At 39.5% G+C, this 225,054-nt stretch overlaps 7 protein-coding genes, 1 long non-coding RNA gene and 1 other non-coding gene across 33 annotated transcripts; 6 read left to right on the top strand and 3 right to left on the bottom strand.

The window, feature by feature from the left end:
- The first annotated feature begins 40,777 nt into the window (after positions 1 to 40,777).
- LOC134815191 (uncharacterized) lies at positions 40,778 to 67,117 on the top strand. The gene is made up of 28 exons (XM_063823704.1): positions 40,778 to 40,836; positions 42,089 to 42,257; positions 42,384 to 42,923; positions 43,436 to 43,606; positions 53,136 to 53,318; positions 53,468 to 53,636; positions 54,219 to 54,358; positions 54,501 to 54,595; positions 54,846 to 54,939; positions 55,430 to 55,521; positions 55,772 to 55,874; positions 57,332 to 57,580; positions 58,280 to 58,509; positions 58,899 to 59,133; positions 59,855 to 59,985; positions 60,597 to 60,719; positions 60,963 to 61,203; positions 61,622 to 61,706; positions 61,972 to 62,234; positions 62,401 to 62,568; positions 62,863 to 62,997; positions 63,272 to 63,375; positions 63,520 to 63,691; positions 63,984 to 64,157; positions 64,254 to 64,427; positions 64,734 to 64,855; positions 65,897 to 66,017; positions 66,438 to 67,117. The coding sequence occupies exons 1-28, from the start codon at positions 40,831 to 40,833 to the stop codon at positions 66,632 to 66,634; spliced, it is 4,686 nt and encodes a 1,561-aa protein (XP_063679774.1). The 5' UTR covers positions 40,778 to 40,830; the 3' UTR covers positions 66,635 to 67,117.
- Positions 67,118 to 68,530: 1,413 nt separating this feature from the next.
- LOC134815544 (uncharacterized) lies at positions 68,531 to 71,242 on the bottom strand. Its single transcript, XM_063824085.1, has one exon. The coding sequence runs from the start codon at positions 71,240 to 71,242 to the stop codon at positions 68,531 to 68,533; it is 2,712 nt and encodes a 903-aa protein (XP_063680155.1).
- A 16,066-nt stretch (positions 71,243 to 87,308) lies between these two features.
- On the top strand, positions 87,309 to 132,792 carry LOC134814786 (77 kDa echinoderm microtubule-associated protein-like). 21 transcript variants are annotated; one of them, XM_063823055.1, is made up of 35 exons: positions 87,309 to 87,378; positions 88,905 to 89,063; positions 89,198 to 89,362; positions 89,490 to 89,609; positions 90,193 to 90,330; positions 90,473 to 90,580; positions 90,712 to 90,849; positions 90,995 to 91,102; positions 91,233 to 91,370; positions 91,513 to 91,620; positions 91,752 to 91,889; positions 92,032 to 92,139; positions 92,270 to 92,407; positions 92,550 to 92,657; positions 92,966 to 93,109; positions 95,422 to 95,553; positions 95,722 to 95,775; positions 96,469 to 96,588; positions 97,157 to 97,277; positions 97,979 to 98,043; positions 98,511 to 98,561; positions 104,278 to 104,451; positions 104,670 to 104,842; positions 115,230 to 115,328; positions 116,764 to 116,856; positions 118,021 to 118,155; positions 125,093 to 125,192; positions 125,445 to 125,485; positions 125,887 to 126,123; positions 129,245 to 129,413; positions 129,625 to 129,747; positions 131,021 to 131,166; positions 131,367 to 131,502; positions 131,854 to 131,984; positions 132,162 to 132,792. In XM_063823055.1, exons 1-35 carry the CDS (start codon positions 87,333 to 87,335, stop codon positions 132,285 to 132,287), a joined length of 4,290 nt encoding a protein of 1,429 aa, XP_063679125.1. In that variant the 5' UTR covers positions 87,309 to 87,332; the 3' UTR covers positions 132,288 to 132,792. The 21 variants fall into 21 exon arrangements, with proteins under 21 accessions (XP_063679125.1, XP_063679104.1, XP_063679105.1 ...); XM_063823034.1 differs by lacking the exon at positions 92,966 to 93,109 and adding an exon at positions 94,200 to 94,883; XM_063823035.1 differs by lacking the exon at positions 92,966 to 93,109 and adding an exon at positions 94,200 to 94,883 and having other exon boundaries at positions 97,994 to 98,043.
- A 112-nt stretch (positions 132,793 to 132,904) lies between these two features.
- Positions 132,905 to 204,410, bottom strand: LOC134814792 (cyclic AMP-responsive element-binding protein 3-like). The gene is made up of 11 exons (XM_063823067.1): positions 204,400 to 204,410; positions 147,831 to 147,967; positions 147,593 to 147,673; positions 147,341 to 147,476; positions 146,151 to 146,260; positions 145,710 to 145,796; positions 140,760 to 140,866; positions 140,470 to 140,538; positions 135,052 to 135,133; positions 134,757 to 134,844; positions 132,905 to 133,470 (listed from the first exon to the last, which is right to left on the bottom strand). The coding sequence occupies exons 2-11, from the start codon at positions 147,954 to 147,956 to the stop codon at positions 133,310 to 133,312; spliced, it is 1,047 nt and encodes a 348-aa protein (XP_063679137.1). The 5' UTR covers positions 147,957 to 147,967; positions 204,400 to 204,410; the 3' UTR covers positions 132,905 to 133,309.
- Positions 165,517 to 213,851, top strand: LOC134814788 (MOB-like protein phocein). 5 transcript variants are annotated; one of them, XM_063823059.1, is made up of 9 exons: positions 165,517 to 165,527; positions 194,375 to 194,509; positions 194,744 to 194,989; positions 195,163 to 195,337; positions 195,608 to 195,717; positions 196,376 to 196,780; positions 197,104 to 197,313; positions 199,167 to 199,460; positions 200,875 to 201,635. In XM_063823059.1, the coding sequence occupies exons 2-9, from the start codon at positions 194,399 to 194,401 to the stop codon at positions 201,181 to 201,183; spliced, it is 1,860 nt and encodes a 619-aa protein (XP_063679129.1). In that variant the 5' UTR covers positions 165,517 to 165,527; positions 194,375 to 194,398; the 3' UTR covers positions 201,184 to 201,635. The 5 variants fall into 5 exon arrangements, 4 of the variants coding, with proteins under 4 accessions (XP_063679129.1, XP_063679131.1, XP_063679133.1 ...); XM_063823061.1 differs by lacking the exons at positions 194,375 to 194,509; positions 194,744 to 194,989; positions 195,163 to 195,337; ... (3 more) ...; positions 199,167 to 199,460; positions 200,875 to 201,635 and adding exons at positions 201,914 to 201,997; positions 202,319 to 202,482; positions 202,696 to 202,804; ... (3 more) ...; positions 212,256 to 212,304; positions 213,038 to 213,851 and having other exon boundaries at positions 165,523 to 165,527; XM_063823063.1 differs by lacking the exons at positions 194,375 to 194,509; positions 194,744 to 194,989; positions 195,163 to 195,337; ... (3 more) ...; positions 199,167 to 199,460; positions 200,875 to 201,635 and adding exons at positions 201,914 to 201,997; positions 202,319 to 202,482; positions 202,696 to 202,804; ... (3 more) ...; positions 212,256 to 212,304; positions 213,038 to 213,851 and having other exon boundaries at positions 165,523 to 165,527.
- On the top strand, positions 165,567 to 168,530 carry LOC134814862 (presenilin-2-like). The gene is made up of 5 exons (XM_063823161.1): positions 165,567 to 165,844; positions 166,009 to 166,184; positions 166,427 to 166,625; positions 166,789 to 167,024; positions 167,418 to 168,530. Exons 1-5 carry the CDS (start codon positions 165,580 to 165,582, stop codon positions 167,697 to 167,699), a joined length of 1,158 nt encoding a protein of 385 aa, XP_063679231.1. The 5' UTR covers positions 165,567 to 165,579; the 3' UTR covers positions 167,700 to 168,530.
- On the top strand, positions 171,568 to 188,470 carry LOC134814796 (DNA-directed RNA polymerase II subunit RPB4-like). The gene is made up of 4 exons (XM_063823071.1): positions 171,568 to 171,714; positions 171,957 to 172,073; positions 172,277 to 172,390; positions 188,179 to 188,470. The coding sequence occupies exons 1-4, from the start codon at positions 171,592 to 171,594 to the stop codon at positions 188,245 to 188,247; spliced, it is 423 nt and encodes a 140-aa protein (XP_063679141.1). The 5' UTR covers positions 171,568 to 171,591; the 3' UTR covers positions 188,248 to 188,470.
- On the top strand, positions 211,446 to 211,637 carry LOC134816194 (U2 spliceosomal RNA). Its single transcript, XR_010160380.1, has one exon. It is a non-coding gene; the product is annotated as a U2 spliceosomal RNA (small nuclear RNA).
- Positions 213,852 to 213,897: 46 nt separating the features above from the next.
- On the bottom strand, positions 213,898 to 214,754 carry LOC134815833 (uncharacterized). Its single transcript, XR_010160309.1, has 2 exons — positions 214,610 to 214,754; positions 213,898 to 214,447 (listed from the first exon to the last, which is right to left on the bottom strand). It is a non-coding gene; the product is annotated as an uncharacterized LOC134815833 (long non-coding RNA).
- Between the last annotated feature and the right edge of the window lie 10,300 nt (positions 214,755 to 225,054).

The following is a 225,054-nucleotide window of genomic DNA, read 5'->3' on the forward strand; positions in this document are numbered from 1 at the left end:
AGGTGCAGAACGTTATAATACAGCATAGTGTACACTGTACACGCTAGTTATATGCCTTGTACTAGTCCCGGTGATCTGCATGTACATTATACACTAATATATTGTCATTACATCGGATATGGTGAGGCTGGGTGGTAATTGTCCTGCCTTTCTCAGAACAGTTTGCAGACACTAAGGAGCAACGAGCTGGCCACTGACTGGCCGAGCCGCGCGCACGCTTATAGCAGTATATTTAAAATATTTGTGCTCAATATATAATATGAGTTATATGATCCCTAATTTCGATCACTAATAACTATCACGGTTTACTACAATTATTATATACTATTATACACTACTAGTTAAAGTTGTACTTATAACATAGCAAATTATTCGACTACTCAAGTATTAACTAGTTGTAAGAAATGACCCTTTAGGAGCCCTAAACCGGTATATAAATACCACTTAACACATGATATACTACACAGTACACGATTAGAAAATCTATTTGTTATACGGGAATGATAACAATTGTAAAGTATAAAATATCTTACTTCCCTCTGAAGTAGAACACTAACAGAGAGAGAGAGAGAGAGAGAGAGAGAGAGAGAGAGAGAGAGAGAGAGAGAGAGAGAGAGAGCTTCAAACATGTATAAATGGTACTCCACTGGTCTACGAAACCTTATGCGACAGAAAAAGGCTGCGAGTTAACATATTATGATAGAGGTTGTGAGATTCTACACACAACTAACCGACCACAACAAAAAGACACTCACAGATCCACACTCACTCCACAGTTGTGTAGTATCACAACAATGACTCCCGCGTCGTTATTCGCACTAAACTGTCAGCTCATATAGAAAACGTGCGGCATATCACGTGATTAATGACTCTTAGTGTGCTATTGGCAGCTTGTCAAGTATTGGCAGCTTGCTCCAGGCTCCTTGTAAGTTCTAGCTCTTTAGTGGAAAATGTAGTAGAAAATGAGATCCACCTTCTGAATAGCTGTGACCTCAACACAGTTAATAGCATATACACTGATCTTGTAGTGACGTCACTACACGTGGTGTGACGTCACTACAGGTCGTGGTGTAACGTCACTACACGTGGTGTGACGTCACTACAGGTCGTGGTGTAACGTCACTACACGTGGTGTGACGTCACTACAGGTCGTGGTGTGACGTCACTACAGGTCGTGTGACGTCACTACACGTGGTGTGACGTCAACACAGTTAATAGCATATACACTGATCTTGTAGTAAACAACTTTAAATTGTAATCTTTGTAATTTCTTTGTAATTTCCTTGTAATCCTTAGTGTTTTATTGGCAGATAAGTCAGGCCTCAATTTGTCGAGAATTTTTCTCATACTGGGATGCGATTCAATTACATGTGCTTAGTGTAAACAAGGTATTTATTTACCGGAATCCAAGATTAACCAGTGGTATTTGTTCCAACTAACCCTCGATTTATACCATTAGTCCTTGTAACCTTGTAATCGGGGTATGACTGCATTAAAGGTAGGACCTTACAGCAAACATCTTCTACAGAAAGTCACGTTTTATGTGGTAGACACTGTAAAAACCTGTAGGGTTCTTGTAAGACAGAGAAGTTCGTGTTTTGTTCATTTTAAAAGTTTTGTTGGTTTAAAATATCAGCTATGATAAGTCACATTTCTTGCACAAAACGAGCTTAAAACTGAAAGTTTCGGGAAAAGAATAGGCCTGCAGGTATATCGGGGTACCTGGCAAAGAGAGGCCCGGTAAAGAGAGGCCCGACACTCCGCAAGCAATACAGACTGTAATGTAACTGGTAATATTAAAAATAGATTTAGATGATATTTCATCGAATTAAAGTTTAAACTAAGTTCAGGAAGTCACCGAACAATCGAATCAATGAAATTTTTAAATACTTACTAACCTTCATCTTATTGAATATGGTGTATTATATTTTTATAAGTGATGGTGTCGAGGCACACTCTCGAGGAACGTTTTGATGTTGTGGATTTCATATTCTCTCGAATTTTCTGTACATTTCTGTAATTTTCTGTAAGAAATCAACAACGTCAACCCTCATCTTGGCAATACACTCCGCAAGCAATACAGTGGCACTTCTATTGCCGGATCAATTAAATTATGATGAAATCGCAAATTGTTAGGAATTTCAAAGGTTCGGAACTTAAAAGGTTTAAAACTTTAAGACGGGAGTTACTAACAGTAACATTTAATCAAATCACAGCTGATAATAGCATTCGGCATTTGGTGCAACTTTAGTTGGTTCAGTAAAAATATACGGGGCTATCCAGTGCAATAATAATAATATGAATAATGAACCTACAGCTTTCTAACGGATACTCATCTTAAATAACCCATAAAACACTCATGAAAACAACAGAAAACAGTAAACCTTGCCAGAAAGTAGAAAAACAAGCTGAGAAACATACACGACAAAATCTAACTCACGATTCGACAAGTAACAAAACTATCACGCGCACAACAATGACAGACGTGATTTTACATTGCATACTTGTGATCGTAATAAATGATTATTAATAGATAATATTAATAGTTAAACATTTCGTTCTGTACACACTGAAGATGCGAATAATATCTTGAAGTCATCTCATGGGATTACGGTTCTTAGTATAAAACACTGTTCACACGGCATAGGCTGTTTTAAGACCACAGTTTTAAATTTTACTGTAATTACTAAAGTAAATAATAATTACTACCTTACTACAGACTCGCAGGCTGTGAACTTTCACTGCCCAAGAGGAACTACAGGGTTTTACAAGACTCGTGTCCAAATTTGAAATTATAATTTTTCTATTTTATGAAGGAACAAATTAAATGAAATCGGTTTGGGAATGCTTGTTAGGTCCTACATTTTAGTTATTTCTTGCAAAATCGTGTCAAATTTTTATTTGACAGAAACATTGCAAATCGCAGTTCTCTTCCTGATACAAGCTCTAGTCGCGCCAGAATGTCAATTCATTTAGCAATGTTACCTTGTGGATTTGACTGTACTGCAATGACAAGTGATTCCGTTTTAAACGAAATTAGAGAGTCAAGAAATTATCTTGTCTGTCGCCTACACTCTTCTAAAACTCGCTGCTTTTCTGGATGAATGACAGGAATACTTACTCTCTGTGGGGTGGTCACATGAAGTGGTCGCTGAACCAATCTCAACATAGGTCACATAGATAGGCAAATATGCAGATTATGCAAGGTATGTGAATATGCAGATTATGCAAGAAGCGAAGTTAAAATAGTTATTTTTGTACTAAAGGTGCATTACATTACATTAAATTCCGAAAGGATCGCAGGAGTAAATAGACATACCTCCAAATTTCTAAGCTCGAATTCTTAAGGAGAAAATAATCGAATGACTGCAAAACCGGCAAAACTGTTTGCAACCCGATAGAACGGGCAGGAAATCTAAAACTTGTAAACTATTTTTGGCCGAAATTTGTTTAAAAACAGAGATGTTAGTAACTGACTTTCACGGGACCTTAAATCTTTGTTACTTAGGCCTTAGCAACTAAGCAAGTTAAAAAAGAAACCATCTTTCTTTAAAGGCATATAATGAAACTCACAATTCAAATGTATCTTTGAAAACATCATTGGCACTAACATCGCACAGGCTTGGCACTAACATCGCACAGGCTTGGCACTAACATCGCACAGGCTTGGCACTAACATCGCACAGGCTTGGCACTAACATTAAAATCGAAGAATAAGATATTAGAGAGATCACAGTCTGATTGCACTTCACACTATTTGTCATGTATGAACTTATGAAGTGGCGTGATGATATTACCGGGCCCGTGAACGACCACGGTAGCTAAATAATGCGAACGTGAGACATGTACGTGAGACATTTAGGAAGCAGGGTGAGAATCAGTCTACACTTATGGGGGTATACAAAACTGTCCAACCTCACAGGAAGTTTAGTGACCATCTACTTCTAGCGCACCGTGTCCACACCAACAATTTCTTTGGAGAACACTTATATCTGTAATCGAGCATTTCCCGGTTAGAATTCAAGAATCCCCTCCTATGTTCTCACTCTCTGCTTCCTAAATGTAGCTAAATAATGCGAACGTTAAGTGACGTCACTACACGTGGTGTGACGTCACTGTACGTGGTGTGTGCTAAACAACGTTAAGTGAGTAAGTGTAGTAAGTGTAGAGTGTAGACTGATCCAGGTGATCTTCACTCTGCTTCCTAAAAGTAAATGTCTCACGTACATTTGCATCATGTGTCTATTATAAGACGTACGGGATATAGTGGTGGTGTGGCTCTCAACTATTGGACATTAAGCTGGGGGGGGGGGGGGGGGGGGGGCAATTTGGTTTAAAGTTAAGGATTAATTGACAAAATTTTCATCATTTTTTGGTCAAAATAGGCGTGGCTTTCAACTACGTGATAATCTCCAATCAGAACGAATGAAGAAAATCTATTTTAGGTTTATATAAGTTGCCATAATTGAAAACTTGAACGATGCATCAAAATATTCCTGTGGGCACATTTATTTTCACCACCTAAAGCGTGGTTTCAAACAGCTAATAATAAAAGTTACAGAAGACAATGGATTTAAAATTTAAATGAATTATTAATGACTTGTAATGACCAACTAATAAAAATCATCCAGTCATCCTATTTTTAGAGACAATTAGGTTCGACAATAAAATTATCGAAGGAAATTTCCATAATCGTAAGCAAATGAAGAGATCTGTAATTTTACTGACCTAAACGTAGTAGACTTAGCTGATGACTTTTGTCGAGGAGGACGTTAAGATGAGCTATCCGTATAATGGAAGTTCACACTCCTGAATATACTCCGCAAGCAATCCAACCTGAATATACTCCGCAAGCAATCCAACGGCCAACCTCAATATACTCCGCAAGAAATCCTGCCAGCCTGGACTCTCAAGGAAAATAAAACGAAGGCTCAGGATAAGCGGTACTGTTTGAGTGGGAGGAGGATTCACCAGTTACGGGCTATGATCTGGATCTTAGCAAATAGCTTATCCAGCTCAGACTTTGAAGGTGCAGAGATATTTGCACGATTATTTCTTGGAGTATTTAGCTTAGAACGTTATCGCTAAGTCATTAGGAACCCACGCACCATTCTCTTGCCTTGCGGAGTTAAACGATCGTTCTAAAAACGAAAAGCTTTTTGTCTGAAAATACAGCGGCCGACCAACCTGGGCTCTCAATGAGAACAATGAGAAGGCTCACGATTAGCAGTTTCATTTGAGCAGAGGGAAGGATTCGCCTGCCGGTTACACAGTCCCAACTATTGTGTTACTATGGTAACCAGTACATTTGTTACTATTGAGATGAGCGTCATCTACATGAAACATGTTAGAAACCGGTTTAACAAATACATCCTGGAGTAGGAAAATAATTAAGCAAATGAAAATTAATCGGAAATTTAGATTTCAGGTTACTGACCCAGAGAATGCCTTCATGTGGGGAAGCAAAAGTAGACTGTGTATATTAATTTATTATACTAGACTTTCTCTACTCTAACATTTAGGAAACATAATAATATTAAAGCCAATCCCGCCGGTTGAACGGTCTTACTTTAGGTACTTACTTTAGGCACCAATAAATCTCCTAAGTAACTGCAAGCGCTCAGGGTTGCCATGATAACTATATATACAGGGTTGCCTGGGTAACTGCAAGCGCTCGCCACTTGTTTGTTAGAGTAGACATGAATAGTAGTCAGTAGACAGCGAAAGTAAACAGCACGAGTAGGCTGTATTGCTTGCGGAGTAGGTTGTGTAAACTATATAAAACTTTGCTATAGGACACGTAATGTCTTATTTTACAAATGTTTGCGGAGTGTATTTTGCAAATGTAGATCTCGAAACTCAGAAATACTACAAAAACAAAACAAAACAAACAAACAAACAAACGAAATGTTCCGAAAATAACTAACGATGAATCAAGCGCAGTAATGTAAAACCAACTAGCGTTCTGATTACCCAGTTTATCTAAGCTGTTCTGATTAGATCCCTGCCGTGATACGTGATTGTTCTGAGGGCCAATCACCATGGAGACAATGATGCCCCCTCCTTGTCCCCATGGTGATTGGGTCCTATAATGGTCACGTGATACGTGTAAACCAATCAGCATCGAGCAGTATTAGCCACGTGATCACAGTCAGACAAGGTTCACTAAATGCGAGTAGCTCCCTGATACTTCTTTATCAAACCTCATCTCGGATTAGTTAGGATACAAAGGAGAATCCAAGAGAATAATACACGGTGACGAGTATGGTGTATTTTTATGTTTAATGTTTTATTTTTAACGGCAAAACTCGTGCGATATCTAAACCAGGGCTAAGAATTAACACTTATCAACATTATTTAAATATCTAAACCAGGGCTAAGAATTAATCAAAATTAATTAAATAAATAAACAAGGGTTGAGATCGGAAGTTGAGAAAATTTATTTAAGATTATACTAAACTACAATTCTCTGTCTCTACAGAAAAAGAGCTGTAAACCAACAAAGCCACTTTGAATCATGAGGCTTCGCTTAAAGGGATCATGAAGTGTCCCCGACTTAATCGTCAAAACATTTCACATATACTATCACATAGAAACACTAATATAACAATAGGGCTCGGAATTCCCAGATTCGTAACTTAATTATGTGACGTGAAATCGATACAGGAAGATCGCCCTAATTTGTTGGATAGTGGCTAACTGTCAGACACCGCAATAGAAACAGTGTTAAAATGCACATTTTTATTCATGTGCTGTGGCGCCAATTTAATTGATAAAATCTTCAAATTAACGACACTTGATGGATTTGACTTTTATCTTTCGAAAATTGTGGTTGTATAATGTGCATAATATACACAAGCATCAAATAATTGTCTTATAAGTTTACGTACTGCTGTGTAATGTTGTAGGAAGAAAAACATTCAATTACCAAACGCTAAATAACAATACACGTTAGAAAGAACCTATTACTTAAAATAACCTTAAATTATAAATAGTTTTTTCTTGATACAAACATTTACTTGTTAAGTTCATGGCAAAATATGTCCATCATCGGTTCCGATACTGATAAAACCCGTATACCTTGATCCATCTGTGTTTGGAAACTTTTCCCGGATCGCCGACACAACACATGATGGAAGTACGTATCGAACCTTTCTATCCAATTGCAAAGCTTGAGCTACTATACTCTGAAAACACGTGCCGCAGTCGACAACAAACGCGAAAATTTGTAACAGCTCTGACTTAGTTATTAATTCTTTAATTGGAAGATAAGACTTTTATCTACGGGGTACAGACTACGGATACATATGTTAGGTTCGTGTTTACACATTACACGTTATTCAAGAAAGCACACATTCGCAAGCTTTAAAATACAAAGACCGTACAGAACGAAAGTAAACAAATTGAACACTGATCGTGCTACATTCAAATTCCATAAAGTGAGCTGTCTTTAATTGCTTGTAGGAACTAGATTAATCGCTGTACACCAAATTTAGGAAGATATGTGAAATATAATGGTTTAAACCTGATGGTAATCTTGTCCGTTCAACAAAAAAACCAACAGAAAACTTGTTATGGACAATTAAAATCAGGCGTTTTTACACATGTCGTATATGCTCTCCCGTCACCTAGCCACTACTTGGAAAAATGTAATTGATATACCCCATATTATCTCAGCTTGTGAAGCAATTACGACGGAGCTATTTTGGGATTGTGGCAGAATTACTAAGCCTAGCTCACTACCCAAGTTTCGAGAATTTTTGAAGAATTCGCAAATTGACACTTCATGATCTCTTTAAGAGTGAGTTCGATTGGTCTCGTTACATAGTGAGGCTCGAGTGTAACAAACTTAATAATGAATATTATATTAATAGCATCATGGAACAATATAACAGGAACAGTAAGGCACGAGATGCTCCGTTATTCTGATACGAGGTGGTCATTGTGAACAGGTAGTCGTTAAGTCATTTATTGAGTATTTTGTAATGGATGGAAACGTTGTCCACACCATAGCTTCATTACATGTAGAATTTGTTTCACTTCTAAATAAAACACTCTGACGCAGAGGATGAACATCAGCATTACAAATTACGCTGCATTCTTAAAGCATTCTCGTAGATTGCTATCTGGTACTTAATTCAAGGTTAAAATCAGGAAATCTAACGGTATCATGCATATCAATAGCTCGAATTTTAGGAGACGTAGAAAATTTGATCCACCAAATTTCCATTCCGGACATTTCAAAATCTATAATACTAATAATTCTATACAATCTGATAAAGGTTAGGCTGGTTATCTTAAAGATCATCACAAGTTCAACCTATGAAACTCTGACGGAAGCCGACTAGAAATTAATCTTAGTATCTCAATATCAGCTCTGCAGACTAAACAGCTGAGAAAAATAGCAACTTCAACTTGTTTTCTCTTATCTGTGGCTGACGTTAAAATACTCGAAAACAAAACCGCAACAGCAGCAACAGCTTTGCTCACGAAACATAGGCCATTGTTTCGATCCCAAGGTTTGCGGGACCTAACACTTCTATAGTCAAAAGATCTGCACATTTGAGGAAATCTTCTCGATCTGTGCGTTCCTTACCTTGTAATTACAGTGTTCCTTACCTCCTTACCCTGTTGCTGTACCTGCAGTCAAAGTAAGGCAGCTTTATGCTCATGTTTAAAATACAATAATACCTTGGCTGTTGAGTGGTACGGGCGATAATGCCTGACGCTTTAGCGGAGGGCGAGCCCGACACGATAACTAAGCCAATATATTATTTGTTATAATTTTTTCCGGTTCTGGATGAAACAATGTGTAATGTAATACGTGCGCTGATACAATATAGTGCGCGACTGTTATTTGTTTTGAAACTCCCGCCAGCCAGTCTGAGGTGACTCGTAGTCTGTCCTCATAAAGTCATAAAAACTCTTGTAAAACTTGCGGGAAATTATCGGTTACCAGTGTCCACGACTTTTCGGGGAAATAATTCCCGGAAAATAATATAATTGCGATATTAGAAGTGTGAAATAGATGATATAATAATATGTAATAGTCATATGTTACATGGATCATCTAATGTGACTTTAGCAGCGAGAAAAACTAAAACTGGAGCAGTGAGCAACACTAAAACTGGAGCAGTGAGCAACACTAAAACTGGAGCGATAAACAAACAGTGACTTTAAAGAGTAGACCTGGCAGGGAGCCAACACATTAGCAAACGTCTACAGCCCACAAAAGTAAACAAATAAATAAACGGAGAGTGTACTGCGGGCAGTGCGGCGACACACGGCTAGCAGGACGCCGGACGGAGTACGGACCTAAACGGAGGGTAATTAGGATACAAAGATCAGTTATCTACAGTCTACACTGTTAGTTCCTATAACACAAGAGGATGGTGTTTTACTTGCTTCAAATAACAATAAGCGATGATTCGGAGTAGCCTCTACGATCTTAGATTGTAGAGGCTACTCCGAATTGTCAATCCACCTCATATAGCCTATACATATCAATAATCAATATATTACTGAGAGCGATTACAAATAAACATCAGGACTCCGTGTAGTAGTGGTAAATATTGCTCTACTGGTTAGTTCTCATGGATAGTTGGTTATTAAACGTCACACGAGACACGAGTCCTACATGTCAACATTTCGATAGCACCGAGGAGGGGCACGTGACGTGTAGACGCACATAACATGCAATTAAAACATACATTAAAACGTACATTTCACTGGAAAAACATACGTAAAAACGAACATTTCACTAGAGAAACATACTTAAAAACGTACATTTCACTGGAGAAAAATACATAAAAAAGCACATTTCACTGGAGAAACATATATTGAAACGTACATTTCACTGGAGAAACTTACATTAAAAGTTACATTTCACTGGAGAAACTTACTTAAAAACGTACATTTGACTGGAGAAACATACATAAAAAAGCACATTTCACTGGAGAAACATATATTCAAAACGTACATTTCACTGGAGAAACTTACATTAAAACTTACATTTCACTGGAGAAACATACATTACAACGTAGATTTCACTGGAGAAACATACTTAAAAACGTACATTTCACTGGAAAAACGTATATTATAATTAAAACGCACATTTGACTGGAGAAAAATACTTAAAAACGTACATTTCACTGGAGAAACATATACATTAAAACATTCATTTCACTGGATAGGACATTGACCAATAATCGAGACTTTAAAGACCATGGAGAACAACTCGGAGCAGGACAGATGATAATGTCGCCATTAGAACATAACGTGTCCTATAAGAGAGTCTTATAGTTTACACAGCAATTACACTCAACATCCTGCTCTCTCGTATAGCTCACTACAAAGACTTGTTCTTATGTTGGAGCTAGGACCTGAAGTTGTAGAGGACAATGCTATTGTTGGGGGCGTGCTGACCTCTGTTTACTCGAGTAAAACAGACTATTACTCGAGATGTCTTATACAAATATCCACAAAAACAAACGCAAACTAAACCGCAGCTATCGCAAAATGAAGAGTGTTTTAACGATACGAGGGATGAAGGGTCGAGAAAATAAAAACAATGTTATAAACCTTTACTAGTTGATAAAACCGAATTGTGAGTATCTGGAATCAGAATACCACACATACAAAATAAACACATCCGCGTGTAAACCACAGGATGTGTTTGTTTAAGGAGTTAGGGTAACCGTCCCAATTAATACCTTAACGCACAGTTTAGTTAGGGATGCGCGCCACATACACCACGTGCCACATACATCACGTGCCACATAGGTACACCACGTGACCACGTGACCTAGTTATCTGTAGTCACGTGGTACGAAAGTCCTGTCTGTAGTGTTTAATAGACATGGGACCGTGCGAACTGGGCTGAAAAGCTGACTGACTGCGAGAGTATCATCACAAGACAACCATACATTGGTTGCCATGACTACACTCTACTTACTAGACACGATCTGGAAAGCAGTTCAGAAATTACACCCAGCCTATAAGATAGTGAAGTAGATACTTGAAGTAGGCTCTCAGTGTAGAAATAAAAGGAGCCACGTGCCATCAGGAGTTGCATGCACCCTTATATGGGCATCACGTGGTTTAGCACACTCCGACCCGCGCAGAAGATTGCTAATAACAAAAGTGTAAATGTCGACTAGGCCATGATACGTAATATTATAACTTAAACATCTTACCTAGATATAATGGTTCACAACTCTCTGACACATAAGAACTATCCCAGGAAGTGGCCGTGATCTTATCGTGATTTAATTAATAAATTAGTAATAAAGTTAGTATTGCTGTATGACCGAGCTCTTGGTCGGGTACGGTAGAGTAAGCTCAGCTGTATAACTTTTAAAATAAAATACTCGGTAATTGTAAAAATAGTTTTAAAATGAAAGGTTCTTATTTGAAAAAGTTTGATAGTGAAGCTGCTCTTACAAGAAAACAATTGTGAAAATTATTACAATAACAATCGGGTGCGCTCAGACTAAACTACTACAGAAAAGGCCCACTAATATCAGAAGCATTTTAAAACGTGATATTTTGAGGTTTAAAAAATAATCTACCTGTAATACCGCTAGTAAAATCTATAACTGGTTCGATTCGATTATAAATAGCGGAAGCACGCGAGAAAAAGGTCGAGCGATTAAAATTAATGATATTAACAAAACCCCATTAAAGAACATGCCCTAAACCCTTCCTAGAGCGCGGTAAAGAGAGGCACTAGAGGGAGCGGGAATATCAAACCCCTTCCTAGAAGTAGATAGCTTGCGGAGTAAAACACTAAGGGAGTAGGTGGGTATGTGACTTTCAGATCTCCTAAAGGAAGGAGCAAGGAAGAGTGAAGTATTGTCTGGACCTGGTGTTTATTTAGTCCGGAATGTCAGTATGTAATAATATAACCAGATCAGGGAAATATGACCGGCACGCCAGTGATTCGTCCGAGAGCCGCCTCCCAGTCTCAAGTAAAGGGTAAAATAGCAGTATTATTATGGGTAGTAGTAGTACTCACTACTAGGTCCCAGCAAATATATTCACAAATATGCAAAGGATTCCGGTGTCCGGGAAGCTAGCTACTAATAGTGTAAAAGTGTAGGAAGAGAAAAGGCCGGACACACACAAAGGAGGTAAGATCACCACTTTGCAAGCACAAAGTCCAACCTGTCACGTGACCGCTAACATGACGTGCAGCACGTAATGCAGTGTGAGAGTGTGCTAGACCACGTGATGCCCTTATAAGGAGTGTGTGAGTGTTTGCAAATATTTCTAATGTCACGTGACCTCATGTGTGCTGCTGCAGCTCTACCCTCTAACAATAGGGGTAGAGCGAAGGCTGCTTAGCAGGGACAAATATGTTGCAACTATGATTATAAACACGTACGTCCAGTTTACAACGGTTAATTATACATTCCTCCGATGATACGATCTGAGGGACAAAAGTCACGCAGACTAAGAGCGTACTAAGAGCTAACTAAGAGCTCACTAGGAGCTGACTAAGAACTAACTAAGAGCTTATTAAGAACTAACTAAGAGCTTAATAAGAGCTGACTAAGAGTTAACTGAGAGCTAACTAAGAGCTTACTAAGAGCTAACTAAGAGTTAACTGAGAGCTAACTAAGAGCTTACTAAGAGCTAACTAGGAGCTGACTAAGAGCTAACTAGGAGCTAACTAAGAGCTAACTAAGAGCTAACTAAGAGCTGACTAAGAGCTAACTAGGAGCTGACTTAGAGCTAACTAGGAGCTAACTAAGAGCTAACTAAGAGCTTACTAAGAGCTTAATAAGAGCTAACTGAGAGTTAACTGAGAGCTAACTAAGAACTAACTAAGAGCTTAATAAGAGCTAACTAAGAGTTAACTGAGAGCTTACTAAGAGCTAACTAAGAGCTAACTAAGAGCTTACTAAGACCTAACTGAGAGCTAACTAGAGTTAGCTAAGAGCTAACTAGTGAAGTGTACACGATATCGCATTGTTTTTGTTGTCTACAGTCTTCGCTAAACGGCTAACCGCATATTTATATTAATAAGATGTTTTTATAGTTTCATAATAATGGGTTACATGCCAGGCTATATAGTTTCATGAGAAAACGGAAAACTGATGCTGCGACTGCAAACCTTAGGATATACCCTTATTATTATAGTGTAGACTGTAGGGTGTGTAAGCTATTAACCTGTTAACTTGCAACAATATACTTGCAACTTAGTAAACAAACGAGGACCCAGCCTCGTAACCTTTAGTCAAACACTTATTCAGCTTGGTGATAGCTTGCTCACTGATCTATACTATATATTATATTCTATAAGCTTTCACTTTAAAGAGACAGAACCATAAAAGGAGCCACGATTAACCAAAGTTAAATCTATCTATTAACTCTATCTATTAGCTATATCTGTGTATTAACAAGATGAGCCCAGAGCTTCCTTGCCGATCAGCTCGCTATCATAAAGTACTAATTGCCCATTATGAATGATACACAGTGCACAGGTCTGATCCAGTGTGTACAGGTCTGATCCAGTGTGTACAGGTTTGATCCAGTGTGTACAGGTTTGATCCAGTGTGTACAGGTCTGATCCAGTGTGTACAGGTCTGATCCAGTGTGCACAGGTCTGATCCAGTGTGCACAGGTCTGATCCACTGTGCACAGGTCTGATCCAGTGTGTACAGGTCTGATCCAGTGTGCACAGGTCTGATCCAGTGTGTACAGGTCTGATCCAGTGTGTACAGGTCTGATCCAGTGTGCACAGGTCTGATCCAGTGTGTACAGGTCTGATCCAGTGTGTACAGGTCTGATCCAGTGTGTACAGGTCTGATCCAGTGTGTACAGGTCTGATCCAGTGTGTACAGGTCTGATCCAGTGTGTACAGGTCTGATCCAGTGTGTACAGGTCTGATCCAGTGTGTACAAGGTCTGATCCAGTGTGTACAGGTCTGATCCAGTGTGTACAGGTCTGATCCAGTGTGTACAGGTCTGATCCAGTGTGTACAGGTCTGATCCAGTGTGTACAGGTCTGATCCAGTGTGTACAGGTCTGATCCAGTGTGTACAGGTCTGATCCAGTGTGTACAGGTCTGATCCAGTGTGTACAGGTCTGATCCAGTGTGTACAGGTCTGATCCAGTGTGTACAGGTCTGATCCAGTGTGCACAGGTCTGATCCAGTGTGTACAGGTCTGATCCAGTGTGTACAGGTCTGATCCAGTGTGTACAGGTCTGATACACAGTGTGTACAGGTCTGATCCAGTGTGTACAGGTCTGATCCAGTGTGTACAGGTCTGATCCAGTGTGTACAGGTCTGATCCAGTGTGTACAGGTCTGATCCAGTGTGTACAGGTCTGATCCAGTGTGTACAGGTCTGATCCAGTGTGTACAGGTCTGATCCAGTGTGTACAGGTCTGATCCAGTGTGCACAGGTCTGATCCAGTGTGTACAGGTCTGATCCAGTGTGTACAGGTCTGATCCAGTGTGTACAGGTCTGATCCAGTGTGTACAGGTCTATTCCAGTGTGTACAGGTCTGATCCAGTGTGTACAGGTCTGATACAGTGTGTACAGGTCTGATACACAGTGTGTACAGGTCTGATCCAGTGTGTACAGGTCTGATCCAGTGTGTACAGGTCTGATCCAGTGTGTACAGGTCTGATCCAGTGTGTACAGGTCTGATCCAGTGTGTACAGGTCTGATCCAGTGTGTACAGGTCTGATCCAGTGTGTACAGGTCTGATCCAGTGTGTACAGGTCTGATCCAGTGTGTACAGGTCTGATCCAGTGTGCACAGGTCTGATCCAGTGTGTACAGGTCTGATCCAGTGTGCACAGGTCTGATACACAGTGTGTACAGGTCTGATCCAGTGTGTACAGGTCTGATCCAGTGTGTACAGGTCTGATCCAGTGTGTACAGGTCTGATCCAGTGTGTACAGGTCTGATCCAGTGTGCACAGGTCTGATCCAGTGTGTACAGGTCTGATACACAGTGTGTACAGGTCTGATCCAGTGTGTACAGGTCTGATCCAGTGTGTACAGGTCTGATCCAGTGTGTACAGGTCTGATCCAGTGTGTACAGGTCTGATACACAGTGTGTACAGGTCTGATCCAGTGTGCACAGGTCTGATCCAGTGTGTACAGGTCTGATCCAGTGTGTACAGGTCTGATCCAGTGTGTACAGGTCTGATCCAGTGTGTACAGGTCTGATCCAGTGTGCACAGGTCTGATCCAGTGTGTACAGGTCTGATCCAGTGTGTACAGGTCTGATCCAGTGTGCACAGGTCTGATCCAGTGTGTACAGGTCTGATCCAGTGTGCACAGGTCTGATCCAGTGTGTACAGGTCTGATCCAGTGTGTACAGGTCTGATCCAGTGTGTACAGGTCTGATCCAGTGTGCACAGGTCTGATCCAGAGTGTACAGGTCTGATCCAGTGTGTACAGGTCTGATCCAGTGTGTACAGGTCTGATCCAGTGTGTACAGGTCTGATCCAGTGTGTACAGGTCTGATCCAGTGTGTACAGGTCTGATCCAGTGTGTACAGGTCTGATCCAGTGTGTACAGGTTTGATCCAGTGTGTACAGGTCTGATCCAGTGTTTAACGACTCAGAACATTAGGTTCCCCAACAATAAAGAAACCACCAGTCCCCGGTATAATATCCAGCATAATAGTAATACCCACACTGATATAGTGATAACTATAAGTGATACAGAGGGTCAGAACACCAAGCCAATATGTAGGAACACTTGCCCTAGGGAGCAGGGGCCCTAGGGGCTCCATTTTAGAGGGCTATTTCATGGGGCAATGGTTGAACGGGTGTTTACACAGTCGGGTGTTTCCACAGTCGGTCCAAATCCTTCCGAGATCTAGCATTACGTAACGTTTGAATGAAATTCGACAATGATTTTACCTATGTCAAGATTTAAGTTTTCTTGTGCAACCAATTTAATCGCCTAAGCGAGGAAGATTTGCTATTGAATCAGATAATTTATTCATTGGAAGATTGGGGAGACCTAGAATGAACTTGTTATCGGTTTTAAGAAGTGATTTAAATAGTAGAAGTTTGCAAATGGACAACTTGTATGAATTGAACGAAATTAAAGATATAGCTGCATGCAACAGATGTTGGGAAAATCTTTTTCAAGGGTACAGTTTACCGCATTAAGGTATTTTTAAGAATCATTTTTGTCGGTAAGATCCTGTTTTATAATATAATAATAAGCGAGAAAGATAAGAATTGCGGCCGCTACTCTCAGTGTATACGTGTGTTTGTGTGTTTGTAAGACAGCCGCAATAGTTCCAGTGCTTCACTGTTGAGTATAAAGGAGTTAAGAGTGAAACATTTCAAATTCTTGATTGTATTATTCTAAACTTATCTAAATAAACTACTTTGATATATCGGACATCTTTTTGTCCCCAAACTTTAAATCAATCTATAAGGCCAATTTGTGCAAGAAATGTGATTTTTCATAGCGAATATCAGATTTGTTGGTGATTTGAGTACACGTCGAGCTGTTTTCCACGACAATATAATATGCAAATAATGGGTTATATGAAGGGATATTCCGTATTGAGAGGCTTGCCAGGTTATTTGAGAGGCTTGCCAGGTTATTTGAGAGGCTTGCCAGGTTATTTGAGATGCTTGCCAGGTTATTTGAGACCTGGCAGCTTGCCAGGTTATTTGAGAGGCTTGCCAGGTTATTTGAGAGGCTTGCCAGGTTATTTGAGACCTGGCAGCTTGCCAGGTTATTTGAGACGCTTGCCAGGTTATTTGAGACCTGGCAGCTTGCCAGGTTATTTGAGACGCTTGCCAGGTTATTTGAGACCTGGCAGCTTGCCAGGTTATTTAAGACCTGGCAGCTTGCCAGGTTATTTGAGACGCTACAGATACAAGGGATGGGGATCATGCGAAACTCTGTTCGTGTGTTTTTCTATACCATACACTTTTTGTTTCCCCGAGAGGCCCGGCAGATAAAGGTTTTACTGTCTATGTTAATATATAATAAATATAGCCCGCTGGTGGATATATAATAATAATATAATAATAACGCTGAGACAAATTTGTCAACATTTTTATCTACGAAGAAAAAAGGGCTGGAAATATGCACAATAAGTCAAAAACAAGGCAGTTAATCTGAGCGCCTGTATTGTTCCATATTCTGGAACTTACTTGAACAGGTTTCAAGCTTCGTTCTCCGCGTGAATATTTTGTTATTAATTATTATAGCTTTATTACGCAATTTTTGGGGGAAAGAGCGGAAAGGATCGTAAAAAGAACTGTAAATAATCAATTACATAAAACATATTTTGCAGATACTGCAAACAGTCTCGAAATTGCTCGCCTAACGTGATTAGTCAACCGAACAAAGATTACCGTCTGAGATATCAGTAATAAGCACACTACCCACTAATCACCTGTAACACTGCTATTACATGTAATCACTAGACGGATTAGTTAATCAATATGAAACGTGTGCTGATACTTTAAGTTTACCATTACTCGCTGAATTTATAAACTTCACGTAAAAGATCACGTGCTTCCCAATGAAGTACGTGATCTGTAACGTGTTACGTGACCCTTTGCGATGGCTTTTTCGCGGAAACAGGTCATATTAGGACGCAGTGAAACTATCTGTATGGGGGCTTGCCACCCCATGGCAACATTAAAATATATTGACTCTGTTACATCGCTTCTCAAATTATTTGTTTTATAGTAGTGTTGAAAGTATTGAATACTAGTGTAACCCGGCCTACGGCCGGGATTTCACTGCCGCAGTTAAAAAGGGTAGGAGTAATTACCCGCTGAGTCAAAACCCGGATTAGGCGAGCAATTCTATTCGGAGTGCCCTCACGTATCCAATAGTATGCTTAAAAGATAGTAATTCTTAATCAATAATCAATAGAAATTAACCCTTAACACCATGCACCACACCAGCCTATCATATTTGTGAACATGCATTACATTGTCGTATGAAAGTATGAACTCTCTCTACAGTCCAAACAGACCGTTTGAGCACTCCCTCCCCTAATAAGTTTATAATAACATAAACCCGCCACGCAAAGGGTTTATATAACAGATCATCCCGCGCTAGCGGGATGATCTGATAAACACATACGAGTGCGCGCAGCGCACGAGTTTTGTGTTAATATGTAATCCCGAAGCGCCAGCTGAGGGATTACATTTATTTAGCCCTGAGCGTGAAGTGTTTATGGATTATAATTATCTCCGGCGATTTCGACAAGGGATTTGAATGTCAAACCGATCTGTCATAGTGGAGCAATAGCTTGAACGTTAGCAGGAACAAGAGCTGGAAGGAGAGCAAGCAAAACAATACTATTTTTAGGGCACGGACAAGGGTAGCTGGCTAGTCGCCAACTTCTCACGCCAAGCGTTGGAGAAATTCCAAGAATTAGCTGCTTTGGCAACGTTCCCAGGAATTTGCGTGTAAAAGAAGTGGACGGTTACGATGTTTCATATCACGTGGTGCGCTTTCGTGTCACGTGGTATAGACTCGGCGTATGCTATTGGTGGCACGTGGTACGCACGTGACGCGCCCACGTGATCGCGCGTCTAACTGTTCTACTATTATCGAGTTCTAATCAGCAGTATCATTGATTATTGTAAGTCGGAGAATTGAATGATAAACATCAGTTACGACTAAAAAGCGGGCCGGGTTTATACAAATTTCCGGGGCGGGATGATATCACCTTGAGATGTTTATCTAACAGCGGGCCGGGCTGAGTGATAATATGATCCCGCGTCGAAATCCCGGAGATATTTATAGTATTATATGACCATGTAATATATACGCCATGTAATATATACGCTACATATGCAGAGAGAGAGAGAGCTAGCCCCGTAACTCTTGCCGTTCTTCTCAAGCCATTTTATGTAACATATTTTGTGGTACAAAACCATCAATTAAACCACTTACCACCGGCCGATTTTTATAAAATTTGCTTATTGGCTTCGTCAGAGTTTTGTCGGCACTATACCGAAAAAACCAGTCCCGTAACTATTACCGTTTTTTTTGTATAACCGTTCGGAAATTACACACAGACACACACACAGACACACACACAGACACACACACATTCTGGTGTTATTAAGTTGATAGGTTAGAGGAAAAAATAGAATTGAGATTCACGACCGGATATAAGTGCAACCTTTAGATTGCAGACTGTGAGTGTGTCTTTCTTACTCTATCAATAAATGTTTTAATCAATCAATTAATTAATTGATTACGTTGAGCACGTGATAATTGCTGATATCTTGAAAGCCAAGTCTTTGAAATGACTTTTTGCGTATTTCGCGGGAAAATGTAATTTGGCGGGAAAATTTAAATTTTAAACTGTCAAGCAGAGATATGACCTCGCCAAGTAACCACAACTACACCGCAATAATTTGCATGCCGATAAATTGTGATATTCTAATTATGATTCGTAAAATAATAATATTCATCTTTGTCTGATCTCGAATACTGCTCGAATAATATGCTTACTGTAACCAACACATGATTAGCTACGTCGGCTGCAATTAATGTAGAATATTGATGAATAGTGCCGTCCACTGACTTAAATGAGAAATTATAAAAATAAAAGCTTATTCAAATTAAATTATCAAGGCAAAATAATTAAATCTTTAAAATCACTCTTAACTGCGTAGCTGCATAGATTATGATAACTAGCAGGAACCCGTATAACCCTAAAATGGTGTCAAGACTCAAGAGACTAAAATAATTATTACCTATTTAATTCGCGTTTTTGACACCTCTTGGTGGTCCAAATTTTGGGCTCTAAAACTCCTTTTCCTTGGCCAATTTTTTATTTTTTCATGCTGATTTGAAGGCCATTAAAGCATTTGACCCAGTCAAAAAAGTTTCAGTTGTATATCTTTTACGGTTTTTGCGGAAAGTCGCGTTAAAGTTTATGCCTTGGTGTCAGTAAAATGGCACGGATATATCCATATTATATATATCGTCGCGCTTTATATATAGTAAGATAATTTCTTCTACGCAGCTGCAATGTAAGTTCTTGAGGGCTACTCAAGCGTTTATGATTCGCTAAATATGCGACGAGTGCCATAAATATCAATTTCAAGAATCAAGGTGCGAATCAAAAACCTAATCACTGATTTACACCCACCTGGACGCGAGCAGGTATTCAGAAAGTCAGAAGCAGATGGGGACTTCAAGAACCTCAGTTTTAATACCACTATAAAAGTATAAATATAGCTGTTTCCCTGCAACAGAGATTGTAGAAAAGCACGTGAATAGACCCATGGTTATGGTGCGAGAACTGAGAACTGAAAACTGAGATGTGTAGTTTGATGAAGGAGCAAGTGATTGAGAGACTCTATTATAGTCTGTAATCTAATGTCAGGGTGTCATAATGTATGCTATAATTCAACAAACCACTAGATCCAAGGTTTGTGGGTTAATAAGTCTGCCAATAATGTGTAAATGTTAGGTAATAGTATAGCAATCAACAAAGTGAGCTGAAGATCTGCCCTGCTGGTCCTACATGATCCGGTGCGGGTGCTTATTGTACCACACCGCCACGAGTAGACAGTGTATAGTCAGCACCCTGGTCTGCAGCAGCCACCTTCGTGTTACAACTTGGACCAACACGATCCTGCACGTGCATTAATGTGACACTGCAGCCGCACTGAAACAACATATTATAGTGCACGTGCATTTATCATTATGTGACACTAGCTGCACTGAAACAACATATTCAACACTCGCGGCGTGGCTTTTGTACGGGACACATTTTACAAAACGTTATCAGGTATATCTGACAGAGAGTCAGTGACTCTCTGTCAGACTCTGAGTCACTTGTACCGAATCTGGAACTAAAGGTCTTGGCGGAACACCCTACTGTTCGTAAAGCAAACAACAGCATAAGCAACACTACTATAAACAACAGCGCAAGCCTTTCAGACGTCATAAACCTAACATAAGAACTCATTGTAAAGGCAACAAGCCGGGGTCATTGTGATTTAAACCCCCGTCTAGTGTCTAGTGTAAGACTTGTTGCTCAACCCTCACACACTGGCGCGATTAAGTACTGACTAACCATGTGATGACCGTTTAAGCGCCCTAAATTTACTGCAACATACGTAATACTCCCTTATAATGTAGAACAATAGACTGAATCGTGAGAAATGCTTGTTTTGTAATTAGCTCTAGTTAGACGAACCAAGATCAGAACATTACGTGCTAAATTGGCGAGGTAATTACTAATCAGGCATCATATTCATGAGGCACTAAAATTTATACCGAAATATAACCATAAAGATTTGAAATGGCTACACTTTACAGTTAACATGGTCTGTTATACATATAATCAAAGGGCCGCCTGCTTCTAGATTAGCGGCACGATCATACAAGAATGATACTGACACTGCTTAGAAGTAGCCAATATAATATTCAGGAATATAATATTCTGGAATATAACATTCAGGAATATAATATTCAGGAATATGATATTCAGGAATATAATATTAAGGAATATAAGTAATAATAATTGAATAATGAATGATACAACCCAATACGAAGGGATTAAGATCATACTGCTTACTACTGAGGTCAGAGCGCTGGCAAAGGTTAGATCATAGGACTGTAGGAAATGAAAGAATTCCCAGCTGGAATTTTAGTAAAATGAAAGTGTCCTCTATCCACGGATTGTAAATCATATTAACGTTAAACGCAGCGTAATAAGGAGAGGAAGATCTCTACAGAGAGATTGAGGACTGCGATGTAATGATATTATTGATCGTTGTCTTGGTTATAGCCTAGGCAGGTACGAGTCAATCTGGGGAATTTAAAAAGGTATTATAAAGGAGCACTTTGCTTGTTCCAGAGTGATTTGGAACTCGTAATTAATTGCGGCACAAATTAAACACTGTTTCTGATACTACTGATACGGCTTAGATCCACAAAGAGAAGAAACTAATTTGATTCCATTAATTTAATGGATTTAAAAAACCACGTCTCGGTTTCTTAGAGCTGAGGGTGCAGTAACCTACTGTCTGAGGGTGCAGTAACCTACTGTCCGAGGTTGCAGTAACCTACTATCCGAGGGTACAGTGTCACAGAAAGACACGTGCGTGTTAAAAAAGATATGTGAGTGGAGCACTCCATTTAAAATGTTGCGACAATCTTATAACACCTAAATATAGATAAAACTTTTAAAGGAGAGATAAATATAACACACACGGTTATATCACATACATTTGTTCATTACATTCCTGCGGCTAAAGTGTAGAAGACGTGGAATTCTAAGAATTTCAGATCAGAAAACTTGGAGAGAACTTATATTATAAAGGAGCACTTATCTAGTCAATATTAAATTGGATTGTAAGTTGGCTCTCATGTTTACCACTTAGAAAACATGGTTTCGTTCTAAATAAATCTGAATTCAGGGATTCTATCAGATTGCGGTACAACTTAGATCTGGATCGTTTGCCATCACAATGTCCATGCGGAAAAAAGTTTGATGTGAACCATTCGCTAAATTGCCATCTTGGTGGCTACATCATTATCAGACACAATGAAATTAGGGATTTTTTAGCTGGCTTGCTGAACACTGTTTGCTCGGACGTGGAAGTTGAACCTCAGCTTCAAGAACTAGAAGGAGAGCAGTTCAAGAGGTCCTCAACACTAACGGGTGACCAGGCAAGACCCGATATTAGAGCTCGTGGTTTCTATAGGCCGGGCCAAGTGGCTTTTTTCGATGTTAAGGTAATTAATCCTAATTCTAATTCCTACCTTCAATATTCGACAAAGAAGACAATGGAGAACGCCGAGAGACAGAAAACACGATGCTACAACGAGAGAATACTTAATGTAGAGCACGGGTCATTCGCTCCATTAATATATTCAGTAACGGGTGGCATGGGACCTCAAGCCAGGACATTTGAGAAACTGCTTTGCAACAAACTTGCTTATAAGAAGAAGCAGAATTACAACGATATTATAAATTATTATCGGTGTAAATTATCATTTTTAATTAGGAAATTAATTTTATTGTGTATTAGAGGATCAAGAAATACCTCAAACAAAACTTACGAATTATCTAACATGGATGATTTAGAATTTAACTCTTTCGAATCGAAAGTCAACTAATTTTTTCAGTCCCATGGACTGGGTTTTATTTTGCAATGATGATTTTCATAATATATAACCTGTAATACTATTCTGTATATATCTAATTTCGTTTTCCAAAAAAAAATTGTAAGTGCAGCACACTATATGATATTTGAACACAATAAAAACTTTTGTAAGGCACACTTGCTTTATTGACTCAAGTTCACTGTCCGGAAAACAGAAAAACTTCCCATCACAATGTATTGTATTGTACGTGGTGTACCGTGTACTGTCTATTATATTTTACATAGACAGTTGTGCTAATATAACCCCTTTCCGGACATCCTACAAGAAGACACTGGATTGGATCCTGATAAGTTACATCTGCTCATGAGTGGTGGAGATAAATGGAGAGAAGCGCTGTCACGAAAATCGTTCCAGACTTCATTTGGATTGACCTGGGGGCTGCACGACAAAGGGGGACTCCCGTTTATTAGGGGTCAGATCATATGACGTATAATTAGTGGCAGGGTTGCTAGGCAGTGTTAACCCCTGCAACGTTGATGAAGGCAGACCTTGCACAGTAATCTACAACAGCCATTATAAAACATTCAGAACCAATATCTCCCAATGTAAACGGTTGATTGAGTGAAATAGACCGATGTTTCATAAATGATACCAATATTTTCTACACGGAAATTATTCCCCATTCGGCGGGTTAAGATTGTCCTACTTGAACGTGGCAGCAATGGTTAGCGACACTTGATTCCCTGCAATGTTTCAGCGTGATTTACCCCCCCCCCCCCCCTAATTTCAAACCCTACTGATTAAACGTGACACCCGCACCTCAATTCAAACCACCTCAATCCAAGCCAACTCAATCCAAGCCACCTCAATCCAAGCCACCTCAATCCAAGCCACCTCAATCCAAGCCACCTCAATCCAAGCAACCTCAATCCAAGCAACCTCAATCCAAGCCACCTCAATCCAAGTCACAACTCTTTCCCTAACAGTAGCGCTAATTGAGTAATACCGACTTTGACCCCAAATTTAACCGAAAGACCATAATTATAACATGAATAATGTCAGGGGTGAAATTTCAAAGAATGAAGTATCGGGACTCGGACTCCGTAAGGCAACCAAACTCAAAAACTGATTATATTTGCATAATAACAGTGAAATCAGAGCTACAAAAAAGGAAACATAAACTATTTCAGATGGAAAGGCGACCACTAAACTGCTTGTGTTATACTAGGAACTGAAAGTCCTTTTCGATTAGAAATATTCTGAGTAAACTTCAGTAAATATGTTTGTGGACCGGTTCGGATTGGTCATAGTTACCATAGTTACATTACTAGTTACCATAGTTATTGTCTATTATAATCTCACCTTTGCTATTCAAAATTGGCATTTGATGGGGGATGCAAAGATAAAAGACAGATATACAAAAAGTTGAAATAATTCACACTTAGCACTTTTTACATGGAACATTTTATGTTCCTAATCAAACCAAAATTGTTACCAAGATAGGTAAAACCTGGCCCATGATTACTAAGGGATCACATATTACATTAACGTTGCAACCTCAGGTAAGCCTAGGAGTAAGGGGATTTGGATTCATTTTCACACCCTGAATGACTATTTGACTTTTTGTAACGATGCCATTTACAGGTGCCAAGTCTAAACAACTATCAGGAGGAAGCGATATTTCAAACCCTCTCGAAATCAGCGAGGCTATAAAAACCCTTTTTGTTCAACAATGGAACAAAGAGCGAAAACTCAACAGAAAATTTGGATTCTACAACCTCATAGAGGCAAGCTTCGGTTGCGAAACATACCTGTCGATCAACCTACGGCCACAGCAGACTAGGAGACTTGCGCGACTCAGAACAAGCTCGCATCAGCCATCAATACAACATCGAAACAGGAAGACACGGAGGGCATCGCCATAAACTTTCGAATAGGGCATGCAAACACTGTTCTACTACAGATGTGGAGTCACTCGACCTTCTTCTAGGGCTGATCCTTTCCCTGATCCAATCACCGAAGATAAGCTTCATGTATTGCGCACCTGTCCTCTCTATGAAGATTTTTGTCACTGTTTGTCCCCACAAAGTAAAACATTACTCTTCTCTGATATTGGACAGATCTTCGCACACCCTACAACCATCGGAGACCTAGGAAGGTTCCTTACCAAAGCTCATGAACGAAGATTCCCCAAACTCCAAAGCATCCTCTAAACAAATTGCTAACAATAACAATATTGGCTATTTTTTTATATTTTATAATGTAAGATTCGGAACACTTTTATAAGAGTTCATTTAAATTATTAGAAAAATAAATCTCATTCTGAAGATTTGCGGGGATTATTTTTTTGTTTATTATATACGGTAGTGGTTGCAATTTTTTTCTCATTCTCTTGTATACATATTTTTTTGACTATAATTGGGTAAATTTATTTTTTTACATTGGGTCAGACATAACCATGTAATTTGACTTTTGAATCGTTTAATCCGTTTTAATCCATTTAATCCGTTTACGAAACTTATTTAACATCATTGCTTTTAACATCACTTTTAACATCATTACTTTGAATGTAACGAGGTGCACTGCTGCTCGACTGATGAAGATAGGATTGAAGAAATGTGCGTGTTTGGTTCCAAGCGACCCTGACCCTGACCCTGACCCTGACCCTGACCCTGACCCTGACCCTGACCCTGACCCTGACCCTGACCCTGACCCTGACCCTGACCCTGACCCTGACCCTGACCCTGACCCTGACCCTGACCCTGACCCTGACCCTGACCCTGACCCTGACCCTGACCCTGACCCTGACCCTGACCCTGACCCTGACCCTGACCCTGACCCTGACCCTGACCCTGACCCTGACCCTGACCCTGACCCTGACCCTGACCCTGACCCTGACCCTGACCCTGACCCTGACCCTGACCCTGACCCTGACCCTGACCCTGACCCTGACCCTGACCCTGACCCTGACCCTGACCCTGACCCTGACCCTGACCCTGACCCTGACCCTGACCCTGACCCTGACCCTGACCCTGACCCTGACCCTGACCCTGACCCTGACCCTGACCCTGACCCTGACCCTGACCCTGACCCTGACCCTGACCCTGACCCTGACCCTGACCCTGACCCTGACCCTGACCCTGACCCTGACCCTGACCCTGACCCTGACCCTGACCCTGACCCTGACCCTGACCCTGACCCTGACCCTGACCCTGACCCTGACCCTGACCCTGACCCTGACCCTGACCCTGACCCTGACCCTGACCCTGACCCTGACCCTGACCCTGACCCTGACCCTGACCCTGACCCTGACCCTGACCCTGACCCTGACCCTGACCCTGACCCTGACCCTGACCCTGACCCTGACCCACAACTGATTTTTTCTGATCAGCGATAATAACTGCTTTTTTAACAATAACGCTATAAAATGCGCTTATTTCGAAAACCCACCGTTTATTGGCGATTATTTTACGCCAATAAACGGTCCCGTTAATAAACGATTAGAAAAGATTATAATCGCTTTTTCCATAATTTTTTTTTGCAAAAGCGACTGTAAGCGCTTTAAAAGCGATAATAAATGCAGAATTAAAAATATTAGTGATAAAAAATCGCTTTTATTTTAGGGTTGGCGATTATAATCGCTCCGTAAGCGCTTTTCAAAAAACGCTTATAAATCGTTCTTTGGACCGTTTTTAAAACGCTTTTAATCGACTATGATATAAGCAATTAGATTCACTAGGGAAACTGAAAGTTACAAATTAAAAAGCGCCTACTAATCCTTTAAAAAAACGATTTTTTATTTTAAGTTGATAAGCCGAGCGTGCTAAATCACTCTACAGTCGATCTTCGAAATTTTTCTAAAAGGCCCCCCGACAGTTGAGACCAACATCATTCGATGTATTTTCGGACGCTGATTCCGAATCACCCCCCATGATCCATAGGGTTAAAATGCTCCCTTAGCGAGATATTGGCGAAAAACTGTCTTGATCACGTGATATGACCATATACGGAAGTTAGTCTAATTTCTCGTTAGGGTTAGGGTTTCAGCATATGCTTTTGTTAAAGATTGGGTTAGGGTTAGGGTTGGGATCAGATTAGAGGGCCATGATTTCGAATAGTCATTCAGGGCCACCAAGAGAACGTGTTTAAAAAGTCACGTGACAGTCGAGTGTAGAGTGATTAATCATCATCCTTAATAAGCGGTTTAAATCGATTATAAAACGATTATAAGCGACAATAAGCGATTTTTCGAAATCTGATAATAAGCGATATTTTCACTATATGATCAGCGCTTATAAACGCTTTTCTTGAAATTTTCCTACTGAAAAGCGTTTATAAGCGCTTATTTATTTGCTGTCTATAAGCGATTATAAACGATTATAAGCGCTTCTTTACGTAATTGGAACGAGGACAAAATTAACAAAAAAATTACGCGATATTATAAGCGATTATTACGCTTAGGCGTTAAATATAGACATAGTTATAAGAAGTGTTCTTTCGGCATTTTATTTTTAGTTTAACTTTAAGCGCGCAAAGCCGTGTAGTAGTGCTAGGGTTAAATTTAAATGATTTTTCAGCGTAAGGCTGTTGGCCGTAAATGTTGGCGAAAATTAAAGTTTTTAAATATTCGGAAAAAAGTTTTGGGTAGAGTCATGTCAAAGATGTTGTAAAGTAGAATCGTTAGAATTCTCTTTAGTTCACTTTATTTACAACGTCCTATGAAGCAGTAGGAAAATTGCGTTTAAGTTATTAGGAGCACTATTGTTATGAAATGTTTGGTAGTAATACTAATAGTATACTTATAGGGACCGCTACACATTTCCGGGTAGTGCGGCACACGGTGTAAAGTTTAACTGTTTAACAGTTAGTTTAGAATTTAGAAGATTTGGTTTATATTATTATTTCATTTTACACGTTAATTGAGTGTATTCGGTTGACTGGCAAACCTGCTGTCAGACCATTTAACCAACTGTCAATTTGGAGCCATCCGCTCTTTTGCACTTGACTTACAGCCAAAAAAGTTTCAGTTTTATATCTTTTACCGTTTTTGCGGAAATTTGCGTTAAAGTTGATGCCGCGGTGTCAGTAAAATGGCACGATAAATATATATCGCCTCGCTTTATATATATGATATAGTAAGATATGCGTTGTGCCGTCACGCGTTATGGCGTGACGAGTTTTGAGTATATATCCGAAGAGCCGGAAGTGGAGAGATCACTTCTTAGTTGCCCCTTAATCATTTTAAGGGATTCGAATTAGGAACCGACCGGATATCCGGCTGAATCCGGATCCGGCCGGATATCCGGCTTCAATATCCGGTTCCGGCTCCGGCTCCGGTTTCAAAAATTTTGCCGGATTTTTTGCCGGATATTTCATTTTTAAAATGTATTTCTAAAATCTTGAAATGCATATTTTTCGTCACATTTTAACTCGAATCGCTAAAAATCAAAACTTTTTCACTTTACTTTGAAAAAAAATATTTTCGGCTAATAATGAACAGGGTAGCATGAAACGTGGAGAAAAGTAGTTTTCAGAAAAACTTCGAAAACATTTTGACTTACAAAATTTTCGGTCTGAGTGATTTTCGATACGTACCTCCTGTATCGAGAGCTCCCGCTTCCGAGCTTGTGTTGCAAAGGGAAGGCTTACAACAGATTGTCGTGAAGTATATACTGCCGTTCCCTGAGAAAAGGCATTAAGTCCATTTTAAGGCATTAAGTGCATTTTTACGAAATTTTGAGATATTGTTACAAAATTTTCAGGAGAAGATTCTCTACAACTTAAGCTATGAATCAAGTTATGAAAATACTGTTTTAGCTGTCACGAAAGGCAGCTTAAGTCACAAAAAACTTGAATATTTAGCTCGTTATCCCAAAACCTTCCCTGAGAAAAGGCATTAAGTCCACTTTATTTGCAGTTTTTGTATTTTTTGGCCTAGAACTTCCACAGCTTTAGTTATATCGAAAAGATTTGTATGTGGTCGTTATAAGCTCAGCAAGCAAAAAATTTTGGTACCAATATTTAAAAATTTAAATAAATATTATTTTCAACATTTTTGAACCTGAACACAAGTAGTAGTAACGGGTCCCCCCTTGTGTGAATTATTGAAACATTTTTTGAAAAATTTGGTGCTTTAAATATTGTGTGTTCAAATTTTTTTAACCCAAATTAATGCGTCTGACTGAATGCGATGCTGTAAAAATTATTTCAATATATTCGATATTTAAGAAGAAATTTATCCATTTTTCGTCAATAATACATACTTGCAATGCACAGGAGGCTCACATAATTATACTGCAAAGATATGATCAAAAATATAGAAATGTTGTATTTTCTGGGTTGACTTTATTTGAGGAAAAATGGACTTACTGCCTTTCTAGAGAGGAATCGGTTAAATTCAATCCTGATAAAAGGCAGTAAGTCCGCAATTCCCTCAGAAAAGGCATTAAGTCCAATTCGGATGGGAAAATAGTTCAGTTATTCTGGAGAAAAATGGTTTTTATAGATCAGTGTTGGTGAATTTATGCTTTTAAGCATGTTTAGGACATATGTAATAAAGCTTATTGAATGGGAAAAGCGAGCGACCGATTTCATTCTCGGTATCAATTTGCATTTGCGGACGGTTATTCAAATTAATATCATTTAATTTTGTTTGGGTAAGAAAGACATATATAATTATATTACTTCATCTTGTTACATTTTTACACGGTAAGTTAAGAAAACCATCTCATTATTTAAAAGTAGCCGTGTTCCTCCAAACCTACGACTTTAAGGAACTAAAAGTAGCTGTATTTCGCCGTTAACCTACACCTTATACTGTATACTTCATATCATGATTGGGTCGTAATTCAAAAGCTAATTTGACAAGAACTAGAAGTGGGGCTCATTGGGTCACTTAACGTCACTTGCGTCACACTCACAGCGAAGGTATGTGTTTTCTGATCTAGGAACATGTACCTTGCTCGGATATTAGATTATTCATTATTCTACTAATATCGATCCAGGATTGTTCCGCAGAAGCAATATTACGAGGTGCAAGGATCTCAAAGGAACTTTTAATCGAATTCAACAATCAAAAGGTCGTACCTACTCGTATGTGATTTGCCTTGAGTCACAGCAAAGGTATGTGTTTATTGCCTTTACAATTAGGTTACCTGTCTGCAGGAGTAGGACTAGGGAAAGATGATAGTTTGGCCAGTAATACTTGTATAAGTCGCCAATGCACAATCTAAAGTTTGTGGACCTCAGTTAAGCCTTTCACTTGTTAATATCAGTATATCTGTATAATATATAGTCCTAGTCCTACAGACTGGTAATATAATTGTCCAGCCTTATTATCTGGGAGCCTTATTTTTAGGAGCCTTATTTTCTAAGGTCCGACAGTCGACTCATTCTCGATACTTACCTCCTGTATCGAAAGCTCCCGCTTCCGAGCTCGTGTTGCAAAGGGGAGGCCTGCCTTCCGAGATCGCATTACCAGGGGAAGCCTCGAGTCCCCCCCCCCCCCCCCCCCCCCGGTAGGATATGCCAATTGCATGTCATTCTTGATAATAACTTGTCTACTAACTCTTGTTACATCTAGTCTGCTCTCGTAATTCGTTACTACGTACTGCTTGTAGATCGTTGATTTGATATATTACCCTTGGCTATAATTTCTACTGCTAAACAGAAAACATCATCGGTCTGGTCATACTACTCAGAGGAATGCGGAACCCCGTATGCACGTTGCAACAAGTGCTCAGTCAACTTGCAGCTTGCTGCTTGCCTATCAGAATTTCAATTATGACTTTCATTTGGTTGAAAATTGTACGAAAATTAGCTAAAAATTATTCGAAAATTTAGGTGGGGCACGAGAACTGTTAGTTAGACTGTAAACACTATCTTATTGTGTGATTCCACATGATAATGACAAATATCTAAAAATAAGGATATTAATTTAAATTTTGCGGCAAGTTCCGGCTGCCTTATATTTTACCCTCCAAACACCGGATTTGGTCCGGCAGAATCCGGCAGAATCCGGCTAACCGGATAGTAAATTGATATCCGGCAAGATCCGGTCCGGCAGCCAAAAGCCCATTCCGGTCGGTTCCTAATTCGAATTGACGGTAGCCAGTCTTACTGAGCACTACCATTTGTGATTAAACAAATCGAGTGATCTATTTAATCACGTCAATCGTTTGGAGCGGAAACTTGGAAGTTTTTGTCTGTTGACGTTCACTTTGTATTACTTTTCCATTTAATTAATTATCCATTTTAATTTACTTGTTTCCTTTCTCATTTCTACCATACGGTACGCCCTGCTGTTCGTGCTACGTGACAAGAGCTTGACTAGCATACACTAAATACCAAGAAACGCGGTTTTCTATATATATCTTGTACTGCTACAGTGGAGAAGGCTAAGGTCGTGTGAGGATGTCGAGAGACTCTCGAACCTAACTATATCTTGTACTGCTGCAGTGGAGAAGGCTAAGGTCGTGTGAGGATGTCGAGAGACTCTCGAACCTAACTATATCTTGTACTGCTGCAGTGGAGAAGGCTAAGGTCGTGTGAGGATGTCGAGAGACTCTCAAACCTAACTATATCTTGTACTGCTACAGTGGAGAAGGCTAAGGTCGTGTGAGGATGTCGAGAGACTCTCGAACCTAACTATATCTTGTACTGCTGCAGTGGAGAAGGCTAAGGTCGTGTGAGGATGTCGAGAGACTCTCGAACCTAACTATATCTTGTACTGCTGTAGTGGAGAAGGCTAAGGTCGTGTGAGGCCGATGTCGAGAGACTCTAAAACCTAAGTATATCTTGTACTGCTGCAGTGGAGAAGGCTAAGGTCGTGTGAGGATGTCGAGAGACTCTCAAACCTAACTATATCTTGTACTGCTGCAGTGGAGAAGGCTAAGGTCGTGTGAGGATGTCGAGAGACTCTCAAACCTAACTATATCTTGTACTGCTGCAGTGGAGAAGGCTAAGGTCGTGTGAGGCCGATGTCGAGAGACTCTAAAACCTAACTATATCTTGTACTGCTGCAGTGGAGAAGGCTAAGGTCGTGTGAGGATGTCGAGAGACTCTCAAACCTAACTATATCTTGTACTGCTGCAGTGGAGAAGGCTAAGGTCGTGTGAGGATGTCGAGAGACTCTCAAACCTAACTATATCTTGTACTGCTGTAGTGGAGAAGGCTAAGGTCGTGTGAGGATGTCGAGAGACTCTCAAACCTAACTATATCTTGTACTGCTGCAGTGGAGAAGGCTAAGGTCGTGTGAGGATGTCGAGAGACTCTCAACCTAACTATATCTTGTACTGCTGCAGTGGAGAAGGCTAAGGTCGTGTGAGGATGTCGAGAGACTCTCAACCTAACTATATCTTGTACTGCTACAGTGGAGAAGGCTAAGGTCGTGTGAGGATGTCGAGAGACTCTCGAACCTAACTATATCTTGTACTGCTGCAGTGGAGAAGGCTAAGGTCGTGTGAGGATGTCGAGAGACTCTCAAACCTAACTATATCTTGTACTGCTGTAGTGGAGAAGGCTAAGGTCGTGTGAGGCCGATGTCGAGAGACTCTAAAACCTAAGTATATCTTGTACTGCTGCAGTGGAGAAGGCTAAGGTCGTGTGAGGCCGATGTCGAGAGACTCTAAAACCTAAGTATATCTTGTAGTTGTACTGCTGCAGTGGAGAAGGCTAAGGTCGTGTGAGGCCGATGTCGAGAGACTCTAAAACCTAAGTATATCTTGTACTGCTGCAGTGGAGAAGGCTAAGGTCGTGTGAGGCCGATGTCGAGAGACTCTAAAACCTAAGTATATCTTGTAGTTGTACTGCTGCAGTGGAGAAGGCTAAGGTCGTGTGAGGATGTCGATATACTCTCAAACCTAACTATATCTTGTACTGCTGTAGTGGAGAAGGCTAAGGTCGTGTGAGGATGTCGAGAGACTCTCAACCTAACTATATCTTGTACTGCTACAGTGGAGAAGGCTAAGGTCGTGTGAGGATGTCGAGAGACTCTAAAACCTAACTATATCTTGTACTGCTGCAGTGGAGAAGGCTAAGGTCGTGTGAGGATGTCGAGAGACTCTCGAACCTAACTATATCTTGTACTGCTACAGTGGAGAAGGCTAAGGTCGTGTGAAGATGTCGAGAGACTCTCAACCTAACTATATCTTGTACTGCTGCAGTGGAGAAGGCTAAGGTCGTGTGAGGATGTCGAGAGACTCTAAAACCTAACTATATCTTGTACTGCTGCAGTGGAGAAGGCTAAGGTCGTGTGAGGATGTCGAGAGACTCTCAACCTAACTATATCTTGTACTGCTACAGTGGAGAAGGCTAAGGTCGTGTGAGGATGTCGAGAGACTCTCAACCTAACTATATCTTGTACTGCTGCAGTGGAGAAGGCTAAGGTCGTGTGAGGATGTCGAGAGACTCTCAAACCTAACTATATCTTGTACTGCTGTAGTGGAGAAGGCTAAGGTCGTGTGAGGATGTCGAGAGACTCTCAACCTAACTATATCTTGTACTGCTACAGTGGAGAAGGCTAAGGTCGTGTGAGGATGTCGAGAGACTCTAAAACCTAACTATATCTTGTACTGCTGCAGTGGAGAAGGCTAAGGTCGTGTGAGGATGTCGAGAGACTCTCGAACCTAACTATATCTTGTACTGCTACAGTGGAGAAGGCTAAGGTCGTGTGAGGATGTCGAGAGACTCTCAACCTAACTATATCTTGTACTGCTGCAGTGGAGAAGGCTAAGGTCGTGTGAGGATGTCGAGAGACTCTAAAACCTAACTATATCTTGTACTGCTGCAGTGGAGAAGGCTAAGGTCGTGTGAGGATGTCGAGAGACTCTCAACCTAACTATATCTTGTACTGCTACAGTGGAGAAGGCTAAGGTCGTGTGAGGATGTCGAGAGACTCTCAACCTAACTATATCTTGTACTGCTGCAGTGGAGAAGGCTAAGGTCGTGTGAGGATGTCGAGAGACTCTCAACCTAACTATATCTTGTACTGCTGCAGTGGAGAAGGCTAAGGTCGTGTGAGGATGTCGAGAGACTCTCGAACCTAACTATATCTTGTACTGCTACAGTGGAGAAGGCTAAGGTCGTGTGAGGATGTCGAGAGACTCTCAACCTAACTATATCTTGTACTGCTGCAGTGGAGAAGGCTAAGGTCGTGTGAGGCCGATGTCGAGAGACTCTAAAACCTAACTATATCTTGTACTGCTGCAGTGGAGAAGGCTAAGGTCGTGTGAGGATGTCGAGAGACTCTCGAACCTAACTATATCTTGTACTGCTGCAGTGGAGAAGGCTAAGGTCGTGTGAGGATGTCGAGAGACTCTCAAACCTAACTATATCTTGTACTGCTGCAGTGGAGAAGGCGGCTAAGGTCGTGTGAGGATGTCGAGAGACTCTCGAACCTAACTATATCTTGTACTGCTGCAGTGGAGAAGGCTAAGGTCGTGTGAGGATGTCGAGAGACTCTCAAACCTAACTATATCTTGTACTGCTGCAGTGGAGAAGGCGGCTAAGGTCGTGTGAGGATGTCGAGAGACTCTAAAACCTAACTATATCTTGTACTGCTGCAGTGGAGAAGGCTAAGGTCGTGTGAGGATGTCGAGAGACTCTCGAACCTAACTATATCTTGTACTGCTACAGTGGAGAAGGCTAAGGTCGTGTGAGGATGTCGAGAGACTCTCAACCTAACTATATCTTGTACTGCTGCAGTGGAGAAGGCTAAGGTCGTGTGAGGATGTCGAGAGACTCTCGAACCTAACTATATCTTGTACTGCTGCAGTGGAGAAGGCTAAGGTCGTGTGAGGATGTCGAGAGACTCTCAACCTAACTATATCTTGTACTGCTGCAGTGGAGAAGGCTAAGGTCGTGTGAGGATGTCGAGAGACTCTCGAACCTAACTATATCTTGTACTGCTGCAGTGGAGAAGGCTAAGGTCGTGTGAGGATGTCGAGAGACTCTCAACCTAACTATATCTTGTACTGCTGCAGTGGAGAAGGCTAAGGTCGTGTGAGGATGTCGAGAGACTCTCAAACCTAACTATATCTTGTACTGCTGCAGTGGAGAAGGCTAAGGTCGTGTGAGGATGTCGAGAGACTCTCAACCTAACTATATCTTGTACTGCTGCAGTGGAGAAGGCTAAGGTCGTGTGAGGATGTCGAGAGACTCTCAACCTAACTATATCTTGTACTGCTACAGTGGAGAAGGCTAAGGTCGTGTGAGGATGTCGAGAGACTCTCAACCTAACTATATCTTGTACTGCTGCAGTGGAGAAGGCTAAGGTCGTGTGAGGCCGATGTCGAGAGACTCTAAAACCTAACTATATCTTGTACTGCTGCAGTGGAGAAGGCTAAGGTCGTGTGAGGATGTCGAGAGACTCTCGAACCTAACTATATCTTGTACTGCTACAGTGGAGAAGGCTAAGGTCGTGTGAGGATGTCGAGAGACTCTCAACCTAACTATATCTTGTACAGCTGCAGTGGAGAAGGCTAAGGTCGTGTGAGGCCGATGTCGAGAGACTCTCAAACCTAACTATATCTTGTACTGCTGCAGTGGAGAAGGCGGCTAAGGTCGTGTGAGGATGTCGAGAGACTCTCAAACCTAACTATATCTTGTACTGCTGCAGTGGAGAAGGCTAAGGTCGTGTGAGGATGTCGAGAGACTCTCAAACCTAACTATATCTTGTACTGCTACAGTGGAGAAGGCTAAGGTCGTGTGAGGATGTCGAGAGACTCTCGAACCTAACTATATCTTGTACTGCTACAGTGGAGAAGGCTAAGGTCGTGTGAGGATGTCGAGAGACTCTCAAACCTAACTATATCTTGTACTGCTACAGTGGAGAATGCTAAGGTCGTGTGAGGATGTCGAGAGACTCTCGAACCTAACTATATCTTGTACTGCTGCAGTGGAGAAGGCTAAGGTCGTGTGAGGATGTCGAGAGACTCTCGAACCTAACTATATCTTGTACTGCTACAGTGGAGAATGCTAAGGTCGTGTGAGGATGTCGAGAGACTCTCGAACCTAACTATATCTTGTACTGCTGCAGTGGAGAAGGCTAAGGTCGTGTGAGGATGTCGAGAGACTCTCGAACCTAACTATATCTTGTACTGCTGCAGTGGAGAAGGCTAAGGTCGTGTGAGGCCGATGTCGAGAGACTCTCGAACCTAACTATATCTTGTACTGCTACAGTGGAGAAGGCTAAGGTCGTGTGGTTCGTTAGCAAGGATGGTGGGGAAAACTGGGAATACACTATAGATAAGTTAAATGATGGTGAGAGAAATGGAAAATTAATATATCTTTGTAATACAGTAATAGAGTAATAGAGTAATAGAGTAATAGAGTAATACAGTAATACAGTAATACAGTAATACAGTAATACAGTAATACAGTAATACATTGCAATATCGTCCAAAAAATTATATTATGGGATGGAAACGTTATACCGGTTGTAACTAGTCCACAACACTATTTATTTCACTTTTAAATAAAAAGCTCAATGCCTTGCCGAGATTGTCTTGCTCCTGAATCTTCCTGTTGTACTGCTCCCTGAGCGAGCTCTTCATCACAGCTGGGTCAGAGTTCTTGTAGATCGCTAACTCCTCTTCCACCTTCTGTTGGTGCGCTTCTAACAACTGAAGTGATCATTAAATGTTTCTGATCTGTGTCATACGCCTGTGATATTTGGCGAAGTATATAATATATGTTCATCAGCAATGTCAAGAAACAGATATCTAATCACCCTAGAAAACCAAAGCCAGCTCCTAGGAATGTAGACAAGGAGACTACAAAAGCAATCCAAGAGCTCAAAAGCTGGGATGATGCTGTAATTCGATTATTTGATAAAGGGACTGGGTTCTTTGTGTTAGACAAATCAGACTACATCAATAGAGTAGAAGCTGCTCTAAAAGATCAGAGCACTTTCAAACAAGTATCGGATCAACAACAACAGATCCACACAACCATCATCACCATTAAAGAGTGGGTTCTGAAATACTCAGCAGATGCTGACTGCCCTGGCATGACCCCAAACTTTATGGAATGGGTAACACCTAGTGAAGAGGAAAATGAACCTGGAGTAAACTACATGAACCTGAAAGCTCACAAACCAGAGAAAAACTACCCTGGGAGACTTATCAGCACTGGATGTAACTCTTACATCAAGAACCTCTCAATATTCACAGCAGAAGAACTAAAGAAGGTAACCCTGCCCCACTGCCTCATGGATTCTAATGATCTACTTATGAAGATGAAAGAACTCAATGAGTCAGGAAGATTGACTGGGAAGACCATCTACCACGTTACATTTGATATTGTAAACATGTTCCCCAGCATTTCAAAGGAGATTGGACTACCAGCCTGTAGAACCTTACTAGACCAAAGAAGTACTAAACTTTTCTCCACAGACTGCGTTATGGAAGCTTTGGAGATAACCCTGGATAACAACATCACTGTTTTCAATGGCAACATGTATGTACAGACAAGTGGAACTGCGATGGGTCCAAATAATGCTTGCCAGTATGCAGACTCAGCTCTCAGCCCCTTGGACAGTAAGATCGTGGAGAGCCAAGAAATCACAACCCCTGAGTTCTATGGCAGATACCGTGACGACATATACATCACTTGGACTGAGTCACTGGAGAAGCTAGACCAGTTCCTACTTTGGCTCAATCAATACCATCCAAACCTCAAGTTTACAATGTCGACACCTTCTACAGAGGGGACTGAATTTCTAGACCTGTTTATTTACTCGAAAAATTGCAAGCTAGAAACTAGGACGTACTGCAAACCTAGTGATGCCCATAGCTATTTACTCCCACAATCCTGCCACCCTACACACATAGCAGAGAATATTCCATATGGAGTAGCACATCGAGTGTTCAAAAACTGTTCAGAGGAAGAAGAGTATTTGAAATGTAAAATTGAATTTAGTGAATATCTAGAAGATAGGAATTACAATAAAGATCTTATCCATAAATCCTTTGAGAAAGTTGAGTTACTTAAACGGGATGATCTGATTTCAAAAAACCTTACAAGCTCTAATAGTAAGAAGAGTGAAAGATGTTTTCCTTTAGTTTGTGATTTTGACCCTAACTTACCTCCAATTGGTAAAATAGTTAACAAGAATAAATTTATCCTTGGCCTAGACCCCCTTTTAAAGTCTGTGATCCAGCCTAGTAAAGTATTTGTTTCATATCGTGGTAATAAAACTATCAAAGAAACTTTAGTTCCGAGTAAACTTTCAGAAGATCGTAAGTATCATGAAGATAGTAATGTTATGGCTTTAAACTCTAACACTGAAAATGTGGCTCTGCCTACTAGTATAGAAGAGGGGGGATGTTATCATTGTAACTCCAGATGTAAAGCCTGTAGAATGTATATTTGTGAATCAAAAACAGCTCAGAGCTACCACTCGGGGTACACTGTTAACATCATTGGACAACTAGACTGCAACACAGTAGGGGTGTGCTATCTAGTAAGGGATAAAGTCTGCAGACGTGCTTCAGTAGGAAGCACAGTTAACAATTTTAAGACCAGATGGCAGAACCACAAATCACATATTAGGAAAGCGGTTAGGAGTTGTGAAATTTCTTGTCATTTTAACGATAACCAGTTCCATAATCTTACCAAAGAGCCCTTAAAAACGTTTGACAATGAGTTATCCGATCAGATAGAGGTTATTATTTTTGAAAAGCTAGATTTTATAAAATGTTTAACCTTAGAAGATAGAAGTAGGGTTGCTAAAGAAAGAGAATCATTTTGGCAAAACCAGCTTATGACCCTCAGTGATTTTGGAGGACTTAATAAACGTAGTGCTCTTAATGAAATAAAAAATTGACCTTTATATGATATGCTTTAATATTAATCTTTCCACAGACACTTGCATTTTGATGTTTACTTTCACCTCTGCATCTTTTGTTTATATCTTATGATTGAATGAGACTTACTCACAAATTTCCCATCTCAGTATTGATCTTTTTTGTCATGTTTTTAATTTACTTCATAGAACAGTTATTTTAATAAACTTGCTTTCAGAATGAGACATGTAAAGATTACACAATCGATAGCTTAATGTGAATTTCGTGTTTTACTGTTTCACTGAATGTCTCAAATATATATATATTATTAGTCAGCCACAACTATCAGTAAAACAACGCCTTGACTTCAAATGTCGGTAAAATGTACCTTTACAGTCATCCTCAAATTATTTGTTATATAGTAGTTTTGAAAGTATTATTTATATATATATAAATATAAAGTATCTCTTAATACAGTCCCCAGATTAATAACTCTCACGAGTAAATTATTATTTATTCATCAGCACTGTGACTATTAACATACAATATTCATTATTCATGAGATTCCCTATGAAATTTAGAAGGATACGCTCGTGAAATTGGATTTAAAAGCAACGTTGTGTACAGTGAAAATATGTTGTTCGTCTTGTATTCTCTGTAGCAGACGTTCAAACTGTTTGCGGAGGAGTAAGTTTGTTGTGCAAGATGTCGAGTACAGTACGTGTTATCTGGTCAGAAAAGTGACCGCCCCATTTTCCTGGAGTATAACACGTGGGTAAGACGGTCAGGTGCTGCGAAAGTTGCTTACTCTGATTGATATGACTGGCTGAGAGCAATGAGCAAATCGAACCCTTAATTTTAAAGTTTAAAGTTTACACGAGCCCTAATCATGAACCTAAACAACATTATCAGGTTATGTCCCTCCGGAAGAACTGAGCAGTTTAGTGTGTTTAAAAAACAAAAGTCGTTCAGCTGTGTAGATCAAGTTGCGAAATAGTAAGTTTGTTGAGGAGTGAAAAATGTCGAGTACGTGTTCTCTGGTCAGAAAAGTGGCCACCCTATTTTCCTGGAGTATAACACGTGGGTAAGACGGCCACGTGCTGCGGAAGTTGCTAACTCTGATTGGTATGACTGGCTGAGAGCAATGAGCAGAACCAAACGTAAACAAACATAACCAGGTAATTACAATCCATTCACTGGGCAACCGGAAGAGAACTCAGTCCCATTCAACAAACTTTGCCTCCTCACTGTTATTGTTGCTGTGCTAGCAGCAGTTTTAGCTGGAGTTATTTTCAATCAAGTTTAGGGGTTGTTCACATATTACGTAATCAATATTTTAGCAATTTTTACCCCCTCCCTCCCCCCCCTCCGAAATGAACCGTAATCAAGACCCAACCCCCCCCCCTCCTGACAGCAATATTACGTAATCATATTCATGGCCTGGCCCTGACCCTGACCCTGATGCTTTGTTCGATAAGGCTTACTGTATTTATTATTTTGTAGCAGCTCATTTACATTTTATTTTTCGATTGTAATGGTTAATTTTGCTTTTACTGACAAACCAAAATTTTAAATCGAACCCTTAATTTTACAGTTAACGCCAGCTAAGCCCTAATCATGAACCTAAACAAAATTGTCAGGTTATGTCCCTCCGGAAGAACTCAGCAGTTTAGTATGTTTTTTAAAACAAAAGTCGGTCAGCTGTGTGGATCAAGTTCATTTTCACCGTTATGTTATAGACCAGTGTATAGAATAGAATATTCTTTCACTGTTTATCAATTTTGCAGATTGCAAAGCCGCTTTACTTTTATACAGTTTTTGTCCGTACAGACGGTCAGTCCCAATACGGACAAGGAAGGTCACTGAGCTCAGTTAATACGTTGAATATCATTATAGGCTAGGATTGACCAAACAGTAACAACTATCGACGGTGCACCGCTATTACTATTAGACATGAAGGTGAGTGACTTCAGTATTATTTTAGGGATATTTTCACATATTACATATTTGTTGGCAGGTTCTGAGGTGAATCGCAGAGTGCTGATAATACCTTGGATCAGGACGGCAGTTCTAATGCATAATGAATGATTTACAAAATGTATAATGACATGATTGATAATATATGCCATAAATACCTTGTTAAACCTAGTAATAGTATATGATATAATAAGCAGTAAAATAAAATTAGAATAACCTTAGTTAACAAACTGCTCACAATTTCATTAGTCTGGCAACGTGACGAATCAAAAGTTAACGGGTGATACTCGTAAAATATTTGTTCCAAATGCAAGACCATCGACGAGTCCAACTCGGTGCACGTCTCCCTAGGTTATAAATCTACAAATCAAAAGTATTTGCTGCCTACTAGACAAAACTAGATTTTTTTTGCGAAACTTCGCGATATTTGCAAAACTGATTTCGCTCAAAACAATAGAACTCAATAGGGTTTCAATATTTTTACATGAAATTTCCAGAATCAACGTAGAATCGCATTTCGACCTTAAGTTTTGTATTGGAATTTTGAGTTAGGCCTTTAAAAAAATTTGGCGGCCAAATTCTGAATTTTGCATTGCAAATTTTGGAATTTGGCCGCCAAATTTGTTTAAAGGACTAACTCAAAATTCCATATTAAAACTTAAGGTTGAAATGCGATTCTACGTTGATTCTGAAAATTTCATGTAAAAATATTGTAAACCTATTGAGTTCTATTGTTTTGAGCGAAATCAGTTTTGCAAATATCGCGAACTGAGATATAGGCGATTTTGTTCATTTTTTTATTATTCGAACACAGAATCCACAGTTAGGTAGATACTGAGCTGATAATCATAGATAATGTGTAGTATAGGCTTACCTTCCATATAAATTTGATTTCATTCAAAAATATTGATATTTGACCAATTTATGGGCCAAAATCGATCAAATTTGATGCGTATGCCCAAAAATGGTCATATGGTTTTTGGCTCATAACGCAGTAATTTTTGTCCAATCTTGATGAAAATTCATATACGAGTTCAGGGGACCACTAGCTACAAGTAGAGAACCTAAAATCTGGATTTTGGGCATGTTCAGGGTATTTGGCTAAATTGGGCCTAATTTGGACCAAATATGGGCGTGGCTGCTTTGCGGGCACCGTTTGGCGGTCGGGGTCCCCCCCCCCCCCTTAAACAAACTACTGATATTATAAGGTACTAAATTTTTTACTCTCTATCAGACCTGGACATTGGTTTTGCTATTGATTGGCGTTACTGAAACAGCACATTTTTGTTACCCTGAACAAATTGAGTGGACCGGAGCAGAGGCGAGCGCTTTTACGAAAGCTGGAGAATTGGACCTTGTTTCCATTGGGTTTGAAGTTGGTCAACTCCCAGAGAGCGCGGATGGTGAGTCGTTTTAATGATATACCTACACACTTGAGCTGCATCTTATAGTTATTTGGCGTGTTGTATAACTATAATATATTATTATAAATATAGCTCTGAATGATTAACTTTTTAATTTTATTTCAGGTCTTATCTCTAACAGTCAACTTGCTGAAGTCGAAGTTCTAACCGTGGATGACGCCGCTAAAAAGATGACAATTTCATGGGACTTGCTTAGTTATGATCTGACTCTACAAAATGATATAACAGTAGTGGAGTCTGAAGTTATCCACACAGTACACACGTCTGATGCTGCTGGAGCAGAAGGCCTAGTCAAATTAACAGCTGCATTCACTGGTCTATCTAGTGATAATCTTGAGCAGTATAAGGTTACACTCGAGTGCCGTGCAGCGGTTGCAGACGTCTTTGTGGAGTCAGCCCTTACCTTTGTTTTAGTAGCAGACGCTCCGAAGCCATCAGCTAGCTTCGTAGTTACGTATGCCATTATCGCTGATACCCCAGACACGTTAGCAGTTTATCTTGACGACATCCAGCTGACTACTTCCGATACTATTTCGACAGATTGTACTGCAGCGTTAAAAGCTAATTCTGCACTTGACGGACGTTTCCTTACCATATTTACCGATCAGGCAACTGTTCTACCAGCCAAAATAACATGGATGTTCCGTAAGCTAATCTGAAAAATAAATATCTTATTTCGATAACATAATATGTTATTATAACGGGTAGAAAGGGGGGGGGGGGGGGGGGGTGGTTGTTTACGTATTTTTATGGAACTATTACAGCAATGCCCAAAAAATCACCTCAACGCCTGAACTCGTGTATGAATTTTCTTCCATATTGAAAAATAGCTGACCATATTTGGGCATATACCAAATTTGATAGTTTTCGGGCCATAAATTGGTGAAATATTATTATCGGAATCGGTGCAGAATCGTATTGTAGGCGGCAAAAATATTTGTCACCAAATTTTGGTTTAAGGTACGTCGAGGTGATTTTGTAACATTGGGCAAAAATTATTATTAAAAAGGACGTTTAGAAAACGTTTGTTTAAATAGTTACCAGTAAGCTGATCCCGATTCATTTCAGTGTAGAACTTTGTAGATTGTGCTGGTACTTGGATATGCCTAACAACTAATTTATAGATATATGATTATGAAATAACAAACAAATTTCAGCGTCCACTTACGACCCTGTAAAAGCGCCGTTTGAAAGGAGTAATGTCGTGATTGTGGACAATTTCGATAGCAAAGGTTTCATTTCCTATGTTTTGGATAAGAGAACGAACACCGGCAACGCCCCCGCAAGAACAGCGTATATCTTCAATACGTGCGTCAGCAGTACCCACAGTGAGTACTAAATCCAAAGATTAATATGCGTTTATCTGTGTTTATCAATAGTTTAAATTCCCAATTAGTCAAACTGAGCAGGTTGAGCTGTAGTAATACACAGTTCTGAGGTGTTAAAACATTTTCATTACTAACTTCAGTAACATCCTGAATCAGAAACTCGGTTAAATTTAATATGAGTTCCTACAAATAATAATAAAAATGTAACATTGGAAAGGAAATGACACAACTAAAAACGATATGATATATATATGCGTTTATATGTGTTTATATGCGTTTATATGTGTTTATATGCGTTTATATGCGTTCATATGCGTTTATATGCGTTTCTATGTTATGCGTGTATTGGTTATATGCGTTCATATGCGTTTATATGCGTTTATATATGTTTATATGCGTGTATATGTGTTTATATGCGTTAATATGCGATTGCTTGATCTCGAGCGCTTGCAATGATGCTTCTTCACAGTGCAATTGAAATAAAATGTGTAATTTTGCCAATTTGATACATTTAACTTAAATCGGAAGTATATTGTTTGTGACGAAACTTTTATGCAAATTGCACACTAAAGGGTTTTATAACAACACCATAACAACACCATAGCAACACCATAGCAACACCATAACAACACCATAACAACACCATAACAACACCATAACAACACCATAGCAACATCATAACAACACCATAACAACACCATAACAACACCATAACAACACCATAACAACACTATAACAACACCATATCAACTCCATAACAACACTATAACAACACCATAACAACACCATAACAACACCATAACAACACCATAACAACACCAAAACAACACTATAACAACACCATAACAACACCATAGCAGCACCATAACAACACCATAACAACACCATAACAACACCATAACAACACTATAACAACACCATAACAACCCCATAACAACACCATAACAACACCATAACAACACCATAACAACACCATAACAACACCATAGCAACACCATAACAACACCATAACAACACCATATCAACACCATAACAACACCATATCAACACCATAACAACATCATAGCAGCACCATAACAACACCATAACAACACCATAGCAACACCATAGCAACACCATAACAACACCATAACAACACCATAACAACACCATAGCAGCACCATAACAACACCATAACAACACCATAGCAGCACCATAACAACACTATAACAACACCATAACAACACCATAACAACACCATAACAACACCATAACAACACCATAACAACACCATAACAACACCATAGCAGCACCATAACAACACCATAACAACACCATAACAACACCATAACAACACCATAACAACACCATAACAACACCATAACAACACCATAACAACACTATAACAACACCATATCAACTCCATAACAACACTATAACAACACCATAACAACACCATAACAACACCATAACAACACCATAGCAACTCCATAACAACACTATAACAACACCATAACAACACCATAACAACACCATAGCAACATCATAGCAACACCATAACAACACCATAACAACACCATATCAACTCCATAACAACACCATAACAACACCATATCAACACCATAGCAACATCATAGCAACACCATAACAACACCATAACAACACCATAACAACACCATATCAACTCCATAACAACACCATAACAACACCATATCAACACCATAACAACACCATAGCAACACCATAACAACACCATAACAACACCATATCAACACCATAACACCACCATATCAACACCATAACAACATCATAGCAGCACCATAACAACACCATAACAACACCATAACAACACTATAACAACACCATAACAACACCATAACAACACCATAGCAACATCATAGCAACACCATAACAACACCATAACAACACCATATCAACTCCATAACAACACCATAACAACACCATATCAACACCATAGCAACATCATAGCAACACCATAACAACACCATAACAACACCATAACAACACCATATCAACTCCATAACAACACCATAACAACACCATATCAACACCATAACAACACCATAGCAACACCATAACAACACCATAACAACACCATATCAACACCATAACAACACCATAACAACACCATAACAACACCATAGCAACATCATAGCAACACCATAACAACACCATAACAACACCATATCAACTCCATAACAACACCATAACAACACCATATCAACACCATAGCAACTCCATAACAACACTATAGCAACACCATAGCAACATCATTACATCTGTACTCTACTGAGAGTACATGTTTATTCTCTTTTACACTACAAACACTTTACATTGCGTATGTGTGCTGACTGCTGAACACTACAATTTGTACGACACTAACTTTGGCTGGTTGGATGACATCATGCTCCTTGCTCCTACTAAGTAACGTCCCATATCCGGGTACTGGCGGGTATTGTCTATATTTCTCTCTGTCCATGTGAAACGTTTTGCTGCCAGTCTTTGTAAAGTCTTAGTGGACACCATTTGCCTGGTTGATTGCGCAAAAAAACACCAAAGGGTGACCGCGACAAATCTTAGTAACTAAGCAACTAAGCTAATCAATTAGCAACTAAACTAACTCTAAGTAACTGCTGCATTGCATAAATATAATTTATCTTACTTATAATTCAGAGAATTATTTTTGTTGTCTGTACACTGTACGACCGCCCACGTGCAAATAAGGTAAAAAGCAAAAGCTTGCGAAGTGACCATGGTAACGAGAGTTGTTACACGCACGTGCACGTGCAATGATTGTTAAAACGGCATTTTTATCGGATTTGGTGATATTACGTTGTGTTTAGTGCGAGCAACATTTTAATCGGCTGTATCTTCGGTTGTGTAGGATATTTTTGACGCGATTTAAAATTACTAACAAAAAATACTATAAGATTCCTCCCTGTGACCACGGGTTTTCTAGTATTTTATAAATTCGAGATATTCTACAATCTTGTCATTGGTGCCTCGTGCTGTTTTCTGGGTTGTTAACAATATAAAAATTATAAAGGTACAATACCCTCTGATATGATAGAAATGATAATATTACTTTATCTGGAAGTTCTTGCTATTGCTTCTATAAATTTTGGCTGTGTAACTAACAGCAGCGAGCAGATTTGTGGTTCACATTGTACTACTATAACCTGGGCTCCACGAACGAATGTTCACAAAAGAACGAAACACGCTCACTTCAACCTCCCCAGAAACCTTCCAAGAAAAGGAACACAGATAGTACAACAGATCTATCCACTATTAAAGAGGTTGAATCTGAGGTAGAGGGCGATGAAGATGAAGATGAGGATGAAGACAGGGAAAGCTACATCGTATTCATGATCTAAAAACAAGTGTTAAAAATTCAAAACGTAAAAACCATATATCTGAGGCAAAATTTTGTGTACATTAATTTATTTTTAATCAATCAACTTTATCCAAAAATTCGATACAAAAAAGTCATAACAAAGTTCATAACAAAACTAATTTATACGATTGAAACGTCGAGTAATCTCCTTTCCCTAATAAGAGCATTTTTACTTGTCGCAACAACCGGGATAAAGATAATTTTACCCAGAATACATTACAACAATGCGACTCATAAATAATACTCCAATCCGGATTTTACACAGGGAAAGCCCTAGAAGAGGTAGACATAATGATACCGAAAATAACCCCCAGATTTGCCGGCAATACACTATGAGGAAGTGTCCCCCCTGCCTAACTGGCAAACGTCTCATTGGTGGTAAGAAATGCTCATACCAGCACCCCATCAGATGCCGCTTTTACTCCAATTTCGGAGACGACAAACGGATGCAGGAATGAGAAGAAATGCACTTTTTTCCACCCCAAAATGTGCCGTAATTCAGTTGCGAATCACGTATGTTTAAACAGCGATTGTGGCTTCCATCATCTTAAAGGAACGGCCAGAAAGACTGTTGGAAACGTGAATTTCGCTGACAGAAATCGCCTGTCTTGCAGCAGCAGCAGCCCAAAGATACGAGAAGAATAGAATTCAACACGAACAGAAGTTCCTGGCCGCCTCCTGGTGGTTATGATGTGGACAGAATGGGTAGTTTAAACTCCCTCAACACATCCTACCCACCCACTGTTGAATATCAGAAACCTCTCAGACAACGTAAAGACAGTACTTCTGAGAGGGATAGTGCTTTTTTAGAGAAGCTCATGGAAAACATAAAAAACGGAATTATAACCCAGATGAACTCCAAAATGGAGGAACTTCGAGGGCAAATTCCAGCCCTTGTCCAAGAGACACAACGGAGCCAGCAGGACCCGAGATCACGCCAAACATCCTCTCAAAAATCTCGACACAGTTCCCACCACCAACACAGTTCCCAGCCCAACTGCCACTCCCAAACCAGCCAATGCGGATGCCGATGCCACTAAACTTCATTCCCAACTATCAAGGATCTTGCTACTGAATGCTCGGTCCATCTCCCCAGCCGCAACCAGCACTGTAAAATGGAAGATTCCATTCATCCAAGACCACATACTTGACGACCTAGGAAGACCACCGGTCCCTATTCTCGCTATCACTGAATCATGGTTGAAGCCATATATCAGTGATGCTCAAATAGCTACAGATGGGTACAACAGTCTTAGAGCAGACCGTCAAAGTCGAAAAGGTGGTGGTTGTGTGCTTTACGTTGAAAACTCGCTGCTAGTATCAGATACTGTAAAGTTTAGTGACAAACACTGCAGTATGCTGCATTGTTTCATAGACTCTATGAACGCCCTTGTCTCCGTGATATACCGCCCACCAGATGCTCCTCCCGGATCCTTCAAAGCAGTCCTGGACCAGGTGCAGGAGAAGCTAAATAACTTGACATCGAACGATAGATCACCGGACATCTACTGTCTACATTATGGGGGATTTCAACCTCCCAAATATAGATTGGGACACTTGCCAAGCTTTACCTGGTCAACCGCTTTGTGACCAGCAAGCTTGTTCCGAACTAATTGATTTCATGGAGAGAAATTTCTTGACACAAATGATTTGTAAGCCCACGAGAAATAACAACACCATCGATCTCGTCCTCACAAATAAACCACAGGACACAGTTGAGACCAATATCTCCGAATGCCAACTATCCGACCACAGGCTAGTCGAGCTCATAATCGGACATAACCCGCTCTGCCCAAAAGAACATAATCCTATATCTTTCGACAGAAACTCTTTTCATGCGACTGATTTTCATAGAGCAGATTTTGAAGCTATGAACGATCGTTTAGAAGCTGTTAACTGGATCTCTTTGAGAGAACTCTGTTATGAAGATGAAGATGGAAGTGCCTTTCTGGAGCTTATACGCCTAACTGTCCTCCAGATAACTCTCCTAAACTCGCCTTCTAAAGACCCTACTGGAACTGGCACTTCCCGCCCCCGTAGAAGTCGCCAAGTCCGTGAAAAATACACAATGAAGAGGAAAAGAAGAAAACTGAATGCCCAAATAAGTGCACTTACTCAAAACAACCCAACTTCGAGAAAAATCGAAAAGCTGAAAACCGAAGTAAATCTTCTGACCTTCGAAATAAATGAACTTGTGATCAAGCAACTTAACGAAAAAGAAGTAAAAGCTGTAAGTACAATAAAGACGAATCCAAGATTCTTTTATTCTTACGCTAAACGATTTGCAAAGGTAAAATCATCCGTCGCCCCAATTAGAGATACAAACGGAACTCTGAAAATGGACCCAGCGGAAAAAGCAGAAATTCTCCAGACTCAATATGTCACAGTCTTCAGCAACCCAAATTCTGCAAATGTTCAAGAATGCCTCGCCGGATTAGATCCTCATCCAAAATAAGATCTCAACACATATTCACCTTCATAGCAGACGACATATCAGATGCCACAAAGGAACTGGACCCGTATGCATCCACCCCTGATGGTGACATCCCGGCCAAGATCCTAACTAAATGTCGAATGACAATCGCTGAACCAATTTATCTACTCTGGAAACGCTCATTTGATAACGGAGTTAAACCATCTGGCATGAAGACACAGTACATCACGCCTGTGTTTAAGAAAGGAGACCGAACATCTGCCGCTAACTATCGCCCTGTCTCGATAACCTCTCAAATTATTAGAATATTTGAGAGAGTGGTCAGAAATAATCTTGTAGAACATATGGAGTCAAACAGCTTTCTCTCCCCCCCCCCCCCCCCCCCCATCAGCATGGATTCCGCAAGAAAAGAAGCTGCTTAACTCAACTTATAGACCACGTAGATAACATCCTGAAAACTCTCAATGACGGCAACGAGGTTGATGTGATATACCTTGATTATGCAAAAGCTTTCGATAAGGTAGATCGTCAAATACTACTTGCAAAGGCAAAACGCTACGGAATAAAAGGAAAGACCCTGCAATGGCTGACTGAATTCCTGAAGGATCGCCTGCAAACTGTGGTCGTGGAAGGAACAAAATCATCCTTTCAGCTAGTAATCAGTGGGGTACCCCAAGGAACAGTATTGGGACCCATTCTTTCCATTCTATATATTGACGACCAATTTAGTACATTGGTTACCGCTCTGGGAAAGGTGTTTGCTGACGACACCAAGCTCATTGGAAAAATCATGGACCTAGCTACCAAAAGCCTACTCCAAGACGACCTCCTCAATGTAATCGCTTGGGCCCTGAAGAACAACATGCAACTAAATGAGGCCAAATTCGAAATATTTAATTACAGCTTGAACAATTCATTACTGTTAAGAGAATTGCCCTCCACCAGTCAATATTCCTGTTACAATTTAACAAATGGAAGAACTGTTGACCCAGCCAAAACTGTGAGGGACCTAGTGATTCTCCTGTCAAATGACTGCTCCTGGTCTTCTCACATACAGCAGATGGCTAAAACAGCAAGGACGATGACGTCATGGGTCCTTAGCGTATTCAGAGATAGGTCACGCTTCCTCATGCTCACACTCTACAAAACCATGGTGAGAAGCAAACTCGAATACTGCTGCCCGGTGTGGAACCCTGACAAGATCAGCGATATAGAAGCTATTGAAAGCATCCAACGTCACTACACTCGTCGAATCAGTGGCTGCCAGAACCTTGATTACTGGGAACGCCTGCAGAACCTGAATCTTCTCTCATTACAGAGACGCAGAGAACGATACATCATAATCCATACATGGAAGATGAATAATGGACTAGCTCCGAACGACATCAACATGCAGTTCAAGGAAAGCTCCCGGCACGGTGTAAAAGCCACGGTGCCTGCATTTAACAAAAAGGCACAATGCTCAATCTCGACCCATTACGAAAACTCTTTTGGAGTAAAAGCAGCCAAACTATGGAACCTGCTCCCCAAGGAAGTTAACACAATCCAAGTCTTGGAAACTTTCAAATCCTCCCTTGCTAAATTCCTGAAAGGCTTCTTGGATACCCCGCCCACAAAAGGGTATACCGCCATCACAAATAATTCTCTTCTGGAATGGACTCTACAAAAAGATCTAAGCCAGGAGTGATTGGAGGACGTACTTGATACTGTTGTCCAGAAGCGATCCCTGCCGAACCTACCTAAATTAACCTAAAGTAAGTAGATTAAAGGAACCATCACATGTTATAGAGGCTATTGATGATATTAAGTCAAGTGCTTCATCGGGTTCTGATGAGATCCCAGTTGCTCTACTGAAGAATTGCAAAGATGCTATGGCGATTCCCATTCATCTAGTTGATCCCTTGCCTAATTTTTTAATTACTACACTGCACAAGAAAGATAGCAAGGCGCTTCCTTCCAACTACACTGACCTATATCATATAATCAAGGGGTTTGAGAAAATCATGAGGAAACACCTAGATATGCATCTAGAAATGAACAACTTGATCTGTACATCTCAAGTGAAGGAAGAATTTGGGTAGCGAGAGTCTGACGAGATTAGAGCACTTAATTTTTCGTTCTTTTCTGGAAATTAGAGTCATTTATTATCTAACTTTTAAAACAATCTCGAAATAGTAAAGAAACATCTTAAGAGACTGATAAGTGCCCAAAAAAACATAACAGTTCTCTGAAAAATAAAGGTTAATTATGAGGTAAATAGTTTTCTCCACAAAACTCTGTTAGAGGCAGTAGCCATAAGATCATAAAGATCATTAATATCACGTAATGGTAGGTTTCTTTTATTCAAATCATTTATAATAAACTTTAAAAGATTACTTTGGTGTCGACCAACACGTCCTTTCATGGTACATAACGCATTAACAGCAAATTGAAGAGCTCTCTGAGCTGGTGATGAGCAGTCACTGCGAAGGACATGTCCAAGCATTTTCCAGCGAGCATATGTCACTCGCTCTGACAACGGTGTTACACCACAGCGTTCATAGAGTGCTTTATTACTGATAATAATGGGATAAGCCATCTTCAATATTTGACGCAGGTGTCTTCTATGACATGCATCAAGTTTGTCAAATAGGTTCTGAGGGGTAGCCCAGCTGTTGCAGTTATAGAGCATAACAGATGTAACGTATGCTTCGTATATCTTAATCTTGGTCTTCAGATTAATCTTAGATCCTTGCATCCAAACTTTCTTGTATTTTTCGAATGCAACATTTCCAAGGATTATACGATGCTGTATGTCTTCTTTACTACATAGCTTAGAGCCTAGGGACACACACTTCCTCCAAGGTTCTCTATTTCTTAGAGGTTCTCCTTTTTCGTCCTTCTCACTACTTCCAGCCAGATAACACTTTACAAACTCGGTTTTAGATTCATTTACAAACAAATTCCATTCTGAGAGAATTTCCTTGCAAATTGGAAGGAGCTGGTGTAACGAATCCTCATCTTCATCAGCAAAGTCCACATCATCAGCATATTCCCATTCTAAAGGAAGGGAGCTTTCAGATATGGGGGGATTTGGGCGTAGATGTATAACAACAACTCTAAGGTGGTAGAGTGCTCCAGCTAGGTACATGGTAAACAGCGAGCCAGACAAACAGTCACCTTGAAAGGCTCCTATTGTGACTTTGAACTCTCCCGATGTCGTCTTTTTGATCTTAATTCTGAGCTTGGTGTTAGCGAGCAGATATCTAACTAGTCTTATGTCATCTTCTGAGCATCCTGCATCTTCGAGTAGCCTGAGGATAGTTGACCGATGTATTGTGTCGAAGGCTGATGACATGTCTATCCCCATTTTACTAAACTCCCAATGTTTCTCCTTGACAACAGAAATAAGAACCCTTTGTGTCCAGACAATATTAGAGCAGCTGTGTCCTGATTTATAGGCATTCTGCCATGGCCCAGTGTAGTCTGCTATCTGTTGTTGAATACGCTGGAGTGTTATCATGGAAAGGATTTTCCTAGTTCCATTGAGAATTATCTAATTATCATCTTTACTCAAATTTATATATTTTCGTAACTGCTCGCATTTGCGAAACTGAATGCACAATATACGACTGGTTAACGTGGTTTTTAATGATTGCACTGTGGTTAATTCTTGATTACCCGTGATTTAGTTGTTTTTATGAATATTCCCTTTATTTCAGACATATATGCAGCCGATGCCTCATCGGGAGATGAAAAGTGCCCTGCTGATAGGTCAGGAATAACAAATTTTACTCCTTGTTCAATACCGGACGGTTTTGCAGTCCCTGTAACAAAGGAATCCGAGTGTAACTCTGAATATTGTTGTTGGGTCACTGACATATGTATTACAGCTCAAACACCAAGTAAGTGCTTGCCAACTTCACACCTTTATTGTGATTCATCGAGCAAAGGGTTGTGTGTTATGGGATTTTAATCCATTTGTCTAGTACATATTTTGTATAGTACAAGAATCGTTATTAAGACTCCTTTTTATATGTTACTTAACCTTCAGGCTGCAAACTGGTAGGCGACAGTGCAAAGGATCTTGCAAAAAGCGAATCAACGAAAACTATAATAGATGGAGAGGAAATAGTTGCTGGTAACTACGCCTCTTACGACAGAATATACTTGGGGCAGGAAATTACGTTTGAATGTATAAGTATCTCGAATCCAACTAAAATGTAAGTAAATATTACGCTCAAATAAGTCTGTCGACAGTTGTATCTCTGGTTTACTTATTTTTGGTTTGACACAAAAATGGTGGAAAATCTGATTTACAGCCAACAAATGGCAGATTTCAGCACTCACCACTATCACATGTGACATGATATGCAGAGTATGGTTTTGATAACATACTTACTTGATAACTTAGATAACATAAATATAAAAGAGGGATGAGTACCTTAGCGGCTTCATTGAAAATGAAACTTTCTTCTTTTTTTGACTGGGTCGAATGCTTTTATGGCCTTTTGAACAGTACGAAGAACTAAAAGATTGACTAAGTAATAAGAAGTCCCCACATTTTTGAGTGGTTTTATAATCGCAAACTTATAAATACTGTTGTCTCTTGACTTTAGATCTAAACGGGATCTTGCTAGTTAAAACAATCAAGTAAAGCTACTGTTGGTTTCAAGAAGCTGACTATGTAGTTTGGTGTCACTAGCATTTATCTGTGATCTGTGATATGCTTTAATAATAACTATAACGGATAAAATGAGAAAATCACAAATATTATTCGATTAAATAGCTGTAAATTGTTCCAGGTATATGATACCAAAAGACGACAGTATTACGGACTTTTCAGATTTTGGAACTTTCAAAAAAATCAGCTTTAGTTGTTTACAGGACTCTGCTGGAGGAATGACTGATATCATGGCTATGTATGAACTCTTTAAATGTGAATGTGAGTTATCTGAAAAATCCAACCGCCGTGGCTAACCATTCATCACCTAATATGGGCATCACGTGTTATTTTATATAAATTCGAGTTTCAAATGTGTCCAAACGAATGGTGGTTCCTCATTCCGTAATGTTGAACTTTTCAGACGCGTGTGCAGAACCAACCCTTGACGATTCCGTGATGATAAAAAATCTCGATTTTGTAGCAGAGCCGTTCTATCCCGTTGGTACAGAAATAAAGGTGAGTTTTAATTTATCACATAATTTATGAATGGTCATTTTATTAGTTAAATTAGTGAAATAGAATCTTTCAACTGGACAGTCCAACATAAACATTGGATGAAACTGTACCCGCCTGATAGGGGTGCCATCTACAGAGAGACCCCCGTCACCCCCACATCTGCAGAGAAACACTTCAAATTAAGGTCTGGAATTGGGATATGAGTTAACATTTGATTAAATGCAAATTAATGATTTGAATTTTTTTTCAGTTTGAATGCAAACCAGGGTATATAAGTGATGATGTTTTTCCTCCTTTTAAATGTGTAGGCGGTCAAAACGATTACAGTGACAGAAGGTGTACTGGTAAGTTCTTTTTACCTTCTATGACTTTCTTTTTTCCTGAAATATTTTTGAAAACAGCGAAAAGTTTACAGTATGATTTGACTACTGTCAATGTAATGACGATTAAAATTTCGACGTTTTGCAACACAGCTTTGACAAAACACACTACGGTACACTGGTTACATATCCTGGTGATGAAAGGTTAAGTATCATACCATATAGTGCTACGGTGTGTTTAGGTATGGAATGGTAGATATGCTCGCTCCCACTAAATCGCTCGCCCAAATTTTAAGAAAAGTCTTGTGAAAAGGTCCTGAAGGTATAGTATGAGATCTATCTAATTCGGTGTATATTTGGACACAGATTCCGAATCACCCCCAACCGCGGTGTTTCACCATTTCATCACCTAATATGGGCATCACGTGTCATTTTATATAAATTCGAGTTTCAAATGTGTCCAAACGATTGGTGGTTCCTCATTCCGTAATGTTGAACTTACGCCATTTTTCAGCCGTGTGTACAAAACCAACCATTGACGATACCGTGGTGATGGATCTCGATTTTGATACAGTGCAGCACTATCCCCTTGGTACAGAAATAAAGGTGAGTTTTAATTTATCACATAATTTATGAATGGTCATTTTATTAGATAAATTAGTAAAATAGAATCTTCCAACTGGACAGTCCAACATAAACATTGGATGAAACTGTACCCGCCTGATAGGGGTGCCATCTGCAGAGAGACCCCCCCCCCCCCTACATCTGCAGATAGACACCTCGAATTAAGGTCTGGAATTGGGATAAGAGTTAATATTTGATTAAATGCAAATTAATGATTTAAATTTCTTTTCAGTTTGAATGCAAACCAGGGTATGCACAAGAAGATGGTAAAACTGTGTTTCCTGCTATTAAATGTGATGGCCCTAATACGGATTACAGTGACATGAAGTGTTATCGTAAGTTCTTATTAAGTTATTACCTTCTACGACTTTCTTTTTTCCTGAAATGTTTTTGAGAACAGCTTAAAGTTTACAGTATAATTTGACTACTGTCAATGTAATGACGATTAAAATGTCGACGTTTTGCAATAAAGCTTCGACAAAACACACTACGGTACACTGGTTACATATCCTGGTGATGAAAGGTTAAGTATCATACCATATAGTGCTACGGTGTGTTTAGGTATGGAATGGTAGATATGCTCGCTCCCACTAAATCGCTCGCCCAAACTTTAAGAAAAGTCTTGTGAAAAGGCCCTGTTATCTAATTCGGTGTATTTTTGGACGCTGATTCCGAATCACCCCCATAACGTAGGATAACAATGCATCCCTGGAGAGTTATGGGCAAACAACTGTTTTGGTCACGTGACAGGCTAGTAGTTAGTAGTACAGGGTGGGCCAAAAGTCAGTACCCATACGTTGGCCTTAATAGCTCCGCCGTGTTTTATATTTGAGAGCTGTTGCTTTGCAGATGGCATACTGTACTTACTGGTTCGAGGATTCCGCCGTCAAAATTTGAAAATTCGAATATTTTAGACCACGCCCATTCAATATTAAAACACCTATATTGTTTTCTCTGAACATGCTGAACCCCTGATTTTTTCAGAGACGGTAGATTATCAAATGTTGCATATGATCTGAAAACATGAGGCAAAACGGATTAGAAATGACGAAGTTATCAAGCATTTTCTGTATCTCGTTAACAATATTGACTGGGTGATTATGTGACACCGTGACACGACACCTTGATTGGGCACCCTTAATAATTCCCATAATGTTTAACGGGGTAGTTAACGGGGGAACCTTATCACGTGATTAGGTAAACCAATCACCTGATCACACGTAATGAATAAACTCGTTATGCTTCATATCTCGGTCATCTGAGAAGCTACAGTTCTAATTCTTTCAGGACAAACGTAATTCGAATGGCCAAACACAATTCAATAACATTTAGCTTGATCCGACTATCCAAACTATCAAATAAATGTGAAAATGAACCTCCATTTGAAAAAAATGAACGCGAATATTTTTCGAGTTGACAAATTCCTCGAACCAGTGGTGGTACTAAGTCATACCAGAAAGAAGTATTTAAATTGGGCACTCAGTGACTGAGCTATAAAGGCCAACGTATGGGTACTGACTTTTGGCCCACCCTGTAGTAATACACAAATTCGATTGTTTAGGGTAAGGGTTAGGGTAAGGGTTGTGGTCAGGGTTATGGATAGCTTCCCTAACATTTTACCACCAAGATACTAAACCAAGTGTTAATTCATCGTGTCCTATCTTGATGAAATTAGGATAAATCGTTGAACATATCTACAAGTATATGTGAGCTCGCCTTAAACAGTCTAAGCTGTTAACTGTATATTTTATCTTGACCTTATTCTATTTTTTGTTATTTCTATTGTTTTCAGAATGTGACGTATCTACAGTGACACTGGAAGCCGACGCAAAGGCATCCTTTTTGACTACAACGGCGTTACCGGAAACGACTGGTGATACCGGAAAAATCATTTACCAATGTGACGCTGGAGCTTCATTTGTAGGCGAAATTAATTCGGTCTATAGAAACAAACAAGAGATGAAATGCGCCTGGGATACAAGGGACGAGGTTGTATTCTTAGACGGGAATCACAAGATCGAGGACATCGTGAAGTGTAGAGGTACGTTACTTTAATTTATTCTATCCATTGCCTTTAAAGTGATGGTAAGAAGTAATGGGTAGTGGAGGTGGAATTGAAGAAGTTTGCATTACCCCTGAACTTAGGACTTCCGCTTTTGTCGTAATCTAAAACTGCAAAGTGCTAACTAAAGTGGGCATTTTACTCAAAGACTAGGCGAAGAGATTGTCACTTCTGATGACATAACGGGGACTTATTCTAACGGATAAGCTTCAAGACCCGTTGAGTATGTACTATTCGGACATACTATTTTTCGTGCTTTAATAAATATTTTATATCAACAAAATTGTTTAGTCATCGTTGTTACCCTAACCTTCCATGTCGGTTTAAATAACATCCACAATATCCAAAAACGGATAATTGACTTTGTAACTTTTTAACCTACAGAGAATCAGGCTGTTTAAATTGTGCATTACTAGAGGCCTATCAAAAAGAATAGCACACCTGAGTACGATTTTGTCGGCAATTTTATTCTGAGTCGAGTCTAAACTGTTAGCATTTTCCAAATTTTCTCTTAGATAAAAAAGTAATTCTTCATTCCGATTAAAAATATTGTTTTTAGACTGCTCCGTGCTTACGATATTTTAAAATGCATTTATGCATTTATGCATATAAATCCATAAATTTAAGGAATATTACCAGTATTACAGAATATAGACCAATAACTTTCATTCCTTTCAGAGGACTGCCCACTGAAGCTGCCTGAAGATCATGGAATAGCGTTCGGATTTGACAGTTACCCTGAGACAATATTGTCGGTCCCTCAAGACAATTCATATGATGTTGCTTGCGAAGATGGCGAGTATTATTTACCGTATGGGCAAGAGGATGAAGTCGAATGTAAAGAGGTGACCGATGGAGGATCGCCAAGTGAGATTGTCGTTCAAGCGTGCAGCGCTCCTTGTGATATCGTAAGTTAATACGTTTCTGATAATTTTTTAATCAGACGATTTTATTTTGATAGCCACTGTTTAAGCCGTTCAACTCCTTTATTCATGAACATTACATGCAACACATTTACTTCTCTGCGAAATTGTTCCATCGTCTTTTATTTGTTCCTGTGTCGGGTGAGCGACCGGTGTTATCATCGGAACCATTTGAGAACACTAATTTAAGTTCATTTTAAATCATTCCTTTTTCGGGAGGCCAAAAAAGTGGTCCCAGTCGATCCTTAAACCTCGGCTCGGTTCACTCTATTCCATTTTTGGGATTTAGTAAAAAATTGAACTATCAAAATTTCTGTTCCGATCGATTTATAGCCGTAACTAAACTTTATCCAATTTTAACCTCATTTTCGCAGACAACCATCAATAAAGAATATAACGTAGAATACGCTACAATCGAAAAGGGGCAGTTTCAGGATGCTTCAAAGGAATTTGCGGTTGGGCTCAACACACCACTACTCCTTAGTGGTTGCAAACAATCTAAAGTGTTTCTGTTTACCGAGAACGTTGAGGCAAACACCAAATTCTTTTGTGACGCATCGAAATACGACTTTGAAAATGCTCAATTTAAAGACCTCATAAAGTGTTACGGTAAGTCAAGTGCATTTTGTTTTGATTTTTAAACATAATGTTAGGCGGATGATGATTAGAATATAAGGACGAAAAATATGGAGTGAAAAATATAACAGCCTTTATAAAAGAGCCTTAAAATGGGAAAAAAGGAAAATTCAGAAAAGTGAAACGTACTATGATAATAAGATTGCTTATAGTTTCACAGTTAAAGAGCATGTTTGCTGTTTAAGAAGCAAATGAGACACTTCTACGAAAACAAAGTATAAAAGATTTCTAATAACTTTACATATAAACCTCATAGCAATAGCAATATAAAGGTGACACCTGACCAGTGACCAGTGACCATGGTTATGAGTCGTAACCAAGGTAACGATTGTCGTCGGACTATTTAGTCCAACATAATTCGTCCGCTGGGCTCTGTTGTAAATTTATATATAGATTATACGATGTCAGAGATCGCCGGTGGATGTATATGGTTATTAAAATGTGTCATGTTTCGAGGTATGCATCTCCCACCCATACAAATTTGATTTTTAAGTTCTTGTCTGGATTAAAGGTTGTTATAAATGTTTATAGACATACTGTCTTTAATATAGTTGTACGGGTCATATTGACAGAAAATGCATGTATAGATGTATGTCGGCAAACGTACATCCTGAGTAGTGGAAAAGATTCAGTACTTTTAAACAAAGTTTTAGGTTTTCTAAATAGATGATGAACTATCTAATATTTTTTTCAGACATGTGCAAATTACCAACCAGAAGTGAACTCGACTATTACCACGACTTCCTTAAAATCGAGGACGCCGGTGGCGATACTTCTTTTGTCACATTAGCACCCGAAGCCACTTCCATACCTCCCAACACAAAGGCAAGCTTCGCTGTTGAAAAAATATCTCTGCCTGTTTAGCTGCATGTCGCATGTTATTTTTTATCTTTCAGAACCTTGCTCTCTTATCGGATTAGACTATTCTTTAGTTGCAACATTCCTGATTGGCAACCCGCGGACTATATACAATCGCATGTTGATTAATCCAGGGGAGAAAGTAAATCAAATCGTATAACCGTTCATTTTGACCAAGATGCCGGTAGGAGGGTAGAATGGTAGGATTTTAAACCTATGTCAAAAAAGGTAATAACTCAAATTGTACTGTGGGACTTGACAAACCGAGGGTTTGGACTCAATCAATCACAGTTATAAGTTGCATGAATAATGAAATCGAATTGTAAAAACAGTGGTTATTTACCTTTCGGCATTAGTGAAAAGACTAAGTTCACATTCTAAATTTACATCCATGAAATAATCTTGAGAAATAACAAAGGGACGCTCTTATCGTACATTATTTCTACAAGGATCTGCTCATATCGATTTTACGCGTGCATGATTCAATGTATAAACATTAAACATTGTGCAATTGTCGATGATTTATTCAAGGTAATATTTTCTAGTTGTACTCTCTCATGTGACGAGATAATTACCAGGTGCAATTCCAATGTAAAGATCAAACGATGACAGTGGAAAGAACTGAAGGTACCATATTCGAAGCTGAATGTGGAACGAACGGAGATGAGATAGTGTTACAGAGATGCTACCCTTCGTGTTCGGTTAGTGGTTTAGTAGCGTTGATTGTAACACAATTTTACTGTTTAGGTTTATATTCGGTACAAAGGAAAACACTGTTACCATTGTTACCATGGTTACGTTGCAAGTGACTTTTTAAATAGCCATCTCATTAACATTAATTCTATTTCAAATTTGGTAAAAGATTTCGAGTCTGTCAAGTCTGATCTGCACTAAATCAAGTTTTACCGACAAACTTTTTGCATGGTAATTCTCCCTCCTTTTAGGTATCTGAGATTCCCAACCCTAACGCCAACACCATCATTAGCGCCGTAGGTCAGACCGGAACCAAAGTTAAATTGGGTGAAGAGGTGGAAATTAATTGTTCTAGTGACGACTATGTCATGGCTTTCGATGTTACCAAAAGAGCAATTGGGTCTTATGCTGAGTGTAAGGTAGATCCTAACGATAATAGAAGTTTAGAATTGAAGGAGGCAGGAACACATGCTGGCAAAGATTGGTGCCTTGGTAAGTGTACGAATTTAAAACAAGTGGGACACAGAGACTAATGATGTCAAGTTCTGGTCCAAACTAATTTCCACAGAACTTTTTCAAAACATGTCTCATTACGGATAACTGAGTTTGGATATTTATGCTTCCAAAGGGAAAATTAAACGAAAGTTAAACTAAATTGAACAGAATTGAAGAATTTTTCTCGCCAAAAAATACTCCCCGCCATTTTAAAAGCATGATAATTTCTTCAGATTGAAAATTACGCTCTGCAATGTCTCAGATTTCTTCGTTCCCGCTCTCCGACTAGCCAAGATCCGGGGACTAAGATTCCATTTTTATGGATAGTTTTACCATGGGCCATTATCAAGTCCAAAGTTTATTTGTAAACGGCCTAGTATAATCTCTGCGTCAGTAACGAATTAAATTACTTCAGCTGTCCCAAAGTTGGGTGCACCAACAGCGTCAACCGGATCGTACACCTTTACAGCTTCTGTGGTATTGCCTTCAGACAGAGATACGTAAGTCTATAGGATACCTTTTTTAGATACCATCAGTTTCAACAAAATAAAATCTGTGCTTGACTACAGACTTAACTACGACTGGGGACCCGAAGTATTTTGTTGTGAGACAGCGCCCAATCTGGTACGAATCACGGAATCATCTGTTCCAAAACACATCCGTATTCATGGGTCATGTTCATTGCTTCATTTTGTAATCTTTAAAAGGTTTGGAAAAAGTTTTTTCGCTTCCCTCAACCGAATTTTAACTTTATAACCAATTCAGATCTGTAGATTGGAAGATAGAGGAAGTGTTTGTCGCGGACAGTGGTGGTGATATAATTTGCCCCATTACTAGTATCAACGCAGACTCCGATACTTACGATTGCCCGTACACTCTATATACCTCTGATGCTGATTGGAAAGCCAAATTAAAAGATGGTATCTCACTGCATGTCGTTCATATCAAATATCCAAGCCAAGATAAAGTGTTTGTGACTAGAAAAGACGTTACCGGATTTTATGTTGGACCTCCACCCTTGGACGCAGGTATTTGCTATATAATATGTACTCACATATTTTCTATTTCGATAAATTTCACGATGTGTTGTATGACTAGTTAACAGCCGCTATTATTAACAGTGTTGCCGTCTAGTGCTATTATTTACTGTACATGTATTTGATTCGTAATTTCGTAATTTTTTAATTTCTTCAGGTGACGTCACGATTAGTGTTGTCGGCGCTAAAACTGTAACTATGATTTTCAAAGACACTTTGCCTGCTGATATTGGAGAAATTACTGCAATCGGTTCATACGAACCAGTGTATTCAATGAAGATAAGTGAAAAGAATGGTGACGAGAAACAAGCTTACGATGCTAAGAGTTAGTTAATTTTTGTTACCGTGAATCATCATCTCCATGTTTGAGAAATAAACGTTACCAAACAGCTATACATCTGTTGTTGATATTGGTCATCATTAAAATTATGATTTAAGTAACTTATCTCCAGAGTTAACTGAAATAACTTTAAAAATAACCTAATATTCGTTTCTAGAACTGGCTTCCAGTTTATATAGAGGAATTGCGCGATTGTAACGTGGACTGTTCCCAACAATTTGCACCATACAATTACAAAGATAACTCCATCGTACCCAACTTAATAAAACATTGTTTTAGATATAGCCGATCTTGTGAGCCAGACTGAATACGATTGGAGCAGTGTCCTAGAGCCTCTCAAGAGCTATGTTGTTGTGATATCTTCCAGCACTGAGAAAGGACCCGGCGGAGATATGACCAAAGAATTCAAAACTGGTAATTTTATTGTTTTCAAAGTTTTTAACATGAGTATAGTATTGTATAATATTTTAAGGTCATTAAAAAATGTGTACTTATTCGCACTGTATAGTCTATATCATATTTTTTTAATTCTACATTTTAAAGATACTTTTGTTCAACATTTTTAAATAGAGTAATAGTCTCATAAGCTTGAGTACATGTCATTATGTATGCAAAATATGTATTCGATATGTCGGAACACGTTTGGAGTTAATGTAAATTTTTGGTTAACCTGAGAAACTGTCATTAGGTCACGCTCCTGCGACCATCACGGACTTTGAAGTTTCCTCAACCGCCTGCGATGTGACGATCAAGTTAGCCGATACCAGTCCAGGAGGCAACACCAAAGTCAAGGTAAGTCTTGATTCGTATTTATTATGAAGACCCCCTCTGCCCCCTTAACCAACTTTGTTGAACTGTCACCACAATCTTGTCTGCATCAAACTCAAGCCTGGCTATTCACGTATAAGAAGATTAGGACAATCATAACAATTTCAGTATACCCTGAGTAGCAAGGCCGAAGTTATTGAAGAGAAAGATTTTGGAACTGCTAAGGAAGTTACCATATCGTACGATGATCTTACTCCACTCACAGAGTACACTTTCACTGTCACGGTCCTGACTAATGATGATACACCCTCCGAGACAGTCACAAACACTTTCACTCAAGGTGAGGATAAATGGTGTCATATAGCACAATTCGTGTTGTATCTTGTATTATGTCACTACTACAAATAAAGTTTTGCCATTAGTGATATCGGGACTGGAGCCATTGGCACCAAAATTACCATTTACTAATCAGCTCGGAACTGAATAGATCTGAAAATTGACGGACACATAAAAAGCGATAACAAGGGAACCGACATTACTTTGACAGTTATATATTGGTACTGTTGAGCGATGATTTATACTCAGGATAAAGTAAGTCTCTTACACGAAATTAAACGAACAATTTTTCTCAGGACCAACACTCCCAACACCAATAGATTCCTCAAAAATAGTGTTGACTGACAGTACTGCTATAGTGGAATTCGTGCCAGAAGAAGGTTTCACTTACCGCTTAAAGGTATCCAAAAAGGTTGACGAAGTGTGGACAGTTATGATGGAGTATGTTTACCCTGATAACAGCAGCGAAAGTGAGGGTGATACCAGCAGCGAAAGTGAGGATGATACCAGCAGCGAAAGTGAGGATGATACCAGCAGCGAAAGTGGGGCTGATACCAGCGGCGAAGGTGGGGCTGATAACCTACCTTCACGAAGAAAGCGTGATGTTACACCAGTTATTCATGAATTCACAGGTCTAGAATTAAATGTTGCCTACAAAATTTCAATGACCTCCGAGGGGAATGTTGGCGAAACGGAAACAGTACTGACAAGTGATCCTGTTGAAGTTGAATTTACAACTTGTAAGTTTTTTTGATTGTTGATCATCACTTTAATATTTCCATTATAGAGATTTTACATACAATACAGTAGCCAACTACTACAACTAGCCAGTAACCACTTTCTCTGCTGCACCGCATAGCTACTCGATTTTTAGTTCTCCTTTGCAACTTTTTAATTCTCCTTGACAATGTTTCAATTCTTCCCTACATTGGTGAATAACTGCTTACACCCTTCTGTTTGAAGCCGAAACTCCAACTCATTATGTCCATTTTATTATTATTTCCTTCCATTTTATTATTTTGTAACCTTTAAACCTCCCTCTCCAGATGCCTGTAGTAAATCTACTTTGACGGACGCGAATGTAACCGTGAGTTTGGAAGATAGCGAACAAGTCGTCTCAGACTTTTTGTCTCCAGATAGTAATGTGCATTTCACGTTCACCTGTCCGGTAAGACTTGGTTCTTAACTTGAACTTCGGTTTCGACTCCAAACTTGGTTGAATAATTTGCCTCTCCAGAATCTGCATAATATTAATATTAATCATGGATATGTGATATCCCATTTTATAAATATCTCCGGGATTTCGACGCGGGATCATATTATCACTCAGCCCGGCCCGCTGTTAGATAAACATCTCAAGGTGATATCATCCCGCCCCGGAAATTTGTATAAACCCGGCCCGCTTTTTAGTCGTAACTGATGTTTATCATTCAATTCTCCGACTTACAATAATCAATGATACTGCTGATTAGAACTCGATAATAGTAGAACAGTTAGACGCGCGATCACGTGGGCGCGTCACGTGCGTACCACGTGCCACCAATAGCATACGCCGAGTCTATACCACGTGACACGAAAGCGCACCACGTGATATGAAACATCGTAACCGTCCACTTCTTTTACACGCAAATTCCTGGGAACGTTGCCAAAGCAGCTAATTCTTGGAATTTCTCCAACGCTTGGCGTGAGAAGTTGGCGACTAGCCAGCTACCCTTGTCCGTGCCCTAAAAATAGTATTGTTTTGCTTGCTCTCCTTCCAGCTCTTGTTCCTGCTAACGTTCAAGCTATTGCTCCACTATGACAGATCGGTTTGACATTCAAATCCCTTGTCGAAATCGCCGGAGATAATTATAATCCATAAACACTTCACGCTCAGGGCTAAATAAATGTAATCCCTCAGCTGGCGCTTCGGGATTACATATTAACACAAAACTCGTGCGCTGCGCGCACTCGTATGTGTTTATCAGATCATCCCGCTAGCGCGGGATGATCTGTTATATAAACCCTTTGCGTGGCGGGTTTATGTTATTATAAATATATTTCCAGAAATCTTTCTTCAATACTTCAATACAAACAATTTAATAGGTAATAATTATTTTTAACAGAGCTGGTCAAAGGTCTTTATCTGATTTAAAAAGCAATTAAAAGTTAATTTAGTGAGTCGTACTGGGGGCTGGTTTATCCGTTGTTAACAATCCCCTCCACCCAGGATATGCTTGCCTTCAGATTTGAGGTAGCTGAAAAAGTAGAATACAATACCACCGCCAGGGTTTTGTGTACTGCTTCAGGGTGGGACAAAGATAGTTATACAGTATGTGTAGAGGTTCCAGGTATGTTTTATTTATCATCTCATGTTTCCTAAAAATTGGAGGGATCGAAGGGGTTTATCCTGAAATTTATGTTAATCTTAAAAATGCAATAATGTATGCGAATAAACATAAACTGAAATACTGACGTCAACAACAAAAACGTTCTTAAACGTTAAATAGCTAACGTTGGTTAAAGGTTTTACCTAACTTTAAAACAACGTCCAAACCCAACGTTGGAAAGTGTACTTTCCAACCTTATTCCAACGTTTATCCAACGAACTTTGCCGGATGGGTTATTAATTATTATCATATTTTGGATTCATTTGCAAAGAATATGTGATTTCTCTTGTTGTTTTATATTGTCAATTCAATTCCTCTCATGAAAAGAAAAACGACTTTTTAAAAACTGTATAGAACTTGCTATCAATAAAACTTTTTCAGCTGCTGTAAGTGTTGGTGTCGTGATAGGATCAGTTGCGGCAGTGCTTATCTTTATAGCAATAATCATAGTTGGAATTTGTGTTCTACTACGCTGGCGACGAAATCAAAGAAGTTCCTCCACTGGAAATGTGGTCTATGAAAATACTGATAATACCAAAACAGCTGAAGTATCCCTTCCTTCTAGAAAACAAGCATAATATTATACTCCCTGCTACGCCATCTGAAGATCATATATATAGCAGTTATAGCAGTGAAAAAAATAGTAGCGCAGATGATAGTAGCGCAGATGATTTTTGATTTGATTTGATTCGAAACTTTTATAAATAGTACATATACAACCATCAGAGACCTTGGAAAGTTCCTTACCAAAGCTCATGAACGAAGATTTCCTAAAGCATCCTTTAAACAAATTCCTAACAATAAAAATATTGCCTAATGTAAGATTCGGAACATTTTTATAAGAGTTTATTTGAATTATTAGTAAAATAAATCTCATTATGAAGATTTGCGGCGATTACTTTTTTGTTTAACCTTATTATAGTATTAGTGGTTGCAATTTTATTCTCATTCTCTTGTATATATTCTTTTTGACTTTTGGGTAAATTTACTTTTTATATTGGGTCAGACATTATACCATGTAATTTTACTTCTGAATCGTTTAATCTGTTTAATCCTAATATAAATAAATCGTTTCATTGTGTAAGTACCGTAAACTGTTGTCTAATGATGATACTGATAGACAATATATGGAATTAAACGGAATTAAACGGAATTAAACGTAAAGTTGTCGGAGATGGCACTAACACCATCGTCTCGACTATACATGAATGAATGACATATCTAGAGTAAGTAAAATTCGAGATTCAAGAATCATGAGAATTTAAAACAAAATCACTTAAAATTTAACTCCCGTACAAACAACCGAAATAGAAATAATTGCTGAAATAATAATTTAACAATAGAGGAAGTAGTAAAAGGCAACTTCAATGGTCACTAAACTGCGATATTAGTATTCGAGTCCACAAAAGACACATTCATACTCAAACAGTCCTCCCACTCACAGTCACAACGTACTGGAAACAGTAATCACTAGTGTTCCATGCTCGTACAACAGATCGTGAAATCTGCATAATGATGGTTGATCTGTATTATGTCTGTTGAGTTGGTAGTCCTGATGGGGTGACAGGCAGTATTGGCGTCTTTTTCGGGTTCCTGATGCGGTGACAGTTGCAAAGGAATTTGCCCAGTTCTTGCACATGGGCAGAATTCATGATAGCTCCGTATTCCTTGAGCAGCAAAAGACTCTTAAGGTTTTCCGACAGTGAGAGTCTCGCTGAGTGGTACATTGGACATTCAGTGAGGCAGTGTTCTTCATTTTCAATGATTGTTCCTTCGAAAAAGGAGAGATATTCTAAGCCTTGAACGTTATCCTTGTTGCAGCAGAATCTGCAGGCTCTCGTCCACGTTCCAGTTTCTTTTGTGTATCTCCCTCTCTCAATAAGAAGGTCATGGCTACTGGAGCGGATTTTTGCTATGTGCATGCGACATTGACTATTCTTTAGATTGAGATACTGCTCCTCTCCGAATACCTGTTTGATAGTGCAGTAAAATTGCATTTTCTTTTGGGATGCTAAATCTGTTCTCCAATCTTTTACAAAGTGATCAACCAAATTTCCATGTGCAGTTGAGGTCGTTCCTTCTGCTCTGTGTTGGTCGGATCGAGCGAATTTGGCCGCTTTGGATTCAGACTGAGCGATCGAGTTCCAGGTCTTATACCAAGAGAGGTTTAGATTCTTCTGCTCTTGGAATGTCTGATGTACAAGAAAGTTTACGCTGCTCACGTCGGGTGATGTCTGAGACAATCTGTCGAAGTATCTCAGGCATTGTGGTAGTACCGACAGGGCCCATGGTAACCTGCCCGTATCTCCGTAACAGAAGTTGTTGTTAGCTTTCTTGTGTAAGCCGAGCACCCATTTCAGCATTTTCAGGTGTGTTGTCTCAAGTGCGTCCTTTGTTGCAGCTCTAGCAAGGTTCTGTCTTGAACCATCAGCGCAAGCCATCTCCTTTGCCATTTTTGTACACGGTAGCCATATCTAACAGGCATACGTAGCGACTGGTTTAACGAGGCTGTCTATAAGCTTGAGCATGGTTTTTGTTGTTAATGCTCGATTGTCGACCATGCGTCTGATCGAGAAAAATGCTCTTAGTGCTTTTTTCCTCAGTTCGTTCATGGCACCTTTAAATGAACCGTTGAGACTGAATTGGATGCCTAGATAGCAGTAAGATTTGGCCGATGAGATGTCCAGGTTCCCTAGTTTGAACCCGTAGGAGCACTTCAGCAAACGAGAGCTCGAGTTGAATACCATGATTTTGGTTTTGTCGATGTTAATTGACAGTTCCCATTTACTTGCAAATTCGTGCAGGCAATCAAGTTGTTTCTGCAGGCTTTTGGCGTCGAGTGCCAAAAGTATCAGGTCGTCTGCCCACAGAAGATGGCTGACCGGGAATCCGTTCAGTTCTGGAATTGACAAGTCCTCAAGAGCTGCTAGTCTAATGGAGAGGTCATAAATGTATACCTTGAAGAGCTCCGGCGACATTGGATGCCCCTGTTCGGTACCAATGGTGACATCGATGGTGTCCGACAGCTTCTTGCTCAGTTTGATACGGGTAACTGAGTTGCTGTACATGTTCTGGAGGCAAGAGAAGAAGCTTCCTCCGATACCAAGTCTACTGAGTTTGTACATGAGAGCCTCCCTGCAGACTGTGTCGAACGCCTTACGATAGTCCACGAAGCAAGCGAATATTTTCTTCTTCAGCTTCTTTGTATACTTCTCGATGATCGTTGTAAGGGTCAGGATATGGTCAGAGCACTGGGCACCAGCTCTGAATCCGAGTTGGTGAGGGAAGTCGGGACAGACGACTTTACGGAATTCGATCAGCCTATCAAGGAGGAGGGATGCAAAGAGTTTTCCAAGGCAACTTCCGACTGTGATTGCTCTATAGTTATCGGGGTTCTGCTTGTCCCCCTTTTTGTGTAGGGGAGTAGTTATTGAGCAGTTCCATGGGTAGATTCCTTGCGTTAGGCAACCATTGAATAGTTTCAGAAGGACTTTTTGGAGACCGAGTTTGGAGCTCTTGAGCATCTCGTTGGAGATAAGATCACATGAAACGCTTTTGTTATTCTGGAGCTTATTGGTGACTTTCTCCAGTTCTTGGATAGTAAACTCTGTGTTGAGTTTTTCAAGTTCGACTGATGGCTCGAGGTGGTACTCGGTTCCCTGTTCACCAGCTTCGTTGGTCGAAGTGTTCGTTTGTAGTCCACCGTGCGAGGGGTCCTTGCACTTCTGATTGTATAGGTCGTTAAAGAACTTGTGAAATGCGATCAGGTCATATATGTCGAATGTATCGGGGTCCTTGCAAGCGGACGAGAGGTCTTTTAAAGCAGCCCAGTTGATGTTGTTGCTGAGGTTGATTTTCTCGTTAAGTTTGTATAGGTAAGCTCCCTTTCTAGCTCGTGTTTGTGCCCTGTATTCTTTCTTACGGAGGTAAAATCTTGCTCGGTTGGATTCCACGAGCATAGGATCGATGTGGGTGTTATTCTTGGCTCTTTCGTCTCTACAGACTAATCGTTTAGCATGCCTACAACTCCAATCAAACCATTTGTTTTTGTTAGTACTGGGCTTTCCACTTTTCTGGGTGGTAACTTGACTTGCCAGGTTAGTAAAGGTGGCAATCACAATTTCATTGAAACTGCGAATGTCGTCAGGGGAGGAAATATCAGTTTGAAGAAGAGAATCAACTTTTTCTTTGAATTGAGCGGTGTTCTGGGCTGACTTGAATTTTTCTGTGGTACCAAGTCCAGAGCAGGCATCTTTGGTCCACTTGAATGGCTTCGGGATCGATGCGAATTTGAGCTCCATTTCGTTCGAGATGTCGCCAGCCATCACAATGTTCCTTATGTTAGTGGTTAAAGTGGTGGATATTGGTCTGTGGTCAGAATAAGGGGTGAGGTCACCAACTTTGAAGAACCTTGCCCGATGAAGGAGGCTGTGGGACACGCAAATGTAGTCGACCGTACTTACTCCATTTCTTTGAATGCAAGTTGGACTGCCAAATATGTCCCCAATTGTCCTTCCGTTTAGGATTATCATTCCAGTTGTCTGGAGTAGCTCAATGAAGGGTTTGCCGTTGGAGTTGAGAATCCGATCTTGGTTGTTTCTAGAGGCTACCTCAGTAGGAGATATAGAATGCTGGGGAGGATCGAGTTCAACTTGAAGGTCCCTAGACTCGCATGGTATAAGGAAGTCGTTCAATGTGCCGGTCCGCGCGTTCATGTCACCAAGTATGGCAGCATCTTCGGAGTCGGGGATATTTGATAGACACTCTTCTAAGTGCTCACAAGTGGTTGTATATTGTTCCATTTTCGAACGCATTCGTTTCTTGTATGAGCCATGAGCTGGCGAGTCGTACACATTGATAAGATTCAGATCTTTGTCAAGGTTGAAGTATTTGGCTTTAAGCTTTACGATGAGTATGTCGTCGCATTTGGAAAAATGAACTCTGACTACTCCTGCAGCCAAGTGCTTCCGGATCGCTGTGCACACGCCACCTGAGTTGCTATCCGATCTGTTGGCGTTGAAGCATTTGAATTCCCGCATAGAAACCTGTCCTTTAGTTTCTTGTAGGCAGACGATATCGTGGCCAGCTATGAGCTTCTGGACCTCGTCAATTTCGAATTTGACACCCTCAAATTTGTCACGCTGGTGGTTGATGTTCCAGCTCATGAGTTTGAGTGAGTGTCTCATCTTAGGGGGGCTATTCATCTCTAAACCTGTTCGTGCTGCGTCTGGATCTGTCCTTTGGTTGGTAGCTTACTCGAGGTAAGCGCATTGTTTTCCTCATTCCTTCACGGAGGCGCACCCACAGCATTTTTTGACCTCGTTCTCTCAGCTTGAACCCTTCGTTACTTGTGTAAAAGTTTTGGTCACCGATGCTGTCATTTTGGAAGGTAAAGATCCTATCTTTTGCAACCGGCTTGTGTTTGTGGAGCCAGCTCACATAGTCTTCAACATCTTTGTTGACGATGCTGATTCTCTCATTGAGGGCTTTATCGTTGCTCGATGGAATCAGTCCTGAGAAGCATATTTGGGCTTTGGTTGTGTTCATCAGGTGCTCGGAGAACTCCTCAACGATACTCACGAGACCAGATTTCTTTTTGAGGAGGTCATTTATCCCCGTGTGAACATATATGCATTCGGGCTTGAGTCGTTTGATGGTGCTGTTCAATAGCTTTGTTTTTTTAGTCGTATCCTCATAGCTGTCAAACTTGAGGCAGTGTACATTGAATTGACTATTGAACAGTTTAGGGTTGAAGTGATCAAAGTTACTATCGTGGATCAGAAGAACAGTGTGCTGTCTGTAACTTTCCCTTATTCGCCTGGAAGATTTGTTTCTACTCTCCTTGGCTTCACGACTCGGTTGATTAGGTTGTGCCTCGGATGCGGTGGTCTCTGAATGTTTTGACTCACTGCGGTTGTCCTGTCTGGTTGCTGGTACAGGTACATTCTCTTTGTGGTTTTTGCTGTTCTTCTTGTTCGATGTAGTGAACGTCTCGGAGCCTCCATTCTCAACGATCTTGGACCACAGGATACCCTGTTCGCTTTCCCTGTTCGTATCATCGACAGAGGCCGGTGTGTCACGCCGGGCGGGCTTGTGGTTCGCCGGAGGCTGTGGTGAACTGGTGAGGGCCTGCGTCAGACTCTCATGGTTTACTTCAAGTGCCTCGATTCGGGTCCTATTTGAGGAACTTACAGTTTCAAATGACTAAAAGGCTAGATTGAGCTCACCCTTTAGCTCTTCAGCTGTGAATATATAATATAGACAGCTATAATAAGACAGCTGTTACTCTGATAGACAACATATGTCTATAATAAGACAGCTGTTACTCTGATAGACAACATATGTCTATAATAAGACAGCTGTTACTCTTATAGACAACATATGTCTATAATAAGACAGCTGTTACTCTGATAGACAACATATGTCTATAATAAGACACCTGTTACTCTTATAGACAACATATGTCTATAATAAGACAGCTGTTACTCTGATAGACAATCTATCACTCACTAGAGGACTTCAAATATCTCTAATTTCTAATTTCTAATTTCTCACTATCTGCTGTCCAGATCCTTTACAAGAACTCCTTCTGTGTTACTGTTAGAGCTGCCAAACTGAGAAATATGCGAAATCTTGGAGCACGATGACCTTGGATGATGATTTATCACTCTACACTCGACTGTCACGTGACTTTTTCAACCCGTTCTCTAGCTGGTCCTGAACGACTATTCGAAACCCTAACCCTCTAATCTGATCCCAACCCTAACCCTAACCCAATCCTTAACAAAAGCATATGCTGAAACCCTAACCCTAACAAGAAATTGGACTAACTTCCTTATACGGTCATATCACGTTATCGAGACAGTTTTTTGCCAATATCTCGTCAGGGGAGCATTTTAACCATATATCATGGGGGTGATTCAGAATCAGCGTCCGAAAATACATCGATTGAAGTTAGTTTTAACTGTCGGGGGCCCTTTTAGAACAATCTCGAAGATCGACTGTAGTGTGATTTAGCACGCTCGGATGACCTTAAGGATGCTCAGGTATATTTCAACTTTTTCAAATATTCTTTGAGCATGTGTCACAATATGTTTGAGTTTTGAGTTTTGACAGTGTTGAAGAATATAAACAGCTTGGATTTAAAAATTAAACAAAACGTAACAAACTTCATCAATACCAGGTTACCATACCATCTGTACTGGGTGTTACCGGTCTCACTGTAATATTACCAAAAATGTTTAATAGTTGTTGTGAGCATGTAGTAGTACGTCATCATTTACATTTACACTAGCACAAGAAATGTTGAAACAGCACAATACATTTATTCAATACTGATACAATCATGAAACTTGGATATTAGACAGTATCTCCCGCCACAATGGACTGAATGGAGAGTTCGAACTTAATATCAGTATTTAGCGCAAGTTTGTCGAATGATCTGTATAATCAGTGTTCATATGTCGCCGACTACCCTGACTAAGGTTCTACTTCTCCCAATTTCGGTTCTTGTCAAAAAACGTAATACTTTTGTAATTTTTGCAGTATCCAAGAAGCCCGACCCAATCGGTGCACCAGTGACCAGTCCATACACCTATTGTAAACAAATGATATGAATGTTATCTTGGATACCACCCTCAATTATTATAATCAAGATGGATGTAAATAACATGATAATAATCGAATTATTATTGAGAGAGAGGATTGAATATGCGAAACTATAAGGTTTTGAGTTCTTTCATGACACAAAATTCTTTATCTGATGCGGTGTTACACCGCGTATAGTACACCGCAGCGGTGTACTATTTTTAACTTATATAAGTTATAAATATAATGTAACTCCGTTGATTTGTGTTCAATAATGTGGCTCCTACTATCAACCGCCTACTTTCACGTGACTCTACTTTTTTCCAACGAAATATATCCCCAACCACTACCTTAAAGTTAACTCAAGACCGAGTTCCAATCATAAACCTAAACAGGGTTGTCAAGCTTCGTCACTAAATGTCACGTGATTCACGTCACTGACCCTGACCCTGACCCTGACCCTGACCCTGACCCTGACCCTGACCCTGACCCTGACCCTGACCCTGACCCTGACCCTGACCCTGACCCTGACCCTGACCCTGACCCTGACCCTGACCCTGACCCTGACCACTGACCACTGACCACTGACCACTGACCACTGACCACTGACCACTGACCACTGACCACTGACCACTGACCACTGACCACTGACCACTGACCACTGACCACTGACCACTGACCACTGACCACTGACCACTGACCACTGACCACTGACCACTGACCACTGACCCTGACCCTGACCCTGACCCTGACCCTGACCCTGACCCTGACCCTGACCCTGACCCTGACCCTGACCCTGACCCTGACCCTGACCCTGACCCTGACCCTGACCCTGACCCTGACCCTGACCCTGACCCTGACCCTGACCCTGACCCTGACCCTGACCCTGACCCTGACCCTGACCCTGACCCTGACCCTGACCCTGACCCTGACCCTGACCCTGACCCTGACCCTGACCCTGACCCTGACCCTGACCCTGACCCTGACCCTGACCCTGACCCTGACCCTGACCCTGACCCTGACCCTGACCCTGACCCTGACCCTGACCCTGACCCTGACCCTGACCCTGACCCTGACCCTGACCCTGACCCTGACCCTGACCCTGACCCTGACCCTGACCCTGACCCTGACCCTGACCCTGACCCTGACCCTGACCCTGACCCTGACCCTGACCCTGACCCTGACCCTGACCCTGACCCTGACCCTGACCCTGACCCTGACCCTGACCCTGACCCTGACCCTGACCCTGACCCTGACCCTGACCCTGACCCTGACCCTGACCCTGACCCTGACCCTGACCCTGACCCTGACCCTGACCCTGACCCTGACCCTGACCCTGACCCTGACCCTGACCCTGACCCTGACCCTGACCCTGACCCTGACCCTGACCCTGACCCTGACCCTGACCCTGACCCTGACCCTGACCCTGACCCTGACCCTGACCCTGACCCTGACCCTGACCCTGACCCTGACCCTGACCCTGACCCTGACCCTGACCCTGACCCTGACCCTGACCCTGACCCTGACCCTGACCCTGACCCTGACCCTGACCCTGACCCTGACCCTGACCCTGACCCTGACCCTGACCCTGACCCTGACCCTGACCCTGACCCTGACCCTGACCCTGACCCTGACCCTGACCCTGACCCTGACCCTGACCCTGACCCTGACCCTGACCCTGACCCTGACCCTGACCCTGACCCTGACCCTGACCCTGACCCTGACCCTGACCCTGACCCTGACCCTGACCCTGACCCTGACCCTGACCCTGACCCTGACCCTGACCCTGACCCTGACCCTGACCCTGACCCTGACCCTGACCCTGACCCTGACCCTGACCCTGACCCTGACCCTGACCCTGACCCTGACCCTGACCCTGATTTCAATAAAAATGTTAGTTAATATTATGGCAAGTTTCCACAACTGATTTTTTCTGATCAGCGATAATAACCGCTTTTTTAACGCTATAAAAGCGCTTATTTCGAAAACCCACCGTTTATTGGCGATTATTTTACGCCAATAAACGGTCCCGTTAATAAACGATTAGAAAGATTATAATCGCTTTTTCCATAATTTTTTTTGCAAAAGCGACTATAAGCGCTTTAAAAACAATAATAAATGTAGAATCAAAAATATTAGTGATAAAAAATTGCTTTTATTTTAGGGTTGGCGATTATAATCGCTCCGTAAGCGCTTTTCAAAGAACTTTTTTAAAACGCTTTTAATCGACTATAATATAAGCAATTATATTCACTAAGGAAACCCTGACCCTGACCCTGACCCTGACCCTGACCCTGACCCTGACCCTGACCCTGACCCTGACCCTGACCCTGACCCTGACCCTGACCCTGACCCTGACCCTGACCCTGACCCTGACCCTGACCCTGACCCTGACCCTGACCCTGACCCTGACCCTGACCCTGACCCTGACCCTGACCCTGACCCTGACCCTGACCCTGACCCTGACCCTGACCCTGACCCTGACCCTGACCCTGACCCTGACCCTGACCCTGACCCTGACCCTGACCCTGACCCTGACCCTGACCCTGACCCTGACCCTGACCCTGACCCTGACCCTGACCCTGACCCTGACCCTGACCCTGACCCTGACCCTGACCCTGACCCTGACCCTGACCCTGACCCTGACCCTGACCCTGACCCTGACCCTGACCCTGACCCTGACCCTGACCCTGACCCTGACCCTGACCCTGACCCTGACCCTGACCCTGACCCTGACCCTGATTTCAATAAAAATGTTAGTTAATATTATGGCAAGTTTCCACAACTGATTTTTTCTGATCAGCGATAATAACCGCTTTTTTAACGCTATAAAAGCGCTTATTTCGAAAACCCACCGTTTATTGGCGATTATTTTACGCCAATAAACGGTCCCGTTAATAAACGATTAGAAAGATTATAATCGCTTTTTCCATAATTTTTTTTGCAAAAGCGACTATAAGCGCTTTAAAAACAATAATAAATGTAGAATCAAAAATATTAGTGATAAAAAATTGCTTTTATTTTAGGGTTGGCGATTATAATCGCTCCGTAAGCGCTTTTCAAAGAACTTTTTTAAAACGCTTTTAATCGACTATAATATAAGCAATTATATTCACTAAGGAAACCCTGACCCTGACCCTGACCCTGACCCTGACCCTGACCCTGACCCTGACCCTGACCCTGACCCTGACCCTGACCCTGACCCTGACCCTGACCCTGACCCTGACCCTGACCCTGACCCTGACCCTGACCCTGACCCTGACCCTGACCCTGACCCTGACCCTGACCCTGACCCTGACCCTGACCCTGACCCTGACCCTGACCCTGACCCTGACCCTGACCCTGACCCTGACCCTGACCCTGACCCTGACCCTGACCCTGACCCTGACCCTGACCCTGACCCTGACCCTGACCCTGACCCTGACCCTGACCCTGACCCTGACCCTGACCCTGACCCTGACCCTGACCCTGACCCTGACCCTGACCCTGACCCTGACCCTGACCCTGACCCTGACCCTGACCCTGACCCTGACCCTGACCCTGACCCTGACCCTGACCCTGACCCTGACCCTGACCCTGACCCTGACCCTGACCCTGACCCTGACCCTGACCCTGACCCTGACCCTGACCCTGACCCTGACCCTGACCCTGATTTCAATAAAAATGTTAGTTAATAACCCTGACCCTGACCCTGACCCTGGGTCTTACCAACTTGACGGTATTCGAGTGTTAAAGGACCAGTTAACTCAAAACAAAGTTATCCTCATATTTTGACAGATTGTGACAAATAGCAAACTGAGCAACGAGTCGAAATTCCTAAATCTCTAACTGCTCTCTAACGCGTGTAATTAGCGTTTGTATTATTTTGGCCCTGATTTCAATAAAAATGTTAGTTAATAACCCTGACCCTGACCCTGACCCTGGGTCTTACCAACTTGACGGTATTCGAGTGTTAAAGGACCAGTTAACTCAAAAAAAAGTTATCCTCATATTTTGACAGATTGTGACAAATAGCAAACTGAGCAACGAGTCGAAATTCCTAAATCTCTAACTGCTCTCTAACGCGTGTAATTAGCGTTTGTATTATTTTGGCGATGACGTCATAAAGTCCCTTGCGCGCACAGAAGAGCTCGTGAGACTGTATTTTACAGGTAAAAATGGACATAATACAATGTTTCTCCCCTAAATAACTCGAAAAATAAGTGTTTTAGGGTACATGTTGCTTCATAAGTTGTATATAAACATGGCCATTCTGCACAATTTGCAATCATTCAAAAATCTGTAGGGCCTTCATAGCCCAATTTACAAGATACCCATGATACTTTTGCATGATTTCTGGAACCGGAAATCAGTTTTTCGCCAATAACTGAAAAAGTAAGCACTTTAAGCCATCTGTTTCTTCGTAAGTCATATATAAATATGCTAATTGCGGTTCTTTTGCACCCTGTCTAAAGACTCTATCACGATCCTATCGAAAATGGGCTCAGCACCACGCCCAAAATGGTTTTTGGCAAATTTCTCGAAGAGTAAGGATTTTAGGCCATGTGTTGCTCAGTAACTCCTATATAAACATGCATATGCCGCTTCGTTTAAGCCTATTTAGAAGTCTACGACCTTCAGAAGCAAAGGGTCGGTTACGTTATTGGGTCAATATCGGCGTGGTCAATATGTCTCCAACCGAAAATCGTTTATTCATACTTTTGAGAAGGTCTTTGCAAAATTTCGTGAGTATACGAAAATTTGCAGGTTCAATTCCATAAATGTCCTTAAATGACTGGACTACACTAGTTTAGAGTTAACTTTAGAGAAACTCATAAATCATTATTATCTAAAATTAAGCTGTCAGTGTCCATGATCAACCTATGGCTACAATGTTTTACATGAAAATTGAAATGTAAAAATCAGGAGTAATATAATAAGTGTATTTCTAGATTAAAGTGCTATCTCATAGTTTAAGAATTGTATAGATTAACGTATGTTGTTTAGCCATCTAAGAATCGATCGTGCCGCAATATATATGGCCAAAGAATAATAGGGTCTTGGAAATTCTATATTTGTTCAGTGGGTCGATTGACTGAACACGTTTGCACTTGGTATTTAATTTTACCAGTAGTTTATTTATGTTATGTACCTACCGATGATCATACAAGTAGGACGATAACTAGGTAAGTCACATTCAAAACACACCGCTCACCGTACACTCCAATCAGTATTACGTATACCGGGTATTTTTCAGTTCCCACGGCACCGTTCTGATAGGAGCTACTTCTACTAATGGTCCGATGGGAACGGCCGTAAAATAGCCAGACTTCATGTCTCCTGTACTGTCTGGCACGTGTGGATTAAAGTAAGAAATTTCGCTATGCTAGAAATATAATTGCTCTCGGAACTATGTCTTTTAGGATAGCGAACCATTTGACTGCTCGCATTCTTCCGAACAACTGTAATATTATATTACAGAGTTACACTCTGATCAGCTATATTTAATATATAGCACATTATTTTGTGTATTAGTTTCATGGACTGGGGAAAAATAATCGGTACAGTCTCCCTTCGTTTTAATGAAGCAATGAAAACAATCCAAAATTATCACATATGACATAACTTGTAATAGCAGAAACTTTCTAACCGTACATTCACCCGCCACTGTTCAAGAACTTATGTCACTGTTTAAAATCCTGACGTGAGCACTGTACATCCAATCAGCTATTCATATAGTTAGGGTGATAGCCAAAACTATAAGGATTTTGGAGAACTAGGGAAATTGAAATAGTCATAACTCTAAAATTTGAGTGAGTTACACGTGTTTTATTGACGATGATAAACATTTGTGCATTGTATTACGCTATGCCAGCGCGCACTGAGGGACTTTATGACGTCACGCGGCCACAGCTTATTATTGCAATAACACGCGTTACACGTAAGCTAGAGAGTTGGTTCTTTCGGCGATACAATTTTTTACGAGTTTGTCACAGCTGATTTAAATCTTAGCCAAATTTGAGACTACAAATTTTTCAGTTAACTGGTCCTTTAATCGGGAGGTGTGGGTTTCAGTTCCCGCTATCATCACATCTCACTCTGATTGTTACCGGTGTTATGTGTAGCTGTATGATTCTTACTTCTAATATAACCCCATACGAGCTCCTTGAAAGGGGTTTCAGTTTCAGTTTTAGTTTCAATTTCAGTTTCAGTTTCAATTTCGCTGAAATAAGAATTCATTCTATAGCGAAGGAAAACAATGAAAGAGTTTGGGTAGCGAGAGTCTGACGAGATGAGGGCACTTTACTTTTTCGTTCTTTACTGTAAATTAGAAATCATCTAGTTATCACCTTCTACTCAAATTTATATATTTTCGGGTCATTTTGTAACAGGCCTTACTAAATTATTATGAAAATCATCAGAATATTTTTTTTTTATCTAGACACTTATTTTACTTCGGTGTATTCCAACAGCCACAATGTTACACAAGTGCAACCAGCCAATTACAGGAAGCCGAAGGATCTTTTTGGCCAGTGATGGTTAAGGTAGTGTGTACCATACTTTCTTCGTCCGAGACTTTGCTGCAATGTGCAGCTCCTCATTTAACCCTCACACCCGATTTCTCGAGTATTCGGCTGAGTAGACCGGGGGGCTGCATAGACCACTCATGATCCTTAGCTGAACGTCGACGACGCTCACCCCACGACCAGGCAGTCAGTGGGTTTAGGTGATAATCAATAATTATTTTGTTTCTCGGATTTATAAATTTTTGGTATCATGGTATAGTTCTAACGATGATGAGATCAGAACACACGGCCATAATTCTGGGAAAACTTGCATTGTTGGAATATCGTGATTTTAAAACGGCCTTGAATCAAAAAAAGTGTTACGAAAAAACGGCGTTATTTTGCTGAAATTTGGGCTCAGCGTCGGACTGTTTTCAAAAGCTCATGATAAATTGTAATAAAATGATGCAATCATGAAAATTTCTGGAATCTATGTACAAATAACTTTTCCAAACGATAGCATAAAGTATGATAAGTTTACAAATATCCGTGTATTTGATAAACGCAATAATATGAGTCAAGTCAGAAACACGCCTACTCGCAAACATTTTGAACTATAACTCGAGCTACAAACGTCGCAAAACAACTGCAGTTTCGGTGAAATGGCGCCAGAGAGTCTGTGGAACGCGCAGTAGAGCTCTCGCACGTGAGAAATGTTCGAGTCAGTCTACCTTGTTTGGCGCGCTATTTCGTTTCCGTTACAAATGTTGACCTTGTACGCCATTTTGTCGCCATTTTGTCAATTTATACGTAATTTCGTAAATTTCGTCAATACCACGTTTAGCCAAATTCCACAGAGAGCTTATAATTTACTTCCAACACGAAATAAACATTGCTAAGGCCATGAAGTTACCTAACGGCTACTTTTAACGGAAAATCAAGTCATTATGTGACATGTAGCGTCCTTTTGTCACTTAAATGGATGACGTTGACTTTAGAACATCGTGAAACTTTCCATCAGTAAAGCTAAAAGTATTTCCATTCTAAAAAACTTTACTTCAAGATAATTGCACGAAAGATGAATAAGTGTCTAAAGATCCATTTGATTGAACTTGTCTTCAACTTTTAAGCTGTATTACGTCTCGAAATAAGCGATCGACCGCGCAGGATTACCACCTAGTGGGTTTCGAACTCGCAACCTAACGATTGTAAGACAGGCGTTCTAACCAACTGCGCTACCTGGCCGTTGAATATAACTATAAGAATTTGTTCAGTTTGTTGTTGTTAATATTCCTGGGTACTATTTTATAAAACTACTATTTTATAAAACAGCAGCATGCTTTCTATTTTTCTACCGTCAAAAGAGTTCTGCCTTAGTTTATGTAATTTCTGTATTGATAATGATAATATACACATTTTATTATGACTTGTGTAATATAGCCTACTAGAAACCTGCTAGTAGGAAGCTATATTCGAGGCAATGTAAAATCACGGCATTGAACGTGATCCTCTGTTAAGGCAGCGACGAATCTCGCTCACCCTTCACAAGATGAAACAGCCTGATCCCACGGCCTTGCCAGCAGCTGCAGCCCCTACTCAAGTCCCGCCTGTTGCACTACTTACACAGAAACAGTCACCAACGTCCCGTCACTCCAGAGTCCTCTTTATTCACGACTCAATACACTGAGAAACGCCAGAATGGCTGTTCGACCAGATACCTGGCCAGTGGCCACCGATGTCAAAAGCGCCTTAACTATCAACTAGTAGACTCCCTGGAACATCAACATGAGTTCAAACATTCTAAAGCAGTCGTACTTTCCTGCGGCATTAATGACCTAGCTAGGTATGGGCAGTCGGCCAGGAGTCTTGCGGACAATTTCTTTCCCCGTTTTATAGACTCTCGTAACAATAACAAGAATACCGAGTTTATGTTTTGTGCTTTATCTATGACTAAATTTAACTGATTGAATGCAGAGATTGACGCTTTTAAGATCATGATGCCCATGCCGTGATCAAGTGTGTAAACTCATACTACGTATGGCCATGGGACTGCAACGCCAGACATGGCATCCACTTATATCACAAGGTGCAAAGGGTAGTGGCACATAAACTTGTTAACTGCGTTGGCAAGTTATGTGGATCTGAACAGAGACGTCACAGGAACTGTGAGTGGCTCTATCACCACAAGCCTTGACGGATGTTACTCGTCTAAATTTCTTCGAAGTAGCGCGCGCCGGGCCAGATCATTAACAATGGTCAACACAAGCCCAACAGTCTCTCCAGATATAACCAAAGCCGAGCGCTTTTCAAATCATTTAAAAATGATTCAAATCATTAAAAAATACGATACAATTTTGTCTCAACTTCCAGTCCACCTTTAACAGATCGTTACCAAGATCGATCACATAATGAAATGATCTGATTGGTGGAATTTTTCTCATTATCTGATAAGCTCATCCATTATCAGTATCTTTTATCACCCGATCGCAAACATTTTACTCTACAAATCTGTATCATCTTAAATCAATGAGATTTCATAACTTTATACAACATTCAAAATTCACATACAAATCTATAAATAATCAAGTACGTTCTCCTCAGTATTACTCACTTACTCAAGTTCAGTGCGATAGTCCCTTATACTATTATTATTACGTAAACGCTACAAACAAATTAAATACGAATAACACCTCACAAAACTAAACAACACAAAAGCAACCACTCTATTCGATTACTATTTTTCAGCCAAATCAGTTATAATCATACTGATAAGGCCCCAGATAAGGACACTTTATTTCACTTAATTCATATAATTATCCGAATTTAGCTTATAATTTAATTTACTTTTAGATGTAGATAGAAATCATATCACGATTCTGTAGCATACAGGACCTCCGGTTCTCGTGAAAGAATCTGATTTGAACTATAGTTTACTATACTTTTCATTGTTTTATATACAGTATCATAATCATAATATTTAGCTCTAAATGGAATCCACTGTTAGTGTTACATCTGAAAACAAAATCAAAATCAAATGTTCAAGCTGCAGCGGCTGGTGTTACTCTATTAAAAATATTCGCACATGCTCATGGTGTCAAAGTAATGTCCATTGCAGCACCAAGGAATTGATACATGCTCCGCGCGCGAGAGCCGAGAAGTGGCATGCAACGTATGTCAACCAAGGAATAAGAATTTTAGTGCTCAAAAAATGTGTTTCACTAATTATTTTAGTCTCTTGAGTACTCTTAATTGACTGCACCATTTTAGGGTTAAACGGGATCTTGCTAGTAATAGTATTGTCAGGATTGTTAACGGGTGATACTCGTAAAATATTTGTTTCACGAGTCTAATCTCGGCGCGCATCTTGGTAGGTTATAAATAGGGGGTGCACGATAAAATAAACTTGCTCGGATTTTAAAAATTTTTGTAGTATTGCTTTCTAGAGACTGTGAGAATTTTCACAATATAACAAATTTGTCATACCTTTTCGAAAAGATCAGTGAGTTTCGCCTAATAGTGCCATATTTGATGCTGCTCAGCTTATGTAGCAAAAGTAGCTGTAAAAGTTGCGTAATTTGACCAAATTCGTTGATTTTTGTCGTATTATTTTGATATATCTTTGGTTACTTGAATGAGATCATTTTGAAAATTGGCGACGACCTTCCAATACTAATAGGGCTTTCACAACTGTCCGAAAAATTTGGTGGATATTGGAGTTGGTATAGTAATGAAAATGAAGCAAAATACTTTGCTTTTAGCTGTAACCTAATGTTTGATGGTTGGACATGCTTGCTTTAAATTTTTTGGACACTTTCCTTGTGAGTTATTATAAGTAAGCTTACAAATTTTTGTTAAAATTGGATCAAGGGAAGGTTACTCAATACGCATTTGTTTCAAGAATTTTGTACTGGCCGAAATTAGCGCTAAAAAAACATCCTACAGTCGCGGCACGCGCGGCTCACTGTCGATGGCACACTACCTATTATAAACCTACAACAGGATTGTAGCTTTGAGCTTGACCATTGTTAATGGTCTGGCCTGGCGCGAGCTACTTCGTAACACTTAACATTTCGAGATAAAAGTGGCGCGCGCTACTTTGTAGGTTTATAACCTACCAGGACGCGCGCCGAGTTGGACGAGATATTTTACGAGTATCACCCGTTAAGCGCTTGTATCACGTTGCGACCCCCACGGTCGTTTCACTATGGTCCTGACGATACAGGGGAAGCTGCGCACTTTGTGCGCGGCGGGTCATACAACGTATGACAATTAAGTGCTACTTCAAAGAAATTTAGACGAGTAACATCCGTTAAAATTGTAAAACGATGCGTTACTAGGCCGCGTCGCGCATCCAATAATGCTTATCGATCGTTGTTAGATCGGCAAAATGCGCTACTGGGCCTCTTCGAGCTGCGAAGAATTGACACCGTCAATTAACTACTAGTATAAGGAAAACGTAAAAGCATGTACACAGAATTGTCGAAATAGCTGATCTTCGCCAGTTTTCTAGATTTGTTTATTAAATTTTCAAAATATTTGTTTTTATGAGTAAGCGTACTGTTTTTTACATTTTATATGAAGGGACATGTAAATACTTACAAATTGACATTTCCAGAATATACTTAAACTAAACGATTTTATATAAATCAAACTAAACGATTTTATATGGTTACATGGGTTACAGAGGGGTACCAGAACTCTTCCACCCACGGAGATAAGTGATTTCAGTAATTTTGACCTTTACCTGATTAACACTCCTAAACCTTAATATAAAGGGTCATTGAGTGCTTGTTAGGTGGGGGTCTAAACTGATTTTTGTTGTGATGTGATGTGGATTTTATTTTTAGTTGACCATTTATATATTACAAAGAGGTTTTTTAAAACCCCAGTTTTAAAATTTTGTACCATTTTTATAACATTTAATTTATTGTATTGGTTTATTCATTTTCGAGGGTGTCTATCCTTATTATAGCTAGACAATTACCATTGCTGAAATTATCTGTATACTGTTCGAAACATTTTCAAACATTTTATGCATGGTTTTTCAAACAAATTTTCAGTACATAATTCGGAAGTCTATGGTTCCTTTTAAACAGCTGTGCATGCGAAGCAGTTGTGCATACGAAGCAGTACAACGTTTTTCGAGAGAAATCTTTTTGAGAGAAATCTTTTTCGAGAGAAATCTTTTTCGAAATAAATCAGCATATTTTTTATTAAGTTTTAAAATTTTTAATATTAGTGTCTAATTTTATAGTCGGACAGTAACCATTTCTAAATCTATCCGTGCTTATTGTTTTGATGGCATCCACTTACTTCCTTAACAAATTCAAGTCTATTTTTCTGATTTTGCTAATTGTCTCTTTAGATCTGTTTCGGTCTTCCATTGTGGGAGTTCCCACATTTTTGGTTGAGGATGCTCAACATAACATACATGATGCTTGACTGCTTTATTGACCCGGGCAGGCACTGGGGTCAAACATCCCAACACCAGTGCGTTTGGACATAGTGTTAGTTTGCTTCAGGATGTGTTAGATCCCAAAGAAGCCGTCATCCCCTCAACTGCTTTAGCTCAGCAGCAGCAGTTTCCTGCCACATTGATACCTCTGAAAGTACAGAAAGATCCTCCCTCTTTAAGGTGGTATTTTTTCCCTAAGATGTGTGCAGAATCTTGATTTTATTATACCAAAATTGTGATCCAAGGTTGATAGATAAATGAAATTATATGAGACCGTACAACTTTATTGGTTTCTAATCTATCTAGTTGGCTAAATCATGAAGAGATTCATTTTGTCCCTAAAGAAATCCATCTCTCTTAATAAATGCTTTTTGCGTGCTGCCCACACTTTGCACCAAAGTAGACATTTTATCACAATGGGTAGCGGTAGTGTGGGGGGACAGTCAAATGTCAGTGCTTATGTGCAAAACTCCTCAGCATTTTTAGCATTGATCCTGAAACTTTGCTCAGAAACTGTAGGAGAAGACAGACTTTTAGACTTGATTTTCAGTTCACAGGATTGAAATTTGCTCACATAATACAATTACACATAGGTAATTAATAACTAATTATGTGTATTAACAATATTTTTCGATTGAAAGCAGCTGATAGATATCACTACCCTCTACTAACTACTACTGGAAAGATTTTGACGGCACAAATGTTATTTTCCAAAAATTATAACTGGCTGGTCACACATATTTCAACTTAATTCCCCTAGGCTAGTGTTTTCTAAGTCTTGTCCTGTGAGTAAAGTATGTGTGAGAAAGTTTTGATAAAATAAATCTATTTTTGTATCTTTGTATTTTTGAAATTCAAAATGAGAAGTGTCATTTACATTTTTAGCACTGTAAAGTTCAGAATATTTATAAACTATTATATCCATTAATGCAAAGCCCATAATGTTTCGCCAGCCCACCGATAGATAATATTCACCTTCAAGCGGAATTTTATTTTCTTGATTTACACAACATAAATTTAAGCATAATATAGCCTAGTGTTTCTGTCACAACAAGACTGCAATCCTTAGTAACAACACTTTATTTCTCCCAACAATGTCTGGTCCAAGTAAGAGCCTTATCTCCAAAAACTCATCTGGACTTTAAATGTTTTGGTGTGTGCAAAAGCTTTCAGGTCTGCACATTCCTTGCCCCTTAGTTGCCTGTCCATTTTCAACCCAATTAGAAGTCAAGGACAGAAAGTCATACACCAAATAAGCATTATATTTTCATTGTTATAAATTTGTTGATTCGGTAAAATGTGCTAAAATTAAATTTCTTGTTTCATTGAAAATTTCTTGTTTCATTGAGAAACAAAAATCGATTTTCAGAAAACAGCCCCTCCTGCCCCCTTGAGTCTTTGCTTGTTATGTGTCAATCTGTAAGGGTCTGCCAGCCATGATCAAGCTTTTTGGCAAAGATCATTTCATTCCTGATTATTAGACTGAGTGGGCTGCATATAAAACCTAAAATGAAATTCACTCCATGGATTGATGGCACTAGTAATGTTTAAATCGGCAACCTTCTGCTTCTGAATTAAGAAATCACTTAGTACTGCACCAACCCCCTCTGTGGTGTATTAGACTGTAAAGTGTAAACCAATCTACGATTTACAATTAGATTTAATATAGTAAAACTGTGAAATGTTTGATTATTAAAATTTTCAATTGATTACATTTCTTTTATTAGGATTATTTGACAATTCTCAATTATGGAAGATCCAGTCATAAATGATGTTCATCATGACTTTGATGCAGGTAAGTTCTTTGTGTAACTGGCATGGAGACGAGATGTATTTAGAACAAATTAATCTGCTTATGATTCATTGAAAAAGTATTCATCATCAAATGTCATCTTAATTTTATTACCTGAAATAACACAATCAATGTTGTTTGTACTAGTAGTAAAACAATTCATGAATATGGTTCGTCAATTTTCCATAATTTAAGTTCATGTTAAACCTTCAGTACATTGTGAACGAATTTTAGATACATGTAACATGTATAATTTGTATATTGTATTATATGTAACTAAACTGACATGGAGATGCAATGCAAACACTATATTGATCTGCTTAAGGGTTAGGATGTGGATGTCTTCATGAAAATTCCAGGGAGATTGCTGTGAAGAAAAATTTCGAGACTTGATTTTCAGTATTATATGTTATTGAAAATTGTCTTGCAATACCATTACACACAACTCGCAAGCATTGAACTTTGACCAGTGATAACTTCTGCTTGGAAAACTATTTTTCGATGAGACCAAAAGCAGCTGATAGATATTACTCCCCTCTATTAGAAACAACTAAAAATTCGATGTCAAGGAAATTTTCATGAAGATCCCCCTGCCCTCTTCAGATTCATTGACTGGCCAATAGATATAGTTCACAATCAAATTTTTTCTTTAATTATCACTTGGAATAACATCATCAGTATTTTTAAAAGTAAATACGGTAAATCATATAAAAATATTCAAGGTGAGTCACTATGGTAAATTGTAAAAGAATTTTATGCAGTACAGGAGAAAACAACATGACTGAGAATGAGTTATTTAGAATATATATTCGCATTTATCCACACTATACTATATATAGTGTGGATAAATGCGAATATATATTCTAAATAACTGATAAATGATATTCCACACAAAGCATGAAATTGTGCTGTATATGAGTGGTGATTTCGCTCTGAGAATCAGGGTCAGTAGCTCAATTGGTAGAGCAAGAGACGCGAAATCTCGAGGTTCTGGGATCATTCCCCAGTTGTCCCTAGTTTTTCAGAATTAATCATCACATATAGACAGCATGAGAGTAGGCCTGGCCATCTCGAACTGAGAATGAGGTTTAAAAGAAAGATGTCAAGAAGAAGATCATGAATCAATTAAACCAAAAACGAGACTAAGACTGAGACCAAGATCAAACAAATACAACTTGTCATATTATTGTGAAAAATATACCAAATAGGATAATTAATTAATTAAATAAGAACGAGATAAAAATAGGACCAAGAAGAATATCATAAACGAGACTCAGCATGAGACCAATTAAGAGAACAAGAAGGAGACAAAAAACGAGACCAACTAGATGAAATAAAAAATAAGACTGAGATTGAGAATGGTATCAAGAATGAGGCAACATAGGTCTTAAAATTGCTAGTCTTAGTTGTCAGATGCAAAACCTGTTTCTAAAGGAGTTGCTAAAACTCAGATTTATTTCAACAGGCAATAAGTGAATATATAATCAGATAAGAGGAAATTCTGACTTCTAAAACAATAAGTCCTCCAGGGAAAATTGATGCTCCTACTCCAGGAAAAGCAAGTCCCTCAGGTAAAATTACTGCTGAGAAAGTTATTTCTCCAGAAGAAATTGCAACTCCTGTATTTGGTTCAGATGCCATACCTCTTTTGAAGCCTTCTTATTCTGAAACTCTAATAGGGCCAGGAAGTAAGTTCGGATGGTCATGTTGCTAATTAAACCTTATTCAAACTTTAATTACTCAACAGGAAATAACTAATAAGTGGGTGAATCGGTTGAAGTAATTTATTATCTTTTGACTTCTGAAATACTAAGCACTCCAGAGAAACTTGCTACTCCTGGAAAAGCTAGTCCACCAGAGAAAATTGCTATTCCTACTACTTCTGAAAAAGCCATGCCTCCTAAGGAAATTGCAGCACCCGTATTTGGTCCAAATGACAAACCTCTTTTCAAGCTTTTTGAAACTGAAACTCTAACAGGACCAGAAAGTAAGTTTGGATGTTCATGTTGCTAAAACAACCTATTGAAATCAGATTATTCGGCAGGTAATAAGAGAGTAGATTCTAGCTAAAGTTATTTATTACTTTTTGACTTCTGAAATAGTAAGTCCTCCAGGGAAAATTGCTGCTCCTAGAATAGCTAGTCCCCTCGAGGAAATTTGGAGTCCTGTATTTGGTCCAGATCCTAAAGCTCTTTTAAAGCCTTTTAAAACAGAAAGTGTTAAAGGACCAGAAAGTAAGTTTGTATCATGTTCATGTTGCTAAAAAGCCTATATTTGAAACTGAAAAGCCTAATGTTTAAAACTCAGATTATTCAACTGGCAATAGGTGAGTAAATTGGTAGAACAGATTTATTACTTTTTGACTTCTGAAATATTAGTGAGTCCTCCAGAAAAAATAGCTGCTCCTACAGCTGGAAAGATTGGTTGTCCAGGAAAAATTGCTATTCTAGAAAAGGAAATTATAACTTCTCCAAAGCAAATTGCAGCTTCTGATGACAAACCTCATTATGAGCCTAGCCTTTTGAAATGGAAAATTTTCAAGGGCAAGAAACTAAGTTCACGTTTTTATAGAAGCCAAAATTTGAACAAAAATAAACCTTCCATTGAAACTGCGATTATTGAATGGGTAATAAGTAAGTAGATCGGATGAATCCTTTCGAAACCTGAAGCACTTAAAGGGCCAGAAAGTAAGTTTGGATGTTCGTGTTGCTATTAAAGCCTAATATAGTTGAAACTCAGATCATTTGATGGGCAATAAGTGAGTAAATTGGATGAAAATGCTACAATTTTTGACTTCTGAAATGGTAAGTCCTCCAGAGAAAATTGCTGCTATTGAAAAAACGAGTTCTCCAGAGAAAATGTCTGCCTCTGAAAAAGCTAGTCCTACAAAGGAAATTGTAGCACCAGATGCCAAACCTCTTTCGAAGCCTTCTGAAACTGTAAAAGGGCCAGAAAGTAAGTTTAGATGTTCGTGTAGCTTAAAAAGCCTATATTTGGAACAAAAAGAAGCCTAGGTCATTGAAACTCATTCCATCATATCCAACCGTCAGTAAGTGAGTGAATTGATTTAATCAATTAATTAATTGTTTGACTCCAGAGAAAATTGCTGCTCCTGAAAAAGCTAGTCCTATAAAGGAAAGTGTAGCCCCAGATGCCAAACCTCTTTCGAAGCCTTTACAACCTGAGGCACTAAAAGGGCCAGAAAGTAAGTTTGGATGTTTGTGTTGCTATTAAAGCCTAATATAGTTGAAACTTAGATCATTTGATGGGCAATAAGTGAGTAAATTGGATGAAAAATGTTACAATTTTTGACTTCTGAAATGGTAAGTGCTCCAGAGAAAATTGCTGCTATTGAAAAAACGAGTTCTCCAGAGAAAATGTCTGCCCCTGAAAAAGCTAGTCCTACAAAGGAAATTGTAGCACCAGATGCCAAACCTCTTTCGAAGCCTTCTGAAACTGTAAAAGGGCCAGAAAGTAAGTTTGGATGTTCGTGTACTAGCTTAAAAAGCCTATATTTGGAACAAAAAGAAGCCTAGGTCATTGAAACTCATTCCATCGTATCCAACCGTCAGTAAATGAGTGAATTGATTTAATCAATTAATTAATTTTTTGACTCCAGATAAAATTGCTGCTCCTGAAAAAGCTAGTCCTACAAAGGAAAGTGTAGCCCCAGATGCCAAACCTCTTTCGAAGCCTTTACAACCTGAAACACTAAAAGGGCCAGAAAGTAAGTTTGGATGTTTGTGTTGCTATTAAAGCCTAATATAGTTGAAACTCAGATTATTTGATGGGCAATAAGTGAGTAAATTGGATGAAAATGTTACAATTTTTGACTTCTGAAATGGTAAGTGCTCCAGAGAAAATTGCTGCTATTGAAAAAACGAGTTCTCCAGAGAAAATTGCTGCCATCGAAAAAGCGAGTCCTACAAAGGAAAGTGTAGCCCCAGATGCCAAACCTCTTTCGAAGCCTTCTGAAAATGTAAAAGGGCCAGAAAGTAAGTTTGGATGTTCGTGTAGCTTAAAAAGCCTATATTTGAAACAAAAAGAAGCCTAGGTCATTGAAACTCATTCCATCGTATCCAACCGTCAGTAAGTGAGTGAATTGATTTAATCAATTAATTAATTTTTTGACTCCAGATAAAATTGCTGCTCCTGAAAAAGCTAGTCCTATAAAGGAAAGTGTAGCCCCAGATGCCAAACCTCTTTCGAAGCCTTTACAACCTGAAACACTAAAAGGGCCAGAAAGTAAGTTTGGATGTTTGTGTTGCTATTAAAGCCTAATATAGTTGAAACTCAGATCATTTGATGGGCAATAAGTGAGTAAATTGGATGAAAAATGTTACAATTTTTGACTTCTGAAATGGTAAGTCCTCCAGAGAAAATTGCTGCTATTGAAAAAACGAGTTCTCCAGAGAAAATTGCTGCCATCGAAAAAGCGATTCTTACAAAGGAAAGTGTAGCCCCAGATGCCAAACCTCTTTCGAAGCCTTCTGAAAATGTAAAAGGGCCAGAAAGTAAGTTTGGATGTTCGTGTAGCTTAAAAAGCCTATATTTGAAACAAAAAGAAGCCTAGGTCATTGAAACTCATTCCATCGTATCCAACCGTCAGTAAGTGAGTGAATTGATTTAATCAATTTATTAATTATTTGACTCCAGATAAAATTGCTGCTCCTGAAAAAGCTAGTCCTATAAAAGAAAGTGTAGCCCCAGATGCCAAACCTCTTTCGAAGCCTTTACAACCTGAAACACTAAAAGGGCCAGAAAGTAAGTTTGGATGTTTGTGTTGCTATTAAAGCCTAATATAGTTGAAACTCAGATTATTTGATGGGCAATAAGTGAGTAAATTGGATGAAAATGTTACAATTTTTGACTTCTGAAATGGTAAGTGCTCCAGAGAAAATTGCTGCTATTGAAAAAACGAGTTCTCCAGAAAAAATTGCTGCCATCGAAAAAGCGAGTCCTACAAAGGAAAGTGTAGCCCCAGATGCCAAACCTCTTTCGAAGCCTTCTGAAAATGTAAAAGGGCCAGAAAGTAAGTTTGGATGTTCGTGTAGCTTAAAAAGCCTATATTTGAAACAAAAAGAAGCCTAGGTCATTGAAACTCATTCCATCGTATCCAACCGTCAGTAAGTGAGTGAATTGATTTAATCAATTAATTAATTTTTTGACTCCAGATAAAATTGCTGCTCCTGAAAAAGCTAGTCCTATAAAGGAAAGTGTAGCCCCATATGCCAAACCTCTTTCGAAGCCTTTAAAACCTGAGGCACTAAAAGGGCCAGAAAGTAAGTTTGGATGTTTGTGTAGCTTAAAAAGCCTATATTTGAAACGAAAAGAAGCCTAGGTCCTCATTCCATCATATCTAACCGTCAGTTAGTGAGTGAATTGGTTTCACCAGATGTCAAACCTCTTTCGAAGCCTCTAAAACCTGAAACACTAAAAAGGCCAGAAAATAAGTTTGAATGTTTGACGTCTGTGTTGCTATTAAAGCCTATAGTTGAAACTCATTATATTATATTTTGATGAGCAATAAATGAGTAAATTGGATGAAAAATGCTATAATTTTTGACTTCTGAAATGGTTAGTCCTCCAGAGAAAATTGCTGCCCCTACTCCTGAAAAAAAGAGTTCTACGGAGAAAATTGCTGCTATTGAAAAAGCTAGTCCTACAAAAGAAAGTGTAGCCCCAGATGCCAAACCTCTTTCGAAGCCTTCTGAAACTGTAAAAGGGCCAGAAAGTAAGTTTGGATGTTCGTGTATATAGCTTAAAAAGCATATATTTGAAACAAAAAGAAGCCTAGGTCATTGAAACTCATTCCATCATATCCAACCGTCAGAAAGTGAGTGAATTGATTTAATCAATTTATTAATTTTTTGACTCCAGATAAAATTGCTGCTCCTGAAAAAGCTAGTCTTACCAAGGAAAGTGTACAAAGGAAATGATAATATTAATAATAATAACTAGAAATTTATTCATCGCTTTATAGCCAAAAAGAACTCAAAATCCAAAGATTCAGTTCAAGCCATCTAAAGCGACTCATGAACATGTACATAAGAACTTAGCATTTTATGAAGTATGGTTTGTATGAGAAAGATATTATATGATACTTATATGAACACTTTTTCAAAGAGATGAGTCTTTAGTCTCTTTTTAAACAATGTACAATTAGCTTTGAAATCCTGTATTTTAAACCAAAAAGAAACTTAACATTGAAAGTCGGATTATTCACTATAGTAGGCAATGGTAAATTAGTTAAAGTAACTTATCAATTTTTATCTTCTAGACGTGTGATACGTTTTCTTTTTGATGGTAGAAAACTATCAATTAGAATCACTAACATTAGTCCTGAAGTGATGTTAGATATAATTTGTTGCAGTAAAAGCCTTCCTCCCCTGCCAAAAATATAGTGTAACGTATTATAATCATTTGTAGCCAGTATTTATGGAATTGTAACTGAAAATCATAAATGATTCAATATAATGTAAAATGTTTGCAGGTATATTATTTGAAAACTTCCAATTATATCGGAAAGTAATGGTTCAAAATATCAATTAAGGAATGTTGTGCTAACTTTAAAATGTTATGTTGTTCATTCCCACTCCTGCTTTGTTATGCATTAAGTCACTCATTTTATTTTGTGATGCATTTAGTCACTCATTTGCACTGTTAAATTTTCATGAATGGCTTTTAAACTCCTTTTCATGAAAATCGAAAGCATATTAAAATTCAAACTCAAATCATTGTTGTTCATGCAATCTTTAATTCGAACAAATTACGTTCATTATGCATTTTGTGTATGTGTGAGTCTAGTGCATTGTAATCTTCAGATTTGCCCAAAGTTGAGGACGCTCCCGACAGTCAAGAGGGTGCAGCATCAACAAGTAGTTCTGATGAACCTAATGATCTCTCACCTAATGACCACGTTCCAGATAGTCCTGGTGATGATAAACACGAAGAACTTGAACCAGACATCGCATGTAATGACCAAGCGGCTGACAGCCCTGATGACCATGGTCCAGACAGCCCTGTTGATGATGCACCAGACAGTCCTGTTGAGACTAACGATGTTGATGTCCATCTTGAACGAGAAAGCACCATGTCCGAGGAAGATGCTGCTGATGCCATGGATAGGCAAGTATCTGATCCCGTGTATATGCAAGATGATGACCTCGAACCTGAGCAGGCAGAACATGAAGCTGAAGATAAAAACGCTGTGCCTCAAGAGGAAGATAACGTAAATGATAAAGTGCAAACTCAGCTTAGCTTTGAGAGCTCCAACCAAGATGAAACTGACCCTGAAGAGGCAGATAGTCCCATGGAGGCCAACTCCTTCGACCAGATTGGTTCTGAGGAATCCAAGGAACCTGCTCCTGAAATAGTAAGTCCTCCTGAGGATATCGCAGCTCCTGAAAACGCTGGTCCTCCCAAAGAAATTGCCGCTCCGGTAGTTGTTTCAGGTGCCGAACCTCTTTCTAAGCCTATTGAAACTCAGACTGTGAAGGGGCCAGAAAGTAAGTTTGGGTGTTCATGTTGCATGGATTTCCTGTATTAAGGGCCCCAATATTGATTGAAATTCCACTGCCCTTAATCAAGCAGTTCAAGCTATGCTCTTTCACATAAATGGTCCTATTTAGCATCCAGAGTATGTATCTAAAAGATTATTAGATATAAGTTTAGTGCCCATTTTACAACATAACATTTATTTTACATGTGCTAAATGTATAATTTATCTGTCTTTTGTCTTTAAAAATGTAAAATTTCATCCTTTTAAACACATATCGTAGATCATCACATGCCTATCCTTTTCATTGATAGCCTAAATGTTTCGATTGATCTGAAAAACAAAGCAGGATAATGTCATGTTATTATGACATCATTTGTTAATGCACCGCCGCCCCTAATGAATGTGATTACAAAAATGTTTTTAAACCTTTAATAGCGACTTGTATTATTATATACAATTACAATTCATGTACATAATTAAGCCATGGTACTGGTAGTTTTAACCTCAGAAATAATAGCATATTTTTATTTATAATTCTCATTCAGAGTCTGAAAAGATAAAGGAGTTGGAAGACAAGATCTCTCAACTTGAATGTTCGTTGAAGAGTAAAGACGACACAATCACAAGCCTTCAATCGGAAGTTCAAAGACTAAACACAGAAATTAAGAGCCGATCTGGTAATTAGTTTACGATACGATTCTTTGCTGCATAGGGTTTGTTATTGATATTATTTTTATGGCAGTGCATACTTTTACTTTTTCATGGGTTATGTTATAGATATATTATATGCACTATGCAGTCATGACTCATGTTTGAGTTACAGAATATTCAATGAAGTGCCACAGGGTCGGTTGGATCCAGTATTTCATGCTCTGAGCCGAACTCCAAGCCAAACTCAGGTTGACTCGAAATAAACAATAATTAAACTATGTTTTATGGAGAATCAATCATGTACAACCACTGTCAATGATTTTCGACAGCTTATAAAACCTTTCTTGAGATTCAGTGTTCCCCTGCACTCTGCAGTGCAGTGTTTGGGCCTTCATTGTTCAAAAGGTTTACCAATCACCAACTTCCTCTGAACAGACCGTTAATTTGCCTTCAGGATTGATTCGCAATTTGCATGGTGTACGTGTTCTTATATTCAGTGTTCTCGATTATAATATGTCTCTCAACTTTACCTGCACCTAGACCTCATGTTATCAACTTTATTCGATAAAGATGTTTAATACAGAATTTTACATAAAATAGTAACCAACTATTTTTATTACCTATGTATTACTAGATCTGGTAGAATCCAAGAAGCCTGACAATATGTTTCGGTGGGATTCCACCGTGAAATCCCACGGAGCTGTGTCGGGCTTCTTGGCTTCTGTCCAAGATCTGGGATTATAACCATACGATATTTATGCGCTACGATTTCTTTTGAATTTGGCACTTGGGATGAAATTAAAGGAAGAGTTTGATATAATTTTCATGATCCCAGAGGCAAAATTTAATTCACCAAATCGGCTAATCGGTTGTTAATTATCAAGTAATTTGGCAGTATGATGTATTTTAAACCCGTTAATTAATACCGACCAATGTTTCAGTTCCCTCAAAGAAGCCCGCAAGTGCTATTTCTGATCCCAAGTCCAAATCGGTTGGAGCTAAGAAGACCAGACCTGCATCCGCTGCTAGAGCCGTCGCTAAACCTTCCCCTGTGTCCAATGGTACGGTCACTTTAGTAACATGTTAATTGATAAATTAGATTTTACTCCTGTGACCTGTAGTTATGCTAATAGTAGGCCAATTAACTGAACAACCACTTGACTATATTCAGTATTATGTTCTGCAGGTTTATTGTTTATTGATATCACTGTAGACTCAGTCTACTAGACTGTCTCTGAACTTACTGCCTTGCCTAATGCCTAATGGTAACTTCAGTTACAAGATGAAATTATCCACATGTTATGTGTATAATGATTCACATCAGATGTAACAGATTCTGTTACTGTAATTTTAGTTGGAGTAATTATTCAGCATAACGTGGGGACTCATTTTTCGTTATTATCAAAAGTTTTGGGAAATTGGGAGATTAGGTTTGGCCAAAGTTTCAATAACCGGTGAAAAACGATGTAAATTATTTCGGTATAATTTTCATAATAAGATCACTTTTATTTATATGTAGATCTTTAGAAAATAAAGATAACTGAATCGTATTTTTGCTGTATAATTGCGATTGATCACATTGCTTTAAAAATGTTTTTCTATGATTTCCAATCACCCTAAACTTTTCAGGTGTTGCTAAGAAACCAGCCGGAAGTCCCACCAAGAAACCCGGAAGTGCTACTACCCGTGCCAGACCAGTCAGTGCTGCCCCGAAAGCAGCACCCGGTGGCAAATCATCGGTCGGCAAAAAGTAAACCAACAATCTTATATTAACACTAAATACGACCACTTAGAGCCATTATTTTGTACAACATAAGCTCTGGATTAAAGAGCAAAACTGACAAAACCAGGAAATGAATTGAGAAAGTTGAGAGCATACAGACTACAGGCTATAGAGCCACGGTTACAGGCTAACGACCAGAGAAATAATCCAACTCGACGTCTAGTTACGAAATAGTGGCACATAAGTGTCCTGAAACTATTCTTATCTCCGGCGATAAATTGCCTCCACTAATCTTCGTATATTATATTTCGTACAAGAAAGGCCTCGCTCACTATTGCACTGTGTTGCAATTTTACTGGCCTTCATTTGTTGTAACTTCTGCTATCCACGTTGTAGTAGTATTTTACCTTTTGCTGGTATCTTATCCTTTAACGTTACATACTTCGTACCCGACCCGTTTGGTTATAAGTCGATTTTATAATTATTTAAAATACGAAAAACGTTTTAGTTAACTGACATTTTGAGCGTACAACTGCTCGAATGGCTTCCAATCGAAAAATAAGCGCAGTGGCTCAGGCTAAAAAGAGGTATTTGAACGTGCAAACAATGAAAATGTTATGTATGTAGGTATGTAGGTCGTAGGATGAACAACCACTTTCCCATAAATGATATTTATTCTCCAAGACACATCAGGTTAGATTGTCTCCGAGATCACTAATTTGCAACAGATTTTCCCCCCGTAGGGCCGGAAAAGGAGGAAACAGAGTAGAGATGACGAAGGGACTCGATGGAGGTAGGATAATCTTTACATTTACATGATCATACGTGTAGCAAGTACCGGCTAAAACAGTAGTCCTATACTCCTATAGCAGTAGCTATGTAGTCTAACGGTCTTATAGAACGTTTTGACTGATGTCCAATTGAAAAGGGTTTCAACAAATTTGTTGATAATATGTTGATATTATGTTGATATGTTGATATATGGGACTACTGTTTTAGTGTTTTGACTCGCCCTGTACTTTACTGTACTATTCAGAGTCTTGTTCGTTTAGCTGAAAGGTTTTGTTAACTTCCCAGCTAGAAGATTATTATTTCGCTCTTCTTTCCAAGCCTTTTTCCTTATGTTATACGGAGAATTTAAACTTTTCTTTGCATGAAGATGATTTTAATTTTCGTTTCAATGTTTACAAATGTGCGCTATTTGTTTGTTAAAGCAGTGCCTGCATGTACCAAATGTTTATCCTTCCTTCTAACACATAGCAAACGGACGGAAAAATCTAAGCTGGGTCGACTTGGGTACCATGGGGGAAAGTGAGTAAGAAGCGAGATAAAACTATCACTGAAACACAGAGCCAGCTGATCATTTAACACATCTTTTAACTTTGGAGCTACAAATCTCTTTTGAACACTATATTATAAAGCTCAATCATACAGCCTTTTATTTGTGATATGGGAGTTGTTACTATGGGTTTGAGATGTATTATGAATGAGTGGGGAATGTGAGAGGCTAAAACATTCCAAAATACTGCGATCATTATTATTGAGAGGTGTACTGTGCAGCATGAAGTTGAGATGATTATGTTTATAAAGTTTGGTAAAGTAGAGTAATCTCTCAAGCACTGGCGAATCCTCTATTTTCCTGTTTACCCTCTGTCACTTACAGTGGTTTGCAAAATTAATTTAAAACCACAACTCTGTGAATATTTCCGTGGAATCTCATGCACGAACACCAACTGCTGTGAATCCCATTCTTTAAAATATCTCTATCATTTCGTAATTCATGGAGTTGGACAAATCAAAGGTAGAAAATAGTCGATTGGATTTGTTCGTGCACGATAGTGAAGACTGCTTGCTACGTCTGTAACCGTTCTGGAGTGTTTAGTCTGGAGCAGCAGTTATCAACTAGTTTTCTTCTGATCTTTCATTTTAAAGCGTTGATTTCTTACTGCTTTATCGGAGTGTGTTATTAGTGAACGTTTTGATTCGACTACACAATTTTCTTTTCTTAAATACAGTGATTTGGCGTGAGATTGGCTGATTCTGATTCACTCTTCCGCTCAACCCGAGCGGTATAATTTCATCATAATATTATTCCATCTAGCAACATATCATATACCACACCTTCCCAACATTCCGATCAATTATCAAATAGTTCAATACATCTGCAGCAGTCGTCACCTGTGGAAACATCTGGAATCAGTTGGCGTGGTATTAAAGCCATTACTTAGAATTACAGTTACAGCTTACTTTAGTTCCGGTGTATTAATACATCATGGCCACAAGGCTAATACTGCGCACTGCGCGCACTGTACCACATTTCATTGTGGTAACTTGTAATTAATGAAATATGTAAGTTCTATTTCTAAGCATGGACAGATTAAAACTTCCAGCTCTTATCTTCCCTATAAAACTTAAAACTTTTAAAGAGTAAACCTTAATTTCCACTAATAATACTTGTCGTCAGTGCTATAATATGCACAACGCCACCACACTGTATGTTACATAATGTAACAAAAGCGTTACCTACAACCTTTACTGGTGCACACACACAGAAAAGGCTTGATTAGATTTAATTATAAAGGAAACGACATGGCATTACCTCTAATTAACTTGAGTCCATGACCTAATGGGAGCCCGTGTGGTTTCGTGGAAATTGGAATGTGGCGAGAATAAATGGGTTTAGTGCTGTGTATTGTGAAATATTGTATGTGCTGGCGCCGGCCACAATGTCAATTGCAGTTAATGTGACTGGGACTGTAGTATAGACTAGAATAGAATGGAACTATGTATGCTATGTAAGTGAATCCTACAACCTAGTCCGGTACATTCTTCAATAATGAGATCCTATTACTCCGACTCAATGAACTGGAAAACTTGCTATTTCTTTATACTGTAGGTGAGGTTGTACCGTACAACTACACCTTCACCACACAGTATAATCGTAGTGGTAAAATAGTTGGTAATGGTAAAATAGTTGGTGTTCATGTATCCTCACCCACAGTATAATCGTAGTGGTAAAATAGTTGGTGTTCATGTATCCTCACCCACAGTATAATCGTAGTGGTAAAATAGTTGGTGTTCATGTATCCTCACCCACAGTATAATCGTAGTGGTAAAATAGTTGGTGTTCATGTATCCTCACCCACAGTATACGTATAATCGTAGTGGTAAAATAGTTGGTGTTCATGTATCCTCACCCACAGTATAATCGTAGTGGTAAAATAGTTGGTGTTCATGTATCCTCACCCACAGTATAATCGTAGTGGTAAAATAGTTGGTGTTCATGTATCCTCACCCACAGTATAATCGTAGTGGTAAAATAGTTGGTGTTCATGTATCCTCACCCACAGTATAATCGTAGTGGTAAAATAGTTGGTAGTGGTAAAATAGTTGGTGTTCATGTATCCTTCCGTTTGATATCTTTAATAAACTATACAATCTAGACATGTATTCTACACTAAGTACACTCTCCGCGTAATTAGCAAGAGTTGGTACCTGTTAACACTCCACAAGAATGTTGCTGTCATGGCTCAATTTGACTGGCATCTTACTGCTAGAGAGTAGAGAGAGATATAATGTTATGTAGAGAGAAACTTTGTAAACCCATATAATTTCAACTAGGTTTGGGTTGAAAGAATGGGCTGTTGGCTCGAGATCACTTGTTGTGGAAACAAACATATTCTAGTTTTATCAATAGAAATTGTATCCTAATTTTTAACTTTATTTAATAGTAATTATACAGCTTTATTTAACACAAAAGATGGAAAGTTTTTATTGACAGCAATGACACTAGATTTACTCATAATCCAACCTCTACCCTCCTCATTCAGCGACCAATCAACAGTTCTGAACTGTCATCAACCAATCAACTCACATCTTTACTTCTCCACCATTAACATCAATATAATATCATCTCAAATACACTAAGAAAGTAAGATGGGTGGATCAGAGAGCAAAGGTGGACAAAAAACCGGTGATATCACCTTGTACAGAAGAAACCAGGAAGCTAGATTCAAGCCTTTTGCATCATACAGCGAGGGTAGGCTCCAATAATTGTACTGAAGCAGTTTAGTGTTGTCACGTCTTGTCAAACTCAAATGAGGTTGATATAATATCTTTCAATCTCTCGTATTTCTAATTGGTTCGGGGTTATCCACTAAGAATTTCCAAATTTCAAATTAAAATACTCTTAAAAAGAGAAGAGGGAGACATTTTCATTAATCTCATGAGCCAGTACGTTGTTTTAATGTCTTGATAAATGCGTGTAATCGTGGTATTTACAGTTTTACGTATTATCGCTTGAAAAGGGAAAATGGTTGATTATCAATATACCATTAGCAGAGCATTAGTGAGAGTAATTCAATGTGATTTGCCTGTCATGTCACGGTGAAATCGGTAATATTCCTCAGGGTAAATATCTGAAAATCATCGTCCCTAGCAGTAATAATATCTCTTCCTCGCCGTTTTTTATCTTATCGTTATCATGTTTGCACGCATGACGTGTAACCGTTAAAGCATGCTGTATGTAACCAACACAGGTCATCGTCGTATGTTATCTTTAAACAAATCCGATTGGTAAGATTTTAAATCTTAGTTTTTGGATAATTATTAGCCGAGTAAAAAATGTAATAATAGACTTATATTATTAGACAGTTAGACTGTGCAATATAATTAGCTTAGACCCAGTGAACTCTTCTTATCTCATATTATATTATCATTTATCTGAAATGTTGCAATTCTCAAATTTGTATTACGCTAAATGTGATATTCCTAGAATGAGTAATAGAACCCACGCCAAGATTAAATCACGCCCACACCCACACCCACACCCACACCCACACCCACACCCACACACACACACACACACACACACACACACACACACACACACACACACACACACACACACACACACACACACACACACACACACACACACACACACACACACACACACACACACACACACACACACACACACACACACACACACACACACACACACACACACACACACACACACACCCACACCCACACACACACACACACACACCCACACCCACACACACACACACACACACACACACACACATACACACACACACACACACACACACACCCACACCCTGCATACCAGCCCTCTAATTCTTACCTGACCAACACCTCCCAACCCTCACACACTTACAGGAGTTCTCTCTAGTTCTTGTTAACAACAATCAGACCCACACCCTCTCTCTCTCTCTCTCTCTCTCTCTCTCGCTCTCTCTCTCTCTCTCTCTCTCTCTCTCTCTCTCTCTCTCGCTCTCTCTCTCTCTATCTCTCTCTATCTCTCTCTATCTCTCTCTCTCTCTCTCTCTCCCTCTCTCTCTATCTCTATCTCTATCTTCCTCTCTATCTCTCTCTCTCGCTCTCTCTCTCTCTCTCTCTCTCTCTCTCTCTCTCTCTCTCTCTCTCTCTCTCTCTCTCTCTCTCTCTCTCTCTCTCTCTCTCTCTCTCTCTCTCTCTCTCTCTCTCTCTCTCTCTCTCTCTCTCTCTCTCTCTCTCTCTCTCTCTCTCTCTCTCTCTCTCTCTCTCTCTCTCTCTTTCTCTCTCTCTCTCTCTCTCTCTCTCTCTCTCTCTCTCTATCTCTCTCTATCTCTCTCTCTCTCTCTCTCTTTATCTCTATCTCTATCTCTATCTTCCTCTCTATCTCTCTCTCCTCACTCCATCCCTCCCTACAGTTACGCATACTAACACTCTGTAATCTGTATTCGCATAATATCATAACACTGTCCTGGAGCCGAGATTTGTAAATTTCTGGAGAGTTTGTAAAAATTATCTGACAGTTGTGGGAATGTTCACGGTGGTAATATAATGCTGTGATTTTTAACTACTTACCTACTGCATACTAAGTGCTTTACTCGCTCTGTTGACGTGGTAGCACATTCTCAGTAATATTACAACGAGTTCACTGCTATTTCCTACTTGCTCTACTCGACTTGTAGATTTACAGAAATCCCAAATGGTGTAAGAAGTCTTTTCCATTCCAATGTGATGGTGTGACTAGTAGATAAGTATATAGTACATTATAATATTATGTGGATTATATTGAATTGTAGCCTGTATGACAAAATTATTTTAAGCACGTGCACATCATATCCTAAGGAAAACGTTAAGGTCATGAACAAAATTTAGTTAGTTACATTGACAAAACTTCAACTATGTAGAGATCACCTTTCCCAAGAACAGCAAGTGTCATCCTTTGACAACCTGAACTTTTAAACACTCTTGACAAGTTTGAGGGTTTGCTCCAAGAGGAGAAGTTGGAGGAGTATAACAAACAGAAGGTTTACACAAAGTTTAATGCTGTAGTCTACCTTCAGAAACGGGCAATTCCACATTTACACAACCCACTTACCGCTGTGATTTCCCCGGGCTGCGAGCTCGTTTGTCTTTTATCTTCAGTGGCTTGTACAAAGCCAATTATATTATGGGACGCAAAGTAAGCCTGAAATGGGAATACTGCCAGCTTATACTTATAATACTCGCTCCAATAATATTATAAAGCCAATGGCTTTGGGTATGAAAATTGTCAAATTAAACTACCTACATATCAATATTTGGCAAACTCTGCTCATGATGCTGAACCAACTTGTCGTTAGGGCTACACTACCCAGGAGCAGATGCTATTCTTAGCTCTATATTTCAAATAGGGTCTCGTACGTAGCTGTATTCTCAATTATATTTAGACTTTATGTGGATAATATATAATATATAATATAATATAATATATATATCTCACTTTCAAGATATAAAAATATATCCGACCTCTTAAATTTTTTTCTTGGCAGCACGTTCAACTTTTGATGTAGCACAGCATTGCACCCGATATTTTACAACCCCTATTGTTGTTTTCTTAACTGTAAAGACAAGAAGTTTTTATAACCATTTAATATATTAGCACCAGGATTTACTTATTTTATTAATAAGTTAATTAGTTAATCAATCATTCGATCAGTAAAAAGAGTAAGAATGACCTTATTTTCAGAGGAGCACGCAGTGAAGTTAATGCTCCGAGGACGTGGGATTGTCTGCTATCCCCCAACTGATTTCTCCCTGGACGGAATCAGCTCGGAGAAGCCGGATGAGACTCTGAAGATTAACTGGGTTTATGGTTACCGGGGCCGAGACAGTCAGGATAATATCTACTCCCTGCCTAGCAGTAAGTTGTTGTTTCTGTTTCGTGTATTGCATTGTTTAGGCTTCTGGTTAAAAGCTTTGTTCCTTTTAATTATGGTTAATTAAATCTGCACAAAAGGCAACATGATTCGACCACAATTAAACCCAAATTTATACTATCCACTGCGTGTTTTACAGCCAAAACATGACCAAGTTGCTGATGTTGGTTTGACACCCAACTAACCCTACACTTTCCCCCAGACGAGTTGCTCTACTACCAAGCAGCTGTAGGAGTAATCTACAACCCGGCTACCAAGACCCAGCGCTTCTACCAGGGCCACAACGATGATATCAAGAGTATCGCCCTGAACCCAGCTAACCCCAGTATTGTAGCTACGGGGCAAGCAGCTGGACACGACGAGAAGGAGGGCGATGTGAGTGTAACACTTCTTTTTAACCCACGGATACAGGTGTTACACATTGTGTTACAGGTGTAACACGTGCTGTTACAGGTGTAACACATTGTGTTACAGGTGTTACACGTACTGTAACAGGTGTTAAACATTGTGTTACAGAGTTACAGGTGTTACACATTGTGTTACTGGTGTTACACATTGTGTTACTGGTGTAACACGTGCTGTTACAGGTGTTACACATTGTGTTACAGCTGTTACACATTGTGTTACAGGTGTAACACATTGTGTTACTGGTGTTACACATTGTGTTACTGGTGTAACACTGCAACTGTACATGTAACACGTCACACACTGTTCGCACACTCGCTCGCAAAGGGCCGCTTTGTTGTTTGTTTAACATACTTGAATACCTTAGCTTCACACACACACACACGCTTGTAATTTGTACGTGTCATTAAATTGTGTAAGTCCGGTCATGAAAACAGGTGACGATCAAATTAAAATACATTTAATGATCGCTACCTTTATACATTATACATGTACATCATGTACATTGTACATATTAAAGCTTTGTTTATAGCTTTGTGGCAATATTAACCCTCTTTACATAACTGGTATAATTCCAGAAAAGAAAGAAAACCCGCTATATTTATCAAGATTGTCATCTATATTAGAGTGGCATTATAATACAGTAAGGGCACTTCAGAACACTATTGAAATGTGTATGAAAAGTCCCCCGTAGTCGTGCTTCTAAGGGGCTAGGACCAACATAATTTAGTAGATCGCTAGACTCTTTGTTACAGTGCCAAACATTTCATCCTTTCAAACAATCATGTCAGTCGTGTTTGAATATTTCTGTTCGTGCGAAATCAAAGGGAAACTGTTAGATCATGCTTGCCCTCTGGTTACATATTATTTAGTTGTTGTGGTGAAAACAGCAGTTTGTAGATCATGTTTGCCCTCTGGTTACATATTATTTAGTTGTTGTGGTGAAAACAGTAGTTTGTAGATCATGTTTGCCCTCTGGTTACATATTATTTAGTTGTTGTGGTGAAAACAGTAGTTTGTAGATCATGTTTGCCCTCTGGTTACATATTATTTAGTTGTTGTGGTGAAAACAGCAGTTTGTAGATTATGCTTGCCCTCTGGTTACATATTATTTAGTTGTTGTGGTGAAAACAGCAGTTTGTAGATTATGCTTGCCCTCTGGTTACATATTATTTAGTTGTTGTGGTGAAAACAGCAGTTTGTAGATTATGCTTGCCCTCTGGTTACATATTATTTAGTTGTTGTGGTGAAAACAGCAGTTTGTAGATTATGCTTGCCTTGTGGTTACATATTATTTAGTTGTTGTGGTGAAAACAGCAGTTTGTAGATTATGCTTGCCCTCTGGTTACATATTATTTAGTTGTTGTGGTGAAAACAGCAGTTTGTAGATTATGCTTGCCCTCTGGTTACATATTACTAGCAGGAACCCGTCTAACCCTAAAATGGTGTCAAGACTCAAGAGACTAAAACAATTATTACCTATTTAATTCGCATTTTTGACACCACTTGGGGTACCAAATTTTGGGCTCTAAAACTCCTATTTCTTGGCCAATTTTTTATTTTTTCATGCGGATTTGGAGGCCATTAAAGCATTTGACCCAGTCAAAAAAGTTTTAGTTGTATATCTTTTACGGTTTTTGCAGAAATTCGCGTTAAAGTTGATGCCGTGGTGTCAGTAAAATGGCACAGATAAATATATATATATCGTCTCGCTTTATATATAGTAAGATTTAGTTGTTGTGGTGAAAACAGCAGTTTGTAGATTATGTTTGCCTTCTGGTTACATATTATTTAGTTGTTGTGGTGAAAACAGCAGTTTGTAGATCATGTTTGCCCTCTGGTTACATATTATTTAGTTGTTGTGGTGAAAACAGCAGTTTGTAGATCATGCTTGCCCTCTGGTTACATATTATTTAGTTGTTGTGGTGAAAACAGCAGTTTGTAGATCATGCTTGCCCTCTGGTTACATATTATTTAGTTGTTGTGGTGAAAACAGCAGTTTGTAGATTATGCTTGCCCTCTGGTTACATATTATTTAGTTGTTGTGGTGAAAACAGCAGTTTGTAGATCATGCTTGCCTTGTGGTTACATATTATTTAGTTGTTGTGGTGAAAACAGCAGTTTGTAGATTATGCTTGCCTTCTGGTTACATATTATTTAGTTGTTGTGGTGAAAACAGCAGTTTTTAGATCATGTTTGCCCTCTGGTTACATATTATTTAGTTGTTGTGGTGAAAACAGCAGTTTGTAGATTATGCTTGCCTTCTGGTTACATATTATTTAGTTGTTGTGGTGAAAACAGCAGTTTGTAGATCATGTTTGCCCTCTGGTTACATATTATTTAGTTGTTATGGTGAAAACAGCAGTTTGTAGATCATGTTTGCCCTCTGGTTACATATTATTTAGTTGTTGTGGTGAAAACAGCAGTTTGTAGATCATGTTTGCCCTCTGGTTACATATTATTTAGTTGTTGTGGTGAAAACAGCAGTTTGTAGATCATGTTTGCCCTCTGGTTACATATTATTTAGTTGTTGTGGTGAAAACAGCAGTTTGTAGATCATGTTTGCCCTCTGGTTACATATTATTTAGTTGTTGTGGTGAAAACAGCAGTTTGTAGATCATGTTTGCCCTCTGGTTACATATTATTTAGTTGTTGTGGTGAAAACAGCAGTTTGTAGATTATGCTTGCCCTCTGGTTACATATTATTTAGTTGTTGTGGTGAAAACAGCAGTTTGTAGATTATGCTTGCCCTCTGGTTACATATTATTTAGTTGTTGTGGTGAAAACAGCAGTTTGTAGATCATGTTTGCCTTGTGGTTACATATTATTTAGTTGTTGTGGTGAAAACAGCAGTTTGTAGATCATGTTTGCCTTGTGGTTACATATTATTTAGTTGTTGTGGTGAAAACAGCAGTTTGTAGATCATGTTTGCCCTCTGGTTACATATTATTTAGTTGTTGTGGTGAAAACAGCAGTTTGTAGATTATGTTTGCCCTCTGGTTACATATTATTTAGTTGTTGTGGTGAAAACAGCAGTTTGTAGATTATGCTTGCCTTCTGGTTACATATTATTTAGTTGTTGTGGTGAAAACAGCAGTTTGTAGATCATGTTTGCCCTCTGGTTACATATTATTTAGTTGTTGTGGTGAAAACAGCAGTTTGTAGATTATGTTTGCCCTCTGGTTACATATTATTTAGTTGTTGTGGTGAAAACAGCAGTTTGTAGATCATGCTTGCCCTCTGGTTACATATTATTTAGTTGTTGTGGTGAAAACAGCAGTTTGTAGATTATGCTTGCCCTCTGGTTACATATTATTTAGTTGTTGTGGTGAAAACAGCAGTTTGTAGATTATGCTTGCCCTCTGGTTACATATTATTTAGTTGTTGTGGTGAAAACAGCAGTTTGTAGATTATGCTTGCCCTCTGGTTACATATTATTTAGTTGTTGTGGTGAAAACAGCAGTTTGTAGATTATGCTTGCCCTCTGGTTACATATTATTTAGTTGTTGTGGTGAAAACAGCAGTTTGTAGATTATGCTTGCCCTCTGGTTACATATTATTTAGTTGTTGTGGTGAAAACAGCAGTTTGTAGATCATGTTTGCCCTCTGGTTACATATTATTTAGTTGTTGTGGTGAAAACAGCAGCTTGTAGATTATGTTTGCCCTCTGGTTACATATTATTTAGTTGTTGTGGTGAAAACAGCAGTTTGTAGATTATGCTTGCCCTCTGGTTATATATTATTTAGTTGTTGTGGTGAAAACAGCAGTTTGTAGATTATGCTTGCCCTCTGGTTACATATTATTTAGTTGTTGTGGTGAAAACAGCAGTTTGTAGATTATGCTTGCCCTCTGGTTACATATTATTTAGTTGTTGTGGTGAAAACAGCAGTTTGTAGATCATGTTTGCCCTCTGGTTACATATTATTTAGTTGTTGTGGTGAAAACAGCAGTTTGTAGATTATGCTTGCCCTCTGGTTACATATTATTTAGTTGTTGTGGTGAAAACAGCAGTTTGTAGATCATGTTTGCCCTCTGGTTACATATTATTTAGTTGTTGTGGTGAAAACAGCAGTTTGTAGATTATGCTTGCCCTCTGGTTACATATTATTTAGTTGTTGTGGTGAAAACAGCAGTTTGTAGATTATGCTTGCCCTCTGGTTACATATTATTTAGTTGTTGTGGTGAAAACAGCAGTTTGTAGATTATGCTTGCCCTCTGGTTACATATTATTTAGTTGTTGTGGTGAAAACAGCAGTTTGTAGATTATGTTTGCCCTCTGGTTACATATTATTTAGTTGTTGTGGTGAAAACAGCAGTTTGTAGATTATGCTTGCCCTCTGGTTACATATTATTTAGTTGTTGTGGTGAAAACAGCAGTTTGTAGATTATGCTTGCCCTCTGGTTACATATTATTTAGTTGTTGTGGTGAAAACAGCAGTTTGTAGATTATGCTTGCCCTCTGGTTACATATTATTTAGTTGTTGTGGTGAAAACAGCAGTTTGTAGATCATGCTTGCCTTCTGGTTACATATTATTTAGTTGTTGTGGTGAAAACAGCAGTTTGTAACTAATTACAACTTGCTAACATTTAACTTAAATTCGTATGATAATTTAATCATCTGATGAAGGACAATCATCAATTCACCGTCCGAGCTAACTGACTAAACAATTTTGTGTGTTCATTAAATTTTCTGACGTGTTTAATAAGATTCGAGTTTAAAGGATAAGCTGTTTCTGGAATGATAGATTATCTTGTTCTTACTCAAGTTTAGTCAGATATTCTAAATATTTAATCTAATGAGACTCAATAGTCAATAACTGTTCAGTGTTAATAATAAAATAATAATTTAAACTTATAGATTATAGTGGCACAACAACTTAAAATGCACAGGTGTGCCACGAAAACAAGTCAGGATACAAGAAAACCTGAAAAGCAATCCACATTTAGGTTCCAAACCATAGAAAATTGTAAAGACTTGATACACTAAATTACAAGGTTAAGGGTATGCACTTAACAGTAGAAACGTTGAAAAAGTAGTAAATTAATTAATATCAAAAGCACGTTTAAAAAGAAACGTTTTCAGATACACTTTAAAAGATTCCAGTGACATGCAATTCTTAATTTCAAGAGGCAGCTCATTCCATAATTTAGGGCCAACCTTCTGAAACGATCTTTCTCCATACTGTGAATATACTCTTGGTTCAGTCAAATAGATAAGATGATTATAATTGGCATATTTAAACATATCACTTAAATAATCTGGTCCCATACCATTAAGACATTTATAGACAAGAAGCAATAACTTATATTGAATTCTGTAACTAATAGGCAGCCAATGAAGGTCTTTCAGAGTGTCTCCTAGATGATCATATTTATATAGTCCTACTATAGCTTTAGCAGCTGCATTCTGAACGAGTTGGAGTTGGTGGATGAGGTTGTCACTAATTCCATAATAAAGAGCATTGCAGTAGTCCAATTTGCAGACAATGATGCTGTTAATTATAAGCTTGAGCTGAGCTTTACTAAAGAGATATTTTCTCCTTATTACATTCCTACAAGGAGTCTGAAACAATGCTTTTTGAGGGACATGATTTGAGGCTCAAAAGTAAGATGATGGTCAATTTGAACACCAAGGTTCTTTGTTGTGCTGACAAATCTGATACAGGTATCATTTGATAGCTTAACTCCCCCTATACTGACCTGGTTAAGAACTTGAGGTGAGGCGATGATAAGTATTTGTGTTTTTCCAGGATTAAGTTGAAGGCAATATTCAACCATCCAGCGCTGTATGGTCCTAGCGCAATTCACAATTTGGATGCCCAGAACATTTACCTGATCACAAGGTTTGAAAGTTTTATATACCTGGTGGTCATCTGCATATCCTTGCACATTGAATCCAGATTTCTCGATGGTCCTATACAGAGATCTGATGTATATGTTGAATAGCACCGGTCCTAACACAGAACCTTGAGGTACACCAAATTCTAGAATGATCGTATCACTAGTAGAAGAGCCTATTCTGGTTCTTTGAGTGCGGCCTACCAGGAAACTCTTGAACCATTTAAGAGCAGTACCTCCGATATGGATCTCTTCAGAAAGAATTTTGAGTAATTTTCTGTGTTCCACTGTGTCAAAGGCTGCAGATAAATCGAGCATCATGAGAACAGTGGAGGATTTGCTATCACATGCCAGCAGTAGGTCATTTGTTACTTTTAACAAGATGGTCTCAGTAGAATGGAACTTCTTATAGGCAGATTGCTGTGGAACATTGAGATCATTTTTAGCCAGATGTTCATTTAACCTTTTCAGCACAACTCTCTCGATGAGTTTACCCAGAAAAGAGAGGTTAGATATAGGTCGATAGCTCTTGAAGTCATTTGGATCAAGTTTGTGGTCCTTGATGGTAGGAATAATGTGAGCAGTCTTCAAACCGTCGAATGTGCCCTTAGCTAGAGACTGGTTCACCAGTTTGCACAAGACAGGAATGAAACTTGTGATATTGTCTTTGAGGACAGTTGTTGGAAGAAAATCAGATGGTGCACACTTGATTCCACTTTCTTTGATTATTTCAGACAGCTCATCCTCTGTGCATGGTTCAAATTCATATAACCGACCTTCACAGTTGGAATTGTTCTGTTGATTCATAATGTGTTTATCAACATCAAAATCTTCTATGCTGGGGAAATCTTTCCTAATGTTCTTGATCTTTTCATTGAAGTAGTGATTTAAATCACTGCAAAGTTTTGAAACATCTTCTGATTCTGGGAGAGGAGTATTCTGATGTCTGTCAAGCTCACGATTGACAATGCTATATATAGCTTTAACATCATGTTGATTTTTGTCAAGTAAACCTTTATAATACTGTTGTTTTTTAAGATTAGCCATGTTTGTTGTTTCATCTCGGATCTCTTCAAAGAGTATCCTGTTCTCCTCACTTTTATGCTTAGTTCTCTCGGCTTTCCTTCTAAGTTTCCTTTGATCTTTGTACTCAGAATCAAACCAGGGAGCATGGGGAACAAAGCTTATAGTCTTTTGGACCAAAGGTGCATGTTCATCGAGGACACTACCAATGCATTGGAAAAATTGTTCACAAGATTCAACAAAGCAGTCTGCCAATTCATAGTCAGAGGAACACATCAGTAAATCAATCGCCAACTGATCACAATCCACGGTTTTAAGCTGTCTAGTATTGATTGTTTTAGGAGCTTTGAGGTTAGTTTGAAACTTCTTGGTGGCAAATATGATGGGGAAGTGATCACTCAGGGTACAGTTTTTCAGGATTTCAATTGTAGACATTTCAATCAAGTTACTCTGGTCAAAGAGCAGGTCAATAGTTCCTCCACTCATGTGGGTCGGATTTTCAATAAGTTGCTTGAAACCATAAGATGAGGTGGTCTGCAGCAGTTCAGTTGAGTTTACAGTAATTGACTCTGTGTGAATATTGAAATCTCCTCCAATTATTATATAGTCACTTTTCAGACTTGCAGAACCCAATAAGTCATCAAGTTCCTCAAAGAACTTCTTTGAGACAGGGCCAGTTCGATAGATGCATAGGACAAGGATCTTCATGTCAGGAGTGCACTTTATAGATCCAGCGATGAATTCAAAGGTTGTCAGGTTCGGAACTTTCAAATTAACAACAGAGAAATGTAATGCCATGTTGTAAATCAGAGCAGTGCCACCACCTCTGTTGTTTGCTCTGAAATCATGAACAATACTGTAGCCATATGATTTTATAACTGCTGTTGTAGTATTGGCTTGGTCAGATAACCATGTTTCAGTTACAATAGCAACGTCTACATCATGATCTTGAAGTAAGCACATAATGTCGTCACACTTATTATTAAGACTTCTAGCATTCCAGATCATATATCGAAGTTGATGCAATTTCTTTGGTTTGGAGGAAACTAGTTTTTTGAATAATAAGATAGGGAGGCTTTAAGTTTCTCTTGCTGAACCCGGTAAGAAGGACACTCAGTAGAAAATGCAGCATGTTTACATAAATCATCAGGTGAGCCAGACTTTTTGCAGTTGATACAACAGTATGTGGGCATTAGATCATTTTTCTCCTCTGAATTGTTGTCCTTATTATCACATTGTTGAGTTTCATGTCCAGGGGCGGCGCAGAAACCACAATACACTTCGTTTTTACAAGTCTTAGAATAGTGACCAAAGCCTTGACACTTGTTACATCTCTTTATGTAAAGTTGGTCATACACTTGGCAAGACAGTAAACCGAAGAACAACCTGTTATTATTATCTCGTATAGCAATTCTAATATTATCACTCAACCTTATGATGGCTTGTTTGATATTTTGGTTTGCACGGAGAGGTTTCACAGACAGAACATCAAACAGTGAAGAGTCTGCTTTGAGGCAGTGAGAAATGTAAGGATTTTGCTTCAGGATGGTGTTCCTTATCTCTTCTTTGTGATCTCTACTAAAATCCTTAGGTAGACCAACAACTGAGATAGTGGGATATCTTTGCTTTGGTTCTTTCAGTTGATTAGCAGCTATACCTGATGATATCAGCTCTGTCTTCAGATTATCTCGTGAAGCTTGGGTTGGTAATATGAGTACTTGATCACCATTACTATCAACATATTGCTTATGAACCTGGATTCCATTATCAACCACTGTCTTTTCTAGATCTTTACATGGAACATTAGCACCTTTTGTAACAACCAGCAAGGATTTTGTTCTTATTTCATCGAGCCGCACGTTCTCACCCTGATCAGTAGCTGGTTTCAAGGTACACTGTGCTTTGGCTGTCGAGATGAGATTATCAACAGGGGAATGGTTAATAGATTTCCCAGCAATTACATTCTCCAATAATTTCTTAATCTCTGTGACATCACTAGCTAAGTGTGTTACTCTGTTGTCAAGTACCTGAACATGATCATTAGTTGTGCTAGTCTGCTTCACTTGATGATGTGTAAAGCAAGGATCACACATAAAGAGAAAGTTTCCCATATGTTGTTCTTTACTTTTGTTCGAACTGTTTTGTACAAAAGCTGTGTAGAAAGACTTGGTACAGGGATTATTGGGCATTGACTTAGACTTGGGCCTAGCACTGTTTGAGTCATTTGAAACAGGAGCCACACAGAGGGCATGAAACAACTTTTTACAATTGATACAACATACCGTTTCATCTTTAACTTGGGCTTTTTCAACTGCACAGTTTGAACAAGTGCCATTTTCCTCAAGCTGTCGAGGATCTTTTAATACATTGTCATTATCCTGTAATGGTACATAATTCGAAGACACCGACCCGGCCACTTTAATTTCCATATGATCTATCTTTGGGGGCATCACAAGAAGATCCTGTTGGGGAGCAGGTCTTAAACTGTAGTCACGGGGGGTAGTGACAAAATTTGAGTAAGTGGCAGTTTAGGGGTCCTCAAATTATTTGTTATATAGTAGTGTTGAAAGTATTAAAACTTAACAGCAGATAAACAAGAGTATCGTCCCAGTTACACACACACAAATTAAATTGAACTGTGCAGTAGCATTATATAATATATCACTGTATAATATCATCAAGCACATTTAGCTATTTAACTGTTGTATCTCGCTGTATAGTAATTAATAAACACCTGTAATTGTATATTTGTTCATAATTTAGCTAAGCTTTATCTCGTTGTCTATTCAACTTATAAACAAGCTGTGTCTTGTACATTCAGCTTATAAACAAGCTGTGTCTTGTACATTCAGCTTATTATAAACAAGCTGTGTCTTGTACATTCAGCTTATAAACAAGCTGTGTCTTGTACATTCAGCTTATAAACAAGCTGTGTCTTGTACATTTAACATTCAGCTTATAAACAAGCTGTGTCTAGTGCCTTGTATAGTCTCAGAACCTGCTAATGCAATACTACATTAGGGATAATGTACTGATCGTGTCCTTTATCCCATGCATCATTGCATTAACTCCCTCGTATAATGTTTCACAGCCACATTGTCGACTGTGTAGCACGTTACATTATATTGAAATTATATTATTTGAATAATCAATGATGAGGAATAATATTAAATTCTGAGCTGTAGATCTAAGGTGTTTGTTTGAATGTCAGCTGTCTTAAAATTATTTGTAACACCGCTGCTGAAAATTTGAGTTCAACTCTAACCTTATAATGGTCTCTGATCTGATCGCAGTAATATATTTACTTTTTTAGTATATATTTTAATGATGTTGAACAGAAATTCTAGGCACGTGATAGTTTTCATTCATGCTTCCTGCAGATTACACCTTTCACGGAACAGTTACAGTGGAAAAAGAAACTGAAAAATAAAACCATTATTTTACCAGTTTTTTTAAATGTTCAGACTCACCCTAATTTAAACCCCACTTTTCAGCCCCACGTCAGAGTGTGGAACTGCGAAACATTCGAGACACTCGCTGTACTGGGACTCGGAAACTTACAGAGAGGAGTTGGCTCCGTGTCCTTCAGCCCCGTAAGTGTGGGGGACAGTGCACAACAGGTCCCCTGTAAGTGTGGGGGACAGTGCACATTGCACAACAGGTCCCAACAAACCTGTCCTTCTCAAGTATTTCAAAATAATATGTAATGATGTACAGCCAAAATTTAATAATCCTCTCGGTAAAAGCCTCGAGGGTACGTTCCCTAATAATCCTAGACGTATTTTTCTCTTGCAGTTAAGCTAATCACAATCTTGTTACAACTTGTGGAAGATTTATGGTAGGCTCTTTAAAATAAGTGACAGTGATGTTACTCGGATAATTACATAAAGACTATAATCAGAAGGTAGGAAGAGGTCCGTGGTGGTCTTAATGTACCTCAAACATAACCCTTAACATAACCCTGAAACTCACAAAGTCTACTAACTGATTCAAAACAGTAGACACGCTCCTATTTTAGCTATGTATATCAAGTGCAGCTGTTATAACACAGCTGTTATAATGCTGTTATAACACAGTTGCAGAACAGCTGTTATAATGCTGTTATAACACAGTTGCAGAACAGCTGTTATAATGCTGTTATAACACATCTGCAGAACAGCTGTATCTTGTATCTTTTGTAGTACAGCAAGATTTTAACTTACTTTTTTACTTACTTTAAGTCAAACCTTGCTATTTTTCTTGCACTTGACAGCAATAGCTATTCGGTGAGCCTTTCACTGACGAAAGAGCGTGGCCAGCGTCAAATGTTTTTAAAAATAACTCTACTTTAAATTTAATTCTTGGAAGCCTTATCAAAGTCAATACACACCTAAACAGGTTCCTTACACAGTCGTTTCCGTGAACATTCTTACAGTTACATCGCTTGAAAACTGGAAACTCACTAAGTCTAGCTCCATAAAATGTAAAATATTCAGCATCTCTGCTTCGCATATTACACACAATGCATTCAGCTCGGACCCCGGGCTTCTTGATATAGATCTGTAATTCTCGATATAGATCTGTAATTACAAAATTACGCTCCATCGAAATATAGATACTGCTAGACTAATGGGTTCCCAGGTTACTGTGTGGATTTGCATGCACTGGATCCGTCTCCGCAAGCAGTTACATTTTTAGGACCCGATTAAAAAGTACCGACCTGATTTTATCGTGCAGACAAGAGACATTGTTTCTTGATTTGATTTATAAATAATCTTATTGGGATGCATCGCTATTGATCTTAAGTTTTCTAGATTAGTCACGGTTATCGTGGGAGAACATTCAAATTATTGGAGGAAGGTTGTGGAAACATATATAATTGAGAATATTCTGATTTACACTGCTAGATCCATCTCTCAGATCTATTTAAAGAAAACTTCGATCATGTTATCTTTAAAACTTTGACTCAAGAAACTATTAATCATTCCAATTCCATTTTAAAAGATAAACTGGTAAAATTAACTTGTTATTAATACTGACTTTATTCAGGACGGCAGTAAAGTGCTGGCTGTAGACGAAGGTAACGACCATACCATCTTTATCTACGACATCAAGAAAAAAGTTTCTGTCGCCAGCCAGAAGGTACCTTTCACTTTCACTTTCACTTTCACTCTAGTCCTCACATCTTATACTGTAAGGTACCTAAGAGCGTGCTAAAGATTAAGTGTACTTATTATCGTATTCCCCCTGATCACAATATGTCATGTGAGTGAGAAAGTGAGATATTCATTACATTTAGGTAACAGTATATAGATACAACATATTTTGACACAGAGTTGTGCTGTAAGATATGCACCGTGCTGATTATATGTGAAATATGTTAGATATTCGAGATATGTGAGCCGTACTAAAGCAGAGAATGTGTTCGTGTCAAATAAAATAAGGAACTGAAACTGCTATATTCCGTGCAGGCTCTTCTCACGTTGATATTCCTAATTTATACATACCCCCTGAGTAGACATTACGCCTCACTTCTACGGTGTTAAAAATGAGCTGTAGATAAAATAAATTCGTGTTCGTTACCTGATAGGCTGATATCGGATAATTTTATCAACACTTTTGACCAACTTCTCAGTGCATCACAATTTAGTTTATATATATGACACCAGCTGGTGAGAGACTAGCCTTTTATTATAATGTTATAATTTTGTGTAAAATGATGCAGGCAGTTTGTTTTAATACACTTATAATCGATTACTTATCATATTATTACCTTATCGGCCAATTTGGCGAAATTTGGCTCCTATGGCCAGGCCGCGCCGGCCAAATTAGGGTAGGAGAATTAGGACGAATAAGGTAATTCTATTTTCATTATAATATAATATTATAATTATAGTAGGGTGTAGTCATAAGTCTATAACATATAAAATAATATATTATCTAGCGAGAATTAATTAGTCCCCACAGATATTTACTAACGTAAATTTCTATTGTTTATAATCTATAACTGGATAAAGACAAACTTCTTAAGACGCACAAAATTAAGTCGAACTACTGCCATAGCACATTAATTATAGTAAACTCAGTCGGCCACATCAAATAAAAGGCCCTTCGTCTTTCGTAAGATAATTATTGATTATTAGTTGCTAGAAACATCCAAAAGTCTACTATTCATATAAGAAAGTCTATTTCTTCCGGATCTAAAATTGTTTTTAATGACTTCGTGATAATTCCTTTATACAAATATTTAACCACATTTTTCAAATATTATGTATAATATGTTAAACCAAATTTTTTGCTCCCCAGGGACACCAAGATCCAGTGCTGGGAGCGGAGTACATACCAGGCCAGAACAACAAGTTTATCACGTACGGTAAAGGACACATAATCTTCTGGGAACAAGATGGCAATAAACTCGTCAAGAAATCTGGGCTTTTTGAGGTGAGGTCACTTTAATTTACTTTAATTTACTTTAATTTACTTTAATTTACTTTAATTTACTTTAATTTACTTTAATTTAATTTACTTTAATTTACTTTAATTTACTTTAATTTACTTTAATTTACTTTAATTTACTTTAATTTACTTTAATTTACTTTAATTTACTTTAATTTACTTTAATTTACTTCAATTTACTTCCATTGCATTTGTCAAAGTATTGTCACAAACCAGCCTTATATCTTTAAAATTAATTAAGAGTTTGATTCGTTCTTTGATTAAATACGTTCGGAAATTAATTTAGATAATATCTCAGCAAATGATCGATCGAATATGAATTATGACTTACTTTGCTGAGTAACATACAAGTCAACTTCGAATTGACGTTAAATTTCGTTAGATAATTACTCCATGTATATATTCCAACATTATATTATGTGCATAATATAATATGTTATGTAACAACCCCATAATAATATATTGCCCCTTACACACGCAAAACAATCACTAACCACAACTTTGTCTACGTCAACTCTTGCTTTACAATATAATATTATCATTCTAATGAACACAACTAAAACTTGCGTCGACCATAACCCACCAACAGCGTGTAATGGAATATGCGTGTAAGTTCTCGTATTACGTTCCTTTGTGGAGATCAAATCGCTGGTATACAATCTAAAATACACGTCCATTATTTGACTAATTATATATTACCGGTCGCGGTACACGACCACTGCAGCACCTGTCGGTTATTAACACAGAATTGGGTACAGCCAAAAATATAAGAGCAATAATTATTGACCATCTACTAACTCAAAATCACATTTGGTGCAGATGAAATTGTAACATTATATATATAGGATGAACATAATAATATATTGGAATTATGTGGGCATTTGGTTACCATAATATACTGTCTATATTTTGTACACTTAACACGGACCTTACATGTTCAATTTGGTCATGATATGGTGGTGATTTACCAATTTCTGTTCTGTTTGAACTGTAGTTGTGGTAGTTGTGGTAGGTATGGTAGTTATGGTTACTGTAGTTGTGGTAGTTGTGGTAGTTATGGTAGTTATGGTTACTGTAGTTGTGGTAGTTGTGGTAGTTATGGTAGTTATGGTTACTGTAGTTGTGGTAGTTGTGGTAGTTATGGTAGTTATGGTTACTGTAGTTGTGGTAGTTGTGGTAGTTATGGTAGTTATGGTTACTGTAGTTGTGGTAGTTGTGGTAGTTATGGTAGTTATGGTTACTGTAGTTGTGGTAGTTGTGGTAGTTATGGTAGTTATGGTTACTGTAGTTATGGTAGTTATGGTAGTTATGGTTACTGTAGTTGTGGTAGTTGTGGTAGTTATGGTAGTTATGGTTACTGTAGTTGTGGTAGTTGTGGTAGTTATGGTAGTTATGGTTACTGTAGTTGTGGTAGTTATGGTAGTTATGGTTACTGTAGTTACTGTAGTTATGGTAGTTATGGTAGTTATGGTTACTGTAGTTGTGGTAGTTGTGGTAGTTATGGTAGTTATGGTTACTGTAGTTGTGGTAGTTGTGGTAGTTATGGTAGTTATGGTTACTGTAGTTGTGGTAGTTATGGTAGTTATGGTAGTTATGGTTACTGTAGTTGTGGTGCTATCAGAAGTTCAGAACATAGTTATCTGCCCAGTCCCTGCCACTGCAGAGGGACCCCATTAGATGTTGGCTATAAAGGTGGACCCCCATATTCTGGGTAGTCTCCATGAGACGCAGTCTCCATATTATGGGCACCAACAAACCATGCTGTCAGATAATGGTGGACGCTGATATCACTCGGAGCTATATCACCCGTGTCTTCCTTCATGGTCACGTGATGTTACATTTATTTCACTCCTTACTTGCTTTAACTTTATTCACAACACCATGTTCATGGCGACCTTCCTTTTTTGGAGCACAGGAGAAGTATTGAAATGTGAGCCTTTGTTCTGTTCGCATATTCTAACTTACATTAAACTTTTAAAATGTAAAATAACGACGTCATTTTCCATTTACTGCTTGTCTGGCCTTAGATTTAGTAAACTAAAATATAACGGTAAACCATTTCATGTTTTGGTCATAATGCGGTGTTTAGGTACAGGTTCCTAAACCTAAGCTTTGTGAATTATATGGCTACCAATTCACCAGGTAGATCGTTGTAATATTTGGTACCTTTATATTACTGAAATACTTAGATATCGAAATTTATTGCCTGATAATTGGTGTATCATGGATTTATTTTGACAACTATGACAATTGCATGAAGCCTTGATACCGATGTAAACTCCAGGCTCATTATTTCCTGCCTAATAAAGGACTGGATAATTATGCTTAATTATTATTATCATAGTAACTTTTATGCCTCATAATTACTTCTTTGCTCAGTGATCCCAATCAATAGTTGTCATTACGACGCCTTGTATTTATAATATAATTATATATTTACTGTACCCAACAATGGAGTTTACAAACCGGGACTTATTCGCTAGACCCGCAGGGCCTAAAACCAGATCTGGATCTGTTGTACTCCAAATACTGCTCTTATGTTATAACCAAATACCAGGATTATAATTAAATTCATCTATCACTGTAGTCTACAGAAAGCTAGAAATAGATTAATTGGATAATTTACTGAGGCACGTGAACTGTTAGTACCTACAGTACCTATTAAGTTCAATGCCTAGTGCCTACACTCACTACAGTACCTATTAAGTTCAATGCCTACATTACCTATTAAGTTTAGTGCCTACAGAACCTATTTAGTTCAATGCCTACAGAACCTATTAAGTTCAATGCCTACAGAACTTATTAAGTTCAATGCCTACAGTGCCTATTAAGTTCAGTACCTACGCTACAGTGCAAGTGCCTATTAAGTTTAAATGAACGGAAACCCTCCCGCTGTACTGATTAAAAGCGCGGGAATGTTGTCAATGTAATCATTATTCCTTATTCAATTCGTTAAACATATTTTTGATGTGAGCAGTGAAATACACTTAGAAATAAGCTAAAATGTAATTCAAGGTAGTCTGAACACACCTTAGAGTGATGTTGATTGTTAATCGTAACTAAAATTATCGGGATGAGTAGTTTGAGTACCAGTATCTTGAAAAGTGGGTACTTTTGAGAGGTTAAAGTACGTGATAATGGACATGATGTGATATTAACCATGGACCAATGTATGAATGAAATTATATAGCGATGGCAATCACATTATGTATTTTTTAAATTACTCTCTACGACTCAACTTTCTACTTAACAGTTCAGCTGTTCTCGTGGAATGTATGCAGCGTGCATTCTCGTACATTACATACATTTGACACACTTATTGCTGCAAGTATGGCGATTAACGGCCGGATTGGCGCGTAGAATGATGTAGCCTGTATGCTGTGTGTCCCAGGTACTGTAGACTTGATAACAGTATAGCCCTCTGTAAACGTACTGTGGATATAATGTTGTTCTAGAAGCTCGGACCAACTTATCACTGTTAACGTGTATGTAATACTTGTCTCAGTCTGAGGCTATGATGGAGGAATCTGAAGTATTCCTGGGCTTCTTTCCGGTAATCGATTTGAGGTAGGGGGAAAATTATATTTTTGATCTATCCATTGACTCAAATTTGTGTTAATATTAAATGCCAAACCTAAATTTTAGTAAGAAATATTCCTATTCGATTTGACTGCGGTACTATACGTTATATAGGAACGATTGGCTGCCATTCTAGCACTGTGGTCGTCAGACAAGGTCGCATTATACCGGCTCAATAACTCCCCGGTGAATGCCTAAGATTCCCCAAATTCCTCACTCCTTCCATCTGCTCTGCCCTGACTCCTAGTCCTGCGTGCTGTCGTTGTTAACTTAAAGGGTTTCCTTTCTGGCATGATTTAAACCTTTTGTTGGGTTAGCTGGATTCTCTTGAACTGTGACATTGTTTAAAGACGGATAGAATGATCTAAGTAAGGAATGATGTTTTGTTTTTGGAATTATAAGAATGTTCTATTTCTGTTTGCTAAAAGTGATCAACACAATGTTGCTTGCATCGTTGAGATAGTAATTGTATCTTACAATTATGTTACAAAATCGGTAAAATATGAGACAAGCACACAAAAATTAAAATTATGATGCATGTCATCAAAACAGGTTTTAAACAATCCAAGATAAAAATAAACGACAAATCAAGCAAAATATAGGCTTTAAAACCCCTAAAACGCCAGCACGCCGTAATGTAGATCATTCCCTTACTTTGTGGTATGGTTTCTATTTTAATAGCTGAATGTTCTTCAATGTTCTACGATTTGTAGAATATTCTTCCAGAACGGAATATTAGAATTTTATAAATTCCCAAATTTAAAGATTATATTTTGAGGCATACCTCTTCCCAAAACAAGGTAACTTCTTGAGATTCCTGTTCTTTAACTTTCCCAATGTCTTTGTTTCCTTCTAAATTATTTTCCGTTATCAAAGATAGTAATATTACCTTCAGCTACATAACAGTTACACAAGACAATAAAAAGTTCCTCGGCTTGGAGTTATTCCAATTTCATATTATCTTCTAATTGGCAAAAAAAGAGTGATTTGAAGACACTACACAGTAGTAGATTATCACGCCTTTCAACGGTGACCTTTTTTTCAGTGAAATCATTAACGATAAATTACTGTTCAGCTTCAGTGTTCACCAAGGTTAAACATTAAACAATGAAGGCTTTAAACACGTGTTTTTAGTAATGATGATTCATGGTTATTCTTGATGCAGCATTCCTGAGTTTTGCTTAACCGTCATGTATTATGAAAACATTACATGTCCCCCTGTCCCTCGATCATTTATTTGTGAAGCTCTTCAGGCGATTTATGCATGTTATGCATGACATGGTGAATATGCAACTTGACGCTTTTCCACTTTAAACATCGTTTATGAGACGTGAAGTGGAGTAAATAACACACGAGACGTTCCCACAAAGTCATGTACAGTTGTGGCAGCCAAAACATTGTGTAAAAATACTGTGGAAGACGTGATAATTATTATGATGGCTTGGATAGCAATCTTGCAATGACTAATGACCAAGATATCAGTCAGTTGCAATGATGAATAAAACTTAAAGCAGTATTTGAAAGGAGGATGTGATTTCCAGGAACTTTAGCTAAAACCGGAACAGTATACTGTTTATGTTTACATTCATCTTTGTTCCTGTCATACAAATTTCCTATAATAATGATTACTCATTATGTACTACTATCGAGAATACTCTGAAGTTACTTTGGTCCACCAAATGAATTCTGTATATATTGCTGTGCTGTAAAAATTGACTTTATTTATTTATTTATTTATTATACTGTATACTCCATGGGAAGAATCACACTTGACTATGTTGATCATGAAAAGGATCTGGGTGTAATTGTGACATCAAATCTCGATTGGAAAGATCAGTGCTCCAAAGTCCTTTCTAAGGCAAACCAAAAATTAGGCATGGCGAGAAGAAATTGTTATTTTGTCCAAGACGTAAATCGTCGTAGAGTACTGTATCTCACTTTAGTGAGGAGCCTATTTGAGCATTGCTCGGTTATATGGAGACCAGTCACAAAATCCCAGATAAGCAAGCTGGAGGGCCTCCAAAAGCGTGCTATTAAGTGGATTCTTCACGAGGAGTATATGAGTTATCCACCATCCACATACATTCAAAAATGCAGACAGCTGAAGATTATGCCGATTGAAGACCGCTTTGACTTCTTGGATCTCATCTTCTTCTTTAAAATTGTGAAGCAACATATACCTGTCACTTTACCCTCATATTTGCAACCATTTCAAGGCCACTCAAGGCTCAGAAATAGTCACATGGACTCTCTATGTTTTGTAAGCTCTATCTCACCTCGAGCAAGCTCCAACGCTTTTGCCAAGAATTTCTTCTATAGGACCCACACTAAGTGGAATCACATTCCTCTAGATATCCGTGAGATAGAGAGTATCACTGATTTTAAAAGTAAACTTTCCACTTACATGTGGGGGAAAATTATCCCGGTGGATTCGGACTCTGAACTTGACTATTCAATAGAAACAAATCCGTAAAATAGTTTATTCAAGATTATCTATTCTTGCTGTCTGCATTCACATATTTCTCAATTTCATCTCACAGCACAATATTTTATGAATTGATTGAATGGGTGTGTGATTTTGTTTAAAGTAACTTATTACAATTTTATAAGGGCCCATGCTTGTGCAGGAGCTGCATTTGCACTCAATATCTGTGTTTTGGTGACCCTCAGGTCCTTTGGTTACATACATTTTGTCCGAGACAATTTCAACTTTGACAATCCATGCTTAGAGGACAATATTATATTTAACTAATTCATTGTGTAAACTTGTATGTAATTGACTGATTTGAAAGATTTCAATAAAAAAAATTTCTGTGTGTTATCTTTTCTAATTCTGGTAAATAACTGCTCTGGTCTTCAACTGGTCAAGGATAAGTCTTTACTGTGTTATAATATAGTATAATATATCTTATGAAGGCCAAGAGTCTAGATATTTCATTCTATAATATGTAAAAGTACAAAAGTGATACTGTAACTGTTTTCATAAAATATGGTATTTGAAATCCCTTTGAAATAAGATGTGTTATATTCCCAGGCGTTAAAATGCGAATACCTAACATTTGCATAACACCTCCACAAAGGAAAAGTACACAGATTGTACAATGATCCTAGCAATAAAGAGTTTACATGACTCATGAGAAAGTATTTAGTCAAGCTAAGGAGTAACAAAATACAAAATTTACATAACATAATTTTATGTACTGTTAAAAATACACATCTTTGTGCAAAAATACAAGTTTTATCTCTAAAAACTGTACTTAAACATACTCTATTTCAATAAATTTACCCATTAAATAACAGTTCTTGTCTTTTAATTAATTTAATTAATAAACGTTTATTTCAGAAACACCCCAAACCGCGTTTTATCACCGCTCTGGCATTCACTGCCGCAGGAGAGCCAATAACAGGAGATAGTAACGGAAATCTCTTCCTCTGGAATCCTAGTGAGTTAATCTAGATTTTTAACCAATCACTGCCCTCTATTTGAAACTCATTATCCAATCACTGCCCTCTATTTTAGACTCATTACCCTATAAATTAGATTTTCAGAAACAGTCCTTATCATATTGATCATACACCTTGTTTCAATGATATTATTTCTAGTCTTAGATACTTCGATGACTTACTTAATACTTATCATATTTTCCGGGTAACCTTAGGCCAGGGTTCAGAAATTTTACATATTTTTTCTTCAGATGAGAGGAAGATAAGCAAGCAGAAAGTCGGTGCTCATGAGGTATGAAATTCACATGTTACCTATCTTTTCCGTCATAATTAATGAGAAGCCCAGGGATTGTGGCCCATTTTGTCGCTGTAAAGCGCACATGTTCACTGGAACGCGCGGAGAAAGTTTGTCTAGGATACTTTGACGAATTCGATCTAGCTATATATCGCACGCAGCGCACGTACGTACGTCCGTTACGCGCGTGCGCGCATCACGACAAAATTGATCGAAAAAAACATGCATATCATCGCGATTTGAAATATCGCTTTATTGCGAATTTTGTCCGACAAAGGCTTAAATCAGGACGGATTTGACTGTACTAAAAAGGTCTTCTGACGATATCATAGCCTTGAAATAAGTATCTAGAATAGTTGCATAAAGGATCCTGTACAAGCTAAATCTATCTCATTCAGGGATCTGTTTACTCTGTCGCAGTGAAAGGGGACGAAATCTACACCGGTGGTCAGGACTGCAAAGTCAAGAAATTCAGCTGTAGCGACCTTGCGGAGGTAGATTCTTGGCAGCTGGACTCCGCTACCCATGGGCGAGTGAGAGCCATTGCGTTTGTTGGCGAAGATCTGGCTGTCGGCACCTACAATAACGGCATGTTGTACGGAAAGTTCGGCGATGCTCCTGAGCAGATCATTTATGTGAGCAACCTTTAATCGGCATAATAACCGAAATATATAAAGATTTTGATATTTTCGATCAAAAGCTATAGTACAGACAGATCCGTCTAAAAAAATCGATCTGCTGACACTCAAAGCTTTCAGAGGTTTTTTGACGTTTTTGAGTCCCATTAGGTGCCCTTTATGGCTGACCAACTTTTCCAAACTTTTCCACTTGTCTTAAGGCCACTTTTTGCCACTTTACCACTTTTTACCACCTTTTTTGTTTGTCGAATATCTTTAGTTGTGAACATCGTAAAAGGTTGCGGATCAATCAAGTGTGTTCATATTATCAGGAAGAAAAACTTTTGTTCAAACAATTTTTACGTCAGATAATGAGTTAATTGGATAATTATCAATTAACTAATTAGCAAAATTCTAAAAAATTTTTATTGGCTAAAAATGATCGGAATAGCTTAAAACACGGAGAAAAGTAGTTTTTAGAAAAAATTTTAAAATTTTTCACTTACATTTTTTTTTCGAGACTTAAAAAAATTTCGAAAATTAAAAAAAAAATTTCCGCCAAAAGTGATCAAATCGCATGAAACACGGATAAAAATGCCTTTCTAAAAAACGTAGTGAATTTTTCGTTTCAAGAATACTTAAATCGCCAATATTTGTAGTTGGAGTTCAGTAAATCTCGGCAGATTTTAGTAATCAGGAATTAGTAATAGTATTACTAAGTGAAGAGGTCTGAAACTGAAAAACGTTAACCATACGATCGCGCGGCGATATAAGAGTTTCATAAACTAATTTTCACAGAAACTGCACCAATGGCACAGTCAAGATCGAAACGATAGCCTGCTGTACTGTCATTTTATTGATTTCAATGATGAATCAGTGGGGTTAAGATAATCACATTTGTAATAAAATATAAATAAAACATCTCTGTACCGTCAATTGTGCTAGTCTAAACCAGCCTACCTGTATTACCAGACCTCTTCTTTTCCTCGACAATCAAACCAAGTTGCTCATATCGCATTTGGTGGGTGATGTAAGTAGTAATGCGCTTAGTCAATAAAGACACCGTGATTTTTATTAAAAGGAGATGATGAAGCAAGTATTCATGACACAAAGAAGAATGGTCGGTGGGGATTGGGACCCACTTAAATCACCTTAACACAGTGCCCTCGGTAATCCATCCTGTCATTCAAATCACCTTAACACAGTGCCCTCAGTAATCCATCCTGTCATTCAAATTATTTGTTATATAGTAGTGTTGTAGGTATTGAAACTTATACATAACGAGCTGTATTCAATCAGAATACGACACAATACGTGTATAATATGGCTCTTAATGAGAAACCCGGTATAGAGACGTTTTAAAGTTTATCACGAAAAAGTATACTTGGCCTCATTACATGGCTCATTTACAGTTCGAAGAAGGCAAGAACAGATCAAGGAAACTAAGGAACAGCCAGGTCCAGAAAGCAAGTGTAAATACACCTTCCAACATCAACTGTGACTTGTTTTGTATTGTTCTGCATACCGCTTCATTTGCTATGCTGGATACCTCAAATCACCCCCATATGTCAGGGTCGGCTAAACGTAAAATCAGCAAGGGTAACATACTGGCAAGGGTAAGATGTAGATACGAGTGACGGGCAAGGGGTAGTAAAGAACCGGTAATAGTTAATTCAGTGAAATATTCCACGAGAGTCAGGATATTTTGGAAATTGCTAATAGAGACAGATTCTGATCAGGAAGGATTGTAAATGTTATTGAGGTTGTTGATTTGAAATCCGGACGTCGTGAGGTAAAAATACAGGTTCTTCCCGTAGGATATTCGGGGCTATGATGATCAGCTCAGGATTAATGTGGGACAGATGGACGGGCATTGAAAAGAGCGAGTTGAAAGCTTTCTGGTCTTTTCTTGCCTTCTTTGAGCCATGAGGCCAAGTAGACGTTTTCGTGATAAACTGTAAAACCTCTCCATACTGGGCCTCTCACGGGAGAAACGAGAAGTGTACGATATAGAACGTTTCATATACCTCATTAAGGGCCATAATATAATATACACGTATTGCATTGTGTCGTTTTGTGATTGAATACAGCTCGATATGTATTACTACTTACATCACCCACCAAATGCGATATGAGCAACTTGGTTTGATTGTCGAGGAAAAGAAGAGGTCTGGTAATACAGGTAGGCTGGTTTAGACTAGCACAATTGACGGTACAGAGATGTTTTATTTATATTTTATTACAAATGTGATTATCTTAACCCCACTGATTCATCATTGAAATCAATAAAATGACAGTACAGCAGGCTATCGTTTCGATCTTGACTGTGCCATTGGTGCAGTTTCTGTGAAAATTAGTTTATGAAACTCTTATATCGCCGCGCGATCGTATGGTTAACGTTTTTCAGTTTCAGACCTCTTCACTTAGTAATACTAATTCCTGATTACTAAAATCTGCCGAGATTTACTGAACTCCAACTACAAGTATTCTTGAAACGAAAAATTCACTACGTTTTTTAGAAAGGCATTTTTATCCGTGTTTCATGCGATTTGATCACTTTTGGCGGAAAATTTTTTTTTAATTTTCGAAATTTTTTCTAAGTCTCGAAAAAAAAATGTAAGTGAAAAATTTTAAAATTTTTTCTAAAAACTACTTTTCTCCGTGTTTTAAGCTATTCCGATCATTTTTAGCCAATAAAAATTTTTTAGAATTTTGCTAATTAGTTAATTGATAATTATCCAATTAACTTATTATCTGACGTAAAATTTGTTTGAACAAAAGTTTTTCTTCCTGATAATATGAACACACTTGATTGATCCGCAACCTTTTACGATGTTCACAACTAAAGATATCCGACAAACAAAAAAGGTGGTAAAAAGTGGTAAAGTGGCAAAAAGTGGCCTTAAGACAAGTTGAAAAGTTTGGAAAATTTGGTCAGCCATAAAGGGCACCTAATGGCACTCAAAAACGTCAAAAAACCTCTGAAAGCTTTGAGTGTCAGCAGATCGATTTTTTTAGACGGATCTGTCTGTACTACTAACCAGTGTCACGAAACAGGGAATTTTTAACGTCCGGAAGCTTCCTTTCAAAGTAGAGTACTGAATCGCCTGATCCATTAGCTGACTAACAATTATCTCAGGGTCATGGAGCAGGAGACTTGTGGGGAGGAGCGAACCACCCACTGGAGAACTCATTCGCTACAGTAGGTCAGGACAAGGTCGTGTACATCTGGGATGCAGAAAGCCACACTCCCAAACAAGTGTTCAAAGTTGAGAAACCTGCCCAAGCTTGCTGCTTCTCTCCTGATGGTGAGAACTTATCCAATGATCTGATTTGGGTTAAATTGTAGGCCAGGCAATTCTACAGCAGGGTGTTATAATTGTTGGCGCGTAGATTTCGATAATAGAGATTTCGTTGAATAGGACCCGTTGAAAAAAAAATGATTTCGTCATCAAAATAAAATACACATCAAACTACTAACTACATTCGATTTCCGTCTCAACTTTACTATTATTCCAGGAAGTGTGTTAGCTGTTGCCAGTACAACAGGGGAATGGTGGGTTTTGGACAGCAAGAACGGCCTCGTTCTCTCCTCCTACAAATCCGGACCGGAACAGATTGATGCTATGAGCTATAGTCCAGGTTAGAAGTTACACATATACACTATGGTGGTCACATTTGGAGACATTTTGGCTTTTATAAAATTAACTTGGTTCAGAGATACATTTTTCCGTGGTCTAAGAGTTGAAATTGTGTATATATCTGGCGCAAGGAATCGAGATTAGAGTTGATAAAAGTCAAGTATGTTGAGCAGTGTTAAAGTGTACCGTCTGTATTAGGGACTAGTGAGTATATTGTTTGTGCTAGGCGACTAATTTGACGGAAACTAGCAAAAAAAGTCATATTGTAATTATGAAGTCAACATTTTAAATGCTCCTATAAAGCTATAACATCAAGCTAGATACATAAGCACATAATCACCAGATATATAAAAAATAAAAATTCACTAAGTTTTTTTAAAAAGCATTTTTATCCACGTTTCATGCAATTTGATAAATTCGAAATATTTTTTAAAAATTTTCGAAGTTTTTCTTAAAAACTACTTTTCTCCGTGTTTAAAGCTATTCCAATCATTTTGAACCAATAAAAAAATGTTAAATTTTTGCTAATTAGTTAATTGATATTTATCCAATTAATTGATTATCTAAGGTAAAAATTGTCCTTACAAAAGTTTTTCTTCCTGATAATATAAACACCCTCGATTAATATACAACTTTCTACGATGTTCACAACTAAAGATATTTGACAAACAAGAAAGGTGGTAAAAAGTGGTAAAGTGGCAAAAAGTGGCCTTAAGACACGTGGAAAAGTTTGAAAAAGTTGGTCAGCCATGGAGGACACCTATTAGGACTCAAAAACGTCAAAAAATTCTTTGTAAGCTTTGTGTGTCGGCAGATCGATTTTTTCAGACGGATCTGTCTTGTCTGTACTAGATTAGTGATTAGGTAATCATTGATTACCAAATCGATTTTTCTAACGAGATAAACAAATTGCTTGATAACTTCGTCATTTTAAATCCGTTTCGCACCATATTTTCAGATTATATTCCGGATTTAATGACCTATTGCAATATGTTACAATAAATTTTCTAGCATGTTCGCAAATACGTGTATAAGCAATTAAATGTTGATTGGGTGTTGCCCCTAAAAACCGAATTTTAAAATGTTGGTGACGGAATCCTCGAATGAGTAGTGACAGTATACCATCTGCAAAGTTACAGGTCTCAAATATGAAACACGGAGGTGGTATAAGACCCAACATAGGGGTACTGACTTTGCCCCCTCCCCCCCCCCCTGTAGTATTCCGATAACATAGTATATCGAGGAACAATTAATATCGCCGATTTTAACTGCAGATGGGAAGAGCATAGCAGTTGGGTCACACGACAACTACGTGTACCTGTTTGAGTGCGGCGACATAAGGGCGGAGTACAAGGCCATCGGAAAGTGTGCCGGACACTCCTCCTTCATCACTCATCTTGACTTTTCTGATGACGGAAAGGTACGTTTCTTTTCGGCACAAATCCAAGATGTTTATTTGGATATCAAATTTTTAAATCGCACTTTCACTTGTCCACTAAAACTGAGACTTCTTTCTAATATCACAACCAACGTCTAGACATCTTACAAAAGTATAGAAATAACCACATATTAGCTGTACCCCTCACCAAGTCACCCCTCCTTATCAAATATGTGGTGCAGGTACTGCAGACAACGTCCGGTGATTACGAGCACCTGTTTTGGGATGCTACAAGTGGGGACCAAATCACCAGCACGAAGGACATGAGAGACGTGAACATGTCCAGCTACACTTGTACTCTCGGCTTCCCCGTCTGTGGTATGACTCCTTACAACACTACAATTTACAAATCTATTACATTTATTAATATTGATGACGTTACAGAAGCGATATATTTATTTTATGTAGTCCGAGGAGTCCTTACTCTCCTCGCGTCCTTAGATGTCGCATATTATATCATTCCTTTCCTTTTTTGTTCTTGTAATAATTCATTGTTATTGGCGTGTAATGAACACAATATATTTACACAATTTAACACCTATTTTACCTTCATGAATTAGTCGAAGCCATCTCAATAACTTAATGATGTTGTCAATTAAACGGTCAACTGAGATCACAGCCTTCAATGTTTATTCTATTTGACAACACTGAAGTATTCTCTACTACCAGGAATTTGGCCGGTTGGATACGATGGTACGGATATCAATGCTTTGTGTAGATCCCACAACGACAAGCTGGTTGTTACTGCTGACGATTTCGGTCTCGTCAACCTCTTTAGATTCCCCTGCTGCAACCCCACGGTATAAACTTTCTCGGATTTGTACGAAAGATTCTGTTTTCGTTAAATATAATAAATGGATCCCAGAAGCCTACAACGTTACTCTCAATAGTTGCATGGTAAAGCGTGTATGTTCAATCTCACTGCATACAACATTGTTCAGTGTTACCATTACTAAACTAACCAACCCCTCTCCCAGGCTGAGTGGTCGAGTTTCCGTGGTCACAGTGCTCACGTGACTAAAGTTCGTTTCCTCCTCGGAGACAAGGAGATATTCTCACTCGGAGGTCGAGACCAGTCCATCATTCAGTGGGGAGTGTGCTGAGACATTTAACCGAGCCCCCACCGTTACTCCCGGAACTTATTATAAGTGTTGCGCCCATTATATTATATATCAACGTGTGTGTGTTTTAGTTGTAGTCAATTTGTTAGATGGTTGAGCCGCCGGGACAAGGTGCCTTTATAGATATTATATTATCTGCTCAGCTTCTTTCTTGCAATACTTTCTTTATTTTTATGTTAATTTTTATTTAAATTACACTACATTTTTGTTAGTTGAAGAAAGTACGAATTTACATCTAATTCTATTTTGATAACATTTACTTTAATACGATTGTGAATTTCGGCAAAATGTCGCGGCTGCAGCAAATTGTCGAGCTTTGGGAACGAGATCAAGCATTGACGGATGATACGCGTCCAAACGGACAGGGAGCTGACGCAGCTTGCACGTTATTAACGGACATCACGCCCCGTGAAGTGGAATTGATATTTGTTTTATTTGTTTGCTCACGTGTACTGGCTGAATCATAAAATTTTATACAACAACGAAATCGTATTCTTTCATTTTGTGAAACCATTTATATGTTGCATGATTAAATTTTAATGGTAATTTCGGGGGTATCCCGTATATTAATAATAATAGTAATATTAAATGAAAACTAATTTTGTTTGGTGGAAATTCGGGAAGTAAAATAAAAATGGAGACAATCTTGTAAATTTGAGAAAAATAAGAATCCCTACGTTTATACATGCTTTACAAGAAAATAATTTAAAAGAAATTTTCGAAATTAGCGAATTTCAAATAGGCTGGTGAAATGGATTTTCATATAATTTCAATCAAAAACAACAACGGTCATCAATAACAGCGGTCATCAATAAACAGCTCCATGGTACAAATGACTGAAATTATCATCAAAATATGCGGATAGTGGCATACATTATGACAATGCTGTACAACTACAATGCTGTTTTACCGCGCACCGAGTTGAATGATCTGTAAAAATGTTATGAATATGATTCTATCGACAAAACAACAAAATATCAGTCTCTATAAATCGTTTGAAAACTTCAAGTTAGAAACAGCGTGTCGTTGTTGATAAACACGGTCTCGGAGGTAGAGGTATAGATATCCATTGTGTTGTCCAATTTTTCAACGATGTAGTCTACTATTATCTCAATAAAGGAGGCCTTCGGCGTGTCTGAGATTGATAGCAGACTTCTGCCAGGAACTGAAAGATTGTATGTTAAATCACGCTCCAGCTTACAGTTTGGGTTAATCATAGTTAGTATTAGGTGAGGAAAATGTAAAATTTATTTTACATTTTATATCCAGTGCACATTGGGATACATTAAATCGAATGCAAAAGTTTTAAAGTCGATATGGAATTATCCTCAGCTCTGTGCACAGCGTGTGCGTTTGTTAACAAATGTTAGCATGGCAACATGCCACATTGAGCATTACGACATGAACATAATATTATTATCACTGTCCGATAAGCGGTGATCTAATAGTAGTTTCTGCGGCCGGCCATGTGATTGTCCACGTCCACATTATGCGCGCGCGGAAATTTCCCAAAATAAAAACATCTGGGTAACACCGTGGAAATTCGTTAACATCTGAGTCATCGCGCGTTACTGTACAAACAAACCCCGCCCAGTTTCTGAGTTTCCAGTAGATGTTTTCTTCTCAGAATTGTTATGTAAGCGAATTGTTATGTAAGCGAATGTCGCCACAGTTCAGATACAAAATGGCGCAAAAGTTAGGTCCGTGCGCAAATGTTACAATTTCGCAGGAACACCTCTCACCTGCAGTTTGATGAGATTTTGGCGCTGATAAGAATTGTTTGGCAGTCAAATATTGAAGAGATAAGTTTTCATAGTTCAGGTAAGCAATTTACCGACATGGATCAAATATAAGTAATTAGATTTCTGCAATACGTTGTTACAGTTCAGATGAAAAATAGTGCTTGAGACTGAATTCGAATTCGGACCTTCTGCATGCGAGGCGATAATGTTGCCACTGGGGTGACATTCGCTTACATTTCTGAGAAATAAACCGGGCGAAATTCTTACAATTTCGCTTACAATTTCGCTCGAACACCTCCAGTTTCTCAACTAAGTTTCGCCTTATTTTCTCGGTGAAAACCCCTTCAATAGGTATGTTAAATTGACGCAGGGGGGAGGCGATGCATTGTCTACATATTGCTCTGCACAATAAAGGAAACCAGCACGGTTTGACATCAGAAGTAACTTATTTAGTGGCCAGAAGTGAGAAAAGTTATGGAGGTCTGTTAATTAAACCCCACATAATATATCCACATAATATATCCACATAACACTGGAGTAGGCTCTTATGGTGTCACAGTTATTTTTAAGTGTATGGCAAATGACCTGAGCAGTTTTCGTAAGCCTCTTACTCCTCAGCCTAAAACATCATTAGTAGAAACTTATTTAATTACGACTTAAAAAGAGTTTATAATAAAATTACTAAAGCTTCCTTAATAATGTAACTTACTGATATTTGATGTAGTTTGTGTGTCGACTGACTGGAATGGTGACGAGAAGAGAGGGAAGAGGAAAAATGTGAAGGAAAGTAGGATACCCTGGAAATTAATTACAGTTAAATTCCGTACAAAAATAATCGTCCCATTTTGAAACATTTACGGTATCAGTTCCCTAATATTTGTGCAAGATACGTGCTTCATCACAACAACTTCTCCGGGAGAATTAATCCAGACCCATAATTTCCGGCTGTAATTATCACACAGGATTATGAGATTTAGTGAAATTATGAGATTTAATGAAATTACCATGAGGCATGTTGTGGTCTGGGATCCGACTGTGAACTTCTTGGTTGCGCAAACAGCTTTCTTCAGCTGCTCCATCAAACCTCTGAGGAGACGAATTATTAACGTACATATTATCAGAAAATATGGCATAATTAGTATTAGAAAAAATAATTAACTTCAATCGCGTGTAATTATTTTCATGATTACGTAATTATTTTCATGATTGTGGCTGTACAGGTATAATTGGTTAATGTCATGTTAAATCCTTTCAAACTGTGCTCTTATCTTGATGCAATAACAGCTTGGATTATGGGATTACCAGTGATACCTAATTAGGCTAAGTCAATAAAGAAAGTGTGGTTATGACCTCAATATTTTGTCGAACGATGAAGATAAGGTATTGCTGACCTAAAAAACTACATGAAATGTTAAGGAAACGCCGAGAATTGTTTTAAAATAAATGAACCAAATGATTTCAGAGTCCGATGCAGGTCAATGAGAGGAGATAACCCATGTGGAGTCAGAGATTCTAAAATGGAACATATAACTATATAATATTTGAAAATAAGAATTTTTCGGGCAAGACGATCTAAGTGAAGTGGAAAGAGACATAAATCTTAAAGATAAGAAATATAAAGTGGAAATTAATCATATTTTCTAGCACTGACTGGACGTGGTTAAATGGATAATGGGGACTTAAATCTAGAGGTGAGATTAACCATATTAAGCCTTTTGTGGGGGCAGTTTTTGTCACGCAATAATCGCCCCAGTAATGGGAACTGCACAAATATGCTAATATGAAGTAAGGTAAAATTTGATTAAGTTTAATGCGTTCTAGGTAGCTGGAGAGGAGTTCAGGGTAAAGAACTGTACGGTACAAAGTTAAAGATTAGGGAACGAACAATACGTTCTAGGTAGCTGGAGAGGAGTTCAGGGTAAAGAAATGTACGGTACTAAGTAAAAGATTAGGGAACGAACAATGCGTTCTAGGTAGCTGGAGAGGAGTTCAGGGTAAAGAACTGTACGGTACAAAGTAAAATATTAGGGAATGAACAATACGTTCTAGGTAGCTGGAGAGGAGTCCAGGGTAAAGAACTGTACGGTACAAAGTAAAAGATTAGGGAATGAACAATACGTTCTAGGTAGCTGGAGAGGAGTTCAGGGTAAAGAACTGTACGGTACAAAGTAAAATATTAGGGAATGAACAATACGTTCTAGGTAGCTGGAGAGGAGTTCAGGGTAAAGAACTGTACGGTACAAAGTAAAATATTAGGGAATGAACAATACGTTCTAGGTAGCTGGAGAGGAGTTCAGGGTAAAGAACTGTACGGTACAAAGTAAAATATTAGGGAATGAACAATACGTTCTAGGTAACTGGAGAGGAGTCCAGGGTAAAGAACTGTACGGTACAAAGTAAAATATTAGGGAATGAACAATATGTTCTAGGTAACTGGAGAGGAGTTCAGGGTAAAGAACTGTACGGTACAAAGTAAAAGATTAGGGAATGAACAATACGTTCTAGGTAACTGGAGAGGAGTTCAGGGTAAAGAACTGTACGGTACAAAGTAAAATATTAGGGAATGAACAATACGTTCTAGGTAACTGGAGAGGAGTTCAGGGTAAAGAACTGTACGGTACAAAGTAAAATATTAGGGAATGAACAATACGTTCTAGGTAACTGGAGAGGAGTTCAGGGTAAAGAACTGTACGGTACAAAGTAAAATATTAGGGAATGAACAATACGTTCTAGGTAACTGGAGAGGAGTTCAGGGTAAAGAACTGTACGGTACAAAGTAAAATATTAGGGAATGAACAATACGTTCTAGGTAGCTGGAGAGGAGTTCGGGGTAAAGAACTGTACGGTACAAAGTAAAAGATTAGGGAATGAACAATACGTTCTAGGTAACTGGAGAGGAGTACTGTACGGTACAAAGTAAAATATTAGGGAATGAACAATACGTTCTAGGTAACTGGAGAGGAGTTCAGGGTAAAGAACTGTACGGTACAAAGTAAACGATTAGGGAACGAACAATACGTTCTAGGTAACTGGAGAGGAGTTCAGGGTAAAGAACTGTACGGTACAAAGTAAACGATTAGGGAACGAACAATACGTTCTAGGTAACTGGAGAGGAGTCCAGGGTAAAGAACTGTACGGTACAAAGTAAAATATTAGGGAATGAACAATACGTTCTAGGTAACTGGAGAGGAGTTCAGGGTAAAGAACTGTACGGTACAAAGTAAAATATTAGGGAATGAACAATACGTTCTAGGTAACTGGAGAGGAGTTCAGGGTAAAGAACTGTACGGTACAAAGTAAAAGATTAGGGAATGAACAATGCGTTCTAGGTAACTGGAGAGGAGTTCAGGGTAAAGAACTGTACGGTACAAAGTAAAATATTAGGGAATGAACAATACGTTCTAGGTAACTGGAGAGGAGTTCAGGGTAAAGAACTGTACGGTACAAAGTAAAATATTAGGGAATGAACAATACGTTCTAGGTAACTGGAGAGGAGTTCAGGGTAAAGAACTGTACGGTACAAAGTAAAATATTAGGGAATGAACAATACGTTCTAGGTAACTGGAGAGGAGTTCAGGGTAAAGAACTGTACGGTACAAAGTAAAATATTAGGGAATGAACAATACGTTCTAGGTAACTGGAGAGGAGTTCAGGGTAAAGAACTGTACGGTACAAAGTAAAAGATTAGGGAATGAACAATGCGTTCTAGGTAACTGGAGAGGAGTTCAGGGTAAAGAACTGTACGGTACAAAGTAAAATATTAGGGAATGAACAATACGTTCTAGGTAACTGGAGAGGAGTTCAGGGTAAAGAACTGTACGGTACAAAGTAAAATATTAGGGAATGAACAATACGTTCTAGGTAACTGGAGAGGAGTTCAGGGTAAAGAACTGTACGGTACAAAGTAAAATATTAGGGAATGAACAATACGTTCTAGGTAACTGGAGAGGAGTTCAGGGTAAAGAACTGTACGGTACAAAGTAAAATATTAGGGAATGAACAATACGTTCTAGGTAACTGGAGAGGAGTTCAGGGTAAAGAACTGTACGGTACAAAGTAAAATATTAGGGAATGAACAATACGTTCTAGGTAACTGGAGAGGAGTTCAGGGTAAAGAACTGTACGGTACAAAGTAAAATATTAGGGAATGAACAATACGTTCTAGGTAACTGGAGAGGAGTTCAGGGTAAAGAACTGTACGGTACAAAGTAAAATATTAGGGAATGAACAATATGTTCTAGGTAGCTGGAGAGGAGTTCAGGGTAAAGAACTGTACGGTACAAAGTAAAATATTAGGGAATGAACAATGCGTTCTAGGTAGCTGGAGAGGAGTTCAGGGTAAAGAACTGTACGGTACAAAGTTAAAGATTAGGGAACGAACAATGCGTTCTAGGTAGCTGGAGAGGAGTTCAGGGTAAAGAACTGTACGGTACAAAGTTAAAGATTAGGGAACGAACAATGCGTTCTAGGTAGCTGGAGAGGAGTTCAGGGTAAAGAACTGTACGGTACAAAGTTAAAGATTAGGGAACGAACAATACGTTCTAGGTAGCTGGAGAGGAGTTCAGGGTAAAGAACTGTACGGTACAAAGTTAAAGATTAGGGAACGAACAATGCGTTCTAGGTAGCTGGAGAGGAGTTCAGGGTAAAGAACTGTACGGTACAAAGTAAAAGATTAGGGAATGAACAATGCGGGGTCTCAAAACCCCCGTCGGTTCCTAGATTCAAATTTCTGCAGCAGCTGTGGAAATGATAACGTAAGTGTTATTTTGACCTACATGAGCAATGCGCAGACCGAATTTAGAGAGGAGATAACCCATCATGCGGAGTTTGACATTCTAAAATGGATTATATTTGAAATAATAATTTTGGTAGCTCTTTCGTGCACGACGATCCAAGTGAAGTGAAAAGAGACATACTTCAAGGTTCAGACTGGATATAAATCTTAAAGATAAGACATTATATAAAGTGGATATTAATCATATTCTCTAGCACTGACTGGACGTGGTTAGGACTTAGGGGACTATAACTATCAAGGGGTGAGATTGACCCTGTAAAGCTTTTTATGGGGGGCAGGTTTTGTGATGCAATAATATCAGACATTACTAAAAAATAGTTTCAAAACTTGAATTTGCCCTTAAAATTAAATGTATACTTGTCAAATTAGTCACAAGACTCTCAAATTTGATGAGAGAAAGGTTTTAGAAAAATCTGGCAGTTGCCTGATGCTGATAGTAAGTGTAAGCTAATATTAAGTCACGTGTTGGTCACATGATGGAATAGCACATGATGAGAAATAATAGATGGTACCATCCTCCATATACCTATATCCACAAAGTTGGCAAACCCACCAGATATCTGGGAGGAAATTTGGGAAGAATGAGGAAATTTTTGGCATCTGAGAGGAAATTTCTTAGTTAGCGACTGACAATTGCCGTCCGCAAAGAGCAGTTCAATCATTGGGTATCGAGAGGAAATGTTTCCTCTCTAAATGACTTAAAATTCGTGCCATCTTTAATTTTAATTTGTCCAATGTTTTGAATCCAAAATATTACCGAGTGTCTAATCAACTACTTTGAACCTTCTCTATTGATATCCTATTGGTCTATCATATAATCCAGTTAAAAATTTTCCGGATGCTGCGCCCCCTGCCCTCTTAAAATATGACTAATAACCAAGTGTCTAATCAACTGTTTTGAACCTTCTGTATTGATATCCTATTGGTTTAGCATATAATCCAGTTAAAATTTTCCTGGGGCTGCACCCCCGAGCCCCTGCCGCAGTAACCTCGGAGCCGGCGCGTCGCGCCGACTCCTCGCCCACCCCTTCTAAAAATCCTGCGCATGCCCCTGTTGGAAAAGTAGATTAGCCACAGCGAGCGAAGCGAGCGGGCCACAGAAGGGTCTGAAAATGGGTTTGGGAGGAAATTTTTAATTATGTGGATATGGGTCCATATATAAATGCAAACTGTCAGAATTGTTAGTGTTACTGGCTTTGTCAACATTAGTTAGGAATTCTTTGAAGCTTTGACAGGTTATAAAGTTTTAATAAGGGAGGATTACACCACTGTGAACCCCTTTATGATACCGCTACAGTATCACTTTATTGCCTACACAGATTATCAATACTTATCATCAATACCGGCTTATAGTTATATATACTGATAATCTATCTTACTGATGGAGGAAGAAAATAACATGTTGTAGTGAATTAGTTTAAATCAACCCGGCTTGTTGATGAAAAGTTGTAATATTTAACATGAAAACATGGCCCAACTTACATTATACAAATAACAGTAACACAATAAAAACACAATAAAAACACAATAAAAACAGAGTCAAAACACAGTGAAATCACAGTGAAAACACAGTCAAAACACAGTAACACAATAAAAACACAGTCAAAACAGAATGAGGTTTAAATACCTGTTTCTTTTCTGTAGCTCATCAATAGTGTTCTGCAGCTTGACGTTAACCACTGTGTGCTCCTCTACCCTGAATGTTTGTTTACATTCCACAAATTATATTATATCACTGGTCAGAATGTAGTTGTACAAACCAGTGTTTATTTAACAGCTATTACACTCAACATTACATAAATCTTATTCAACGTATAAACAACACCAAGTCATCTTGACCTGAGTGTGTTCAGCTTCTTTTGGCTCACTGCAAAATCTAACTCGAAATAAGCCCGAGAATCTATGTTATAATCCAACCTTCTCTCGAGACCCCCAATATACTCCTTCCTTCTCTTCCTGCTCTCAGCTGCTGAAATCTTATTCTTTATTTTCCTTCTCACCCTCTTTAGTGCTCGCTCTTCGTTCTGAGAGAGTGTAAATGTTAAAACACGGAGTATACAGATAGCTAATATATGGGGCATGAGCCAATCTAGAAATAGTTTGCTTTTTGGAGGGCTCTGTTCAGAAGACTGCTATAGATACCACCGTCCGGCAAACGATGGTGAAATCATAGCTGAACAGGGTAATTGTGATATTCCCTGTACGCCGGACAGTGGACACACTAGTTCACACTTCACACGTACCGTTGGTAACATGACCCAGCACCCTGGCCTGTTACAGGGATAAATCAATTTGTGCGTATGTGTGTCTGCACTCTGCAGGTAGCATCTCAGCTCTTAAGGCCAGAGGGGGGGGGGGGTAAGGGGTCAAAAAAATCGACCAAAATATTATTTTCTAAATCAATTTAATTTTCGATGACAAAAACATTGCTGCTATTCACATATTTTTAGCTGCTTAACTTTTTTTTATAATTGAGGTTAACCAATTTTCACAAAATTGATTATACAACATTGAGGTTAATAAAATTGAGGTTAATATTTTATTACACTCCATAATTTTTTGTTTTTTCGGTCAGCAAATGTAAACTCTAAATTTTAGGTTCATAATTATCAGAAAAAGTAATATCCAAACGTGATTAAATGAGGTTAACCTCTTAATTTAGGTATAGCGAAAATAGATTAGGTGATAGAGTTGTTATTTTTATCGTAAGATTACGACATACAAAATTCTTAATAGATGTAGTGCTGATTTACTTCATTTTATCTCGAGAAAGTGTTGAAAATGAGGTTAACCATATCATTTGGTAGTTTAAGAATTATTTACACAAGATTCTTACTTTTGTTATGTACCACAATATCTCAGTGATGTATCTATTTGTATTCCAATGCCTCAAATATGATCATGAGACAAAGGTGATTAGGACTGACCATATATAAGTAGAAGAGTTCACCCATAAATAGCTAAAAAATGAGGTTAACCTCTCATTTGTTGAATATCGGCCCAGTCAATCACATGTTAACCTCAAAATCTTAATTGTTACACTGGGCAAATGTTTCATTACATGTCTAACAATATATTGATAAACCAATTCCATTGTTATATGGTCTATAGTGAGGTTAACAATCATATTTTTACTACTACTACAAAATATCGTGATAGTTAACCTCATTTTTAGACAAATTTTGGTTTATGATATTGATTTTCCCAACATAAAGTATCTCAATAAACATCTTCTCACCTTAAAGCAAAAATTGTATGGAGACGCTACTAAATACGGAAAATAATGCACAATTTGAGATTTTGGCAGTGAAATAAAAACACCAAAACTCTTTTTACTCAAAACAGGTTTTTTCATACAAACGTCCCTTAGTTGAGAATACTGGCCACACCCAGAAGCTGAAACTTGGCACAGGTGTTCCTTGGGTTGTCACCCACAATTCTATTGTACAAAATTTTGATATTTGCCTCTGTTCTTGAGTTATGAGGTTAACTGTCGAAAAACTGTTGAATTTGGGGTAAAGTTAACCTCATATCTCAAGAACAGAAGCAAATATCAAAATTTTGTACAATAGAATTGTGTAAAACAGTCTAAGGAACACCTGTGCCAAGTTTCAGCTCCTGGGTGTGGCCAGTCTTCTCAACTTAGGGCGTTTTAACTTTTTACAGTTTAAGTTAAAGTTTTACATGTAATTACATGTAAACCTCAATATTTGGCGCGCGATATCTTAAAAACGCAAGGTCAAATTTCGGTCCTGTTTTTTTCCTCTTGTTCGTCTCCAGCAGCTCTAATCAAATATGTGAAAACTGGAAAATCGACTTTTACCCCCCCCCCCCCCCCCCCCTCTGGCCTTAATAAGTCTGTGCAGCGGTTGCAGGGAATTACCAAGCGGACACTGGAGAACTAGAAGGATTATAATTCTAAATTTAGCGTTCGAGCTGTCCGGGGACTGCAACTGGGTCAACGCTTTGTGTTAAAAATACCTCCGGCTTCAGCAAGCTAGACAGGGCATGCTTTCTGAATTAACGGAAACATATTGACGAGTCTGCTGCGTGCTAATATCATACTTTAGGCACATCAATGAGTCTGCTTATTATTATTTTTCTACTTCAGGCACATCAATGAGTCTGCTTATTATTATTTTTCTACTTCAGGCACATCAATGAATCTGCTTATCGGTAATGTTTTGATACAGGCACAAAGTTGACAGTTTGCAGGGATAGCAAAGTTAGAGAGATCTTATAAATGTGCGGTTGTCGCACGATATCGCACGATAAGACCCAGTATGAAGCCAGAGTACAGACAATGGGAATGTGGGAATGTAGTATCATAGCTCAACTATTATTGAGAGATCTTGTTTAGTCTAATTAACGTTTTGAACGGTTAAAAGGGCTTAAAGAGTGTTTTGTTCGACAGAAATAATTGTTTAAATAAGAATTGCGCAACAATGACCTTTCTGTACAATATAAGTGTGCGCTGTACAGAAAACTATTGTTTTGATGAAGGAGCAGTGATATGGGCGTGTGTTTTAAGGCAAGTCTTTCGCTGGAACGTGTTGCGCAAGAATAGTAAATAGTATAGCCTTTAGGTAGGGGACGTAAATCCCGTAAATAGCAGTGTGATAACTTATCAGTGTAGACACATGTAAAACCTAACTAAATCTACGTTGTTGAGCCTCCAAAGCCTTAATAAACTCAGAATTTAGACTCGGGTAAGTTTATAAAGTGACCAACTTTATTATTTAATTTTCATGAGTTATATTTAGGATTCGTATTTTATATCGTACGAACAACTATTTTCAATTCATCATCAAAAGTGTGGTTCAGTGGATCTTGACAAAATGAAACATCTCCGGCAAACAATTTCCGAGCGTTAATGGCACACTGTGGAGCTTCTTTCTTCTATGCTAGAACCAGTTCAACTCCTTGCAAATGTATTCCGGTGGTTAATTAAACATAACTTAATTTAGATAATTCAACTCCAGATGCTAACTTCCGGAACTGACAGCATTTCACTCCACAAAACAACATCCTGCTTTCCTCCTCATGACTGAGCGTGCTGATTAGATCTACTTTCTTGTTTACTTAAGAACCATAACATTGTTCCATCCGACAAACCAATCATTGTAATATATCTGAGATCACATTACTTCACTAAGTTGATCCAAGGTGCGGTGATGACAAATCGACTAACGATATAATCGCCCCCCTATAACAACACACTAAACCTCCTTTTTTGCAACAGCTAACTAAATTAAATAGCGAATTATTATACCGGGCCGGGGCTCCTTACACCCCGGCGTAGTGACCAGACCTTAATCAAATTAGTGTGATAAATCACCCGGATAAGATTATCAGTGTCTATCTGGAGAGAGCGTAAACTTTAGATCACACTTTACACAATTTCTCCGAAAACCTCACATAGAAATAACAGTCGATGTTGTTGGACTATTTTTAATCGGTATCCATTCTCCTCTCAGAGTCTCGGAGGATTAGTATACTTACTTAAACCGCCAGTCCCTCACGGAAAACCAGACATGTCTTGCTAACTTCGTTGTATTGAAGTAATACTATAGGTTTATTTTATGGCTCGGAGTTAAACTAATTAGTATTCTCCAGTTTTCAACTCAATGGCAGTAAAAGTAATGAGATTAACTCCTGCACTGGAGCCGTCCAGTTTTTACCTAATCAGAAACAATTTAATACCCGTTACGTTTACGAGATAACTTGTACTGTGTGTGCTGGTTACAGCCACCATGATTTGAACAAGGTAAATATTATTTTAGGGGCATGATCCAGACAGTTTAGTATATAATACAGGTTTGATATTATAAGGTTGATATTGAAGGATAAGGTCCCCTAAATTGTGTATAATAATACGCATGGTTCGGTGTTGTGAAAAACTCAGTGCGGCCAAATTAATTCGATCCCTGGACTTATAGTGTAAACATTTTAGTAACCAGAGCCAATTACACAAGAGGTAAAGGTGTCACGTTATTGAGGAGACCCAATCCCTCCGTGACATCTAAATTAGGTGTTAAATAATGGGGACAAAGGGGTCCAGCTAACCTCTCTGAGAGCGAGCCAGCTGTCACGTGACCAGCGCTTAACAAATCACGTGACCACCACGAATGATGTGGAGAGAGAGCTGCTCCCGCATGGAGGACTGCTGGCAAAGTGTGAGATGGTACAAGGCTCCCTCTCACTGTCTCACATGAGCTTTATATACATTATATACACTCTACACACACTACGTGAATAATGAGATGATCATTCTGCTTAGTAAAAACTTGAGTAACCACCAGACTCATTCCAGATGATTACTCAGCTTGAAAGCTTGGAAGCATGATCATCTTTGCGAATCCCCCACAATTTATTTCCAGTATGAAAACTGGAGAATTTGTTGATGGCCTGCACGCCAAGTAAACTTTATGCATGTGACAGAAGAAGTAATCTTAGTAACCTACTGCTCGTTGGTACATGGCAACCAATATAATAACACTTATGAGTTATGGCCAACAGTCATCCTCTTGGCACGGAATGTTAGTGAGGGATCAAAATTTGCCACAATATCCGCCAAGTTTGCAAAGTTGACAGATTGGGCAATTACAGCTGATAGATTAGAGTAACGTACTGACATCAGACAGGATCAACCACGTTAAATGTAAGAAATATAAAGAATTTGGTTATATTTTGGTACAGATAATGGTTAGAGGTCTGACTTGCTGACACATACAGTATGTGACATACTGTTCTGTCAAGGGAACATATCATCAAATACCAAATCATACTCGCAAATTTCATATTTTGCAAGAAAACGCAAACAAATAACGGCCTATAATAAGAGGAGTGGTGACTGAGTCGACATACCTTAGTAAGGATAACATTGTAAGGAATGGTCACTCCTTCCTCATCTAACATCTTCCTCTCTTCCTCTGTAATATCTCTTCCTTTCACCTGTCATAAAACCGAGTCAGATACAACTTATATTCTTAAATATAATGAAAAGAGATAAGTATAACATGAAGCAGTTCCCCAAAGTTCTAGAATGTTGTACAGCATAAAAATACAGTTTATAAATCTGCAGTTTATAAAACTACTGTTTATAAAACTACAGTTTATAAAACTACTGTTTATAAAACTACTGTTTATAAAACTACAGTTTATAAAACTACAGTTTATAAAACTACAGTTTATAAAACTACTGTTTATAAAACTACTGTTTATAAAACTACTGTTTATGAAACTACTGTTTATAAAACTACTGTTTATAAAACTACTGATTATAAAACTACTGTTTATGAAACTTACACTGCTGCACCGCAGATCGTCAGTATTGACCCTGCCTCTATGTGAGATCCTGCCTGTAGTGTAGATCCCAGTACGTTGAGGTATGTTCACCAGCACATCGTTATCAGCTCCTGAAGAGTGAAGACAATACAATGAAGGTACAGTATAGGTACAGGTACAGGTACAGTATAGGTACAGTGGGGTACAGTACAGGTACAGGTACAGGTACAGTACAGTACAGGTACAGGTACAGGTACAGTACAGTACAGGTAGAGTACAGGTACACTGTACTGTACAGTACAGGTACAGGTACAGTACAGTACAGGTGCAGGTACAGGTACAGGTACATGTACAGGTACAGTACAGTACAGTACAGGTACAGGTACAGGTACATGTACAGGTACAGGTACAGGTACAGGTACAGGTACAGGTACAGGTACAGGTACAGGTACAGGTACAGGACACAGGTACAGGTACAGGTACAGGTACAGGTACAGGTACAGGTACAGTACAGTACAGTACAGTACAGGTACAGGTACAGGTACAGGACACAGGTACAGGTACAGGTACAGGTACAGGTACAGGTACAGGTACAGTACAGTACAGTACAGTACAGTACAGGTACAGGTACAGGTACAGGTACAGGTACAGGTACAGGTACAGGTACAGGTACAGGTACAGGTACAGGTACAGGTACAGGTACAGGTACAGGTACAGGTACAGGTACAGGTACAGGTACAGGTACAGGTACAGGTACAGGTACAGGTACAGGTACAGGTACAGGTACAGGTACAGGTATAACAGTAGTGGGGTGTAGAAGATAATAAGCATTAGAAGCACCGTGTTTAATTTATCAGGGTTTACGAATCATTCGATACTTGTGAATTCAGAGGTATGACTTAGACATGATAAGATTAAGACGTGTCCTATTAGATTATTATCTTGGGTATTTTATACTTAAAGTTTTCCGAGAGCCAGCATAACCCGCGTATTGTTATAATAATATTATTAGGCCTTACACTGTGCTTTCAGCAATACTCATATAACTCCCTTCTATGTATACTTTAATATATTATCGTGGTCTCATATTTTTCTAAATGCAGGGGTTCTGACGAAGACGTACTTAATATAAAGTGTAATTAGTTGTAGTGGTACAGTATCTTTATATACTTTTTATTGAGACACAAAGGTTTTAACCTGAACATTCCTACCTGAGGGTTTGTTAAGGAAGATGTCTACATTGAGGAGGTTGTTGTTGAGATTCAGTGGATCTCGCTCTTCATCTGAGTTAATGGAGTACCTGTCTGCCCCGGACGAGTCAGGACTACCTCCATCACTTAGCAGCTCCTGGTGGTATTACATGTTATTTGTATCGTAATTGTAATACATACTAATAGCACCTGATGTTGAGAAATGTTTTCATCATTGTGTTAGAAACCATCTCATGGACAGTTTCCTCCTACCTTTTTCACCATATTATTATCTTGGTCTACATCAGGATCAAACTCCCAGAGGTCTCGATTTCCTCCTGCTAGTATCTCCTTCTGAACAAATTAAAAATAATTATCGACATCTGATAATATTTTCAACATATCACGGAGAGGAAGGAATGAATTTTAAAATCTGCAGAGTAAGAGTAATGTGCAATTTTTGACAATATCTGTCTGATTAAAGATAACCCCAGATGCTGTACCAACTCACCACTGAAAAGGTTGATGTATCATCAACAGGAAGATGATCCAAGAAGAAGTCCAGCTCAGCGCCTGGCATTGGCAGATCGGATGATATCGCATCATCAAATAGGTGGTCTATGACGCTATCTGCCATCTTTTACTACTATGGTGGAAGATTAAGGTTTTCATAACTAATTTTGTTCAATTATGAACCAAATCAGGAAATTATCAGGAAATTATGGGAACTGAATCATCGAGACTGATTTACATACAATTCTATTTGACTTTTTTGAATATTAAACTAATGATTCAATTAAGATAATTTTTTCAGAAAAAATAAGAAAAAGAACACATAACTTTCTGATAGAATTTATTTATCTCAGTAGATATTACAGTTTCCTTTTATTCTATTAGCACTAATCATATTATATATATATCCAATCTAAAATCTTAAAATCCCATATGGTTTAAAACTTTAAAATATTCTAATCACATAATAAATCGATTATAAATCAACAAAAACAACGAACTCGACTATTCAGTAACAAACAAACTTTTTAATAACAAACATGCTACTGATGTCGAATTGCTGTTCAAAGAAAAAAGCATTTTGATGGACCCCATTTCAACGGGGGTAGCATTCCTCTTCATTACAGTGTGAGAAAGATAAAATCCAATTTCATGCATAGTATGAAAATAAATCATCCTCAAGGATGTTCTCTGATGTAGAAACTATGTGAAACATACTGCATAACAAAAATAATTCACTATAAAACAAACTCCATATTACAGCAATGAACATTGAACAAGACTGTATATGATATGATACATATCGTTATTAAGGCCAAACAAATTGTTCACCCCAGTTGGCAGACCACGTACTACCGGACGCTTTAATGCTTGATTATCTGAAACTTAGAATTATCTAAAAAGTATCTAAAAATTATCGAAAAGAGTCATAAAATGATTTTCTTGTTACTGTGGTGTCCCCAACTATTATTAAGACACATGATCTGTTGCACACTAAGTATGCTTCAAAGCACATGTCTTAGCGATGGGCAGCATCAACACAATAATTGTCCCAAATTGGAACTTTAGTAGATAAGTTGGTCCTTAATGGTTGGTTCCATAGTATCGGTCACCAAAATCTCCAATACCGGGAACAAGATACTTGTCATCGTTTAAATATCCATCAATATTAAAGGTGATAACCTTCAAATCTGGAAACTTGGCTTGTAATTTTTGCATCCCATATTTACAGCATAATAGATTGACAAACAAGACGTTTTTGGGGTCAACACCATGCTCAACCAGGCAATCCATTGCACACATGCAACTACCAGCAGTTCCAAGCATCGGATCAACTAGAAGCACAAAGCAATCAGCTATGTCAGAAGGAAGCTTTTTGTAATAAAATATTGGGTGTTTGTCTTCGCTCTCTTCATCACGTTGAATCAGTATTTTGCCAACTCTTATTCCTGGTTCCAGCTTACGAAATGCTTCCAGCAAAGTGTCCCCTGCTCTAATAATAGAAACAGCACACAGTTGTTTTGTGCGAGTATCTTCAAGGCCCTTAAAGATCCCAGTAGGGGTTACAATATCTTGTGGCATCACTGATGGGATAATTGCAAGTGCTTCTTCAGCAAGAATTGTCATGAGCCGATCACCATATATCATGAAATCTTTGTAACCAGTATTCTTATCACTAATCTTGGACATGAGTAACTTAATGCAATTTAAGTTTTGTCCGATAACAGTGATTGCTTCCATGTTTAAACTGCATTCGTCCTCTTGATATTTGGCCATTGCTTAAGTCCAGTGCAGTGATGTTTGAAGACTGATTTAAAAGCAAAGTTAAAAACTTAAAGAAACTAACAAAATTGAGATGACATGATGGAATTTGTGGGAGAGGCTTAAATGTTAAAAAGCCTTCTTCAACTCTCTACACAATAGAATCTGTCCTACCTTATAATATTAAAACTCTATATTGTTTTGATAAAACGGTCATTCAAACAATGTATACATTCAATTAAGTAAAACGAAATTCAAGCGATGCAATTGGCAGAGCACAATCAAATTTAGTGTTGCAATTGGCATGGAGCACGATACATATACAAGTTTCAAAACACATGATCTACTCGATTATAGGGCAGGGATGAGGTTGTATGAGACTTTTAATAGATGGATCTCATGTTTGGCGTCCACCTTCTTTCCTCGGTACCCTACATCGCAGTATCTCTCCTATCTAAACCCTATATTATATAGAATTATCAATTTTGGGCCCTCTTTTCTACCCGTCAAAAGTAAATACATCAGATCAAAAAATGATGATTTACAAAAACCTTAAAAAGGCAAACACTGCAGAGATAGAAATAAAAAATACAAAAAAAAGAAATACAAAAAATTGATATGATATTTTTATGTATTCTGTGTAAAATTATCTTTATCCCGGTTGTTGTTTTTTGTTGGGGACCGGCCCGAAGTACCAGCCAATGTTTACTCAAAAAATAATATATATAATAAGTGTTATCAATTCAAACTCAAAACTCATACAAGATTAGATCTCATTAAAACGATTAAAATGTATATAATAGAGCTTGTCGAAACAAAACATAGCTGAGCACATATAAAGTTGCCTTTAGTTGAAATTATCATATTAATATGCTTTTAGAGTTGTTAGAGTGGAAACAGGCGCATAGCTACTGCTAGCTAGCTATTCCAAAATTTTTAAAATTTAACGACTGTTATCAGTCGCATAGCGTCATGCCGTTTTTGCTGGCGAATTGATGGCAGTGTAACTGAGATGGTATGCAGTGAAATTGATTCTGTGATGGCGTGCTTATGGGACAGAGTTATTATTAGCATTACGGTTGATGTTGCGCTCTGATTTCCTTAGTCCCGTTATATTGTATAACATAAAGTTAGGCCATTCGTCTGCAATGCCCTCGTTTTGTTGATCAATGAGCATGTTTTTTATGCACCTTTTGTAGATGTTAAGGTTGAATAGACTTGGCAAGGAAGTTGCTGCGACACTGTATCTGTTTATTGCTAATAGTGGACCTTTGTAGAATACTGAATTATTGTAAGGGTGTTTACCGTATTCATCTGACCATAAAGTTGTAAGACTCGAATCCGGATCGGCGACGTTAAATATTGGTGCACTGTTAGGTATTGTTTTCTTTATAGAGGGAGGCACTAGACTTGGGAAGTTTTTTAGCTTATGTATAAAAACTAATGCGTTCTTCACGATGATACTTTGAACTGTCAATATTTTGTGTACATAGAAACCAGACTTGGTACTTGCTGGTGGTGTACCATCTTTGTACCAGTAATTAACAAAACCTGGTAGTATTGCTCTAAGACCCATTTTCTGTTTAACAAATAGTGTTTCTATATGGGATTTGGCAGCAAAACCCCAGACGAGGGAGCAGTAATTAAGGTGAGACTGCACAAAGCTGTGATATATTTGTAAACGTGCTTCCAGAGGCAAATATTTTTTAAGTTTGTACATGACTCCAATGTATCTGGCCATTTTCATTTTCATGGCAGAAATATTTTGCGACCAGTTCAGTTTGTTATCTATTATAACACCTAAGAAACGGGCTTCTGTTTTTCTTTCGATTGTGACACCAGAAATTACTACATCGCGATAAATGAGGTTTCTTTGTCGAGAAAAGATCATATAATTCGTTTTTTTAAGATTTAGAGCTAATCCGTTGTTATCTACCCATTTAACTAAGACATCGCTAAGAATTTTGAGCTTATCATAAACCTCGTTTATATTTTCTCCTGTTAGGAAAATGTTTGCATCATCTGCGTACATGATGAAATTAGCTATTTCTGATATTTGAGGAAGATCGTTTATGTAGATTATAAAAAGGAGAGGTCCCAAAATTGAACCTTGGGGTACACCGTAAATAATTGGATTGGCTGAGGATTCAGAGGATCCAATTGATACAAACTGGTTTCTGTTCATAAGATATGATTTAAACCAGTTTAAAGCTAGACCTCTTATGCCATAGTGCTCGAGCTTATTCAGGAGTATGGAGTGATCCACAAGGTCAAAGGCTTTGCTAAAGTCAATCAAGAGGAGCAAAGTAACTTGCTTTTTAGACATTGAATTGAGGATTCTGTCTTTAGCATTAAGAAGTGCATGTTCACAAGACCTACCTGGGCGGAAGCCGTATTGATTTTCACAAAGTATATTGTAGGTATCCAAGAAATTTATGACTCGATTGTGCATAAGCTTTTCGTAGACTTTTGAGAAAGTGGCAAGTAGAGATATCGGTCTGTAATTTTTGATGTCAGTTTTAGATCCACCTTTATGTACAGGAACTACTTTTGCCGTTTTCAAGGCTTGGGGAAAGACCCCTTGTTCGAACGAGCTGTTAACAACGTGGGCCAATACAGTGGTAAAATTATGACAGCTGTTGGCAATTTTGAGTGGTTGGATTTTGGTGTCAAGAGTAGCTTTATTCTTAAATAGGTTAATAACGTCTTGAACTTCGGTAGTTGTGACTGGTTTTATGTAGATACTATTTGGAGAAGGGTTACGTAGTGTCCCCTGGGCCCCACCAGGATCGAAAGTGGTCCTACTACTAATTTCAGATTTAATTTTTGGAGCGATGTTTGAGAAGTGATCATTAAATTTTTCTGCTACTGCTGCCGGAGTGCTGACTTGTCCGTTTTCGTCCGACAGTTTTATCGATGTAGGTTTGGCTGGTTTCCTATTCAGAAGTCCGTTAATCATCTGCCACTGCTTCTTAGAATTATCTTTGTGTTGTTCAAAGAATTTTTTGTAGTGTATGTTTTTGGCTTTGTCAACGTGTTTGGTGCAAAACTTTTTCAAACGGTCATATTTTAGCTGGTTCCTATCAACTGGTTCCTTAACAAAATCATGATATGCCTGATTTTTACGTTCTATAGCTTCTTCAAGCCAGGGCAGTATCCATGGTTTGGGATTAACACGTTCATTTTGTCTGCGCTCGGACTGTCTTTTTGTCGGGTAGGCAGCGTTATAAATCCTGTTGTAAGCCGAATTTAAACAATCAAACTGCTGGTTAGCATCAGGGGTATTTGTTAGTATTACAGACCAATTTTCTTCCATTATTAAATCTCTAAATTTATGGTTGTTGGCCTCATTAAAACTACGTACGTTGGTTTGTGTTGGATTTTGATTATAAGATGCGGAGCGGTAACTGCTGGTGGATGTATTATCAAGATTAATTGTTGTAACTATCGCTAAGTGATCCGACAGATCTGTCGTTAATACGTTGCAGCTTATTGTATCTTCAAGATTGTTCGTGTAGATATGATCAATAAGCGTGGCACTGTGGTCTGTTATGCGAGTTGGACGTGATACAATTTGGATGAAACCGTAAGAGGATGCAATATCTATAATGCTTTGACATGCCTGGTTGCTACTGTGCTTCAGTAAATTTAGATTAAAATCTCCATGTAACGTCATATGGTTGCGAGAGTGTCTTCCCAGGTTGTGAAGCGTACTTTTAAAAATTTCAAGAAATGCTTCAGGTTTTCTAGCGGGAGAGCGATAAACATTTCCAATTATCTTTGTTCTATTATATCCTTTACACTGGTGGATCTTGATAAATTGAAATTCGCCGCTAGTATTTGAGGGTTCAGGGTTGGGATTGAAAATATCAATTTTATCAGAGTCAGCTACACGTTTGTGTATGTATATGGCAAGCCCCCCACCTTTACCCGATGTGCGGATGGGATCTTGGATATACGGTTCATGGAATCGATTTAATGTGATGTCGTTTATTCCGTTAGGCAATTTTTCTAGTGTGCAGTTAGTTTCGTTAAAACACAATACATCATACTTATCATATATTTCTATATCTTCTCGTAGTTGATCAATATTTTTGAAAAGGGATCTGATATTCATGGAAAATGTTTTAAGTTGAGAGGATGTCGACCTTTTTACGTTACGTTGCTGTTTATACTGACAGTGAGTTAGGAAAGCCGAAATGTCACTCCATGTTGAATCCTGGTGCTCTTCATTGGTCATGGCGTCTCCAATAAGATTACATCGACTATTTTGAGCGTATGGATTATAAATAGCGCAATTAAGCTTATTGTAGTCATCGTAAATTTCATAGTAAGTCGCGTAAAATCCAGGAATAAGACTTTCACAACAGCTTGTACAACCTAAATTTTCCTTAAAACATTTGACGTGGACGTTGTTTTGGCACCATGAACAGCTGCGGATGTTTTTGGAAGAATAACACCAGCCGCTACAGCTACCACATTTTATTTTGATTTTATGACCAGAAGTATCAGTAACATTTCCATTCGCTGCCATTTTAAGTTAACTCTTATGCTTGTGGAGGAATTAGAGAATAAAAAATGTATAAATTTATAAATAACGTAAAATATATCTATACTAGTGCAAATCAGATTCTTTCACGAGAACCGGAGGTCCTGTATGCTACAGAATCGTGATCTGAGTCTTATCTACTTATTTGTTAAAAATATTCGCTAAATCAAATGTTACAATATAGTGCCCTTATCTCGATTTTCGGGCTTATCAGTATGATAATATGACTTTACCTAAAGTGTATATTAAGTCGTTGTGATTTGTATGTGTGAAATTGTTTCGTTGTGTAGTTTTGTGTGGTGATTTTTGCTATTTAGTTGTTTGTGAAGTTTTCGAAAATACTGTTGCACTGAACTTTGACTGAGGAAACGTGCTTGATGCTGATTTACCAGAGAAGCTTCTATAATTATTAAATAAAATGTGCACAGTTTTGTTTGGTAATGTGAAAATGTTTTAGGAAATGTATGGTGGGATGATAAGAGACAAAAATGCTTGATAGTGAAAGAATGTTCATCAGTTCATCTGATAAGCTTAAGAAGATAAGCATTTTCGACCAATCAGATCATTTCTTCAAAAATCGATCGTGGTAGCAATCAAATGATGAATTTGGATGAGGAGTGAGGATGTACTGAAAAAGATATGAAAATACTTGATGATATGCTTAATTTAAGGGCTTGACAGAAAAGGTTGATTTTTATATAATTAATTCATTTATGGATTAGTGCTCAACCACGGTGATATCTGAAAGGACTGTTAGGCTCATGGTGGTAGAGCCACGCACAGTTCCTGTGGCGTGGCAGTTCTGATCCACATAACTTGCCAACGCAGTTGACAAGTTCATATGCAACAGCCCTTCTGACATCGTGATGTAAATGGATGCCATGCTTATCATTGCGGTCCCATACGTAGTATGAATGAACCCGCTTGATAACGGCATGGGCATCGTAAAATGTCAGATTGGGTATCACCCTGGCGAGATTCACCATACATAGATTAAAATCATCAATTTCTCTGTTCAACCAACCAATTCTCGTTAAAGACAAAGCACAAAAAACAAACTGTGTGCTTTTGTTGCTCTTACAGCTTTCGACAAGGCGGGGACAAAAGTTATCAGCCAGACTCTTGGCAGATTTTCCATACCGTGAAAGATCGTTTATGCCACATGAGATGATCACAGTTTTGGCATGTTTGAGGTCATGATCCAAAGAGTCTATGAGCTGGTAGTTCAAACGCTTCTGACAGCGGTGGCCGGGTATCTGATCGAACAACCATTCAGGTGTTTCACGATGAATAGAGTCATGTATGAATAGGACCCTGGAGTGACGAGACTGAGAGGAGGAGTTCTGAGCTGGAGGGGCAACAGGTGGTATCCGATGGAGAGCTGGAGGTGCAGGCACAGTGCATGACTCTTGTTGTTTCAGTTTGCGGAAAGTCAGTGAAATGCGTGGAAACCTTACCGAGATATCGCGGTCAATGCCGTGGCGCCAGTTGTCCTGATCTGCTCGTGACATGACGTAAAGTGAACCGTGCTCAAGTGGAATGTTATGCTCGACAAAGGGGCCTACTGTACTTGATATCCTAAGGTTTCTAGGTGCTCCAATCGACACTGTATAAATTTGACTATCCTCCATTATGCTAGGTTCGCTGTCATTATGCATCGGTATGCCGACCGATCCGTCCTTGTATAAAGTGCAAAGGCAAGTGTAGTTCTCTGGGGTTATGTCAGCGTCCAGTTTTTGCAGTTGCTCGTACGCATGTTCCAGAGTGGGTGGAAGTGGCCCAACAGAGACAGGATGTGAGGTTCTGCCGTACGTGTAGGGGACGGAGCCATAATAAGTTGTGATACGGCCTCCAGGGTGGTGCATGTCAAAGTTTAGCTCACTTGAAACTTTATCAAAAGTTAACTCGGAAAGATCGCACTCTAAAAGTCTTACCGGCGAATGAGGCATACTTGTAACTTCTCTGGAAGTGTCGAGGTTCTGCGAGGGGGCTTCAGAGATGAGAGTTGCAGTCTGCTGTGTGATGAGGGTGGTCTGTTTCTTCGTTTCATCAGAGACTTCTTCGATCGCCGTCAGAGCACGTTCTGTTAGATGTTTCACCGCCTTCTCGCACTCCCCATTAACAGTACATGAAAGTAAGTTAGCTGCCGCAGTTAGACTATTCATGGATTGATCTATATCAACGACTATTTGACGTGTTAGATATTGTTTGATGGCGGCTTGTTTGGTGTCAGGCTTAGTGGCTTTGCCAGTAAATGCGGAGTCAATTAAACGGAGCCTGTTGTATTCAAAATCTATATCTTCTTTGGAGAGGGTAGGTAAAACGTTTAAACACGTCTTAGCGCAAAACGTGTAAATTGATGGCACACCAAAGCCCAACATACCGAGGGAGGGTGCCTCCGTGTCGGAGGGTGACCCGGAGGCAGCAGGTTTAGTGATACTGTTCTTCCTAGCAGGAGTCTTCTTAGCAGCAGGAGTCTTGTTAGCAGCAGAGGTCGACTTGTTAAGATGGCCGGACATGATAAAATCAAGCAGTTTCTTATCAGCAAGTCAGTGCACTTGTGAAAAGATTAGAGAGCAAAAATGTTGATGCGTAATGTAAAGTAAAAATGATTGGAATGAAATAAAAATGATTGGAATGAAGTAAAAATGATTGGAATGAGTAAAAATGATTGGACAAGTAAAAATGCTCTTATTAGGGGAAAGGAGATTACTCGACGTTTCAACATACAAATGAATTATTCAAACAATATACACATAATATAGCAATGACCCTATATAAAAATAATTATAATTATAAAAATTCTGTAAAAATGGTACAAATTTAAAAACTGAGGTAAAATAAAACCCTTTGTAATAATATATGTAAAATCCACTAAATCACATCACAACAAAAAGCAGTTTAGACCACCATTCAACAAGCACTCCATGACCTTTTAGGGTTTAAGAGTGTTGATCAGGTTAAGGTCCAAATCACTTATTGCCGTGGGTGGAAGGGTTCTGGTACCTCTGTACCCCCTGATAGAGATTATACAAACTCGACGTTTCAATGTAACTACATCGTATTCATGATCTAAAAACAAAATTCATAACAAAATTAGTTTATAAAACTAATTTTGTTATGAATTTTGTTATGACTTTTTTGTATCGAATTTTTGGATAAAGTTGATTGATTAAAAATAAATTAATGTACACAAATTTTTGGTAAAAATTATTCAAACAATATAAACATAATATAACAATTACCCTATATAAAAATTCAATATAAATTCAATAGAAAACTAAATAAAATTTATAAACACCCTTTAAGTAGTATAGTAAGCCAGTAAAAGAACTGGCTCCAAATTTATATCTAATTCTGCTATTTTTACTGCACTACTACTTTTTAACCCTTTCTCTGTACACAAATTTTGCCTCAGATATATGTTTTTTACGTTTTGAATTTTGAACACTTGTTTTTAGATCATGAATACGATGTAGTTACATTGAAACGTCGAGCAATCTCCTTTCCCTAATAAGAGCTTTTTTACTTGTCGCAACAACCGGGATAAAGATAATTTTACACAGAATACATTACAACAATGCGACTCATAAACAATACTCCAATCCGGATTTTACATGATATTTTTATACATAAAACAAATTTATTGATACATGTACATCATTATAAATTTTTTACAAAGTAAATTATTCAAACAATATACACATTATTGTCACAATGACCCTATATAAAAACAACCCTTCAAAAAATCAATATATTCCCTATCTCAAATATTGGGAGAAACATTTGAAAATCATCCTTGGCCTTGTGGCTCCAAATTCAAATTTAAACTGTTTATCCTAACAAAGTTTTTTCTCGCACCTCTGTCTCCCCTAAAGAAATCACTGTTGTTCTTAGGATTTCGAAACGAAAGCGTTTCCTTATGTATCCTACAGCATCTGAATACCTTTAACCTGTGTGGTATTCCATCTTACTAGCCAGCTTCTTTACAAGTCTTTCAGCTTCACCACCAGACGTTGAGTACATCATTATAATTCATTCTGTTTTGGTTGACGATGTCAACCCATCGAGATCGTTGCTCTGCGAAGCAGAGCAACGATCGACGATGGGAAGCAAGAATGCTAGTTCGCGCGGCGCGTCGAAGCGGCGAAGTCCTCCAAATTCTGTCATACGTTGTATAAACAGGATTAAACGTTGTATGACCCGCCGCGCACGAGTTGTATGACCCGCCGCGCACGAGTTCGCGGCTCCCCTGCATCGTAGAAACTTTAATGTAGTGAAACGACCGTGGGGTCACAACGTGGTACAAAATCCATTCAAATATATTTTGTTTTAAATTCAAAAAATAAAAACAAAATAAAACACATAACCATAGAAACATTGAAATAATAAAAGTTAATAACCAAATGTTAATCATTGAATTTACAATAGTTGTAATCTTCACATAGCCATGTGCCTACGTGTACTGCGTGACGCGCTTGTTTCACAAGTAGGATTTGCCGCCTACGGCGGTCGCGCGCTACTGCAAGCGAGAGGGCTCTGGTTAGAGCAAGTTGTAATCCTCATATCATTTTAGTTTCACGTTTTGAATTTTCACAGCCGATTTGTATTAATTTGTTTTACGCGTACTGCGGTCTCGCGTGGATGATGATTAATCAGTTGCACTTTTGACTCTACACTCGACTGTAACGTAACTTTTTCAATTTGTTCTCTAGCTGGTCCTGAACCACTATTCGAAACTCTTGGTAGGTTTACTACCTACCAGAACGCGCGCCGAGTTGGACTCGTCGACGGTCCAATATATGGAACAGATATTTTACGAGTATCACCCGTGAAGAAACTCTAACCGGCATCGTCCCTTTAATATATCTAATATATCTAATCTATATAATCTGATCCAATTCCCTAACCCTTCACCTAGGCCTAGCCATGTGCCTTTGCGCCACTGCGGGCGTGCTTGTTTCACATGAAGTGAAGGAAATCTTTTTACCGCCGGGAGGCGGGCACGAGCCACTGCAAACGTAAGGGCTTTGGATAGAGCAACCCTAACCATAACCGAATCCTTAGCATGAAAAGCATATGCTGAAAGCATATCACGTGATCAAAACAATTTTTTCGCCAATATCTCGTCAGGGGATTGACGGATGTTACTTTGCTCTAACCAAAGCCCTCTCGCTTACTTGCAGTAGCGCGTGACCGCCGAACTGCCGAATGTCATGGGGATGATTCTTGACGGATATTACTCGTCTAAATTTCTTTTAACGGGTGATACTCGTAAAATATCTGTCCAACTTGGCGCGCGTCCTGGTAGGTTGTAAACCTACAAAATTTCTTTGAAGTAGCGCGCGCCGCTATCTTCTCGATGGTAATTGCTACAAAGTAGCGCGCTTCGGTCCAAATCATTATTAATGGTCAATTGGAAGATTCGGAATCAGCGTCCGAAAATACATCGATTAAAGTTGGTTTACAACTGTCGGAGGCCCTTTTAGAATAATGTCAAAAATCGACTGAACATGTAGAGTGATTTAGCACGCGCAGTCGCGCGTTACTGTAAAAGAAAGGGCTTTGGTTGTTGGTTATAGAGCAAGTTTGAATCGAAATAAATCATACGTATTTAAATGAGGACCTCATGTTGTAGCGCGATGCACTACTGGGCCACGCCTTACCTGGGGACCTCAGGCTATCATGTTCATAAACATAGAATGGAGATTCGGCGGAATGAAAGGCTGAGCGCGGCCCAGTAAGTCCAAGTAAGAGCCTTGTCTCCAAAAACTCATTTGTACTAACGTTTCGGTGAGTTCAAAAGCTTCCATGCCCGCAAATTCCTTAACCAGTTATTTGCTTGTCCGTTTACAACCCAATTCGTACTTACCGACAAAAAGTCATACACAATACACCAAATGAGCATTTTTTATTGTTATAAATCGGTTGATTCTGTAAAATGCGCTAAAATTAAATTTCTTGTTTTAATGAATTTCTTGTTCCATTGGTACTATGATGTATAATGTAATGTTGCTTATCAGAGGCAGACTGCAATTCGATCTGCTCCTCTTTGTATCATCTCAATCAGAGGTTACAGAGGTGACAAAACTTTTCCAACCAATGCAACAAGTGATTCAGACTTAAACTTGATCAACACTCTTCTCCTAGATCATAATATATAAAAGGTTGGTGAGTGTTCGATAATAAGTGGGGGCCTGAACTGCTTGTGAATTTGTGGAATTTTATTTATTACGTTCGCCATTTTGCAAAAATGTTTAGTGAAAGGTTACGAATGGACATTTTTGCAGAAAAATATGGATTTTGGGGATCGGGGAAAGTGGCTCTCGATTTCGTTTCCGTTCGTGACAACCATGACAACAAAAAAGACGCGTGTAGCGTGCAATGGTTGCAGAGATTTGTACTTGTATAATACTGTAGTCAGTGCATGCGCAGCGCTCTTGTATTTTAATGTATTATGTAATACTGATGTCTATAATACATTAGTAAAGTTCAGTTTTTGCTTCAAATTTCTTAAATTACATATAGAAGTTTAGTTCTATGGCAATTGAATTTGATGATCACAAATGTTTACTGTATTTAAAGCATAATATTATGAAGTTATTTCATCAGAGCTTGGTAGTGAACGGAAATCTAGCTTCCGCCACAACAAAAAACGGGCGCAATTCATGTTAGTTGACCATTTCAAATAATATTACAAAGGATTTAATTTTCTACCCTGGTTTAAAAAAATGTTTACCGTTTTTATTACATTTCATTAATCGTATTGGTTTATTAGCCGACCCTACTTATTTGTCAGGCTGACCCACCTGATAACCATAATACAAGATCAACCAAAATTTTTAACATGATTACTCCAAAACTTAGAATGGATGACTTTACCATGAGTGTGATGTGTTTGCGGGGAAAGCTTAAACTTGCACTATTAAATAATCAACACAGCCACGCCCCTCTTGATTGGACCATCAAAGATTTTGACTGCAACAATATTGTCTTCGAAAGATCACTACTTGCTGGTCACACACATGTCAGCGAAATTCCCCTAGTCTAGTGTTTTCCAAGTCTTGTTCTGTGAGTAAAGTATGTGTGAGAAAGTCTTTAATAAAATAAAATGAATGTATATTTTTGAATTTTTAAGATTTAATTTGATAATTAGCACTGTATAGTTTAAGATATTTATAGCTTATTATAACCATTGATACAACGACCATAATTTTTCACCAGCTCTCCAATATCCATCTTAAAGTTGCATCTTATATCCTCAAACTACACAATTTAAACTTAGGCATATATAGTGTAGACTTTCTGTCACAACAAGACTGTAACCCATAGTAACAAACACAAACAGAACCCCTAACGTCTGCTAACAATTTTCTTCTGATCCTCATATGAGCCCTGTCTCTAAAAACTCAACTGAACTAGCGTTTTGGTGTGTGCAAAGGCTTTCAGGCACGCACATTCCCTGCCCCGTTAGTTACCTGTCCCTTTAAAATCAAACTAACAGTCAAGGACAAAAAGTCATACACCAAATGAGCATCATATTTTTATAAATTGTTTTACATCTCTTTATTCTGTAAAATGTGCTAAAAATAAAATTTCTTGTTTCATTGAAAAAATTTCTTGTTTCATTGATTAATATGCAACGTTACGTATCTGCTAAATATACAACGTTACGCCACTGAGTTGGACGAATTAAGCATAAATGACATCATTGCCATGTCTGAAGTGGTTTGTAAATGGGCCATTGTTAGCCCCACGCGTTTTGGTCCGTCATTTCTGCCACTCAGCATTGCCTACTGTAAAGTAGGAATTTTTCTGAGACAATAGAGAAACTGACCTTGTCGCACTAAATTCAACCACTTTCCATAATAAAAACACTTACAAATAGAGTTTTTAAAATAATTATAAAAATTTGTTTCACTATTTTATTTATGATTTAAGGAATGTAAAATAAAACTCATTGTTTCATTGAAAAATTATTGTTTCATTGAACTCATCTAAATGCAAAATAATGCATATTGACTTAAATTATAATCGAATCCTAATTTAAATTTTTCTCTCAATGAAACAAGAAATTCAATGAAACAAGAAATTTAATTTTAGCACATTTTACAGAATAAAAAGATGTAAAACAATTCATAAAATATAATGCCCATTTGGTGTATGACTTTTTGTCCTTGACTGCTAGTTTGGTTTTGGAAGGACAGGTAACTAACGGGGCAAGGAATGCGCGTGCCTGAAAGCTTTTGCACACACCGAAACGCTAGTTCAGTTAGGTTTTTAGAGACAGGGCTCATTTTAGGACTAGAAGAAATTTGTTAGTAGACATTAGGGGTTCTGTTTATAGTTGTTACTATAGGTTGCAGTCTTGTTGTGACAAAAAGTCTACACTAAAACATGCTTTAGTTTATATTGTGTGGTTCAAGGATATAAATGTGGCTTCAAGGTGGATATTAAAGAGCTTGCGAAAGATTATGGCCTTTGTATCAATGGTTATAATAAGCTATAAATATCTTAAACTATACAGTGCTAATTAAAAATTTCTTTATACTTCATTCTCAGATTAGATTTAAAAATTCAAAAAATATACATTTATTTTATTAATACCTTCTCACACATTCTTTACTCACAGGACAAGACTTGGAAAACAGTAGCCTAGAGGAATTTAATTGAGATGTGTGTGAACAGCCAGTTATAATGTTTGGAAAATAATATTTGTGCAGTCAAAATCTTTTACGGTCCAATCAAGCAGGGCGTGGTTATGCTGATTGGCTAATAGCGCACTTTTAAGTTTTCCTCGCAAGCACATTACACTAGTAGTAAAGTCAGTCATTCTGAACTTTGGGGTTAAAATGTTAAAAATTTTGGTTGACCTAGTGTTGTGGTTGTCAGGTGGGTCTACCTGACAGATAAGAAGGCAGGGTTTCCTAGACGAACATGTGTAACCCTCATATAGGGATATTGGAGCACGGAATTTCATTATCTTGTAGAGCTCGAGGTAACTGTGGTATGTATAGAGATTTTGTATAGCTAGAATATTATTATGCTTGAATATCGGTTTGGTGTGTTCTTTTATGAAAAATTTTTGGTCAAGTTTCTGGTGTCCTATAGGCCTAGTACGTGCACAAGTCTTAAACTTATCAAGGTACGCCAGCCTATCACCAAATAGTACTCTGAGACAGTACTTCTGAGCAGTAAATATTGAGCTTATACGTTGCTTAGCTGCCCCACCCCATACAGATATACAGTAGGAAAGATGTGATTCGAACAGAGTATAATATAATTGTTGATGTAGAAATTCTGGAAGGGAGCAGCGAAGTCTACATAAAGTGGATGTGGAATGATTTAGGGTTCGCTTAAGAGCTTTAATGTGATCTTCCCATGATAGGTTCTCGTCAATTATAACACCCAGAAATTTTGCGGATGAAACCTTTTTGATTGGATAGTTGTCTATAGTTAGTACAGGTTCAGGGTGTGATAAAATCTCTGACTTAGAACCTGCCATGTTGGGTTTGAAGTGTATGTAGCAGCACTTGGACATGTTTATATGTAACTTATTCGCTCTCATATAAGACTGTAATGATGACAAAAGCTCATTTCCTCGTTCATATGCCTCACATTTTGTTTTGCCGACAACAAATATATTAGTATCATCAGCAAAGGTAACAAATGATCCTAGTTTAGAACTGTTTGTGATGTCGTTCATATAAAGAAGAAATAGGAGAGGTCCAAGAATTGAACCCTGTGGGACACCAAATTGAATAGATAGGGTATCTGATTTTTCTCCTACAACTTCAGTGTATTGTTGCCTGTTTGTTAAGTAGCTTTTTATGAGGTTATTTGCAACTCCTCTCACTCCACATCCCTCTAATTTTATAAGAAGTGTTGAATGATCGATGGTGTCAAAAGCTTTGCTAAGGTCAATGAATATTCCTAAAACATGATTCTTAAGTTTAAGAGATTTCGTAATTAAATCTACAGAGTAATTGACTGCATGCGATGTAGAGTGAGATTTCCTAAATCCAAACTGTGTCTTCGATATAACTCCCTGGGAGCTAACAAATCCGTATATTCTAGAATATATGAGCTTTTCAAAGATCTTACCGAAGACGGACAGTGTGGAGATAGGACGGTAGTTCTCGATTTCTTCTGGGTTACCTTTCTTATATACAGGTGTTATTTTACCAGTTTTCAGGACATCAGGAAATATACCTTGGGTCATAAGGATATTGAAGTAATTCGATAATACAGGTGCAATTACATGAGATGACTTTTTTATTACACTTATGGGAATGTCACTGGCTTTACCATTTTCGAACTCTCTTATGATTTTCAATATTTCGTTCGAGGAGCAATCTTCTAACCTAATATTTTTTTCATTTCTTGGGTTCAGGAAGTCATAGAAAGTTTTCATGGGTAATATAGGCAGGCCATTAGATAGATTATTCAGTGTCTCATTCAGCTTTGGTGCGATAGAGACAAACCAAGCATTGAATCCATTAGCAATTGCTCTTCTATCAACTATTCTTTGGTTATCAATGATAAATGGGGGCTTGGTTTGCCTCTTCTTTTTGCCTCTGAGTTCGTTAATAATTTGCCAGGTTTTCTTGCTGTTTTCACAGTTGTTTAGAATTTCGTTACAGTAATGCCAACGTTTGGCAGCTTTAATGATAGCTTTGAGCATCCTACGATAATCACTAAATACTTGGTATAGCAAGATATTACCACCAGGGTTCTTATTGGTAACGGTGTCAGACCACTCCTTACGTAGTTCATGCTTTCTTTCTACAGACTGGATGATACTGTCTGTAATCCATGGGTTAAGTTTGGGAGTTCTTTTTGTCACTTTCGGTACCTCCAGTTTGCAGTGTTTGTCGAGTGTCTGGTCAAAACATGCCGTAAACTCATCAAATTTTGTTGAAGGAGTGAGCTGGTTTACCTTTACCTCAAGTTCAGTTACAAAGCTTTTCAATTTGGAACTTGAGTAATCATAATAGCGGACATGTTTCTGAGGCTCTGTACTGCGAGGGGTCTCTACTGAAGTGAAGGTAAATATAGGGGCATGCTCACCAAGCCGTTCTTCAATAACACCTGATAAGACTATATTCTCAATTTTATTTGTTAAAATGTTATCGATGCAGGAACTTTTACAGTTTTGACGAAAATGTGTTGCAATGGAGATAGTCGGGTAAAAGCCGTTTCTGTATAAAGTATCCTCAAAGTTGGTCACCCAGCACCCTTTTTTTAACCCACATTGTATAAAAATATGACTAATCTATCTTTCTGATTTTAAGTTATCAACTAATCAGGATATTATATTAATTGTATGTAAAACATTAGGAGAGAAGTGTTGCCAAGCTAATCGGCAAGTAAGCATTTATTGTAGTGCAATATTTTCACTGCATTCTTATATCAAATCAATTATCAAGGTATCAATATGTCTTCAAATGTGGCTGTGGGTCCTACCCAAGAAGAGGAACCAGATGTCCCAGAAAGAGTTGAAGCTGAAGATGATGATGCTGAAGAACAGGAAACACTTAAATATGGGGCTAAACATGTGATGATGTTGATAGTTCCAGTTTCGCTTTGTATGGTACTTGTGATTGTAACCATACGGGTTATCACCATGTACGATATTGGTTCACAACCAACCGTCTACTTGGTTTACACACCATTCAATGAACAAAATCAATTATCAACAGGTTGGCATCTGAATGTAAATTAAAATTAGCTTAAAGTTATATCTTGTGGTCATTATAACCACCCGGGCACCGTCTCGGTTTACAATGCAGCATGTGATTAGATTTGCTTCATATCCTGATATTATATTGCTCAATATGTTGACAGTAATCGAGGTTCCACTTAGGTTCACCTATAAGTGATGCTGTTCTAAACATGCTTATAGTCCTTGGTCTAGTAATATTCATGACTTGCATCCTGGTTTTACTCTACAAATACCGGTGCTACAAAGTCATTGAGGGATGGCTTTTCTTGTCCTCTTTAATACTCTTATTCATGTTTACTTTCCTGAACTTGCAAGAGGTAAGTCCTTTCATGTAATATACTGTTTATTAACAATGTGAGTAATAAACAGAGTAGCAGACTTTATAGTTTTTATTATAATGATGCACATAGTTTTGTATAGCTTTTATTATCATGTGTGATTTTAATAATATTCAATTTCTTATTTCAATAAGACATTCCAAGAACCAAGTAAACCTATTGTTTTGTATTATTAATTACATTCACAACTTTTTGTGATGTGAACATCAAATTATTTTCAGATTGTAGTTCGTTTTAACTTTGCAATGGATTATATTACTATTGCCCTAATAGTCTGGAACTTTGGTGTGATGGGAATCATTAGTGTTCACTGGAAAGGACCCTTGATCCTTCAGCAAGGCTACTTACTAATCATCAGTGCCATGATGGCACTTGTTTTCATCAAGTATCTTCCAGAGTGGACTCTTTGGTTTATTTTAGGTATGGTTTCAGTTTCAGATCTCAAGTTCAGCAACCATTTTCTCAGCTGGGTTGTCATTCTAACCAATAGTCCAGCTGATAATAACATTTCAAATTGTGTCTTTATCAGTACCTGTCAGCTGTACCATCTAGTTACACTTATAATAATATGTTCCTGTAACAGGTGGAATAGCAGTATACGACCTGTTTGCTGTGCTCTGCCCCAAAGGACCACTGCGTATCCTGGTCGAAACAGCAGAAGAGAGAAACGAACCCATATTTCCCTCCCTTATCTACTCCTCCACCATGATGTGGACCATCACGACAATGGCGGACGGAGAACCAGTGAGTAGCTACAACCCGCTGAATAACTCCACTGGGAGCAGCGCTTCTCCTCCCGAACGGGCTCAGCCAGAGATGGTGCGTGATTTATCTTTTGATTGGAGGAACCTTGGAGAGTTCCGTTTTTGATCTGATAGTTTAAATCACAGTGTTATCTCTCTATTACTGCTGTTGATTGATATTTTAATTTCGGTCTTCATTCAAAAATAAATTTGCACTTTAATCATGCGTGATTATCCTACTCAAATTAATGAGTCCTACTCAAACTAATGAATTATCTTGACTGTTGAAGTGATCTCTAATTTGCACTAAATCATGAATTTTGTTTTACAATTTAATAATACGTTTACAATTTAATGATACGTATATTACACAACTTACTGTGCCAGAGACCTTGAAAATAATTACATTCGTGATTCCTCGATTAACCCCTACTTCTACCTTTTACCCTTTACCCCTTACCTACAACAGGAACCAGAAGAGCAAGGAGTAAAGCTTGGTCTGGGAGACTTCATCTTCTACAGCGTGCTGGTGGGCAAGGCAGCTACCGCAGACGATTGGAACACGGTGATGGCCTGTTTTGTGGCTATTCTGATAGGACTCTGTCTTACTCTACTGATATTAGCCATAGTCAAGAAGGCTCTTCCTGCCCTTCCCATCTCCATATTTGTTGGAATTATCTTTTATGTGTGTACACGATGGTGTATTAAGCCCATGTGTGATCAGATGGCACTTTCACAAGTTTACGTTTAGCAGTTTGGGTAGGGCCCTTCTGTTGGCACAGATAAAGTTAGTTTTATTTTGGACTGATCTTGTGTTTTAATGGCGTTTGGGCCTGGAGGATTATTAATACATCGTCAGTTCAAACTATTAAAAATAAATAGAAAACCGTACATTTCAAAAGCTATCGAATTTTTCTAGATTCAGTGTCAATTTGTTGCAGCACTGTTGAAAATAATAGTTGTTTTCTTTTAACATTGTTTGGGTATTTCATCAATAACTTTCAATGTCCACATCGAAATCCTTGCCTTGCACTGCCTCAGATTACACCACATTCCTGAATGAGCACGGAACGTAAATTCTCACACGACGTTATAAAATGTAATGGGTTGATTAAGTTAAGTTTATTTTTGTATTTGTTTTATTTGATGTTGTTGCTGCCATGGTCCTTTAATGATGATGATTCACATTAGAGTAATCGGCTGGAAAATTAGTTTAATTAGTTACGAATAGACTACTATACTTATAGATTGAATGATATTCCATAATTAATTAGATAATTAATGAGATACAGAAGATTCGTGAGTAGCTAAAATTGTAGCTTAGCCACCAGAAGTTGTGAAGTGATTTGCTGTTCATCAATATTAACGTTTGAATGTATTTAGAAGTTCACTTGATTAATTACATGTTTAATATATATATATTATATTAACCTAGTAATAACAACTTGAGTTAAAGTAAATTGTAGGTTGTATTGTCTCAGATTTAGTTGCAGTTTTTCACGGCCATTTGGTTATTACATATATTTTGATGTACAGAAAATGATATACAAATTAAAATTGATTGTTTCCTTTGATTCGACAATATTGATTGCTTTATTGTTTCCTTAAAATATAAATCGATGTATTTCGAATGCAAATATGTCTAATAAATTACCAACTATATCTTAAATATTATTTATAACTCAACCAGGCTACAATAAATGGATAATATTATGTAACAGACAAGCGGTCAGGTTTCCCTTATCAAATAAGCAAACATGCCTCACAAGGCTAAAAATACCACATTCAAACCATATACGGGATAATTGCCATGCGATTTGAGCAACCCGACCGCCTACATTATAAACATACTATAAACATAATAAACACATCATTAATATACATCATTAACGTCACGTGACCTATTCTATGATCCCAGCACAAGGTAGAATGATAGGTGGGCTGAGAGGTGTGGCCCTCTGTAGAGCCTGTTCAAGACAGTACACCGTGGTCGGGTTGGACTCTGTAAGTGAAATGAACCGTGTCCCCTCCTCTATTGTCCTGGCTAGTTATCACAAGAACGGTATTCCTCCTCCCCGACCACCTGTCATAGGTTTGCCTCATCTGTGCCCTTATTAGGAGATCTATAAGTTTTAATTATTCAAGTAATTTGAACTTAAAACGTTTTTTTTTTCAAAACAGAAAATAACAAAACGTTCTCTCGCAGATATTAAGTCTAGAGATGAGGTAGCAAAGTTACGAGAAGCTGGCCACATTACAGGAGGAATCCTGGACAAAGTTATGGAAATGGCCCAGGTTTGATCAAGTTTTTATCAGGCTTTATCTTTCACACGTTGTAGCCTCAATCATCCTACATCAAGAATATTATTATTATTATTATTATTAAGTAAAACCTGTTGCACCTGAGCATAATCCTCTTCAGATGAGTGGTTATGGCTTATTCTAGATATATATTCTCAAAGAGCCATAAGAACACAGATGTGAACCCGATTCAATATTCATAGTGTCCTCACTCTTCCCTCCCCGGTCAGGTGGACATAACAACAGACGAGTTGGACAAGTTCGGGCATGACCAGATAGTGACACAAGGAGCTTACCCCGCTCCCCTCAACTACAGAGGCTTTCCCAAGTCTATCTGTACCTCCGTTAACAATGTTCTGTGTCATGGCATACCCAACAGCAGGCAGCTACAGGACGGCGATATCATCAGTATTGATGTTTCTGTGAGTGCACTATATTGTACTGTATGTTTATATTGCACTATATTGCTCTTTAGTGCACTTTATTACACTATATTGGACTTTATTAACAAAACAAAGATTCAAATTTCAACAAACTCAATAATTTAAATGTTTTTGGCATTTTCTCAGTTAATAAAGCCTGTTATTATAGTTGAAAATATTAAATTATCTATAACAATTATACCTGGACCGTAACCAAGCTGCAAACCCCCAGATATTCTACAAAGGAGTATTTGGTGACTGTTGCTCCACCAAAGTAGTAGGAAAAGGAGACAGCATCGCCCACCAACTTACCGCAGTAGCTAAAGACAGCACTTTGGCTGCAATCAACCAGTGTAGACCAGGAGTGAGGATTTGTGCTGTTGGTAACACCATCAGGTAACTTTTAGATTTGTTAGATAACATACTCGTTGGAATTTTACTTTTACAAATATTATTACTGTTACAGACACTGAATAGTGCGGCTTTCTTGGGCTAAGTACATCATATCATCATGTTGCATTAGTTATTAAACTACAATTCAATTGAAACTCTAATAATATTTATTATTTTACCCTAGAAATAATAACTTAAGTTCAGAATTATCAAACATAACTCATCACAATAACATCAATAACTTTAACCCTATAATTATAAGCATAGCTCTGGTTACTTACACATTATGATGAAGATGACGTAATATTTTACAGTGATCACGCAGACGAGGCTGGGTTCAGTATCTGTAAGGAGTTTATAGGACATGGTATCGGCTCCTATTTCCATGGGTTACCGGAGGTTTATCACTACACCAACAACCACGGTCCAATACTCCGGCCCGGGATGGTTTTTACTATAGGTATGATTTCATTATAGTAATTTATCAGCTGTGTTCAGCTGAATGTGGTAGTACTCATTCTTCAGAGACCAATTCGTATTCTCACTCATTTCAGCATTTTCTTATTATGTTACCTATGTTGAATTATTCCCTATAATGACCTACATCTTAAAGAACCTAAAATGACAGTCTTATATTTGTCAGAGCCTATAATAATGGAAGGGCGGGACGAAATGCGAATATTATCAGACGGGTGGACAGCCGTGTCCGCGGACACTAAACGGGCTGCTCAGTTCGAACACACCATAGTTATCACGGACAATGGCCCCGAGATATTATCCCCCCATAGATAACATCTGTACTATATTTGGATACAGTAAGCGTATCCTGGTTTGTTATCTTAGATCATTTCTAACGAGGGTTTCGCTTGAGATAAAACGCCATTTGTTACAGTATAATATGTATTATGAAGCAAAGACCGAAAATATTTGCATTACCCAGCTATCAATCGAATAATCATCAAATAGTATTTGATTAAATCCCTTACTTTTTAAGGTCGTGACCCTGTTGAATGTTGATGATGTCTGGTTTAGAGTCTTAACAGCCAAGATTGATTTTTATGTTAAAAATGATTTGATGTTAATTGTTAAAGTTATTATTTACATTGGTTTGATACTGTAACCTATAATTTAAGTTATTACATTTGAACAAATGAGTTTCCTTCACTTCAAATCTACGCATTGAATCGTTTAAATATAACAAAAATTAAGAGGTTTTTAACCAATACATAGCTCCAGTTCATGTAAAATCCGGATTGGAGTATTGTTTATGAGTCGCATTGTTGTAATGTATTCTGGGTAAAATTATCTTTGTCGCAACAACCGGGATAAAGATAATTTTACCCAGAATACATAGCTCCAGTTATAGGTTTTTAACCAGCATATAACCTCATTTAGAGGTTTTAAACCAGCATATAACCTCATTTAGAGGTTTTTAACCAGCATAACCTCATTTAGAGGTTTTAACCAGCATATAACCTCATTTAGAGGTTTTAAACCAGCATATAACCTCAGTAGCCTAGTGTATTCATGACAGCAGTTCGGAAGCAGATAAAGCTAGAGGAGGATGAAGATGCAGCTCAGCTCAAGTTTCCTAGCGAGTTCAAAACAGCAGATGCTCTCCTAATCTCAGAGGTGCACATGCTCCTCAAGGTAAGTTTAAAACAGCAGATGCTCTCTTCATTTCAAAGGTGCATATGAATTCCAACGCTGTTCGAAATAAAAGCAGATAAACCATTCCTTATATTAATATCAAGGCCGATTCAATATCAAAATTCGCCAAATATTAGACCTGATTCGCCATTTATTAGACCTGATCATCGATACCAGATGCAGATCATTTAACAAACAGATGAAGTTAATTAGATGAGCTAATTAATTGAGCTGATTAACAGGTGAGAAAAGAGCAGAACGAGGAGATGGATGAGGACCAGGAGTTGTCAGCAGTATTTAACAAGACACTTGAGTACACAGAGAAGTTCAGTTTTTATCAAAACAGAGAAACCATTAAGGTAATTCTGTTAGTGCATTATATTGAATCACGTTAATTGACAAATCTATAAGCTTCTTGGAGCTGATTCATTGCGTTAAGAAATTTATCGAATTTATAACACAAGCAAACACATACATTTTATGTTTTAAATAATTTTTAGTCAGGATTTTAGATTTAATTCTCATAACATAACAAATTTTAAATATTATAATACATATGCAGGCTGTAAGAGAAAACCTCCAGTCAAAGAACTTACACAAGTTTGAAGCCGCATGTTTAGCTAATCTGTGTCCTGATAACTACGAGGAAGCTAAAGCTTTGATACCGAGTTTAGAGGTTTGTTACAACAACAACAACAACAAAATAATAGAATCTATGACGTTCCAGAGAGAATTGTATGTCCATTATCAGATCAACAATATGCTGTTAATTGTTCGGTAACTTTAGTAACGCATGCAGGAACGTGCATGGACAGGATTTGTCCATCACGGGAAAATCACGCTCAGTTATTTTCATATTTAAACTAGCGAAGAACTACTGTATTTTAAGATAGAAAATAGTGTTCCGTGTCTACGAGATGAGATAGACCACCATCAGTTGGGGTAGGATGTCTTTGCTGTACAAACACACAGTACCACTCATGGCCCACATGCAGAGAAGAGCGAGTGAAGGGAGAGATGTTGCAGCAGTACCACTCATGGCCCACATGTACAGAAGAGCGAGTGAAGGGAGAGATGTTGCAACAGTACCACTCATGGTCCATATGTAGAGAAGAGCGAGTGAAGGGAGAGATGTTGCAGCAGTACCACTCATGGCCCACATGCAGAGAAGAGCGAGTGAAGGGAGAGATGTTGCAGCAGTACCACTCATGGCCCACATGCAGAGAAGAGCGAGTGAAGGGAGAGATGTTGCAGCAGTACCACTCATGGCCCACATGCAGAGAAGAGCGAGTGAAGGGAGAGATGTTGCAGCAGTACCACTCATGGCCCACATGCAGAGAAGAGCGAGTGAAGGGAGAGATGTTGCAGCAGTACCACTCATGGCCCACATGCAGAGAAGAGCGAGTGAAGGGAGCGATGTTGCAGCAGTACCACTCATGGCCCACATGCAGAGAAGAGCGAGTGAAGGGAGAGATGTTGCAGCAGTACCACTCATGGTTCACATGCAGAGAAGAGCGAGTGAAGGGAGAGATGTTGCAGCAGTACCACTCATGGTTCACATGCAGAGAAGAGCGAGTGAAGGGAGAGATGTTGCAGCAGTACCACTCATGGTTCACATGCAGAGAAGAGCGAGTGAAGGGAGAGATGTTGCAGCAGTACCACTCATGGCCCACATGCAGAGAAGAGCGAGTGAAGGGAGCGATGTTGCAGCAGTACTACTCATGGCCCCCATGCAGAGAAGAGCGAGTGAAGGGAGAGATGTTGCAGCAGTACCACTCATGGCCCCCATGCAGAAAAGAGCGAGTGAAGGGAGAGATGTTGCAGCAGTACCACTCATGGCCCCCATGCAGAGAAGAGCGGGTGAAGGGAGAGATGTTGCAGCAGTACCACTCATGGCCCACATGCAGAGAAGAGCGAGTGAAGGGAGAGATGTTGCAGCAGTACCACTCATGGCCCACATGCAGAGAAGAGCGAGTGAAGGGAGAGATGTTGCAGCAGTACCACTCATGGCCCACATGCAGAGAAGAGCGAGTGAAGGGAGAGATGTTGCAGCAGTACCACTCATGGCTCACATGCAGAGAAGAGCGAGTGAAGGGAGAGATGTTGCAGCAGTACCACTCATGGCCCACATGCAGAGAAGAGCGAGTGAAGGGAGAGATGTTGCAGCAGTACCACTCATGGCCCACATGCAGAGAAGAGCGAGTGAAGGGAGAGATGTTGCAGCAGTACCACTCATGGCCCACATGCAGAGAAGAGCGAGTGAAGGGAAAGATGTTGCAGCAGTACCACTCATGGCCCACATGCACAGAAGAGCGAGTGAAGGGAGAGATGTTGCAGCAGTACCACTCATGGCCCACATGAAGAGAAGAGCGAGTGAAGGGAGAGATGTTGCAGCAGTACCACTCATGGCCCACATGCAGAGAAGAGCGAGTGAAGAGAGAGATGTTACAGCAGTACCACTCATGGCCCACATGAAGAGAAGAGCGAGTGAAGGGAGAGATGTTGCAGCAGTACCACTCATGGCCCACATGCAGAGAAGAGCGAGTGAAGGGAGAGATGTTGCAGCAGTACCACTCATGGCCCACATGCAGAGAAGAGCGAGTGAAAGGAGAGATGTTACAGCAGTACCACTCATGGCCCACATGCAGAGAAGAGCGAGTGAAGGGAGAGATGTTGCAGCAGTACCACTCATGGCCCACATGCAGAGAAGAGCGAGTGAAGGGAGAGATGTTGCAGCAGTACCACTCATGGCCCACATGTAGAGAAGGGAGAGTGAAGGGAGAGATATTGCAGCAGCACCACTCATGGCCCACATGCAGAGAAGAGCGAGTGAAGGGAGATATGTTGCAGCAGTACCACTCATGGCCCACATGCAGAGAAGAGCGAGTGAAGGGAGAGATGTTGCAGCAGTGCCACTCATGGCCCACATGCAGAGAAGAGCGAGTGAAAGGAGAGATGTTGCAGCAGTACCACTCATGGCCCACAGGCAGAGAAGAGCGAGTGAAGGGAAAGATGTTGCAGCAGTACCACTCATGGCCCACATGCAGAGAAGAGCGAGTGAAGGGAGAGATGTTGCAGCAGCACCACTCATGGCCCACATGCAGAGAAGAGCGAGTGAAGGGAGAGATGTTGCAGCAGTACCACTCATGGCCCACATGCAGAGAAGAGCGAGTGAAGGGAGAGATGTTGCAGCAGTACCACTCATGGCCCACATGCAGAGAAGAGCGAGTGAAGGGAGAGATGTTGCAGCAGTACCACTCATGGCCCACATGCAGAGAAGAGCGAGTGAAGGGAGAGATGTTGCAGCAGTACCACTCATGGCCCACATGCAGAGAAGAGCGAGTGAAGGGAGAGATGTTGCAGCAGTACCACTCATGGCCCACATGAAGAGAAGAGCGAGTGAAGGGAGAGATGTTGCAGCAGTACCACTCATGGCCCACGTGCAGAGAATAGCGAGTGAAGGGAGAGATGTTGCAGCAGTACCACTCATGGCCCACATGCAGAGAAGAGCGAGTGAAGGGAGAGATGTTACAGCAGCACCACTCATGGCCCACATGCAGAGAAGAGCGAGTGAAGGGAGAGATGTTGCAGCAGTACCACTCATGGCCCACATGCAGAGAAGAGCGAGTGAAGGGAGAGATGTTACAGCAGTACCACTCATGGCCCACATGCAGAGAAGAGCGAGTGAAGGGAGAGATGTTGCAGCAGTACCACTCATGGCCCACATGCAGAGAAGAGCGAGTGAAGAGAGAGATGTTGCAGCAGTACCACTCATGGCCCACATGCAGAGAAGAGCGAGTGAAGAGAGAGATGTTACAGCAGTACCACTCATGGCCCACGTGCAGAGAAGAGCGAGTGAAGGGAGAGATGTTGCAGCAGTACCACTCATGGTTCACATGCAGAGAAGAGCGAGTGAAGGGAGAGATGTTGCAGCAGTACCACTCATGGCCCACATGTACAGAAGAGCGAGTGAAGGGAGAGATGTTGCAGCAGCACCACTCATGGCCCACATGCAGAGAAGAGCGAGTGAAGGGAGGGATGTTGCAGCAGTACCACTCATGGTTCACATGCAGAGAAGAGCGAGTGAAGGGAGAGATGTTGCAGCAGTACCACTCATGGCCCACATGTACAGAAGAGCGAGTGAAGGGAGAGATGTTGCAGCAGCACCACTCATGGCCCACATGCAGAGAAGAGCGAGTGAAGGGAGAGATGTTGCAGCAGTACCACTCATGGTCCACATGCAGAGAAGAGCGAGTGAAGGGAGAGATGTTGCAGCAGTACCACTCATGGCCCACATGCAGAGAAGAGCGAGTGAAGGGAGAGATGTTGCAGCAGTACCACTCATGGCCCACATGCAGAGAAGAGCGAGTGAAGGGAGAGATGTTGCAGCAGTACCACTCATGGCCCACATGCAGAGAAGAGCGAGTGAAGGGAGAGATGTTGCAGCAGTACCACTCATGGCCCACATGCAGAGAAGAGCGAGTGAAGGGAGAGATGTTGCAGCAGTACCACTCATGGCCCACATGCAGAGAAGAGCGAGTGAAGGGAGAGATGTTGCAGCAGTACCACTCATGGTCCACATGCAGAGAAGAGCGAGTGAAGGGAGAGATGTTGCAGCAGTACCACTCATGGCCCACATGTAGAGAAGAGCGAGTGAAGGGAGAGATGTTGCAACAGTACCACTCATGGTACACATGCAGAGAAGAGCGAGTGAAGGGAGAGATGTTGCAGCAGTACCACTCATGGCCCACGTGCAGAGAATAGCGAGTGAAGGGAGAGATGTTGCAGCAGTACCACTCATGGTTCACATGCAGAGAAGAGCGAGTGAAGGGAGAGATGTTGCAGCAGTACCACTCATGGTCCATATGTAGAGAAGAGCGAGTGAAGGGAGAGATGTTGCAGCAGTACCACTCATGGTCCATATGTACAGAAGAGCGAGTGAAGGGAGAGATGTTGCCGCAGTACCACTCATGGCCCACATGCAGAGAAGAGCGAGTGAAGGGAGAGATGTTGCAGCAGTACCACTCATGGTCCATATGTAGAGAAGAGCGAGTGAAGGGAGAGATGTTGCAGCAGTACCACTCATGGTTCACATGCAGAGAAGAGCGAGTGAAGGGAGAGATGTTGCAGCAGTACCACTCATGGTCCATATGTAGAGAAGAGCGAGTGAAGGGAGAGATGTTGCAGCAGTACCACTCATGGTCCATATGTAGAGAAGAGCGAGTGAAGGGAGAGATGTTGCAGCAGTACCACTCATGGTCCACATGCACAGAAGAGCGAGTGAAGGGAGAGATGTTGCAGCAGTACCACTCATGGTCCACATGCACAGAAGAGCGAGTGAAGGGAGAGATGTTGCAGCAGTACCACTCATGGTCCACATGCACAGAAGAGCGAGTGAAGGGAGAGATGTTGCAGCAGTACCACTCATGGCCCACATGCACAGAAGAGCGAGTGAAGGGAGAGATGTTGCAGCAGTACCACTCATGGTCCACATGCAGAGAAGAGCGAGTGAAGGGAGAGATGTTGCAGCAGTACCACTCATGACCCACATGCAGAGAAGAGCGAGTGAAGGGAGAGATGTTGCAGCAGTACCACTCATGGCCCACAGGCAGAGAAGAGCGAGTGAAGGGAGAGATGTTGCAGCAGTACCACTCATGGCCCACATGCAGAGAAGAGCGAGTGAAGGGAGAGATGTTGCAGCAGTACCACTCATGGCCCACATGCAGAGAAGAGCGAGTGAAGGGAGAGATGTTGCAGCAGTACCACTCATGGTCCACATGCAGAGAAGAGCGAGTGAAGGGAGAGATGTTGCAGCAGTACCACTCATGGTTCACATGCAGAGAAGAGCGAGTGAAGGGAGAGATGTTGCAGCAGTACCACTCATGGTTCACATGCAGAGAAGAGCGAGTGAAGGGAGCGATGTTGCAGCAGCACCACTCATGGCCCACATGCAGAGAAGAGCGAGTGAAGGGAGAGATGTTGCAGCAGTACCACTCATGGCCCACATGCAGAGAAGAGCGAGTGAAGGGAGAGATGTTGCAGCAGTACCACTCATGGCCCACATGAAGAGAAGAGCGAGTGAAGGGAGAGATGTTGCAGCAGTACCACTCATGGCCCACATGAAGAGAAGAGCGAGTGAAGGGAGAGATGTTGCAGCAGTACCACTCATGGCCCACATGAAGAGAAGAGCGAGTGAAGGGAGAGATGTTGCAGCAGTACCACTCATGGCCCACATGAAGAGAAGAGCGAGTGAAGGGAGAGATGTTGCAGCAGTACCACTCATGGCCCACATGAAGAGAAGAGCGAGTGAAGGGAGAGATGTTGCAGCAGTACCACTCATGGCCCACATGAAGAGAAGAGCGAGTGAAGGGAGAGATGTTGCAGCAGTACCACTCATGGCCCACATGCACAGAAGAGCGAGTGAAGGGAGAGATGTTGCAGCAGTACCACTCATGGCCCACATGCAGAGAAGAGCGAGTGAAGGGAGAGATGTTGCAGCAGCACCACTCATGGTCCACATGCAGAGAAGAGCGAGTGAAGGGAGAGATGTTGCAGCAGTACCACTCATGGCCCATATGTAGAGAAGAGCGAGTGAAGGGAGATATGTTACAGCAGTACCACTCATGGCCCACATGCAGAGAAGAGCGAGTGAAGGGAGAGATGTTGCAGCAGTACCACTCATGGCCCACATGTACAGAAGAGCGAGTGAAGGGAGATATGTTGCAGCAGTACCACTCATGGTCCACATGCAGAGAAGAGCGATTGAAGGGAGAGATGTTGCAGCAGTACTACTCATGGCCCACATGCAGAGAAGAGCGAGTGAAGGGAGAGATGTTGCAGCAGTACCACTCATGGCCCACATGCAGAGAAGAGCGAGTGAAGAGAGAGATGTTGCAGCAGCACCACTCATGGCCCAGAGGCAGAGAAGAGCGAGTGAAGGGAGAGATGTTGCAGCAGTACCACTCATGGCCCACATGCAGAGAAGAGCGAGTGAAGGGAGAGATGTTGCAGCAGTACCACTCATGGCCCACATGCAGAGAAGAGCGAGTGAAGGGAGAGATGTTGCAGCAGTACCACTCATGGTCCACATGCAGAGAAGAGCGAGTGAAGGGAGAGATGTTGCAGCAGTACCACTCATGGCCCACATGCAGAGAAGAGCGAGTGAAGGGAGAGATGTTGCAGCAGTACCACTCATGGCCCACATGCACAGAAGAGCGAGTGAAGGGAGAGATGTTGCAGCAGTACCACTCATGGTCCACATGCAGAGAAGAGCGATTGAAGGGAGAGATGTTGCAGCAGTACTACTCATGGCCCACATGCAGAGAAGAGCGAGTGAAGGGAGAGATGTTGCAGCAGTACCACTCATGGCCCACATGCAGAGAAGAGCGAGTGAAGGGAGAGATGTTGCAGCAGTACCACTCATGGCCCACATGCAGAGAAGAGCGAGTGAAGGGAGAGATGTTGCAGCAGTACCACTCATGGTCCACATGCAGAGAAGAGCGAGTGAAGGGAGAGATGTTGCAGCAGTACCACTCATGGCCCACATGCAGAGAAGAGCGAGTAAAGGGAGAGATGTTGCAGCAGCACCACTCATGGCCCACATGCAGAGAAGAGCGAGTGAAGGGAGAGATGTTGCAGCAGTACCACTCATGGCCCACATGTAGAGAAGAGCGAGTGAAGGGAGAGATGTTGCAGCAGCACCACTCATGGCCCACATGCAGAGAAGAGCGAGTGAAGGGAGAGATGTTGCAACAGTACCACTCATGGCCCACATGCAGAGAAGAGCGAGTGAAGGGAGATATGTTGCAGCAGCACCACTCATGGCCCAGAGGCAGAGAAGAGCGAGTGAAGGGAGGGATGTTGCAGCAGTACCACTCATGGTCCACATGCAGAGAAGAGCGAGTGAAGGGAGAGATGTTGCAGCAGTACCACTCATGGTCCACATGCAGAGAAGAGCGAGTGAAGGGAGATATGTTGCAGCAGTACCACTCATGGCCCACATGCAGAGAAGAGCGAGTAAAGGGAGAGATGTTGCAGCAGCACCACTCATGGCCCACATGCAGAGAAGAGCGAGTGAAGGGAGAGATGTTGCAGCAGTACCACTCATGGCCCACATGTAGAGAAGAGCGAGTGAAGGGAGAGATGTTGCAGCAGCACCACTCATGGCCCACATGCAGAGAAGAGCGAGTGAAGGGAGAGATGTTGCAACAGTACCACTCATGGTCCACATGCAGAGAAGAGCGAGTGAAGGGAGATATGTTGCAGCAGCACCACTCATGGCCCAGAGGCAGAGAAGAGCGAGTGAAGGGAGGGATGTTGCAGCAGTACCACTCATGGCCCACATGCAGAGAAGAGCGAGTGAAGGGAGAGATGTTGCAGCAGTACCACTCATGGTCCACATGCAGAGAAGAGCGAGTGAAGGGAGAGATGTTGCAGCAGTACCACTCATGGCCCACATGCAGAGAAGAGCGAGTGAAGGGAGAGATGTTGCAGCAGTACCACTCATGGTCCACATGCAGAGAAGAGCGAGTGAAGGGAGAGATGTTGCAGCAGTACCACTCATGGCCCACATGCAGAGAAGAGCGAGTGAAGGGAGAGATGTTGCAGCAGTACCACTCATGGCCCACATGCAGAGAAGAGCGAGTGAAGGGAGAGATGTTGCAGCAGTACCACTCATGGTCCATATGTAGAGAAGAGCGAGTGAAGGGAGAGATGTTGCAGCAGTACCACTCATGGCCCACATGCAGAGAAGAGCGAGTGAAGGGAGAGATGTTGCAGCAGTACCACTCATGGCCCACATGTACAGAAGAGCGAGTGAAGGGAGAGATGTTGCAGCAGTACTACTCATGGCCCACATGCAGAGAAGAGCGAGTGAAGGGAGAGATGTTGCAGCAGTACCACTCATGGCCCACATGTACAGAAGAGCGAGTGAAGGGAGAGATGTTGCAGCAGTACCACTCATGGCCCACATGCAGAGAAGAGCGAGTGAAGGGAGAGATGTTGCAGCAGTACCACTCATGGCCCACATGCAGAGAAGAGCGAGTGAAGGGAGAGATGTTGCAGCAGTACCACTCATGGTCCATATGTACAGAAGAGCGAGTGAAGGGAGAGATGTTGCAGCAGTACCACTCATGGCCCACATGCAGAGAAGAGCGAGTGAAGGGAGAGATGTTGCAGCAGTACCACTCATGGCCCACATGCAGAGAAGAGCGAGTGAAGGGAGAGATGTTGCAGCAGTACCACTCATGGCCCACATGCAGAGAAGAGCGAGTGAAGGGAGAGATGTTGCAGCAGTACCACTCATGGCCCACATGCAGAGAAGAGCGAGTGAAGGGAGAGATGTTGCAGCAGTACCACTCATGGCCCACATGCAGAGAAGAGCGAGTGAAGGGAGAGATGTTGCAGCAGTACCACTCATGGCCCACATGCAGAGAAGAGCGAGTGAAGGGAGAGATGTTGCAGCAGCACCACTCATGGCCCACATGCAGAGAAGAGCGAGTGAAGAGAGAGATGTTGCAGCAGTACCACTCATGGCCCACATGCAGAGAAGAGCGAGTGAAGAGAGAGATGTTGCAGCAGTACCACTCATGGCCCACATGCAGAGAAGAGCGAGTGAAGAGAGAGATGTTGCAGCAGTACCACTCATGGCCCACATGCAGAGAAGAGCGAGTGAAGGGAGAGATGTTGCAGCAGTACCACTCATGGCCCACATGCAGAGAAGAGCGAGTGAAGGGAGAGATGTTGCAGCAGTACCACTCATGGCCCACATGTACAGAAGAGCGAGTGAAGGGAGAGATGTTGCAGCAGTACCACTCATGGCCCACATGTACAGAAGAGCGAGTGAAGGGAGCGATGTTGCAGCAGTACCACTCATGGTCCATATGTAGAGAAGAGCGAGTGAAGGGAGAGATGTTGCAGCAGTACCACTCATGGCCCACATGCAGAGAAGAGCGAGTGAAAGGAGAGATGTTGCAGCAGTACCACTCATGGTCCATATGTAGAGAAGAGCGAGTGAAGGGAGCGATGTTGCAGCAGTACCACTCATGGCCCACAGGCAGAGAAGAACGAGTGAAGGGAGAGATGTTGCAGCAGTACCACTCATGGCCCACAGGCAGAGAAGAGCGAGTGAAGGGAGAGATGTTGCAGCAGTACCACTCATGGCCCACATGCAGAGAAGAGCGAGTGAAGGGAGAGATGTTGCAGCAGTACCACTCATGGCCCACAGGCAGAGAAGAGCGAGTGAAGGGAGAGATGTTGCAGCAGTACCACTCATGGCCCACATGCAGAGAAGAGCGAGTGAAAGGAGAGATGTTGCAGCAGTACCACTCATGGTCCATATGTAGAGAAGAGCGAGTGAAGGGAGAGATGTTGCAGCAGTACCACTCATGGCCCACATGCAGAGAAGAGCGAGTGAAGGGAGAGATGTTGCAGCAGTACCACTCATGGCCCACAGGCAGAGAAGAGCGAGTGAAGGGAGAGATGTTGCAGCAGTACCACTCATGGCCCACATGCAGAGAAGAGCGAGTGAAAGGAGAGATGTTGCAGCAGTACCACTCATGGTCCATATGTAGAGAAGAGCGAGTGAAGGGAGAGATGTTGCAGCAGTACCACTCATGGCCCACATGCAGAGAAGAGCGAGTGAAGGGAGAGATGTTGCAGCAGTACCACTCATGGCCCACATGCAGAGAAGAGCGAGTGAAGGGAGAGATGTTGCAGCAGTACCACTCATGGTCCATATGTACAGAAGAGCGAGTGAAGGGAGAGATGTTGCAGCAGTACCACTCATGGCCCACATGCAGAGAAGAGCGAGTGAAGGGAGAGATGTTGCAGCAGTACCACTCATGGCCCACATGCAGAGAAGAGCGAGTGAAGGGAGAGATGTTGCAGCAGTACCACTCATGGCCCACATGCAGAGAAGAGCGAGTGAAGGGAGAGATGTTGCAGCAGTACCACTCATGGCCCACATGCAGAGAAGAGCGAGTGAAGGGAGAGATGTTGCAGCAGTACCACTCATGGCCCACATGCAGAGAAGAGCGAGTGAAGGGAGAGATGTTGCAGCAGTACCACTCATGGCCCACATGCAGAGAAGAGCGAGTGAAGGGAGAGATGTTGCAGCAGCACCACTCATGGCCCACATGCAGAGAAGAGCGAGTGAAGAGAGAGATGTTGCAGCAGTACCACTCATGGCCCACATGCAGAGAAGAGCGAGTGAAGAGAGAGATGTTGCAGCAGTACCACTCATGGCCCACATGCAGAGAAGAGCGAGTGAAGAGAGAGATGTTGCAGCAGTACCACTCATGGCCCACATGCAGAGAAGAGCGAGTGAAGGGAGAGATGTTGCAGCAGTACCACTCATGGCCCACATGCAGAGAAGAGCGAGTGAAGGGAGAGATGTTGCAGCAGTACCACTCATGGCCCACATGTACAGAAGAGCGAGTGAAGGGAGAGATGTTGCAGCAGTACCACTCATGGCCCACATGTACAGAAGAGCGAGTGAAGGGAGCGATGTTGCAGCAGTACCACTCATGGTCCATATGTAGAGAAGAGCGAGTGAAGGGAGAGATGTTGCAGCAGTACCACTCATGGCCCACATGCAGAGAAGAGCGAGTGAAAGGAGAGATGTTGCAGCAGTACCACTCATGGTCCATATGTAGAGAAGAGCGAGTGAAGGGAGCGATGTTGCAGCAGTACCACTCATGGCCCACAGGCAGAGAAGAACGAGTGAAGGGAGAGATGTTGCAGCAGTACCACTCATGGCCCACAGGCAGAGAAGAGCGAGTGAAGGGAGAGATGTTGCAGCAGTACCACTCATGGCCCACATGCAGAGAAGAGCGAGTGAAGGGAGAGATGTTGCAGCAGTACCACTCATGGCCCACAGGCAGAGAAGAGCGAGTGAAGGGAGAGATGTTGCAGCAGTACCACTCATGGCCCACATGCAGAGAAGAGCGAGTGAAAGGAGAGATGTTGCAGCAGTACCACTCATGGCCCACAGGCAGAGAAGAGCGAGTGAAGAGAGAGATGTTGCAGCAGTACCACTCATGGCCCACATGCAGAGAAGAGCGAGTGAAGGGAGAGATGTTGCAGCAGTACCACTCATGGCCCACATGCACAGAAGAGCGAGTGAAGAGAGAGATGTTGCAGCAGTACCACTCATGGCCCACATGCAGAGAAGAGCGAGTGAAAGGAGAGATGTTGCAGCAGTACCACTCATGGCCCACAGGCAGAGAAGAGCGAGTGAAGGGAGAGATGTTGCAGCAGTACCACTCATGGCCCACATGCAGAGAAGAGCGAGTGAAGGGAGAGATGTTGCAGCAGTACCACTCATGGCCCACAGGCAGAGAAGAGCGAGTGAAGGGAGAGATGTTGCAGCAGTACCACTCATGGCCCACATGCAGAGAAGAGCGAGTGAAGGGAGAGATGTTGCAGCAGTACCACTCATGGCCCACAGGCAGAGAAGAGCGAGTGAAGGGAGAGATGTTGCAGCAGTACCACTCATGGCCCACATGCAGAGAAGAGCGAGTGAAAGGAGAGATGTTGCAGCAGTACCACTCATGGCCCACAGGCAGAGAAGAGCGAGTGAAGAGAGAGATGTTGCAGCAGTACCACTCATGGCCCACATGCAGAGAAGAGCGAGTGAAGGGAGATATGTTGCAGCAGTACCACTCATGGCCCACATGCAGAGAAGAGCGAGTGAAGGGAGAGATGTTGCAGCAGTACCACTCATGGCCCACATGCGCGTCTGCTGAGCTGCCTGACAGTCAACCTTGCAGGTTTGCTCCGACTGACCACGATCAGTAGTATGTCTTTGCTGTACAAACACACAGACCCATGGTGTGACAAATCAGACCCTCCGTTTTCTTGTTGTGAATATTGACTTCCTGGCCTCCGATCTTGAAGGCTGAAATCGCGTAGCCGTAGTAAACGGTGTCCGTTATCTTGGAGATTTATATCTATTGGAGTCTGGTGCAGTGTTTTGCAGTGGTACAGAATCCGCCCCAATCTGCCTGGTCACTGTAGGAGTATGTACCTTCCGAAGCACAGCTCACCGTGATCACGGCTCCAAGTAGTAGCAGAAGCTTCATTGCTCTAGAACTAAGAGAAATGGGGTTAAAACTTCGATTGAGCTATGTTGCAAAACATGGAAAGTTACAATTGTTCTTATCAGTACCTGGCTTTGGTTTCTGTTAACCAGAAAATGTCGTTTATCCGCGCTTCATGTACTAGTATATTGTTTGAAAACTGTTAAACAGCGAATAGATGAAATAGACATAAGCTAGGAACCGACCGGATATCCGGCTATATATCCGGATCCGGCCGGATATCCGGCTTCAATATCCGGTTCCGGCTCCGGTTTCAAAAATTTTGTGAGGTGCCGACTTTGAAAAACCGAAAAAATATTTTCGGCTAATAATGAACAGAGTAGCATGAAATGCGGAAAAAAGTGGTTTTCAGAAAAACCCCCTGTCCCCCCCCCCCTTCCTTCACCCCTGTCAAAGCCAATTAAAAAACTGCTTGATCAGACACGACAGTTGCGCCCAATCGATATATTGAAATCCCTCCAATTATAATAAAAGTAAACTTTATTCAATAAAAAATCGTACGATCATAACGGTGGACGCAAAGCTACGAAGAATTAAGAGTTACCCTAGCACAAACTCACAAAGTGAGTTATCGAGGATAATATCAGTAAACGACCGGGGGTAGGATTTGGCCGGGGCCGGGGCCGGGAATGTCCAAATTTTGCCGGGGCCGGGAATTGGCCGTTCTGGAATTTGGCCGGGGCCGGTGCCGGGGCCGGGGCCGTGAATTTAATTAATCCACGGCCAAGTTAGAACTTTTCAGGACTTAGGATCTGAATTTATTTTTACATGACAATATAATGTTCGTATCAATTGAATAGTTTAGAAGGTAATTAGATTTCATATATATTTTGGTAAAATAATTTTGTTCAGCTGAAACAGTAAATAAAAGTTGGCACTCTGGACATCATCCTTTCAAAATTGAAAATCCATTTTAAGATTTATATGAAAGTTTTAGGCCGATTTCGATCAAAAATTCCCGGCCAAATTCCCGGCAAAAATTGAAAATCGGCCGGGGCCGGGGCCGGGAAGAAATAGCTCCCCCGGCGCCGGGATTTTACGGCGCCGGGAATCCCGGTCGATTACTGGATAATATGCGATTGTTCAGGTATATTATGCATTCTTTAGAGCGGACTAATACTATACAGGGAATACAGTTTCGTCCGAACTTCATTTATATGAAGTTCGGATGATTTTGCACATTTATTTATAATGTAATTTTACTCCCTCCAAACGTCCAAACCGAATGTCAAGTACAAATTTTTACATCTGAATCTGACATGGCGAATCAGATCACGTCACTCATGATTGGGAACCTGTTAATGGCCTGATAAGGTGTGGGAAACGGGCGCAACTGTCTGTAGGCATTTAGAATACACTTGTCCTAAATAACGGGAGCATTACGTTGGTCGTTGAATCAAGTGATTGGGTTGGCACTAGATCCCCACTATGGGAATCGTGCAGAAAGCCCAATTACGGTATCCTAGCACCCTGTCACATGATTAGCGATTAGGTAATCATTGATTACCCAATCAAATCTAGAACCTTCTACTATACTACATTCAAATTCGTTGTTTTGCGATTCAATGCGGCAAAAAAGTGGTAAATAGTGGCTATTCTTTAAAAATTTCAAAGATTGTACTAGCCCAAAATATTGAAAGTGAAAATGTTCAAAAAATGTATTAAAATTAGTTCATCATAATTTTTACGTAATTATAAACATTTTTTATCAGAATAAATTTTTTGAAATATTTGAAAAAAATTGACTACGTAATTATTTAATTAATTAATTAAACAATTTCTTTATTAAAAAGTTGTAAAAGAAAAAGTCGTTTTTCTTTGTTTTCTATCCACACTGCTTTAAACTGGAATCTTCTAAAAGATATTATAAAGAAGTTGACTTATTTGCGGAAACTCAATGTGGTAAAAAGGTGGTAAACAAGACGTGGTAATTGTGGATTTTGCTGACGTCAGAAATTTTGGGAACTCTCTGGAATGATTCCAGGGACCTGTCCGCGACAAATCGCGCATTTTCCTTTAAATCTGAGGGCCAAATTCGCGTATTTTCCTTCAAATCTGCGGGCCGAATATCGCGTTTTTTATAGGTATAAGAAAACAATCACATCCACAGTCTTCCGAATGCAGGTGCGGACTTCGAAAACCGAAAATAATTTTTCGGCTCATAATGATCAGGATAGCATGAAACATGGAAAAAAATTGTAAATTTTTTCCCCAAAAAATGTTGGAAACCTAAATAAAAAAGTTTACCCTTTTTGGCCCCTTGCCCCCAAAGAGAAAATATGAAGTACAAGCAGTGTAACTGATCGTAATATGCACATGAAATTACTAAGATAGAAAATCGTAAAAAAGTTACGCTGTCGATGCGTAAATCGGAAAATCGACGATAAATGTAGGAGTAACTCGAAAAATTTTGAGTTATTTCCGCCACTTAAAAAACATTTGCATGTACAATGTCAACCTTCAATAATTTAGTCGAGCTTTGAGACTGGAGTGGTAAGAGATTCGTTTTGGTTTAAAAAGAAAGGTTGAACAAATTGAGATAACTGTACAGAACGTGCTCTTATTGGTCTATGACAACCATGATCACGTGACCCTATATCTTCCTTTGTATTGGATGGGCACCAGCCACTAGGACCAGAGCAACATTAAATTTGAGATGGGACCTTAATTTTGATGATTCTGGGCTAAAGACCATTTCATGGAAGACTTAAGATGCAGAAAATGGACTTTGTAGAATCTGGCCGACGTCCAGACGGGACGCCTCAGTTGAATTACCCAATATCTTGGTAATGATGTGTTCATCCAATTGGTAAAATATGACCATTCATGATAGCGGGCCTTTAATTTAGGTTTAATCCTGTGTAATCCTGTCATAATGACTTTTACTTGTGTTTGAGACGAAAGTTATTAGTTAATTTAATTTGCTAATGGTTAACGGGGAGCCAGAGGTAGGCAGACAAAATGTAAGAACAAGGACAAAAATGATAAATAGCCGGACACAAACAATAAATAAAAATTCCTACAAGGAATTTTCGCCAAGATGTAGAGTTTAGAGAAGACTAAATAATTACTGACAACAACGAGTTGAGCCATATTACGAACAGCTTCTCCGATGATCCAGCTAAAAAACCGATTTTAAGATTCGGCATTTCCCGCGGTCGAAATGCCGGGAATGACAACAATCTAAACCCCTGAATGTACGACTATTCAGCTTATGGGCAGAGGTTGTTTAGTCACGCATATGAAATTAGAATAGAATAAACCAAAGCTAATAAAGAGAAATGAGTGAATCTAGGTAATTTGATAGATTATTATATTAATGATCCTGCTGTTCCCGACAAGTTTAACATCCTACCTTCTTCAGGAGAAGTTCGATGACGATGAGCTGAATGAGATGCTGGAAGATCTGAAAACATTCAAAGATTTCCAGTGAACTTCCCGCCGAAAAGAAGTACTACGTATCACTATCATGACGTTATGAACACTTAGCTACCATTGAGTGTCTAAGAATATGTCAGATGTTGAATTTACTGAAAGAGGAAGGAGGTACATGACATATAAGAGTATTTTCTGTCTGTACTCGAAAAGAACGATTATTTGTTTTTATCTATTTTAATATTTTATGATGATTTATTCTGTGGAATTTGGACAAGACAGATGATGGTTTATTTCAGACTATATATTTCCCCCTACCCTCTTCCTTGACTTACAAACATTGAGTCGTGACCGGAATTTCAGTCCGAATTAAGAAGCTAAGTTTTGCTCGAATAATGATCAAAATCTTAAACAGTTAAATTGTGCTTCATCAGCTTCAAAACGATATAATAGACTGGTATGCTATTACATATTGTGGAAATTACTGAGTTTATATTATATGCTTCAAACCAGAGCAGAGAGCTTCTCTCTGTAGATGATGGCTTAAGTTTGAAATTCAAGGATATTTTCTTTAATTCGTGATATTCATTTGATATGAAATTGATCGTTCTCAAAGGTAGATGTTTGGTAATGTTATGTCGGCGGTTAGTTACGACAAAACTGAGTAAGAGGATCAAGCAACTGTCTCGGACCCGTATCACATTTTCCTATGACGTAAGTTCCTATAATAATATTAATATAAAGTTAGATTACTTATAAATCATAACATTAATATGTTTAAACTCGTTGTTTTTTCCTCTGATAGACACGCCATTATTGAGACTCATTTTGATAATCACTGATTTAACGAGTTTCTTCTATGCAGTTGACTCAGTTAGAAGCAGAATATGAGGTTAATATTAATAATTAATGAAATCAGAAAGTTTAATATCAACATTATCCAATATTATATAATATTTTTTCAGCGGGATCTCGAAGTTCTGCGGCCGTTTAACAAGTTTCTGGTCAAAATAAACTTCCCTGCTGATCTTGCCAACATCTTCCCTGCCCAGCTCAAAGATCTTCTTCAACACAAACACGGCCTAGCCAACGCTGCCCTCATAAATTACGAAGAATCAGTGGGTTACGTTAACTTTGTTAACGAAGAATCCAAAGTTGACGCTGTCAACTCAAAAACAGACGATACATTTCCATTCCAATACTCAGTTGAAGACTATGATCATGTCAAACATATGAGAGGTGGGCGAGGAGATCAGCCTCCATTTGCAGGTACAATCGGAGCTGCATACCGTCCGAGTGTACATCCTATTGGAAGTATGATGATGCGATTCCTCCAATACGGTCATATTACCGGAACTCAAATAATTCCCTGTCCCTACGATTCAGATCGAGCGTTTTTCTACTGTAATTATTACCGTTTTAAAGAAAGTGATGCTGCCAGTGAAGCCTTGTCAACAATCCCGGGACACGCTATTTCACAGCATTCAGATGCTGAGGATGTGCTAGTGTGGCGGAACATGGACGAAGATGTCCGCAGTTACGGACAACGCGTTAATGTGCAATGTCATCACGAGTTCTCGGACGATTTACTGGCCGAGATTCTGGAATATCTGAAACATTACGGTGAAATTGAGAGTATACACCTAAAGGTGCCGTCCGAACTGAACGTCAAGTTCAAGTATTCCCGATCAGTTTTCCAAATGTTCTATGATATAACGTGGTATGGTAGAATTAAAAAGACTCTCGAAAAATCCGGGACAGAGATAGCCGTAAAGGTTGATAGTGTTTCCCACAAGATAAAACAGGCACACTCCATAAAATTCACCTCAGTTCCCAAACACGTAGCAGACGCTCACACGTACATATCAAACCTCCTAGACCTAGCTGTATGTAACCCTGGTGTACTCACCACAAGTCATAACGATAAGACTAAAATAGCGTGGGTTACAATGCCCCATCCATGGTACGTACGGGACGTCAGTTGTAAGGTTCATCAGTTTCTCAGTTCGGGAGATGCCCCTAAAGAGTATGCAGGGTTAGGAGTTGTGGTGAGGAGTCCGTTTTGGCAGAGCGAGTATATGGATAGGGTAGATGAGGACTTACAGAAAGAAAAGAGAAAGAAAAATGAGACTGCTAGTTGACGGTGATGTGGGTTTTTAAATGTGGGGTCTAGGTGTTTGGGACCGTTGATGATAGGTCTTTACTCTTTATGTCAATGGTTATTAATTTTATTGATAAACTCTGATATTGACCTTATTATTTATCGGCATCTATGGTATTCATTTAATTTATTCCCACGAACAAGCTTGTATAATAATTTGATGTTTATGTTTCTACTGCGCAGATTATCTTGCATCTTGGCATATTTGCATTCGCTCCTTATATGCCTGAATTTGCATCGAGCACTGTATTCAATTTTACCAGGTAACTTGGCTATTTATAATTTTGCAAATTGGAGATTTTAAAGTTTACAGTTTTGGCAGGCAAATTTTTATAAATTATCGTATTCCTATTGTATTTCTTTATCAGCTAAACACAGGATATAAAATACTCGCACCCGTTTGGAATGCAATAACCAAAATCAAAATTATTCCCTCGGAAGTTTATTTTACATATTATTATAATCAATACTTAAATTTATTGCAAAGTATGAATCTTGATCTAACCATTTACCTCAGGAATATAAGTCTGGCCTGTATCTTGACTAACCTCTTAACCATGTCTCGTTGTAACAGAAGAATACTACAGCGGTCACCTTCTTTATGTAGCATACGAAGACTGTCCTCAGCTGCAAATACAAATACCAAGATTTTTTACAACGTAAGATTTATGTTAACCTGTATTATGCTATCTGCTTCTTCAACTCAGTAGTTCAATTTAATTTTTATACTTGTCCAGCATAAACTATGATTTACTGATCATATCAGATTTTAAATTGTGTTTTTTTCAGGACGATCTAGACGTGTTCAGACCGTTCAACAACATTGTAAAACTTAAGTTCGACTCTTCCACTTCGTCACTCAATTCTGAAACCGGATACATGGATCAATCTCCTAAATTGATCTCTGAACGACTATCAACATACGGTTCTGTCAATGGTCAGTTCATTTGTGATCGTGGCAAAACAGGCTACTTTAACTTCGCCAGCCGTGCAGCAAAAGAAGACGCACTAAAAGCGTCGCCACGAGACACCATGTCTTTCTACGAAATGGAAGACTACACAGTGGGACAGAGTCGTGACAAACACGAACTACGGCCCTTCAGATACGTGGTGTGCGCGGCATATCGGCCCAGCATCCACTCAACCAGCAGAATCATCAGATATCTGGACAAGTTTGGGACAAATGCCGGCAGAGAGCTGGTCCACTGTCCGTACGATCCGGACAGGTTGTTCATGTATCTTGCTTACACTGATAAGAGAGTGCTGTCAGACCCGGGTATGAGTGGTAGGAACAGCAACATCAAGGGGGGCGATGTGGCCCGGGATTATCAGGAGATGGGGTCTGGTGTACTTTGTAACGATGTGTTCTTGTTTCCGTTTACTGGCCATAAAGTTAGAATGTATCGGACTAACGTGGATGTTTTGACACGTGGTGTCAGTTTGTCTGTACTCAGGGAATATTTGTCTGAAAAGTACGGTGATGTTAGTAGAGTTAAGAATGTTCGGGAGTGCGGGGAAGGGATACATTACGATGTTTCATTCAAAGATAAGTACTTTGCATACAGGATTCTGTATCAGAAAACTCATTATGGCCGAATTATCGAAACTATACCAAGTACATCAGATCAGATTTATATCAGCCAACCACAAGCTCATAAAGAAGTATGGATGCAACATTCTTTGAGACTTTATCAAGTTCCTGAGATTCCTGATGAACATGTTTTTAGTTATCTTGACGATTTCTTGGACCGCTTGGGTTGCAATCCAGGGTATTGTGGCTGTGGCCCGTAAGCAGGGTGCAAAATCGATCTTCTATGAGCTGTATTTCGCTAATCCTTGGCACACTTTTGATGTGTACCATCGTATCATGCAGTCAAAAGTGAATGGTTTTGATCATGGATTTTTTTGCAGTGTTAATAAAGGTTGGAATGATGGAAAGAATTTTTATGAGGATGTTAAAGAATACTTAGTTTGAATTACTTCCGCTTTGACACAAAACGATGAATTATGTTTTGTTTATCTTGTGTTTTAGAATATTTAAAAGAATCGTTAACTCAGCTATGAAAATATTCTAAAATAATTCAACGATTAATTCAACTCAAGATATAACTTTAAATTATTAAACTCTTAAATTATTTTAATCACTGCTTAAATAAAACAGCTCTGCAGATGATTTAAAGTCCTCCCCTCATAAACTCCATCTACAAAAAAAAGCTGGTTGGTAACTGAATGGCTCTGTATGGCTCTCACCTTACGTCTCACTGAACGAACTGTGTTCCCTAGTTACTGTTGCAAGCGCTTCCTCAGACGCCAGTTCTTCTACAATGTGCGTGGTTTCTATATTTTGTAATTCCTTCGTTGCTTTTTGTTTTGTTGGAGATAGGAGATCACACTACCAGTTGTGTCTTGGAATTATGAACTCAATCTTGCAAAACAATTGTTTATAAGTTACAACACAACAATTGCTTTTAAAACCTATTCATTTTCAGGATGATCTGAAAATATTCCGGCCATTCAACAATACTGTCGAGGTGAAATTAAAGAACTCCGCCGCTCTGAGCACTTCAGAAGATGTTGAACAAACATCCGACTTCATTAACAAACAGCTATCAACTTGTGGTTCTGTCAATGGACACTGTATTCTCAGGGAACGTAAAACTGGTTATTTCAATTTTTCTAGTCCTCATGAAAAAGTGGAAGCTCTAAAAACGTTCAGAAAAGGTGATCAATCCCTACCTTTTTCAGAGATACGAAACTTTGAATTCGGCCGTTATAATTATCACCGTTATCATAGACCCTTTAGGTATTTAATGATTGCAGCCTACCGGCCTAGCATCCACTCATCTTGTAGAATACTCAAATATTTAGAACAATTTGGAATTAGCAATGGCAGGGAAGTCGCCCACTGTCCATACGATGAAGACAGACGATTCTTGTACTTTTCATATCGTCAGAGAAGTAGCCTGACTCATCCAAGCATTTCTCATAGAAACTGTTTCATTAAGGGCAGTGAAGTTTGTAAGAAGATATAAGGTTGGAAACAGATGAAACAAGTAATGATGTGTACCTTTATCCTTTTACTGAACATGATGAGAGTAGATACAAGAAAATGATACTTGTCCGTGCGGAAAATACTCGTTTTACCGGTCGAGTTAAAAACTATTTTGATCTCAAGTATGATAAAATGGTGGAGACGGTAGAGAAGATCGGCAGCGATGACCACGGTCTCAGATTCTGGTCACATTCCGTGACAGTTACCCCGTTTACAGAATGTTTTACCCTAAAACTCCATTCGGCCAAGTTTGTGAAACTTTTCCAGATACTCCCGATCAGCTCTATATCACCACACCAAACCTACCTAAAAGCATATGGAAGCACAACTACCTGCGTTTATTCAACGTTCCTCCTATCACCGAGGGAGAAGATGTTCTAGAGTTTTTCAATGACTTTCTGGACAGAAACAAATGTAATCCGGGGATTGTTGCCGTGTCTCAATCCGCTGCATCGTACTTTTCCCTGAATCTCCGGAACAGAATCCGGGATAGTCCGGAAATGCTTAACTCAAAACAGCTGACTGACACATATTATGAAATTTATTTCGCTAATCCTTGGCACGCTGTGGATGTGTGCCAGCGACTCATACTGTTGAAGGAAGATGGTGGACACGATTTTCACTGTGCTGTTGATTTTTCTTTGTATAGTTCTGTTAAGAAGTATTTGAATGTGTAGGGGCAATGAATTTAGTGGTAGGAAAGGGAGCAAGTGGAGTTTTATAGTGACCCTAATGGTGGATCCCTTGTTTTCTTTTGTGCGATCTGTTTTTAATTCAAATTATATTTAATTTTTGATGTTTGTATCTTGTTGTAGGTAATTTATTTTTACTATTAGTTCAGATGTATCCTTCAAACTCCTCAGAGTTTGTTACATTTTCTGCAATCTTTCCAACATAACATAAACATAATATGATGAAACATATTTTGAAAACCGCCAACAAAGTCGTTTATCATACATCACCCTCAAACAGTATTTTGCTGAATGAATAGAAAATATGATCTCATTGGGTACACAGACGGACTTGAACTTTGAGTTGATCCTGAACTTTATCTCTAATGACCTGCCCAGACTGGTCAGCTACGATCTGGTGCCCTTGTTGCTCAAGGTCAGTTTTTAATATTATCATGTTGGTGATTTGAGTTAAAGAAGGATCTTTAACATTAACTTTTTGTCACTTCTAATTCTGCACGTTGCAGATTTGTCAATCATGACGCCGCTATAATACTCTCCTCACGATCAAATATTTCCTGTTCTGTTCTTAGACTCCTAGGATAACTGTATATATTATAATAATAATTCTCAAATGAACATCTTTAACCCTCTCACTCTTTCACTTCAGATAATGACAGATCCCTGCAAGGATTCCAGTGGTGATCTCAACAAGTCTCTACGGCGGAAAGTGGAGGAGCTGATCCGGGATATCGTGGAGAAGAGCCTACCCAAATCACAAACCCTGGAAATAAACAGGGAGGTCACGAGGCCTGGCAGGGAGGTCACGAGGCCTGGCAGGGAGGTCACGAGGCCTGGCAGGGAAGTCACGAGGCCTGGGTACGCTCCTCTTCCAAAACGGAGGAGAACCAACACGGTACGAGCCTTTTAAATCAATAATGACTTGTCTGGAACTTTCGCAAATTTCGTCTAAGAACTGTCTAAAAATAGATTTCCAAAATTATAATTATTTCGATGAATGATCCTCCAATGAACATGGGAATTATATCTCAACATGACCACGCTTTAGTCGAGATCACTTAAACCCAGGTAGCGGCCCAACAGAACAGCTCAGTAACCTTGATCCACAAGCCGGAGTGCCCGGTGTGCGGGGAGGCATTTGAGAGGTATCCTGATGTTGTCCAGCACCTGCTCACTCACAGAGAAACTGTTTTCAGAGCTATCAACTGTAATCTCTGCAACTTCTTTACCTTTGAGCCACGGGGTAAGCTGTTTTGTATGATGTTTCTGTTTTAAAGTTTAAAAAGGGGGGCTAACTCGGTCGGAAATGGATAAAAGTTACAAAAGAGACAATAATAATTATAAACTTACTGCCAAACTACCAGGATCAGTTTCTGCTGATTGTTGACAAGTGCTGTTTAACTAAGACTTTATAAGCAACATATTAAAAGTCCGTGTTTTAACTTTTAACTCACGGCGGAATTCTTCCTTTAATGAAAAGAAACTAAAGTGGTTAATTAAAATCCGTTTTCAGCGCTGGCTGGTCACATGAAAGACACCCATCTACTAGGTAAAGGAGCTCCAATAAGTTTACGCTGTAAGATTTGTCAGGAAGCGTTCTACAGTGAATCTGCTCTCAAAAAGGTTTGTAGTTTTCATATCATATTATTATCACGTCGTGATTATTCCTCTCGTTAATACCGCCTATATTGAAATACCTGATACCTGATCCCTGATACCTGATACCTGATCCCTGATACCTGATCCCTGATCCCTGATACCTGATCCCTGATACCTGATACCTGATACCTGATACCTGATACCTGATACCTGATACCTGATACCTGATACCTGATACCTGATACCTGATCTCTGATCCCTGATACCTGATCTCTGATCTCTGATCCCTGATCCCTGATCTCTGATCTCTGATACCTGATACCTGATCTCTGATCTCTGATTTCTGATACCTGATCCCTGATCCCTGATCTCTGATCCCTGATCCCTGATCCCTGATACCTGATCCCTGATCCCTGATACCTGATCTCTGATACCTGATCTCTGATCCCTGATACCTGATCCCTGATCCCTGATCTCTGATCCCTGAACCCTGATCCCTGATCCCTGATACCTGATACCTGATACCTGATCCCTGATCCCTGATCCCTGATCCCTGATCCCTGATCCCTGATCTCTGATCATGTCAGTCATTTGCTGTCGTTTTAAAACAAATCATTAATAATTGTACAATTACAAAGTTTGATAAAACAATTTAACATGATGTAACATGTCATAATTACAGCACAAGAGATCGTTCCACAGAGGCAGCGACATCCCCAAATGCCCGAGATGTAACGTCCTCTTCGAGTTCTCCAGTCAGCTAGTAACCCACCTGAGATTCTCTGCTACATGTGGGGGAGACACCAAACCTCCTGACCCGGAAACCACTAGATACTTGAAGCTCCCTCCCACACGTACTGCTACACGTACTGCTGCTGCCACCAGTCACCGACCCTCCTCCGCTACTCCTAACATCGCCACCCCACAATCAGCTACGCTGGTGTCGGGGCAGGGCAGCACTAATACAGCTAACATGGTGGGAAATGCTCTGTTGAGTGCACTAACTTTAGAAACGGGTGCTAGAGGTGCTGGGGGCATTGCTGCTGATTCCTCCATTGTCACTGCCTCTCAAACCAGTCAGATTCTGGTAAGTACTAAGTAGGGAGGGGTTGTCAGACTGACAATGTATACACTATACATCTCACTGAGCTTTTGTTTTTTATTAATTTTATAGTTAAAAGTCTCATATCATATGCTACCTAAGTTAACTTTCATTGATATATCATACGAGGTTAGGCAGGGTACAGACTACAGTTAGTAGTAAAAGTTAAACGTTTTGTTTCATTCAAGGTTTATTAATAACTTATGAAATTTAACTTCGTCGTGTTGTAAAAATCCGTTGTAAGAAATTTAAATTTTTTTCAAGGGTATTTAAGTCTTATTTTGGAGTTTATTATAACGCTTTCGCAGGGACCACAAAATATGTCTGACAATTTAATTATGGATCCAACGACGGGTGTGCCAATACCAGTGGCTCAGTTTGTGGAAAAGCGACAAGCGGAGATAGCCAACGGCGTGGAAATCATGAATACTACCGCTCATACAAGTAAAGGATATAAGTGTTCTGTATGCAACAGATCTTTCACGTCTCTGTCGATGTTGGTGCACCATAATGAAAAGGTTAGCTAATTTCCAAATTGTTTGTCGACTCTTAAATACTCTAAGTAAGAACTCTAAACAAACATTTAACCAATAAGATGTGCTTCTTATTGCTATAATTCTTCCTCGTCAGTTCTCATCTGCTAGTATGTTGATTTAAAGAGTTGGGGGTTTTGTTTAGGACCATTGGGGGCTTTGAGAAATATTTAAAGTTGTCATTTTGCTAGGGCCCAAATAGTCCTGAAATGAAGGGCTCGTGTTTGGTTCCATGCAGTCAGAGGTAAATTATGCATTTTGAGTCCTGAAATGCACCAAACGCTCCTTTAGATATGATGTTGATAGAATTAAGTTGACAATCAATAGTAAAAAATTAATTGCAGAATGTGATAACAAGGCAACTTGTACAAATAAAGTTAAAAAGAAAGTATGGTCCCGGGTCCGAAAAATGCTCCCAAAATATGCATTCAATCAATGATCATCTTTAAAACAGCTCAGTAAATATAGTATATACCCTTCCATTATGTCTGTATACACTCAATGGTTTAAGACTTCAGTCAATTTAAAGTATGAACTCTAGCTCTTGTACGGGTTCCAGTGCCTTTAAGTCCTTGGAGGATGAGGATGATGAGGAGGCAGAAAAGGATGAGGAGGAAACGGAGGATATTTAGGGAAATGGTTAACGCTTTCAGGCAGTGAGCTTCAATTGGGCTCCGCCCACCTATATTATACTTAGTGTATATCATATTATGTAGTATACGTACGTAATGTTAGACTAAATTTGTGTCACTAACGAGATAAGGCACAGGGATACCATCATTGTTGAAACGTGGTACATCCGGAGATGAATTATACTAAACGATAAAATACATAGTTCTTTCGAAAAACAAACCTTGAACAGACTCCTTATAATAATGTATTGATCGTGAATATAGGGTCAGTTTCTGGTAATTGGAAAGCCAATTAGTGCAGAGGGTGTAAACTGTAATTGGGCTGATTGGTGTCCTTAATGGTGTGATATCTGTGTCTCCTATATCCTAATTACCCCCCTCCTTTCCCCTAATTAGGATGTGCGAGACGTTTTTTTATAAGCAGGCGGATCAAAAGAAATGGCAGATTCATAATACTTGAGTGGTAGGGGAAGAAAAGGATTTTTCTTATTATAAGTGATTATTGATCAATATCGTAGTGCCAAGTCGAACAATCGATTGTATAAAGCGGATCAAATGGAATGAAAAATTGGGATTAAAAGGCAGATTTCCAATACTTGAGTGGTGGGAATTTCATATTATATAAAGATCAAGCTGCTACTAAGTTAGTAAGTTGTCAGAGGCCACGATCGTCAGGACATGAAGTCAAGCAAATGATAGATTCAGTGCTGTGTAGTATTTATCAAGTCATGGGTGCAGTAATTATTCGGCATGCGCAACACAAGCGGTGGAAACTGCAATATTATGTATGATATATCATAAATATACATAAATACATAATCACTGAGTAACGATGATCACCTTACGTTATTAACTAGTAAATATCAATTAGTGACCGTCACCTAGAAACTATCACTTAGTAACCGTGACCTAGTAACCGTCACCTAGTAACTATCACCTAGTAGTAACCGTCACCTAGTAACCATCACCTAGTAACTGTCACCTAGTAACTATCACTTAGTAACCGTCTCCTAGTAACTATCACCTAGTAATCGTCACCTAGTAACTATCACCTAGTAACCGTCACCTAGTAACTATCACTTAATAACCGTCACCTAGTAACTATCACCTAGTAGTAACCGTAACCTAGTAACTATCACCTAGTAACCGTCACCTAGTAACTATCACCTAGTAACCGTCACCTAGTAATGCTACTCTTCCTTGCAGGCACATCTCCGGAAGAAAACTCTCTCCTGTACACAATGTCACCTCCTCTTCGCCACCTTCCCTGAACTTGACTCACACTTTCACAGAATACACAGAAAGAGAAGTTCACCCACTTCAGAGACCCCCACTATCCGACCTGTAGCGTTCAGCTGCGATAACATGTCTCTTAATAAGACTGATAACAGAACTGATAAGAAAGCCAATGAGAAAACAGATGGGGAGAGTGCCGCCAAGTCTTTAACTAAATCAACCAAGTGTTCAGTTGAGAAGAAAACAAATCCTCCTGATCTACAAGTAATTTTGAGATTTGTTATGATCTGCATATTTTACTCATGATCTGCATATTTTACTCATGATCTGCATATTTTATTCATGATCTGCATATTTTATTCATGATCTGCATATTTTATTCATGATCTGCATATTTTATTCATGATCTGCATATTTTATTCATGATCTGAATATTTCATTCATGATCTGCATATTTTACTCGTGATCTGCATATTTTACTCATGATATTGAATGTTCATCATTACTTACTTTAGGTTACTTTAGGTAGGTTCGGCAGGGATCGCTTCTGGACAACAGTATCAAGTACGTCCTCCAATCACTCCTGGCTTAGATCTTTTTGTAGAGTCCATTCCAGAAGAGAATTATTTGTGATGGCGGTATACCCTTTTGTGGGCGGGGTGTCCGGGAAGCCTTTCAGGAATTTAGCAAGGGAGGATTTGAAAGTTTCCAAGACTTGGATTGTGTTAACTTCCTTGGGGAGCAGGTTCCATAGTTTGGCTGCTTTTACTCCAAAAGAGTTTTCATAATGGGTCGAGATTGAGCATTGTGCCTTTTTGTTAAATGCAGGCACAGTGGCCTTTACACCGTGTCGGGAGCTTTCCTTGAACTGCATGTTGATGTCGTTCGGAGCTAGTCCATTCATCATCTTCCATGTATGGATAATGATGTATCGTTCTCTGCGTCTCTGTAATGAGAGAAGATTCAGGTTCTGCAGGCGTTCCCAGTAATCAAGGTTCTGGCAGCCACTGATTCGACGAGTGTAGTGTCGTTGGATGCTTTCAATAGCTTCTATATCGCTGATCTTGTCAGGGTTCCACACCGGGCAGCAGTATTCGAGTTTGCTTCTCACCATGGTTTTGTAGAGTGTGAGCATGAGGAAGCGTGACCTATCTCTGAATACGCTAAGGACCCATGACGTCATCGTCCTTGCTGTTTTAGCCATCTGCTGTATGTGAGAAGACCAGGAGCAGTCATTTGACAGGAGAACCCCTAGATCCTTCACAGTTTTGGCTGGGTCAATAGTTCTTCCATTTGTTAAATAATAAATTGTTACAGGAATATTGACTGGTGAAGGGCAATTCTCTTAACAGTAATGAATTGTTCAAGCTGTAATTCAATATTTCGAATTTGGCCTCATTTAGTTGCATGTTGTTCTTCAGGGCCCAAGCGATTACATTTAGGAGGTCGTCTTGAAGTAGGCTTTTGGTAGCTAAGTCCATGATTTTTCCAATGAGCTTGGTGTTGTCAGCAAACACCTTTCCCAGAGCGGTAACCAATGTATCAAGTTGGTCGTCAATGTATAGAATGAAAAGATGCAATTTAAACCAAATCTTTGTAATTATGTACTTTCTGCTTTTCTGATACAAATTTAATGAATCAAAAGGTTGCAATAATTGTAACATAGTACAATCTACAGGGCATTAAGAATATTTTGCATCATGCCTCGACGTGTACCGATTCTGAGAATAAAGCGTGTGAAGATAAAACAAACAAAGCAACCGTTCTTGAGCTTGAGACACCGGGCAAGGAGGAGATCAAGCAGAAAAATAAAAGAAAAGCAAAACCTTCAGACAATAAAACTTCCGAAACTGAGTCCAGCAGTGAACATTTAGACTCAGAAATGGAGAAATGTAAAGAATTTAGCTCAGATAAAAGCTCCGATTATGTTCAGATAAAATCCAAACGAGGAAGAACGACCGCCAAAATTGACTACAGCAAACTGTAGATTGTTGAATTGTTTTAAGTAGTCACAGTTAGATTTTAAGTTTGCCTTACAAGTTATATATATATATATATATATTATATAATCTAGTTTTTAGTTATTTTGAAATGTTATAATTTTGTGCCGCGGAATTATTTTGAAGCGTGTTATCCCTTGTTTTTAAACCTTCAAATGCGGAATCCGAACAAATAGATTGACGCAATTTTTAATGATTTTTAAGAGATCGCTTCAAAAGCATTTAATCTTTCAGACAATATTATGATAATAATATGTTAGCTTATCTGTAGTCTAATCAGTTGATTTGATAAATATAATATATCTATATATACAATATAACATCTTCATTCTTCAGAGAAACATTGTTCAATCAATAACTCATTGTTAACAGTTGTTAAAATATAACTTATAATATTACGTTGTTTTTAATACCACATACCAAGAAAACTTCTTATTTTCTAACATTTCAGAGATACGTAGTAAGGCATGGCCAATATTTTCTTTTTTCAAATTACAAAAATGCACAATCACAATACTGTGGTACCCGGATCAGTTTAAAGTTTTAGTCAGATCAGAATGACAATATTTTACGGACAAGTATCAATAATGGCAATCTTCTTATTCGCTTAATTTCGACTCTTTTGTTATAATAATCCCATGGCTCTAGTACAACTATTGTACGATATCCATATTATATCTGTAATTTAACATTGTCACATTATATATCATTTTGTAGCATGATATAATAACAGCAGCTGTAAACATGGACACTGGAAGTGAATTGGTAGTGAGGAGGATTAATACAGGAACTAAATACAGGGTATGATGTTCTTTGAGATTGTAATGTAAAACTGAAAGTACGCTTTCTTCTGAATAACCTTACTTTAATTTGGTCAAGTATCCAGATCAATGGCCTCTTGATACAATGGCACCATTGTTTTTGTTTTGGATTTCCATTTTCCTCCCAATCTCATTGTCCTTCAACAATCTACTAAATAATAATGTTCAACATCCATGGGTGCGTGTGTCATTTACAAAACGCTTAATCAACAGTAAGAGTTATGGGACTGGTTTGTTCGGCATAAAAATCCTGATATTTTTGTTGACTGACCCTGTAAAAATAATTCTCCCAATATTTCAGGATTTCTACTCGTGGCCGGATGAAGAGCTAGATGAGATGGAGAGTACACTGGCTATCCAGCAATTCATCCAGCAGAAGATACGACGAGACTTTACTGATATCGAGGGGATATTGGAACTGCCCCTGAAAGTGGATGTTAATGTTTGGAACTACGAGCACCTCAGGTATTATACTCCATCATTGGACTCAAGTGTTGGCAAATGTAGCCGAAAAATCCATATAATATATAGACTTTATTTCTTGAAATTTATCAATCTTCTTTAATGTTGCCACCCGAACAAAGCACATGTATCTGTCACGTGATATATACTATACATATGTCACGTGATATCTACTATACATATGTCACTTGATATCTACTATACAGTCTCCCCCAGGCAGTTTTGTATGCAGCTTAATGAGCTGTGTGTGATGTTACAACCAGTTTGTAACTCCGAGACTTGTTCCCAGATGACTGCCACTGCTAGCTGGATCTTCCTTTGTGCCGTGAGTTGTTTTTTAGTACTGTTATTTGTAAGTACTTTGTTAGTACTGTGATTTGTAAGTACTTTGTTAGTTCTGTAATTTGTTAGTACTTTGTTAGTACTGTAATTTGTTAGTACTTTGTTACACATACTGTATATATAATATATATAAACAAAAGCTCTAAGAAACAGATAGTAAACAAAGTAAACATTTCTGTCCCCTAATCTTTCTCAAACAAAAGTCATGCAATCTGCATACTTCTCCATTTAACTCTATTCTGAGCAATTAACGTTAAATAGTTCAAATCACATAAATTATTTAACGATAATTTTCGGACACTAAGGTCGTGTAGAATCAGTGAGAAAAGGTTTGACTGCGGTCTTCCACGCCACCCTTGAAGCTGTAAGGTGTTGACAGCAAAAACAAGCGACGAATAGGCTGGGCCATCTGTAGGCCCCCGCAGTACATGTCCGAGCATCCTCCACCGACTACGAGCCACTTTAGCTGACAATGGTTCGCTATTGCAGCGTTTATACAAGTTCTTGTTGGAGATGATGTGAGGGTATTTGTAATTCAAAATTGATCGCAGATGACGTCTGTGAGCAATATCTAGTTTTTCCAATACTGATTTAGGGGGAAGTTGGTCGTTTACCACCTGACAGTCTATGCAACGTCTATGCAACGTCCGTGCAACAACAAAAGAACCGTCTATGCAACGTCTATGCAACGTCCCTGCACAATGAACACTCTATGCACACTCCCTGCACGGTCAGTCTATGCAACGTCTATGCAACGTCTATGCAACGTCTATGCAACGTCCCTGCACAGTACCATATGAACACCGGCTACTAGCCGGCTACTAACCGGCTAGTAGCCACTTTTGTAATAACAGCTCCTCAACTTCACATTAACAACCGGCTACTAACCGGCACTTGAAAAGTGGTCACTAGCCGGCTACTAACCGGCTACTAGCCGGCTAGTGACCACAAAGTGGCTACTAACCGGCTACTAAGCGGTCACTAGCCGGCTATTAGCCGAGCTCTAAAGCAGACCTACTAGTAGCCGGTTCCAAACCGGCTACTAGCCGGCACTTAGAAAGTGGTCACTAGCCGGCTACTAACCGGCTACTAACCGGCTAGTAACCACCAAGTGGCTACTAACCGGCTACTAACCGGTCACTAGCCGGCTCTTAAGCGGACCTACTAGTAGCCGGTTCCAAACCGGCTACTAGCCGGCACTTAGAAAGCGGTCACTAGCCGGCTACTAACCGGCTACTAACCGGCTAGTAACCACCAAGTGGCTACTAACCGGCTACTAACCGGTCACTAGCCGGCTCTTAAGCGGACCTACTAGCCGGCACTCGAAAAGCGGTCGCTAGCCGGCTACTAACCGGCTACTAACCGGCTAGTAACCACCAAGTGGCTACTAACCGGTCACTAGCCGGCTCTAAAGCGGACCTTCTAGTTCCAAACCGGCTACTAGCCGACACTTGAAAAGCGGTCACTAGCCGGCTGGTGGGTACTAGCTGGTTAGTAGACGGCTACTAACCGGCTAGTACTAACCTGCTCTAGGCGACTCTAAATCAGACCGGCTATAATTCATTATTGCCAAATAAACAAATTATTTGAAACAAATTATTTGAAACTTGTTATTTGAAACTTGTTATTTGAAACAAATTATTCAATGAAACTAATAAATCAATGAAACTAATAAATCAATGTTTTAGCTCATTTTACAAAGTCAAATATTTAAAACAATTAAAATTGTATAGTGCTCAATTTGTAAATGACTAGTTGATCTTTGCTATTGGAAGTTTGTCAAGGACTGGCAGCTAGCGGGGCAAGGAATGCACGGGCTTAGGGGCTTTTGTGCACACCAGAACACTAGCTCGGTAGATTTTTGGAAACTAGAAGGACTGAAAACTAAAATTGTTTTTGATGGAGGCTGAGGCATGTTTTTGAGAGGGACGGTATAATAGCTTGTGGTAACAACTGGCCTTTACTTTAATAGGATTAAGTTTTAGTTTTAGGACAGGAAGAAGGCATTAAGAAGATTTGCTCTTTGTTTACAAGGCAGAATATAAGCAATGTTGGTTATAATATGTATCAATATCTAGATCTTCGTTTATCAATTTTCACTAAATGGGTTTAAAATTTTAATAGGGAGGGAAATTCATCAACTTTATTAAGTACCTATCAAAAATAAATCTTATATCAATGTAATATATTAAAAATCATAATCCTAAGTCTAATAATAAATCTGTTAAAAACACTTTCTCACCACACTGCGCTCACACACGTTAGTAAGACAAAAGAAAATGCACACCCAGCTTATTTTCAATTTCAAGATAATCATTTTGGATGTGTGGACCCTAGGGTAGACTTAATGTCAAAATTTAGATTAGAGCATTCGAAATCTTTGTTTGTCCAATCAAGATCAGCATGGTTATGCTGGTTGACGAGCAGTGATTGCTTCATCCTAGACTTCAGGCAGGCCACACTTAGACAGTAGTCACGTATACCAAGCTTAGGCACAATTACGTTCCAAATACGAGTCGTTCTGCTATTGAAGTTGTCAGGGGGGTCTGCTTGGCTTAGTATAAGGGTGGGTTTCCTACTTGAGCAGGTGAAATTTTCATGGAGGGAAATCGGAGCACGGAATTTCATGATTTTATAGAGTTCAAGGAAACAATGGTAAGTGTACAGGTTTTGGACGGCAAGTATTCCGTGTTCCTTGAACAAAGGTTTCGTGTGCTCTTTCAAGAAAAATTTTTTGTTCAGATTTTGGTTGCCAAACGGTCGAGCACGAGCACAGGTCTTAAATCTATCTAGGTATGCCTCCCTGTCGCCAAACAGTACCCTGAGACAATATTTTTGTGCTTTGAATACAGAACTTATACGAGTTTTGGCTGCCCCACCCCAAACCGTGATACAATAGGAGAGGTGTGATTCAAATAGAGTGTAATACAACTGGCGGTGTAAGAAATCTGGGAGGGAGCAGCGTAGGCGGCAGAGAGTTGATGTTGCATGGCTGAGAGAACGCCTAAGTGATTTTATATGTTCTTCCCAGGTTAGCTTTTCATCGATGACGACTCCCAGAAACTTAGCAGATGCAACTTGTTTTATTGGAAAGTTATCAATGGTTAGAGTATATTCAGAATTATTGTCAGTCTGGGAGGACGATGCTGGTTTAAAGTGGATGAAACAGCATTTAGACAAGTTGACATGGAGTTTGTTTGCTCGCATGTAGGAATATAAACTAGCTAAAAGAGAATTACCACGCATATATGCCTCCTTTTTAGATTTCCCAGTCACAAATATATTGGTGTCATCAGCGAAGGTGACAAATGATCCCAAACTGGAGCTGTTGGCGATATCATTAATATATAGGAGAAATAAGAGAGGTCCAAGAATCGAACCCTGAGGGACTCCAAACTGTATTTTCAAGGCGTCAGATTTCTCACCAACAACTTCAGTATATTGTGATCTATTTGTTAAGTAACTTTTTATAAGATCATTTGCCACCCCACGTATCACATAGCCCTGTAATTTGACGAGTAATGTACCATGATCTATTGTATCAAAAGCTTTGCTAAGGTCTATGAATATGCCTAAGACATGATGCTTAAGTTTTAGAGATTATTTTAATTTTATTATTATTAATTATTAAAATGAATTATTTGAAACAAGTTATTTGAAACACGTTATTTGAAAGTAAGTTCCAAAATCGATTACAACATTTTTATGAAAAATAAAAAAATACTGAAAACTGATTACATTCAATTTCTTCGTGGTGGAGGAGCAGTGTAATTGTTTTTGGGCGCTAGGACGACGCCTTGGGTACAAAGGGTCCTAAGAGTGGCAAGATTACGGTTGCAGATCTCGTTTGCGAAGGTGTAAACACTAGGAAGTCTGACGTCTCGTAGTTGCAGCAGTGCGTGTTGGACACCTGGTAGGTCAACTTTTGCTGCTTCAGCGATACATCGCTTTCTTGAGAAGTGACTCCGAGAAATGTGTATCTGCTCCAGAGCGGCAGACTTTGAGAGACCAGAGTTGACTAGCTAGTGCCGGCTAGTAGCCGGTTTGGAACCGGCTACTAGTAGGTCTGCTTTAGAGCTCGGCTAATAGCCGGCTAGTGACCGGTTAGTAGCCGGTTAGTAGCCACTTGGTGGTTACTAGCCGGTTAGTAGCCGGTTAGTAGCCGGCGAGTGACCGCTTTTCAAGTGCCGGCTAGTAGCCGGTTTAGAACCGGCTACTAATAGGTCTGCTTTAGAGCCGGCTAGTGACCGGTTAGTAGCCGGTTAGTAGCCACTTGGTGGTTACTAGCCGGTTAGTAGCCGGTTAGTAGCCGGCTAGTGACCGCTTTCTAAGTGCCGGCTAGTAGCCGGTTTGGAACCGGCTACTAGTAGGTCTGCTTTAGAGCTCGGCTAATAGCCGGCTAGTGACCGCTTGGTAGCCGGTTAGTAGCCACTTTGTGGTCACTAGCCGGCTAGTAGCCGGTTAGTAGCCGGCTAGTGACCACTTTTCAAGTGCCGGTTAGTAGCCGGTTGTTAATGTGAAGTTGAGGAGCTGTTATTACAAAAGTGGCTACTAGCCGGCTAGTAGCCGGCTAGTAGCCGGTGTTCATATGGTACTGTGCAGGGACGTTGCATAGACGTTGCATAGACGTTGCATAGACGTTGCATAGACGTTGCATAGACTGACCGTGCAGGGAGTGTGCATAGAGTGTTCATTGTGCAGGGACGTTGCATAGACGTTGCATAGACGGTTCTTTTGTTGTTGCACGGACGTTGCATAGACGTTGCATAGACTGTCCGGAGGTAAACGACCAAGTTGCCGATTTAGGGGCAGCCCAGCAAGATGAATTGTACATTAAAACGGATACTACCAGAGCCTCATACAACAGAAGCCTCTTGCTCAGAGGGATCTTATGGTTCCAAGCTTTCTTGTATTTGTTAAACGCGGCATATCCCAGACATATCCTTCTAGAGATGTCCTCCTTGCTACAAAGCATGGAGCCAAGCGTGATACTCTTTCTCCAGAGCTCGTTCCCTGCAATTGGCTTACCCTGATCGTCTTTAGCTCCCTTTTCAGCTAAGTACACATGAGTGAAATCAGTTTTGTCTTCGTTAACGAAGAGATTCCAATCTTTAAGGACTTCTGTTGCAATAGGCAACAGCTCCCTCAAATTGTCTTCATCTTCATCATTGAAGTCGATATCATCAGCATACTCACTGTCAAGTGGAAGACCAATATCGGTGATAGGTGGGTTAGGCCTATTCGTTGCAGTTTCAAGCCTGTTACGGAGGTCACGCAAGGCACCCGCTAAGACAAGTGTGAACAAGCATCCAGACAGACAGTCACCTTGGAATGCACCGAGAAAACTCTGGAATTCAGCAGACAGTGTACCGTTGATGTTGACTTTGAGCTTGGTGTTGGAAAGCAAAAGTCTTACCAAACGGACTTCGTCATCATCACAGCCACACTCAACAAGAAGATCGAGGATGGTAGATCGTCGTATAGTGTCAAAGGCACTAGACATGTCGATCCCCATACGATGGTATTCCCACCTCTTCCTCTGGACAACTGATAACATCACACGCTGGCACCATACAATGTCAGCACATGATCTACCCTGCTTGTAAGCACATTGCCATGGACCAGTGAAGGCATTGACTTTATTCTCAATTCTCTTCAAGGTTGCCATTGAAAGAATCTTTCTAACAGCATTTGAGAGAGTGAGGGGTCGTAGATTCTTCACTGGACCAATGGGCTTATTTGGCTTCTGTAAGGGGGTAATGTTTGCCTGTCCAATGGGGTCAAGGTAGGAATTGGTCTCAAAGCTTCTATTGATAATGTCTGCAAAACGTCTGTGTACTGATCCAGTAGAATACTTGAGAAGCTCATTAGGAATCCCATCTGGGCCGTTAGCTCGACCATTTTTGAGACTTCTAGCAGCTGATCCGATTTCTTCACTAGTGAATGGCTTAACTAGTGGGCGAGGAGGTCCTAAAAAAGGTTCTAAAGGTGCTTCATCACGAGTAAGTTGTTGCTCAAGGTACTTAGCAACTACGGCAGCTTTACCAGTGTCTGTTGCAATATTGCACCCTTGCTCATCATGAACACCAATACAAGAAGGGGCTTTAGGTAAGTTCAGGGTTCGAACAGCTTCAAACATTTTCTTACTATCTGTTGTTGAACTGATGGTATTACAGATAGCATCAGCAGCAGCTGATCGTATGTTAGAAAGTCTCTGCTTGATCTGATTGGTGAGGCAGTTAATAGATGATCTAAGTGAGGTTCTGTCTAAAGACTGGTTATCATTAAGCTGCTGTCTCAACAAGTAACGCTGGCTAGATAAGTTTTTCACCTCATCATCGTCACTGCGATTACGTTTCCTGTGTCTGATGACACCAATTGACGATTTTGCAGCATCCTTTATGGACTCAAGTAAGCCATTCAAGTCTGAATTTGGATCCAGAGCAGAAACAGTGTTACTTAAGTTATCATCTAAGGATTGACGATATTTCACCTGAATGGTGGGGTTCGAGGTGAGTTCAGAGGTGTTGAACTTTAAGGATGACTTGGAGTGGCGTTTATAGCAAAGACAGATGTCCTTAAAGTCTACTCTAGTGACAACAAATCTGTGATCAGAGTATGTCAAGGTGCCTGCATAAGATCTAGAATCTTGTAGCATTGGCTTCGACCTACTTCGACACAGGATGAAATCGATCTGAGAATAGACCGGGATCGTCTTTTTACTATTTCGCCCGGCACTCCAGTCCTTCCTCCAGCCAGTGTAGGTGGTCGTATGTCGAGCAGGATGATAAAAACCAGTGTTGGAGGCAAAGAGGTCAAATTCTGATAACAAGTCTAACAAGTTTTCTCCCATATCGTTGCGCAAACCCATACCATGTTTACCCATGAAACGACCAAAACCAAAGTCCTTATCTGAAGCAGTCATTTTTCCCAACTTTGAATTAAAATCCCCCAAAAGAAATATCTCAACATTAGCAGGGACGTTTAGAGCATCCCTAACTTGGCCGTAAAAATTAATCAACAGTTGTTGATCATTATCTGCAAGTTTCTTGTGTGGCCCATATACATTGACCACCCTACATTTGATAAATTTTCCAGATTTTGTAGGGAGTTCTAGGTCCAAAAAGCTTACTCGATCACTGATACTGTTCCAGCATACCACAGAGTCAATAAATCGGGGACTGATAACAAAACCGAGTCCATAGTGCCGGCCATTTTTCTGCTCAAACAATAATAGTTTGTATCCGTTGCTAAGACTGCAAGAATCCGGTTTTACAACCTTAGTCTCCTGAATAGCGCAGATATCTATGCCGTACCGTAGACAATCGGTACCCAGTTGCTCCCGTTTGCTGTGGATGTCGTCTGGATCATCACAAGAACCGAGGCCACGTATGTTAAAGGTGGCGAAGCTGATGAGGAGTGTAGCAAACAGGGATCGTCCTGCAGCTGAGGTAAACATTACGGAGGGCGATGTTGTCGTCTCTCCGCCGCTGGCGTTACCCATACGGTCCATCTAAATACTGTATTATGTATGAAATTATTGGGCTGAACCAGCATACCACGCTTACCATATTGGTACATGATAGACTGAAGAGTGTTGCATTTTGCGATTGGAACAAAGAGAATTAAAGGGATGAAAAGTAGATGTAGAAATAGTCGCACCGAATCTACCAATGATATCCACTACATATTCACATCTACTACATATCCACTACATTACATATACTATTCTGTATCCACTACATTACATATACTATTCTGTAGCCACTACATTACATCTACTATTCTGTATCCACATTCCACTGTATTACATCTACTATTCTGTATCCACTGCATTACATCTACTATTCTGAATCCACTACATTACATCTACTATTCTGTAGCCACTACATTACATCTACTATTCTCCCTGTATTCAGGTGCACAAAGAACCAAAGGAATGTTGTGCAATAGACTACATTAGACATACGTTGGACGGTGCTGCCAGCATACTGAACAGTAACAAATACTTTCCTAGCAGGTTAGCGGAGTCACCATTTCTTTGTTTACTATAATATTTTCCATCATCATTGCATTTTTTATAAGTTTGGGAACAACATTAAAGCAAATTTAACCAAGATTTTTAACCAATTTGTTCAACAAATCTTTACCCATATCTAACAAAATCGGACACCATTAAATTGTACGAGATTTTCATGTTTCCCTGTTTGATAAGATCAGTTTATTGAGCAGGGTAAACATAAAGGACAGCTCCGTCAACAAACTCCCCTCCACCTGTAGACGTGTCTACAGGATCTTCTCTCATGCTTACTTCCACCACAAGACCATCTACGACGACTTCGAGGTAAGTTCTGCCGGATAAGTTCAGTACAACCAACGACAAATTGTTCAATTGTCGTTGTGTCGTCAGTCATAGCTGCTTGATTTGAATGACTGGTTTGTGTGGTTTCTTTTCAAATTTAATGGAAAGACATATAATTAATTTTTTCCGAAGTCGTTTTCGGCTGGTAGATCAATATCATGAGATGCTTTTGTGAGGATTCAATGGGAAATTTTATGCACTTTTTCAAACACAAGGATATATTTTGAACAGTCAACATACCCCCGAAAATCAATTATGTTGTATCGCTTCTCGGCCTTTTGGCTAAGATCAAGTGTAGTATCTGTTCTTATCAGTTTAATATCTGATACGCTACTCATCGAGTAGCTTCAATATTAAATTGATTTTTGGAAATCGGTCTCGGATGTGAAGCTTGCTTCAGCCAGACCACGAGTCTTCCCCGTATTGCAGTACCTCGGGGCTAGGCTCACCTCCCTTTGGGGAGGCCCTATTAATGAGAAAGAGTTTATCATACATGCTTGTGTACAAGCAAGCACAAACTTGCATGGGTCGACTGTGAATAGATTCCCGAGAGATACGTCATGTTAAAACGTCAGCCTGTTAGGCGAGTGTCTAAATGCAATGCCAGACAAATGACGTAGAGGGTTCATAAATAGCTATAATAATTAATATGACGGTACCATGACACCTTAAATTATAACATGGTCTTCTTCAGGGCCGGACGATGTTGTGTCACAGGTTTGACCGGTGGGTTAAGAAGTTTGACCTCATCACACCGGACCTATTGATTGTTCCTCTTGATGACAACTCTGACAATCTTAGTGACAACTCCGATGGAGATGGGTGAGTGTATTCATGACAAATTAGAAATTATAATCTTCCTATTACTCGACCTTGGGAGTCCTGTGTATACATATTTACCCTCATATTGTAGCGTATCAGTTTATTGCTGTAATAATAATTCGTTGGCAAAACAAACTATTTTGCTCAAGCTGACAGTTTGTCCAATCTTAGTTTGAACGGTATAAAGAAGTTCAATACCTCTTACGGAAATTCGTATCGCTGATTGTTGTATTTTATTTTATCATCCCAGGTATTCAACCCTAATCAACAACTCTGTCATAGAGGCACCGAATTACAAGGTTAGATACTAAGATACGAGCTTGTTAGTGGGAGTGGAGAATGGAATGCGAGTGGCAAATGGAATGCTGAGAGCTGAGTGAAGTTCAACACAAGTGTGATGTGTGAATGGAGCTGTTTGCCTGTGTGAAGAGAGTGATTTAATACTAGGAGTTTACGGATTTATGAGAGTTTGAGTGATTTTATTTAATACTATATTGAACTATTGGTGTTTGTGCGAACATTTATAATGTTGTGTGAGAACTAAACTATAGTGAAGTGAGATTTTTCAGCACTGGAACATATCACACCAAATTTATACCTTCCTTACAAAGTTGTTTTCTGTTTCAAGCGTCATGATCATTGATTATTGATTATGGACAACTCTATTTTATAATACAACAATCTCTTAATTTTACAGCCAGTCTTAATTTTACAGCCAGTCAAAACATATGATAAATATTCATATTTTATTGTGATATGGTAGCTACAACCATAGAATTATGGTGCAATATGGCTAAACTCAAAAGTGCTATAAATTTGGCACCTAGATTTGCTATGAAATTGTCTATCGCAGCTTGGCTGCGTTAGATTAAGACTGAAAATATCACCTCTTATCTTAGTAGCAAACGTTACAACCGTATACTCTAAAATATCCAAAAGCAAAATGACTAGTGAGACACAATTTGAATTATCATACTCGGTTAAGCGTTTATTTTTCGATTTGCATCTAAAGGATTATAAACTTTGACTCAGGATCAAGAGGATGAAGGCCAATACGCAACAGTTAGCGAACACTCCCCCCAACCCAACAGCACTGTTGAACCCGATATAGACGTTGAAGATGAAGATAGTGATGAAGACGATGAGACGACCATCCGAGAATAATGAGGGCGCCCTGACTCAAGGACTGTAAATAATTGAGTGAACAAGTTATTCTGTGCTGCGCATCTATACCACCATTTAGGAGATATTCCTACCTGGAATACAATAGTAAAACATCAGTTCTCTTAGATATCTTAGATATATGGCTACTCAAATACCATCTTCAACTATAGAAAATGGCAACTTTTATGACGGTCACAAGTAAAATAGTTATTATGCGGAACGCGCGGCGTGGTTCACAAGATGAAAGTTTTCATGGCCCTCAAAATCTACCCCTGATTGGTTGAAATAAATCACGTGACGTAATAAGAAATTAAATCCTGGTGCGGTAGTTTACATGATAAAATTTAGAGTGCATTTCCAGACTGTTCCTAAATATGTATCTCCTTGCCATTTAACGAAAAATGTATTCTTATTTACCAATTAGTTGTAAATTACTACCGGTGTTTTATAATTGGCTATGCGTAACTGCAACAATTCTCAATTTTTAATCCGGCACTCATTTTTGATATGAGGCAAGGTTTCCTTCTCGCCCCGTTTTGGCGATGAAGTAACAACTGTGCAGTGTGCAGTGAAATTCTGTAAATAGATGAATCTTAACAGAATAGAACGTTGATTTCCTTTCTTTTATAGTAACCAATTGTAATCATTTCAATTTCATTATGATATTTTGTTATGACATATATTCAATGATTTTTTATTTGTTGTGAAGACGTTCAAAGAAAACTCTATTATAGGATCTCAATCTTCCCGTTAGAATTATAATTTACATCAAAGAAAATGTCTGTAAAACATCGTTTGCTGTAAAATCTGAATTTTAAAAAGGTAAAAACTGGTTAAATTTCAGTCAATATCTAAAAACTGTATATTAAAATGGCAACTTATTAGTAGCAAATTCCTTCCTTTCAAGTCGAGGTAGATGCCTCTTCTTTTTCTGTCACAACAAGACAATTCTACTTACAACTATCATCACAATAAATAAAAGTCCTAACAGTCCACCTATAAAATCATAGGACGACAACGCAAGATTGGAAGTCGCAAGTCAATGCACCTAACAAGACATCAGAACAAGCGGTATTAGCATCACGTGACGTAACACGTGACGTAACACGTGTATAATAAGGATCACGTGACACCGAGTGCTAGTCAACACTTTCTGAAGAGAGGTGAGGACGGACCCAGGGTGTTGGTTGTGTTGGTGTTGTTGTTGTTGTTCTGTCTCATCCATGTCATGTGACAGTTTGAGCTGCAGAATTGTAGCGTTTGTCGAGATCTGTATACCTGGAATAAAATATTTTAAAGTTAAATTCTTTTGTGTAAAAAATTCTATTCATAAACTATTTTTTATAAAAAAGTGCAATGTGCTGACTTCAAAATTAGATGAGGGATTATGAATTAAAGCTTTAAAAAGAAAACTCTAGAACTAATTTCAAACCAACTTACCTTAGCGACGGTATTCTTTACTGAGATCTTGCACTGATGACATGTAATTGTTGGCTCAGAGATTTTTTTGTCCCTGTTTTTCTGGTTATTCTTGCTTAGGTTGAAAATGCTTCCGGTACCAGACATTGTTCTTGTGAAAGCTAGATAATTGAGAGAATAATTTTAGTGAGATGTTCAGTGCTGGCAAGCACGACCGTAATTTTATTAATCATTCAACCTTAAATATGTCCAAAAATGAGTTAAGAACAGTAACACATCAATTGTGACTCGAAAAGGCGGAATCGCCTTTTGTTGACTGGTGAAGAAATGGAAACCTAGATGGAGTTTCGTAAAAATTTTCAAATTGTGGCAAAGGCAAATGTCGAGTACGTGAACATATCAATTATCAAAGGTGATTACATGATCAATTTTGTGCAAAAAACTTACCAACTGTGTAAAATTCGCTAAAACACGTACTCAGAATTATTTCATTGCTCTAAAGCTTCTAGGAATCTCATGATATTCTAGGAAATATTTGCCAGTCATGGCTGGAATTAATTTCAAATAACTGGAGTTATGATGCCATCGACTGGGGGATTTGTAATTCATTTGGCGGCTAATGTAACAATTTGGTGCAGACACCACAGCAATATGGTAATTTTTAACAACCATATCTATTTAAGATTATCAAGGCTAGGACCTACTTAAGATAGGAAAGGTCTCGACGATATTACCAAGCGTGTTAAATCACTCGAACCTCGCGATTTTTCTAAAAGGTTCCCCGACAGTTGAAAATGAAACTAACTTGAATCGATGTATTTTTGAACGGTGATCCTTAATCATCCCACATGGCACAGGGTTTAAATTCATCCCTGGCGAGTTATCGGCGAAAAAGTATTCCGACCTGACATGATGTAAAAACTTTAGTGAAGGACATTGAATTAAAAATTATGATATGTGTCAAGAATGTCACCAACAGTGAAAACTGAAAGCACTCTTTTGCTTTTGTCTCGCCAATTCTCTGCACACATCATACCAGGAAGAAATAACTGTTTTTGGTTCAGTTGAAACAGTATGGAATTAAAATTAGAATTTTCCAGGGGTGAGGGATCAAGAAAAACTCTCTATAACAATACCAAATACTGAATGAAGGCAACGTAAGTGTGAATGATGATTGAACGAAAGACATAAATATTCCGGTAGGTCGGCCCACTAGGCGGTATGTTAACATTACTAGTTTTACTAGACAGCGAACCACAGTCCACGCCTCAATTGATAATATTAATAAAATTTAAATTCCCCGCACTAGAAATTAGACGCTCATTTCCGTTATAAAACTATCACAAAATTTGAACGACAAACCAATTTCCAACAAAAAAGCCGAATTATTAGCTCACGTTAATAAGATTATATAATATAAATATAATATATCATGTAAACGTTATAACCTCTAATCGTCCAGACAAGACATAATATGGCATACACTTATAAAAGCTTTGTAACGTTGCAACAAAGCACGTACTTCAGATAGTGATATAAAATTACGTTAGGATACTGTCATAAAATTGCAATGTTACACTTAGTCTTACGATATGGGCTATAAAATTGCAACTGAAATCTGGAGCTGAATAGTGAGGACTCACTGGATAGTTTCTAGACGGTACCGTGCCCAATTTAAAGGGTACCCCAGTGCTCTGCGGATTAGTCGAGATAGAGTTGTACAATTTTACACTAATTAACATTTAAATTAGATTATGTACTCCGCAGATGTGGCATAGTCTACTGTAAAAGTATCTAATTAATAAGATTCCGAATGAAATGACGGGCGTGGCAACTTTCTCTACAAAAAAGAGCGCAGACTTACTACAGCCAGATAAATCATAAGCCTATATGCGTTATAGTCATCGTTATACTCGTGCCATTAGCTAAAACTTTTAAGTCCATATACTTATAGGTCGAACAGACAGAACGATAGTGCATGGCACCATCAGTCATCATACACTGAGATAGCATTATAAACTAGAGAATATCTATCAAGATAGCACTGTATACTTATACTATATCAATCGACTAATCTCGAATATACAGACCTCACGTGTGTATAGCTGAGTGGCACGGTAGACTCACCTTTTAGTTAATAACATTTTGCAGAACGCCGCGAGCGAGCGGTATGCAAGCTGTGTGCGTATGTATCATGTGCATTAGTGCGTCATGTGCATTAGTGTGCATGACGCAATGTGTATGATACTCGTGAAAATCCCAATTCCGGTGCAATTCCGGTGGAACAAATGTATTTTCTCGAAGTAGAAGGCGAATGGAGTAGCAACCGTATTGAAGGATTAAGGTATACAACAAGTTTTGGTGTTCATCAGTATTAATTGTATCTAGAATGTCTTTCATTTTTAAACAAAAGCGACCATCGATTTTCTGATTAAAGATGAACAAAAACTCAACAAATTTATTGCCTCCTGCCAATAAAATCGAATGAATAGACTTAAGTAGAGCTTGTATGAAGTCGAGACTCCTTTATCAATAACCCGAGACGGATATGAAGCACAATAAGGCTTCCATACTGCACTGTTATACAACTGCAAGTTCACAACACATTAACACATACATAGGACCACCAATTAGCGCAAATAGTTTTGGTGACGCAATAATTGCACACAGATTTGACAACGCAACTAGGAAACTGTTTCATCTGCCATCGACAATGAAACATCATTCAAATTCAACTTGACACCCATATTATACGTGACTTTGATTATTGGAAGTTGATCGGAATGCATTGCTTATCTTTACTCAACATTTTTAAACTGTTTTGAAAGGATAACTTTCATTATGGATTTATAAGGTCGTACTATGAAATCGTATGCCATGAAATTCCCAAAATTGATACGATTATTAGATTCGGCAAACGACAGCTGTCGGGTGTCTCATGGTTTATAAATATAAAGGACCAACAACTGGCTTAAACTAATCAAATCTCTAAGACAATTTGTGTTGGTTCGCTGTCTAGATACTCAAGTTTACTGTGTTTAAACAATTTTCTAAGTCGCTACCAAAACGTCGGTATATGAAACTAAAATACCGCTCATTGAGAAGATTAAAATAAAACATGAAGAGTCTAAGAGTGGTCCCCGCTAACACCTCCGACAATTCCGCAGAAATGATTGCGGCAGCAAACTGCGGCCTTGCCGTGAGAATTGCCACATGACACAACTGTAAAACCATGAGATCACTAAAAAGCAATAAAATGTCTTCAATTTGGAGAAGGAACCTCCTTACCCTGTTTTATGCCACGTGACTGAGCACGTGACCGAGCACGTGGTTAGTTACATGATCCTGAGCATCTCATTCCGCCTACAGCTAAAGCTGGAGTAGCTGCAGAGCACAATGCCTGCAAAACACCTGCACACTAGCTTTAAACCACGCCCAGTTCGCAGAGAATAACGGTTAGCACGACTCCCGCAAGGGACCATTTCGTTGCTCAAGACTGGAGAGTTAATACTAAAGACATGACGTCATCTGGAGCTACCGATCTCGCTAGAGGTCATAAATCTCGCATCTGTTGGGCATGTCGATATATTAAGTCACGGGAGATATAATGCAGAAAAGAGCTGAAGCAAGGGGTGTTGCACAATGTTGTAGCAAACTAGGCACATACTGACTATTGAGGATTAGAATACGCTTCCGGAGAATTGTATGGTGGTAGTACCATACAATTCTGTTCAATAAGGGTACCACATATTGTACCACGGGTACTATATGTTGTACCCTACCCTCATTGAACAGCAACTGTGTGTATTGTCCATCGATAGAATCTTATGATGATGAAAAGGCGGGGCACCATGATACTCAACGTAAGATTCGTGTGAAAAGTAACCTGAATACCATAACTGTAAAGTGTAAGTGTAACAAACTATGTGTTTCCGTAACACCAATATGGCGCTATCTTAACCATATGCAGTATTGAGTATGCATGATAAATAACTTAATGAAGCTTTTAAACTATGATGAGGTCAACAAGATAAAATGCAAATACACACTATGCAACAAAGCACAGCGCGAGTGACCGTGTTGTCGAGTTGGCAGTGGCTGCTAGCCGAGATAGCTGTATCTGATCCTTCTTTAATATGGTTTCGGTTGAGAAAGCTCAAGCAGGTCAAGCTTACCCAGGGTAGCAAAACTGTGAAAAGCATCGAAGTTACCTCTTTTATATCTAGAGTAGCTAGGGCAATAAACTATTATCACGTCTAGCATAGTTGACTTCTGATTTCCTCTAACTGTGTTTCGCTGGAAATTTAAAAAATCTCGTCAGCTATCTCGTGACATGATGCCTCGCTGCGAAATGTATGATATGTAATATCGTGCGAATATTGTCTGACGAGACCGTATCACGAGGGTTATATTTTTACTACAAACAATGTCAAACTTATGAGGATCGTAGAAAGAGAGAGAAATGACTCGTCCTGGTGACGATAAAACAGATCTCCAGGAGGGTTTTTAGAGCGCCTCCCCGGGCAGATTGCATGGACCCCACGCGTGCCCCCTGTCTCCCTCAGCTCGTCTACAGTGGCTGTGCAGTGCGAGGCTCATCAGGGCTGGATATGGTGAAAGGGTGGGTCAAAAGAGTCCGAATAGTTAGTGCCAGGACTAAAGTGTGTCTGCAGGACTCGTTAATGAGGTGCTGTGATGAGGAGGGTGTCTGGGCCCACGAGTTAGACTCCCCCGGTTACAGACAGGAGAACTAGTTCAGGGACTCGTGCTGGACGGTCGATAAACAGTTTACACCAGGCTGGAGCTTGACAAAAAACAAAGGAGAAAGTTAGAAACAGAGCTAGCTCCCTTCTGCAGACAGCTCATTAAAGATGAGGTCATGTCGAGTACGGTCATTGTTTAACTTACACTGTTACAGTTACTGATCTTGATTCGTGCGTACTGCGCGATCTACCACCGCCAACTCGTGATTTATTCTCACAAATCTAAACGTTAACATGCTTCCATCATGATATGCGCTACGTTGGGTCGACCATGGTATGCCTGCTATGCGGGAATCCCTAAAACGCCAACAGCTGTCATCATATTTAACGCTGCCGCACGACTTCCTTCTCAACTGTGTGAGCTAGTTTTGGGATCTAGTAAAATATTGAACTGAGATCTGGTGATTTCATGGCGAATACCCCAAATTCTTTTCATACAGCCCTCATGATGCGATTATATATAACGAAATATGTTTCCCTCCTCCCCAAAACTACCATATTTTCCCGTACACCTGAAACGTAATATCGGGCACTTAATAAGCCCGGGTAACTACGTCAATACGGTTCCCCGGGATAAGCTCCAGTATGTTCGCTAATGGACTTTATGTGCGGTACGCAGGCGGGAAACACGTGTTCATTCTCTTTTAAATAGCTCTAGGGGTTCCCATGATACCGAGCTAGTTACGTAACTACAATTTCCAGGTTCATCAGATTTCAACTAGATGAGATACATCTGCCAAATTTATGTGCAATTAATGGACTTCGTTATTCTCAGGGAATCAGTACCGCGATCAATGATCAATGGCGCTGGCCGGATATCTTCTAATTGAGTAATTGCTAAAGTAAGATAATGACTGAAACTTCATTCTGCCCAGCTGTGCGGTTACCGCTAGACCCCTCAACAGTTTTGACGCGAGTTTACAGTTTACACAGACGATTATGCAGCAATACAGCTGCATATCGTAGACTACAAAAAGATGCAAGCTCATTAGGTAAGTTTCCCAAATTATCTCATTGTTTTACTAAACAACACATGTTTAACTTTACACTGATTCAAGGGGCTTATTGTTATTACTAACGCTAGCTAATTTTACATATGTAGATTGTAGGGATATTGTTTATTTTTTGAGTTGTACATTTTTTCTTCTACAGTTGTTGATAGAACAGTCTTTTGTTTTCATTTTACAATTGTAGCCCTATAAAGTTGACCACAGAATAAATAATTCTAGTTTTGTCGTGCGATATGCATCATTTTTTATCATAACTCGAGTTTACTGTATAGACAGTGATAAAATCTTGTGCATTTTTAGACTCTCAAGAAATAAAGTGATGGATACGCTGACTAGAGTCTAGCTTTTTGAGACAGCCGTAATAACTTAACTTAATATAATAAATAAATAACCTTATAACTAACCTTATTAATAAATAATCCAATAGATAAATAACATATTTGCTCTGCTACAGAACACAGTCAAAGTGGAAGGGCCCCCGACAGATGACGGGGACAAGCCCAGACCTGTCGCTTTAAATAGGGTAATCCAATTTTCTAAACTCTTATCAGCCCGGTTTACTTACTTATCTCACGTCACGCACGTGGAAAGTATGGGTAAACTTGTGCCGAGTTTGGAAATACTGGAGACATTTATTTATCGGTTTAAATTGTGGTTGAATGTGGTTTTTTGCAGCCGTTATTTTGAAATGATAAGTGAAAAATAAGGATAAAAAAGCAAGCCATGGTCTAAAATTCCGTTGTATTTAACAATGGAACCGCAAAGCTTTTTTATTATTGTAAAGCTCGTAAAAGAATGATACGAGAAGATTAACCTGTAAAAGCATTTTGACGGATACTAACGTAATGCCAATGGTCGACTAATTTTATAGCTGAAATTTGATAAAAGAAGTTTATTGTTCCTTTATGAGTATTGCTGAAAGCACAGTGTAAGGCCTACACGGACCGCCTCTAACTAGCCAATCCCTGTTTACATGCCGTGTAGCAGGGGACTAGAAAGAGCTAAACTAGTAAGCGGGGCATAGCCAATACACAATACTTCCATCATTGAGTATATTACCAACCAGAAGGAAAATTTCCTTGTGTTTGGAATCAACCAAGACGAAAGTTGTACAATCCAGCGAAATTGATCAGACGTTAAGAAATTGCAGCTGTTTCTGTCAGTGAATTTTGAATCAACATTTGCCGTCTGTACAGGACACAACGTACAAGGAACATCCTCATAATCTTGAAGTGGCTCGTAATAAGCTGCTCGAATCAAACGACCCTCTTAAAGTTGCTCCTAACTTGAGATATCTGAAGTCTAAAACTACATTTAGAATTCGGGGCTCAAACTGTGCATAAAATCTATAAACAGAATAAAACATAACACCTTCTATAACACCTTTTAACACCTTTTAACACATTCTATCACAGTTGAGACGTGACGATGATCGCTCAGAAAGGAGCGTCAGTTTCGCGGAGTCCATGACGGAGGTATTCGAACGATCAGCCAGCTCGAGCAGCGAGACAGACACATATTCTAGCGATGAGGAGAGTTATACTGAAACCGACGAGGTTGATCGGTCGTCTACCGTGCAGGACGGGGAGCGGTCTGTGGAAGAGGGGAGTGAGAGGTCTGTGGAAGAGGGGAGTGCGGTGACAGACGACGAGGAATCGATGATCGTGAAATCTGATGTTACCGAAGTGCCGGTTACTGTGACGGAAACCAAGTAAGACTTATCATTGGCGAAAGAACAATATCTGTGTTTCGGTGATGTATATAAATAGCCATTATTGCAGTTAAACTTTAAATGTTTAATTTTAATATACAGCTCCTATTACTAGATTTCAGGCTTCAGCCCAAATTCTAAATTATAAAAGTGCGTTTTTCAGGTACGAAAACGCATCAGTTGTAAAACAAGAAGCGGAAATACTAGTCGCTATTAGGGAACCGCAAAAACCAAACATCTTACCTCCTCCTCCGCCCTCTTTTGACGACAAACTAGACAAAGAAGCGCCTTTTACAGTGCTTCACCCTACACTTGACGGACAACAACTCAAGTGGAGTGCTACAATCGAGTCAGAGCAGACAGGAATCCAGATACCGGGGATTGAAACTGAACAATCAGTCACTGTCATCAAGAAAGATTCAGATGCAAGTAGTTTAAACAGTAATGATGCAAATAGGCACCCTGTCATTACAGAAATCATCGAGACGGAAGATTTTGGGAAGCTAAGATCTGTCAATAATGATTCAGAGTGTGAAGCAGACTCGCCGCCAATTTACGAAAATATGAGCAAGTCTTACCTAGAAACGGTAACAAGGCACAGAAATTCCTCCGAATCGTCTTATTCCTCCAATTCTACCTCTAGTAGGAGCCTCTCTCTATCCGAGACACAAGGTATTGATCAAAAGACGTACGTTTTAGAAAAACCCACAGTACCTCCAAAAAGGGAACGAAGAGAGGTTGTTGACGACTACGATCCAGCCTACGACGTCGCTCATGCTTTTCCTCAGAAAAGTAGTCGCCCGATCCAGTCAGTCGAATTTGATGACAGTGAGAGGGACATCGACTTTGAAATCAATCACAGGAGAGCAAGGGCAAGTAGTCCGTACAGTACAATACTGAATCTCGAAGTGGACGAAGATGATATTCGAACCAGAGAGATTCCCAGCAGTGTGGTACCTGTCCCTGCCGGGATGACTCCAATAGCAGCTGGAGTCAAAACGTCCCGACTCTCCATTACACCTGCTCCCGATAAACCTGAATACAAACCTGAGTCCCCTGTGTATTCAGTGGTTAACAAGAAAAAGGTCGTTCACAGCGACGAATCTATTCCTAGACCTTACAATGATGATAAGATAGAAGAACAGAATGTCACGACAAAAACAAAGAGGGAATCAAAGAAAAGTAACAAAAAGAATCCCCTGAAACTATCTATTTTTGGTAAATCAAACGATAAGAAAGTGAGCATAAGAAGACAGATAAGCGGACCGGTGGGTCAAGTGGTCCACTATTCGGGACAGTCTGATTCAGCCCAAATGAAGACTCTCGGTGTTGGAATCTACGAGGAAGGAGCCAGAACTGGCAGTCATCCTGGGGAGGAAACACGACCCACTGGTCAGGTTGAGATTGTAAACTTCGCTCCAGAGTCGGATGATGGAGATGACCTTTCAGATCCCACCCTGCACCAGACCATGTTCGTGGACATCAGAAAGGAAAACAGTGAGGTCGAATACCAAGTTGTGAAAAAGAAGAAGAAACCACAGAAGAGGGTCACTATTATTACAGACAAACCAAACGAAGAGAACAAGCACTCCGAAAGTGAGTCTACGCTCCACCAATCAATGTTTTCTGACGTGCAAGTCAAGCAGAAACCCATCCCGCCTCCACTATTAGAGCCAAGCTACGAGATAGATCCCCCTGCTAAGTTCCGGGACTACAAACCTGCTAAACAGCAAAAACCACCAAGGAGAGCAGTCAGACAAGTCTCAAAAGATGATATTGGACTTCCTCTCGGGACTGTTATTCACGAAGTATGTGGTGGTGCCACACCAGTTTATTAAATTTGGAGCTTCGAAAAATTAAACCGTTTAATGTAAAGTTAAACTGTTATGTCTTGTGATTTCGTAATTTACAGCTACCTAACTATTTCCTCTGGTCTCTTGAATTATAAACCTGGTTGCAGGTTGCAGGTTGCAACAAAATGCTAACCATATACGAACGTCACTAACTATTTCCCTCTCAGAAAGGGAAATCATCCCCCGAACTGATGGACGCGTTTGGTATCGCAGTGAAGGATAGAACCTCTCCTGAGCTTCACAAACCTAGGGTTATAAAATCCAACAACACTGCAGTCAGATCAGACAGTATCCTGGACCTCAAGGAAGCGAGTAGTAGGAGGTTATCTGAACCTGTTATTACGAGTAGTGAAGAGGAAGGGAGGAGGAGGAGGGGGAGGAGATCCAGAAGGAAGAGCTCTCCTGGGGAGGAAGACAGGAGAAGAAGGAGGAGTTCTGAGCCGGTTGTGGAGGATAAACAGCCTTCAAAACCAACCTTGCATAGCAGAAATGACGTAATAATATGTTTGAATGCTTGGTCCCGATTTTAATTGCATGTAATTATGATGTGATAAAATGGCTGTTTATGTGAATATGTCGTGCTGTATAAGAATTTAAGCGACGATTTAAGCGTCTAATGAAATAGACGTGCTAGCACGTCTACTGCTCTTAATTAAAGTTGTACGAAAACCACTATAATTATTACTAATAATTACTATAATTATTACTAATAATTACTAATAATTACTATAATTATTACTAATTTCAGGCTTACATGAGTCTGGTAAGAAACCAAATCCCGGGTCTGGAGAATGTGGAGCCGACCGTCATAGAAAAATACGTCAAAACTCTGGTATCACTACCGGGCGAGGAGCCCAATTTTCGACAATCAGCACCAAAAATCCTTGATATTCAACCTAAACAGGTACATTTTTCTTCACACCAGAAAACTTTAAATCAATGGCATTTGGGGAAGTAAGAAACTCACAATAAATTGAGGTTCACTTTTTGGATATCTGTGTTAAGGAGTTAAATGAGTTGAGTTGAAGTTAAAACCGATCCCACATATTTTAAAAACATAACCACAACCCTTTCTTAGAATCCTAGTAACATGTCTCGTTTACATGTTTAATGCTTACAAGTGTTGACT

This window comes from Bolinopsis microptera, chromosome 5, assembly GCF_026151205.1.
Source record: "Bolinopsis microptera isolate Bmic1 chromosome 5, MBARI_Bmic_1.0, whole genome shotgun sequence".
Lineage (NCBI taxonomy): Eukaryota > Metazoa > Ctenophora > Tentaculata > Lobata > Bolinopsidae > Bolinopsis > Bolinopsis microptera.

Bases quoted from the DNA above. Each gene is read 5' to 3' on its own strand.
- LOC134815191 (XM_063823704.1), top strand. The intron at 58,510-58,898 runs GTAAGTTAATAC...TCATTTTCGCAG, and splicing joins GCAGCGCTCCTTGTGATATC to ACAACCATCAATAAAGAATA. The intron at 66,018-66,437 runs GTATGTTTTATT...AAACTTTTTCAG, and splicing joins AGTATGTGTAGAGGTTCCAG to CTGCTGTAAGTGTTGGTGTC.
- LOC134815544 (XM_063824085.1), bottom strand. From the start codon at position 71,242: ATGAGACACTCACTCAAACTCATGAGCTGGAACATCAACCACCAGCGT.
- LOC134814786 (XM_063823034.1), top strand. From the start codon at position 87,333: ATGGAAGATCCAGTCATAAATGATGTTCATCATGACTTTGATGCAG. The intron at 96,589-97,156 runs GTACGGTCACTT...TAAACTTTTCAG, and splicing joins ACCTTCCCCTGTGTCCAATG to GTGTTGCTAAGAAACCAGCC. The intron at 131,167-131,366 runs GTACGTTTCTTT...TATGTGGTGCAG, and splicing joins ACTTTTCTGATGACGGAAAG to GTACTGCAGACAACGTCCGG.
- LOC134814792 (XM_063823067.1), bottom strand. From the start codon at position 147,956: ATGGCAGATAGCGTCATAGACCACCTATTTGATGATGCGATATCATCC. The intron at 147,477-147,592 runs GTAGGAGGAAAC...TAATACCACCAG, and splicing joins ATAATAATATGGTGAAAAAG to GAGCTGCTAAGTGATGGAGG. The intron at 145,797-146,150 runs GTAAGTTTCATA...GTTTTATGACAG, and splicing joins ACGATCTGCGGTGCAGCAGT to GTGAAAGGAAGAGATATTAC.
- LOC134814862 (XM_063823161.1), top strand. From the start codon at position 165,580: ATGTCTTCAAATGTGGCTGTGGGTCCTACCCAAGAAGAGGAACCAGAT. The intron at 165,845-166,008 runs GTTGGCATCTGA...GGTTCCACTTAG, and splicing joins ACAAAATCAATTATCAACAG to GTTCACCTATAAGTGATGCT. The intron at 167,025-167,417 runs GTGCGTGATTTA...TACCTACAACAG, and splicing joins AACGGGCTCAGCCAGAGATG to GAACCAGAAGAGCAAGGAGT.
- LOC134814796 (XM_063823071.1), top strand. From the start codon at position 171,592: ATGACAGCAGTTCGGAAGCAGATAAAGCTAGAGGAGGATGAAGATGCA. The intron at 171,715-171,956 runs GTAAGTTTAAAA...GCTGATTAACAG, and splicing joins AGGTGCACATGCTCCTCAAG to GTGAGAAAAGAGCAGAACGA. The intron at 172,074-172,276 runs GTAATTCTGTTA...ATACATATGCAG, and splicing joins AAAACAGAGAAACCATTAAG to GCTGTAAGAGAAAACCTCCA.
- LOC134814788 (XM_063823059.1), top strand. From the start codon at position 194,399: ATGATCTCATTGGGTACACAGACGGACTTGAACTTTGAGTTGATCCTG. The intron at 195,718-196,375 runs GTTTGTAGTTTT...TCATAATTACAG, and splicing joins GTGAATCTGCTCTCAAAAAG to CACAAGAGATCGTTCCACAG. The intron at 199,461-200,874 runs GTAATTTTGAGA...TACAATCTACAG, and splicing joins CAAATCCTCCTGATCTACAA to GGCATTAAGAATATTTTGCA.